Raw genomic sequence first — 288,358 nt, forward strand, 5'->3', positions numbered from 1 at the left:
CTGAATCTGCAGATTAAAATAACCATTTCATTGTCAGCAATTCTCTCTGATTATCAGGTTATTTGTTGCCAAGCATTATACAATGAACAAGCTTTATTTCAGGAACATTCAGAACTCTTAACAAGAAAAAAGGACAGAACATCAAGCTCCTCATCCATTTATTATCAGTAGTGGTGGCACAGAAAGGTTTGGACTGGTGACATAACAGAAAATAACCCGGGTTCTCCTGTTTCAGGTGTTGGATGGCACATGAATACCAAACCCAACTCTATATAACTTTGTGTGAGTTCAAAGGAATACCTTCCATTCATTCTGATTCAGAATCTACCTTTGCATAAAGGAATATGATCTAAGGATTTTGAGAGTTTTGTGTGATTGTGGTGAATCATGTCTTAAGTGTTAAGCTCTTGGAGACGCGATGAGAGGTGGGCGGTGCTGCGAACTAGATTATTTTGGGCTGTCAGGCCTTTGGACTGCTGAGCGAGCAGGGGGTGGCCAAAAACAGCTCAGAGGGGAGAGGGGAGCCTAACGGGATTGAGAGGGACAGAGGGTGTGAGAGGGAACACTGGAGCGGTAACTAAAATGGCCAGTAAAGGTGAGAACATACGATTGATGCAAAAAGAAGATTATTTGAGACACCTATGTAGACCATGTATCTGTTTACTGCATTGAGCTGCAAAGTGATGTGTTTAATTTTAGAGAGAAGAGGGAAGGCAGTGGAAAGCTACAGGGAATGGAAAGGGGTGGAAACCACTTCTAGGTCTTTTAGACTGTTAAGCTTTGTGACTTTAGTGTAGAGTTGAGAAGGCTGGACTATCAGGGGACTGAAGGTGGGAAAGCAGATTCTCTGGAGACAGCAGCGTCAGTCAGCTAGAGTTGTGTTTGCCTTTTAACTGATGAGCTGTACCTATCATGCATGGTAGTGCATGTATAATGAGCCTTCAATTATTCAAAAGAGCGATAGTCTTATTAATTTATGTAAACTGTCCTGTTGTGGTATGCTAGTTCATTTTGCCAGCTGGGTTGCATTTTTGGCACAAGCAGCACTATAGTATGGAATGTATTGGACAGATGTGATTAAGCTGACAGAAACTGGATTGAATGCAATATATTTTAAGGTTCAAATCAAATGATGTCACGCTGAGTTTACATAAAGTATACACGAGACATGTGATTTATGATGTTTTTGTTTAAATGGCTGATTTATTGATTGAATTGATAATTCCTTAATTCAATCACTTCCTCAATGCTCCTTTTTCATAATATGTAACTAAGTCACCTGCTTAGTACACCAGCATACATTGTTCTGGATTGGATTGCATTATGTGTTGAAGAGAGTGTTCTCGCTGATTTCAGTCATTCGCTGTATTTTCATTTGCTGATATGATAATACAGCTGCACAAGAAGTTCACCTGAAGTATATTAATGCTTGCATAGCACAGGTTTAGTTGAGATTAGCTATTAATGGCAATAGAAGTCAGAGGAAGTCTGAAGTGAGGTCCTCTTTAAAAGTTCCCAAAAGGCTTATTTATCATACCCAGACAATAGCTAATTAGCATATATTATCTTAGCAAAGTTAGCATATATTATCTTAGAAAAGCTTAGCTTAGCTTCGCTTAGCTTTGCTTAGCTTAGCATAGCACAGCTGGCCTTGTTCAGTCCTAAGGGAACAATATATGGGCACCAGTACTTCTTAAGCTCATTAATTATGCTTGATTAATATGTTCTAAAACTTTTTGGGAAAATGGCGACTGCAGGAAGTGTCTTCCATATGTCCTTTTTTAAGCGTTGACATTGTTCACTGATTTGATACTCTCTGCATTCCAGTGTTGGTTCATTTCAATTGTTCTTATTTAGTTAGATGCTCTGACACCAATGTGCTGAGCAAACCTGTCTCAGAATGACAGCAGCACAAACAAACCGGTGGACAGGTGTGTTTCAGTGGCATCATGGGTAATATAAATTGTGCTCAGTGATGCTTATGAGTTACCTATCTATTGTCTGTGAACAGGCTTCCCTTTTCTCTAATGCAAAGGCTAAGCAATTCACTGAATGAAAAGCACAAATAAATATTGAAGGTTAACTCGTTGGGAATCATGGTCATTTAAAAGGGTTCAAAAGGTGATGTTATGTAAAGAGACACATTTGATGGTTGAAAGACTGTATCAAACAGTATATTCATTTTAATTAAATATCCTTTTGGTATTAATGAAACAAGGAGAATATTGTCATAGCAATAGATACTATTGTTATTACAGTATAAAGATAAAAAGGTAAAATAGCCACAAATTGAAGTCCACTCCTCTAAAGCATGACTCGGACGCCTCTGTCTCCAAGGGAGCTGTTGCCGGGTGACAGAGAGGGACAGCAGCAGGGTGTGGAAAAGGGGCTGCTAACGGCTGATGTCTGTGGGCAGGTGCTGTGAAAGGCTGCTCTCTTCTCGACCGCTTGCTTCCCTCTTTCATCCGAGGGCTAAATTTAGCCAGAGCAGCAGCCTGACGTGTCCTAGTCGCTGCTCTGAGTGCTGAAAGCTAGAACTGCTTTCTGCTTCATGTCCCCCCTTTCCAACCCTCTTCCTTCTCTTCTCATTTTCTTCCCTACAGTATGTCAGAACCACTGTTTTCCTCTTCCTCTCCCTTGTTCCCAGACAAATTAAAGACCTTTGTGTGGATACAAGATGGAGGCTCCAGTCATATTGCTAGAAACCAGCTTGTTTAAGATGTTAAGACATTGGTCTGAGCATTTCTTTCTTTTTTTATTCATTTAAATGTAATTATTCAAAAACAAATGTCTTCATACTGTATCTGTCCTATAAGTCGTAAGAGCCAACTGTACTTTTTTTAAAAGATTTTTCTACTCAATACTGTTTTATTTCATCATCTTCTACACTGTTCTCCATAAATTAACATCACTGTTTTTATTCTGGTTTAATCTTTTCCTCCCTCTCCTCTCACCTTGTCTTTCAGTGATGGACGTGATCTACTGGAAGGACACGGAGCGGACAGGCATGATCCTGACAGGGATAGTGGTCGGCCTGCTGTCCTTGTTCCAGCTCAGCGTCATCTCTGTGCTCTCCACTGTCTTACTGGCTGTCATGTGCTTCACCATCTCAGTGCGCATCTACTACCAAGTCCTCTTCATCCTCAACTGGGGAGATGGAGCGCATCCCTTCAAGTAAGATCATATGCTGTCATGTATTCTTTAAGGACACTGGATGTTTATCCCTCCTATTTTCTACAGCTTTCCTAAAAAAGGAACATGGTCAAAATAGGGAAATGATGCTTGACCCCATTCAGTCACAGTGCATAGATGCTTTCCAAAACAAACCCCTGAGTCAATTTGGCCACACGCCTTCCACACATTTCTATTTTCTTTCTTTAAGTAAGCAACTCCTTTTGAACTTCACATATAATTGACTGTGCTTATATCAAATAATGTAGTATTTTCTCCAATTACGGTTATTAATAAAAAGCTGGCTCAAGTGCTTTCATTAAATATTGATACACCTTTTTCTATAAAAGGCGACTTTTAAAAATGGCTTTTGACTGCTGGTCACTGACTTGATATATATTTGGGCTTGAGGGATAGGAGCTAAAGAACTTGTACCACTGTGCCATTAAATATAATTATTTTATGACCAGTACAGGAAGTATCACATTTCTGTTTATTGCCAATACTTCTATCCTCCTCAGCTTCCTTTTTCGCATCTCATGTCCTCTTCTTGTTTTATCTCAGGTCATATTTGGGCATGGACATCACCCTCAGTGGAGAGGAGGCCGACCTCTACATGCAGAAAGCCATCGTGTTGGCTATGTCTGCTGTTGAATCTCTGAAGGGACTCCTTTTTGTTAAAAATCTCTTGGAGTCCATCAAGGTGAGCTTTAGCTAGCCAATTAAGTACATTTTCTGTGTGTATATGTGTGTCTGTGTGTGAGGACTGTTAAGTTGTTCTCTCTTAATGACCTGTCTGTATAGCTTTGCTTCTCCCTGTCTAGTTAACCTCTCCCCTTCATTAACCCAGACATCAGTTCCCTCTCTGCATTCTTTAATTTGTCTCCATCATCAGTCATCTTCCTCCCTCCATCATCCCTGCACACATCACTGGAGATGACAGCATTGCCATGCCAACCGTTTCTCTCGTTATGCTAGCTCACAGTTGACGACCCAACTTCTAAATTAGGGCAGCATCACTCACGGCAACTGTCAGACCCAAAAAACATATCTTTTGATAATAATGTGGAAAGCAATTTGTCCCTTTGGAAAAAAATCCTTTCAAATTATTATTACTAAATTGGTTCTAACCACCAAAAAAGGAGCTTTGCTCTTCTCATCTACGCTTTGTTTTCAGCCTCTGGGTATGTTTCTCTTGCCAGTAGAGCCGAAGCATTATTTTTATATTTATCAAACCTGCATCAGTATCACCTGTCATCACCCAAAATACGTTACCACAGTTTTTTTATAAATATACCTTTTTTACATATTTTTAAACAGTGATATAATGATTTTAGGTTGAATCAAGGCTATATATTGTAGTGGTCATTGTTCCATCTACAGCTCTTAATGTCGACATGATGAATTCGTTGAACGTAACTACAAATTGGAAACTAAAGCATCCGCCAAGTTAATGTGATGTCAAACTGCTGCACAAAATACAACTTTTGTATATTGGTAGTAATTCTAATACACACAAGCTCTGTTCTTATATTGCTTTTCATTGGTGTGGAGTATATGTGGAGTATTACAGGACATTGTACATTTAAAGTTTTAATATATGACATGTAAAGAATATTTGCTTAAATCAAGAAGTGCACACACGTCATAAACCCATATATATATTAATATACTCACACACACACACACACACACACACACACACACACACACACACACACACACACACACACACACACACACACACACACACACACACACACACACACACACACACACACACACACACACACACACACACACACACACACACACACACACACACACAGCAGTGTCATCATATCATCATCAGTATCAATAGAGACACCATCTCTTCACACTAATCCACATTGAAGGTCAGTACCAGTGTCAGATTTATGACCAGTGTACTGTATGTTCATTGGTATAGTGTGTCACGTATCACTGTAAAAATGTGATCTATTTAGTTGCCACTTTTGTAATGGAGATATTTATATAGCTCTTTGATCAGTTCTAAAAAAGATACAAATTTGACAATTATTTAAACGTTTTCTTTCAGTTCACAGTGCAAGTGTAAACATTAAGAAAAGTTACATAATAAATGAATGCCACTTTGACAAAGTATTGTACATTTAATATCTGAATTTATTTCAATCATACCTGACATAATAATGGCATTTCGCTAATCAACAGCAGCAGTTTTTGACCAGACAGACTTAAACTATTTGCAGTAAATGGGGAGTCAGTGTAAATGGTTTAGCCCCCTAACCCTCCGAGTGTCAACTCTGACCTGGCCGGTATGTGACCTGGCAGACAGGAGGAGGTGCTCAGAGACGCATCAGCTGGAGCCTCTTACCATCTGAGACAGGGGTGTCCCATATCAGGGCAGCGCTGGATCCCTTACACTGAACCGTGACATGATGAGATATAAAGGGACACACAGAGAACCATATTTGGAGTCCTGTACTTACAGTAGACTCTTTCCTTTCTTCCACAGAGAGAACATTTGAAGGGCATTATGCCATATTGCAGCGTGATTTACTTCTTTCTGCAGACATCTTTGATGGGAGTTAAACTAACTGAGTAACTGATCTTTCTCTTTGTCTTAGTTGCTGGTTCTGGTGTACCTTGTGACATACCTGGGAGAGCTGTCCAATGGCCTTACTCTGCTCATCATCAGTAAGAGATCTCACTACTGGAAATGTTGAATCTATTAAAATATAACTGTCTGATTTGATGTCAACTTATCTACTTTTCTCTGTTTTTCTGCAGGTGTAATCGCTGTCTTTTCTTTGCCACTTTTCTACAGACAACGCCAGGTAATAACCCTCTTAATTGGCCCCTTGTACTGTCACTTTAACTGGTCCTTTATTTTCATATTCATTTAAATAACTTAAACACTTCTGTTATTTAACAGGACCAGGTGGACAACGTCGTTGCACAAATCCAGGGCAAAATTGACAACTTTAAGGACACGTGAGTATAGCTCCATCTTCTGGTGCAATATTGCCACCAACACTGGTATTTTGCTGCTGAGTCAGTTTAGTTGTCTGTTGTAGTATCCACACTTGATGTTATTTACTGCATGTTTTCCGGATACTGCTAGTGTCAACTTAACGGTTTAAAACAAAACGGTTGTCTTTGTGTATATCACAGGGACATGTTTGATTAATGAGAACATCCTGTCACTCAGACAAGCTCATTGGAGCGCAGATGATCTGTTGGGTTCAATTTAATTTCCATATAATGTCCAATCAACCAGTGTCAACAATTGTGCATTACAATTACAGTCAGATCGGAGCAATACTACATTGATTACAATAACAACAATTAAGCCATTCAATTTATATAACATATAATATATATATACAATACATAAGACAAACATGATGAGGTTTGCAGCAGGGTTAGCATACATGTGCATCAAGTGATGGTGAAGTGTACTTTTGGGCCTTTGCAGCAAATTAATGTGTAAGAATTCAAAACTGCAATGTTGGAAGGACAGGCCCCCAGTAACTATTTTCTATTTATCTCTCTCACAGTCTTTGTAGAATTGCCCATGGTGGTGGCCCTCCTCCTGACTCAACTCCTGGTGGCGCCAAACCCAAATCCCAGTAAACACTGATGGACAAGAACTTAAGGAAAAGCTCCCAGAGATACAAGATGTCACTCAGATGTCTTACCCCGCAGTCTGTGCTCAGAGCTCCAGAGATCGGAGCTCCAGAGACTGGGGAGGGGAGGCTACTTAAACGGACAATGATGAGGATCACGCATGGTACTTTATACTCTAGCTGTATCTAATTTATGGGGTTGGAGGTTGGGGTCGGGGTTTAAACGTAATCAAGGTGTATGAATCTTGAATGGGACTCTAGCTGGTGATGTCGGAGATGAAAAGATTCAATGACACAGCTTGATGATCGTTGGAAATATTCACTGTTTTTAATATGTTAAAAATGACTCAAGAAGTGTCTTAGATGGCTGAGAGCTGTAATCCAACTGAGGTACAATGACCAGGAATGGAAAGTTCCCACATCAACAGCTACTCACCTAAAAAAAGAGAAGTTGGTTGATAAGGTGAAAAACAGGGGTCATCATTATTCATGGCAGCGTAAAACTGGCAATTAAAGATGCATGTGTCAGCACATGAACTTTTTCTGAATGCATAATCATTTTCATGACTGTGTGTGTGTGTGTGTGTGTGTGTGTGTGTGTGTGTGTGTGTGTGTGTGTGTGTGTGTGTGTGTGTGTGTGTGTGTGTGTGTGTGTGTGTGTGTGTGTGTGTGTGTGTGTGTGTGTGTGTGTGTGTGTGTGTGTGTGTGTGTGTGTGTGTGTGTGTGTGTGTGTGTGTGTGTGTGTGTGTGTGTGTGTGTGTGTGATTCCTGACCTACAGCTTAGTGAAATGAAAATGCTACCTACACGCAATTAAAGTCACACTTCTTCTTTATTTTTCAATACTTTCTGTTTCCTTTCACCCACATAGGCATTTACTTTATTCACATCATTCATTTGAGTTGTATTTTTTTTTCAGCTCACACCACTGAACATTTGTAACATAATATTTAGAGAAATAGAATCTTCTACTACATGTTTAATAATTAAGATGTATCATATATGGAAGGAAATGGCCTGACAGGACTTCATTTTAGGATCACATGATACAAAATGGAAGTATTTCAGATAGATATCTTCTCTGAACTCATAATGTCATTATTTGAAGCCTTTTGAAGTAATGCGGGAGTGAAATACAGCAGGTGCCTTGTAACAGTAACTGCAGGTTATAGTGCATGATCTGATTCAAAGTACTTCAAACTTCTGACAACCGCTTACAGCGACTCCGCCTCCCACAACAAACCACTTGACCTGACCATTGCCTTCCGGAGAATGGTGTTTTGTACATATACTGTACAATACTTGTGTAATGTGCACCATGACAAGTAGGTATCTTATACAGAATTGTAAGTAGATCCGTTTTAGGAATAATACAATTATTCAGGATACTCTGCAGCTTCACATTTTCCTTTAGCAGTTGCATTTAAACCTCATACCAAAATGTGTTTGTTGTTATGCCTTATTATTGCATAAGTTAACTATGTGTGCTTCAGTGAACATGTGTTAACAGACATGATCAGCTAAACATGAACACTTGTTAGCCTTAGACATTTGCTGCTTAGTAGCTTCCTGCAGCAGTTTTCTGTAATAATACAAAATGAGATCAATCGTCTTGGATTTCTTCTGAAAAGAACACTCAAATTGTAGGCACTGACTTCCTTATCTATTTCACAGCCTGGCATTAATTAAGAAAATGTTAATTTAATGAGTTATTTCTTGTCAAGCTATATTTAAAAAAATATGTAGCTTGACAAGACTCACTTAGTCTAGACAACCACATAATTAACTTTTTAGATTTTGCTGAGTGGATGGGAGATAAATCCAAACAGGAAAGCAACTTCTGAACAGACAGCCATAACATCCATTCTAGTAGTATACAGATTATTTTGTATTCCTGAATACAACTAGGGTTTTAATCTTGGAAAAATGCTTTTTCAGTATGTATTTTATTCGATGTTAGAGAAGGGGACATACAACTCATAAAGATATTATACTATCTAACCAAAATGACTTACTTTATGTATGATCTTTATATGTATAGCTTCAGATAATGTTGGATAACCAGAAATTACACTAGGTGCAGGAATATGGGCCTACGGCAGTAAATGCTAAATTGTGTTGCAGCTTATTGTTTGTTACTGGTCTACGGTTTCTTAATGAATGTTGATCTTATAGACTCATGTGATTTAAAGTTAGGGTTTTACATATGCACTTATTTTAAAAGGGTCACTTTGGGCATCTTAATTTGCTTGCCCTGTAAATATTCAGGCATGGTAGTTTCTGTTTCTGTCTCTTTCACAAAACCACAAGGAGGCGACAAAAGTCAGGATATTACTTGATGTTTTTCAAGTGTCCATTGGGTCTGACAGCTTGCGAAAACTGGAGGACTCCAGCCACTGGACAGTTTTAAAAACTACCCAATCAGAGAAAGAGTTACATTTGAATTTCTCCATTCCTTATACAAGTATGATTTGATTGAGTTGTGTTTGGGTTTTTTATCTTCTCCACTATATTTACAGTCTGTTACTTTTTATGCTCAGCTGGTCGTGAAATAAAGTAGGTCAGGTCAGGTGATAGATATGAGTAGGTTTTATATTTCAGTACTTTATGTGTCATGTTCATAACGGACATAAAGGCTGTCCTCCTTTACAGTGATAGTGACAAGTCTGGACTTGTCTGCCCAGTTTCAAACTTAATGAGCTCATGGCAACACAGTAAGTTGACTAAAAATAATGACACAATTGGTTGTGATGTGGACTATAAATTATCTTGTTAAAAATAATATAAATGAAAGAATCACACGTTAAACAATTTGATATACATTTCTATTCATCAAAGAGTCTAGTAAGCATATGTTTTTTTTAGAATAAACTTCTTTAATACAGACTTCCCAACCTGTCTGTTCAGCCCGTTCAGCCCCCTGTTGGGAGGTAAAGAGGGTGGGATTAGTCAAGACCCGCCCTCTCATTGTAAACGGCTCGGTCCCAGTCTTCAGTCCTGATGCAGATCTGCCACAGTGGAATTGGTCGCGCGCAGAACAGGAGCAGAGGTGTTACGCACGAGTCCATCTCGAGACTATAAACCTATGATAAACTCTTGTTAAAGAAGGGATTCTGTTCTCATGGTGGGTCCTTCATCTGCCCGTCGAAGAGCGCGGTGAAGTGTTGGCTGTTTTAATGTCACCTCCAACAATGGATTACGGACGGACCATGGCCCCTCCGGTACCCCCCCACAACCCCAACCAGAGCCGGCCAGGGGGGGAGCGGCTGCTGAAGTGCGTCCTGCTCGGAGACGGAGCTGTGGGCAAAACCAGTCTGGTGGTCAGCTACACAACGAATGGCTACCCAACCAGATACGTCCCTACTGCATTTGATGACTTCTCAGGTAAAAATGACTTTACAGCATGGTTTATGCATTAAGCCTTCAAAAGTGAGAACCAATCAATATAAAGACATACTCTGCGAGATAGACTGTGCATTGGTATTTGAGCATATTGTCCAGTTATGATGTTGAATTAAAGATATTGTTTTCCACTTAAGAAGTTAGTCGGCTAGTTTCCACCTGCCTGACTATCACTCAATTTCACCAGCTTTGCCTGTTTTGAGAGCACCCTTTCATTCTGCCATTCACCCTATTTTTCTATTTGTACGATAGATGATTTTTTTTTCTTTATCTAACTTTCCTCTTTGTTAATGCACGTTAGTTATCCTCCCTGAGATTGCCAGTTTTGCATTTGCCATGGTTCAACTTTCCAAGCTGTCTAACTTGTCCCAGCAGGCTTTGTTTACTGCAACCTGAGTGCAAATATCACAATTTTCCAAAGGGGAAACTTGTTTTAAACTGGTCAGTGTTGGCATTACACACACCTGTGACCTGTTGATAACCTTCATGATAACATTCTCAGACCGTCACTCCTGAGCTTTTCTTCAGAAACTCTGAAAATCTTACACTGTGAATGAAGTTGTCACTCCTATAATAATCAGAAAGTAGGCCTATTGATAACTGCACAATCACACATTTAGATGTAAGGAATTAATACTTGTGTCCTGTAACCATAACTGTTAGTTTAAATAAATGTTGCTATTAATCACTGACATATTACACTGACGAGCTGTAAAACTGACAACTTGGCCAACACACACCCTATAAAACCCTTGTTGAGAACACACACCGCCCTCAGACGAGCGCTGGCTCAACCCTCCCGTACTGGACAGAGAGCGTCTCCGTCTCAGGGGTTTTGGATTGCACAACTCTGCCTATTGTTGTCAGCCTTGACCCGTGAGCCCTCTGCTCCATACTGGAATAGGCACATCTGTTGCAGTGGCTCAGAGGCAGAGATTGTCTTTCGCCTAGGCCTGACAGAGAGTGATTGTGCAGTTGGGGCCCTTAATGGTGATGTCATTTCTTGGTGCCCTGGAATCAGAGCGTCCTCTTGAAAGCTGACTTCTGAGCAGTTACGCAATGCCACAGGTGGCACAGCGGAGCAAGAGGCTGCAATAGGGGACGATAAGAGGGAGTTTTAGTCCAAAAAAAATCAAAGGAGTATCATATGTCAGGGATTACAAAATGATTACACAATGGCGGCTCCCTCTCACTTTCCTTTCTTTCTGTCCTCCTGCTCTTTCTCCTTGCCTTTGTAATGCTACCATGCCTGTCCTACTACACGAATCGTTCTAGCAAACTCTTTGATCAGGTGGTATGACCGACTATACACTCCAGGCGTATTGTAAATGTTTCCATGTGCCTGCTGCTTTGCATTGTGCTCACTCCTCTGAAAATAATAAATGGGCCTATAATGAAACTTTAAAATGACTCATCCACTTTTCCAATCTGGAAATAAGGCCTAATAGAAGAGAGTCCCTGAACAAACCCCCTATTAGTGGACCTTGGAAAGGCCTCTATCAAAACACAGCGGAGAACAAAGCTCACAGAGTGGGTCCAAGCGACAGTAAAGTGCATGGTCTCAACAGTAACTGGCAGGGTGGGTGGGCGAGACAGAGCAGGCCGTCTGTGAGCGGGAAACGCAGAGCAGGGGGTCTTTGTATTCTCAACTGGCAGGTTTTGTTTATTCCAAAGAATATTCTGGTGTGTGTGTGTGTAGCCTCACTGAAAAAAAGTAATGGTGACAGCTGTGACTTATTATCTCTGTGTCTTTTTCTATGTCAACAGCTGTGGTACAGGTGGATGGAAACCCAGTGAGACTACAGTTATGTGACACTGCAGGACAGGTGAGTTTTGTTCAAACACAAAGACATATTACATTACATATTTGGCACCCTGTCCATATCACAATGTAGCCTATGCCTCTCAATCTGTCAGGTTTTAGCCATATGCTAGTGGCGTGGCTCTTCATGGCCATATATCTGCAAAATGACTGCTACTTCCTTCAGCCTCATCTGAACTTTGTGTTTAGTGCTGATCAGTAAATGTTTAAAGCATATTTCCATCAGCTAATCACCTTTTTCTAGCTTCTCACATGGAAGGATTTTTTAGCTTTTCATGTTTTTATATTATTTTTGTGGGGCTGCTGGTTCTATAAAATAAGCCATTTTACTATCACATCTTAAGCATTTATCTGTTCAAGCGTTTTTATAGTATTTTTTTACTTTGACTGAATAATTAAATAGTTGACTTAAGTATTTAGCACGTAGTCTTTACATCACATGGGCCTCTCGCCTGCTACTTCAGGTAGCTCTTCTGTATAGAAAATGGCTACATTCCTGGGCTCTGCTGTCAATCTTCATCTAGAATGAAAATAACACCTCAATAGATAGGTATCTTATGGTGGTGCATTGACAGGGTGATGAAGGAGAGGGAAAAGCCTGAAGGTAGATGGGAGGTATTAATGGAAAAAAAAATAAAGTAAAACAACTCTCTGCTTTAAGGACATGGTGGTACAGGGAGCTTGCCAGGCAAAAGTTATTTGCTCATTATGATGTTGGTACTCAAGCGCAATCTTTGAAGGAACAGCTTGTGAAAGAGTGTGTTTTTTTCCCCTGGAGCATGGGTGGTTGTTTCATAATCCAACCAAAAGAACCCTGCCCTGGGAGCAGCATATTTGACATTCACAAACGCTGTAAGGGCACTGCCAGTTCAACACACAATCACCTGTGCTGTAAAGTGGAACGAGGCATTTGAACAAGCACCTAATGCGTCTAAAATCTAACCGCATGTTGAAAGCTGCAACCAGTGTAAAAACGGCACACACGCAGAAAGACGCACACATGCAGACAAACTTGGGCAAATATGGGCTGATAAAAGTCAGCAAACTGTAACTATATTTTTGCCATTTCAAAAGGGGAAAGCTTGTGCCAAAAAACAACAACAGAGGAATAACAGAGAGAGAGAGAGAGACACAGAGACACAGACAGAGATAGCCCATACAGAAACAGTCTAGAGGAAAATGATAACAGCTGCCGCCAAAGCTGATAAACAGAGCTGCTCTTTGCTCAGAGATGTTGATGTCTGTATGTTCTGTAGATGGACGTCATCAGATTGGAAAGTACAGCCAACGTTTTTTTGCGGGAAGTTGATGAGTTTCAACTGCATTTCGTTAAGCTTCGCATTCGGACTGTTTACTGATTGTTTGTGAGGATATTGAGGTTGTGTGTGAAAATCCGGAGGTGACACAGAGCCTTGTTTAGGTAAAGAGGGATTAGTTGAAAGAGGAATTGACGTGAGCGGGAAAGGAGAGGGTTAAAGGGAAAGAAGGAGAGGTTTGTGTCGAGTTTCTGCCAAACTTAATCTGTGTACTCAAGGGTGTGGGAGGCCCTTGTTAGTCAAAGCTGCGTGGCTCCAGAGTGTTAATTTAACAGATTCAGTCTAGTGGGGGCAGGGCTTGTGTATGCTATGTATTAGCACAATATAAACACAAAATAGTCAGTTTATTTAATTGATATTGGCACGATTGCCTTTCATGTGATGTTTTTCGTACTGAAAAGTATTGACCAGTAAAGAAATGACTAAATGTGCTATAGTGTGTGTGTGTGTGAGTGAAGACGGGAATGGAAATGAGTCATCACACAATATTTATTCACAGCTAAACGTTGATATTCAGTGGCCTGACATCATCACATTGCTAAATATTTATTTCTCTCTTCAATAGGATGAGTTTGACAAACTCCGCCACTTCTGCTACAGCCGGACAGACGCCCTGCTGCTCTGCTTCAGTGTGGTCAGCCCGGCGTCCTTTCAAAACGTCTGGGAGAAGTGGGTCCCCGAAATACGGCGCCGCTGCCCCCTCACACCCGTTCTTCTCGTAGGCACACAGTGCGACCTGCGGCAGGATGTCAAAGTGCTGATCGAGCTGTCCAGGCGGAGGGAGATGCCCGTGCTGGAGGAAGACGCCAGGGCACTGTCGGAAAAAATTGGGGCTGTAACGTACATTGAGTGCTCAGCGCTGACACAAAAGAATCTGAAGGAGGTGTTTGATGCGGCCATCGCTGTCGGGCTGAGGCAGTCTGACAGGAGAGTGAGGAGGGAGAGGAAGGTCCGCAGCACGGCCGATAAGATGAAGATGCTTTCCAAGTCCTGGTGGAAGAAGTATGTCTGTGTCCAGTAGGGAGATGCTTCCTGTGACTCATGATAAAGCTGCTGACTTATTGGAGGGGACTGAGATTGATGCAAGGACTTTTTTTATGTTCACCTGGACATCTTCACAGCTTGTTGGTGGATTGACTTTTATTCAATGGAGCAATAGCTCAACAGAGAGCTGTAAAGTCGTTGCAGGAAACATCCTGTTGTTGATGCCTAAAAGACAGATGGCTGTCTGCTACCCAGAGCCCGTCTGAACTGTTAAATATGACTGTGACCAGCATTCAACCAAAAATAATGGAGCTAATAAAGTTTTATGGCACATGAACTCTATATCATACTGGATCTGTCCAAAGGAAACGTGAGCTGACTTGGAGGGGAGGTGTCCAGACAGTGATGTTATGTACTAAAAGTATACTCCTCGTATGAGTCTGATTCGATGCCCAAACGATGATATAATGATATATAATTGTCTATGTTCTACACTGTAATGCATCCCCGAACACATGATTTATTTCACTGAACTCAGAACATGAATTTAATGTAAACTAACTTTAATCCCAAATCAAAGATTCCATAATTATACTGTTGAGAGCCAAAGCCACTCCAGCACCTTGCTTCCTAAATTAAGGAGCAACTTCAGTTTGTGAAAAGTCACATGTGTAACTGATCCTGTTTATTTTTACTCATTTTCTTTTGGATTACAACCAAATTGTAAATTACTTTTGAATCTATGAGTTTCTTTGGGATTGTTGCAGTCCAGTTCATTATAAACTACAAGTAAATGTAGGGATTTCTCTTCACCAGCTTGTGTCTGTGCCACATTTTGAATTGTTACTAAAGCAGTCACACTGTTAGTCGACAACACAGTTGGAGACGCTCTATGCCTAATCGTGTCTGATGCAGTAGATTCAAGCACCAAACAGTATGAATAAACCCAATATATGTTGGTTTATACAATAACGCCTGTCGTGCTAAAATAAAAAAGTCTGTTAGTTTTTATAACTTTACCGTTACAAGTTTGCAGCAATAAGTTGGGTGGTGCCACTGTACATTGCACTTATAAAACACAGTCCAAACACATCACTGAAGTCTCGCCATGCAATGGCCTGTGGAGCAGTGGTGTACATTAGACATAGAGCAGCACATGCACATGTGGTGCTTGAGATGTAGGATTACAGTGTCACTGAAGCAGTGGCTGATCTGCATTTTCCCTGCACTACCCACCAGTTTGGATGATCACAGGGTCTTTCTTTGTCATTGCAGTCAGAGCCTTAAACAGATAATTATAATTCTTTCTCAGCCAGCATATTGGAGCTCTCTACTCTTTTGAAATTATACAGTAAATGAGGTGAAATCACCAAAGAGACTGATTATATGTTTGCTTCTTATTTTTCAGAAGCCTGTCATTCAGCTCTGTCTATTTATCTGTTCCTTCTGGGCCAATAACTGATCAGCAGATGTTTGAAATATTGTATATCATTATGTATGTTACATAGTACTCATTTATGATGTTTGTAATGTCATCAGGATAAATCTGTGTGTACATAAGTGAGTCAGTCACGGCTGTGCTGTCCAACTCTAAATGGTACTTAACAGAATGAGTGTTCAGTTGATGTCTGAATTTTGGCATGAGAGCAGTTTGTTGAGCTGTATGAGCAGAACAAAATAAAATGTGAAATATTTAAACTGTTTTCACTGTTGACTCTTCTATGGAGATGTTATCTCCACTGGTACACTCAAGAGAAAATGACCTGATGATGTGTGTAGAGCAGTGTTTGTTGAACATTTGCTCTCTGGGGTCAAGGGTTATACGATCATCAATAGGTGTTGAGACAGATCTCATGTTCTTTGTTTTTCAGTAAGACATTGCGTTACAGAACATTACATAAAAGGGAAGATGGACCTCGAAACCTAAATACAGACTATAATCGAGTTTAGTTAACTTTTGCCAAAAGTTTAACTGAAGTCTTAAAAAAACTTTCCACTGAAGACAAAAGTATCCAATGGAAAAAGTAATTGTCAATAAAAAATGCATGTATAAGTACAAATGTGACATCCCATTTTCACCTTTTTTAAACTTAGTTTTGTTTAGTATAGTCTACTTAATAGCATGGAACTATACCTACATAGTTTATTCATATTATCCCCTAATGCAACATGAAAGGTGATGGGAAATGAAGTGCCAATTCAAGTATGATAACTACCAACATGTTGAATATACAAAAGTCAGCTAGCTGCTGGATTTGTTTGAACCTGAGTAGCTTTTTTGCCATGTGATTTACCAAATACTCTTACTTACATACGTGTCTATACAGTGAGCAGTAAGTAAACAATGTCAGCCACAGCCAGTCTCTAAAATTGACTAAATACTACATTTTACAACGTTGGTAGAGAGTTAATTGTGACTTCAAAGATATAGCTGCAGAGGTTTTGTCAGCACGAAGACTTCTAACTATGCAGGATCCGATGATTATAATTGCTTGAAATAGGCTTTTCCTCCTATTCATAGCTACGTGTCTGCACCACAGTATGCAACAATGGGCAGAGAATGACAGTTATCTAGGTATCTTGTACTTGTTTAGAAATGCTAATGATAGGGTTGGCAGCTAAAAGAGATTTTGTGTCGTCTGGCAGACTGCAGATGAGTCTGTCGTCAAGCCTCAGAGTGGCTGAAACTGAGTTACAAGGTTGCTCTAATTATGATAGTCAGGATGGCTCCACTTTCCAACAATATTTTAGCAGTAAACCCGATTGTTGTGTCCTAGCAAGGCAGCCATCTTGTGAAACGTCTTGTGGCTTTTGTGTTTGACTGTAATATCTACCTGTCTGCCAGACGTAGGCCTACAAATTATTGTCTGCGGTGGAAGTCTGAGCTGTCAATCATGAAATGATTATGAGTCATTTAGTAGTCACAGCTTCACGTTGGCAAAGCTTCTGGGTCAATCTGTTAGCTTCCAGTTCAGTCGAATGGAGCAGCTCATTTGCTCTCAGAGTTGAGCCTGAGCTGTAGTTTCTGTTGTGAGTTCAAAAAGTATATGCTGCTGATGGAAGACTGTACGAATACCGAGATATTTAATCGACATTTCTCAAGTTATCAACCCAACTAAACTCCTTCAAATGTTGAGGCACAAAGAAAAAACTGTCCGTATAACTTTTATATGTCTAAAATATGTCTAATATGTCTAACATAAAACTGGAATCATCCGCCAGCGAGTTTAGCTTAGCATAACACTGAGTGAAATGTCTAGCTGACTTTGTACATTTTATGTATGCAGTCTATGGCTCTATACAGCACATGATTCCCGTAAAATCACAAATTTTAAGTAAACCTGTGTGGCATAATCACACAGACCAAAAACTCATACGTATGGTCCTGTGAACATATGAGAACATGAGAACAGGTCACTGAAGTAACTACAAGACTGAGGTCTTAAACATACTTTGAAAGAAGATTTATGTCCGGAATAATTAACTGTTCTCAATCGTTGGTTAAGTCTACTGTACGTGTGGGTGTTTTTTAATCAGGGCCCCAGACATATTGCATCGCATTACAAGAGCTTGGGCAACAGTTAATCCTAAAGACAATGTACAAAAGTGGACCACAGTCCCACCCCACGGGCCTGATCGACATCGTTAATGTCCCTCAGTAATCCCACCCCATGGGCTGAGCTCCAGTCATTATGCTAGTAATTATCTGAGGGGTGCCGAAGAAATCCTTCATCAACTTTAAGACATCAAAACCTATTACAGAGCTGCTCTTTCATCTAGAGTCAGAGTTCACTTGTTACCTAAATGATTCTCAGAAGTTATGTAAGGAGCTGGGTTTGCAAGGCAGAAAGTTCAACAATCATCTGAGTTTTTACAGCTGAAGCCGGCTACAGCACAGTTGACTGGGTCACCCATTTCACAGCCTTAAAGGGGCCCTATGATGCTAATTTTCAGGTTTCAGAATTGTATTTTGTGTCCCTACTGTGACATGTCTCCATGCTTTAATGTTCAAAAAGGTCTTTATTTTTCTCATACTGTCTGTGCTGCAGCACCTCTTTTCATCCTCTGTCTGAAACCAGAGCCCAGTCTGCTCTGATTGGTTAGCTGGCCTGCTCTGTTGTGATTGGTCAACCGCATAGAGATGTCCCCCCCCTTTAGCACGTACAATGTGTTTGACCGCTAGCCAATAGAATGGTGCATTGACGAGTCCTAAAACCCGGAAGTGAGTTAGCATTTTACCACATCCGGTTCCCTCGTCTCAGAGTCAATGAGATTTTTCCATAGGATTTGGGAAAATAGCTCGAAATAAGGTGGTTGACACAAAATTAAGCGACAGATCACGTTTTGTTCTACAACATTAAATACATCAGCAGTGACCCCACTGGTGATTTTTAAAGAGTTTACGTGTATGAAAAACAATGGTTGTTAACAAGTGGCTGAATAGAACTACAGCAGTTGTCGAGGCCATTGTACGTCATTACGCCGAACACGTAAACACTCCCGCTAAGTTTGTCCGCCCCTGTTCTGCTTGAAAGCAAGTACCTGCGCTCTTGAAAACTGTTAAAACACACGCTTCAACTTGTACAATTTTGAATCTGTATGTTTGAATATCGATCTTAAGTTGGTGTGACGTTGAAGTCGTGGAACCCTGCTGTACTCGGCTGTAGTTCGTTTATAGCATAACGTCAGCAATTTGCTTCTGGCGATTACATTTATGATTTGAAAATTATGAAAGTAGAGTAGACATGTGGATATTATCCGGCTGAACAAAACGTGCATTTATCAAACAGGTTAGTTTTCCACAGACCTTATTTCGAGCTATTTTCCAAAATCCTATGGAGAAATCCCATTGCTTTTTTGTCGAGGGAACCCATGCACAGCTTACTTCCGGGTAAATACGTCATACCTGCACCAGTCTATAGAAGCGCAAGAGTTACATAATGATGTCATTATGTTTTGGAAGTAAACAAAGGAGTCCAATCGAGGGCTTTGAAATAATAATTAAGAAAATACACTTTTTTAAATATATGAATGAATAAACAACTTATGAAATTGTTGAAGAACATGTTAAAATGCAACTGTCATCATGATAATACATTAAATTATTCATTGACATAATAACTCTATAAATTCCATATGATCCTTTTTCAAAAGTCCTAGTTTTACAATCACTGGACTCATCCTCACCCAGTTTACACTTCAGCCCTGCAGTTAAATTCCCCAACTGCTCACCTGCATTGCACTCCCTCATCAGCTCCTCTGTATATTAAACAGCCCAGTTTTATTCATGCCATGCCAAACAATCCAAGTTGCCATGTTGAGACAAAAAAATCCACATGTTTTCATGTAAAGCTGCTTGAATCGTTATTAAATATCAACAATGAGTCAATAGACTGGGTTTTTTAATGTGAAAGGGTATCTTGCAGTGATACACCAACAGAGATATAAAACCAAACTTTGCCTCCACTCTAATAACTGGTCTTTCGTCTTTTAGGTAAACATTTTAGTTTTACAGCCTGCAACTCCTGTTTTGGTTTAATCTTCTTTTTTTAAATGCAGATACTTGGCTTTCTCTTAGTGTTTGTATCTTCGAACAACAGCTCGTGTCCAAAAGTATTATCAAGATCATTACACATATGTAGGCTCTGAGAATCCTAGTCATCAAAAAGTATACAGTGTGGAGTACATTCTGTAAACACCAAGTTTGGGCTGTGGAGAACAAATCTGTAGGGTGAACAGATATTATTGGAGAGTAATCAATCTAGTTTTTCCCCCCGAAAAAGAGAGTTTCACTTGATTTATGATTACCAAAAATATGTTTGACTAAGCTCTCTTTTGATTTCTTCTGGGGACTAAAGCCACCAGCCTGCTGTTAGCTAACACTGTGGTAGCAGGAGTGACCTGTCTGGCATGCTACAGTATGGCGTAGCTAGCAGGATTATGTTTTAATAAGCTTATATAAACACCCCCCACAGTGCAGTCTCATTATGGGAAGCTAATTGAGTCGCTCTGTCTCGGGGTCAGCAGGGCCTCTTTGAACTGCTCAGTGATTTTTTATAAAGAGGCCCATCGCTGCCTCCAGAACATCTGTCCTGTGGTCTGCGAAACATGTGTCTCTTCTTCAGGCAATCTGTTTGGATGTGAACATTTTTGTATCTTTACACTTGCCGGTTATACAGTGTATTTATGTAAAGGTGATTCAACTGTAGCCTCTAGGTTCACTCGTAAAAGAGTTAACTACAAGACCTTGCTCCTCAAGCAAATTCTTTATAAAGCTGTTTAGTAATTTGTAAACCTGACAGAGTTCTTCTTTGTCCTTATTTAACTTCGGCTCCAACTCTGCTTAGTTTCTGTTTGCTTGACGTTTTTTGTGATTTTTTAAATTTCTGTCCTATTTGAATGCACTGTGTTTTACAATTTGATTGGTCTGTGTTATAAGAAGAATATTTGCCACTGCTCCTTGGTTACAAAATTCCGTGTATTTTGTATTACATTGCAGTATTGTCTACACAAATTGGTGAATAAAGCGGATACAAAATGAGAAAGCAGTAGTAATCTTTAGCTCTCTTCTTTTTTATAACTTTGAATTGTATTTGCTAATATTTTACCATAATTTGAATTCAGTTCAATTAATCCATGGATTTGTGTTTTTACATTCACAATATATATATATATATATATATATATATATATATATATATATATATATATATATATATATAAGTCCATAAAGTATGGTGCTTCATTCACAAATGCACACACCTTTGTGCTTGTCACATGGGCTTTAAAACATGGTAAACACACGAGAAGGTGTGTAATTCTACTCTTTTTATGGTTGAACTCACAGCTGAAAAGGTAATTAACCTGTTGCAGAAAGAATGGGATGACAGAAGCAGCTCCATATCTGTCTCTTATCAGCAGCTCTGCTACACAATGGAAACTGTTCTCCATTAAAGAGTGTAGTTAATAAGTGACTTGAGATATGTTAGCATTTCACTTGTTGTCTCCAACATTCAGCTGTAAACATTTGGGATCTATTCTCTGGTGTTCAGACAGTAACCAGATGCTGCATAGTTCTTGATAAGGAGAGCATCTGCTGTTTGCAGAGCGTCTCAAGTTGCCTGCACTGTAGGCTACTTGGTTTCGGTCCTTAGTGCCAAATTGCATCTGGGGCATGAAAAGTAGTCTTTCCCTGACTCTAGAAAGTGATTTTGCTGATGAAACTGGAGCATACGAGTTGAGGCTTTCAGGGTCTAATTCAATAAAGTTTAGATTTCCAAGAGGATCCACACTTTAAGTTTGTCTTTCCTCAGTAGATCATATTCCCTGGTTTCAATCCAACTGTACGTCTGATGTCACTAAGAGAGGTCGTGATTGGGTCACAGCTGCAGCCCACTTGGCTGATGTTATCTGATTGTCCTCCAGAGACATAGGGTGTTTCTCAATGTCGAGGAAGGCTGCTCCAGAGCCACTATTTCAAGGATGCTACATCATCGAGTCCCGCCGAAGGACTGTTCCAATGTCCAGGATACTTGGAATTCTACCGTGGCCGGCGTACTTCGTTGCGGGAAATTTTGAGGCTGCACATCTGTAGACTCCGCGGTCTTAAAATCCAAAGCATTGTGCAGATGTTAAGACCGCGGAGGATTCACATGTGCAGCCTCAAAATGTAAATCTCTATGTTGAAATGGCTTTTGGGTGTAGTGACCTCATTTATTCTGGGACATGTGTTATTTTCTCCTTTCTTACTCTCCCTCTCCCTCTCCTCTTTACTTATGATTGTATCTCTCCATGTCCTTTGCTTCCCTTTTCTTTCTGTTAACTCTATCACTTGCTTTCTCTATCAGTATTTTTTGTTGGCGTTCCCTGGGTCTGTTTGATCGCCGTCAGCATGCGGTGCTTTGATCTCTCATATGGGACAGATAACGATACTGTGTGTGTGTATGTGTGTGTGTGTGTGTGTGTGTGTGTGTGTGTGTGTGTGTGCGCGCGTGCGTGTGTGTGTGTGCGTGCGTGCGTGCGTGTGTGTGTGTGTGTGTGTGTGTGTGTGTGTGTGTGTGTGTGTGTGTGTGTGTGTGAGCCCACTGTTTGGACTGCAAACCCAACAGCCTTCAGTTTGACAAATTTAACAGGACAAAGACACCACAGATAACAGATAGGTGACTCACTAGTTTTAATATTGATCAAACACCCTGAGTGAGTGTTTCCAAATATCAGTGCAGAGTGAACATATCAAGAAAAGTGCAATTTTATTCCTACAGTAAACAAATGTCTATGAAATCAGTCTACAGGTTTAGCGGTCAGTGATAATGTCAGAGGGAGAAGCTGATTATTTACCCAACCCTGTGACTCATTAGTGGCCTGACCAGCTCAACAGGACTGATGGACCAAAGTGTTCCTTGTTGGGAAAGTAAACAATAATTTAGTTCGACACATGCAAGATTAACAGAGCCTGTGGTTGTGTTGAGAATGAAAAAATGACAGTATTAGTTGGTTCAGCAAATGTGTTCAAGTGATAAAGTCTTCTAGCAGCTGTACTATCAGTCCATCTGGATAAAATCAGAAATCATTGTGACATTAGTCTGGAGCCTCAAAGTCCGCAGAGGGAGGGGGATCACTCGATGCACGGGTTAAAAAAACATGTGTATTAACATAGGAGACCATGGGAGAACAATAAGCATTGTTAACCAAGTATTTTTAACCTTGCCGGTGTCAAGGTTCCTAGACAGGGGTAAGGAATGTCGGTGTGTTGGTCGGTCTTCAGTGCAGACTCAAATAGTTCAGAAACTATAAGAGGGATTGCCCTGACAGTTTGTACAGACATTCAAGGTCCCCAAAGGATGACGCTGGATCCATTTGTTGATCCCCAACTTTTTTCTAGCCCTACTAGGTTGATATTTGTGGTTTTAACTCAGCAACTATTGAATGAATCACCATGCAATTTGGTACCAATATGCAGGTCTTCCACAAGTGACTTTGGGAGATCTTCTGAATTTGGATATAGTCATCATCCCTATCAATACCTGCAAACTAATGATGTTCCCAACCACTGCAGTTTATGTGTATTGCTTATTAGCAAATATTGGCATGCTTCTATGGTAAGAGGATGAACAGGAACACCATTATTCCACAACATCAGCATTTTAACATGCCAAGGTAAGCATTTGGCTAAATTCACAACCCCCAGAGCAGCTTCATCCATGGCTGTAGTTTTGTTTTACCACAACAATTAATGTATTATACTTAAAGGTGGGGTTGGTAATTCACTTCAGAAACACTTTTTGTTATATTCCATGGAATGCTCTTAACATCCCGATAACAATGAATATATGAAATGCTTTGACAATAAATAGATTAAAACATTTCATCTGTTGAAGCCGTGGCGCTTTAAAAAGCACGACCAATTATTTTACCCGGTCCGGCTAAAGTAACCGGATGGCCTACCTGCCTGTCAGCCTTCCATCTGTGCACACAAACTTATCTCGTGCCCTCATTGGTCATGTGCACGTTCGTGTGTGTTGGAGGAGGGGCTCTGTAAGGAAGAGGCAGATTTTTTCCGGTTGTGTACTTTCAAATTCTAGCACATTCGAGCTGGTTTCTCCATTCTTACCTACCCTACCTTTAAGTAATAACTTGATTTCATGTTAACTAAACCATTTTCCGATCAAAAGATACTTTTATTTGCGAACCAATGATGTCTAACACTTCGAAAGGCAAACTATCCGACACATCAGATTTTATGTTTGTTTTTTTATTATCAGAGACTTTTAGGGAATGTTTGAGTCGAAACTTTATATCCAACATGAAACAGTGTTAAGAACTCAGGCATTTAGGATGTAGGACCCAATTGCACAAACTGGGAGACAGAGGTAAAGTATCTGTAAAACAATCAGGAAATTAGACACACCAGGGAAACTAACGACAGAGGGGAAAACACAGGGAGAAAGACCAGACAATACACAGGGAGGAAAACATGACAAGGAGAACAGCAAAACACCCACTACCAGACACACAAAACTAAAAACGTGACACAACACAAGAATCGTGACAAACAGTGGTGCATATTGCAAGTTTAATAGAGTTATAGCCCTAACCCTCGTCCAGTTTGCCTCACAATTATAATTTTGTCATGTTGCTATGACGCACTGAAGATATAGACTTAATATATTGTTGATACATTTTAATAAACTGTCATGCCCTGAATCTGGGAAGTGTTGCAGTGCCTCATCATTTGTTTCAAACTGTTTGAAATGAAATAGTGGATCAGCGTATTAAAGTGACTGTATGACCTCTTTCTCAGTTCTTGGCATTTGATCAACACATATGCTCTTCCACTCAGACGGAGGAGATGCATCTTGACGGGAGACAGAACCTCACATGGCCCGGCTCTTTCCATTCTGTCTTTGCTCTAAAATACTAACTGATGGACACATGAGATCTGGATCTGAACCCGTAGAAGCTTTAGCGTTGTGGTCCCAGACCAAGCCAGCTGTTGGCAGGCACAGGGCCAGTTATGTAAGCGTGTCCCTCTCTCCCTACAGGTTTCAGATCCTCGCCTCACGCCACACTGTGCACAAAGCCTTTATTCGGTAACCGAGATAACACCTGCAAAAGTGCTCTACTTCCCTGTCCCTGCAGTGCAGCAATTTAATAGCTCACTAGAAGAAAGAATAAGGTTCAACTTGTACTTCTGATGAACTTTTGGTCTTTTTTTCTTTTGTACAATTGGTTACAAGGGTGTTTCTCTTCACTCTCTCTCTCAAACTCTTTATCCTCTTACTCTTGGCAGTTCTCTTTTGTTTCTTCTACACTCACACTCAATCCTGTTGTCACCCCCCACTCCGCTGTCTTTCTAGGGCTGACCTTTATCCCACTTCTGAATATCTGCATTCACTTTTCCCAATCGGTTACCAAAACAATGCCCTATTCTTCATTCTCTGGCCGAAGATTGACCTTCACCTTCTCCTCTCTTTGCCCAGCCAGGGCATTTCTTTTTATATCTTTTTCATTCACTCTCTACCTCCAAGTTTCAGAGTCTCCTTTACAAATTGTCATCTGCATCTTCTCTTCCATTTTTCACGATACACAATACCTTAGCATACTTCACAGTTCCTTTCTCATGGCCTATACTTCCTAGCCACACTGTTTTGTAAACCACAAAGGTATATACCAGCCCATCCCCCATCACCACCACCAAAACCACTGACACACATGCACACACTCTATCTGATCTACCAGACCTATTGGTCTTTTATCACTGACAGTGAGCTTACACTGAGATTGTGTTTGTCCACTGAAGTCAAAAGCAGAGCTGCCCTCAATGATTGATTGCTCAGTAATCCCACAGTAACGACACAACGCACACTAAAATCACAATGGTAGCTTGTGCTCAGCCGCACATCAGGTAACGAGCGCCCAGAGACAGATCACACGATTGGGTGAAACCGCCTGACGTTCATCACTGTCCCTCTCTTTCACCAGAGGATTTAAATGCTTCCATTTTTTGTGTTTAATTGCGGAAGCCATTACTGTGATTCACAAAAACACAGCGGCCTTAACTAGAGCCGAACTGCCCGCCGTGACCCAGCGACCTCAGCCCCCAGCAAGCTTTGAAACCTGAGAAAGCAGCCCTGAACTCTGACCTGCAGCCTCCCACCTCCCACGGTAAGAGAAGCCCCATCTTTCTCCCCCTTCGGACAGGATGTGACCTATGAGAGGAGCTCTGTAGGAGGGCCTTGACCCCAGACACTGTCCAGACTGAGTGTCTGGACCAAGCTCATCAGAGAAGACAACAACATGCAAGAAATTCAGATCAGTGTTAAACTCACAATTGGTGTTATATCATGTTGCAGTTTATTTACTATCAATAATATACTTTAGATCACTGCTGATCCTTGAACAGGTTATTCTGTAGTGTTTCTTCTAATATCCGATCCATTGGTAACCATTTATTTCCATGTTTCTTGTTTATCTGGTACAGGTTATGTTAGTGTTACATTCTTAAGGCGTTGAAAGTGATTGATAGGAAATCTCTGCACTGTACTACCAGGCAATGATAACCTTTCTTTGACAACAGACAGCCATGTTGTTAACTCTGATGGATCGCTGATCTCAAGCAGGTTTCAAGTGACTGCAAGTTGATTTTTATAGCACACTGAAATGAATGTAAACAAACTACATTGATTATCTAAATGCCAGCTTTGGTTTCCAGAATACTAAGAAAGTTCTTTAGGTAACATCTCCAGGTGCTTCATTTTTTTTTTTACAATAAAACATTTATCATCTTTTTGTGTTCAAACATTATCCCACACTTTGACCCATTTTCCTCCCTTTCCAATGCTCCTTTTAAAATAATGAATGAATGCAGTCACTTCCAGTAAAGTTTACAAGAGAAAAGTCTCTTTGTGATGCCACTGGGCGATGTGAATCCACATCATCCATTTGCTTTTATCTCTGTATTTAGCTAAGGCTTATCTCAGAGTGCACCACTGAAAGGTAGTCAAACCACCATCCAAGCTTCGCTATTCAACTTAGAAAATAACTTTGATGCTTTTGACTGAGGTGTATTTGTCCGATTCCCTTTCAGTTTGGACCATTAATGATTTGCTTTGTTGGTCTGCAGTGCGTCAGCCAACAAAACATCAGGAAGAGCTGAGTTGTTAAGAACAGAGAGAGGGTTTGGACGCATTGCGAAAGGGGTCATGACGTCTGTTATGTGTCAGAAGCAAAGCTGATTTCACCTCCAAAGACTAAGAACAAAGACCCACTGCAGGATTTGACTAAGACTAAATACCGGCCGTTTAATTATATGATGTGTTGTTCAGATAAATAAAAACCTACTGGTTTAGGGGTTTTGTTTGGTGCAACACATTATTATTATTATTATTATTATTATTATTATAAAGCTATGTATATATATATATTATAATTGTTTAGCTGCATCAATTATAGTGTTGTGACAGTAGTTCTTTGGTTTGTGTGAAGTTGGCATTCAAAACATGGTTAGTGAGGAATCACCTCTGCCAACACTGACACCATCTTCTGCTCCTTAAAAGCCACTGCCTGTGTTTTAACATGTTCTTTTGTTTTTGTTTTATTGTTCTGTCTTTTCATTTTTTTATTTAAGTATTCCAATAATGTATGTTGCATGTTTTAATCTGACTGTATTTACATGTTTAAAATGAAAAGTGTTTTAGGTTGACTTGTAAAATCTGTCCAGGGACTACAAACGAAAAATAGCCTCTTGGCTAACTCTGGCCCATTTACGGCAATGTTAATTAATGTGCGCTGTCCCTGTTAAATAAATGAAAAATACTCAACTGAACCTTTAAATGAGTTGAGGACAGTGATGAAAATAAACTAATACTCAAGTTTGATCTTAAGTACTTGTGTAAGTACTTTATACTTCTATGTCACTACATTTCTGGTAAACTTATTTGACTGTTTACCTCATTCAGTTCTTTAACAGCTTTATTCGACAAAGACTTTGATAACTAAATCGATTCTGTCGATTAGATAGATGTATAGAGAGAGAGCCTAATAAAACACCTGCCGCATCTCCCACAAAGCTTAAACAATACAAAGGTCAGGTGTGTTGCATTTCCAACAACAGAACACCATAGCATCTTTCATTACACATTCCCTGCTTTCAGAGACACAGGAGACACTTAACAACTAGATCTCAATACATGCTGAATACTCATTTTGTTGTGAAAAACTGAATCTCTGTCAAATTGATTGAAATGTCAATCCATATTAAATGATAATGAAATATTGTAAAACGCAAGATAACATATATGAGGGTTATTCTTCTACTTAATTAATAGTATTCCTTTAAAGTATATTTAACCTACAGTTTTGATGTATTACTTTACTGTTTACTTTAGTCTCCACCGATGAAGTGAGTATGTAGAGGTTCATTGTCTCAGTCAAGGTTGAACAGTTGGTGGTTAATGGATACATGCTGTCAACTGTCGCAACAAAACTGTGTGTGTGTGTGTGTGTGTGTGTGTGTGCGTGCGTGCGTGTGTGTGTGCGTGTGTGTGTATGTGTGTGTGTGTGTGTGATTTCTCATATGGGACACTGTGCTGATGGGAGTGAACCACAGAGAGACAAGAAGGGAGTGAGAGGGAAGAAGAAAATTAGATACAGAAAGTTTGGGAGAGACCGAGGGAGATTGTGACACAGAGAAGAAGACAGTGGGAGAGTGAGGGAGTATTATGTAAATACAAATGTGAGGTCTAATCCAAACCGGTGCCATTTTGCTCCACTGTGGGAAAAAAGTCACATGACAGCAGCAGCCATCAGCCAAATTCAAGGAGAGGCTGTATTTATTATTTTAAGGTTTTTGTAAAATGTGGATCATTTCGGAGGACAAAGTGAAGCTTTATTCCCGGGAGACTAAGAAAGAAAGAGATTGAATACCTCTTTGCGGCAGCCTCCTAATTGATGTCATTACTGTGTAGCTTCCTGGTGAATGTAGGCCGCTCTGACCTTGGCCTTTGAAATATAGACTCATGGCGTCTCAGGGCTGCTGGCCGAGGGAGGACTTGGAGGAACAACAAATCTCTCTGTCAGCCAATGCATGCCTCTTTGTGTGTGGATATATGTGAATGAGCATAATGTGTGTGTTCATGGATGCTTGCCTATGTGTCCAAGTAAGACTGGGGCATGTGTGGGAGTTAGTAGTGATTCGGCTGACGTAAATCTGGTACACTGACACAGAACCTGTTTCCAGTCTGCTGCAGAATATGGATACTACAGTGAGACTAAGGGGAGCTGAGCCATGGATGCACAGTCAGCAACAACCGTTTGTGTCTGTTACTTATTTTCATAGAGGCTGATGACTGTTGATACACACCATGCCTGGGACTTTAACTTTTAAATGTTCCTTTAATGCACAGGGAATAAAAACTTCCAAATTCACATCCCTCCTCTCTTAATTGTCATTATAGTAGTTCAAAGAGGAGCAGTGTGTACATGGTGCAGTGTTTTTCTCCGCTGTCACACACAGTGGGCGCCTGTCACTTGACTGAAGAGCGGGGAAATGCCCCTTAGGCCATACACAACTCTGTGTTTTTGAACCAGCATGAACAACTGTTATGTAATCATACTTGATTCACTGATTCTTCTAGATCAAAAACGCGATTCATCTTTTCACTCTTCTGTGCTCGCTGTTCTTCTTTTTATCTGTGCTTCTTGTACTGGCTTTCACTGACTTTCAAGTTAAAATGTAATGTATTTTTGCTTTATTTCACTTTTGACTTCCTTAATATTTAAAGCCACCAACTTTCCCTTAATTTTACAACGTTTTTTTGCGATGTATCATTACCATTATAAGATTTATCATGCTTGTTTTGGAACAATGTGATATTGAAAGTACAGATATCAAGGAAAACTACATTAAATATGTTGTCAATGAGTGCTTTGCACATATATTTAGAATAATATTGTGGCTAATTAAACTGAGACCGCTTTGGACACTGGTGCTGTTTCCTTTAACAAAAGATTACATCTTAAGCATTATAACTTTAAAAATGTTGACATAAACAGGCATTTCAAATGGCATCCCTTTTCTCTTGAGATGCAGTTGCACATTTTTGGGTGTATTTTAACCCTAACCCTAACCCTTCAATGCACTGATTCAACTCCATCATTTAAATAACTCCATTATTGGCTGCACTGTAACAAAACTTGAAGCAAACCTCCTGTCATTATGGGCAACTCTTCTGCTTGCTTAATTATAACAAATTATACAATTTTCAGCTGTTTCTCAACCTCATTATGTACTCATACTCATTTCCATGTTTGTCCTAACAATAGGTTATCCTTCCTTCCCTACATATCTTATATCTTCCCTTTCATTCACTGAGACTAACTGACTTATTCTGTTTATTCCTTCTCTATCATTTGGACTTTCTGCCTCTCTGTGTAGCCGTCTGTAGCCTAAAAATGAATGTTCGCCTGGTGTTGGCCAGCTGTTGCAGATGTCTCAGTGGGCCTATAGATAGAATCACTCTAAACTGGAAGGCCAATCTCCATGCTGAAAAAAGCTCATCTAGCTACACACTCACTCTGTGGAAATCAGCAGACAGTAAAAATCCAGGCTAAATGAAGGCTTCAATACACATCAAATTAGTATAAAACATTCTAACCATGCCTGATAATAGATGCAACTTCAAAGTAATGCACTTTTTACATGTTAGTTTATCAAATGCCAATGTAACCGGATTGTTGCCATTAGCATTATGTTGCCACTGATTGAGTTAACATTTAGCTGGCGCTGTGTTAGCCATGGAAAACCTGAGTCCAAGTTGCATCTGACATCTGTTTAAACAGTGTTGTCATCAGGGTGTCTGTCTGCTGTTCCACCTGGATCCGTGTGAATAACAATGTGTTATTGTACCAAACAGGTTCATACGCTTATCTTTAGAGATACAAGCTGACTTATATTAGTATGTGGAGCTGAAACCAAAGAAAAACAGGGCACTCCTACATGGTGTTCAAGAAACATGGGTGGGATGCTATTTATAAAAACATTATACTCAGTATGTTCATGTTTTGAAGAGATGGTGTTGTTTTGTTGAATGGAGGTGGGATGAAACGAGAGTGTTCAGGGCATTTGGGGTCAGCTGGTGGGAGTGAGCTGCAGGTTGACGAATGACACACAGTGTATCTGTGTCTCTGTCAAAGACCTTATTGATGAGTTGTGGAGCGAAGATAAACAAAAGGAGGCATTCTCTCATCCCAACATGTCACAGCATGGAAGACTGTGTACTGTACTGTATGTCCGCCCTGATGCACTACTTTGTTGTTCAACCACCCCCCCCCCTTTTATATAACCCACCCAACCCACTATTATGTCCTATTCATCCACACATATAATTCATTGAATAATAGACTGACATGAACACAACCCACAAACATTTTCTAGTAATAGCAGCATTTTCAGCATTTGTACATCATTTGAAAAATGGTCAAAATGTTTTCAAAAGACTAAGAAATCAGTTAGAAAGGCTTATAAATATATCCATAACAGTGCATGTGCAGCTGCTTCAGACACCACTGACGGGGCAGTGAATCAGACACTACACGCAGTAACATAAATATAGAAAGATAAACAGACCCGACAAGCTGCTGGATGAGGCTGCTGTGTTATATAAAGCTCATGGCCTATTTGAGACATGCTGGCTAATGCAAATGCTGTCTCATCTCTGTACCTAGAATTAGACATGCAACCACAGCAACTTACTACTAGAGAACATATAGAACAAAGATGAAAAACAGCATGGTGACATTTTGTTTGTGTATGCGGGCTGATGGAAAGTGGGCAGGGTCGGGTGAGTGCTGTTTTATTGCCTGTTGATTGACGCGAGCCCGGGGCTGCAGACAGAGGGTATGACATAAGGGGATGTAGAAACTGTAAATAATGGGCACAATGGTGCAACTCCAGTCAAGACGACCTGGGCTCGGGGGAGAAAAGGGGCGTTTAAAGAAAGAGATAGAGGAGATACAAGGGGGAGGGAAGCACACAAGAAAGGGCAGAGAGAACAGATAAAGAGGTGGGAGGTGAGAGAGTTTTTTTAAAGTGTGGAAAGTCGGGTGGATGAAGTTGAAAAAGAGTGGGGGAGAAACACTGTCATAAATCTTCTGTCAGTGAAGCAGATAGAGGCTGTAAAAACTGTCCCCAGAATGAATTGCTGTGCTTTCCACACTTCTCCCTCGTCAGTATCTCTGCAGCACTGACGTCAGAGTCTCTCAGTAAGAGGGAGAACAGTAAACATCAGGCTGGTTGAAAGAGGTTTGTGAGGATTAGTCCTAACAAAGGACACCTGCTTACTATGGCCGCTGCTGCGAAAAGCTGTAAGGCCACTTACTGGAAGCCAAACACACACACTCTCTCTCGCTCCCTTTGAAGGGTTATTATGCTGAAACTATTGGACTTAGTTCTCCTCTATGGAACAGAGGGAGCCCCTTCCAGCAGTATAGATAAGACCAGGGAGGCATGTTTGTCAGTATGATCATGGGAGCATGTAATAAAAACAGCACTGGAATGCCTGTACATTTCCATTAGTTTGTTCAAGCACACACACACACACACACACACACACACACACACACACACACACACACACACACACACACACACACACACACACACACACACACACACACACACACACACACACACACACACACACACACACACACACACACACACACACACACACACACACACACACACACACACACACGCACACACACACACGCGCGCGTGCGTGACACATATCAAAGCAATGATAGAGGACGCTCAGGTGTTGTGACCTATGGTTGTGACAGACTTCAACTGGGCCTGTTCAGTGAACTCAACCTGCTTTGACCAATAAAATCATTATTTACTGGTTGTGTATGGGTGTCATGTGACATTATAACACAATGCTAATGAGACTGGAAAAGAAGACAGGACCTATTCCTGCCGAAAAGACTGTGAGGATTATTTCTGATATTGTTTAGGGTGCTGATCATTGCTCAGACTATAAAATCTGGAATTTAGACTTAAACTCAAGACATTTGATACCTCACCCTTTCACACTTCTCCCCCGACTCCCAGAAGAGCAGGATATGGGTGACAGAGGCCGGAGAGAGGAGAGAGATTACACAACCCTGCCGGGCAATTGAGGGGCAAATAAGGGGCATGTCACACTGCTGAGAGCAGAGCCCCTTTAAGCCCCAATCTGAAGGGTTTATCCCACAGCTCAGGGCTTTAAACCGCATATCAGTCTTTATGCCAAATATCAGATTTAATGATATGTAGGGCAAACATATAACTGAGTATATTTCTTATGTTTTTGGCCCTGTGCTCTTATCTCTCTCAAGCCTAACAGCTCATCAAAGCCACTTCCAGGTTATTAGTATGTTCTCAAATCACATGATAAGAGCTCAAAGTAGGAAATGTGTTACCATGCGTGATCTAATATCACTATGATGTCCCCTGTGCTCCACATAGCCTTCAGGCTGATGTTTGGGATAAACACTAACATGTGCCTGGTATTAGCCAAAACAGTTCATGGTTTGAGTGGACTGAATAATACCAACAGTAGATAGTCTCATGTTTCTCCATCCCACTGCCTCCCTTATCCGCTCAAAACAAATAATCTCAACAGGCAAATTATTTGCTGTGTCAGTGCATGGGCCGTTTGGAAAATAAAGATTTTGTCAGCACCTTCCTGTTTGCAATGTGGCCCCGACAAACAGACTTTGCATTAGTGGAAACACTCAAACACAGGCATGTGTTGACGGCACACACAAACAGGGAGACAGGGAGGGACAAATTAAGGACTTGTTTGTGGTCAAGCAGTGAGCTTGGGGCAGTGTGAAGAATAATTGTTGTGGTTGTGCTTGAAGACCACCAACAGCACAGTCAATGAACAAATGCACAGAAAGCCTTTATTGTGGTCATACAGAATACAAATAAATTAGCAATAGTCCTGATCAGTAATTAAAGGCTGCAGGAAACACTTCAAAAACCAAAACACTTTCTAAAATGAGAATTGAAATATGAACGTTTTCAAAGACTTCAAAGTTATCCAGTCAATCATTCTCTTCTAATTCCTGACATTTGATCGGTGCCCATGAAGAAACCAGTGCATTGATTATCCACTCATGGGATTCAAATGTGTTAAGCTCCTTGCACCTGATTCTTAAACTCATGTTCATCTTCCTCACAGATTTAGCGTGGGAATCCCCTGACAACTGCTATCTCTTCTTCAGGCATCTGCCCCGCGCACTATCGTATGTCACACATGTATGCAACATACATAACATATGCACATATATGAAACAACACACACATACCATGTTACCCCAGCTGCTGTGTGTCACTTGTTGTTGTCACTTTGACCCCACGTCTCTGTCGCTGGGGAGAAAACTAGAGCTTTACTCAGGTTGCACTCCAACATCTGCCACCTTTAACACACATCTCTCCATGCTTCTCCCTCTCACACACATTCACGAATCCTCAATTAGACCCAATGATTGGTGGGAAATGCACTCAGATCCTTTGATCAAGTGAAAGTAGCAATATAAGTATTAAAGTGTATTAATGCCCAAACAGTACAATCTTATGTAATGTTGAACAACTCACTCAAAATCTTGCTCCTTATATGCTGCTTTTCTATTTTTCAGATAAGGATTTCCAAAAGATTGAGAAGCGTAGCTGCAGGGATCCAGTTTCGATTCAGCCTCTAAAGCATTAGTGCAGTTGGACACTGATGTTGAGTGATAGGGCCTGACTCACATGCCCCTTTCACACCAACGTTCTAGCTCCGTGCTAGAGCTTTTCTGGTTCAGAACTGGTTCTTCTTTTCAGCCCCCGTTTTGTTCACACCGCCAAGAGCCCGACTGGTCCTGCCGCTGCTGCGTCATGACGTCACCGTTTACGTTGCTGATTTTCTCCCCAACGGCGCTCACTACAACAACAATGGGGGACTGCGTCGGGTCGATGATCGTGTTGCTTTTAATCATACGAAGCCAGATTAAATTAAAAATGAAAAAAATAATAATCTCAGTATACCGTCGCCGTGATATTGGGTTCAAGAAAAGCACTATAGAAATATAATTTATTATTATTATCAGTAGGCCTATGTTTAATTAATTGTGTTAATATGCCTAGATTGCCAACTCTCAAAGTCATGTATTATATTATCGAGTCAAAAATATAATACATTAATCGTGCTTTACCTGAACCTCATCATGCCACTAGAGAGGACGGCAGGATTGTCATTTCCCGTGTTCAGTGAATGCAACAGAGGCAAGACACCAGACCAACCAGAGAGTTGAATGGAAATAAACATCTGTCTTATTGGCTGACAGGTACCTATCCTGTGAGCTGTGACAATGTTTAAAATAAACTGTCAGTCGGACTCAGAGTTTTTGAAGATAGACATAAAAACATTTTTTCTTAAAAAAGACGACAATTCTCAAGTGGTGGCTCACACAATAACCCCAGAGCCCACACTTGAGCCAGGTAAACAAGGTATGTAAATGTCAGTAAACTTCAATATGCGATGATGTAAGCAAAGCATAAATTACCGCTACGTTGACGTTACTTTGAATCGCGGGGGTAAGCTAAACCGTTAGCAAGTAGCTATAGCAGGGTATATGCTGCTTCTGTAGACTCTGTGCTCTTTCATTCCAGTAAAACTCCTCAGAAACCATTAGAAACCAGTATTTGACCAATAAACAAAACAATTGACAAAACTTTGAACTATGAAATATGTTAAACTTTGGTGAGCTTCAGCGGGGTAAGGCCATATAGCAGCTCCCTCACAAATACCCAGGGGTTAAATTGGGCTGGGGCTGTCCGGGGCTAAGCCCTGGCACATAGGACGATGCTCTGACGTCATCACCCTCACACATTTGTCATATGTTTACAAAAAAGGATATATATGTTAAGACTTTTCTCGTTCTTAATATAGACTATATTTAGGGTCTATATGTGTTGACTTTACTTTAAAATAGCAGATCTCTGTGACCGGATATAGTTTGGCTTAGACCCCGGCCCCACAAGGAGGCATACGGTAAAACGCATACGCAAGCGCAAAAAAGGCTTCCGTTCACACGCATTCGATTCATTAACGTGTCCGTTCACACTAGACCGCTGGAAATGCTGGAAACGATGTAGTACATATGTCAGGCCTGTAAGTAGCGCTGCTGCGGCCCGAAATACACCAAAAGAAGCGAAGAAGACCCCGGAGCATGGTTGCCATGGTTGCCCTTCTGTTTATTCCCCGCGTTGGACGGCGTGTTCTCCTGCTGTATCTCTCAGGTAGTCCACCAGCAGATGAAAAACACCCACCTCTCCGCCTCTTCCAAGGAACGAGGGGACCGTGCGGCAGAGTTTCCGTAAAAAAAATGTTCCACCGGACAACATGTCCGTTAAAATTTAAATCTTCCGTACAAAATTAGAAAAGTGCGGTCAGAGGTCTTCTTTGTTATTTATTGAGCTTTAAAACAAATTGATAACGACTCTGTTCTCTGTATAATAATATAATAATATTTAATAAACGGTGACTGCTTCTCTTTTCCTCCCCCTCTTCTGACAGCCCAGCAGCAGCAGGAGACGTGGGGAGAGGGAGGCGGGCTATTTCATCGTTATCAGAAAATGATCATATAGGGCACACACGGAGCCGTTGGACCCCCAGAGCGTTGCGTATGCCGGTCTACCCACCTTGGGACCCGTTACCGTAGTCGTTTAGTTCCCCCCCCCCACACACACAGAGCGGAGCAAGGCAACGAAACTTAAAATAATAAGCAGCATTTTACGGCGCGCTATGCATGGGGCCGCCTTGTGGGGTTTCCCGACATGTCGTTTCAGTAAATTAAAGGGTGTTTCATGTTGTCGTTGCTGTGAACCTTCTTAATACCTCGGAAAATGCCGTTTAATACTTTTTAATAGCCTTAATTTTCGATAAATTGATTTATCAACTTTTAATACTTTTTAAGACCCCGCGGACACCCTGCTATAGCTAGCCAGATATATTAAATAGACACTTTGTCATACAATCTAAATGTTATGTTTTTTAGCGTTACCTGGTGATTTCAAAGAAAGCTCTCTGGGAAATGTTGACTTACTGTTCGACATGAAGAAGCTACCTTACAGCACACAGTTGATCCTGAATCCTGTCAGTTAAAGTGTTTCATAGTTAGCTTAGCTAAGCATCAACCTAGCAGTGAAATATATGGATGTTATGTGACAGTATTTCTGAGAAAAAGTCAGCTGAAATGTTGGCATAGTTGCCACTGCTTTACGTGTCGACAGCATGTTTGAACGTATTTGCAGCAGTAAATGTGGCTGTTTGGCCACTGACGTTGCCATAACAACACCTGAATTTAAATTTGCAACCTCTTTTTGTGACAGATTTATTATAATTCTTCTGAATGATATTACTATTGATAGCTAGTTTCTATGTGAACATTATGAGATTGACAGCCAGAGAGAATACATGAAAAACAGTTATGAAATACTATATGACAAAACAAGAATACAGTTTAAAAGGTGAGTGATTTGTAAAATATCCATAAAGAAAAATCTGTTTATAGTTCTGTTTCATATGGGTGTTGAGAGATGTATCATAGATCTCTTAATTTTGCTCTCAAATACCTCATTCTCACCAACGCAACTCCGTTTCAAGCTCAGTGCTAGAGCTTTTCAGGTTCAGAACCGGTTCTTCGGTTTAGCTCCGGCTCTTTTCACACTGCCCAGAGTCCGACTGGTGCTGCGTCATTGCGTCATCGTTTGCTTCATGACGTAACCGTTTGCGTGCCTGCTTCATAAAGCCAAACCGCGCGGAAACCCCTCACAGCTGACACCGACAACAACAACAATGGCCGATTGTGCTCCAGCTTCCTCTGTACCTCTTCGGAAGACAAGATTCCCAGTAGGTAGCCGGTCTGTTCAGTGAACCACTGCTGCTTGTTAAGTTTCTCCATCGTTGTGTACAAACTGGATAAAACGCCGGCTTTTTGTTGTTGTTCAGGAGTTGATCCCGCCCCTGCCCCTGCCCCCGCCTCGACGTAAGCGTGACGGATGTGGTGCTTTTGCTCTGGCCGCACAATTTTTTGGTGCTCGAAATGAACTGGATTCCGGAGCTAAGAGGCTGCTCCGCTGCGGTGTGAAGAGGAAAACCACAGGAGTTTATTCTCCCGTTAACTCACAGCAGCGGTCGCTGTAAAGTATTCACTGTCCGACTGTCACATAAGCAGCTGATACATATCCCCAATTCCCCATAAGTGAATGTATGTCAGTCTGAATTGACGCTGTTTGGCATCACAACGCTGTATGAAAGTTTCTCTGGTATAAAATGGGTGATATTAGCATAGCAACCAAAGCTAAACTGACTATCTTGACTACTTGTTTTCTACAGGCACATTTTACCGGCGTATTTTTCATTATGATTCTACTTGTGATAGTCGGACATGGCAACCTGTGCAGCCCATGTATTGATTCCATCCGATAGCTGCTATAATACAAAACAAAACGTCTGCCTGCTCTCCACAATGATCAATGACAGCGAACGGATGGTCAAAGTAATGCACAAATAAACAGAATCACACGAAGCCTGGTTAGCGTTGCCTGACTTTATAAACAAATGTTTTTTAAGTGTGTGGTTACGTTCTAGTCACTTTGCTCAGCACTACTGCTTGTTACAACTTTTATTTGCCGTGCTCGCCTTTAACTAGTAGCTCAGGTTAATCTCGCCCCCCTCCGACGTAAGCGTGACGTATGCGGTTCTTGCTTCTAGACTGACAATGTTTTGGAGCTTGAAACGAACCGGATTCCGGAGCTTAGAGGCGGCTCCGCTGCGGTGTGAACAGGAAACACTGTGCTTTTCAGGCTCTAGCTCCGAACCGGCCCGAAGGGGCAGTCAGCCCAAAGGTGTTGGTTGAATCTGAGGTTATGGCTCTGTGCAGGGCAAGGCTAGCTTTGTTTTGCCTCACCAAACGGTAATATAATTTAAATTTGAACCTGGCTTTGTGCTGCGAACCATTGTCATTTTGAAACAAGAAGGTGTAGTCCACCAACCTGCACACAACCCTTCATAAAACAGGCGTTTGTGGTTCGAACACTACAGTGTTGAGACACGGTTCTGAGGATGAACTTTTAGCTCATCATATGCCTTTTTTTGTTAGATCAGAGTTAGCTAGTACAAGAAACAAAGAGCCAAAACATCTGTTTTAGGGGATTTTTCGGCTGGGTATATTTAAGATATAAACTCTACCTTAAATATGAAAGACAAAAATATTTGAAACACAATATCTCTTCTCTCCTGTCAGACTGTTCCCCTTGTTTCTAAGAAAATCCCCACTGTGTTGATTCCATAAAACAACCCCCATTTTCCCATCCCCTTAATTTGCTGAAACCAAGTGTTTCGCTCAGGGGGATTCATGTGATATGAGCCGTTTAACAATGTAGACAATCATCATTACCTGCATGTTTTAATGAGATGTGTGTGTAATGAACTCCACCACACCTTACATCATCTTTTCTTTGTATTGGTGCCAGAAAATGTGTTAATCCACTCATTGATTTAGTGTAATTAAAGAAGGAGTGATGCACAACGAATTCACATTATTTAGAATTTTTTGAGTTTATATAAACCTCACAGGTAAACCAAACAATTCTGCTTATTTGAGAATGCAATTGACAAAAGTCTGAACCATTTCCTCCCCACCTTATCTCTGAATCAATTAATCAACGGCTCATGTCAGTTGCAGGCTTGCACACACACTCATACCCACAGTCATGTGCCGATATGAATAGCACCCATTGATGCGTTTCCCTTTGAGGCCTGCCCCCAATGAGTGCTGTGCTGAGCAGGTAAGTGGTGGTGGGTAAACCGATATACCCCTGGGCTCTGCTACACCCCATATACTAACCCAACCACACAAAAACACACACACCCCTGCTATTGTTCCCCCCTCCATGTTTTCCCATGTCTCCCTGCTTCCTGGGCCCCTGCACTACCTGCCGGCACATTCCTGCCCCGGTGCTGTCCAATCTCTTTGTGTTCACACTCTTTGTTGCTCTGTTTCCACTGTCACTCTTTTTTTTATTACCTTGTTTGTCTGATGCCCGCTTCCCCTTCTGTGTTTTACCTGTTAGTCTCTGTTCACTGCATACCTGCCTAACTCAAACAGTGATTAACAACATGTCTCACTGTCAGAAAAACGTGACAGTAGCTGCATGCAGGCTCTGGTCCATTAGATTACTGCAATTAATCTTTTCTGCTCCTTCAGAAAAATGTATTGTGTATTTTAGGGCTTCTACAGCTCCATTCTGAATCTGTAGCAATAACACACTTAACTTATCATTACATGTACATGTTTTGTTATTTGAGCAAGTACGAGTTATAGGGGAAATAATCAATTTCTAATCCTTTTTAAATAATTCTGTCAGTAACCAACAGGCAACATTCAGGATAAGAAAGTCAAACGGTATAGTAAAACGGAATAACACATTATTGTTGGTGACTTTCAAAAGTAAAATAAGACCAGCCTTACTCTTAGGTGTTTAAAAGCTTAGTAAAAAGCTTGTCTTCATTTATTTTTCATGTACAAAAATGTAATATACTTATTTATTTCAAAGTGCATATGCCTCACACATGTAGTGCATAAATATGTTATCCTGAAGATGAAAAGAGAAAACACTAATGATAAGGTGAAATTAGTTCTTGCATGTCATGGCTGCTTTTTTTCTAATCTAAGATGCCAAATAAAAACTTCACAACATTACCCCTGCAACGATAATGTAACTCTTTACAATAAATAATAGTGAATTGTGAATGACTAGGGCTACAATAATGATGTGTCGGAACAATCTGGCTGCTGTATTGGGGCGCCTTCCTGCCTGGGTGAATGCCCTGGGACTATCATTTGGGTGGTGATAAAGGAGAGATTTACAACCCTGGGACAGGATCAGTCTATCTTCACTCCATCAGTCCTACTCACTCCTGAACTAATGTTATCACTTCACCCTTAAGCACCAAACATAATTGACTTCAATCATTGAGGGTTTTTCCATCTGAGTGGCAAAATCACACAAATCAAGTAAGACCCCACACTCAGGCGTGGTAAGAGATATACAAGCTTCAGGACGAGCATTTCCCCAGATGTGAGTGTTTACTGTTTTCTGTCTCTCCTCTGGTCATTTAGTCAAGCACTAAGTGACCCCCGTCACTCATTCAAAAGGTTCACCCCTCCCTTCTGTTTTTTCATTTCCAACCCTGCCACTACCATCTCATACATGTCTCTGATCTTCTTCCCCTTGCCTTACCCAATAAAAGGCTGTCCCCTAATGTCTTAACCCCACACCCCTCAGCCGTCCCATCCCCAGGGGGCCCCGTAAGAGTATGACTGGGTGGTCCCTCCCATCCCAAACCAACCCCCTCTCCATAGGGTCAGAGGTGAACTCCGACTGTGTGTGGGAAACGTGCTGCGCAGGGCCAGGCAGGGAAGTGAGGAAGCAGTTCAAGCTGCCCCGTTTCCTCCCTGTACCCCACCACAGCTCTTTAATGGGGCTTCTGGGGTCAGTGGGACAGATAAACACAGGCGTGGTGCTGGTGTTGGTTACAGTTTTGATTTATTGGACCAATTTCTTCTCCAAATGTGAGCTTGTTTTGGTTGAGAGGGAGGCAGAGCAGACTGGCTTAGGCTGAGGGGATCAAGTGAGACGCCGTACAGGATGATGTGGGAAGATTGTGTGTGTACTTGTCTCTGTTCATGTGCTTATGTGAATAAAAGTGTCTGATGTCTGTATATGTATGTGGCAACCGAGATCCCTTGCTGAGTGTGCGTTAACTTGAAGCAATTATTAGGGACTGTCTAGCCAGTGCTGTGTCAAAGGAGCTTAAAGTGATTTATTTGAATGGCGAAGGAAGCTGGTTATTTTACTGGCAAATTGCTGTGTATTTTAGAAATGATGGCCTTGGTTTTGTCCAGTGGAGGATAACAAGCCAGGCAGAAAATACCTGGACTACAGTAGAACAATCTGTGATAATAACAGCTTCGGTCAGCAAACTGAGATAATATGATCCCACCTTTCAAATATTTCAAAAAAACAACAATAGACAGACTCCAGCTGGAGGCAAGAATGTAAGGTTAAAAAGAAACTCCCAAAATCACTGAAGCACACGTACCAACACATCCACAAATATGTGTATGATATAATATTATTAAAATAATGCAGTAAAACCCACAGTTATAATAAGATGGGATAGCTGAAAATGTAGATAAAAGCAAGACAGTGATACTAGATGAGATAGTTGTGACAGAGATTGGGAGTGTGTTATAGTTCTATGTTGAGGGCTGATTCATAACATAAATGAGCCAATTATGTACAATTGTAATTGACTGTGCATATTGACTCATTAACACATTTAGTTTAACATATAGTAAGAATTAGAAAGCTAATAGCAAACTCATTGTATGCACACACACACACACACACACACACACACACACACACACACACACACACACACACACACACACACACACACACACACACACAACACACACACACACACACACACACACACACACACACACACACACACACACACACACACACACACACACACACACACACACAAGCACAGACATATTTAAGTATACCTATTGCAAAACACATGCCCTTATTCAAATATATGTGCTGATAGATTTGCGTTTTGTTTTCACAGATACAGACAAAAGGAACATTATGGCATTGCAGGGCCACTCCTTCAGTTCTGCAGATTTAGAGAACAGCCCTCCAGTGAAACATTTCATTTATAGTGTTTCATCACTTAGTCCTAGCCCCTAATGGGTTGATGGATCATAACATGTGGTAAAACAGGTGTCCCAATGTGAGATGTGTATTTTTCTAATGTCTCAGATATCTATTGGTATGACTAGTTTTAAATTGATCAAAACACAATTGATGTAGCACTTTGCAATTTACAATCTTTGTGAATTGTGTACTGTAAACTATGATAACTGTATTCTACATTAATGTTTGTAACATTTATCGGAGATCGTAAAGCCTTGCATACCACAAATTGTCCATTACTGAATCAAGATATAACCTCAATAACAAACACAATCTGTGGAAGCCCAGAGTCAACCTCCAGAGTTTCTCCTGCCCTTCTCTTCTTTGTTGAAATCCAAAACAACAAACACTTAAAAATAGCCTGTGGCTATTTCGGACTCTTGGCAGGTCTCCTCAGTGGCGTGCCTTGTTGTTATCTGAACTTTAACTACACGCCTTAAAAACAATGTATATTTTAAAACCAAACCTGTTACATGTAACTTTCACACTGAAATGCTTTGCTCGTAGCTTAGTATAGAATTTATGGAAAAGGTTCTTAATCAAGTGGATTAAATAATTTGTGTGTGTGTGTGTGTGTGTGTGTGTGTGTATGTGTGTGTGTGTGTGTGTGTGTGTGTGTGTGTGTGTGTGTGTGTGTGTGTGTGTGTGTGTGTGTGTGTGTGTGCGCGCGCGTGTGTGTGTGTGTGTGTGTGTGTGTGTGTGTGTGTGTGTGTGTGCGTGCGTGTGTGTGCGTGTTAGAGAGAGAGAAATAGAAAAAGAGAGAGGGATAGGGGGAAGTGACATCATGGAAAGTGAGTGCTGTGCGAGCAGAGGTTACAGCCCCCAGGTGGGCTCTATGATTAAGAGATTACAGAGGAAATGAAAGAGCTTCGGGATTACGCACACACATGCACACATGTACACATGCGATAACTAACCAGCCTTTATGTGTGTGGATAGGTAGTGGAAGTTGTGTGTGTGTGAGTCAGTGTGTGTCTAGAGAAGGTAGAGGAAGATAGGTCATATGTTGCCTGTCCTGGCCGGCAGCCACTTGCAGTTCTGAGTCAGGAAAAAGCTGATTCAGCATGGCTACAGGCAAACAAACCCTAAATAAGCCTCCATTCAGCCACACATGGAGAAAGATGATAACTTTCCTCAGACTTTCCTTTAATTTGCCATCATTCACCTAAGAGCTGCACCTAGATCAGATATTTTCCACCTGAGCGACTTTGTTCCACTAACTGAAGAGTAATCAGTTTCATATGCTGTGTGTTCAGTTGCTATTAGCTACATGTGTGGTGATCAAAGAGAAGAGCTATCACAGTTTCCACTGCAATCACAACATCAGAGCGATATTTGGCTTGGCATCTAATCAATACCACATTTACTCTGGAAAGTAATTGTGCTTTCGTTGAAAACTTGCATGCGAAGAAGTGGGTATCTTGTGGGGTATACGCTCCACATGTTGTCCATATGTTCTCATATTGTTTACTGTAAAGCTCAAGTCACACTTTAAACTGAGAAACACCAAAAGGTTCTCATGTCTTCAGCTGCTGGACGCGGGAACATGGTCAGCAGCTCTGCACCGCGAAGACCCCTGCTGAGAGATCCCAGCAGAGGTTATTGTTTCTGCCTTTAAAAGGGGGAGTGGGGATAGGGAGTGGGGATAAGGAGTGGGTGTTCTTTGCCTAAAGGGCTGCTTTTGTCTCAAGGGATGAGCAGGTTAATTAGAAATGAAGTTTGTTCAACTCTGTGGGACAAGTGGATGAAAGTAGTGCAGATATAGTAAAATCATAGCCAGATTAAGTGGATTAAAACAAGTTGACGTTTATACTCGGGTGTGACAGTGTTGTCATAGTAACTAAAGAAGGGGTCTACTAAATTGCTACTTTCCCAAGTGAGCTCAAAAGGACTTCTGACCCCCTATACTGAGCCTCAAAATGTTGTCACTTCGACAAAAGTTAATCCCTGCGCTCCATTGTGTCCTGTTCAGCCACCATTCAGGCCCCTGGAGGCGAGCCACTCAGCACAGAGTCCAGCTAATTTAACCCTCCTCTTCTAAAAGCCCACTGCTGGACCAGGGTGTAACTCTATTAACTAAGGGTCCTCGAGGCAGCCAGGTCAGCTTTAACCCCTTCAAGGAAACAACTCTTTTGGAAATTATTCAGGAAAATTGGAGGGCTAATGACAGGGGCGAGAAGCTGAGGCTGGAGAAGTTTAGCCAAGTTTAGCCTTTTAATCAAGTCAAGGTGACACATGTGTTAGCATTAGGGACGTGAGTCAAAAAGACAATGAGAAGGTGGTTAAAGAGAAGAGGTTCAGCAAATACACAGAGGCACACTTCTGCTGGGAATGAGAGACAGGTTTGCACATACCCTGTCATTTGAGGTGAACAGCAATTGGAAGTGAGAGGACATAAGGACAGAGCTGCAGCTGGACTCCTTCAAACGCACAGGATAAACACATCCTCACCACCTCGCCACAATAAGGTGTCTTTATCCTCAGCTGACCTTGGAGAAGGGATCCATGGTTTTGTATCATTTTGTCTAGACTGTTTGAAATGGTCCTTTCTTTCATTCAGACATCACAGACAAGTCTACACAGTTTGCACAATATGAGTGAAAACGTACTATCCTACATTTTTATCAATTTAACTTACCTTCCAGAAAAATTGCAATAAAACTAATGGGATACAATCATCAATATCAATATCCTCAATAATACTTGTAACTCTCTAAAATAGCTTTAAAAAAGCTATAGTTATAGTTCCTAAATGTGTTGTTCCATAATGAAACCCCCTTTTTAGCTTTGTTGTACAGCAAACATATTTGCACTCCTGTTTTGAAATCATGTTTGCACAAGCAATAGATGTTTGTTATCATAGAAAACAGCCTCATTAATTATACATACATATTTGATATGTACAGTATATATGCTGTAGATTTAGATCTACTCATCTGATATGACTACTGGCAGCAATCTCATACAGTTTGTCATACACCCGCTTTACAATAAAACAGTATTCATCTGAAGAAGAGTAAAAGAGATCGGCAGCACGAGGGGGGGCTGAATTTGTGTTTGGATCTTCGGAGGGGAAGTGGGATAAGAGCACAATTAGTGGAGCTTAAGGGAGGACAGGGAGGGGGTGAGGGTGAGCCACACTCACCTGCATGAGCGCTCCGACCAAAGCCCAGGCGTTGCACACCTGGGCCTTTGGGTGCACCCATTAGCCATAACCCACCTAACTGAGGTCAATGACCCTCTCTCCTGTTACAAATACAGAGGGGATTTTGTGAGGTGGAATTAGGACACATTAGCAGTTTCAGGCCGTTGACAGCACCTCTTTAAAGTTCACAAATACATGTATTACATGTAGGGTGAAATCAAGTCAATGATTATTTTTTTATTCATCTTGTTGTAAAAATTGTGCCCAGGAAAATCCCATAACCCAATTTAAAGTATTCAAAAGGCATGTTAGGTCCCAGTTCAAAACCCAAAGATATTTAACAATAAAAAACTTAAAGCATCAAATCCTCACATTTTAAAGTTGGAACAAATTTAATTTGCAGATTTTCTCTGTAATCCGATAATTATTTCTATTTATATGTGTACTAATTACATGCAAAATGTGTTAAACCTTACTTTGCATGTTTAGTTTCATTTTTATTTTAATTCTTCAGAATCACATGTCTACTGATTTTATCAATTTTAGTCGTGCATTTGTTTAGAATTACAATAATAAGTCATGCGGGTCCTATTTTCCAAGTCTTTGATACACAGAGAAGAAGTGCACAGACATTTCTTTGATTTGTGGATATGGGTGTTCGGTCAGTGATGTCATCCATCATGGCCTCTGACATCATCCTCAGGAGGCGACTGTTTTCTCTCACTGACACTCCGCTGCAGGGCCAGCCGAGGGCATGCAGTAACTTGCAGCAGCTTGATGAAGAGCTCCTGTTTCAATACATACTTTTGAATTTTGGACAGACAAGTTCCACGGACATAGGAGGGGCCTGTTTTCCTGGGTTTTATTATATTCCCATCAACCAGTTTCTTTAAAATGCGTTCACTCTGATTACGATCCATTTAATAATAGTTACTTCAAATTGTACCTCCCTGCAGGTACTTGTGTATCATTTTTGTTTATTTCTTACAAATAATATTAGCTAACCTTAGACCAAAAGGCAATGCAAGTTTTCTTTACATAAATAAGTGAGTGAAATAATTTAGGGATTTTATACCTTCATGGACAGAAGATTTGTTATCAGGCTTTCTGACAGATGTGAGAAGAAAGAGGGGATAGATAGGGAAGAGTTTGGCATGTGTTTGTGCCTGAGGGAGGTATATGAGAACGTGAGAAATAACCTCTGAGATAGTAGAGTTAGTGGCAAAGAAAGCAATTCCGGTAAAGGGAAAGATAACATCAAAGGCACAGATTGAGTAACTTATAATTAGGCTGTTTGTTTTTGTTCCACACAGATACTATATATATATGTATTCAGGAATGGAAGGTAATGAGCCTTTGTGGGCAGCAGGGATTTCCTCCCTCCTCTGCACACACACAGATGCAATATAAAGGAAAGAGCCTTTTCTTCCAAGCAAGCACAGGCCATTGTACACATGCAGTCTGGCGTGACCCTTGATGTTTTCTGGAGGAGTCTTTTCACTTAAGCGTGTGTTGAAAGATGAACTCACAATAACATTTGCAGAATACCCCTAAATTAAGAAATATGAGTTATTCTTATTTGCAGTGCTGGGGTTAAAAGGAGAACAAGGTCTGACAGTCAGCTGCAGAAGAGGAGAGATTTAGAGCCTCTGGCTATACCCTTTCACTTTTTACCCCTGGGACCTGCAAGATAATCTTCACAGCAGATCTGTATGAATTCCACACACTGAGAATGACATCATGCAGAGATTCCTTAGCAAGTTACATCCAGTGAGGGCAGATGATAAGAAGTTCCTTATGTCAATTTGTGTCACAACATGAGGCAAAAGACTGTGATTGATTATTTTAATGGGATCATGAAGAAGACAGAAACATATTACTGCATGTTACTGCATGTTACTAATTTGAATATTATGTGGTAATGTTTTCTTTTCTTCGGTTATGATTTCAGCAATACTATTGGCAAATGATTCCAAGCTTTTACGCGAGTAACTAATGCAACATGTGAAATGAACAGGGGAGAATGCATGTTTCCAACAATAGGAACCTATAGCAGTAACATCCTGAGTGAGACATTGTACCATTGTCTTCTTTCAGGATGTAAGCTGTATTCCCTTTTCATCATTGTTCCCTTTCTCTCACCCCGACTAATCCTCTATTGTGACGTAAAACAATTGCTATGTCGAGAAATAGAATGAAAATATTGTGTTTGTATGAGTGTGACATTTATCAATAAAAGGAGATAATTCACTTTTACACATCTGTGCTTTTATTAAATTGTTGATCAAATTCTTATTCGTGAAAAATACCAATTCTAGTTTAAATGCTATTTCTTATACATTTCAATCACATGTGTAAACACATTATAACTGCAGTGCAAAAACAAACGACATGAAACCTTCTTGCAGGGTCCAAACAGCTGACCATAAACAACATTTGGCCGCCCCCTTTTCTGCTCTAGGCTGTGGTGTGACAGTGTGAAAAGCGGAATCTACTCATGATATCCATGTTAACCCAAGTAACAAGAGCTTGTTGAAATGAATCAGCGATCCTTAACATCTCTGCACTGAGCAGCATCAGTGAGCTGCCAACAGCACAGTGAGAAAAACTCTGCTTTCAGTGAGTGGGCAGAACTTAAAAAAAAAAAACTCTGCCTTGTTGCTAAGGGTGTATTGAATATAGGTTTCGGCATGCAATGTAAGCCATGTGTAAATGCAACAGTAAAATTGGCTTGCCTGATCTAGTCTACAGGCCTTGCTTCATTACATTTTGACCCTCAAGCATCACCTTAGCTTCTAGACCTGGGGTTGTTATAGGATGAGTGGCTGGTTGGTGTTTTGGGTTTGCTTGGACCCTTGAACTCATTGACATTTATCTGTTTCTTTGGAACCTAGTTTCACTTCAGTACCTATCCACGACCACCTACAGAGTAACCATAATCAGTTGAGTCTACTTGCTTTCAGTAATAAATCTAAAAGTTGAATTCATATTTTCTTGTGTGCCACAAAGTCACGCTAGTCACAATACAAAAATACTAATGAGTTAATAGTTAGTGAATGTCGTTGTCTGCCAAGTGAAAACCAATAGCTCTGTGGGCCTCTGGGTAGCTTGTGATGTCTTTCGTTCTATTTTAGCTCATCTCTCCACAGCACCCTCTCCGATGTGTCGCCTTTTGGCATATTACCTTCATGTCAAAATGAATTATTATGCGGGAAATGGTTGACTTCTGTGAGCCTCTATATTAGGATTGAACTCCTCCAAGAAAATGTATATGCCTTACTCTTTCGTTAACAAGTGTCAGAACGCAGACACATTTTAACTATATTTATATAAAGGAGGTAATCATTAGGGGAAAAAAACATGTTAAATAAAAGAAATAATCAGCTGGGATTCTCAACCCTCAATGATATGGGATAATGGGTTGGATAATTGATGGGAATAAACAACATAAAGAAACCATGCTGTCAATATGATGAGGGCATAAAAAGATAGACATCCCAGGCGTCTTATTTTCATAGATAAAATCTGGTACAGTAGGGTGTAGATTATTTATAACTGACATTACATCAGTTGATAATAATTAGACGATGAAAGAGACACCAACTATGAATAACTCAAAGGAACTTGATATGCCAGATCTTGATCTTATCTTATTGTGTAACCCTCAGTATGATTTTAAGAGATGTTCTGTTATTTATTTCAAAGACTACATCCCCCCCTGCGTTGTTAATGTGAGGCATTGATAAAGTTATTGAAATAGCCCGGGGTGTCTGCTTTAAAAAAAGTGAGATAGATACTAAAGTGGATGCTCTGGCATGCAAACAAACAATTGCAATAGTGCTACTGTGCAGAGTAGGTATGTACATAAATACACCTCCCCAGTTTAAATCTGAGCTGTTCGCTCTCTACTCAGACACACATCACCCTCTGTCTGCGAGCCTAATTCACTGTTTGACAGTTGGGTTTCAGATGTGTGATTTTTCAAACTACAGTTGCCGTAGTGAAAGCGTCTCTATACTGAGTCTGCCAGTTTGAGTAGATAGAACATTCTTGTACTTGTTTCAACTCATTAATGCATTTATACCTTTTGGCTATGTTTACACCACAGTGTATCTTAATAGCCCTTACTTCATAGAATGCCTTTGTGTCTGTATATAAAACAGCACGTCACCTGGCATCCCTCTGTTTTACTGTATGGCCCATTATTCATGAAACACCTTCCTATTTACAGTGATGACAGCCAACCACGAAGGCCACCTGTCTCAAGAAGTGATTCACTGAAAATACCCTCTGGAAAATTACTCATTGTTTGTCGTAAACATTGTGAATATTGTAGGGTTTGAATGGGCCTTCCCCAATGTGCTCATCATTAACACATTTGGTTTCATCTTGGATTGAAACCGTCTGGATACGACATTAAAGGCCTCCCTTCCCTTTAGCTAATATCTGCTTAACATCTCTAACTAAATCCAGCAAGCCTCACTGCTTTATTCTTAACTGTTAGGGACAGGATAGTCTAAGGTCAACATTTCTGAACCACAAAATAACAGGCACATGCAGACAAGTGCCTTTTCTGTCCTGCAGTCCAAACAAATATCTGCTCTAATGTTGACTCCTGCAATGGACGATAGTAAAAGAAAGAGGACAAGAAAGATACACAACAAACACTGAGAGACCCACAAAGGTAAGCAGAGCACCAAATGGCTATTTTCTTTCTGCCTGCTGCACACCTTTGAGGCCAGCCTTTCTTGTAGCCCACCTTAAGAAAACATCCGTGCCCCCACACGACGCTGAGCCTTGTGTTTCCTTCTGTCTTTAATCTTAGTGAAAAGAGCTTTTAACAAGACTGGGGAGGATGAGAGGATCTGCCAAAGCCGAACAAAGGCGGGGAGGAACTGGGAGAGATAGAAACATAGTGGAAGGCTCTGTAATTTATCACCTGTTGCCCTTGGGCGGCCGTGCACTCCAAGCCCTGGGCGGTGTGTGTGTGTGTGTGTGTGTGTGTGTGTGTGTGTGTGTGTGTGTGTGTGTGTGTGTGTGTGTGTGTGTGTGTGTGTGTGTGTGTGTGTGTGTGTGTGTGTGTGTGTGTGTGTGTGTGGAATGGTGATGGATTCAAAGCAAAGAATAAGAAACAGACATTCCTCTTAAACCTTTTATATACATTACTTTGATCAATTATTTAAAGTGGACAGTTGTCATCTGTTTACCACATTTATGCATAACTCCCTTGCCATAGTTCTGAAACTATACATGTTTGATTGCTTTTATTTGGGGTGGGGGCTGTTTTGGGGCTTAATGGTCATTATTATAATGCAATTAGAATGGGTAACATATATGGTGTTTCGTAAAAGATGTCTGTACAACAGTGCAACTTAATAAAATATTACAACTAAAAAAGGAATAAAGCAATAATAAATACTATCATAAAAATGTATTCATAATCAAATGAAACCATATTTTCAGAAAAGTTCATATCATGTTACGATAAAGCTTCAGTATCTAACATGGTTTAACACTTTTGAGTGCTATCTCTAGAAAAGTTCAGGTCTAAAGTCCCCTTATGTTTGCCTGCCACCTTGTGCCTTGTGGTGGCACATACAACATAGTATCAATATTGCTGCGTTTTAGACTATCATACAAATTAACCAATCAAATAATTATGAATAAAGTATAGACTATTTATACAAAAGAATATAGAATAAAGACAATTACTGCTTTCATAGATATTTAGAAACACCCGTATTTAGCTAAATGTTGTTAGAATGGCAATGCTGATGCTGCATTCGAGTTCTGCAAGTAAGCATGTTCTTGTCAGCACTGAAATATAATTCTTGCGAATATTAAAGAATTACAGATAAATCAAGACTAAAACTGTGGCTCATGGTATCTTTTACTTGAGTTTGAAAGTGGCGTAAACGAACTGTTGACACATTGAATGACACAAATGTGAATTATACATAAATAAGCCAATGTTATTACACTTCCAATGTGAACTACAAGGGTATTAACAGGATTTTGGACACATACATAACATGTGAGGGATTAACAGACCACAAGTCATTATATTTCTGTTATTCTTAACCTAACTTTTTTCTGAACACTGTCGGTTTTTTTTTTTTCCCTTAGCAGAATTCCTATATGGCCAACTACAAGCGAAGGCAACACAATGACGTAGCACGCAGCTGCCGTGTTTGGTTGTGGACGAAGAAAATAAGCTAGGAAGGAAACCTCTAGCATCGTAGATAAACACCCTGAAGAGGTGTGCACCCAGCGAGCAAACAGCTGTCACAACACCAAGAGAACAGTAAAAAATACCCGATTGAGCCCTTCAAACACCGAGGGTCAACATGTCTGAGACATACGGTATGTGTGTGCGGGGCGACAGGCAGTATTTTCATGATGGCTAGCCGTCACTGCTCTGGTGTGATGAGACAGACTGGCTCTTAGCAACAATGCTAGTTAGCTAGCTATAAGGTTAGCTGCGGGCTGCCAGCTCACCGTGTCTTTTGGTTTTGATATTGATAGTTACGTTTGCTGCTTACATTTAATTCAAAGAAACTGGTTTACTTTAACGTTAGGTGTATTATATTAACTGGCACCTCTGTCTTACGATAGCGGAGTGCATTTCTTCCTTATACAGTAATGATAAAAACAAATGGTGATACATTTACAGGTGAAAGTTGGACAAACTTCAGACTCAGAGCTTCATACATGTTGACACATACAACATATATTTTAAGACTCTGGGGTAAGCGAATTGAAATTGCAGCAGGGGCAGCAAGATTATTGCATTCAGTCTCAGGTGATGTGTACTTTTGGGGCAAGTTAGCTCTGAGCTACAAGGCCTATGAGGAAGTTAACTGCGGCTGATCACCCCTCAGTTACCTGTGGAGCAGCAGCTTTTAGGTGTGTCTGTTTACATCGTGAATCCAAGGAACTGCGCATCTGTATTCAGACGCTTTAGACTATACATCACAAGATAAAGCTGAGAGAAGGTAGTAGAAGGTATCACATGTCTGTAAACATTGACATTATGACAGGCCACCAGTACTACTCATCAATTATTCTGCATACATGCATTCAACATGACACTTGCCTGATAGAATCAATAGTACAATTGGCATGACACTGTAGACCCAGTTATTTTGAAATGGCCCACCATCATCTTCTCTTATAGCACTCTCACTTGCACACACACAATCTCCATCTGCTTCTACTGGTACCCTGTCTCCTTCAATCCTTGATGAAACGTTATCCCAGTGGGCAGTATTTAGGTAAAAGTGCAGCGGTAATTGTAGCTGTAATAGCCTTTTATTGATTTCTTCCTCACTCCTGTGCTGTCTCCTCTCCGTAAGGGCCAGTAGTGGAACTGGGTCATCAATATGAATACACTTTGTACATGGCCAGGGTAAATGGGCCAAGATGGAATTCATGAAATTGTTAAAATCTATTTGGTCTTTGGTCCATATGGCACTCTTTCATTAGTTTAAACTGTGTAGTTGCAGAATTTGGTATATATAGATGGAAAAATATTATAATGTGGCTTAAAATACAGTTAGTCATTTTAATTAGACTGATTCTACTTTCAAAGGAAACTATACTAGAAAATAAGTTATTATTTGTTAATTGTTGATGGACAACTTGGATAACCTATTTCTATAGTCCATACAGCTTCAACTAATGCTGATACGTGTTCAATATAGGTTATTTGATCAATAATCCTTTTCGTTAATGGCCCTTGTATGTAATATTGGAAAGTGTCCATGCTGAATTTAAAGAATAAAAACAGACATTAATGTTCCTTGCCATTGATTTAGACTTTTGTTAGAATTTGACTTTTTCATCACGTTTAATTATTTATAAATATATAGTTTCCAGTTGACATACTTTCCTTCTGTCTTGTGCAATAAGACAAACATCTCATGTAACTTAAAGTTCAAATTCCCTGTGCACTTTGTCCTTCGATCAGAGGACACATCATCAGGCATAAACCTCGGATAGATCTGGGCCCCAAGATTGTTAAGTGTTGTCACTGTGTGAGCGAATGCAGATAACAGTGTTAGTCAGTTCTCCCGGGGGCTATTTAATATTGATGTTTAAAGAATGCAATTGCCTAAAAGGCTGCTGCTGAGAGGCTAGTGCTGCATTCTTCTCTCCCCATTGCTTTGACATATTGACAGCTTGATCGTTGTACGCAGATCTCGCATGGGAATATGGGATGTCTGGGAAGACGCTGAAAAGCTGAGGCAAGCTTTTAAAAAGGAGCTATTAGCTTTTGATCTGTCAGTCCTGCTTTCACGACCAGTCACGATGTGTGTTTGTAACGTTGAGGAAAAGCTGTTTGGCTTCTCTTTGCTTTGCTTTAGCAGTCCTGTTACCGTGAGTACGACCTCTAGCTTGTGTTGCTTAAGGAAACACCCGCCTCACTAAACAAAGGTGTACCATAAACTGAGCTGGTGGTGGTTTGTGTCATTCGATGAAGGTCGCTCTAAGCACACTCACATACCACATTTAAATGCCTGACAGGAACTAAAGGCCAGTTTCATATGCTCATCTGTTTCTGTTGGCCTTGGGTCGGGCTGAATACTTACAGGATGTTTACCTGACTGGTAATCTTAACAGGTGTCACTAATCATTGGCAAGGCCACCAGCAGTTTTGCCTGCAGAGGAAGCGCTTAAGATTGAACCAAATGTGCATCTCTTTAAATCCAGTTTAAGCAGGCTCTCAGGAAGGAATGTGTAATTTAAAATTGTGATTTCACTCTTAGTCTGAGGAATACTCCCTGCCCTCGGATTTCCTGTCCTACTTTTACTACCTTTCTATGCATTACTCACAGACACAGAGTTATGATTCAGTCACATACATTTTCCTCAATCACCACATTGTTTCATAACTCCGTATATGTAAATGTCCCCTGCACTATCTTTGATCACAGCACACAAAGGCAGTCTGTCCTCTGGCTGGCTTTGCATGTCAGGGGCCCCGAGTCATTTGGGCTCTGGATCACGCGTGGGTTGGGTTGTACTCTCCAGAGCAAGAGTCCACTCTCCACAACAACATCTGTACAGCCAGCTGGCCGCGGTCATTCGATCCCTCTCCAAGTCCCTTTACCTTGTTCAGTAACTTAAAAGCTTTGGCTCTGCTCTAATGACATGTATTATTAAGTGTTCGAGGCTTCAAACACAGTCGTTTTCCACCTGAGTTAAACAGGCCCATTCAATCAGAATCATAAGCAGTAGGTAATACTGATTACATGCGAGGCTCTGCGATTAGAAGGCTCATTTGGGGTTGTCGGATACTGTGCAGGTAGAAACCCAATGGGATTAGAAGTGCACAGGGCAGCGGGTTCAGATTCTCCTCTGACGTCGGTGTTGCATTGAGCTTTGCCTTCTCTTTCTCTCTTGCAGATTTCCTCTTTAAGTTCCTGGTAATTGGCAGTGCTGGGACGGGGAAATCCTGCCTCCTCCACCAGTTCATTGAGAACAAGTGTAAGTTTGACCTCATTAAAGCCTATTATTCCTATCCGGTGTGTATTAGAGTGAATACATAAATGTGCTACACAAACTTTACTTCGTCACAATTAGTATTGTGGATTTGATAAATGTTCAGAAATGTTATTCATTGTCTACCATGTGCAAACCAAAATTATATGATTTAATAAATTGCTTTTACAGAATCCTAACACAGTAGTAGTAATGTAACTGTTTTACTCGGCATAAGCAATTTATTTTTGATTTAAACTCACATCTTCAATTCCGATCAGGTTTTCTATTTACTCAATACATATCTGATGGCTTCTGTCGTTATTATTTATGTCTGTTTTTTTTTTTATATATAGTAAATTCTAATAAATCACCCCAATTAACAATGGCTTAAAATAATCTACTCTTCTCGAGCTGTCAGAATGCGGTACATTGTTCAACTGTCTGTTATAAACCTATAATCCACACTATCTGTCAAAACAAAACATTTGACTTTATTTTAAACTTCAGAACGGTTAAGATTTTTGATAAGCAAATAACCAAGCCACTTAGCATGTCCCATAATTAAAACGTGTTTCACTCACACGCTTGTTTTAATTGGATTAAAGATGTGTCAAGTCCCTGTGCTGTCACCGGAGAGAGAAAGGGAGGGCGGGTTGAGACAGTGTTCATCTCATGTAAACATATGAAAACGAGAGCTTAGGGTTTTCAAACAAGCACAGAGCTCAACATATTAAAGACGATGTATCGTTTTGTACACACAGCTCAAATGAGAAATGGCTTCTTTTCAAATCACTTTGCCAGGAAAAATACATAATGGCATAATACGCAACACCTATGCTGTATTATAATGTCACGTTGTCTTGCTTTTCACTCTCTTATTTTTCCTGTTTCAGTTAAGCAGGACTCAAACCACACCATCGGCGTTGAGTTTGGTTCCAGAGTCGTCAATGTTGCCGGAAAGACGGTCAAACTGCAGATCTGGGACACTGCCGGGCAGGAGCGATTCCGGTAACTGTCTGCGATATTTCCCGCTTAGGGTTTGGCAAACCTTTTAGAAATACAACATGAGCCACATGCTGTTGTTGGGCAACGTCCAACTGTAAACACTTACCCGCAGTTTTATGTTGAGATGTCACAGACTCTGAGCAGCTCCACAGAAGAAATGATGTCCTTGAATGATGATTTGGTTCAAAGCGAGGGATAGCTTTCCCTTCACCTTCCCCAGCCCAATTCAACTATCTGATATATAAGTTGTTCATATTTTGCTATTCTGTATTCTCTTCACAGTTCTGTTACGCGCAGCTACTACAGAGGAGCAGCTGGAGCGCTCCTGGTTTATGATATTACCAGGTAAACAATCTTTATACTAACTGTCCTTCTAACTTTCCACTAACTAATTCCACTACACATTTGCGTAACAGAATAAACATTAACAAACATATGTAAATCTCATATAGTTGGATATAGACACAAGCATAGGTTCCTGCAAGTGCATATACATAATTATTCAAAAGTAACTTTAAAAACAGAAAACACAACATTGTAGTAGCTATTTACAGCAATGATATTTTGAGGTGTTGAAATTGGATGTGGCTAGACTTGTAATCTAAATTCACTGACCCATGAAGCTTAACTGTAAATGGTATTTCACTTTTTTACGAGTGCCTATTATTGTTGTTTCGAGTGAAGCGTTTTCCACGTCGTACACAATATGAATACCAGATCCCACTCACTGGTGTGTATTTCGTAAGCTCTGTGTAGCGATAGAGGGGTTATGAAAACAATATGAAGTGAGTGCGGTAATGCAGAGAGACAAGAATGTAATGCAGTTTGGGAGAGTGTACGGGCTCTTGTGGAGGGAGAGTGGCAGCAGCTGTAATATAAAGGCTGACAGCAGCAGGCGGGAAAGCTAAGGTCCATCACTGAGTGTCATCTGAGGAAAAAATAGGGGGGAGAAAACTGCATGCGGAGGAGGAGATGGAAAACAAGAGTGTGAGTGGGAGATGGAGACATTCATCACATCTCACAGGGAGGAGATTAGCAGGAAGATGGACAGGAGAGTAGTCTGAAGCTGCTGCTGCTGCTGCTGCTGCGTGTGATTCTGGAGTGACGTCACTCTGTTAAAGCAGCTGTTAGACATCATTCTACTGACCTCACTGGCCTCATGTTACCATGGACACCCGGGACCGGTCTCCATGGTGACCGGTTGCTTTAACCCCAAGAAGTTTCCATGAAGGCTGCGTGATGGTCGTCACTGCCCAACAGACTGCTCTATGTAATAATTAATCTCATCCAGTGGGCAGCAGGGAACAAAGCAGACTTAATACTTTAAAACAATAGGAATACTATTAAACTACTAATACTATTTTTTTTTCAAGCAAGTTTCTTTGCATATGAAATTGCTCTAAATAGTATCATGTTTCAAAGTTTGTTTTTCTCTTTGTTACCAGCAACCCAAACATGTAATTTTTTGAGGGGAAGCACAAATACAGACAGAAATCCAAGTAAAGACTTAACAGTTGGATTTGTTTGGTTAGTTATGCACTTTGTTTTTGAGGAAAATATATTGCTGCCCTGATAAATATTTCACTATATATTGCTCATATTGATAAATACTTTAAAGACCCAGTCCTTGTGATATTTAATCAAGATTTAGTCATTGAATGGAAATAACTTGCTGTATGTTTTCAGGCTACTATTTGATTAAAAAAGTTGAAGTTATTTATTAGTTTAATTTGATAAATGTAAATGCAATATTATTCACAAAGAGTTAATAGTACTTTAAAAGCCTACATATACAATATCCTGTCATAAGTACTTTATTGATCCCAATTTGGGAAATGTTTGTGTTGCAGCAGCATGCAAAACAAGGCAATGTACAATTAAGACACTAGAAATAAACAGTCCAAAATATTTCTGAATAGAAATTAAATAACATTAAAAAGTACTATATGTATATATTATATATATATATATATATATATATATATATATTATATATATAAAAGAAGCTATGGAGCTCATTTGGACATTTCAGGTGATGCTGATAGGGAAAATAATTTGAACTTATAATAATAAATGATATTTGTATAGTTATTTTCTGGGACTCAAAGTCACTTTACCACTGTTTGCCCTGTCCTGTCCTACAGTCGGGAGACGTACAATGCCCTGACCAACTGGCTGACAGACGCACGGACCCTGGCCAGCCCCAACATCGTCATCATCCTGTGTGGAAACAAGAAGGACCTGGACGCAGACCGGGAGGTGACCTTCCTGGAGGCGTCGCGCTTCGCTCAGGAGAATGGTAACTAATGTTAAATCTTTCTCACTTTCCGGTGTCCTGCTGTTTGTGTTATCGTCTTTATTCATCTGTATGCGTGCTGTTCACAAGTTGTGCCCGGCCAGCCTTGTTCTTCGCTTGTCCTTCAGTCCTTTTGACTCTTTCTGTTCATCTTCACCTTGAGGGTGTGTTTTGTATGCCACTACACTGGTGACAGCCTTGGTCGTAGAGTTTATGTTTTTGGGTCGTCCGTATGTCCCACTCTTGTGAAAGTGATTTGTCGAAAGTTCTTCAATTTGGCATTAATATCCCAATTGATATATATTTTTACATCAATCTGGATATTAGGAAGACTGGATTAGAATGTAGTGGTCGATGGTCAAGGTCACTGCGACCTAACAAAACAAGATTTTGGAAATACCCCAACATTATCCTCTTTTTTTTTTTTTGAGAGACATGAATGTGACCCCTCGATTCCACCGGGTTCGTCTGCGTCGCGGTTTTGTGCCGGCCTCCTCCGGCGTCATACCCTACCGGGCGCGTTTCAGAAGCATTTCAGAAGCGGAGCGTCTTGCCTGCCAGCTCGCAGTTTTGGTTGATTTGGGCATATTTCCTGGACAGGCTACTTTGTACAGACAAAGTTAATAATAATTGTAATATTCCAATTATAAACGACATGAATCAAAGATGTGTTGCTGTGTTTTAGTGGTAAAAAATGCATTCATCATCATAATTATTCTATATATCATTTACACAGTGCCTGTAAACCGGAGGAGAACGCTGGCATTTCTCCTCCTACTTGAAAGACTACGGAGGGATAGGGTCTGCAAAATTAGTTTATTTTGGGGATGGGCCGGATGCTCTGACCGGTCCACTTCCTGCCCGGCGCTATGCAAAATAGACTTGAATCCTATTTTGAGCGGAGCCCAGCGCCGGGACGCTTCTGGGACGCTTCTGAGCCGTAACGCGGCGCGCCTGGTGGAATAGCACCCATTGACTAAAATGGCCGCGACCTTTGCGAACGCCGCGGCACAGCCGTAACGCAGCGCAGACGGACCCGGTGGAATCTACTGGTAAGCTGCTTCTTGATTGGTTGTTGGACGGCCACAAAGGGTTAATTTCAGTTTGACTCTTTTTTTAGAGCTGATATTCCTGGAGACCAGTGCTCTGACAGGGGAGAATGTCGAGGAGGGTTTCCTGAAGTGCGCTCGCATCATCCTCAACAAGATAGAGTCAGGTATGCTGAGTCATAACTTCTTAAGATCTGTGAGCTGGCACGAAGCCACGTTGATCCGTCTTCATTCTGCTCTACACCTTTACGTTCATTTCCCAGGCGAGTTGGACCCGGAGAGGATGGGCTCAGGGATCCAGTACGGAGACGCTTCGTTGAGGCAGCTGCGGCAGCCGAGAGGCACCGCCACACCCGTCAAACAGCAGTGTAATTGCTAGGGCTCGGGGCCCTCCCCTCAGCCCACAGGCCCACACAGACAGCACCCCCCCTACAGGTCAGTGGCATGGTCAACTCAGACGGCAGGACCTTTTAAATTAGAGACTTGATCTAAACTCTTTTTTAACCTGCAGTCTCACCTTCTTGTGCTCTCTTCTCCAGGTGGTTTTTGGTGTGTGTGACCCTTCTCTCTGCAGTCTCACACACCATGCATCACCTGGCAACCCCTGACCTCTGGTAAGACTCTCTACTTCTAACCTGAGGGGGGCCAGCTGTGCCCTTGTGTCTGCGCAGGGAAACCCCTCAGTGTGAAGACGATAAGATCACAAAGAAGAGAAAAACATGGTTTCCCTGTGACTTACCAGAGAAGGACGAGTCGAGGGTTGTGTGTCGGCTGCCCTGCTGTTTATCTGTGTGTTTTTCATTCTGGTTTTAGTAACACCGACATGCTTCATACCATTGCATATCATTGTTTCTAAAATATTATTGGTGATCTATTTTGCATACTCATTGTTCAACATATCTGGAATTGATTCATTATAACATCTTAAGAGTTTTTATATTGGTAAAGTCACCTGTTGATTTTTATTTGTTGTTATTGAACTGTAATGTTCGGCCTGTGATTGATGGTGATGTGAGTAACAGTCCAAACACATACTCTTAAAAAGTTAAACTGCACAGATTTTGATTAAGAATGAATGTAGATATTGAAAAACAGATGCATCCCTTGTGACTGTGTCTGCAGCTTTTTCTGATCCAAATGGAAACAGTTGAGCTCAAACATGGTAATTAAAAATGTAAAGTCATACAGACCCAGATTTAGAGCCCTGCGTGTTTTACGTTGAGTCATTTGACATTTTGATTCACATTAAAATGCACTATTGTGACATAGAGTTGGCCATAGTAATACACTTGATATTGTGGGTCTACAGTATATTTCCCCTACTCACCACGTCAGTAAACTGTGGAGGGGAAGCCTCCCATCACTCCACACACTCCTGTGGCTCAGGTTTAAAGCACAAAAGAGAGGTTTTGCTCTTGATTTAACTCCAAAGTTCCCAAAGTCTGCAGCCTCAGATTTATCCCGTGATAAATTCCCAGCGTCTCTGGTCCTATCCCGGTGTAAGATTAAGAAAGGGTCATCATTTTTTGAAAAACTAACAATGCCTTTGACTCACCCTGCTGGGATTTTTCTCCATTTTCTTTCCTTTCTATTCACGTTGCACATTCTGTGTCACGTCACAGGAAACCACAGTTGGTTTGCCTCAGTGACATGTTTGGGGAAACGTTCACTCTGCCCACTCAGTTCCCTCGTACAGACTGGACTATGTTTAATACAAGGTTGCAAGAGCGCCATGATACAAATCAGGATGCTGCTTGTTAAGTAGTTTTCACTTTTCTTTGTCAAGCAGAGAAGCAAATTGGTTCGTGTAAACAAAATGTCTTTGAGTTTCTCAGCCGTCCCAGATGGTGATTTCTCTTTAGAACAGACCCTGTGCTGCCCCGAAGGGAAGCAGGGAATTCCCCCTGAAGCATGGTTTCCTCTTTGCAGCACTGACAGCATGGTTTGTGGTGCTGCGGGAGGAGGTTGCCAGTCGATAACTTAAAAACATCCCGCCCAACTGTTGAGTCAAATGCACTGCTTCTGTCTGAACCGCTGACCCGGCCAAGAGGAGATCAAAACGAAAATATTTCTCACGTCTTCTCCTCAACTGTTAGCATATGTCCTCCCAGACCAACCATATGCGTTATAAGCCCAAGTGAGCCAGCACACTGAAGGGAGAAAGCGGGTTGTGCAAACATAAGATAGTGTAGGATATCAAGAGACAGGTGGTCAAAGATTTATTTAGTTTTCATAAAATATTGGCATTGGTGGAAAGTCTGTCTCCTTCTGCAAGTGCACTTTTACTTTTGAATGTTCATGTTTTGTTTATATGCTGCAACTCTAGAATTGTACATTTTATTTTACTTGAACAGTATACTGTAATAAAGATTTTAATTGTAGATGTTTTCATTTTTTGCTAAATAACAACTGAGTTTCTTGATTTGATGTCCTTGTTTCTGCTGGCTGCTGCTGACTGAGGCTTGTTTGTTTACCCTGCTGAGGTGTTTGTGGCAATGAAAGGATGTTCACTTCCTGAACTGTACAACCATCAGCAGCAGGTCTGACATTCAACATGTGTCTTTTTTGTATTCCCTTATCAAGTCCTAGAAACACTGTTGAGCCAACTGGCTTTCTCATGTATGTATGTATTGTACAGTTCATTATCAAAATAGCCATATGATAAGAATCACTTCCTGTCTTGATTTAATCGTGATGAACGCACTCCTACTCAGTTGTTGCTTAGTAACTAATGTAATATAATCAACCCAAAAGACTACTGTACATCTCAAGTAACATATGCTGTAAATAAGATTTGTCTATTGTCCATTAAGGGTGAGTGTTGCTCATTGATTGTAATGAATATGCAATTCCCAGTAAACTGCTTGTTTTTTTCAGTCCCTCCCTCTCCCTGTCTCTTGATGGTTCTATCTGTGTCTTGTCTCTAAGCAACTGCAGGTTCCTGTTAAAGTCCCCACTTGGCTGCCCAATGGACTTTAAATGCACCACATCCCTAAATATATGTAGTCCTCACTTCTATATTTTAGCTCTCCTATGAGCAGTAACTGGTTTCACCTCAGGTTTATAGGCAGCTGACGTCACAGAGCCTGAATGTGACAATAGAGTCCATGTACGTGATTGATTTGCTTTATCTTCCATTCTTCAGTGGAGTCATTTCTCTCAAAGGCAGTCAGGGTAGGATATCAGAGGACTCATGAGATGAAGAGTAAATGTCCTCTGTGTCCAATTGTCTGGATTTATGTTCTCTGGTCGATGGAGCAGCAGATAGAGTGGTTTAATGTAGCCGGAGTGGATATATTGACTGATTTATTGATCATGGATAGGCTGTCAGAATGACCTCATAACCAAATTGCATAATTGACTGAGGCAGAGCTGATTGTATACCACTAGATGGTGCTAAAGCATTAAGATATATAAAACTATCCTTGCTTATTGCACTTAGAGCTTTAGTCAATCGTTTTTTTAGTCATTTAGAAAGCTGTTCTTGTTAAGCCGATTTTAAAAGGTAAATATTCTAACCAGAATGTATAGGATATTAACTACGTAGTTAACATATCATGCAGTAAAGTCTTATCTAATTTCCTAGCGATATATCATTAATTAGAAGCAGATATGGTTGATCATCATGTATCACTTCATTTGTTTATTTTTTATATTTACATATAATGGGACGCATTGTGGGTAGTTGAACCAGAGACAGAAATACAAACAAGCACACGTCTTCCATCAACAAACTCACAGGGGACAAGGAAGCATTACATATTTCACAATTGCCTAATGATTAAAAAAAAAAATACAAAAGTCCAACAACAGTAACATTTGTAACCACCTTCGTGACTGGATAAAGTAAAATCAGAATATGACAAGACATTTCATATACATTGAAGTCCAGCAAAGAGAAATGCATAAAAGCAGCTTTTCCTTTTCTCAAAGCTCATTAAGCTGTGAGGAGTATGTTAAAAGACAATTTGTTTTATGCAAAGGAATTATTGATTTCACACAAGTAAATACTCCTCAGATCTAGTGAGCAAGAACAACTCTTTCTGGAATGCATTTGTTAATTTGTATAATATTCAACATACGCCAGATACACTGTACGTAAACACCACACAAAGCAAACTTCACAGTACTGCTTTAATGTAAAATACACGTTCTACTTCCAGGTCTTTATTTCCTTCTGATTGGGTTTTTAAGTGTGACCAACAAGCACCACGAGTAGCGTCAAATGATTACGATGGTTTTCTACGCAGTGAAAACAATTACCACATCTGGAGCGCAGCTATCCGAGCTAACATAGGATACACTGCTGATCATTATGGGCCATGAGAGGAGGGCACAGGTTACCATAACACACACCCTTCACAATGACACTCGTCCTGAGTACACTCCATTCAATTATCAACTTCCTGTTGAGGCCCAATTGCTCTGAAGGGCTTTCTAGTTGTGGTTTGCTTGCACTATGATCCAGATAGATAAATCTAATAGCACATCACTAACACAGTCGTTCTTTATAGTAATGGCTGTTTCAGGCCGAGGTGCTTGTTAGTTACAGTAGTGTCATTAGATGAAGTTAATGTTAATAGAGGGAGAGGAGGAAAAGGCAGTAAACAGAGGCAAAAGATGTTTGTGAGATGCTAACATAATGAAAGGTTAACATGTTGAAATGTAGAGCCTCTTAACACTGGGGGACTTCATTAGAAATGCAGAGTACTGCAACATATAGAACGCTGTCACACACAGGTTACTGGAACTTCCGAATCATAAATCCATATGTAATCAATATTGTGCATTCCTATTTCTAAAAACAGCTGTCCTGAAGTTTTGAAAGAGTGAAGTCTGCTGCGTAGGGGCAGGACAAGGATTGGTGGGAAGGTAGGGAGAATGGTTTTCTGTATTTTACTCAAGCGACTGCAGCATGAGGAGCTGCTTGAGCACCTTGGTCTGACTGGTCTCCCTGATCTCTCCCGCCAGGAACATCTCGTCCACCACCGTGTAAACCTTAGAGGGACACATGAAGTGCATTAGAGGGTGGACATGGTGATGAGGAGAGGATTCAGGCTACTAAAATATACAATAATACAAATGCAACATTTAGCATTGTTGGACCTGAAACCAAAGTGACATTATCTTCTTCCCTTCACATAGAAAGGTTTCCTGGAAACTCCTCATCACCTAACCTGTGGTCACCATTACTCAACTCCACCTTTGTGTCATCAAAACGGCAATAGAACTGCTGGATGACTAAATATAGAGATATTATCAACGTGGCAGATATACTGGGATGAATCAGTCCTCGCCACACACCTGACAGAAGAGAGGGGCTGAGCTTGAGCAGCAGCAGTAAATCAGTGAATTCAAAAGTAGGTTTTTCCTATTGGTCTGCGTGTAACGTGTCCAATGGGGGCGATGCTTGGTTAAAGCTAAGCATGTTGTTTAGACAAATTGTGTTATTAGTAAAAACACTATTGCAGTTGGGAAGGAGTTCGGAGATGCTTGTTGCTTAGCATTTCCCTCGATGCAAAAATATATATCCGTCCCTTATTAAAATGTGTTAGATGAATCTTTATGAATGACCGTTTCCATGGCAGTGTAATGAAAGGGACATTTTCTTATTTGCCGTTTGCACTCTGCGCTTTCATTCTTTCAAAGGGTGTTTCATAAAATAATGTAATAATATCACAAATCATATAACCTTCCTATGTCCTTACCTTGTAGAAGTTGAACACAAGGTCCAATTCACACACGTTGTGGAAATATTCATTCAGCACCTTACAGGAAATAAAAAACATAAGACAAACATTTCATTTAATCAGCCAGGAAATGAAATACTGTGAGAAGACTTAAAGATGTATGCTAATAGTAGGACCTTAATGTAAGAAATTAGTGCAGACATAAAAAGACACAGCTGAGTCAGCAGCAGATACCACATCATGACAATGTAAGAAGTACATTTCCACTAACTATCCCGAACAATTCAATGATTGATTCATCACGTTTCTACAAGATGTCATTTTGTGGTATAGAGTCATTTGCAAAGGCAGAACAAGTCACCCTTTCTTAAGAATTTGCTTAGCTAACCTGCTGTGAGCCTATGTGCAGTTCATCTCTGTTTATCTTAACATTGGTACAGTGACTGAAAATACATATATTAAAGCTTGTGCAAGCACCACTTAAGACTAAGACTACACACACATATCTTTAGTCAAGCATTACATCAAATGACCTTCACCGTGCTGTGGATTGTAAAGATTTTACTGTTTGTCCCGGCCAAATTCAAACAGTACATCATACTGTTACGGTACGTCCACACAGCAGCTTTGAAAAAATCTTGAAAATCTTGGAGCTGGGCGTGTCTGAGAGCTTGGGGATTTTTTGCGAGCAACGCGACCAACAACCAATCACATGAATCTCCCGCCCCCGACATACAAAGCAAAAAACCCTGGGGATTTTATGCGAGCAATATATATATATATATATATATATATATATATATATATATATATATATATTGCTCGCATAAAATCTAAATATATATATATATCTATATATAGATATATATATATATATATATATCTATATATCTATATATATATATATAAACTCCCCAAACAGGCGAAAACCTACCAGTTTCACCCACTGTCTCTGCCATCTCCCTCCATGCCTGGTTCCTCCGGTTTGTATCCCGGTAAATAGTTCTGGTTGTAAAGAACCGGGTGATTTGCTACCGTAATTTCTCGTTTGGAATATGAGGAAATGAACTGCGGTGTGGCTCTCCCAGCTTGCACGCGGTTTGATTGGCTAGCGCTTGTACTGTCAGATTTGCATAAACGGGATTTGATTGGCTGACGCTTCCAGCTCAGCTTCAAAAGTTGAACATTGCTCAACTTTTGAATCCTGAAAATCCTGGAAATCTTCGCTTTGCTTCCCCACAATGCAGTTCGGCGAAAAGCGAGGCAAAGTGACGTCACCCCCATTCAAAGTCAATGGGCAGATAAGCGTTGGAAGATTTTTTTTAAGCTGCTGTGTGGACGTACCGTTAGAGCATTTATCAAACGGAATCTCAATAGCAAAGTAAAAACGCTTTTTAATGTAATAGTTATACTGACAAGGTGATTGATTGAATACATCAAACGATACAATAATTAGGTGACTGTGGAGTTCTATTTCAAAACAGATTTGAACCATTTTTAAAATGTACACGATTATTCCACAGCAACAGTTTTTGACACACCCAACTGCCCGACAAAGAGGATTATTTGAGATTATAGCCGTTTCTGGAATAAAATGTTTGGGACATTTCTGTCTTAACCTAGTTCTCTGGATGGGGGATCCGATGTTATTCAGAGGGAACTCTAAAATCCTCTCAGGTCATCAGAGCCGTTAGAGAAAAGAAAATGTGCCTGACATTTCAATCTTGGATGTATGGGGTTGGAAAGATTCTGCTACAGCAACAAACCCAGCATGATGGCATCAGGTCTGACTCTAACATTCAGTGTATTATGATGGTGAGTAACGACAGGCTGCCGTGACGTGAAGGACAAATTATGACAAGACGCAATGATCAATACAAGAGATGTGTCCCCAGTGCAGGTCACTCAGCTTCTGAACGGAGCACTGGAAGTATATTTTTTTCATCAAAAGCACTTCGTCATGGGTCGTTGGCACTGATGATCGTACTAATCCACACACAATATATTTAGCTTCATGATTCAGTTTACCAAGGAAACCACATAAAAATGTCCCGGATCAGAATATTGCCATGGGCTTTTATCGCATGCCATCCAAAGTTATTTATGCTGTGACTAGCATTTAATTCAAGATAATACATTAATACAAATAGTTTTCTCCCAATATATCTGATGATAACTCGACTGATTTACTTCACTAAAACATCATTTCACTCCCTATTCAAAGGGTGGAAGAATGAAATGTTTAAATAATGAACTGCTATAACAAGGACTCAGATTTTATTCCTGAAGTACCCGAGTATTATTAAGTGTGTTGTTCTTAATTGAAAGGGCATTAGCTTCAACATTTGAAAAGCTATGTCAGTGTTTGTGCAGTTGCTTTCATACTCAGGTAGTAATGATGATCGATTTGTTATTTTATGGCTGAAGGCTTATTTCCGACGTCACTAGACCTAGCATTATCTAACACTGGTGGTCTAAGTCAATAATGACACACCCTGAACGTAGGAATGAAAAATAAATGTATTCTTTGAATTTGTAATAAAATATACTGTCACGCTAAATAGTTAAACTGTGACTCCTCTGTTGGTCATGCAACAATCAAATAATAAGAAAAAGCTTTGTTTGTATCAGTGATTAAGATGTAACATTGCACTACATTTGACTGCAGTGCATGCTTTCCACTATTATGCAGGTTTGACATTTATGAGCTGCCAGACAAGAGTGCAGGGGAAATGCTCTGAAGGAAATCATTAACAGACATTCCTGTAAATAATCAGACCATGATAAGTAAATCATCGTAGTTCACTTACTAAGTCTATATATCATGCGTTGTGCGTGCCTGTTACCTCTACAAAGTTGTGGATTCCTTCGAGGTATGCCAGGTTGTTATCAGTCACGTCCACACAAATACAGAAGTACAGACCAGCGTAACGTCGGTAAATGATCTTGAAGTTCCTGAACTGTGAGAACAACACAGATAAAGCCAATTAACAACTTTGTCTCTCATATTATGGCAACAACAGCAGCTTTGCTGGGACTTAAGCTTTCCATATTTAAGGTAAAACACACCACAACTGAGGAACAAAATGCATAACAAAACCCATCCAGACAAGGATTTGATTTTTCTGTAGAATGCCACCAATTGTTTAAAAGTTGTTGTTATTTCGAATTGCTTTACAAAATGTTGAAAACATACTTATAATTTGTTGAAGTAGCTATTGGAAAAGGTTTATCATTTGGAACACACAGGAGTCACCAAATTATTTTACCGGGAAGTAGGCACAAAAGCGATGTTTACAACATTGTGGTTACAGTCAACATACTGTGACTCTTGATAGGATTTACTAAAAGTTCATGTTAAACTGAACAAAGTAACATATTGGGGCATGTCACATAAACATAAAACAATGCATGTATTCAAATTACACGGATTTATCCCATACCTCCACAAAGTTGGTGTGCTTGGCATCCCTGACCGTCACCACAGCATGCACTTCCTCGATCAACTTCTGCTTCTCATCATCATCAAACTGCATGTACCATTTGGCCAGTCGTGTTTTCCCTGCTCGGTTCTGGATGAGGATGAAGCGGATCTGTGTGATACAATTGAGAGAAGAAAAAAACAAACACAAAATGACAAAATTAGATTAGAACAGAAACAAACGACTGCAATATGTGTCCAATGTCTACGTGATTTGAGACAATTGATAAATCATCATGCACACCAATTAATTATTTGTTTCAAACACATCACATGAATTACATATAAGTATGTGTAAGGGTAAAACAGGGAAACGTATAACATAATATTTTAAACATTATCGTTAGGAAATGTATCTTACAAAATTAGGGAAGAAGAATTGTAAAAAAGGTGCGATGAAGCAAGATCAATTTCCATATTTACAGTTAAGACTATAATTAATAAAGAGTGAACCCTCTTTGGCAAATTATTTGTGTTGTTGACACCAGCACATTCCTAGGTCTACTCGTCTAATTTTACTTTGTTGGCTATTGGCTGTCCCACAGTTTAACGATAGAAGACTGTTTTGCAATAGCTATTTCTGAACGTCTAGCAGTAATTCTATGTCGTTTAAGTATCGTTAGCTAGATACATACCGGTACCGTTAGCCTTAGCTAAAGTGCAGCTAAACCACACCCATATATTTTTGACAGCTTGCTTGTGAAGGAGACAAAGTTAAAAATGTTTGGCAGAAGACATCCTTTAGCTAAGCAGTAGTCGATATCTGAGATCAAACAGTGTGACTTCAGATCTGTGGCCTTCAGCCTGCTGAAGTGAGCTAATTTACTAGCTAACGTTTTTTCCTGGTTGAATGAAGAGGTTATCTAGCAAACTCTCAAATGCTAGCAAGCTAGCAATCATACGATACTATTTTGGAAAGAAAACAGCGCAGCTTTCAATTGTGAGATACTTACCATTGTCAGTTCCTAGATATGGTCCCAGGAGGCGACAGAATAGCGCGTCTCTAAACAATTACGATACGATTTTACATAAATACATCAGTAAATTATTTGACCGCTCTTCCAGCTATCTTCCCGAGCTAAACGGAAGTGCAAAACTAGGCAAAGTTGTGTTGCATGATGGGGTATGTAGTTTTTGTCGCAACATTTAAAGCCAATAGTTCGTTCCATGGAACTACAAGAACCAGCGTCCCTTTCACTTTGTCGCTTGTTGAGACGTACATCGGATCACATGACAAGAAAAGGGCCACTGCTGTTATTTTATGTAGCAGATAAATGATGTCTAATCACACATTGATTATGGGATAATGATTAAAAACATATGGGTGACTCTTGAAACTAAAAGGTGTTGTTCAAATTCAATATCTAAACGCTTTTTCCGCTTATTACTTTTAGAATTGAAGACGTTATGTTTGATTTAAGCAACTTTGCTATCTTCGCTTTTGACTAGCTGCTATCCATTGTTGCCTGATATTACATACTTGTACATTCACTGTGATTAAACTAATATAACCCTTTATGTGTCATAGTTTAATACACAACAGCGTTTCACTCACTACCATAGGCCTACTATAAACGACAATTACAATAGAGCACTTCTAAGTCTAAAGTCTAAACTAAAGCATGTTTACTGTGTAAAGTTGTTGAACTGTACACAGGTCATTTAAAAAAAAAAAAAAAATCTAAACAGGGATTTTTCCTTGAGTTTAAGTATTTTCACAGTGTTGTATTGCTACTTTTCACTTAAAACAATCGACACAACTGCCTACTGTATGGTGTAAAATATTGACTTGTGTATGAATGCATACATCCCTTTAGTACATTGTTTACCCTCAACAATACACTTATGTACTGCCATTATATTGTTATCCATGTCACTGTGAACTGTGTCCTCAATTAATTTATCGTTTATTATAAATTCATGTTAAGAATGCCTTTTACGATTTGTATGTGGAATTCACAAGCTTCTCAGCAGAGGGAATATTCAAATAAAAAACCTCCCTCACCAGCTGCAACATTGAAGTGTTGAACACATTATTGGATCAATAATTTTAAATGAATTGGCCATTATGTCGAATCATTACTTTTACCTTTTGTAATTATATTTTCATTACAATGCTTTCGTGCAGGACTGTTAGAGAATGTCTACACTGTGATAATATTTAGGAAAATATCAGAATATATGGTACACCACTTAATAGAGGAATGTGAGTTTATTTCAAATGCAATTCAGTCAAACCATATTTATCAATTGGACAGCTTTGGGAAATGAGCTGTTTTTCCGTTTTGTGGTGTGTGTTTGCATGTTCCTGTTTCAGCTGCCAGAGGGGAGTAGACTTGGTTTTGAAGAGGTGGTGGGCAGGGTAAGCTGGGTGGTATTGGAGGCCCTGCCCCGACATCAAGCCTATGTGTATGCTACCACATTTGTGATTGTGACACACCTCAGAATAATTTTTAAAAACAATACAGAATGAAAAAAGTTGTTCTACCGGTTATATTTCCACCCTCTTGAGCTTACATCATTTGTGGCGGTTGTTTTCTGCAGAGTCAGGGCTCAGAGTTTTGTTTACTGGTCTGTTTGGGCAGCCTTTCACCGCAGAACATTGCCCAGACAGCTTGGACAGCTTGCCTCTCTGAACGTTTTGGGCGTTAAGGGAGTCAGAGGGGGATGGGGGGACTGTGATTGTCAGGGATTGCACAACTGTGAGTGAAGGAATGTGCTTGCCCTTGGGACCCAGAAATATTCCAGCACCAAATCCAAAGACAGTTTTCCGGACAAATACATCAAATATAAGGGAAAATCAACAAACCCATAAATGAAGAGTGTTTCTACAATATGTGTTGGTGTGTACAAGGTAATAACAGCACAACAAATGATGTTTGAATTAAATATGTCAAATTATCTTACATAGCCTATCATAATTTAATAGCTACATTAGCAAAAGTGTTAAAATAGTGTCCAGCCCATGAAAAACAGTGGTAGGAGAGAGGGATTATTCAAAGGAAACTTTGACCCCTACTAATCTTACTGTGTGTTACTGGGGTCATGTAAATATTGCTGAGAACACATTGACTAATGTGATTGGACAGAAGTATGTGGACTTTTTCAAATGGAGGGCAGTGCACCTTGAACCCTGCCTGACTGTGTATTTAATGGTGAGTCACATTTAAAGTGGTCAAAGCACTCATAGTGCCTTTCAATATAATTTGACATATTATGTTTTATTTATAGAAACTTGCAAATAAGTTACTTATGTCTTGTTTTTAATCAACAGCCCAGGAAGTTGAATTTTGCAAAATCTTGTACTTTGACTGTTAATAAGATGGCAAGACTCTAACATGTTATCTGTGTGTCATATTCAAAATCAACAAATTGCCTTTACAGAAGTATTTGTTTTCATGCCCGGCAGAGTTAAGATAGCCAGATACTATTGCATGTTTGAGGAAGGAATATGTGGGAGATTCCCAAAGCAAAACACTAAGCATTTGTTTGAACTTTTAGGACAGGCAGTTTGTTTTGTAAAACATGGCAGACACTTCTCCAAGTATGTATTTTTAAGGAAAAATAAATCTTCCATAGGAACTGAAATGTTTTATTATGTCTTGGCTGAAATCATCAAAGGAAGGGGTTATCTAAGTGAGTCCTTCGCCAAGAAGATGACTCTGAAAAATTAAGACTAACCTTCAAGATGATAGATTTTCCTTGGGTGAGGAATTCACACATTTTTACTTGTTAGCCACATGGCATTAAAATCTGTAAAAGGGTGACAAAGGGACAATAGGTTCAGTCATGAGACAAGGGGCCAAGAGGCCAAATAGATTAAAATAAAGTAAATGAATTACATTTATGATGACATGAAGACCTGTAGCTCGGAAATAATGTCGCAACACCATATTCTAAGAAGAAGAGTTTGATATCAATGATGTAGCAGCAAGTAATTCTTCTATTAATATAGGCCCAGGATAAAAAAAAAATCAGTAATGTATGTAATCAGTGTGACATTGATTTAAAAAATATTTAGTGTACTGACAAGTAAAGGCATACATTTCTTCTAAAAGAACAAATGAACTAGCAAAATGTCTCAAGCTATCAGCCGAAAAAGTACTCAATACAGAATATGGCTCATATCAGGCTGATATATACATGGTTGGGCACTTTAAAAAACAGTTTATCATATGTTGCATTCCATAGAACGACCGTCTTTAAAACAGATACTTTACAAGATGGACAAAGTGGATAACATAAGTGTGAGGAAAATTAAACGGCAGATTTTTATTCTTCCCATATTTACCTCTTTCTTTCTTCTTCTCTCCCCTTTTTTGTTGTTGTATGCTTTGATATAAATGGACAAGTATATTCTCAAATTCCACACAAAGAACATTGATTGAATGATGAATCATCATTCATCATTGATTGATGAACATTGCTGTGGATGTAATGGCTGGCAACAATGTGATTTATGTTGTTGTTATGATATATAAAAAGATAATATAAACATATGTAGCCAATGTATTGTCTATCTGACAAAGGTAAAGGCTATGATACAAAACAATCAACAAAGAGAAGACATTTTTAAGAAAAGTATAGCTTTCGGAAATGTAATGAAAGTATAGTGTAATATAATGAAAGTACTCATGTTGAACTTGAAGTACCTTAAAAACGTCTATTTACATGTTTGATCATTCTTTAAAGAAGCGTTTTTGTGTGTTGTATGTTACGTTGGAGCCGTTATATTATAGGAGGGCATTCTCGTTAATTCATTTGTCCCCTGATCATTGAATAAATACAGCAAGTGACCTAAAAGTAAAGAGAACAAGTAATATGCAGAGGTGGAAGAAGATTATTTTGTGCTGTGTAGAAATAATCTGTTAGAAGTAAAAATTCCTGCATTCAAAATTGTGGCAGAATTGGCGATTTTGGGCACCATATATTTTTCATTATTATTTTTTCATGATTGGTGCATTCATGTGTTCATCAATGTAATGTTGCACTTTGTAAAGGTGGGATTTATTTGAATTTCTTGATACAGTGGAGTAAAAGTACTAAGTAGCAAATTAATGAAATAACAAAAGAAAAGTAGCAACATTTTTTAATTAAGTAGTTGAGTAATATACTAAGTTACATTACACCACTGCTCATATGGTTTGCATAAAACATATTTCTTCTTCATTTTTCTGATTATTTTGCACATGTTAAATTCCTATTTGTCCTTTATATTTAATCCATTCTAAGAATCCCTTGATAAACATTGTGAGTCTGTGTTGTAATTGTGTCCATGAACCGCTGGGCGAGACTCTCTCTCTCTTTCTCTCTCCCTCTCTCTGTGTGTGCGTGTGTGAATAGGAGGGGAGATGCTGGATTCGGGAAAAGGTCCGCCATTATTGGGAAGCTGAAAAAAATAGACTTATACACACTCACACACATTTCGCCTGTAAGGGGCTAAACCTCCGAAAGGAAAATACAACGGTTTCGGACGAGCTGTTGTTCTCTGAAACGCGGCGCTTTGAAAAAATGAAGGCAAAGCTCACCATCGCGTTTCATACGGACTCTTTTTATTTTTGACACAACAAAGGAAATAATAATTGGTCAAAACAACGTGGTGGTTGAAGCAAGAAGGAAAAAACACACCGAAACAGCGCTTTTACAACGCCTCCCCCTTTCCTCCTCGTTTCCAGCCGGGGTGAAAAGACTGGAGTTTGAACAGCATTTCTTTGCTTTTCCTGACGATAATTTAGTTGCTTTTTCTCCTCTTCAAAGATACACAGATATGCATCTCGTTGTGAAAACTTCAGACTGATGGAAACGAGCACTTAATGTAGGAAGCAATGGACATATAGGCTGTTTATTTAAAACGACGGGCAATAATCGATGTCAGGGCTGTAGGGAAGTGTTTTTGTCTGTTTTTTTTTAAAGTCTTTCACCGGCTGTGAGTCGCAGAGAGAAAAGAAAGGAGTGGACGAGAGCTGGAGAGGAAAGCTATGGTATGTATGCTGCACACTATTCTCTTCTACCACTGCAAATAACAGACGCGAATGGACAATTTCAAACAATGTTGAACATATATTTTTAAGGCGTTTACCTCCTGCCTTAATTGTAGCTCGTGTTACTTAGAAGTGCAGCGAAAAACAAGAAACTGGGAGTGAACCACAGTCCCCCTAAGGGCTGGTGGGATTTGAAGCCCTTAATAGTAATAATAATGATTATTCTAATAAACGTGCATGGGTGTGTTAAATATAAAACCTGTTATAATCCAAGCTAAGGTTGCCCTTGTGCATGTATTAAAGGAAAGTGTGAACAGCAGAAGGGAGGTCATAAAATGGATCTTGTCCAAACATTAAAAATGTTTGTACAACACCTGGAATGCATTGGTCTTGTCAGGCCTGGTGAAACAGCCCATGTATTCCATGAGTATAATGAATTTCAATTGGTAGAGGAGAAATGGGATGTTTGGGTTGGACTAGCTGCCAAGCAACTGTTTGATGCATCATGTTTGGCTTATTCATTAATATTCTGCTCATATCCTGGATGACACTTAAGAGTTAAATTCATTTTGAATCAGGTTTTGTGAAGTTTGAGGTTGTCTAATGCAGGTGCTTGTGCTTTTATTTGGCATTTTTAGTATAATGGTAGGCACAAACTGGTCCTAAATCAGATTTAGGTAATGGTATTACCTCTCAAACACACACCATGTTTGTCATTTGTGATTTATTTTCTCTCTTGTCAGATGTCCCACTAACTTTGCAAACATCAAAGCTGCATGTAGGGAGGTAACTGCTCGGTTCCCGTTTAACTGGTGCCTATCTGGGACACATTACTCAAATCTCCTTAGACAGGATATACAGTGCATGTGTAGCTGTTTTCCACCAACTAAATATCTCAGGGGAGGATATTTAACTTGACTATCAGTTATTGGTGTCTACCCCTCCATGCTGCAAGGATAAGGTCCAAATAGATTGATAAAGGTAACCTGATGCAAACCACCAACACTACCATTTCATCTGTTATTGTGAAATAACGTGTCACCGGTATGTCACACTTAATCTCACTGTTGCCCTGCCAGCCACTCCCTTTATGTCCTTCCACTAGACTTTAGTACTTTGATTTCAAAAGTGATCTACCTGCCTGTGGAATAATGATTTTAGTTTGATTGTGAAAGACTTTAGAAAGTGAGATAAGTAGAGAAATGCCTGCAGGTTTGTGATGTGGCCTTTACACAGAGGTGTGCAGCAGCGCTGGGGCCTGCAGTGCTATGTCACTGCCAGATTCCGGGACATTTTCAAAACAGGAACTGTCATTAGATAATGGATATATGGCGCTATCTTGTGGATTTTCGGTCCTTTCCGAGCAAATATTACTCATAACCCTGTAAAACAATAATAATGCACTTTCCTTTGAAAGGTTTTTGTTCTGTTTTTCTGGATTTTCCCTTTTAATGAGGGATTTTAGAATGAACAGTTATGCCCTGCTTAAGGGCACCTTGCCAGTGCTCTGGAGGTGAAATGTCACCTCTGCCAGTCTGTATTCCACACTTTCCTCTGGTTCCCAAACAAAGTCCCTTCAGACTGACCTATTGCCACCCTCTGGCTGTTCTTTGACTGACTGCTTTTTGATGAGTTTCTTTCTCTTTGATCCTAATCAACCTTATTGGGAAGACCGTGTTATGCAGAAAGTAAACACACACTTTAATTGGCAAACAGTCTCATTGCTCTCAGGTAAATGCATTAGCAGCTGTCAGCACTTCTGTTCTCTACCTGATTGGGCCCTTTGCAGTGCAGTCACACCTCTCCAGAAAGCCACTTTTTCCCCTAATAGCTGTGCCATTTGCCCAGGCAGCAGGCTAGCTACCAACATGCACACTCACCCCCGTCTGCCTTGCTTCTGGCCTGCCGATCGTGTCGTGAGTCCCTGGACTAGAACATGTTCCTGGGATTAGAGGAGGGCAGGCTTTGTTTGTCAGGATGTGGGCCAGAGATGCGGATACATCCTTTGATGAGGGCATTGGAAGTGAGATTCTGTCCCATATTATGTGGGCAGAAAATCACAGGGTTTTGACATACTTTGTAACAGAAACACTTTAGGAAAATCTACTCCTTTTATATCAAGCCTAATTCTAATAGTCCTCACTTGACTTTTTCAACATCTGACCATTAACCAAAAGAGTATGGCAACCAGAAAGTAAAGAGGCCTTCATTGCTGTAAATCTGTTATTTTGATAAGTAAGGATGTGTTTCTGGCTTGTAATATCAGTCAATTTGAAAATGTTACCATAACCAAATTATTTCTCTGTCAACCCAGGCTTTTATTTCAACAAAACTACTGTGCCGCTGAATGAAACAGTGGCCTCTGACTGGCTCATTTGCCAATTTCACATCTATCATACCTGTCAACGCAGGGTGACTCCACATGCGACGGACAGAACATTTCCCTGCTAATCTGTGAAGGTGCCATTCACTAAATGTCTTCTTTCTCTTGTATTACAGAAGAGGTTTGCTTATGAGTCAGTGTAAGCCTGTGTTTGATGGAGAAAGAAGCTAATTATAGCGGGCAGCTTTGGAGTTTGGTGGAGCAGATTACAGTCACTCTCCTCTCAATGGCTGCCTTGTTCTAGTGGCCGATTATTAGGCAGAGAGAAGTGCATTCTGGGATGATTGTATCTGAATTTCCATTAGAAAGTGTGCCTGCCTAAGTTGAACTGAGGTTCTCTTCTCTCCCCATTGCTGCAGCTCCCATGCTCGTTGCAGATGGGTCAGCTTGATATAGAGGCCTCTGTACTGTGTCCCTATTCGGTTTTAGAGCCAGTTTAACTCCAAGCCCTGAATGGCGAATTATGTATGAGGGAACTGACCCCAAATCAACAATGGTGGTTGTGCCTAGCTTTCATTTGAGGTAAAATAATTATTCAAAACTAAAATCACTAGTATTGCTATACATAAGCCCTTTTACAACAAATGGCTCACCCAAGAAAAGTTTGAAAGTAATTTAATTCCAATGAATCAGTAATGAAAATTGCATTTGCTCTTTATGCCAAGCCTACCCTGTTATGGTATTGCTTTTCCAATACAAATGCATTATTTATGGATAATGTTAGTGGAAGGTAATGGCTTTAGATATGATTAATGTTTTAAATGGTCGCCGTAAGGCTCTGTTGAGATACTTTTAACTAGCCTTCATATTTCTTCCCTAAGAGAAAAAAAGACTTTGTTTGAAGCATGGTGACCATGGAGATGAAGTACCAGGATGTAAGCCACAGAGGAATGGTGACCTCTGGACGTGAGCGGCCCTGCTTTGCTTTTTCAGATACAATTACACAACAGAGGGACAAGGCTATGGTAATTTGGAAGAGCTGTGGAGGGGAGAAATAGGAACAGCGAGAGAGTGACACAACAAAGTAGGTAGTCAGTTAGAGGAGAAAAACAGCTACAAGAATGAGGGAGTAAAGTAAAACGCAAGCTGCCAGTTTCTGCTTCAGGCCGTGTTCCTGGTATGTGCCCTTTCAGCTTTGTGCTCAAAGATCAACCAATCAATGACAGTCATAAGTAACCCTGCTGCTTGGCTATTGGCCACAGCTGAATTCCATGACTCGGCATGTCTGTAGATAAGATGTTATGATTGAGTCACTGCCAATGAAATGAGCCCACTGCCCGGAGTTCAATAGGTTGGACTTCTGCTGCTGTAATCAGTTGCAAAAAGTTTTTACCACCGACAGTGCCAACACAATTATAACCCTAAATTTCTCTAAGTTATTTGGATTGTGCAAGAGACTATTCTGAAAAGAAAAGCCTTTCATGCATAAATTCAGCCGTTACTATCTCAGGTTAAGGGTGTAATAGCCTCTGATTGTTTTCGAGTGAGTCAGTGTCTGTACTTTGGATTTTGAAAGGCTGGAAAACCTCTCACCCTCAGGAACAAAGAGAGACGGCCCTGAAATCCACCTACACAAGTATTAAAGGATAACTTTGGGCATGTGTTAGTCTGTGGGCATATGCACACTAATACAATTCCCACACTAACCCAACACTTTTTAATTTGTGTCTTATCCTGCCGTGATGACCTAGCCTCATGTCACTCGCAAGCCTCTAGGCTTCATTGCCTAAATTGGGCTGGAGTCAGAAGAAGTCTGTGTGTCATTGTTTGACTCTCTCTGGAGATTCCCCCTTTGTGGCGCCCCTGGGTTTCCTGTAGGAAGTCCACCTACATACAGTGTGTGTTTGGGGGGGGGGGGGGGCAGGAGAAGTGGATAGCGTGGAGAGGAGAACTGAGAGACAAAGATTCAGAGGAAAGCTACATCTGATGTCTGTACTCTCTGCACAAGCCTGCCGTCCTGAATGATGGCAGTTGCCGCAGGTGGCACTCCTTCTTCCCTTCGATAGCAGTAGTTATGACTAACTCCATAAAACTTGTTGGTTCAGTTGGAAGCTCAGCAGTAAAGCAACGGTGGTGCCAAGCGCTCAATGCATGCCTATCCTTTGTCATCCTTTAAAAATGAAGAGAGATATGTAGTGTGGGATTTAAGATATTGTGTTTTATGGAACATTTCTTTATGATTTCCTACTGTGAAACATTTCAATAGGACCGCTTGGGCAGTCATTTGGTTTTATGCTAGATTTATAGGCTTCGTCATTGGGTATCAAGAGTCGGATTAGTTCAATTCTGAAAGCTCCTATAACAGCAACATCAGTGTGACCGAGATACTTTGTGGTTTGAGTGTTATCTAGGAAGACTGGCTGCACATGTAAGCTGCTCCTGTCAGGTGTAATATTACAATTTAGATTAAAAAAAACTAGCATCCTCACCTCAGCACTCTTCCCCTTACTGTTTTGTAAACACTGTTACTCTAAGCAATAGGTTATGTGATTAACTACCCCTATTTACTTTCTCATTTCACTTTAACACATTAGCCGTAATAAGATTAGGTGTCTAGTGTTAGATGGAGCATGAATGCCTTTTTAGCATTTGGCAGTTTACAAACAGTATTCAGTAGCACAGAGTGAAGTTGTGGTGATATTTTAAACAATAATCCCTTTAGTGCAAGTTGTCTCTATTGGTCTAGACTTGTGCTTTTTGTCAAAATATAACCTCTGAAATATGTGCATGCTCATGGAAAGTATTGACACAGCAGGAATATGATGTTTAGTTTGTGTTATCTCGACCTTGGTATCTTATCTATCAAGATGTCTCCGAGATTATGCTTCTGCTCAGTGTCTTGACAACTTTATTGGCAGTGTTTTCATACACCTGCAGCACAGAAAAGAGAGAGGTGGAGAGTAGGATGAAAAGAGGTGTTCTACTTCTTATGTATCCTAATTCAAGTTGGCAGCTTTAATCACAGACTGATAAGCATTGGAGAACAAAAGAGAAGGACGGAAGCAGAGAGGAGAGAGAGGGGAAATGGTGCCCGCAGACCCAGACAACAATAAGCCCCTGAAAGTACCTACCTCACTCGACCCAGAGCTTTTCTTCCTATTCCCAAACTCCTCGTGAGCTCCATCGATCGCTCTGGTCCCTTTTTCACATTGTCTCTGAATATTTCCATTTCTGTTTATTTATCTCCCCATGGCTTCCCCCATGCCTCAAAATCTGTCCTTGGAGCACATTGCAAAGTTACTGTCAGCTGTGGTTAAGGACACAGGAAGGCCATCACCTTGTCACTAGATGTTTGTCTCAGATGCCACTTCAGGGGACTCTAGCCACCACTGTGTTGGCCTTTGGCATCTTCCCAGTGAACATGTGCTGACACGGGCTCTCTTCTACAAATATAAGGACACACAAAACCCTTGTTTTTGACAAGGGACATTTTTCACAATGTTGTGATTAGGTATTCTTTACTTGAAGCTTGCCCCAGGCATTTTAACATTTGTAAATAATTAGGTGGCTTTTATTGTTAAGCATTCATTGTTGATGCTACTCAAATTTCAAAGTTTGAACCCAATCTTCTGAAAAAGTCTGTACACTACTCTAAACGCACACAGGCACAAACAGTATAACCAACAGTGGCTGACCCCTCCTCACCCTCATAACATAACTGTCAGAGTGGATCTGGCAGTTATGCTGCTGTGTGACAGTGAACATCATATCCTCTTTAAGGTGAGAAGATAAGGTGGCTGTTCATAGCCATTTGTTATCACAGGCAGCGAGCCCCCGACACCTCTACATCCCTTATCTGGCCCAGTCCCAGTTTTCTGGCCTTAGCTAGGGCTCATGCGAGCCCATGGCTGATGAGTAAGCACTGCTCAGCCTGCAGATGTATTGGCATGCCGTTATCGATCACAGCGCCACCGCCTGTCATCCAGCCACCACTTAGCTAATGATGTCCATACTATTGTCTCACGGCTGGGAAAATGGCCATAAAACAGCAAGCGGCGACTAAGCGTGGCGTCGGGGGCGAAAGATTGATTTTACCGATAGAAGCACACCCAAAGCAACCTGAGCCAAATGTTACTGTGTTATATCTGAGGATGGTAGCATTGTCATTCTTTCTGTCTACCACCCTCCCTTTTCTTTCTGTTGTTGGCCGTCTTTAGTGTGGTTCTGGTTGGTCCACCTGCAAAAAAAAATACAGACAACGATTTCTGCCTGTTAGCCATTGTCTGTGTTGGCCTGGTTATCGACCTTGTTACTGTTGTGAAGAAAACAGCAATTTTTTGTGTTAAAAAATACTCTGAGTGATGAATCATCTTGAATGCTTAAATTTAGAGGCAATTAGAAAAAGGCTGCTATGAATGCTACAGAGATGTTTAAAACAGACTTCCATTTCCAATGTGCCATTTTAGAGGGTTGTAAATAGATTTAGCTATTGGGTTGGGATGGGGGTGACATGGGTCATTTCTCTTCTCAGTGCCATAATTTCCCAGGATGCAGTTGGGGCCCCAAGGTCCATAGCTCTTATGTCAGAGTTCATTTCCTGTTGCAGTTCTCCACCAGCTCCTGAGCATCCACTATTTTGTAACATTCCCGATGAGAACTGGAGAGCTGTGTCTCAATTTAAGTGCAGCTTTTTAACATTCAAATGTATTTCATTCTCTTATCTCAGTTAACGATTTGCTAAATCACGTTGCAGTCAGCTTATCACTGAATAAACAGCCAAGGTCACACTCTCCTATTACTGTAAGAGTGTACAATTGTGTATCCTATTGTTTGTTTTCACAAGTCACAAAAGTGAGACATTTTAGAATGAAAACAGTCTCACAATAGTTTCTGCTGAGGTTTTTGTTTCTAATGATACTTTGTTGGAAATCACCACAAACCTGAGTCTGCACCATTCATGCTGCCTCTTTCTTTTTGTTGCAATGCTGACTTCAATGTATGTAGGTATTGAAGATTAAAGAAAGGGAAACAAGTGTGAAGAATGTAAACATTTCTAGAAGTTGTTTTTGGTTTGAGGGTTGTTCGGGGAGAGGACAGCCTCCCCACACCACGGCTCGTATTAGTCACAGTCATCGGACAGAAGAGAATGCAGACCTTTTTGCCCAATGAGGGAAAAGGTCGTTGGGAATGCAGTTTGTCAAGTCAGGACGAGCTGGGCCTGTTGTTGCATACATCCATGTGACTGCCAGAAAGAAAATGAGATGAAGAAAGGTAAACCTCTGCTGGAACGATCTCTGGTGAAACATGATTATCAAAACATTGGCAGACCATTAGCATTGTCATCATTATTGAATGTTAATCTTAGTTACAGTGTCCATTCATTCTTTCATAGATCCCTTATCTCTACTGTGATGCCAGAGTTTGAATTACTATAGTGGGTTAGGAGAAAAAGAGGGGAGCCGGAATCATATGCTTCGCTTAGATTCATAGACGTGTGGGTGTAGTTCACCATCACAAGTTATGAAAACAATCATTAACATGGATTAAAGCACTACAGCTTTTTAGTTAATCGTTTCCATACATTTAGATGACTTTGACAGACAGATTTCAGGACAATGCTCATTATTGGGGAACATAGGCTCTGACCTTTTTTCTCAGCTTACAAACGTTAGTGTTGTGACTTGTCATTACAAGTCACAACACTAATGTTTGTTCTTTGCAACAACAACAGCAACAACAGCAACAACAGGGTGTGCTTACAGAACAAACGTTCACTCTAACTGAATACTTTCCTTATTAATAACCAAATAAAAGCACAAGTCATCAGTTACCATGAATCATGAACAAAATGCAAATAGCTCAGATAATTGCTTAAGTTAATCATTACTAACACAAATATATATAAAATATCAATGACATACTTTAATAAACTTAAGCATAAAACTCTATGATAATTTTCCAGTTAAAGACTGACTAAGCCTGTCTGATTTGACTGTTGAATGTCCCATGTTCTCTCACTAACTCAACTTCTTGGTCCGATCAATTTTGTAGCGGACACAACTGGCTTAAGCTCCCAGCACATAAACTGGCTGAGAGATAAACAGACACGTCGTTCATTGCCTAGATTTGTCCCTATTTACCATAGTTGCAAATGAATTGAACAAAATAGAGTTCATCCAAAATAAAACGCTGCCCATTTTGGAACATGTGAACTCAGGCTTATGGCCTCCATAACTATCTAGCCTATAGTCCAGCCAAAAACATATTTGATACATGTGGTGGTTATTATATCTGTGGTATTGTCAATAATAACCATTAGGGACTTTAAAAGTCACTGCACAAACACATAAACAATTAGTGACAAATGTTGCTTAAGAAGAGTGACTTGTTTGAGTTGATGAGTGGGAACCCATTGTACTTTCTTGTATTGTATATTAGCTGACAGCACTGAGGGTCTTGTATTAAGCATACAGTATCTTTAAGGAGGTCAGTGAGATAAGCAATATAATATGTCATGTTTAAGACAAAGCTAGGTCTTGTTTGGAACATTTCCTTGGAATTGTGCTTTTCCACCATTTTTATAATCTTTTAGATTCACTGTGAAAGCAGTAATTGGCAATTACCTTGCCTTTTATGAGTTTCCCGGCAACCTCTGCCAGAAACAACACCAACGCTGTCATTAATAGGATGTTGATGCTTCCATTATTTCTACAACCTGCTGTTTGCACTATACATCCAACTTGTTAGAGGAAAGAAAAAGTTTAAGAGATTCGGAATAGCAAGACCTCATAGAAAAAGTTAGTGAAGAATAGAAAATAAAGAAGTATATTACAGCCACTAGCTTAGGTGTTGCCATAAGCATGTCAGTGAAGTTTGAGTTATGCTGTTTTGATTGCAGGACACTTCTTATTTGTTTGCTGTCTGGTAAAACGATGCAAGAAACCCTTGGGGGTCTTGTGAGGTTGGTCGGCAGCTGTAAATAGAAGGACGGGAAGCTGTGATGGCAGAGAGATGGAAGGAACAGCTCACTGTTGTTCTACTTAGTTTTTTTACATTTCGGCACAAAGAGGTAGACACAGGATGTCAATGTTTAGGGCTGTATTAATAAAGAAGAGTTCAGTGGTCAGTGTGTATGCAAACTATGCATGGATACAAATGGAGCTATGTTTTACGACACAAAGGTAAAAATTCAAATTGGGATTCATCCGTATTTCTTCTTATTTTTCTCCTCCAGAATGTCCTTGTTATTGCTATTTGAGATTTGCTTTTCATGCTGTGGAAGGTCACCAGGAGAGGTTGCACGCTGGGTCGTTGACTTATTCAGAAGGGCCTATATTGTTCAACATCGTGTGCGAAACATGGTAGTGAGAGCGTGTTGGGTGGTGCTCTCTGGTCTCCCTGATGATGTACCATGGTAAACAGCTCCTACCGCCTGCACAGCTGGGGCACACTCCACGGGCCTCTGCAGTGTATAGAGAGGGATGGGGAGGAGGTAGAGAGAGAGAGAGAGAGAGGGAGGAAGGAAGGAGAAGGGGAGAGTGGCTGGACCGACACAACAGAGGAATGCTGTGAGGGCCTTCAGGGAAGGATACAAACTACAAAAAGGCAAAAGGCACAAGCAAGCACAGAGGAAACAAGGGTAGAAAAACGGATTATAAATGACAAATCCCAAGCAGTGCTAGCTGCTGTATCCCGAGGGTGGGAAAATGCAACAGTAATAGCTCCAATCCAATCTCCTGTATGTATTCAGCCACATGTGTGTGCATCTATGTTAGTTCATGAAGCTTCCCTTAATACAACAGACAGGACATTTCCCCCCTCCCCTCCTGTGTCCTCCCTTCATCCTTTGACCTGTGCTCGCTGCTCGCTGCTGATTGGCTGGGGGGAAAGCGAGGGATGAGGTTTTGTCGTCTAATCTGCCAGCAGATCGCCACTGATGGGCCTGTGTAGAATGGCTTTAGTAAATTACTGTTCTAGGGAAGGGCAAATCCCTTCTATCAGATAGCAGCTCTCTCTTCATCTCTCCCTCCTTTCCAAGTCCCGCACTCTCATCACTACATCAGTCAGGCTTTGACTTTATCTCTTCATCACTACCTTGCTCTCCCCTTCTCATCTCTGTAGCTGTTGGCCTCTACTTCTCCGTCTTTAACTTTGTTCTCTCTTTCATTGGTTCTTCTGTGTTATGCAAATAACTCATGTTATGCCCTTATTTGTATATCTGCCATAAACCTGTTTTTCTCCGCCCATTGCCCGCCGATAAGAGTGAATGAGATGAATTGGTGTCAAAGAGAGACGCTCTGTAGATTTCGCTCTAAGGCTACGTGCACAACATCAGCACATAACCGTTTGCATGTGTGGACAGTTTCCTCAATCCCCTGGTGTGTTTGTGCATCTTAACAAGATGGGCCAGTTTTGAGGGCGGCCATCTTGCCTTGCCTATGTTGAAATCACCAAAGAGATGTTACTGTTCATCCTCCCTCAGTAGCTGGAGAGTAGTGTTTGTGGATTAAAGGGAATTGCTTTTTTGTATGTGTTTTTTTCTTTGCATTCCTGTGTCACAATAGATATAATTTAACCAAGGCAGGAATAAAGAAGATTAAGGAGTGAGATTCCAGCGGATACTGACAAAGAAGGGATTTTTTTTTTTTTATACCTGTAAGCCTGAGGTGGGGAATGTTGCCTGGTATGGAAAGCCAAACTCCCAGTGACATCCTGTGTTTTGTTAAAGCTTCCTCCAACTCCTCCTCAGTCATATAAAACAAGTTTCCCTGCGCTGACATATGGCAGCCTGACATGTCTGATGTTTCACAACGTTTCTATCAATGTGACTACACTCCAGCCCGATAATTAGCAGGTGGTGTATAAGAAGCGGTGTAACACACTTCTCACAAGTGACACACTTTTTAATTGCTGTGTTGAAGTGTCTCACCAAACAAGATATACAATAACCCTAGCCAGCAGAAACATGTATTTGGTAAAGGTGGTTGTTGCCGCTGTAACAGTTTTCATAATGTGTGTGTTCACTTCCTGAGCAGTCTGACTGTTTTGAGTCATATACTGGTTTAGATCATGTTTCGAAATAAGATGTTCACAAAAAATATTAGGAATCTTGTTTTTCATATCCCTTATACAGATAACATGATCCAGGTGTTTTGATAATGCGAGATGAGATTTAAACATTTTGTATTTTTCTATAATGACTGAGTTTCCTTTGCAGCTGAAGATGAAATCACTTAGGTTTCTGGCTGTGTGTCGCTGCTGCATTCATCATTCTGCTGGATCACCACTTAAAATGGAAGATGACAACACAATTTAGCTTTGATGTTACAGATTTCTGGCTTCCTTTTTAAGTTTGTTAAATGAACACAAGGAAGTGAAGTTGATTTTAGCTGTAAAGCGTCTTTGTAATCATACTAACTACACATCATTTTAAATAATCACTTCATGTAACAATTATTTCCTTTATCAAAAGATAGAACCCAAGAGAAAATAGAGACTAATGATCGTCACAACAGGGATCTTTTGGCATGTTTCTTTAAAAGTACATACATTATTATATCATTTATTTTATTTATGAGTTGTCAGAAACCATCTTTAACCATAACTCCTGTCAAAGCCCTAGCACATGAACCTTGAATGAATCTACGAATCACCTGTAGTTTTAGATATTTCCCTGAACCACATTGGGTGAGTGGTGGTGAATACTCTCTGATAATGAGCATGCAGTACCTAACTCCGGCTGGTTTACCAATACTTATTAGAATGACAGGAGCACAGTTGTTTGGTGAGCCCCACCCTTCTTTATCGACTCCCTCCCCCTGCAGTCTGAGAGGAAGCCTCTGCCTCCCCTCTGCTCTCCACACATGCTCTCTTTCCCCCTCTATTTCTCCACAGCCCACACGGCTATCGCTGCGGCTGCTAGCTATCCAGCTCGCGCCAATGTTAGAGCCTCTAATCTCTCCAGCATAAAGGCCATGCAAAGGGAATTTATGTTAGCCTGCCACGGGAAGAAAAGGAGAAGCGGAGAATCGTTTGAGCAGGTTGACAGATAAGGCTCTTGTGCGTTCTGTGTGGTGCTTTTTAAGCCATGTTAAGCTGCTTAATTAGACATAATCTACAGACCCCAGACTGAGGCGGAACTAATGAAGTTAAAAGACTCAAATCCCTTCCTACCATCACACTCTCCTATATACTCCACACCATCTCTTGTGCCTCTCCGTCTCGTTACTATGGCCTCCTCTCTGCTGCCATCAGTCTCTCCTCCTCGCAGCACACTCTGCCCTCTCTTCCTCCTTACCATCCCGCTCTTTCCTTTTATTACCATTATTGTCTTGCGTCACACCCAGATGTTTTTTTCTATTCAACCTTCAAACATGCTATTCTGACATTTTGCTTTCCTTTATGATTGTTTCTGCAGAACAGTACAAATATTCTAGCACAAATGATATGACAAATGTTGAACCACAGAAATTGATGGTATAATCATTAGTATTACGGTAGGTGTATTAAAGCATTTCACAAACCCTGTTAAACATGCTACCACTCTGTCTGCCTTTAATCTTAGTGCTAATAGCCGCATTCACACCGCAGTACTTTTCCCATTTAAAAAAAAAAAACATGCCCCGTAAAACTCCCAAAAAGTTTTTTGAAGCCGCCATTTTATTATCCTAGCATTAGCATTATTAGCCTTAGCATTAGCCCAGCGCACAAACGCAGAGAGATTAATTTATGGCAACACAAAAGAAAACATGGGAGCGGTGGAGATGAGGAGGTGTCGGTGATCTGGCGATTTACTTGGAAGGCTTCAGTAGAAGCTGCTGGGAGTCCCAGCAGCTTCTACTGAAGCCAGTCCCCAACTCCGGGGACTTCCGGCCCGGGACTTCTGGTGGCAGTATACGCTGTGAAGTTGTTTGCGGCCTGCCAGTAAACCCAAAGCAGAAGAAGAAGAACTGACGTCAGCGGCTTAATCTGCCTAATCCACCCCCAGGAATTTATTCCGGTGTGAACGCGATCTGTACTTAGTTGAGAACTGTACTGTGTGTACTGTACTCATGAGAACTAAAGAGTTCTCATGAACCTTTGTGGGAAAAGTACTGCGGTGTGAAAGCGCCTATTGAGTGTTAAGTAGCATATTGTCTCATTAGAGACGAGCCTTCAAAAGATCCTTTATTTCAAATTAAACTTGGTGACAACGTGAGACATTTAAAAGAATGATTATGAGTTGAGAAGATTGATGCCACTCAACGGAGAATCGGCTAGCATGGCTCTTTCACGACACATTAAATCTTATGTGTGTAATCGGTACAACAAAAGAACAATTAGCTTTGATTTTACAGGGGCTTAAGGCAAGAAACAGTGACTTCCTGGGGTCTCGGCTGGTTGTCTGACTATTTCACAACGACCCTAAGTCAACAGGGAGTAACTGTAGGAACAAATCCACACATAACCCACGGCAAAACTACTACTTGGCAATCTAATGATAGGTACGGATCTTCACGTCCAACTCTCCTTGAAAGAAAGAATACGAAAAATGTCGAGCTGTAATTATACATACTTATTATAAATATTCTGTTGGCTGATTTCTCTTTTTTTGTAACACTTAGTTCTGCACCCTACCGCTGCAGACCAGGTTCCTCTTCGAAATATAAAGTCATGAGAGAAAGGTACTCCGACAGCTACATAAAACTGAGTCAGGAGTCTCACATTCTGCACAACACATAAATCCTTTAATGTTTTAGACATTTTAGGAAACACCCAGTAATCGAGCTTTAGCTTCACAGAGAGGTTCATTTAGCTACAGTTTTGTGATGCAATTCCTAAAAAGCAAGGCACATAAAACAATATGATGAGGTAAGGCACTAATTGCTGTAGAATTCAAAGGGTTGAAGCCAGACGGAGAACATGGGGGAATCGGCGGGTGTTACAACAAGTTACTTGGCAGAGTCTGCTCTCTTTTAACACATTTCCATTTTTGCAGCAGTTCTGCTCCCACAATCCTCCCTGCTCTTGTTCTTAAGCCTTCCCTCTTCCTTTTGCACTCAGAAGAGAATCTGTTTCTCATGTCAGTACAACACTTCCCTTCCCTAATCCCTCCATGAGGCAAATCTGTGCCGTGACCATGGGTATGAATACTTTATCTCATAGGTGGATGAGTGGTTCCATCTTTTTTGCCTCGCTTACAATACGCTTTGTTCGTACACCCACTCTTGATGTGGCCCTCCTGTTGTTGCTGTGGCATGTTTACATATCTCTCCTATCGCTGCATCTTGCAGGACCGGCTTCTTTGTTGTGTTTTGAGTCCTCCCTGAAGCTGAACATGGGAACAGTTATTTACCTCCACAGAGAAGCTGGCTGGCACGCTAGCATGTAAACGCTCATCCTCTGTCCAGGAGGAGATTGCAGCTGACCATTGTTGGGTTTCATCATCGTCATGAATGCACTGCTTCACTGGTGATGGCCTGTCAGTGAATTTTCTTCACCCCATTATATCTCTGCCTCTCCCTTATGCCCTCCTTTAGCCCTCCTTCTCGTCTTGAATTTACCTGGAGTGGTTACGGTGTTTTGAACTCATTCTCTTCACTATGTCCAAATGTACACACAGACCCAACCTTTAGAATCAAAATGACTTTCCGCGCTTATCATCATTTTGTCCTGTGCATATTTATTCTCTTCAACCTTTCCTCAAATCCTGCTGCTCTCCACTCCAGTGTGACCCAGTATCATGGTGGTGTTGAGTGGATGTGAGGGCTGCTGCATTCTGGTCTTGCTTGATTAGCCAGTGTGTGATGCTTTGGGCGGCTTTTGTTTTGTTGCTGAATGGGCTTTTCCACTGAGAACGCAGCAGACGACGAGGAGCAGGAGCAGGAGCAGGAGGAGGAAGGAGGGGATGGAGAGGAGAAGGGTGGAGTGAAAAAATAAAAGAAGAAGGATACTGGAGGAGAAAAAAAAGATAAAAGCTATAGGATATAAAAGGAGAGGTGGGAGTAGATCAATGAAACAGGAGAAAAGGCTTGAGCAGAAGGGGAAAGCAAAAATGAGGAGAGAACGGTGGTGCACAGGCAGAAAGAAATGACCTCTCCTCCTGAAGAGAGGGGAGATAACCGAGTGTTTAGAAATGCTGAGGTGGACAGAAGCCATATCTTCCACCAACACAGCACCTGCTAGTCTGCCTGCCCCCTCCCATTCATTGACCGACTTTCTATTGTGTGCTTATGTGTGTTCTGCCTGTGGATGGTGTGTGTGTATATTTGTGTATACACATTATTATGCTTAAAGGTAGTATACCATTTTTGTTTTTGCCCATAAGATCGCAGCCCAAGATATTATGCTCTAAACATGTTCATTCTCAGACAAAGACACATCCCTGAATTCCTGCACTGCACCACCTTAATACATGAATGCATTAATAGCTTTTATGGAGGAATATGGGAGGCAGTATGTGCAGTAGTTTCTCTCTTCTGCAGATTTTTTATAAATCTCTGTGATCAGATGCACAGTTCTTTTGGTCAAATTATATTCTCTGATTGTCCAATAATCCACTTTGTCGTTGTTTATTGAAAAATACCAAACGGTACTGACCATAAGGGCTGAAAGATTTGATATAACTCAAAATAGATTTTTTAAAAGCCATCTTTCTGACCAATATCGCATTTATTTTAAATATTCATATGTTCCTAGGAATTAAACTGGAGACTTATTTCTGGTCAACATAAACATAGAACACACTTAATGCTGCTGTTATCTGCTCTTTAGATGCTTAAGAAAACATTGGCTTTAAATGCAGGGGACAAGCTGCTTCACATCAACACTCTTTTTGTGAATGTTTCTAAAAGTTTTAAGAGGCAGACACTCACAACTCTCGTTACAAAATGTCCGTCAGTAATACATGACAGGCACCACGTAACCACGTACTAGTAATTGATGTAACAATCACTGATTACATTTTTTCAGAAAAAGACATGCTATTCTGTTTTAACAATGACAAAATTGTCTTTTGCCAAGCTAAATACCCCAGTATCTTTTGTTGTTTTGCCAACTCGCACAATTAACAATAATTGGCTACATCTGAGGACTTTTGCGATGACAGTTTTCTTTGTAGCCGGTGAAATAATTGGCTTAAACATTCTTTTGCTTGTTAAGCCGCTGTTAATTATGTTAGTTATAATTAAAATGGTGGCTCTTGCTGAAAGATAATTGCTCTCTTTCAATTTGTTATTTGGTTTAAATCAATATAATCATTGTGTTCTACCTTATTTTTTATCGTTCCCTTGATAAAAGGCACAGGCTTTAGTGTAATACAGACATGAACCCTGAATATTCTCAGCTGCTCTTCTAACTTGGTTCATCCCACTCTGTTACATTTCTGAGGACCAGACTCCATGTTACCTAGGCTGATGGAGGGGGACGATGAGACAACACAAAAATACGGGGGATTTTTTAAATCCATTTTAGTAACAAAATTAATATTTTTTTGTACTGTCCAGACCGTGTGTGTGTGTGTGTGTGTGTGTGTGTGTGTGTGTTCTGGAAGCAGACTGTGTTGTAGATGGAATAAAGCCCACTTTGAGTGTTGACAGTATTGGCTTGTCAGTGCTGACGCGGTGGATGAATGCTGAGTACTGTGGGCTACAATGGGGGAGGCAGATCGGGAATGTTTTCTTGTACAGGATGTGCCTGAATTCTACAAATCTGTCTCTGATAAATTCAAGGTTGTACACTAAAATGAAAATATGACAACGATAAGCCCCCTTGAGCTCCTTCTTTGCCATCTCGGAGCCTGACTTCCTCTTTTATTGCCTGTCTCTTCTCCCTTTCGCTTATTCCTCTGTCCTATAAGTGATTCTTGTTTGCTCCTTCCTCTTATTTTCCTTTTTCCCAGAAACCCTCTTGCTTTCATTTTTTGTAGCTCTATACGTTTCCTTTCCTCCCTTTTAAAAAAAAAAAAAAGTTCTGTTTAAAAGACTGTTGGAGGGACACACACAATGCGCACATTCATTCACACACCAGCGAAATACTGAAATAAAGAAGCCCCTTATCTCTCCTACCAGAGACACTTCGTTCATGTGCTCGCATGCAGATGAATAATATATGTGGATACAAGCGCGTACACACACTCACACAAGCAACCAAATGGTGGTGGTGAGTCTGACATGAGCTGTTGTATGCTCTGTGCTTTTTGTAACACAACTTGCGTGTGTGTGTGTGTGTGTGTGTGTGTGTGTGTGCTCTGTTCACTGCTGTCACTGTGGAGGGATGTAGAGTCTCCAAGGGCATGGTGATGAATGAGAGTGTTGTCACCAGTCAGGTCCAGCTCCCTTTGTGCTGCCTTTTATGCTGCATGTTCGCCTATTATACCACACGTGCCGCATGTGTGGCGGGTACGAGCGTGGGTGTGTTTTGTGTTAATGTGGCTTGAATTAAACAATTGTTATTTGAGAAGGTGTGTGAACAAGGTGTTAACACATAGGACATTTGAGTGATGTGTATAAGCCATGTGTCCTCATCTTTGTCTGCAACATGACATGCACCTGTGGGAACTTCACACCAGACACACATCTTTTTATCTCGAAACCAATCGGCCGTCGGTCTTAGAACGATAAGCCTCTGGGGGCAAGGGGGCACTAGTTCATGGATTTCTGTGTAGCCTGTGGAGATCCAATTCAAGCCTTCTTTTTCTGTGCACCGCTCATTATTTAAAGACTAAAAAGCGACTTGATGTTTGAGAATGGAGTATGGTTTAACAGAAGATGTCATCCTGTTCACGGGCAACTTTTAGGCTACTAAAAATTGAAATTGTTATCAGACAATAGCCGATGGGATCCAATTATATATATTTTGGCCAAAACCTTTCCTCTTGCCTGCTTTCTTTTATCTGAGAGATAATACACCCCCTGCATCAGATAGAATAGCTTCATTTGCCTAGATAAGTATGTGAGTGTGTGCCTTTGGCTTGCAGTTGGTAAGAAGTGGTGTCTCCTGTGCCAGTATGTAGATATGTCGGTGTGTGAGCACTGGGCTCAAAGAAAATGCTGTCAAAGCAGAAGCTGAATAATTTGCCTACAGATGCATTTGTGATACGGTGACGTGTGTGCGTACATTTGCCTTCCAGTTGACTTGCCTACTATGTATGCTTAACAGATAGCTTGCGATATCAGAAAAACCACACATGAGTGTGGAGGTCTCTCTTTCTCACTGTTCTATACAGGGATACTGGGTACTGCAGGGATCTCTTTCAGAAGACAAGTCTGCAGACTACACACACACACTACAGTACACTCACTTGTATGTGGGGAGTTGTAGAAAATCTATTCCCTTCGTCTGCCCTATGCAGATAAATCAGGTTCAGTGGTGTGGAGGCAGGTAGTTCTGTGATGCAAGCAGTGAATATAGAGCCTTATGGGATTACCCTGGCCGTATTTTGAAAAGAGCACTTTGTGATTGCTGTTGTGATTATTTTAATCACTAACCACATACTACTCTTTCCACATATGTAAAAAAAAACCATCTTTTTACTGTACATTTTCCCACGTCTCAGCAGTTTGGTGATGTGATCAGAGCTGTTGCATTCTGCATCCAAGGAAATAAATACAGTTGCCCGTAACACCAGGGACAACAATTTGAATGGAAGCTTACGCTAAGAGATCGAAATGGAAACTGTGTGCTGGTAAAGGTTTCAAAGATAGACAATGGGATTATACCATGATTTTGCATTAATGTTTGGGTTTATGGTCTGGGATGCATCAGTTTAAGTGGGGCAATATGTTTTGAATGATGCTGTGTAGGGTTAAAGTCCAGTTTAGTGAAGCTCTTGATCCATGTTTTTTCATGACCTATGGAGGTATACTTACAGAGTATTTGAAAATACAATCATACAGAGCCTCCCAACAGTGTTTAGGTTGAATGCTATGTATGATTCAGATGTTCTGCTCTTTGGTCATATGGCACATGATGTTTAGAGTCATGATGTCATGAAGTCCTCTGTGTTTTGTCCTACAGTCCATCTGTTGCTAGAAATCAGGTTGAGCCTAATTGTGTTTATCTTGTTAAAATGGCAGAACACATAAAGATTTGCAGTGCTGCAATTCCACATACATAGGACTGGAAATCTAAGGTTTTTGTGCATGCTTCAAGGTCTTTCAATACCCTGTTAATGTCATTGGATTTGAACCTACCTGACACATTACAGTACAGGATATATAAACTTCAAACCACTGTTGGTTTTATTACTTTGTTAATTTCCAAAAATGTCATTTAATTTAGCAACTCAATTGATGATAACAAAATAGCAGCGCTTTACGTTATTGTTTGACACGGACACACACACTGTCTCTCACCTCCTTGTGCTCGTTCAGGCATCTAAATGGAAATCTGACTGGAGGTAAACATTTCATTGTGTAGAGCAGCCCAGCAAACAGTCAGCGTGACAGGCCGGTTAACAGGGAGATGAAGGGATAGGGTTTAATAGGCAGCAAAGAAAGATGAGTAGATTTATTTAAGCAGGGCAATATTTACCAGTATGGACAATTTCAGATTGTGTTCAAATTGACATTTGCTTTTCCTCGAGGTGTCATTTATTTTTGAATTTTGATGATTTAATTCTGCTCCTTTATATTACCATACTCCTCTGATTGTGCCAAGAGTTTGATTTAGTCTCTATCATATGTTGTTTCTACTGAGGCAAGGGCCTCACTTGAAAACCTAAACATCAGAGTGGATTGTGGGATGGGAGCCAGGAGCCGTCTGCTGCTGCTGCCAATGAAGGATTTGAAAGGTTATTGGATGCTAGGAGCTAATATGTATTTACACTGTTTTAAATCAATGTTGTTTATGGATAGAAAAGTTGGAGAAATGTTTCTGACTGCTGTGTCGATATTTCTAAATACATATTTTCTCTATAATAAAGTTGTAAGTGCAGGACTCTGTGTGACTCGGCTCGTCACTTTCTTTCACTTCCAAGGGCCTTTTTTTGTTTAAAGCTTTCTCTTTCTTTCTCGCTTTTCTACCGCCATGGCAGCAAGTCTTCAGAGTGCAATAGGCACAAGGTTTTATCTGGCTTGATTCGTTTTTTCCTTTCTTTCCGGTCTTTTCTCCACTCCCCCGCTCTCCCAGTAGATTTGATCACGTTAGGTTGTTTGGTTGTGCCTCGTAGGTTGGCTTTATGAATGAGCCCACTCAAGGTCATGTGGTCATTTGTGTCTGTCGATGCTTTGCAGCTCAAATATTTTCTTTATTTCTCGAAATAAAAAAAGAAACTTGTTGGCCGGCTTGCATACTGCCCCCCCTTCCCCCAACCCCCTTTCAAATCCCCATGGAGGCAGGAGAGAATGACACAGTAGCAAAGTGAGCCGGAGAGATTGTAAGAGAAAGACAAAAGAGAGAACCTTAAGTCCTCTGATGTGTTCTGAGTGGACGCTGGCAAAAATAATCCCCCTTTACCTTCACACCACAATCACAGTATTGAGCTTAACCCTGTGTTCATCAGTAGACAGACTTGCATCTTCAGGGGGACAGGTGTGGTGTGAGACTGTATGAGTGCTCCTCCTTTTTCTCAGATCAAGGATTAGAAAGGCTTAAAGATGGTACGCCTAAATGGAAGTGCGAATTTGTGTTTTTGTGAGGTGAGCGTTATCTAAAAGGACGTCATCATTGCAATTGAAACTCTCAAGTGCAGATGCTGCAGTCACATTGGTCCTGAAGTGTGAATGAGAAGACAGAAAATGTATTCTTTTATTCATTTTCTTCAATCTATTAATGTCTAATGCGGCCACCACAGCTCCGGAAAAAGATTTCTGTTGAAAAAGACGAGTTGACCGCACCTTACCTTAACCCTCTTATCATTTATTAGCTATGTATACCTATTAAATGGTTTATATTTCTTCCTTTCTGTAGAGTTATGCCGTCTCTCTGTTTTCTGATCCAGTTGCTTTGTTTGAGGAGTTATATTTTCACAAATTGCAATGTGTTACAAAGCTTTTATTAGTTGTTTGCTTTTTATGTTTCAGAAAAAATCAAGTTTGTATGATTTTATGTTTTTTTTTAGGCTAGTAGAGCAAAAAGCTGCGTGAAGGATTGCACAACTTTTCATCCTAAGGCAGAGATCTTTGTTTTCCTCTGGCCTATGATGTCAAATAGAAGTTGGAACAGTATCAAGTTACCTGATTGGCCAGTGGGCTCATAGGAGAACTCTGGGATATGAGGTATTGAGTAGCAACACTGCCAATCAGAGGGAAGAGAAGGGATGGGTGGGGAGAGGAAGGGATGGGTGGGAAAACGCATTGGCATCATTGCTAAGAAAAAGAATGGATTTAATGGTGTGTGTTCATGGGGTGGGAGGTACAGTGTTAACACTTGGATTTGGGCCAGGAGGTCTGCTTTAAAATCCAACCTGCTCTTTTCCTGTTTTAGCAGAGAGAATGGCTGATTCTCCCCCCTGCCTTTTCCTGAGATGTTTTCTTCCTCTAGGCCTAGAGAGGGAACTGGGTCAAGAGTGCAACAACACTAGTAGCAACAATATATATAATAAAGTTGATATGTAACTTTTTTAAATGAGTAGGAGGAGGTCAACTGAGATAAAGATTGATTTTTTTAGTTTTTGGCCGGTCTGCAGCAAAGTAGTGGCCAGCCCGATAAACTCATTGTCACTGAGTCTGTGAGTGAGTGAAGAAGTTGCACCATTTGTATGTTAATTGAGCTTTCCGTATACTACGTCTACCTCTGCATCAATCTCATGATCCAATTCCTCAACACAGATTTTGTTGTCACTGCACAGTGCTGCAAGTGTTTGTTACTGACAGATGTAGACCTCTTGTCCAGAATGTTGTGACCACCAGTGGTCTCCAGCTGCCACTCTACACAGATAAAGTGTCTGTAAGGGGACAGCTAGCCCAGGAATAAATGGGTTTTGACTTTATGCTGGACAGAACGACCTTAAGATGTAACTGTAAACTAGTTTAATCTGAAGCCTATAATAAATTATTATAACATAACTATTAATATAACTGTTGTTCAGAATTAGACACAAAATGTTGCATATATCATACATATGGATAGTTTGACATTTTCTAAATTAAACTTATCTTGTATTTGATATTATCTAAAATCTGATTGCCGCTAATGGAGCCATAGTTGGGGAGTGATTAACTTGAAATTCAGAAGTAAAAAAATATGCTTTTGGCATCTTAAAGATTAGTGATTAAAATATGAACCTTGTTTGTTCAAAACACATAATTACAATGTGTGTGTGCAAGAATATTAAATAAGAAAGACAGAGATTAAAGAAGCAGTTTGCGGTTGAATAAGGACACGGTTACAAGATGTCCTTCAATCTGCAAAGTGTTTATCTCACTGTGGTTAAAGCTTGACTCTTACTCTGCAAGGCTGCATTCCTCAGACTGTGATGTAGGCAGGACCAACAGGGCAGTGGACACCACTAAGTGAGCCTCGGCAGGCACAGCTTGGCCTTGGGCCCTAATACTGCTGCAGCTGCAGGCAGATCAGTGCAGAGCAGCAAAGTTTTGAGCTGTAATGGCGCTCCAGTGTCTGTCTGGAGACTGATTTAAAATGGATGACCAAGCACAACCCCTGTAACCTCTGGACAAGCTGCCCCAGAGCCTGTCAGCTTCCTCCCCTCTGACTGCTGGAAGAGTTCAGAGGTGACACTCCCACATGTGCGCACAAATGCATTGCTTAAAGAGTGTTAAAAGGTGATGTGTTTACATTATGCAGACTCTGTTAAAGCTTACAAGCTGCATTATACTGTGGGAGATATAGTGTATTTAAGTCTACTCACCACCTATCCATCTCATTCTTTCACCTGTGCACCTGAATCTGGTTTGTTTCTTGCTACAGAAGAGACACATAAGAGGCTTTATTGTCGGGTTATTCAAGTATGAAATTGTGTATTTATTCGGCTTTCTTTTGCCTCTGCATGAATTGGTGGAGCATGCAGAAGGGCAGAAAGAGAGAGTGAAGCTCTTGGACAAAAACGAAAGCTACATATAAATAAGAGGAAGGGAGGACAGGAACGTTAGGGGAACAAGCCTCTGCAGCCATCTGCCTTCGTGCCAACATTTGGTTACTGTGGCAACCAGTAAAAAGTCATTATCTTTAATTTACACTGTGGCAGGTTCAGGTGTTTTCAATTGTATCATGAGCTTTTTTCTCTCTGCAGTGACTCACCCATCTTTGGCAGCGGTAGTCCACTTCATTCTGGGGCTCTCCATTCTTTTTTCCCTGTGTCATCCTTTCCTTTCCTGTGTAGCTTTCTTTGAGCTGCCTCACTGGCTGGTTTAGGGTCTGTGTGTATCTCAAGCAGTCGTCTCACTCTGTACAGTTATCCTGTTCTTAGGTCATACAGTATGATGATACTGTGCTGTTTTAGATGGTGAGGATTATTGATGTATGGCACTATAAAACAGAGCAAATAGTGACAAGAGAACAATTTGAAGCGGGAAATGAGAGGAGCATACCAATTGAATGGCAGCAGAGACGACTGTGGAGTGGAAGGCAAAGTGGCTTATTTCTTTCAGGCTGAGGCTTGTCGTGGCGGCAGTTGTAAGAAGTGCAGATGAGCGATCGTAAAGTAGCCTTGTCTGTGTACCATTAGCCAACCGCAAGTGCTAAGCACTTACCAGAAGCTGCTTGTGTTAACCTCCTCCTCTCCTCCCCCAGACTCTCTCTCTTTCTCCCCTTCCAAGCTCTCTTTGCAAAAACTCTCTCTTTGCGTATACTATTTGTTTGCCTCATTTAGGATATCAGCAGTCCTCTCCCGCTCGCGATCCATCCACATCTAACAACCTTTCAGTCTTTGTTTGGCTCCTTTCAACTCTCTTTTATCGTACGGGACCCCCAAGTTCTTGAACGGTTGCGTTTAAAGATAGAAAAAATATTTATTTCTCTTTGTGCCTCTGAAAATGAAAAACACAATTTGCTTCAGTGCCTACAAACAATACAAGCCTTCAAAAAAACAATTGTAATTTTAAAAAAATCCATTTCAATGTAGCAAGCCTTCACTAGCTCGGTCGATCAGTCTCTGGGTCCCAAAAGTGTCCAATTCAAGAAGAAGTAACGACACAAACAAAGCCAGTATTGAGATGTTCGGCTTACAACATTGTTTGAATTTGGGTCATGCTTTAACTATTGGAGAGTCAGAAGCAGTTGGCAGTGCCGAGTTCAGGCGAAGCTTTTATTACTGGTGTCTGCTCTATTAGCCATCCACAGGGCAGGGAAGGATTGTTGGAATTGACTTAAGATGCAAGTGGAAGTGTCACCTATTAACTAGTGTGTCTGCGTGTGCTGCTGGCAGGGTGCGATGATGCTATTAGGATACTGCTGCCCAGTCCAGAACATTAGCACCTTGGGCACACACATGAGAACATTACAAGAACAGAGTAATGTGGCATTCAAAGCCTCGCAGTGATTTAGCTGCTGGACTCGTCATTCTCACAGCTAATGCTCTTCTGAGTTTACTCTCTTCAGCTTTCTGTAAAAACTAGTCATATTTTCATATCCTTCTCTGTACATCATTTCTGACATTTGAAGATTTATTTGGTCTCCAGATTTAGGCTGCAGCCGCACGAGGACGATAACGGTCGTATCTGCTACAGTTCTCTATCAGATAGACGGTTTGGCCACACGAGGCCGACATGGAAACGCAGAAAACGATAACGGTTCCCAAGGTGGGTAGATCTGCGGACGAAACGCTCTGGGGGGCCAAACAGCTCCGTGATTACGCCCTATAACGATCATTTCCTGCTAACAATGACGCAATAACCGGGCTGTCAGGAGAGGGGGAGGAAAAGAGAGGCTCCGTCCTCCGTGTATTATTATTATATAGAGTCGTCATTCATTTGTTTTAAAGCTCAATAAATAACAAAGGAGACCTTTGACCGGCACTTTTCTAATTTTGTCCGGAAGATTTCAACTTTAACGGACATGTTGACCGGCGAAACTCCACCTCTGCTGCTAAATCCAGCGCGGAGAATAAACAGAAGGGCAACCATGCATGCGCGAGAAGTCTTCTTCGCTGCTTTTGGTGTATTTTGTGGCAGAAGTACAGCCACATATGGCACATTTCCACTACAGCGCGGAGCTCGCTTTTAAGCGTGCCGTGCCCGGCCCGTTTTTGGTTTGCGTTTCCACTTGGCGTAGTTCCGGATTGCGGGTACTATTTCACAGTTTTTCTGGCCCCATAAAATCAAGGTTCTTTCCGGGCCAACAACCAGGCTGAGTTGGGCTGAGTTTGCTAAACTAGAGAGAGAATCGCTGGCAATTGCGCTACAACTACAACAAAATAAACACATTTGACCGTGATTTAATTGTAATACACGTTTCAAAATGATTCCGAAGTAACAACATACTGATACCGGTTAGTAAAAACCATGAATTAATGCTTTGACAAGTCTGCAGACAGACGGCAGGCGAAAAACCTTTTTAAAATGCGTGTTTTCTAAATGGAGATCGGCTAAGCTAACGCACTATATGCTCCGACCGTCCACACTCACAACAACGGCCTATACAGACATAAATAAACCAGCGACTGTATTCGCCATGACATAGACAGTCTGTGGTTTGTACTCGTTTAACTTTTGTTTAGATTCTGAACAGATATGAGGAGCTGTGAGCTTGAGTGCTAACAGCTAACGGCTGATGTTGTTTTTCTGTGGTTCTCATTGAAGATGACGTCACGGCTCCGCCTACACTGCGTTACTATAGTTACTGCCCCAGCTACTAAACTGTAATGAAAACGCAGCATAAAGTGAGTCAGTCCTAACAAGGCCTAACGAGGCCTAGCCATATCGAGCGAGACCGAGCGAGGCCCTGTAGTGGAAATGCGCCATTACAGGCCCGGCATATGTACTACAGCGTCTCCAGCGGTTCGAGCTGTCTCGTGTGGATGGACACGTTTCTGGTGCCTATTGCGTGTGGACGGAAGACTTTTTTGATAACGATTTTGGTGCGTTTCCGTTATCGTCCTCGTGTGGCTGCACTCGCTGCAGCCTTAGGAGCCTTGGATATTAAAGTGTAGAAGAGGCAAAATCATTCATTACTTTTTTCTATTTTAACAAAGAACAGGCAAGTCAAAAGGCATGAGTGTGTGAGAGAGGAAAATGTGCCGTATCTATGTTGAAGCATATGGTGTAGGTGTGGGTGTTTTTGTGTGTGATGACCATCTGTCACCTAGTAACAGTTTGGGTGATCTCTGGTAGATCTCCCTGTTGGGATCATAGCACCTGATTATATACAAAGCCTCGGGGTTACAAGCCCAGGTGGATAGACTTAGGCAACATGACCCTTTTTATTCTGAAAGCCAGTTAAGAGGGGAATTATTGTGTTGCTTTGACTTTAGAGTTATACATATTCAAATGTAAAAGTCTTTCGGAGTCCTGTGTATTTTTATAGTTTGATAATGGCCCTCTAATTGATATAAAACAATGTGCACCTGGGTTAGGGTTTTGGCTTTCACACACAGTTTTTGTCTCGTCACAGCAGCAGCCATTTTGCACTAGTCACTCTCCCCTATGCTTCCACTACCTGTCTATAGCTGGAAGCTGCATGAGAATGACACAGGTGGACACTTTCCGTCATAGTAATGCAAAACAATGGAAGCTGTTTGGCTGCAATCAAGTAATTGTTACAGTCAAGACTGTGCCGTGAGTCTGGCCATCAACCCTCACAGCAGTAGATAAAGTGATACAAATGAAACTCTGGTGGCAGCAGCATTGCTCTGCGAGTGTGCACAGCTTTCCCGTCTCAGCCACCATCTGGAAAACACACCCAGCTCATCTATTAGACACCCACTCTAGCAAGGGATGAGCGCTCCACTGAAAATGGCTTAATAATGACAATTCAATTGAAAGTAATGCCAGTTGATCTGTCACTCGCAAATCATTGTATTTTATGGGAATGGCTTTCTCTAGAGTGAAATTGTGGTGTTGAATAATTGTGCGAGTCACTGAGACACGTTATTGAAAATGTAAGATATGTGGAATTGTGTTTTTATCAAGACATTCTCTGACTACATGAAGCCTTTCCACCGAAAGGTCAGCGTGCAGATTTATCTACAGTAGTTAGTCCGGAAATAAAGATGCTTCACTTTCTGTTCAGTAATTAACTGTCTCTTCAGTAGTATAAGAGCTCAACTTATTTTCTTAAAGTTTATGAGTTCTTTTTATTGAGGAAATCTATTATCCTGTCTATATCTAAGTCTGTTTTGATTTGTTAAAGGTCCCATGTCATGGCCATTTCTACTGATCATATTTCCATTGTTGAGGTCTACTAGAATAGATTTAAATTGTGCAATTTTCTAAATCACATTGGTTTCACAGCATCTCTGTAAAGTACGATTATTCACTCTCTGTCCTAAACGGCTTGTTGGAGCTCCTGCCCCCCCCTCCCTGTGAGCCCAATGGGCTCTGATTGGTCGGGACGTTGCGAGGCTCGATGCTGCGAGGAGCGGACAGGTTTCCGGGTCGGCGATACAGCCAGACAAAGCGAAACTCAGCCTGAGCACACACAAACACTAACAGCCGAAGTAAAAACAATAAGTGTGGCTTGATATTGAGTAAGAAAAAGGTTTATAACGCTGTGAGAATGGGTCTGCGGAGAGCATTTCTCCACGATCCCAACTCGTCTATTACCAGCGTTCAGGGAGCTCTATGCAAGTCTCTGGGGACTCCCTGTTAGTTAGCCAAGGGATCCTGTTGTGTGAGGTGCTCCGCGGATTGGTATATTTGGGCCAATCCGGTCATTTGTTGTTGATTTGGGTGTTCACACGTCAGAGAACCCAGGAAGAAAACAATGGAAAAAGAGAAATCTCCAAAGAGGCATTCTGGGGCAGCATAGACAGGTCTTTTCTGTGTTAGAGTTTTACTCGCTACAAAATGTACTTTGAGGGTTTTTGACTCGCAGACCGTTTACATGCATGAAAACCTTCATAACACACAAGGGGACGGGTAATAACCGGAAAAGCATGACATGCGCCCTTTAACAGGGAGGATGTGCTGAAAGCAATGTTCAACTTGCACTACCTAGACATTAACTTTTATATTAACACCGACATTTTGAATGTAACAGTTTGTTTCGACAGCCAGCATAGGAATGCAAATATTCCTCAAATGACATTCAGCTCTCGGTATTGAAAGATGAGGGACAACCCATTTCTGAAATGAAACAAACACACACCATTGCTGTAAAACCAATTACAATAGCAGTTTGATTTGAGGTGAATTATTGGCACAGAAGATTAAACCGCTGGGTTTAAAAAAACGTTGCCAAATCTCCCTCCCTTAAAAAAACTAATGTCATATTTAACCACCAAACGTGTATGTGTGTCTGTGTGTAGAGTATGCAAGCACCCCCCCCCTCTTCTGTTGAGTGTCTGACAAATTTGTGTACGGTCTATATCTGTCTGCGTTGTGGCTGTTTGTTTGTACTGTTGCATCGAGTTTTGCTGGGAGGACAGGACAGCTGTATTGGATGTCGGGATGTGTGTACACAGTTGTGCTGATGCTGACAAGCCTTCTAGCTGGGGAGCAGGGATCAGATGTATGCTAATATCGCCAGCAGACAGTCTGCTCGTCTGACAGGGGCTGGGCCGCGAGGTTAGTAACTACTGCAGGAGAACACAGAGCTTAGAGACACGGAGCACAGCAGACACAGGCTAAGACGTAGGAAGACAGGAAATATAGTGAGAATTAGACGAGGGCCAGGGGGCATTGAAAGAAATGAGGAGTGAGGCAGTTCAAGCCTGGCAGAGGGAATAACGTGGGAGGGAGAGCAGAGGCCCACAGATGAGCTTTTGTGCCAAAGGGAAACACAGGCTTGTCTGTCTTTCTGACCGTGCATGTAAAGCAACACTTGTTGTTGTTGTTTATTTTGTTTAGCCTGTTGAACAGTGCATTTCTGGACAAAATCACTCCAAGTGCATGTTCAAATTGTACAACAGCAGTATTTGGTCCCCCAAAACCAAGTTACTATTGTACATTTTGCAGCCAAATAATAATGATTTCCGTTACACAATGTTACAAATAAAGTGATAGAAAAGGATTTTGTTTAAAAAGGTGCCAAACTTGTGACTGTGTGGTTGTATGAGTGGATTTCTGTGGTGGTAGTTCAAATGTATAGCTGTCATTGTCCATGTTTCCAGCACATTATATTTAGCCGTGCTATCAGTGAGGCCTTCTGGTGCAGTTGAAGAGGTTAAACCACAGTGACACACTCCTTCTCTGCCCTTACCGCTCTCTCCTTCCACTCTAAATAGACTGTCCATTCTTTCAAGATCATGTCTTTATCTGACTTGAGCCTTTCTCTTTCCTCTGTCTCAGTTTCTTAAACTGTTCAGTTACAGTCTTGAATTTCAGATGAGGCAGTGAATATGATCTTCTCGACCCTCTTCCTTTTGTCTTATTCCCGATACCCTTCATTGTTGACTGTTTGTTTACAGTCTTTGTCCCTCTTTTTTTCTTCGCTTATCCTGCATCCTTCCTCCCTCTGTCTGTCTGTCCACTCCCTTCTCAGGGGGTCTGTCAGTAAGTGGCAGTCTATCTCTACAGTGCCAGGCGGAATGAGGAAGTGGAAATGAACTCATAGCAGAGAGCCAGGCTTCATGGTAGTTTCACGTAAGATTATAAAAAACTCAAAAACTAGTCCTTAGCAGACAGATGTACAGACTGTGAAATTGAGCAGTATTATATATGGAACGGTTAATGATTAACTAAATGCACAAATGTGTTTCTTCTATGCCTGTGTGCACATGTCAGGTGTGAAATAGAGCAGCCGTTCAGGGATGTGTAATCTGGAGCTTTTTCATGAGGTTATATCACCATGTCATCGGATCATGCTAATGCAGAGAGAGAACCACTTGAGGCCGTGCAAATGGAAAAGATGCAAATAGCCGTAGCTTATCCATGGTGTCTCTAATCCAAGTCACAACTGACCAGCTCTTCTGGATCAGAACCTGGATATGTGGTGGCTGTTTTGGTGCTGCATTCATATTTTCTATTCAGATATTTATTTTGTATGACATGACACAAAGCAGCAGCGAATGTATTATCATGTCATGCTGTGCTCTTGTTGTTAGTGTAAGTATTTTCTTCTTGTTGGTTGGACACATATAAATACATTAATGTCGTGTGCACACACAGACAGTAGAAGGAAACAGTGAGGATATCTGTATTTCCTGTTTGGTGAATGATAGATGAGTGTTCAACATTTGTAGAAAAGACAAATGAAATCTGATTTAGTGGGAACTCTAAATACTCCGCACCACAGAGCTCTTTATGTAAAGTGTGTTCAATGTGGTTGCAGGCAGATTCCTTTGAACAGTTGTTTGTGCCTGTGTGTGCACCAGTAAATACGCTTTTTACATTTGTGTTATATTGTTTTGGTCTATCTTCATCAGCATACATATCACATTCATCATCCTAGTTTTATTCGGTACATTCATCTGTCTGTTTATACTCATACTGCAGGTAGAAGTAGTAGAACACCATCCCTCTAGCTAGCCACAGCTCAATCCCCTGCCCAGAACCCTTGTACTAATGGACAACAAGTCTCCAGAGAGGGGTAGAATAAAGGGGGAGGAAAAGTGTTGGATAGAGTGTTGGAGACAGGGATGAAAAATGTCTTGACAGATGGAGATGGGAAATCTATATGATGAGGGTAATGTCTGTGGGTGAGCGCACGAGAGACAGCAAAAATAATAATAATAGGAAAGGGAAGAGCGGAAGTACGAGTGGTTGCCACCTTGCATCATGCAGAAGGAAAGAAAAAGGGAGGAGCAACATGTTTTGGACTGAAGGGAAGGGAGGGATAGCCAGCCTGGTGAATTAGAGAGAACGGGAGTGAGAAAGTTTTTCCCTGCTGCCTCTCTGTCATCATCATCACCATCACACTTCTTCATGACTATTTCATGACCTCTGCTTCTGTCAACTCCCAGCCTTCCTGAGTGTAGAATATTGTACAACCAGAGGGCATGCTGGGAAACCATGAAACCTGGCTTCCACAATTATACTCAGTTTTTAATATGAACTTTACTCCACTTAAGAAATATGTGACAGTGTTGCTATTGTGTTAGGGATCTTCATCACTGAATATCTTTAAGCACCCACACATGTATTGGATTTATATCAGTCCCCTTTTTGTATACAATTAGAAAAAATAAACCCCTGCCCTGCAACATTCATAATTTCCTTCTGCTTTTCATGACTTGGATCTTCACATACTACATTCAGTCATTGTGAACTCTTCCCTTAATTAAGCTAAGTGATAAGGATATTTCTATAACAAAAGAGGCCTGACTGAAAATGAGTCCGTGGCTGCTGACTCTTCTTTGCTCTGTAATTAAATGAATGCAGCCACCCTGTGAAGGCTGTGATTTCTCTCCTGATGGGCTCTTCCCTGCTGCCCTTTGTAGCATGTGTTATGATGAACTTCACGCCCTGCCACCCTAGGATTAGCTTCAGGCTGCACTCCAATGCCCTACAGATGCATACTATCTTCCTTGGCTTCTCTTGTTCTTGAGATAGTCAGTGATCTAGAAAGGGAAGGTTCATTCTAGGCAAGATTTGCTGGCTTAAGTGTGTTTTGACTGTTTTCAAGATTAGTTAAAGAAGAAAGGAAGGAGAAAAAGCAACAAGGACATGGAGATATGGTATTTAGGTATGTCTTGCTTGTAATGCTGTTTGTGATTAGGCAGGGGGAGAGTGATGTGACGGGTCAGACCCTGACCCTTAACTCATCTTGGCCTCACCACGCCCTGCCCCTCTTCCCTGAGGGGATTCCAATGTGCAGCTCACATGACCCAGGCCACTGACCTCTCTCCCATTCCTCTCATAACCATTCTTCTCTATAGCCCCATCCTCTCAATGTGCACTAACTTCCCTCTCTCAGTCCCCCCGCCTCTTCCCACTGCCTTACACTCCTTCCTGCATTTCTTCCACCTCCTACTCTTTCTCCTTTTCTGCTTACCCTCATGTTTCAGGGTCAGAGGCAGATGCAATGCAGGCCCTAACCTATCTCTGCCTCGGCCCTACACAGCCCTGGGCCTTGAGACACTGGTATGTGGCCAGACATGCGCATGACACACCAGGCCTCGGGGTGAACCGAGAGACTGCCTGAGTGCTCGACAACTGGACTGTTGCACCAAGGTTAGCTCAGGCAGTGGTGTCTTTATAGGTCTGCGGTAAGAGGAAATGTATTCCCTAAATGAGATCTATTGTGTATGAAAGTCAGCACTTAGACTGTTAATTAGAAAGGCTGCTTAAACAACGTGAATTGTGCCGTTGTAATGTCATATATATTCCATGTTTCTGTCAGTTTGACTTGGACACGGCAGTCAGTCTCATGAGGCATATTATTTTCTTCCATTATCCGATTCTATGTTTTAAATCAATGCATCATCATATCACTTAAAACTGAACCCAGAGTTGTCTGTTTCTCACACCGACATGTCCCTTTGACACAAGTGGGGGAAAATGGTTATCATTATTTCACTTATTCTCTATTTCTCTTTTCTTGGCCATTCCTTTTTTGGTTGTTGTACAGTATGACACAGCTCTGTCACACACACCATATGCATAACCTGCACCATTCCACAGTGAGTATGTTAGTCACAAAATGTGTATGAACTTGTAGATTCACATACACGGCACACACTAGGAACACTCGTAGGAACATTCTTAGAAAAAAGATAGGTGGGGTCAATGCAGCAGATGTTAGCTGTGAGAGCATTGAGGCTGGCTAGCCTCGAGGTCTATAGGGACTTTAGGAGTGCTTGATTTTCTTTTAATCCAGACACTCTCGCAGCTGGTCACAAACATGACCTATTTCACACATGACACACTGATCACTAGGATGTTACATAGGATAATGTCCCTGTGTGAATGCACGTGCATGTGTGCACCTTTTATGTGTGAGCCCATATAGGTCATTTATGCTAATACGAGTTTGCACCATGGCTTCTTGCATATCTGTATTTAACACCCTGTGTCAGCTCAGTAGACTACCTACGCTACCTAGAGCATGTCGCTACCTAGAGCATGTCACTACAGTTCAGTCTGCGAAGGAAAGCAGTTCCAAGCTAACTTTGCAGTAGCAGAGCTCAAACATGAATTGAATTGAATTGATTTATTTAAAATAGTGGACAGTGTACATTAATCAACATATTAAAAACATGTGAAAGTACTCGAATTAGCCAAAAGGCTAGTTTTCATCGATAGTCCCTTTGCCAGATGGTGATTGACATCCTAAAAGCAATAATAAAAATTGCACAACATTGTTATACCATTGTACATATTTACAATAGATGACATCACTCAATACAGATAAGAGCAAGTCATGATAATAAATACAACAATTACAATACACACACCTACATCCACACATCAGTGCTGACACTGTTGATTATCACATTTATTTTTGTTTACCTCACAAAATAAATGTATACAATTTTTTAGAATGCAGTTTATGATGAGACTGATATGTACTTGAGGTGATCCTATTGGTCATTTAATCCTTTCTTTCTTTATTGGACTATTCGGAAAGTACCCCATATAGCATATACAGTAGCTAACTACTGATAACATGATCTGCATTGTAATACTCCTGCCGACATGTCTGTTCAGTTCTGTGCATTTGTGTTTGAGTAGTGTTAAAAAGAAACAATATAAATGACACTTGCTTTGCAAGATTGGAATAACACTGCAGTATTTAGGGAGGAAAAACTGGCCCTTGTAGACGTCAGATAAATCTATTTTATGGATCTCATTACATTTGTATGATCTATGATTATGATTCACATATACAAATTATTATGAAAAGGCTGCATACAGTTTGGCAAAAACCTTAACCAGATGCAGCATGTGATGTTTCTTGTGACTCATTTTTGTTTGTTTTATGGTGTCTGTTCTTCAATGTTAACATTACTAGTTTAGGACATACAGTAGGTGTGCTCTGTCCTAAACGGCTCACTCCAGTTCTATAGATGCCACATCTGCAGTTCTTTTCATCTAGTCAAAGCTGTATATACTGCATCATTTTCCAACTAGATGTGTTCCTGATGTCAGACTTGTGGGTGCACACAATAGAAGCAGTACATATACTAAAAAGAGTCTTGAAAAGAAGACAATGAAATAGCCATGATTCCTAGGTCATATATCTTTCCAAAATGTATCAAGCCTTGCTGAGAACAAGAAACACCACATTTTAATACAGAGCAGGGTCTTTCTCTGGTTGCCTTGATCCATTTTTCATGTATTTTTCATCTATAAATATCAAAACACAATACATAATTTTTGATATGGATTCCCCTTTTTCTGCTGGCACTTGGTAATACACCTGGTGCAGCAGTGGGGAGGTCTTGCCTCTGTAATGTTAATTCACAGCCTGATTGTAATTTTCTTTAGTGAGACTCAGGATTTCAAGGCTTTGCTATAACTGTCAAGCTTTGAACTTTGCTTAGTGGTACTTAGCTTTCAAGAAAAACTCAATGTACAGTGTATGCAGTAGTAGATAGACAGCAGGTGTGAGGTTGCTTTTTATCTACACTGAGTTCCACTATAGTAAGTTCTTACTCCTACCGTTTCCCTTTCTTTGTCTCCCCCTCTAGTCTCGCAGTGTTGAGCTTTGAAGTTCCTCTCTGTTGTCTGACATACTCAATTCAGCTGCAATGAAGGCTTTGTCTGGTTTTGTGTTCTCTGTCAAAAGAGCTATTCATGATTAATAGTGGTTTTAATGTCTGTTTTGCTACATTAACTCCTCACTTATGACAGGGGGTGGGCTCATATTGCAAGTCTGTGTTCTAACTGTCTCTGAGAATTGTTGTTCCTTACAAATTGCGCTGTCAAAGAAGGCCATTCCTTAAAGAACATCCCTCATCATGTCTCTTTAGTTTTAGTTCGGATCTACTGATGGATTAAATAACACTGTGATTGCCAAGTCAACTAAGCCGCTATCTATGTTTATATGTACTATTTCTTGACAGCATGGGAGCAGTCGGTTGCATTAACTGTAGGTAACCATGTTGAGACATTAATGATGGCACACCAGCCAACTCTGATCTGTTTGCAGGGTGTTTGAGAAACGCAGGAAAACATGTTTTTGATGGAGATGAGTCAGCCAACAGGCAGTGCAGCTTTTTAAATTGCAGATGGCTTTCCCTAGTTGGCCAATTAGTAACTTTAGCTCTGGAACACTTATCTGCTTTCATCTTCTTGTGTGTGTCTTTCATTTGGGGTGCAGGGAGCTTAGTGTGCCTGTTTTCACAAATGTGTGGTTGTGCGTGTGTGTGTGTGTGTGCATGGGTTTGTATGCACATTCATGAGTCTGTTGTCTGCGATAGTGAAACCCCACATAACTCTCTTTCTACTGCTGCTGGCTGTGAGAAAACTAACCACACTGTTAGATCCTGGATAATAAGCCAAAAAACATACTGAGTCGCAACGAACATAGGAATGAAATGTGAAAGGCACCACTATTAGCAATGCAATCCTGGCAGTATAAAAATGAAATGAGTTAAATGGTGAGGAATTGCCTTGTACTGAGCTACAGCTGAGTTAAATAATGGGCAGTATTCCAGCAGCTTTGCCACTGACCTCAATCTTTTCAGGAAATATTCAGTGGAGAAATAGGATCACAGATTAAACATTATTAACAGCACATAGGCACACATTAGGAATTTTGATGGGAGACACAATAGCTTTCGAATAATAAAGCCTGTCATTGGAATGTTTTATTTATTTGTTTCACTTGATTAATTATATCTCCCCCTTTCTCTTTCTCTCTCTATCATGCAGGACCAGACCACATCCCAGTGAGCTCCTGTTGCATGGGAAACCTCCTTCCCTGGCTGCCGTCTCCTCTCCCTAGAGCTAGCAACAGCATGGCAGGATGAGCCTCTGCCAGCTATAATGATGGCCAAAAAGCAAGATGTCCGGGCACCCATATACAACCTGGTCGTGCTTGGGCTGTCCGGCACAGAGAAGGAGAAAGGCCAATGCGGCGTGGGCAAGTCTTGCCTATGTAACCGTTTTGTCCGGCCAAGTGCAGATGACTTCCACCTAGACCACACCTCTGTTCTTAGCACCAGTGACTTTGGAGGCCGTGTTGTGAACAATGACCACTTCCTGTTCTGGGGAGAGGCTGGGCGGATGCTGGAGGAGGGGCCTGAATGCCGAATGAATGTGGTGGAGCAGACGGAGTTCATTGATGATCAGACGTTCCAGCCCCACCGAAGCACGGCGCTCCAACCGTACATCAAGAGGGCAGCGTCCACCAAGCTGGCTTCAGCTGAGAAGCTGATGTACTTTTGCACAGATCAGCTGGGGCTAGAGCAAGACTTTGAGCAGAAACAGATGCCTGAAGGCAAAATTATGGTGGATGGCTTCTTACTCTGTGTGGATGTAAGCAGGGGTATGAACCGTAGCTTTGAGGACCAGATGAAGTTTGTCACCAACCTGTACAACCAGCTAGCCAAAACGAAGAAACCTGTGGTACTGGTTCTCACCAAATGCGATGAAGGAGTTGAGCGCTATATTAAAGACTCACACACCTTTGCCTTGGCAAAGAAAAACCTACAGGTGGTAGAAACATCAGCACGCTCTAATGTCAATGTTGAATTGGCCTTTCTAACACTGGTTCAGCTAATCGACAAGAGTAGGGGAAAGCCCAAAATTATCCCTTACTTTGAGGCACTAAAACAGCAGAGTCAACAGATTGCCTCTGCCAAAGACCGCTATGAGTGGCTGGTCACCCGTATTGTGAAGAACCACAATGAGACGTGGCTAGCAGTCAGTCGCCGCATGCAGTCTTCTCCTGAGTACAAGGACTATGTTTTCCTTGAGGGGACAGCTAAAGCCAAGAAGCTCTTCCAGCAGCATGTGCATAGACTTAAACAAGACCATATAGAGAAACGTAGAAAGGCCTATCTAAGTACTCTGCCACAGGCTCTCTCTGTACTGTTACCAGAGTTGGATGAGATAGACCACTTGAGCTGGTCTGGAGTTCAGAAAGTCCTGGAGACAAAGAGAGATTTCACCCAATGGTTTATAGTGCTCGACGACACCCCTTGGGAGACCACACCACACATTGATCAAATGGACGATGACCGGATCCCGCAGGACCTCCTGGAGACCCCCATAGCTGAAGCCATCTATGAAACCCACTTGGAGCATCTCAGAAATGAGCGCAAACGGGCAGAGATGAGATGGGAGTTCAAGGAGAAGCTAAGTGTCTCTCCTTTTATCACACCAGGGAAACCTTGGGAGGAGGCCCGAAGCTTCATCATGAATGAAGACTTTTATCAGTGGCTTGATGAGGCTGAATATCTGGATATCTACAACAAACACCAGAAGGAAATCATTGACAGAGCCAAAGAGGACTTTCAGGAACTGCTCCTTGAATACTCTGAGCTCTTTTATGAGCTGGAAGTGGACGCAAAGCCAAGTAAAGAGAAAATGGGAGCCATTCAGGAGGTGTTGGGTGAGGAGCAAAGGTTTAAAGCCCTACAGAAGCTACAGGCAGAAAGGGATGCTCTGGTATTGAAACATATCCACTTTGTCTACCACCCCACAAAGGACACCTGTCCCAACAGCCCCCACTGTGTGGACAGTAAGATCGAGCAGATACTGGCCTCCAGATTCCCTACTCGCTACCCATCATCAGATAGTACAAGACTGGATTTGGGGAGGGCTGAACGGATCAATCTTGTCATCCTAGGGAAAGATGGGCTAGCCAGAGAGATGGCAAATGAGATAAGAGCCATGTGCACCAGTGAAGACCGCTACGTGCTAGATGGCAAGATTTATGAGTTAGCCCTCCGTCCCATAGAGGGCAACGTACGTCTGCCAGTCAATTCGTTCCACACGCCAACCTTTACACCGCATGGCTGCCTGTGTTTGTACAACTCAAAGGAATCCCTCTCTTATGTTGTTGAGAGTTTAGAGAGGCTTAGGGAGTCAACTATAAGCAGAAGGGAAAGGGATAAAAGCTTAGCCCAACTCCCACTGTCCCTCCTTCTGGTCACCAAGCGAGGGGTTGGGTCAATTGGGGATATTGGGGGGGAGACAGCTCAGACTCTTATCCAACAAGGGCAGCAGGTGGCTGGAAAGCTGCAGTGTTCCTACCTGGACCCTGCCTCTCCAGGCATGAGCTACGGTCGCAATGTCAATGAGAGGCAGATCAACCAGATGCTGAAGGGCCTCTTAGAATCAAGGAGAAGCATAGGGAGCATCTCCCCTCCCTCACCGCCTTCATCCTCTGCCTTCAGAGACTCTCAGTCCCAGCCAATGCTGGAGGCAGACCTGAGAATAGTCATGTGCTTGATGTGTGGAGACACTTACGACATAGACCAGCTCCTTGCTCCATTCCTTTTACCTCAGCATTGTCGTCCTGCCGCCAGCCTAAGCAGTGGCACATCTGTTTTGCTGGAACTCAATATAGGAGGTCAGAGGCTGAACATTGAGCTGTCACTGCTCTCTTTTCATTCCTCTTTCTCACTCCGCAAAACCAAGCTAGTTCACGGCTACATTGCAGTTTACTCAGCTCGCCGCAAGGCCTCTATGGAGACATTATGTGCTTTCCTGTGTGAGGTCCAAGACATCATCCCAGTCCAGTTGCTAGCAGTAGGGGAGAGCCAAATGGAGCTGTCAGACTCTGAGTCAGCTAAGGAGCAGGTCAGTCAGGGAGAGGAACTGGCCCATGAAATAGAGGCCAGGTTTAACACAGTAATATGTGGACACGGTGGGGTAGTAGGGGGGCTTCATAAGATAGACCTTTTCCAAACCTTCCTAAAAGAGGCAATAGAGAAGCGCACTATTGTTGAGGCCACACACATGTATGATAATGTGGCTGAGGCATGTACCAATGAGAGCATCAGCCCTCGTTGTGGCTCTCCTAGTCCAGTTAACATTCTTATGGACTCAGAGGACGATATCGACCCATCGCCCCTGAGGGAGGATGGCAGTCTCAGTTCCCACCTTGGAAACTTCAAGCTACCTGATCTGGACTCGAGTGACACCTTCTCTGTCCTTTCTGAGCTAAGCACATTTGAGAACAGGCTGAACAACAAGGTTCCTCCACAAGTGAAGCCGAAGCCTGTACGTAAGGTTAACCTTGGCCCTTACATGGACCAGCAGGGTGGCACCAACCGCCGCTCCTTGCCACAAGCTGTCACCTGGGCTCCAGGTAGCGATGGTGGCTATGACCCCTCAGACTATGCAGAGCCCATGGATGCTGTGAGCAAACCTCGGCCCTCAGAAGAAGAGACAATTTACTCTGTCCCTCATGACAGCACACAGGGCAAGATTATCACCATCCGCAATTCCAACAAAGGCCACTCCAACGGCAGTGCTGGGGGGAATGGGTCCGACAGCGAGGCCGATAGCAGCTCACTTGAGCGCAGGAGAAAGTTGTCCGCCATCGGTGTAAAGCCTAAGCTTTACAGAGACAGATCCAAACGGCTTGGCAAGTTCAGCAGCTTTAGGACAAGCTTCTCCATTGGCAGTGATGATGAGTTGGGGGGTCCACCCAAGGCTTGCCAAGATGAAGTAGGAGCCCAAAAGGACAACTCGATTGAGGAGATTGAGGACCCCAAAAGGAGAAATATTCTTAAGAGCCTGCGCAGAAATACAAAGGTTAGTGTGCTTCCATCTGTTTTGTAAGATATGAATGATGTAAAGTATGAGTCTCACCTCTGACTTAAACAAGTTTAAATCTCAAATGTGGAACCTTTTAATAGCACAGGAAAAGTGTCACTTTTGTAACTAGCGAACATTTTGTTGTAATTAATGGCACACACACATACAAATATTTGTTTATAGAAAGAATGGATAAAATGCCCATAATCCTCAGCACAATAAGCTGTCTGGGATTCAATACCTGTTTTCTTTAGTGGGTAACGGCTTATCGCTAAAGTCGAGGAATAACTAATGAGTTCAGTATAATCTCTTTACTCTCTGCGGCTAAGCTCAGTGAAAACATGCCATACCTTAGGAGTGCCTCTGAAGGCATGTTATATTGCAAGATATATTTTATCCTGGCTGCTCTGTGAAATTCTCTAAAGTAGCCACATAATCAGAGGAAAAAGCTGACAATTCCAGTCACGATACAATAATGAAAATCTGAATGAATAGTGACAGAGCCACATTATGCACTGTGCTATTGTATCACTTTGTGCTAATGTGTAAATCCCCATGGTTCAATCAAGTCTCCCATTAAAGAGCTGGCATAATGATGTTTGACATTTAAAAAAAACAAAAAAACTTTAAATCAACATCCATCTTACAATTATCCCTGTAGCAGTTCATGAAGACAAATTAAAACTCATGTTATAGCTCAGCAAATGAGTTGTAAACAGCCCTGCTGTTTAGGAAACAATGCGATCATGCAAATGATCTGAGAGAATCTGAGCAAAGGACCTCCTTAAATCTAATGAATAAAAACCAGCCCTGAAAGTAGAACAACTTTGCATTGTTTACAAATCATTTGTCAAAGGGACAGTGTATTTGCCGTTAGTGATCTGTTGTTTGCCATCAGCGCCATCTAGTTAGCGCAGTGTTTTTTTGTTTTTTGTACTGTTCACAGTTGTGGGACTGCATGAAAGTACATGTCAAGTCTGGTCACTCAAAATGATCAGCTTGGCTTTCTTTTTTTTGTGACCAACTTTTTATTGTTTTTGTTTTTGTTTTTTTCCCTCACAAAAGGGACTTATATACACGGATACAAATTATATAGACAATACAAAAAGAAAAAAAACGGAAGAAAAAATATAGGGAATCCCTTTCCCATGCCACCCCATCACTCCCCCTTCCCACCCATCTTGCCATTTCACAGAAAATCCTACCTGATGTTTGTTAGCAATCGTCAGCTTGGCTTTCTTTGATTCCTTCCTTTATTTCGCTCATATTCACAGTGATTGTGTGTTCTTGCGGATTCATACTTTCTGCTTCTCACATTCCTGTCACACTCTTAGTCTCTCGCCACATTATGTTTACCCCATATCTCTCTAGCCTCAGCCTCGGTCTACCTCTCTGCTGGCTGTTTCTGTGCTTGTCTCTCACACGTGTTGTGACCATAGTTTTAACCTTACCCTGTTAGGCTTATCAGCATGGTATGTTGCTCATTCACACACATGGCGTGGCGCAGAAGTGTCAGCTGAATAGGAGTTACAGCTGTATAAGTTGTGTGTCTGTGATAATTACCATGGCTGTCAGTATGGTGGAAAAGGAACGGGATGATTAATGTTTTCACACACTGTGATGTCCAAATACCTGCGAGAAGCCCGTCTACTCACATAGCTACCCTAAACCAAGTTATTTCCTTTTCCATTACTGATATTGTGTACTCAATGTACCTTCTCTAGAACAAACTACCAATGAATTGGACAAACCACTTCAAGCCCCATGTTATACAAGCTCTGACTTTTACCCGACCCTGTGCTCTGACCCTGCCCTTTGAGGGGGGGCAAGTGGGATCAATAAAATCTCATGTGACACATCGTTAGCCTTGTTTGAAAACAAACTCCCATGAAAGAAGCCAATTTAATTTGGATTACCATTACCTTAAGTTGTGCTTCGGATTTGTGCCCTACAGCAGATCTGGGATCTTGATAGCTGCATTGAAGGCCGTTATGGCTTGAATATAGTTGTAACAATGCGATCAAGTTCCATCACCTCTTTTCTAAGCAGCTGTCTCAAAGATAAGAGTCCATTTTCATACCGCTCAGCCTGAAATCCCCCCAGGTTAACTGGCATGGTATTGACTTATTTGGCCATTTCAGGGAGATGTGTTTTAACAGTGACTCTGGGTTGGTATGGAACCAGTTCCTTAGTCCTGTCAGGGTTAACAATAAGTCAAATGTTCAGTTGCTTTTTTCAGGGTGAAAGTTTAGGTTTATGCAGTGTAAACACTTTCTTGGTCAGAGCCTTAGGGTGCTGTGTACCAAATAATTGAAACTAGACTCTGAGCCTGCTTCAAAACTCCCTTTACCTCAGGCAATAACCAACTGTGTTTCTGTCCCGCCTGCCCTCCCTCAGCGAGAGGCCGGAAACATTTCCTCTTTTCTCCTGCAGCTTTTTTCAAACCTCCTCAGCCAGCAAGAGAAATGCTTCAAATTCCTCAGTCACCTAGTTCCAGAGTAGTGTCCTCCTCATACAAGAAACTAGAGGGAGGGACACAATCAAAGGAGAAAACACAACTGAGGAGCAAAAATTTAATTTTTCCCGGAGAGAAATGAGTTATGATAGAACCAAAATTATTTTTGTATTGCGGCTTAGTGTTTCAGCATCCTACTGCGCACTGTGTATGTATACGCTCACCACAATGTCTGTATGTTATTATTAAGGATGTGTTTTGTTTGTCTTTTGTGGTAGAGATCTGTTTTGTCTTCTCAGCGCTGGCAACATATCCTGTCTCAGTCAGCAACTAAAAGGAGTGTCCAGAAGGCAGAACTACAGGGGGATAAGACATTAAGAGAGAAAGAGAGAGAGAGAGAGAGGGGGGGGGGACAATGCTTCTAAAAAAAATCTGATATAGGCCACAGATACCACAAAGTCAGGATGATGGGACACAAATAAATGATGAGCTGCTACGTTGGAGCTAAAAAAAATCAAGCTGGCAGTGAGTTATGACAGTACAACTCTATCACCACAGAGGCTGTTGTCTTGTAGCTTCACTATTATTACTACACCTTTTAATGCAATACAAACCCCACATGGGTGTGTTGGGCGTATGTGAATAAATACTTCAACTGTAAATATGCAGATGTTCAGCTAATTGTCACAAGTATAAGGATGTCTTTAGGTTGAGAAGGGAGCATTAAAGAAGTATCAGTCAGTGCAGCAGGGGAGTTCGTTGGAAGTGATAAGTAAAGGAATTCCTGTTGGGCATCAGTTCATAATACTTACATAACTGGGCAACAATTGCTAATTTACTTGGAATGTCTTTTTTTCAATGTAACTTTTCCAGAATGCCAGTTCGTGTCATTTGGGTTATCTTTCACATTTTGTTTCCCTGACACTTAAGCACCCAAATGACTGCGAGAGTAGCAACAGTTCCCTTTTCCTACAGTTTATCATAGAATACCCCCCTAGATAAAAGAGCCTGGGTGATACTAGATCTTTAAGGTCAACAAGTATATACTCACTAAATATATCTTGAAGTTAGACAATAGAATTTATTATAACGGCTGATTTTACCATAATAGTATTAACAGGGATTTTTGGATGTTAAACAAAACTATATATTAAAATGAACTATAATTCAAGACAAAACGTACATACGAATGCCGCCAATAGAAGGTCTAATTAATTTCCCGTTCAATATCTTGTAGGTATTTCCTGACATACTTACTGATAATGATGAATCAGAATTAGAATCTGTTTTTATTACCAAGTAGATTTACACATACAAGGAATTTGCTTTGGTATATATGGAACATTCAAAGACTCAGAAAGAAGAATAAGTAGAAAAAATATAATAAAATATGACAAATACTATATTCAAAGTGAGCTGTGCTGAACTAAAAAGAGGCAGTTTGGATTGTGTATTTGGAATAGCCACATATTGGCCAATAATATTGGTCTGATTTAAGGTGGAAGTCTTCCAAAAGCAAGCTGAAATATTGTGTAGATTAACAACTGAATGTATTTACTAAATATTCAAACAAAAGGTAGAGTCGAAATAGTCCAGGTGGACCAGTGATAGTCTCAGTCTTTATTAGTTTTCCCGCTTGTTTTCTTGAGCTTCGTTGGGAATGAATATGTAGTTATGTTCTATCGAACATTTTTGGTGGAGAGCAGTGAGGCCAGTATCTGGAGCAGAGGGCACGCCGGGTTTCTTCTCTCTAATGAGCCCTCATCTGCTTCTTTCCTGTGTCTGTCTATCAGGCCTGCACTGCTCCCACAGTCTGTGTGCCTAGCCAACCATGCATCCTGCCTCGCCACCCAGCCTGCCAGGGCACAGCCTCAGGGGGCTGATCCAGGCCTCAGGGGCCTTCAAAACATTCCCCCTGAACATCATTAAATCGCAGTACAATTAGTGCGGATGCTTCAGCCATACCAAGGTAGACAGGGAATGTTGCAGGAGTGAAATACAGGTCTCCTAACAGGAGAATAACAGGAGAAATTAATTTAGCAATGAATAACAGAGTTTGATTATCTTAGAGCTGCAATGCAGTATAGAGAGAGATAGAGAAACACAGAATGCCTAAAGAAGGAGGGTAAATATGAGGAGACCAGAGGGATGAAGCAACTGATACATATCTCATGTATGCACAAAGCAGGATTCAAGTCAGGAATGTTTGATTGCTTATCAGTTTTAAAAGAATGTGCAGGATGGGTGTGTGTGCATGTGTGTTTTCATCTTTTATGCTGAAGTAGATACTAACAAAAAACACATTTCAAGTACAAGGCCTCTAGGCTCAGCTTAATCTTAGACATGAATGCCTGTTAGCAGTGTCAATGTGAAATGGACTCAAATTCTGTTAAATCCAAAACTTGAGACCACCAACCAATTGTATTTGTTCTCTTGTTCTTTTTCCTCTAGAAACCGCGAGCTAAACCCAGGCATTCCATCTCAAAACCCGAGAGCAACTACTTTGGTTTGCCTCTGGTCACCGTCCTGAGTCCTGAGAGGCCAATTCCTGTCTTCATTGAGAAGTGCATCCGTTTTATTGAAACAACAGGTAAGAATCTGTTTTACTTTAACTTATAAAGAGATGCTTAATGTCATCAAATGCCGAACAAGCCTTTGTTTTTATTCTTTTAAGTGTTACCTGTTTAAATGATTATCATTGTGCCTCTATGCTTTAGATGTCCTTTGAGCTTTTTTTTCATTTTCTTATTTCTGTTTCCTTATCTTAATCTTCCTCCCTGGGGATAATACTGTGGTCTACATTGCTAAGAGTGTGATTCTGTGGTACTCCTTAAATCACAGGCAGCCTTTGTATCCATGTGCATGTTTTATAGATGGTAGTGCTTTTCTGAGCTGTAGGCTTTATAGGTAAGCACCTCTGGAGAAGTGAAGCATTTTGTGCTGTAAACATGCTTTTTTTATAGCCTAAATAGTTGTCTCTTAAAAGTAAAGCAAAATGAGGTATGATGAAATCCTTGGATTAAGCCTCTTTCTTGTTTGTAAATGTATATTACACAGAAATTGTTTCTGTGGCAACTCCCAAACTGGTTTGAGTAAAGCTTCATATAGATTATGCTGGCTTCTGTTTCCAGTGGCTACGGTACTTTCTGTAAACTTTCAAATGAGTCGGAGCCTCATTTCGATCAATGTGATGATAATAAAAGCCAAGGGGGAATTTTAGCAAACAAATACGTTTGTTGTGGAGCATAATGTTTGAATTGCTCTTGGTTTTTTTATGGTTTTTCCACAAAACCAGTACCGCCTCTCTTCTATTCTCTTCTCCTCTTTGGGAATAGATGGAGTATAGATGTGGTTAGATAGCTGCTTCTAAGCTTGCTACCCTGTTACCCAGATGCTTAACCCCCTGCTAGGCGCTGCTGGGGCCCCCCTGCCCCGGGATGGCCAGCTTTCCCGTCAGTCTGCCACCAGCTGTTACACTAAACCAGGGGCTTAGGTCAGGGTTGCAGAGTATTTCATGAATATTTGTATGCGTCTGTTTAATCTTCGCCATCCTGTAATAATGAATTAGATACTAAAGTCATTAGTCAGTCACCTACGAGTCTACTGCGAAACACCTCAAATAATATTGTTAAGTTAGCTCTTTAATTGTGTTTTCTGGAGCATTTACTGATACTATTTGGAAGATCTGTGTGAGTACTGTCTATTTGACCCCTACTTAGTACTGCATCCCTAGTATTAGATTACTGTAACAGGAACCCACCAACTCATCAAGACATTAAGGAGCCATAAAACAACTAGACTATTTTGACTATTTCTAGACTATTTTTATTATTTACTAGTATTATGTCTTAAATTAAGGACCACGCATACAAAAACATTTATATATATATATGTCAATATATAAAAAATGTAAAGTCCGCCAAGGTTGCTTCAACCCCCAGATTTCTTGAAAACAAACGGAGAACATGACATTGATGAAAGTAACCGTATAATAGAAACAATAAATACTTAGTTTATACATCTAATAAATGCCAAAGAAAATGTGCAAATGACTTGCTTAAAAGTGTCTTTTCATGACCTTCCTTAAAGTGAGCTGCATGTGTTGCATGCAAATACATTCCACTGTAATCTCTGCCCTGATTAAAGACTCTGTACTTGTGGATCACTGTGGCCTTACAAAACATCCAGCGTGTTCCTCTGTGAGGGAGTATAGGGGCAAAGCTCTAGATAACAAGCCATCGCTTTAGATTTCACCTCGCCCTGTTCAGGTGTTAACTGGAGCAGTCACAGCACTTAGTTCTGGATGAAGGACAAACTGGTTTAATATGCGTTCATATACACAACAGTGTGGGTGCACATGAGGATGATTCCACTTCTTACTCTCACTCCCTCCTTTTGGTATTTTGCCTTTCCTCCTCTCCTCCTGTGCCCTTGTTCCTCTACTGCTTTCTCCAGTCATCCTTCTCCCTCTGTCTCCACGAGTACCTTCACATGTCACATTGGATTTTTCATCTCCTCCCGAACTCATATTTCTATTTCTCCACGTCTTATCGCCAGCTCTCTCAATTTCTTTCACCTGCAGTACCCGTCGTCCCTCCCCTCCTTCATCTCTCACTCTTTCCTCTCGTCAGCAAGCTCTGTGTGTTTGTCTCTGTTTGTGCGATTGTGTCAGCGTGATTTTCACTCGGAGGTCGCCAGGTAATGTTCTGCCCCATTGCTCCCTCTGTCCGATCAATATCAAAGGTAGAACACTGGGAGAATGTGGGCTCAGCACTTTTCTGTGTGTGTTTTGCTTGCTTCTGTGTGATTTATGTGAGTATGCTTGCTAAGTGTGCCCAGACACATCTCACAGTCAGAACTAACGTGCACAGGAATGCTACGTTTACATTTGAACACTTGCCGTATAGACTGGCACACCCACAAAGAGAATAACTGCGACTGCAAAGGGAAATGAGTTACAATGTGCTGTTTAGCTTCGATTGTAGCTGCTGTAAGTTCGACTTTACTTATCCAGAATTTGTGTCTACGATCTGTAGGCATAATAGCACTCAAAGGAAATTACCATACAGCGCTAACACTATGTTTGTCTCTATAGCAATGGCTGATAATAAGTGATATTGTAAAGCAGCTTTACCCTATATCCTTTCCCCTTTTCTACTTCTCAAGCATAAATACAGCGTTCCTGCCTTTATTCTTGTCAAACTAAAATGGAAGGTATCTATATACGTCCTTTGAGTTTCTCAGCAACCTTCATCTCAGCGACTTTACACTTGCCGTGTGTGTTGCTGAGGACATGAAGAAGTGCTGTGTCGAGTGTGAAGTTGAGTGGTTCTCGGTAGAGCTGCAAACAGCAAAACCTGAGGCCAAGCAATCGGCCGAAGGGAGAAAACGTTGACTTCATGGATAAAACACACATCTTTTAAGGCATTTGTTGGAGAAAAAAATAGTTTTCTGTTCCTATTCAAACGTCTTATTTCTTTGTTGCTTCTCTTAATTGTGCTTCCTAGCTCACTCCCTTTGTCCCTGAGAATAAAGGGAGTAGATATGGTATTTTGTGTTATGTTCATGCATTGTGAGCTTGTGGAAAAGCAGCATTATAAAATCAATCCATTGTGACTGCTCTTATCTCTATTCAGCTCTGGTTTTTGTGTTCTGTTCACGGGTACAGAAGTGATGTGTGTGTTAGCTTGTTGGGGCATATCTTCTGGCTGTGGCTGTCTCCGTAGTGACGTAAAGGGCAGCACCCAGCGACCAACAGTTTTCGTGGTGAACTGTGAAATCAGCCGCTCTGGTCTGAGCTGATGCGGGCTCAGCTGAAGTGTTATAAGGCAGTAACATATTGCAGGAGCAGAGCCGCTTACTCCAAGGACGTTTACCGCTCGGTTTTTTCCCACTTGATGGAAGCTGTTAAGTTGTTTTTTTTCAACATCTGATACAAGCTTTAGAAAAGCCTTTTATTACCAATGCACTGTAAAATTGATTGACTATAAAAGCCTGGTTAGAGATGCAGAATAACACAATGTATTTGCTACGGGAAGTGCTCATATTTACCTTGATCCCAGGAGGCACCGAGTGCTTTGTTTGACCCCAGAGAAGGAGGATGCTGTTGTCTGTTATTGAGAGCTTTCCTTTCATTATATCTATACAAGTAAAACTCTTCTATTTCTTCTATTTTTCCCTTTCACCCACCCCCCATTGCTTTGTGGCTTCTCTGCTGTTATTATCACTCTCCTGCAATCTCCATCCTTGAAGTGATTTGTTGTCTCAAACACGTCTCTCTATATATTCCTCCTTATCTTAAGCCCTTCATTTTTTCCCATTCTCCCCTTCATCAGTCCTGACCCTCACTCCCATGCCCCCTCCCTCTCCCCCCACTATCTTTCTCATACTTGGGTGCTTGTCCTGTTTTGCCCCTATCTCTCACTCCCTCTCCCCACCACTACTCCCCTCTCACTATCTTTCCTCCCATCCCTGTTTTCCTAGTGTCTGGCTAGAAAAGCTTTTGTGGATAATTGATTGGTAGAAGGAGGAGATCGATGCTGTATGCGTTGACTGAAAGCTCTCCCATTTCCTCCCTGCCTCTCTCTATCTCGCCCTCCTTTTCTGCCACTCCCTTTCTCCTTCACTCTCTCTGGATCGCTCTTTGTCTCCAACCAAAATGAAAACAGAATTTCAAGTGTGGGAGGTGGAACCTTATCTTATCAATGGCCACTTAATTAGCTTAATCTTGCTAGTACCTTGTTGGACCAACTTACGCCTTTAAAGTGCCTTTATTATTTGTGACTTGATTCAAACAAGTACTGGGAATGTTACTCAGAGATTTTGGTCTATGTTGACATGATAATATCACATAGTTGGTTCAGAATTGACTGCTGCACATCCATGATGCAAATCTCCTATTCCACCACATTTAAAATGCTCTATTGGATTAGAAGTTGACTATGGAGGCCACTGTGGACATTTTCTAGAACCTAGTTGTTGAACTAACAACCCTGATATGTTAAAAGGGAAATTCCTTTTCCTCCCTATTCTGCTATTTGGTTTAACATTCAGCCGTCCACCTTGCCCATGTCTACATGCCTGAATGTGTTGTGTCCATGTGGTTGGCTAACTAAATATTTGCATTAAAGAGCAGTGAAACTGGTTCAACTAAAAAGACGTTGTCCTGCTTTGACTTTGGTTGCTTATGTTTTCAATGACTGAGTACACGGATGCAATGCGTAAATACAGGACTAAAGGTTATATTTACTTGGCCTACTGCAAATGACATAACTATTTAATTCAGGGAATATTTAGTAAGACTTAATAAGAACTGAAGTTGGGCGTTCAGAGACGTGTTCTGAGTTTTCTCGAGGGTTTTCTCCTTTTGAATTTGAAATGCGTAGAAGGGCGGACAGTTTGAAGCTGCTAATGCGTTCTTTCCCCTTGTAAAATGAAAATTATACGGTATGTTAGGAAAAATGTGTTAAGTTTGTCAGTGGTTGTCAGCTCGACAGTGAATTAACTAAAATGGCCTTCAAGACTTGTGAAAAATCCATGTTGAACCTTTTTGTTGGTTGTTAAATATTTGAAACTGTCAAAATATATAAGACTATTAGATTATAGCTGGATAAATTATAGCTGTATGCAGATTATACATTCCTTTGGCCTGTGATTTTAATTAGTATATTTTGCACTTATTAATAGAAATAAAAGAGAAAATACATTCAAGGAGTTCAAACTTGTACATTTTAGTATAATAACTATTCTGCCGCAAAATCTCAGTGTGGCCCTTTAATATATATAGATGCAATTTGAGTGTCGAAAGAAAGGTCTACAATTCTGAGTAATTATTCTCCACAGAATAAAGTTAGATGAGGAGAGTAAAAGCTCTTCGCATCTGCAGTCCCTCAAGTCATTTTAAAGTGTGTGGCTATTAAGGTAGCCTCAGTCTGTCACATTGCACCGGTGGGCTCTTTGCAGGGCTGCAGGAGTGCTTTATGGGTTTAATAAATAGTGCTAATTGTGTGTTTAGAAGGAAGGGGACATAAGGAGAGGCCATTAGAGCAGCCGGCTTTAGCTCTTATTTTTCAGCCCTTTAAGAGTGCATCCAAACGCAGCACAGTGATACACTAAGAGTCTTGGTGGTGACTGACCAGCTACTATAAATACTGGATCAAGGTTGCAAATTAAATGCAGAACATTGTGCTAATAACATTCCTTTTGCTCTCTCTCTCTTCATTAGGGCTGACAACAGAGGGCATCTACAGGGTCAGCGGAAACAAGGCTGAGATGGAGGGCATGCAGCGGCAATTTGAGCAAGGTACGTTAATATTTCAGCACTCACAAGTACACGTGTACACATGCCCATTCTTGCTTCAGCTGTACACTTACAAGCTGGGTTCAAAGAGAAGCTACAAAGACGTGTATGTCAGCTTCTATCTATAACAAGCCTGGATCCCCTTAATTAACCAGGGACATTCATTCTACAGGGGAAATTGGCCTTGGCTTCCTTTTAGACAGTAGACCTGCCTCCTTAATCTTCTACCTGCTCCTGTGCGCATGCATGTTAACACACGTGCACGTACACAAGCTCTCAATATGTGTCTCCATGCGTGTGTCTATCTGCTGTGGGCAGTTAATTACCAGCAGATTGGTTTGGTTAATGAAGCATGTCCCTGCCAGGATACAGAGCAGAGAAAGGTGGCCTGTGTATGTGTGTGTGTAGGCTCCTAGTCGAGGTTAAATCCAACACAGGTAATCAGAGTTGAAGCCCTACTTTGAATCATTCTGAGCCGGCGGCCAATGGGACGAGACAATTTAAGGTGAAACTACAGACAAGGAGTGTCATAGCGATTCTGAAGATGGCACTTCAACAGCCCGCTGCAGATTCTGATAACGCGTTAAAGGACAAAACGGCATCACAAGCACACACTTTGAAAACTCTCAAAATGTGAGTCCTCCTCAGACTTTTCAAGAACTCACTAACCTATTCTACATTGCCTCTTATTCTTTCTACACATACTACCTTTAAAAGTAAACGGTTATCAGAAAATGGGTTTTTCTAATTAAGTCTCGGGCCTCTGCACACACACACACACACACACACACACACACACACACACACACACACACACACACACACACACACACACACACACTCTCTCTTTCCATCCCCCTTACCTCACACCGAAGTGAGTGGAACTGAGCTGTTTCGCAAATTATATTTGTATTGAGCAAAATAATAATAATCCTATGGTTTCACCTAAGGTGCTATTTGTTATTTTATTCTTATTGATTAAATGATGAATTGAGCAGACCTGTTAGTGCACAATTTACTACAACAGTGGGAAGTATGGAAATAACCTCTAACACAACAGTTGTTTTTCATTGCAATAAATCACCTTGATTCATTAAATTTCCTAGAAAGTCAATAACCAGATGATTTTCATACCAGACTTTAATAACAGACTGAATTACATTCATACAAATGAATATTATGACTGCATTACTTCCATAAAATACTGTTCAATTATTTATCGAGCAACCTACTGCCGTTGAATATGTTTTAGTTCAGTTATATGACATACTGGTATTATTGTTAGTAATAATAACAAGAATAATCATGACTTCAATTAAGTGCTTTTTATTTAAATCAAAGAAGCTTTTCAAAACAAAAGATGCTCAGAAAATGTCTAAGGCAGAGAGAAGGGATGAGTTTTGAGACATCTTTCAAACTGTTTTGTTAACCTTTATCTATACTGTTGCACGGTATCATTGTATAGCCTCTTCCATGGTTGGATCAACATTGACTAAGCAAAGAAGCCACCTGTCTTATTTACTGTCTGCATATATGAAAAAAAAAAGTGTGATATGTGTGTTTTGTATTTAAAATGTCGTATTTCCATTGTTTTCTTACAGACCACAACCTGGACCTGGTGGAGAAAGACTTCACCATAAACACAGTGGCCGGAGCCATGAAGGCCTTCTTCTCCGAGCTCCCCGAGCCTCTGGTGCCCTACAGCATGCAGGGGGAGCTGGTGGACGCCTTCAGTAAGTCCTGGGGCTCCGGGGTGTGGAAAACCTGAGGTGTATTGGATTTAGCTTTAAATCTTTTTCTTTGTAACTTTTCTTTAACCTAACAAGCAAAGCTCTTGCAACACAAATCCACCCATGGGGAGAATTGGATTTGCCCTCTGTGAGGAAATGGGGAAAGGAGAAAAATAACGGATGGAGGAGAGAATATTTAAATCCTATAGTGAAGGAGGGGGTTGGGATGATTGCCCATGATGGAGGGATGCCGGAACACTATAGGCGAAGTCATGAAAAAACAGTCATATGTTAGATAAACGAGGGTGCTCCACCAGCGCCCTCCACAGCCTCTCTTCTTCTCTTTGTGTCCTGTAATCTGTCAAAAATGGAGATTTAAGGCATAGCTTAGTCTTGCATCGTGCCAGAGAGATTTACCCCCGGGCCGCAAGGCTGCTGTCACTCACCAAGCTCTGTGTGTGTATGTTTTTAACGGCCCCGGTGAGACTCTTCAGCCGTGACAGAGACTTGATAAAGCTCTTGCAGTCTGCACCACAATAAAGGAAAGGAAGACAGAGCGAAAACAGGAAAGTGAGGTGGGGTTAAGAGACAAGAAAGCCTTCATTCGGTAGAAAACAGCAAATTGAGCTCCGCATTCTCAGAATCTCAGCTTTCTACTGTCAGGCTGAGAGGTGGAGAAAAAGAGGCGTACAGAAAAAGCTGGGCGGGTGGATTTTAATGCATATTGTCATGGTGACGTTACTTTAAATAAGCCGTAGGAAGTTATGTTTTCATTACCGATGATGGATGTATAGCTGGGGGAACTGGGGCTGTGTTAAGTCATTATGCCTGAAATCTGTTTTTGATCCACACTGACCTCATTGTGGGAATACACATTTGAATTTTCTGATTGTAACTCATGTTTGTGATGTGGACGAGAGAACATCTGCTGTTCCCACTGCTGCTCTCTGCCTCGCTCACACACACACACAGGATGGACTGTGTTAGCTGGTGACGTCAGCTTTTCTGACTCACCACTTGCTGCCATCAGGCTTAACACACCCAGTGTATGCATGTGTTTGTGCGTGAGTTACTGTGATCTGTAAGGACATTGTGATGGGTGTATTTTTCTCCTCTGAAATGTGTGTGGTGGTCTTTGTCTCTTTTATTTTTCTGAGATGTATATTATACTATAATATATAGCATAGTAGTGTGAGACTCGGGCTGTTGTAGGATTAAATCACTGTGTCCTGCACAGATCTTTTTGAGAGCTGAATCAAATTGGCTCCACTATGCTGTTCAAACTCTCCTCTATTCCATTGCACTCCCCCCGACCCATCCCTTCTCAACTTAACTCTTACTCCCCTGACATCCTTCCCGCAGATTCCCGACATCATTTTTTTCAGCCACTTTTCTCCCTCATCTAACCTCTCTCTTGTCTCTCTTTTCAACAATTCAGAGATCAACGATAGGGAGCAGCGCTTCCAGACGATGAAGGACATTCTGCGCCGCTTCCCCAAGGAGAATTACGAGGTCTTCAAATATGTCAACAGCCATTTGATCAAGTGAGTGAGTGACGGGGTCAGAGTCAACCTTTGACAGCCCTGCTGACCACACCGCCGGTCACCCAGCCAAGTGACCTAGTGGTGACATCACAGAATCTAGCACACTGAATAAATGTTGCAGTAGTGACTCTTGCTCTGTGAAAACAGTGTTTTTTTATTTTGTATAAATGTAATATAATTGTCTGAATTCAAACTATAGTATGGATCAGAGGTTCTCAGTTTCAGTCAATACCCACACGTCCAAGGATACAACATGGTTCAAGGGTAAAGCAAGATTTCCCCCCCAATTATTTACACTTTAGTTTCTCCAATTTGAAATGTTTATCTTTTCCCTGCTTTATATCATCTTTGGGTTTCGGACTGCTGGCTGAAAAATACAAGACATTTAGTAACCTATAATAACGGTTCATTTGGACCCATACAGTACACAGTATACACCTTAGTTTATTCTTCTGGACATCCTGCTGATTTGCCCATTTCATGCAATTTTCAATCACTGCCATCATTCAAAGCTGGACAAAAATGAGTGGGTGATTTGTGGCCAATTAAATAAACGTATTGCTTTCTTTGTGTTGTGCAGGGTGAGCCAGAACAACAAGTCGAACCTAATGACCAGTGAGAACCTGTCCATCTGTTTCTGGCCCACGCTGATGAGACCAGACTTCACCACCATGGACGCCCTGACGGCCACCCGCACCTACCAGACAATCATCGAGAGCTTCATCCAGCAGTGCGCATACTTCTTCTACAATCAGCCACTGGCCGAGGGCCTCCCGGGCTCCCCCACCTCCACCATGTCCGGAGGAGGAACCTCGGCCTACTCCTGCATGGCGGGGGGCTACTCATCCTCGCCGGCTCCATCCCTGACCCCCTACGTCCTCCCAGCCACCCCTCCTGTCATTCCCCACTACGGCCCTCCTATCCACCACCACCTTCACCACCACCTTCACCACCACCACAAACATCAGTCCCCCCCCCACTCCCCCCCTGCCACCCCCCAGTCCCCGATCCCCGCCCTGCTGCCGCCCTCCCTGCACCCCCATCACCCCCCTACGGAACAACACACGCTGTAAACCAGGGATCAAGGGAAAGAGGAAAAAAAAAACGAAGAAGACGGATAACTAGATTCAGAGAGATTTAAGGGTTTAGAATTAGAGATTTTGAAGTTTGGGAAGGAATTTAAGAAGATAAATTGAAACGAGTACAGGAAGAAGGAAGAGAAGTTGGGAGATATTGATTGAGATGCAGTATGTACAGGGAGAAACCTACATGTTTGGGAGAAATAAGGGGGCTTTTGAGCCTCGGTTGCTTTTAGAAAAATGGACACACACACAAGGCAGAAAAAAGGGGAACGCTGAAGATCCTCTGAACTGGCAGTATGTTCTTTCTCCCTACTTGCCACTTTATCCCTTTTTCTCAGTCTTACTACATCCAGACCTGCCCTCCTTGCCTTATAGAGAACCTACACACAAACACACTAGTGAGTGAGATGTTGCCAAGAACTGTTAAAGGGGCTCAGGGAGGGACTCTGAAAGTAAAGTGAAGGGGAATGTGAACTTTGTTATGTTGGGATTGTTTCACCACACACACAAAACAGACACAAACTTGACACAAACACCCAGTGGCCAGAGTGCCTCTGACAACCATTCTTAGCCTCTAACTGTGATGGTAACTTTGGTGCCCGGTGCACATTTTTGCAATCCAACACACCTACTGACCCACCTGGAAGTCTGTGTCTGGGACTAAGTGAAGCAGAGAGCGAGTCCTGAACACATGTTTGTTTATTTCCCCACTGTACAGAGGACTTAGGCAAGGAACACGTGTTGCTTCTCACCCAACAGGATGTTCTGTCCTTCGCAACACACACACATTCCTATCTATCAACCCCTCACACAGCCACACACGCAGAGAAAAATCAGTTTCAGTTGAGGCAGTATGCCAAATACAAAAAAAAAAAAAATCTCAACCGACCAGATCTACTAGACAGTAAATAAGAGCAAAGGATTATGGGAACTCACACCCTTTGCATTCTGGGAAGGCTCCTCCCATCCTTCTGATTGCATTCTCTCGGGTTGATCTTAAATCTCATGTCCTGTATTTGTAAACACATCAAGAGAACAGCTTGCAAAGTGGATACTTTGATTGGTCTAAATCTTATTTTCTACATTCACATTCCCACTATCCCAACACTTTTTTATTCTGTGACAAAATCTTGGGAAATGCAGAGAAACCCGGCGCCTATTGCTCAATGAGTGGCCTTGTGTGTAAGTGTCTGTGTGACTGTCTATCTGTCTGTGTGCACATGTATCCATGCCTTTTTGTTTTACCTGAATGTCCCTATAGGCAGAGAGTGGGAATAATTCCAGTGCTGGACCTTCACCTGTCATGTTGCTTCTTTCACGCTGTGGTGGTTTCAAGAGTGAGTCAGCGATGCAGTTTCCACAGTAAGGACCTTGTTCAAAAAGCACTTTTCTGAGCACTTTGAGGCACATTTTAAATTGGAGCTGCCATGACATGACAGCCACCATTCACTTTATTGTCAGTGCAACCTACTCTCCTTCTCTCTCTGGCAGCACACCACTGACATCTAGAGGAAGAAATGGGTATTGCAGCCGTAACCTCTACCACCACCACCATTTTCCTACTGTGGTTTTTGTAGCATCAGAATCTCTTATAGGTGCAATGGTTAAGGTCGTACATCACTGCATGTCAGAATTTAGAGCTCAATTATTGTTATTGTTAAAATAGATAACATTAGTTTTTCAATCTGGTGAAAATAATTTGAGATTATATTGATTTACACTCTGTGGCCACATTGCAGCCAATTACACATGCAGTGAATACAATTGCCTCATTGTCTTTGTTAGTTTCCACTTCACTAAAGCACTCGGCCCCTTTGTAAAGGAGTGCATGCCAATTCCCAAACGTGAAGGGAAATGAAGAGATTGTGGCACAATGTAGCATCATGGGCCAGAAAGTAAGAGCTGGAAGTGAGGCTAAAGCTTTGACAGGTGGGAGGGGAAGGCTTTTTATTCTTGGAAATAATTGGTAACGACTGCTCCAGCACACCTTCCTCTAAGGACACAGCTTAGCACCTCTGGAAAGGAGACTCACACCTGCTCTTTGTAGACCCAAATAAAATGTTCAAGAGTGTAACCACTACTAGACTCTCCCGGCTGTCACTGTCACGCCACTGCACCCCCTAGTCATACCCAATTCGAGAGAGACAGTTGGGTCTGGGAGAGACAGGAGACCGAACAGACAGTCCATTCATCCGTCTGCACGACTGGAGCGGAGCATCACAAAATTCCTCAGCCCAGCCTGCTGTTACCGTAGAAACCAGCGAGATGGGGCTCGATGAGAATTGCTGAGCCCTGATCGAAGCTACTTTTCATTGGTGTGTGTGTTTGTGCACGCATGAGTGTTTCCGTGAGCTTGAGAAAGTGTGTGCGCATGGGAACTTGTGCGTGTTAATGTTAAGCAGATCCTCACCAAGGTCACTTATTCAGTTTGACAGTGAATTGAATCTCTTCATGTCCCCACACTGTCATCTCTGCCCAACAGGAGAAAAAAAATACTTTTAACCAAACACTGAACTCTTAAAGGAGCTTTTATAAGTCTACACTACCTATTTACCTAGTGTGTGAGTGTGTGTGATTAGAGGATAGAGGAATTAAAAGTGTGTGTTTGGGTGGGTGGGTTTGAGCTAACATGTTATCAAGCTGTGCCTGGCTGACAGCCAGACACCAGCGTGATCCAAATAAACGTGAAGGAGAGGAATGCAGTTCTCCTTGCGGTCATTACCCCGCTGTGTAACCCTGTTAGCTCGTCCAGATTACACACACTGATCCTCAGAGAAAGGGTGAGAGAAATGGGGGGGAAGATTGGGGAGAGGGAGAGGGAGGGAAGATAGACAGGGAACGTGTGAATGGGATCATTATTTGGGAGACCGAGGGAGGAAGGAGGGGTGACCACTGGTACTTGTGTGTGAACGCCAGCCAGTGGCGTTCCCTGTGTATATCAATGTGTTAATACTGAACTGACTGTGAGGCAGCCAAAGACTGTGGAAAAAGGGTAGAGGGAGAGATGGGAAGCAAAGTGACAATTTAGAAGAACAATTGAATTAAAAATGTGACTTTGGTTCAGCGATGATATGTGGCTGCATTGCTTTCTTTTTTTATTTTTCTTGTTTTTTGCAACAATGGTGACAGATGTCTGTTAAGTTAAAATGAGAAACAAGCAAAACTATATTCAAATGGTTGTTTATTGGTATGTTAGGGGGTCTAACACTTTACCCTTTAGTCAGTGGTGATAGAAAAAAAAAAGTTTCTTTTTATGTTTTATTTTAATAATTAAAAAATACAAAACATTTTTTTTTAACAATTTCTTTGTGAACGATTGAGAGACCAGCCCAGTATAGTGCATGATTTCTTCCCAACAAAGGAAGAGGGCTCCACCACTCTCACTATTTAAGAGATGATAAAAAAATATTAAGAAATAATGGGGGGGGGAAATAAAATAATAAAAAATAAATGAAGTACTGTAAAGTGAAATGATAACATCAAACAAAAACACTGTCATTATTTGCTGAGTATGGTAATTTGTCTCGATGGGAATGGTGTATACAGCAAGGCCTTATGTGATCTGTATCATAGTTAATAAATCAAATCTTGTTAAACCTTTGCTTCTTGTCTCTTTGTTACACACGAGTGATTACTGACACATGGAACAGACAAGAAAATCCTGATGAAGTCTGAGGAGTAATGTGATTGTCCCGGGACACAGTCTGTAAGTTGGTGTAATGAATTCTAAATCGACTTCTAACCTCAAATTCAACTCAACAAAGCTCTGGTAAAGCTACTGAACTGTAACTTACTTTTTTCCTTGTTAAATGACTGTTTTCAATCTCAAGGAAGAACTTGGATCTGATCAGCAACACTCCAAATTTCCCAAACCATTTTTTTTTTTTAAATCAGAAGTGTGCAGTCAGGGCAAGTTATCGTGTACATCTGAGGTTTTATCAAAAATATTACATTTAAAAATATACATTGATTTATGATAGGTGTTGTATTAATGTGCAAATTCTTCATTTATTCCCTATTAACAATTTTGCAAACCTTTTAGATTTACCGTGTAATCTCTAATGGATTGCAGCAGGATAACTTAAAAGGTAAAGAAAAAGAGATCAAAAACATTTTAAATAATATAAATGTTGGTGTGATTAAAAAAAGATGAAACGTTGCCTACATGGTAATGATTTTGCAAACCAATTAATCTGAGAAACTAACACAGCAAACCAGCAGCAACTGAACTCCTTGCTGAGTAACCTTGCAATGTTTTTTGCAGATGTTGTTGGTGTAAAGTTTGAGTATCTGGGGATGTGTGTTTTGCTCAAGGTCGTGTGGAGGGAAGAAAACTGGGATCTTTACAAACATTAAATTGAATACTGCTTTACAAGCAGAGATACAGTTGCCCTAGATACAGTTTTTGGGTTGAAGAGCCAAGCACAGCCTCTCTTATCTATTATTACAGAAACAGGCCGTGTCAAACACTGTCAGAAAAGTAATCAAATATTATGATGAATGTTGTCTTACTCTTGTGTAACACTGTATCCAGAAAAGTATGTTTAATTGAAATAGAAAGCACAGGAAGACATGTGACGATTCAATACTTATGTTCATAAAAGTTTAGTTTCACACAACATATGACGTGATATACTCTTTGTACCACAGTTTGTTCCTCGGTTATCTTTGCTCGCTGTTGAAGGGCCAATGAAGCCACATGGGGGTCTAGACGAGGTCGCAGCGGCCCACGGGACACTCCCGGTTTTGCGAAAGCAGCTCCAAGAGGTGCCATTTCCAGGGTGATGTAAGGATTCGGGTCCCTGTGAGGGCGATGTGAAGGCCTCACTGCCATTTCATGGTGCCCTCATCTGACCTTTTCATTGAGTCAAACCAAAGGAAATCCATGTCCATGACCTTTGTGGTGCATCTTTCCATTTTGGCACAGGAAGAAAAAAAAAGGGAGAAGCGGCTGATTGGGAATGAAAAGGGCAAGCCCGTGTGCACACAGGACACAAGACCCTTGAACTCTAACCTTTAAGAAGTGTCATGAGGGAAAGAGTGCTGTGGGATTTGATTGGAAGTCAAATATAGGAATCGTCAACATTGCCTTACAGGCCAAAGTGGTGGTGAAAATACTCATCAGGATTCCAAGGTGTGTCACTCATTTGTTTAAAGGAGGCAAGTAAAACCAGCCTATTGAGCTCCATGGTGTTCGTTAAACAATTTAACTAAATTATGATGATCTAATATTCCCTTTGTATTTCTTTAATCCAATGCTTCCCTTGTACTTAAGCGATTACGCCACTAGGAGGCTGACTTGTCCCACATTACCCATCGACCCTCGCGCTGCTGTATCCGGGTAAGGGAGGCAAACGCAGAGCATGGACCTAATTGATTGGGTCAAGGTTTGGATGTCAACAGTGAGACGACACTTTAATCCCGCGCTCACAGTGAGATGAGTGCGTGAGACGAGCATCTGAAGACTTTTCTCATTGATGTCGAGCTCCACTTCCCCGCTCACAGTTTTAAGTTGGAGAAGGAAATGGGTTTGACTAAACTCCAGAGATTGTGAGGGGAGAGGAGGAGGAGGGGGGAGAGCTCGGCAAAGTAAGCCTCGGAATAAAGACAAAGAACTTAATTTGAAGTCATTGTTGCTCTGTATTAGAGGCGTGATGTGCTTCTTTAGTGAAAAGCATGACCAAAAAAAAAAGTGTTCTAAGGTAGACGGAGAGAGGGGGGGGAGGAGGAGGAAGGGGACGTTGCCTATATGGAGAAAAAGAGACCGGTCTTATGATGAGTCGAGGCACGTATCTCCGCTCAACCGTGTCTTTCTGGGCTCCGGGCTCGCAGCTGCGGCGGCGGGTATTGAATTTAGATGCGGCCTGCATGTCTCCCCGCCCCGGCCGCTACAGGTGGAAATGCTCTTATCAATACGGACTGTCCGAGCCTGACTGCGAGCCGATCCGTCTCATTGATGATTTTAGGTGCCCCTGCCCTCCCCGAGGAGCCCATTGATTAATGTCTGGGTCACAGTGGTATTTCCATATTGATGGCTCGATTGATGACGGCGCTCCAGGAACAAACCGTATTGACCTGCCAGAAAGTGATACGCTTCAAACTGCTCGGTGGATGTATTTATGCATAATGGGCATAATGAGGGTTACATAGCCTAATGTGGCGGAGGCACATGCAATCTAGGTAAAATATGAAGTGCAAGGAGTAGCCCTGGAAGCCTATATCCTACTGGCAAGTTTAGTAAAAGGCTATTTCCTGAGAAAAACACATCAATATTCCCACAGAAACGACAAACCGTTATAGCCTACTCTCATTACCACCACTAATAATTTAGATATTATTACTGTTAATACTTTGGTAAATTATAGTGTGACTTTGTTCTTCATAGGTTTTTTTACCATTATTTATTCAACAATAAGATCAAAAAGATTAATTTGTATTGATCACAAGGAGGAAAATTAAGAAACAGCAAACAAACAAATCAGTGAGGTACACATGACTAATGATACATCAAAGTAAGAAAGCTATAGCCCGTAGTGTAAATAAATGATATATTCTCTATTTCAATGTTTCTAATTTATGTTAATTCATGTAAACTCTTAGGGTCCTTAGGGTTGTTCCGAACCTGGGAGACAGAAGGCCTGATGTGTCGCCAGATCAATTTGAGGGTTTGTGCAACGATCAACAAGGTAGGAAACAATGCACACATCAAACTAAATCATAATTATCTTTGCAAAAAACTAAAAGTTTTATTATTTATATGAAAATGTATCATAGCTGGAACACACTTTTCATCCTGTATTTGAAAGGCATCTTACAAGGGACACTGCGGTAGTAAAGGGTTTTAAAGTTGCTTTGGGTTGCAAAAATATAGCAGAAATGACCTCAAGAGCAGGCCAAAAAATGCAAATCATCACATAAAAAAAAAGGGATTTTTAGTAACCAATTCATTATTTAAAACTCCTACACTTATAAGGTCTTACCTGCTACGAAAGAAAACTATGACAAAGTCAATCTGGTACATTTGTTTTCAAAGCAACATAAGACCACTAACATAGTTTCACAAGAAGTCCAATTATCTGTGCAGTTTGCAGGTGCATTTCTTTGCTAAATTATTTTCGTGGGGACAAATCATCTCAACTATCTACTGGAATCAGGATTCAGTATGATGGACATACTGTAGTGTACCAGGGTTGAATTAGTTCTGCTAATTGGCATGCAACCTAATGTGACCTTTCTAGCTGTGTATGCAATAGAGATTTACTAATTTTAAAGTTGTTTTGTGTGGTGATTTCATGGTTTTGTCAGCCTCTTACTGCTATGTGATCATATTTCTGTAATATTTCCACGCTGTATTATAAAAGTGGCTCGTTTTTTCTTCATAGGGTCAAGTGCAAACACTGCATAATGCAGAACAACTCCACAGAGAGCCCAGACTTGTGAACCCAATTTTGCAGACACCCTAATTTAAAGGACAGGCAGACAACAACATGATTCTGTGGGACTTGTTCTGCTTGTTGTGGAGATTACTTTGGAGGCAGAGGGCATTGTGTGGAGAAGATAGTCAGTTTGAACAAAATAAAGCCTTGAGCAGAACTGATCCCACTTTACGCTTTTAGGGTCAGTGGTCAAAGTGGGTGTTCGGCCTCCAGGTCCCGGTGACATGGAGGCCGAACACCCGATGTGTATCTGCTGATTACATCTCCTGAAGTGGAAGAAATGCAAATAATAAATGTATGAGCAACGTGCTTGTTTTTTTGCTTGATTAATTATGCCGTTTAATTCCAGATCCACCACGCCGCTCCACCGTATAATTTCCCAGTGGTCTTGGCTGTTTCTTCTCTCACATGCGCCCTCCTTTTTTTCCTCATTGCAAAATGAATCATGGATCCAACCGTCTGTACCCGGGGGAGAGCGGCGAGCTGGCGAACGGGCTGACCAATCATGAGCATCAGAGGCAGACACACAGACGGAGGGAGCCTTTTGTTGTGCACTGCACTCATCAAGTTAGAACACAACTACCCATTTGGCCTGAAGACAATTAAAAGATGGAGAGTAAGGAGGCAAAATAACCAACTTCATCTGTGTTTATCACTGTTTTCTCTCCCTTGTTACATTAAATCTCCTCTTTGCTCTGCAGCTTATCCAATCAGACTGGCCAGTGTGTGTTTATCTGAGTGGGTGGCAGAGTCTCAGCACCATTCAAAATGTCGACTGGGACCATGACCGCTCCTCTATTCCCAGCCTGGCCAACCCTCTCTCAGCCTCCTGACAGTTCCAGGTTAGCCTCTCTCTCCTCTCTCCCCTTGGCCCTCCTCTCCTCACTCCTCTGGCTTTGCCTCTCCAGCTCTCCCAGGGGCCCCACTGAGAATACTGCTCAGATCCAGGCCTCTGAGCCCAAAAGCCGGCCCTAATCCTCCGCATCGATCGCCCTGAGAATTTTCCTTCCTAGCACAGCAGGCCCTGCTCCCTGGCGCTCGCACTCCTCGCCTCGACCCTGAACAGCCAGCACTCAGCAACTCAGTTCGAGAGGCAGGGAAAACAGGGTCAGGAACATTTTGATGTGATGTGCGTTATTGGGTGCTTATAGCAGGTTGCACGTTGCTCCTGAGAGCACCAGCGTTGTTGCCTCTCTAAATTAATTTAGACTTGTCTGTCGATGAACATCTCTCAAACTGATCTATCTATAGGATGTTTTATAGAAGTCATAAAAATGGTCTAAATACCATTGTATTCCTTCCTCTGTGTCGATAAGTTTGAAAGATACAGTATGTTGAAAAGTCAGAAAAATCTGAAGACGCACATATCTTAAAGGATAGGCCGCATTTTCATCCATCATGCTGATGAAGATGGAGTAATAGAAGTTGGCGTATGCTCCACAACTCTGCTGGAAGATGAGAAAGCATCATTACTAGAGTCCTCCTGGGAAAGCTCCTAACCAACAGTCTATCCTGCGTAACATACTCGTTCATAATTTATTTACACGGCAAGCTTCCCTTGGACTTTGCTGTGTGTGTTTTACTAAATGTGGAGGTATTCGAGAGGTATTTTCCCCCCTCTCTGTCTGCTTGTGAACAAGACCAGCAATGTTTACTAACCGATTCAATATTAATGATTAAACCTCATACTTTATCAACACAATTGCTATGTGGTCAGCCCAATCATAAACAGAAACAAGGGGGGAGGGTCTGGAACATTTGGCCCCGACCACATGCCGCTCTGTGGAACATTTAGAGCATTTCTGTCAATACTGGCAGTTAAGAGCCAGTACAGATGGTAGTGTATCAATACTCTGTTTAAACAGGGCTCCGAGCCACGTTTCTAAATCAGCCCCAGAGATAGTTTTGAAAAAATCTGTTTTTCAGTCCTTCTTGGGTAACTTTACAAATGTGGTTGACTGCTTCATTGGTGTCACAAAACACTGCAGACGCATCTTACATTTGGATTTCATTCCTAGAGTTACATTCAATACTTATACCTTTTACTCTCTCTGACAATCTTCCTCGTCCTCTCTGTACCTATCATTCATTAGCTTTTTCTCTACCTGAGCTAACCCTCACACACACACACACACACACACACACACACACACACACACACACACACACACACACACACACACACACACACACACACACACACACACACACACACACACACACACACACACACACACACACACACACACACACACACACACACACACACACACACACACACACACACACACACACACACACACACACACACACACACACACACCATTTTTGCAGCTTTTCCCTCCATATCCTCTCTCCAAGCCTTCTATACTTCAGTGCGTCGCTCTTTCCTCTCATACCTCTCCTTCCCTGCCCTTTCCTCACACCTGCTTCCTTCCTTCCCTCCCTTCCTTCCCTCCCTCTCTCTTCCCGTTTTACCCTTGCTTGCTCTCCTCTTGTCCGCTCCCTCCCTCCTTCTCTGCTCTCTCCCCTCTTTCTCTTTATTAATTTATTGGGTTGTTATTCTCCTTGCCTGGCTCTGCTAATGAAGGCAGGATGCAGATGAGGGCGAAGGTCGTCTCCGTAGCGATCGACCTCACCGCCCCGCAGTATGGCACTCTGACTGGCACAGGTCAGTGGCAGCTGTCAATCAAAACACACACACATGCACATTCACACGCACTCTTGCACCCACACACACTATCCCTAGATGTCTTCATATATGAATATATGAGCTTATACAATTAACAGTTCTTCATTAGCCATACCATTTCAGATGCTTTGAGCACACACTTCGACTCTTATATGAGGGTTTGTTTTATAACCCCCTAAAATTAAGCAGGACGTAACATGCAACCCATTAAATTAACCAGAAAATGGTACGCTCTTCGATGTTTTCATTTTCAACAATTTTAGAGGCCTGAGGATTGAAAAAGGTCCAGATTTCAACAACAGAAAAGGGATTAAAAAGTGAAGTTCGGAAATCATGAAGTGAATTTAGAGTGGTGTATTATGTAAACCTATTCACCCTCTGAAATAAATAGGATGGACGGAGACAGCACGCATGGTAAAAACAATATGTAGCGTACTCAATATAAGTTATACAATACTACAACAACACCCCAAACTTAAGCTTCTGAAATGATAATAAAGTTGACAATCCTAACATTTCTAAAACATTTCAACCCTTATGAAGTACAATGTTTGTGTTTATTAGACTGCATTTGTTTTAACTAATCATTTGGTGACTAAAAGTATAATGTATTGATCTGTCAGTTTCTCATCTTTGATTCAAAAGTGAAATATGTTTTCAACTTTTAGATGGACTTCTTTGGAGCTAATTTGCAGATCTTAGAATGCGTACATGCTAAACATTACAACGGCTAAACTTGACATTGTTAGCATTCTGATGTTAGCATAAACATTACAACGGCTAAACTTGACATTGTTAGCATTCTGATGTTAGCATTTAGCTTTAAGCATCTTTGTTCCCAAGTACTGCTTCACTGAGGCACTAAGTATGGCTTATTTCTTCTTCATGTCTTGTTAATCATATTGCTACCCTTTGGGGGTCCCGACCCCCATAATTGGAACAGCTGCACTATAGAACACCAAACATGTCCAAAAGGCATCACCTTAACACACACATACACACACACAAATACACTCTTAGATAATCTTTCATTTAACATTTGCGAGCCCACAGGTTGAATGGTTATAGCAAAGTGTCTGGCCCCCTGCCCTGTTGTTCATTGGCCTTGACACGGTGGAGACCTCCGAATTACTCCTGCCTACGTCCGTATCCCAGTACTTGGAGCATTAACAACCTCTGCTCTTCATCACAGCATGTCAAGATATTGCATATTTGTAGATGCACTCTGCATTCAGACATTCTGTATGCAAGTCGATTTTGTCCATGGTTATTGTTATGAGTCTAGTTGTGTGCTCAGCCATGTTCTTGAGTGTGTTCACCTGTATCTTGGAGTGACGTCTGAGAATGTGCATGAGCGCACAGCACACACACACACACACACACACACACACACACACACACACACACACACACACACACACACACACACACACACACATATCTCTATTAGCGGCATAGTAGTGTTAACAGTGTTATGCCATGCGTGAACCTCCCCACCTTTCCCTCATATCTATGCAAAGCTGGGGTCCTGTCAATCAGTCACCTTGGTGACATAGAGCCCCACCTCCCCAATTAGAGCTGACAGGGCAGGATTAGGAGGGGGGCGGGCCCCCGCCGACCTGCCTACGTGTCAATCACGCGCCGGGCATCCACACGCCTGTTTACTGTCAGATCCCATCTCCGTCTGTCAGACTGCAAGGCAACCGTCGCCCTGGGAGGAGGGGAGGAGGGAGGGGGAAGGCGAAGAGGGGGGAGGAGGAGATCTGATCAGAATTAACTATGCTTCTCCCCACAGACCGGCCGTGCTTTTAATTCATGAAAGGAATGAGAGCAAAGTGGGAAGAGAGAGGGAGTGATAGAGGGAGGAGAGCATTTAAAACCCAGAGCAGGGCCTTCTTTAGAAGTTTTCAGAGTGATGTTTCTTCTCTCCCTGACAATCACTTTTCTTCTCTCGCTGACTCTCCCTCCTGTCTCTCTCTCACAGACTTCTTCCGAAGGTGTGATTCATGCCGCCTTAAAGCAGCTACAATTTATCAACAGACTAACTCTCACTTTTTCTCTCTGAAGTTGTTATTTGACCCTGGGTTTTTAAAGTCGCCCAAATATGTATTAGTGTTTTTTGAGTTGGAGAGTTAAGGTCAATTTATTTAGTTCTGCACATGCTCATGCAAATGTGTGTCTCTGTTCTGGTACGTGTCTGGGGATGAGGGTCCTGGCTACACACCTACAGTATTGAATACATAATGTTGTTATGCTCCTTTGACTGTGTGTGCTTTAAATCCGTGTGATGTGTAGTGCGGTACACAATGTTAATTTAATGTGTGAGTGTGTTTGTGTGTGTATTTGTGGCCCTGCGATCCCTGGTGTGTGCGGTTTTTCTTTTTAGGGTCTCTGGTGGTGGCCTCACTTTGACCCCGATGCCCTCACTCTAATCCTTTAGCAAATGAGGGCTGTGTGGGGCTAAAGGGGGTGTTTGTGGGCCTGAGCCAAGCCATAGTTTTAGTATTCGAGGACCAGAGTGAAGGTCCTGGGGTTATGAGGGATGAAGAAGAGGATGACTATTGTACTGAAAGAGAAGGGGGTGTATGGTCATTAGATTTTTTTTCCCTAACATGTTTGTTTGTTGTTTAGTTGGCATCATCAAACTCTGCTTAACAGATTTAATGGACATGCAGCCCAAAAAGAGTTTTATATATTATTCTTTTGGTGTAGATAGCTCTTGTATGTAGCCACTATAAACTGCTTTAACTTTTCTTTGAATGGCCGAGCCAATTATCCAATCTTTAATACCGAAATACACAATGTATCTGCCAGACGCTATTAAAGTAATTCATTTTTTAATGTCATGAGTACTAAAAGTATTTTGGACATGGTTTATCTTATATACTGTAGGCCTTGAATGTTTTGTTCAATTGCCACCACATTTAATCTCACGTTTATTCTATCTATAGGCAATCCCGCAGGAAATTATACTTTTAATTGGCCGTTCATGAGTCGGACTTGCCGTGATTCATCTTTGTAAAAAGCCTTAGAATTGGTGAATCAGAAAAAAGTATAAATGTGATTTTGAAATATTATTGATTAAGTTGATATGATGTTAACAGTCAGCTGCTCATGTAAACATACAGCCGTTAGCATTCACTATGAGTCGTATTTCTGGTCTAATATTAGCTCTCATAAATCTCGATTTTAGGACTCTACAAACTCTATGTGGCTTAGTATTCGATAATACTCAAGAGAGTGGTGAGAGTTCACCAAAACAGTAGGGTTGCAGGCATGCTAGAAAAAAAAGTGCTGACATTTAGCATAGAGGCCAGGATCTCTGCAGACTCTGTAGGGTTATCACTACACTCTCAATATAACTGCTACTATTATCATTTGATAATAGCTGATTTTGAATAAAGACATGTTTTCAGATGTGCATTAAAAAACGCCTATCATTTTATTACTATATATTTTGCGCTGCCTTGGCGTAGGTATGAGCTCTCTGCGCGTGTAGTTATCTCTATTTCTTGCTTCGACATCTCTTGAATATATAGATTTGCATTTTGTTAGCATGATGTGAATGTAAATCAACAAATGTATGTTTGTTTTGAATAAACCTTTTGTCAGCCATTGTGCCGCATGCTTCTGACAGAAATACATGTACCACGTGTCATTTCTGCTGATGGCTAAATGTTCCCAGTATGTGTTGGCACTAGGCACATGTGGGTTGAACATGTCATTATGTGTGTGTGTTGTTGTGTGTGCGCGTTTGCATTAGAGATGCATTGCAGGGTTAGGTCTGAGACACATCTCAGGTGTCTGTTGGTGTCTGTTGAACGACCTCGCTGCAGGGAACAGGCTATCAGGCTTAGAGGGAGGCTATCATGTTAATTACTTTACACACACCCCGCCAGCCAAGCGTGCAGCACGACTGCTGAGCACACACACACACACACACACACACACACACACACACACACACACACACACACACACACACACACACACACACACACACACACACACACACACACACACACACACACACACCTTGGCACCAACACTGTTAAGCTCACGCACATACACACGAGATCAGCCGTCTTTCTTTCATTTTGTCGTTTTCCTGTCTTCTGACTCGCTGTTTGAAGGCCTTGGACATCAATTCCCTTTTGCTTTCAAGAAAGATAGTTTTATATTCTAATCAATTCAAGTCCGCTCTGTGAAATTAATTGACATTCATTCAATGATTTTAAATTCCTCCGAGGCTTTTCTTTTGTTTCAGCCTGTCAGCGAGCTGCGAGTGAGATCGGACTAAATGTTTTGTCATCTCACACTCCAGGGTGAGCCTGCTCCAAAGCGAGTGAGCCTGAGGTCAACTTAACCTCCACTCAATCTCGTCTCTCGTCAACTTTAGTGCTTGTGAAAGGAAAGGGGGAAACAATACAGATTCATAATCACATACTTGGGTGAAGCTCGTTCTTCAGCGGCAGCCTTCATATGTCTTCTCTGGAGGATTTTTTCCAGAATCATGTCAGTGGGTTTGAACGGCGGGGTCCGGCGCGCTCAGGCCGGGGAAACGGAGGAGTGGTATTGGCTGGGGCAGCTTGATGCCTTTAGTTAAATGATGCTGGCACGGAGAGGGATTGTTTTGGGAAGTTGTCATCCATCATGATTTTCGAACGACTCAAAGCAGCACTCTGCTTTTGGGGTTATGGTCTTGGATCCATGATTGATGTGGATGTATGTGTGTGAGGCAGGAGTGAATAAGCGACTGTGTATATTTGTGAGCTAAAAATAAGCAAAGCTGCTGGTAGTTAAACTGTTCCTCTGGAGGAGTGTTTGTATTTCCCTCTGCTCTTGTGTATGTTTTGTTAAGGAAGTTAAATGACACCGATTAAAGTTACTCTTAATTTGATAATATTGATAAATGTAGCATTTTGTGAGTGTGGCAAAATGTCTATACCCATCTATCTTTGAAGGAGCTCTGAGTCATTGCACAACTTTCCCCCATTTTTTCTGTGATTGCCCGTGCGTACGCCTGGATGCACCTCGGTGTGTGCCTTATTGTATTTCTTTAAGCTGAAGCATTTTGTCTGTCTTTGCCTTTCCCCCTTTTCCTTTTTTCCAGGTTCAAGTCTCACCTAAGTTAATTCTTCAATTAGCGTGATCCCGATATTCAGGAGGGAGCCCTGCAAATCGATGTGCAATTAGCAAAGCCTCCCTAGCCCAGAGAGTAGGCGGACGACTGGCGTGGTCATCTTCAGAGGACCGGAGGTTGGGGTGGGGTCTGGAGTTGAAGGTAAGAGGTCTTAGAGGAGAAGAGATAAAAAAAAAAAAAAGGAATGATATAAGCGAGATGAAAAGTGAGAAGAAAGCATTCGAGGTCCGTAAGTGGGTGGAGGTGAGGAGGGAGCACCGGGGTCTGAGGAGGTGGGGTGTAGATGTTAGATGCTCAATCAAGCTGTGTGAGGACAGTATAATGAATCCATTGAAGATGTCTGATTGCAGATGACTTTGGGAATACCAGAGTGGTGGCTGGGCCGCGTAAAAGGGGGAGGGCAGGAACAAGATGGATGCAGGGATGCGGGGAGTGGAAAAGCGGAAGGGCAAACAGAGGGAGAGAGTGAGATTAATTGAGACAAGAGAGTACCTTTTTTAAATGAGAGGAACGAGTTTCAGTGACAATGTAAGAAAAGAAAAGAACAGTGGGGGAAAAAGAAAGAATTGATCATGTATGGGTTAGGTCCAAGCATCCCTCAGCACCGTGGGGATAAAGACCTGCAGCAGACGTCACATGTATGTAAAGAAATAATCACAAGGTTTACTAATTCATCCCAGAGTTTCCCACTGCTAAAACACTCTCCTAAGAGACAAATGAGTGTCTATCCTGTTCTAATGCTAATATGCTTTTAAGGCACTATAAGCTGGCAGAGTTTTGCTTTTATTTAATGGACTATTAATTTGTTTGAATGCATTTTGTCTCGGTGGCTACACTACAGAGTTGCCTTGGCTTTAGCTCAGCTCCTGAATGGCACATGATTTACTTACCCACAGCTATTTGGAGGCTAAGCCTTCATAATCTAATTAAATTTGATAAAGCAGAGTAATCATCAGAGTATTATGGCGAGTACTCATCATACTGATATGGTAATTTAGTTCTATCCTGATTGAATGTTTTCATTAAAGTTTTTTTGCATTCATGTTTGAATATGTTTTAAGAATCATTCACTTTGTTGCGCGTTGCGGTTGATAGCGGAGCAAATGTTCATTGTTTTCAACAAGAGAATGACAGTAAACTATGCTGGATATTCACAAGGCGCTACCTCGCACGCATACAGGTAGAAAATGCTGACAAAAGTTGAATCCTCTAAAGTGTTTTGACTTCTTTCATGGCAGAGAAAACAGACTGGATATTCCTCTCCTAAAAATACGAGTCAAATGGATGCACACACCTGCGTCAAGTCATTGCACAGTGACACGTTTTTTGTTTTCTTTGCCCCAAACTGGTTTAGTTTTTTATTTCCTATAATGTTTATTTATTTTCATTTTGTGTCTATGTCTGTTATACAGTAAAGTATGCTTTGCATTTTAAATATTAATGTAAAGCATCTTAGGGCGTCTGCTCAATACAGGTGCTGTTTCAGATCAATTTACTTAATCCAACAAATTAGATTTAAAAAAAAACTATTACTATCCGATCAAAGCGGCGTTCAACTATACAGTATGTATATATATAAAATCATCATATTTGAGCCTGAATTGGACAGGGTCCCTCTTCTCCTTAATGTGAATCTTAATTGAATATATTTGGCAAATACATTAGACAGTTTTTGGACTGTGCTGCTTTGGTCTGAGATTGTGCCACCGTGGAATCCTTTTTGTTTTAAATCATGCCTTAAACAGCTGCCATGGTTTGGGCTTTGGTCATGCTCAGACAGAAACTGTGCAGGTTCATGAAGGACGGTCCTGAGTTTGCATGACTCACCAGTCCACTCCAACTACCTCGCTGTGCAGACTCTTAGGGACTGTGATTAGAAATACAATATAAGAGATTAGAGAAACAATGTCGATTTGTTGTATAGGAACATCATTTTTAGGAGACCAGGCTGAAAACCAGCTTGACTTTGTGTCTGTTGGGGAGTTTCTGTAGGTGAATACCTTGTCAGTGGATAATAGTCCACATGGCTGGCACCTTCAAATAAAGATAAGGTAGTACATTTTTCCAAACAGTTTGAGAGAAAACATATTGGTTCGGCTGCGCGCTTCCATTTTCCGTCTTCTATTCATTTACAGAAGAAGAAGGAATTACATTAAATTATTAATGCAAAAAAAGCCACCTTTAATACATTCAATGAATAATTGAAAAAAGAACATGATACTATTTAATGGATTGCTTTTGATGTATCTGCATGCCTACAACGGTCAAGGCTTTTGTGTATTAAAATCACCATGGTAACAAAGAGGTGGTTTTCACTGAGGTGACATCCTGCAACACTGACCTGCATGCACAGTGTGACGGAGAATTACATTTTAAATTCACATGAATCCTCACAATTTGTCTACATTACATCCACCATTTTAATGGAATAATCTAATGACGTGATTACAGCAGAAATGTGAAACAGCGTCTGTGCAAACGTGTTGTGGTGTTTGATAGCAGCAGAACAACTGTGCACAACATGCTTGTTTGTGCACGTGTGACGATGTATGTATTTACTGTACGTCTGCCATTATTGAAAGGTAAATCTGTTCCGTTACTAAGTGCACACACGTTCCTGCCAAAATCATTATAAACTACCCCGCTTCATGACTCACTTCTGGAAATCGTGGCTCATGATGGTTTCCTCAGGAGTGAACGGTATAACCGGGAGTGACACATGAGGTCTTGAATGAAAATAACGTGAACGGGGAGGCGGCGGGAAAAAAATTAGTGGGGAGAAAGATAAACAGAAAGATGACAGTCTGAGATAGAGTGATGGGGAGATCTGGGAAGACTGCAGAGAAAATTGTCCAGAGTGTAGAAAAACAGTGACAGACAGTGGCAGAGTGGAGGGAGAAATGTAACAGACAGACTCGGGGAGAGCGGGAGAGAGAGAGACAGGCAGAGACAGACAGAGGGAGAGATAGACAGTGACAGAGGGAGAGATAGACGAGCTGTGTGAGGATGCAGAGTGTGTCCCCCTCTCTCGGCTGCTGCCAGAGGCAAACAGACAGCCTCTCTGCTGGTGGAATGCTAATGCAACAAGCTGCTGCTCTCTTGTCTTCCGCCCCTTCTTACCTTTCTTCTTCTTTAACTCTCCTCCGTGCAGAAAGTTTAGAGACACAAGCACATACTTTGATAATGGAGACTTTTTAATTTAATTTAATATAATTTGCTGTTCCACCATGCACATGCTTGTTCTACAAATTAGACACGCGGAGTATCTTTCCGAGGGGAAATAATGATCATTTAATGGGAGATTAGTTGTGAATGTGTGTGTTGAAGGGAGTCATAGGTGAGTTATTATTTGACCTTTCCCCCGCACCTCCTCCACGTCTTATACTGACATCATGTTTGTCTGCAGCTCAGTAGCCATGGCTACCGTGGTGTCAGTGGGGGGGTTCGCCATGTCAGGGGCCAATAGTAGGTCGACCTGTCTGTGTCGCAGTCAGGTGACCTTTGACCCCCGGCCCAAAAGAGGGTGACGATAAAATGTCTCCTGGCGATCGTCCAGACAGGTTTGCAAACTTCCATCATTTAAGAGATTCACACCACATCACACGGAGAAACGCCCGCGAAGAAATACAACAGTTGTTTTTTTCATCTGATTTTCTTGCTGTGGCGACAGTCATCAGTTCTCAACTTCAGGCAGGACATAACCTTGAGTGGAGCAAGCCGGCTGAGCCTGTCTGCCCCCCCCCCCGTCTGTCTTTCTGTCTGTCTGTCTGTCTGTCTGCATGGAGATGGCAGCTTCTGAGAAATGGCGGCACACTCTGAAGTGTGATCCATTTAGATAGTGGCAAGGTTCTCTCCGTGTGCACACGCACACACGGTGCACACTTACGGTAAACACACACCGCGCAACAAACAAACATGGGTGCGCTCGCTAACACACTAACCTGTGTGCACGCGGACTCAAAGAAACAGATCTCTCTTTTCCACACACACACACACACTCACACACACACACACACACACACCAGTCTCTTGACACACACACACACACACACACCCCCACACACCAGTCTCTTGACACACACACACACACACACACACCCCCACACACCAGTCTCTTGACACACACACACACACACACACACCCACACACCAGTCTCTTGACACACACACACACACACACACACACACACACACACACACACACACACACACACCAGTCTCTTGACACACACACACACACACACACACACACACACACACACACACACACACACCCACACACCCACACACCAGTCTCTTGACACACACTTGCTTGGTTGACAAGTCGTCTCAGATAAGCGTGAGTGACAGGTAGGGAGTGTTGACTACTAGTGTGTGTAGAACACTCCTGGAGATATCACCACCTTATGATTATTGAATTATACAGTATTTACTTCATCAGATTTAAGTTATTTACTTCAAATACAACTGAAATAAATTCATAGCAGATGCGAGGCAGATTAATATTTTTCTCTTTCTGTTGTGTTAATCCTGTATCAGACTTTTCTTTTAAGACGCTGCCTTCCTCTGTTTCATTGTTGTTGTTAATTTCCCTGCCACCTTTTTCTATCTCTGTTCAAACATATTGCACTGCCTCCGTCATCTAGAGAGAATCTTGTCCCTTTTTTGGCAGCAGATGTATGTTCAAGCTATATTTTGAGGATTCAGGCCTTGTATACCCGCTCCCTTCCTCCACTGCCTCCATATCCCCAGGCCTCCCCATGCTCCATTCCTCTATTTTCTTATCTACTTTCTTCTCCTACTTGCTCCTCTATGTCATTGCCAAATCTCTCCTGTCTGCTTTTCTCTGTCTTCTCCTATCCTTCCTCTCCTACCTCTCTGTTTCTTTTACACACCCTCTTCTCTCTCTATCAGTCTCTCTATTCTGTGACTGCTCTGGCTGGTCCCCCTGTGGCACACCGTGTCGTGTCCCTAATTTATTTATAATTAGTGCTCTTTGTCGGGATGCGTGGGGAATGTTAAAGTACACGCCACCTCGCTCTGGGTACAAATGGGCTGGTGTTCCTCCATCCTCTCCGCCCGCCCCAACTGCCCAGCCGACACGGCCACTGGGATGGACAGACCTTACATCGCAAACCCTTACAATGATAACGACTCCACGGAGAAGAAGGCTGTGCACTTCAAGAAATCTACATCTCGTGAAGTCTATAACAGAACTACTTTTTTTTAGAATGTGCACAAATCCTTTTGTTATGAATAGTGTTATTTATTTATTTTAGAAACGAGGGGCTGTATAACAGAAGGTTAGGCAGGTGTCGGCATAATAATCAAGATCAATGCAGTTCGATTTTTGAAAACACTTAGAGCAAAGTCAAAAATCTGTCAAAGAAAATCTATCTCCATCGTCTGCACCTGCACCGTTTTCACCTGTTTAAAGAAAAAAAGGTTTCAGGGCCAAAACAACTTAATAAACAAGAGTTTACACACTGACTGACACCTCCTGAGATACAGATACACATTGTCAGTGCGCTCACCTGTGCAACGCCTGAATGCAAAACAGAATAACAAGATGGGACAACATGTAATCTGAAAGTGTAATTTATTAAACATCCTGTTGAATTTTAATGGCCGTCACTTGTAAAGTTGAGTTGTTTTGGGGGTTTGAGCTACAGGAAAAAAATTGTGTTTTTCTTTCACACCACATTAATGTCAGCACTGTCTTTACACATAACGTACATGACCAGGGATGACGGCGCTGACAGGACTTGCTGAGTGTGTGTGTGTGTGTGTGTGTGTGTGTGTGATCAGCCAGGAAGAGCTTTTGTCCTTGGGCTGAGAGGGCACCTGGCTCCTCTTCCCGTCCTTGTGATCTCTCTGTTCCCTCTCTCTCGTGCCGCTCTATCCCTTCTCTATCTGTCTCTTCCTCTCTTCGCTCAGCGCCGATCCCTTCATCCCCCCATCTCGCGCTCTCCCTCTCCTCTGCCCAAGGCGATGCCGTCCTGCAGGCTTTGATCAGGGGGCCAGGGAGGAGAGAGGAAGTGGGTCAGAAAGTTGTGCTGGAGACTGCAGGAGAACAAGGCTGGAATATCGAGTAGGTGAGAGAGAGGGAGAGATGGGGTAATCTAGTGAGAAAGTGATAGAGTGAGAGAAGGGGAGATAGTGGGGGTAAAGAAGAGGGAGGGAGTAGGTAAAGAGGAAGAGAGGGGGCTGAAATGGGGCTACCGTGAGAGGTAGAGGCAGGGAGGAGCAGGGGGGGGGGGGCTGCCTGAACTAAAAGAGTAGAAGGAGATAAAAAGAAAATGAAGAGAGCAACAGGAGGAGATAGAGGAGAAGGATGTGGGAAAGGAGAGGTGTCTTCATTTACTGAGAGGAAAAAGAAGACAACACATTTGTCTTGAACGAGATGCTCGGCATTTAAACAGCAGGTTGGAGGATAAGGCCCTGTTTTAACTAATCTACACAGTGCAGGACAGATAGGTGTGTGTGTGTGTGTGTGTGTGTGTGTGTGTGTGTGTGTGTGTGTGTGTGTGTGTGTGTGTGTGTGTGTGTGTGTGTGTGTGTGTGTGTGTGTGTGTGTGTGTGTGTGTGTGTGTGTGTGTGTGTGTGTGTGTGTGTGTGTGTGTGTGTGTGTGTGTGTGTGTGTGTGTGTGTGTGTGTGTGTGTGTGCCAGCAGTATAGCGCTCAACTGTGGCCCTTTGTTTTTTTTAAGATCATTAAGATGCATGGTTTATTAATATTCAGATCAAACCATTAATATTCGCAGAGTGTTTCTGCTCTCCTTGTGTCGTCAGCTCACCTGGGACTGGGGAGGGCAGAGAGGGGGAGAGAATGGAGGAGTGCGGAGGGGGGGATATTTGTGAGTAAAAGGGAGGGGTGGGGGCAAAAGATAGAGTAATTTAGTGGGACTTCTGGAGAAGAGGGGAGCAGAAGGTACAGTAGAGGTGGTTGAGGTCCTGTGAGGGGTCGGGTGTATTGTGATGGACAATCTGGCGGTGCGGGGAGGGGGGCTGAAGGCTCGGGTTTTTGGGGGGTCCACCGCTGGGACTGTGAGGTGAGGGGTGAGGGATTCTAGGGGGAAGCAGGGAAGCAGAGGGGTTTTGGTTCTAGAGTAATTGGGCCAATGGGAGGCTAATCATAAACACACACACATTAAATAAAACAAAAAAAACACACAATCATATGCACTTTTAAAAACACACATGTGCAGATTGTTATGCACAGTTACACAAATATATATTTTTTGTGATTATATATACACTTTCTTATATGTCTACCCAGATACAAATTTGAACATTCAAAAACACTAATTGCAACACACAAAACCTTAATATCCTCCAATTTGAGCCGGCAACTAATCAACATTTTCATTTTTAGTTAATTTGTTCAATTATAATTTCAATTCAGCAAACTGTTTCGTCTGGAATATGTCAAAAATATAATTTAAATTACATTTAAGGTAAAATGTAAGTGGTAACAGTCCTCCTTTGAGATGCTGTGACCAGTGACTAGACGACAATCTTTTTCATTTTCTGTCGATCTAATAAATTATAAACTCATTGTTCCACCTCCCCTCACATTTATATGAACACACACTCTTCATTGTTCCTGTTTGCATACATGTGCACACACACACTGCACACACACCCCCCCCCCACACCCCCCCACACACACACACACACACACACACACAGTGAGCTCTCCAGCCACAGATACACTCAGGCATGCACAAAAGCGGACAGCAAATTAAAGTGGTAATTACTTTTAAGCCCAGAAAGGTGAAGGATTGTATGGCAGGGAGCAATGGGTCACTGTTGAATAGAGAATAGCGGAGCAGGCAGACAGTGTGAAAGGCAGATATGCATCTCAATGAAATATGGAGAAGCATACTCAACAAAAGGCGAAATGGCTTCTTAACGGCCACATGCCCTCAAAGAATTATTGTCTGATAGATTTGGAATATTATCTACTCTATAGCTGTTATCTTTAAACACCCTTTTATACTCATCATTTGTGTGAGCTGCCGAGGGGACGGTGAAAAAACCGCTGTGTTCTGCCATGCTACATTTTTATAGTCTTACATACTACACTGACAGCTAGAGTATTATGTTAAGCATTTCATTTTCGACTAACAGATGTCAGGTAAAAACAAGTCATTTGAATTGTTTAATTTCAACGACATCAATAGGGTAAACATGATAGATAATAGCTATTATCGTGGTTACAATCCCCTCTGATTTAAGGGTATTTTAGCAGGCTATCCTTGCTTTTACTTCCTGGTATAGGTCCAACTGAATCCTAAATCTTTATATGATACGACTTGTTGATGTCTTGTCGAGCAAGCTCCTCCTAAGAATGTTAAACTGAGTTTGAGTCAAATTGGCTGACTACATCTCCATTTGGCCTCTGGGAAAATTAAGCAATTACTCCGTGGCTTTCAAGGTCAAATAATCTCTTAACTATTCTAGAGTTTGAATAATATTGTGGAAAATTGTCCCATTTAAACTTGATGATAAGAAAACATGACGTGAGTACCCAGGTGATAAATCATTTCCCTCAGCATTCATTTTATTTTCAGTGTTATCCAAAGAAACATTATACAAAAGACAAAGGCTACATATGAATTCATTGTTTGTTGACTTTTCTTTTTCTTTGGGTCTTATGCATTGTTTAGTTTACTGTATGTTCAAATCAAATACCAATATATGTTAATCTGTGATTTAGCTTTGTCTCTTTTGGGAAGTATTTCAGCCGAGCAACTTCATTTTCATTCACTGCACAAACACATTGTGTGTAAGCGTTAAAGAGTGTGCCAGTTGTCACCGTGTTTACTTCCCTCTGACACAGAAAGCAGTCTGTGGTAGTTCAGACGACACAGTAAATCTGATCGATCCTTAACATCAAACTTGTATATCTTATTACAGCTCTCAGTGTTTGTTTCAGAAAATGCTAGTCATTTACTGTATGAACAATGAAAAAAGCTTTGCATGTATGTGACATAGAAAATCTTAATGCCAATTTATAGCGTCTATTTAAAGCTCATGGTATAATGATCTTGCCAGCGTGGGTGTCAGTGAAGACTGTTTTGTTAAACTGCTACTTTCAATACAAACAATGAACATTTATGCTTGATTTTTATTAATTCTTTCAAGCTCATTTACATTTTGAGCCTTCAGTCAGAGATAAACCACAGTATAACTTCCGGATATCTCTTTAATCTAGTTTATACTTCTTTTCCACTACATGTTGTAAGAATATATATTAGTTTTTACTCTTCTACACATCCTATACATAATTAATATAATTGACAATTATAGGGCACTTTACAGTTTATATTACACATACAAAACAAGTTATTATCTTCGAATATACGATGATTGTTATGTATGGAGTTACCTAACAGTATTTACAGCAGTGGAAATTAGCTATAGCTCATTCAACAACAAATACATTATTAATAATTCGAAAAAGGCTCACTTTACTTTTTAAGTGTATTTAGCTAGTACTAATTATATGCTTTTACCTGAATAAGATTTTAAAAGGTGCACTTTAGTGTAAATTTGTATTGATCCTGAAAAAAAGAGAATCTGAGTGTTTCTTGTATCGCTGTTCTCTTTGAACTGTGTTTTTGAAAAGGCAGTTTTTCTGTCACTATCAAACTGACCACAGCCGATAGCATGTCTAGACAGGCGGAGAAACAAGGCCAGACATGGGTGTGTCTCGCTGACTGAAACAGCCGTTACACGCTACTCCACATGTACACACACAAACACACTGACTAAGGATTTTTACTCTAATTCACCCATCAATTCAATTACATTTCTCATCTATCAGGCCGGGTAACTTCTCCAGCCCGAGGTAGTAGTTGTTTTGTTACTTCCAAGAGCACCCTGAATTGTGAAGGGAACACCTGTAATACTACTCCGCGAGGCAAGCCTCCGGTAAACTAAGTCTGTGAGGGCTAAAACACACACTATATGACACACACACACACACACACACACACACACACACACACACACACACACACACACACACACACACACACACACACACACACACACACACACACACACACACACACAGTCAGATATTCCCTGCAAGTCTCCTTCAAGGACGCCTGGGGAAGACTTGGAGGACAAAATCACACACTCCCTCTCCCAGTGTTTCAGACGTGCTGCACTTCTAATGCAGACAGAAAGCCTCCTCCAAAGAGACTAGGCACACACCAACTCTCTCCCACGCAGACACACTCTCACACTTTAAAACACAAATACCCTGAAAAACCCTTCCACCTTCCCATCCATGTGAGGAAAGCACGACAATTTCTGTCTGTGTTTTTTCTCTTGTTGTTGCTCCCTCCTGCTCTCAGCTGTTTCAATCTGTTGAGTGTGTGTGTGTGTGTGCGTGTGCGTGCGTGTGTGTGTGAAGTGTATGGGGCTCACTGGGACTCTTTGACGACCTCATTCAATCCCTTCTTCTCCCCCCTGGCCGCACCATGGCCGACATGCCCAACAATGAGGCGGGAGGGTGGGAGTCGGACAAACACACTGAATGCGTCTTCATTTGCCTGAACTTTTCACACGTCTTTTTCCTTTTGTTGCCGGCCGCCCCTTCACTACAGTGCAGCGAGCCGCTCCGCCAGTTTCCGCTGGCAAGACAGCCAACCAAAGCAGCACTTCCCCCCCCCCCCACCCCACCTCTCTCCCCCCTCCCCTCCTTTCCACAATGTTAAGCCCATTTTTAGCTTGACATAATCTGAAATGGTGCTTAAGTGAATTTATGTCTACCTCACTGCATTAACTTCTGCTGTTTCCTCTTTTATGTTGCTGTTTTTTTGTAGTAGGCACAGCGATTGGAGGGAGGAAGAGGGAGGGAGAGATTTGAAACTCAGACCACGGAGTAGACAGCCTATCAGTATTCAGTAGAGAAAGTGAGTGATGGAGGGAGAGAGACGGAGAGGGAGAGAGAGAGAGAAAAAGGGAGGAGGGGTGATGTATCAATATTCTGAGTAGTGTTTGAGGGCAAGGGGAACGAACAGAGGAGAGGGGCAAGGAGGGAGGGAGATTGGTGGGAGAGAGAGTACTTGAGTGAGTCTCTGAGTGTGATTATTTGCTCACGTATACGCTCTCATGTGTGTGTGTCTGTGGGTGTGAGCACATGTTGACTATAGGTTGTACATACAGTACATACATACTTTATAGACTTCTTTGGAGATGGTACGCAGCAGAATTCAAACAGCTATTAGCAGATCCCATGTTAAATTTAGACCATTCATTTAACACTCCCACCCATATCACTAAGAGAGGCCAAACATTTTTTAATTCTTAAGTAAGGGCAGCACCCAGAAGATTTTGCCTCCGACAGCCTCATCTCATTATCCAATGTTTTTCCTTAAAATCGAAAGACGGCAGCTCATCTATTAATATCATAATATTTCTTAATGTTTTAGATATGTTTGCAACAAGCAGTGGGAGGTTTTATGGTTTCTTTTGATGTGGAGAAACCTTTGAAAATATCAAATTGCTAGGCCCCAATTCCCAGCAGCATGTTTAGACAAAAATCTCAGTCTTTTATAACCGAACTAAGATGACCTTAGCCTTAAAGGTGCCCTGCGGGGTTTTCTTACAAACAATCATACAGTAAGTGAGAACACATTGTATCCCTGAAGCAAGTTCTGACAGTTGTGTTGAAAATGTATTTCCTTCCTTGAAGGATTTTGAATTCAGCATTGTTTACATTTACTAGCTCAGTCGTCTTCCTTGCCTTTTTTGGGGCACTACTGCATATCTGAGAAAGTGTTACAAACAAAACAACCCACTAGTATAAAGAAAAAACTCCAAAGCGTTTTTAGAGGTGAACATCTCTGCAGGGTGCTTTAGGGAAAAGGTGTTTCTTTCTTTATCTTGGTGTATTTGATTTAAACAGTACGTTTATTAAGTTGTTTGAGGTCCTTTACATTAATCCGATGGCAGTGATGAACGAACAAAGTGAGCAGTGGTTATAACTTTTCTTTCTTTCTTTTTGCCTTGGCAGAAGTAGTGCGATTAAGATAATGCATGGGGGTAGGACAACGCATTTTATAACTATGACCTACTAGTCACATCACATTCCCCACATGGCAGCCAAACAATTATTTACCCTCCTCTAATAAGTATCTGTTGTGCCTTAACGTAACCAAACCTTAACATTAGTGGTGACAGGGTAGATGGGTTTAAAAGCACTGTAATTCACCGTGTTTCTATGGAAGATGAATTGAACCTTAAAAAGATTTTTAAAAACGGTTTATAAGAGTTATGACTGTTAAGTTCAGTACTAGTGACTGACAAACCTCAGACTTTGTTTTTTTTTCAGTGGAACTTTGAGTATTTTGGATGAAAATGAAAGGCTACCCAAAAGGGTAAAACATGAACTTTCATAGTTAAAACATGTTTTTTTGTTTAAGGGTAGGATAGGGTAAGTCTCCAGGAATGTCCTTGGTGTCATCCTTACTGACACGTTACTGTGTGTGTGTGTGTGTGTGTGTGTGTGTGTGTGTGTGTGTGTGTGTGTGTGTGTGTGTGTGTGTGTGTGTGTGTGTGTGTGTGTGTGTGTGTGTGTGTGTGTGTGTGTGTGTGTGTGTGTGTGTGTGTGTGTGTGTGTGTGTGTGTGTGTGTGTGTGTGTGTGTGTGTGTGTGTGTGTGTGTGTGTGTGTGTGTGTGTTGGCATGGGACAGGAGTCACAGTTTACAATGTTTGTGGATGTGATGGAATCTCCCACTTGTTTCAGTCATCCCTCCTCTCTGTGTCTCTCTCTTTCTCTCTCTCTCAGTCTTTTACTCCGGCTGCTAATCAGCATTTGAAAGGCAGCTTTGACAGTGAGAAAGAAAGTGAGGGGGGGGCACAGGGAGGTGGGGGTAAACGAAAGCATGAGACACAGTGAGTTAGGGAGCGAGAGCCAGAGAGAGACTGAGGCGAGGGGCTGTACAAGCATGCCTTTTATATTTACTAGTGACTGAGAGAGAGAGGGAGACAGAGAGGGAGAGCGCAGCTGAAGGCAGAGACAACTGGTGTGCACGGCTTTCCCAAGAGGAAATGAAAAGAAAGAAGCTCAGCAAGGAGAGTGAATGAGTGAGCGGGAGAGAGGAGGGGTGGGAGGGAGGGAGCATGCCGGCTGGAGAGAGAGAGCCGTAGTGAGGGGAGAGAGAGCGAGAAAGAGATTCTCACACTGGCTGTGTCCTAATCCGAGTCCATCTCCAAGAAGCAGCGGAGCAGAGTGTTGGTGAAGTGAGTCTGAGAGCCAGGGAGAGCTACACCAGCTAGCTCCACTCACACACACTGACACACACACACACACACACACACACACAGACACACGCACACACACACACACACACACACACACACACACACACACACACACACAGACACACACTCTCTCTTGCAACGGGAGTCCGAGATGTGTCCGGCTGCACGGCCACCTCTTTTGTGAAAGTGAGGGGATTGAAGCTGCCCCCGTCCCAGCCCCCTTGGCTCACACACACAGTGTTTGTTTGCTGTGTTTAAGCTCGAGGTGCTGGTGGAGGTGCTGGTGTGGTGGGGGGGCACCGCCAGGGCAGAGCAGGGGCTCCGGAGGGGAGAAGAAAAAGAAGAAGAAGAGGAGGAGGAGGAGGAGGAGGGAGACAAAGTGGATCAGATCAACATCAGCACACTGAATGCTGGAAATGCCCGTCAGGTGAGTAGATAATGGATCTAACAACTTACGGTCATCATACACATACACACATGCATGAGTGTACACACACTTTCTCACTCTCTTGCTTGGTAATCTCACACACACGCTGGACACGTGCATATGTACGCATAGTTATCAAGTTGTCATCCTTTATCTGATTTTTGCTGTCAGCTCAGCAAATCTAGTGTGATATTTTAAATCTCAGTGTAGATGGAACCGTGTGGGAAAACTGTTTTGTTGTAACTTTGTTTGAATTCAAACCTTGAGTAGTTTTTTCCTTTTTCTCTGTGATAAGATATCAGCATGCAGCGCTGATAACTTTTTGCTGAGTCTTATAAGGGACAGAATAGAAATATTGCACAATTATTGCATTTATTCAACAAAATTGGCACAACAGTAAAAAGTCATTTTTTCTTATAAAATAAAAACAAAAAACGAAGAGCTTTGTTTTAAATGGATCAGTCCTATCTCTTTTTGTGACTTGAATGTAATCAGTATAAAAGCAAAATTGTTATAGAGTTAATGAACATTAATGTTTACCTTGTTTACCTAATTAGACTAAATGTTGTTTTCTTCTTTAAAGAACCAGTCTTGCTTTTACACAAAGTATTAGATCCAAACATTTTAGCTGCAAATATTCCCATCTTTGCTTTTTCAGAAAGGACAAATAAATATGTTCATTTTTGCTCTTTTCTAAATGACGGCATTATTAATGACGCACCACTTTCTGATAAATTGTGTGTATTTGTGTGTGTTTGCATGTGTTTGGATGTGTGGTGTAGCTTGAGGTACGGAGGCAGAGTGAGCGCCTGCGTGTCCGTCTCCACCTGCAGAGGCAGAATTGGTCACAGTTTACTGGCTTGGTAACATTCGGTGCCCTCAGGGTGTTTGCAGCAGGTGGTCCAAATTGACAGAATGACTGTGACAAACACATAGTGTTCGTACTGCTTTAAAGTACATAACATCTCAACACCACATAGGATTTCTGCTTTTCTTTTTTGTAATTTGTAGAGATTGTGGTCGGGCTTGTCACTTGTGGTTAGTCTGAATAGATGAACAGTTACTTAAAAAAGGAGAAAATGTGGGTGCAAATTAAGAGGTAATTTGCAAATATGTAAATATTTTTGTACCATATGTTTCTCGAAAATCTGTGCTATAATTATTGCTGTGTTTTGTGCACTTTCAGCTGCATCATTTGCACACACACCTGCTGAGATAGCAGGTGCTTCAGATACACCCAAACCAAATAGCTACATGCAGTACAGACTCAGTCTGTTTTACACGTCAACCTGATTCTATTAGTAAAAAGTGTTACTGTCTATACTTTTGTGTAATTCAACAGTTTTTTTGTAATTTACTCAAATCAAGCAAACCATTTATTTTTTAGATCTTATTTTATTTGTACTTTATTTATCCTAAACCGTCGGCATTGCTTCAATAAAGATTGCATTCAGAAGCAACTTACATAGCAGCACTGACACGAAAACAGGCTCCTCTCGTGTCATCAAATGTCCGTGGTACAGTTCATACCCGGCCCACTGAGCCTCTCCATCCGTTCCAGGTCCTGCATGTGCAGGACGCTTTGGTCGTGACCCACGTTTAGGCCTTTTTATTGGACCCAGACGTGGGTTTCTTCTCCAGCTTTTGGGGTTTAAGGAGCTGCGGTCTGTGCCAGCAGGCGGCTGTGTGACAAAGCCTGACTTGGATTACTTTTGGAAATTGAGAATGTCGGCAAAAAAGTTTCCCCGTTTGAAGGCGGCAGACAAAACCAAGTTGAATGAATTTACAGTAATAAAAGGTAGTATAAAATACTTTTATATTGCTGCCCTTCACAGATGTGCGCTGATGTGTGTTTCTGACTATGCTGTTATTTTAACATCTGGTTTTCTTTACTAGTAGGTTATTTTTCTGTATCAATTTTTGCATTAATAATGCTCCCATGAGAGTACATTAATATCACTAATGTGTAAATGGTTGGTAGACAGAAGCAGTCACTTTTCCTGACTCATTGACAAGTTCTCAGGTAGACAAACTCCTCACCTCTCCATCCCTTTCTTCTTCTCGTCTTCTCTTGATATTTTTGTCTCTCTCTGTTGCTCTCTTGCACACACACTAAGGTGGTCAGTGTCTGGCGTATTGACAGACAGCCGCTCACACACGTCTTGCTCTGGCCGTGCGTGCGCGTGTGTGTGTGTGAGGAGTGTTGACAGACAGTGTGTGGGTCTGTGACAGAGGGTGTCAGCGCGGTGTCAGGGAGATGTGTTTAGTGTCACACTCTGCTGACCTGATCTCCGGTCGGACTGTCCACTCCGGCCCCGCTGTGGCTCCTTACATAACCCCCGCTGTCATTCACACGCCGGCCTGAAGGGATCCTCCAGGCTGCGTGCACACACACACGCAGTCACTTTGTGGCGTGCACGTGATATATAGGCATCCACACTCACAGTCACTTTCCCTCTAAATCGAAAAATCAGGTGCAAGACTTCCTCACATTGACTCTTTAGTCTTCTCCTCCTCTGTAATGTATGCCATGACATAAAGCAGAAGTTACACAAATGAACAGTATGTGTGGAAATAGTCAAACAAACTGTCAAGCTTTAAGTATTTTGGGAGAATAAAGTATGCGGCCAGCGTGTATCCTTGTTTTTCCCCAGTGAGCTTCAAGACACCTACACAATTTGTACAACTTTTATGAAGAGTTTGACTCTGCTCTGAACTCTGACATTTGCACCATGCTAATTAATGTGTCTGTATTAGCATGTGGACATCTCTGTGCTGGTGTGCAGAGATAGTGTTCTTTCAAGTCCTGCTATTCAGCACACACATTGGTGTGTGTGTGTGTGTGTGTGTGTGTGTGTGTGTGTGTGTGTGTGTGTGTGTGTGTGTGTGTGTGTGTGTGTGTGTGTGTGTGTGTGTGTGTGTGTGTGTGTGTGTGTGTGTGTGTGTGTGTGTGTGTGTGTGTGTGTGTGTGTGTGTGTGTGTGTGTGTGTGTGTGTGTGTGTGTGTGTGTGTGTGTGTGTAGAGAGTGAGTGACCCTGTGTGCTGTGCTTTGGCCTGTGGTTATTTGGAGGTCAGTGCTGATCTGGTCTCTGCCTGCGGGAGTGGATTACCATCCTCTGCCTTATAGAGACCTGCATCCACTTAGCTGACTCTTCTGCAGTCAGAGGGAGAAGTTTCTGCCTTCCTTTTTACTCTTTTTCTTTGTTCACCACTATTTTTGGGAACACTGTATATGAGTAATATCAGTATTCTCCGTACATACCACCACATCCAAGTTATTTTGGTGAAAGCGCTCAAAAAAAAAGAAGCTTTTATCAGTGACTTTCCTCTAAGTCCTGCTTTAGTCACCTTTAGCCTATGCCTTACATGGAGGTCGGATATTTAACCTCAGGATAGATTGCAGTGCACTGCATTTTATTTAGATTCTTAAAGTAATCTACTGTAAGATGTTTTACTTTTTTGTTGTTGTTGTTGCTCTGGTTAAAGTTTTAGCTCTTCATATTGTAGTTTAAAGTATTCCTTATTGTGCTTTAACTCTTACTGTTGATTCTGCATCTCTATTTTCCTTTTTGAGTCAGTGGTAAACTATTTAAAATATTGGGAAATCACTTGTATTGCGTATTATTTAAATTACTTGACTGTTATTTTTAGTTTGTTTTATAGATGTCCTTCCTCAAAAAAGCGACAACTTCGAAAGAGTGGCAAACAAAATATAATTGATGGGATAAAGCATGCATCCTTCTTCAAGTTATTATACTCTGTGTGCTATCAAATCTTTTTTAACTATTTTCAATATTGAAAGTGGAATACATCCAGTGTAGGAAGAAAACCACTGGAGAGCACTCCTAAGAGAAAAGGGACTTTTCCTGATAAATATTTGGGAATCTTTTCACAGATACTATCAACGTCCTGTTTCTTAGAGCCCATGGGAAGTGGAACATTTCTTTGGTGTATAGGCTGAGGTAGATGGTTATTATGACAGGCACGGATTGAATTCTGCATAGCTCCACACCCGTGAGGAGTGGACATCAAAGCAACTCTCACCAAAGCCCTCTGTAATAAAAGAGGAGAAGGATATTGATTACCAAGGGTGAACATTAGCAAATCTCTTTCTCCCTCCTTTTTTTCATCTATGTCTTTATCTGTCCATCATTTCTCTCCCTCTCTCACCATCAGATTTGCCTCCCTCTGCCTCAACTTATGCTCTCTCCCTCCCCCATCCGCCCTCCATCCACCCCTCTCCCCCTCTCTAATCATTTATTTATTGCTGATCTCTTTATTCTCCATTCTTACAGTTTAAAGGACGGTCCACACTGTGACTGTCGGACACTCCTTCGCTCGCACAGGCTGTTATCATCATTCCTTTACACCCTTTGCCGAACCCTCCTCTTCCTCCTCATCACCGCGGAGATACCTGGGGGCGGGCGGGGTCACTCTGGTCCAATCTAACGCTGTATTGATTCCATTAGATAATTAATGACCCAGGCAAGGGCCAGGGAGGAGCAAAGAGGGGGTTAGGAGAGATGGGGGGGTGAGGATGATGGGAGAGGCGAAGGGGGTGGAGGAGGGAGAGGGGGAGAAGGCAGGGACAACAAGGCCCTTGAGAGTTAGAGAGAACCTTGGGTTGGGAATGATCCAGAGTAGTCAAGGTCAACCGCAGCCGGCGCTCCGATACGGAAGCAGAATGCCGAGCGAGTCAGAATATGGAATACTGATAGAAAGAGAGAGGGGGTGGGGGGTTCTTCATGTCCAGCAGCTGTCGATTGATCAGCGGCTGAAAAATTGTGCATTAAAAAGTCTTTTGACTTCCAAATCCTGAGGTCCAACCAGGGCCGTAATGCATGATAAGTAGTATTCAGCCCTCCAAGCAGAATACCAAACTTCATCTCCCTGGATGCATCAGACACTCATTTACAACTACTCAACAACATGAAAGGCAAAGATAGAAAACTAGCTACATCAAATATTCTGTCCGTGTTATTTCAAACCATGTTTTCTACATTTTCCATGGTATCGAATGTTCTCAGTTTGATGAAATATTATTCACAGGAATAACTTACATCGCTGTTGGATTTGTTCTCCACTTTTACCTTTAGATAGAGTAAAGACATGTAGGGGTTGGAAGGAGAGAAAGAGCTGTCTACAAACTGTTATCAGAGGCGCTTTCACTTGATTGAACACTGAAAAATGACCAGAGTGACTGCTTTATACAGTTTTGTTGTAAGGTGGAAGCTGATGCAAGATTTTCCAGCTGCATCAAACGTTCTCAACCATCCAAATCTGCTCTCACCTAGCAATTCTTTGTGAGAAATGCTACTTGATTGTGTATTGGAGGTGTGGCCGATTGATTATTATTAGCATAGATAAAAAGCAAATAAGAGATTTAAATAAGTGTTTTTTTTCAGATATCTCCTTCTCCATGAGGCATTAACAGTGCAGGCATATTGCAAATGATGACAATATTATTCTATCAATCACTTGAGAAGCCTATGACAGTTTCATGCATGGGTCCCAAGTATGAAGTTAGTTTCAATTAGTGACGCGTTATAATCATCAGGAGCAAAATTATTCAAAATGATTTGGCCCAAAGGACATTATGATATTAAATACGAAACAATTCCCACTGTATTTCTTCACACTGTTAACTGAAAGACAAAGTGATATATGTTTGATATTCTTAAAATGACATTGATTTGATCTGATTTTTCTCAGATCAGTTAAGCCTCAAAATGTGTCAAAATTCAGAAAGATCCTCCTTACCTAGACAAATCTCTCACCTTCCCTCTGTTTTAAACTGAACATTGCGAAGGCCCCGCCCTGCTCTTCACCTCTGTATGATGGCAGTGTGCATATGGTCTCCAGTGGGCCATGAGAGTTCCTCTGCCTCCACATTCTCAGTCTTGGCCAGCCTCTCTATGAGCCCCAGGGGTTGGGGAGATGAGGCATAAAACAACCATGTCTCTACCTAGGGGAGCTGGTGGCATGGCACTGAGGCTATTGTCTGTCTGCGTGCTGTTTGACTTAAATGTGTTCATTTGCCTGATGCCCCTGAATCCCTACGGGGAGGGGCGGCACGCGGAGAGGAGGGGCACGCTAACGAACCTCTGACAGCTGGAGGCCCTAATTAAACGTCCCTGCTGAAAATAAACAGAGTGAGAGCCAAGCATGCAGCCAGAGAAAAACGCACGGCAAAGAGCGACTGCGAGCGCTCGCCGCAGTGCCCTCCGCTCTGTTGCTGCTGAGACCGTGCCAAGAGAGCACGGCTCTATAGGGTAGGGGTCTCAAGCACACACTCTTATACACACAACATACACCACACTTATGAATATGTAGCACTGCAGCAACACATTGCAAACACCTGCGGTCACACTTGATACAGGTTGATCCCTCCAGCTGTGGGCGCTGTATATTTTTACCCAAGTGCTTTCAAAAGTCACACTTTCCTTTCTCTATATATATTTCCCACTGTGCCGTTACAGAATAAGTCGACTCAGCTCTATTGAGCGAATTGTTTCACACTCTGTCTAGATGACACTTCTGACATTCAGCCTGTTGTGCTGCTAGCTAGCCGGAGCATTAGCAGTCAAAGTGGCGGGGTCCATTTGGGTGAGTGCATTAATGGGCCGCCCAACCTGCGACAAGGTTATGAGGTTGATTGAATAATTACTGTGGAGGCCCCTGTCCATTACGCCCCTGTGTCTGCCCAGATAGAGGGAGACGCAGAGAGAGATCCAGAGATAGTTTGAGACCGAACGATGTAGGGAGAGATTAGATAAGCACAGATAGGGTCAATTAAGAGATAAACATTAAGGTATGGAACGAGTGCATGTGTGTGGGTTTGTAAGGCAGTGACAATTGAAGAGTAAATTGTTTCCTGCCTTGTTTCTCCCTTTGATCTCTCCGTCGGACTGTATGCAGCCTAATTTGCCATGTAGTGCATTTATCCAGGTGAGGTAGAGAAGGTGACAAAGGTGAAGTTGTTAGACAGAGGTGAGCTGCCCTCTCCTCGACCCTGTCTTCTCTTCAGCAGACTCTCTGAAAGGGGACTGTCAATGATGCGGGCTGCAAGCTTGAGAGGAAAAAATATAGGTTTCCTATAGTTGAGTGAAGCCTTAGTGTTAAACATAAACCTTGGACAAAATATTCTGTCAATGAGAGGACCATGGGAAGAGGTTAAATGTAAGGCTGGAATATTAACTAAATTGATCATGTATCTTACTGACTTAAGTGCGCAATCAATTTTTAAGTAAATCATCCGAATCCCATATAATACAACTTTAAAGAGCTACAACAACCTCTGATGTCTGGACATACATTAATCAACAACAGAGCAACCGTTTCAAAAGTCCAGAGACTTTAATTAAGCCTCATGTAAATAATAAAATACTGGTGTTTTTTTGCAGAGAAGTTATATGTATCTATGACTGATTATTTTTTATTTAGATTTTACTTTATTCATGCTCTGCCCCAGATTTTGTTTTATAATTAAGTACTTTAAAAACTGATTTGGCTTGCACTTTTAGTTTACTGTCAAAAGGCAATTGTTAAAATGCTATCATGTAAAACTAAGATGGTGAACATGCTATATATTATACCTGCTAAGCATCAGCATGTTGTCATTGTGAGCATGTTTGCATTTTGTAATATGCTGTGAGGTCTAAGCATCACTTTGTCTAACAACAGCCACACCGAGTTGCTAAGCAAAGCTGTAGACTCGTAGTGTAGTTGAGCATTGAGTACACTTTAAAGGTCCGTTGATGCATGTTTTCTGATCAAATGTTTAATTCTGGATTAAGAGATATTGGCAGGAAGTTATTCATATTATAAACTCTTTGTCAGTTCCCATTGAGGCCAAACTTTTCCGCCTTAACTTCTGAAGATAATTGAATGACCTAATCTCTCCTTTCAACAACTATTCTGTCTGTGTCAAATCCCTCATTGACTCTGCTGCCTTTGAAATTGATACAAGACGTTTTCATGCATACATTTAATGTTTGCTGTTTTAGCTCAGATTTGTAAAATCATATCTGGCAAACCTGCGTAGCTTCTGCTGACCCCTCTTAGCCAAGGTCAGCATAGCCATGCTCAAACTCTAGACATAATCCATTTTCTACTGCCCCAGCAAAGCTCTGCTGACTTGATTGTGCTGACCCAGGCGGGCCAAAGAAAGAATGAGTTAAAGAGTAAGAGGCAGCTAGAGAGAGAGAGAGGGCATCTCAGGCCCAAGGGCATGACACTGCGGTGCTCGGGGCCACGCTAGCCCTTTAAATGTCAACACAGCACAGAGGAGAGGGAGGGAGAGAAACGGGTGAGGAGCAGCGCTCTGTTTGAGGACAGGGAGGAATATTGGCAACTTCCACTACAGGAGGGCAGTGCTGGAGGCTGGCAGGAGGCGGCCGTATGTGTGGAGGAGTATTCAGTGCTTTGTCTGTGGAGATGTTTGCTTCAACTTCCACTGCAGACAGGTTTAAATCCTCTCTCAGGGATAAGAGGAGATCTGGTGACTTTCATTTTAATTGTGACCTAATAGGAGGATCATGTTTTGTCTAATGTCTATTACCGTGGGAACAGTCTCTGACCTTTATGTGGGGGAGTACAGTACCTAATTGCTCTCTCTCAACCTCACCGCCTTCTTATTTCTTTATTTTTCTCTGTCTCTGATAGATGAATTAAGAAATCATAGGATGGGTTTTCATCCACGCATTTCAATGCAAATTGTATTCTTTCAAATGTAAAGCCCTTAATGGAAAGGAGATAACATTTCATAATTGTGTTGTTATTGAAAAAAGGCATATGCTCACACCAAATTTAAAAAGTATTATGTCGTTAAATACATTTTGCTGGAAACATGTTTGATTATCAAAATGCCCCCTTTAAACGTGTTATCATCAAAATGCCATGTGTGCTGCCTTTTTACTGTTTTATGGCCATTATTGGTGATCATTCACTAACACCTTTTCCTAACTTTTTTGTGTGTGTTTCTCCTCTGCTATCCAGGTCTGAGTCCGCCACTTCCTCAACCAATCAGAGCCTTCGTTAACAGCGGCGTCGGCACTTGATTGGGAGAAGGATGGCAACCATGCCGTTTGTCAGCGAGGGGAAGTGTGTGAGTGTGGAGTGGGATTTCCTACAAGGACTACTGGCCAAGCCTCCCACCCTTCCCTGGTGAGACAGGACACACACACATACCCACACACACACACACACACACACACACACACACACACACACACACACACACACACACACACACACACGCACACGCACACGCACACGCACACGCACACGCACACGCACACTCGCACACGCACACGCACTCACACACCCTGGCAGATACTGTATAAGCCTGCGTGCATGGCGATGAATTAATCTCCGCAAGGTGAAATCCATGCATTAACACTCTTGCTCACACCGGCAGCCTGAAGAAGAATTTCCTATCAATGAAACACAATCCATAAGACATAAGTCTGATCTCCTCAGTGCTACACATAACCTGTATTGTTGCCCACCTGCCAATCCTGTCAGCGCTGTGAATCCCCTCCCCTTAGTGGGAGATTAAGTAAATTTGGCTGGAATTATTAATGGGCAGTCATTTACAGGCGGATATAAAAACTAAGCAGAATCAATGTGTGTGTATTGATTGTTCTCGGTGGCTGGGGTCGAGGCAGTATAATAATGAGATGTTACAGAGGGCTGGCAGCATGAGTCCACAACACACACACACACACACACACACACACACACACACACACACACACACACACACACACACACACACACACACACACACACACACACACACACACACACACACACACACAGACACAGACACAGACACACACAGACACACAGACACACAGACAGACACACACACACACACACGCAGCAACACGCACTGTTTTCACTTATTAGGAAATAGAAGGGAGAAACACAACAGCTGTGTCAGCTGATTAAGATATAAACATATGTACACACACTATGTACATCCCTTTTCTTTGTTCTATTTTGTCTTACACACACGCACACGCACACACACGCACACACGCACACACACGCACGCACACACACGCACACACACACACACGCACACACACGCACACACACACACGCACACACACATACCACTGGTGGTCTTTCTTAGGATGAGAATCAACAACACAGACATGAGGGAGAAAGAGTGGTTCTTCTTTCTCATCTAGCTCTCATTCTCACTCTCTCTCAAATGCACACGCACGCACACACACACACACACACACACACACACACACACACACACACACAGACACAGACACAGACACACACAGACACACAGACACACAGACAGACACACACACACACACACGCAGCAACACGCACTGTTTTCACTTATTAGGAAATAGAAGGGAGAAACACAACAGCTGTGTCAGCTGATTAAGATATAAACATATGTACACACACTATGTACATCCCTTTTCTTTGTTCTATTTTGTCTTACACACACGCACACGCACACGCACACACACACGCACACGCACGCACACACACACACACGCACACACACGCACGCACACACACATACCACTGGTGGTCTTTCTTAGGATGAGAATCAACAACACAGACATGAGGGAGAAAGAGTGGTTCTTCTTTCTCATCTAGCTCTCATTCTCACTCTCTCTCAAATGCACACGCGCACACACACACACACACACACACACACACACACACACACACACACACACACACACACACACACACACACACACACACACACACACACACACACACACACACACACACACAGCAGCACCGGCACAAATTGTGAAGTGGCTGTGACAACATAATTCCACCACTCAGGCCCCATTGAAGAGAGTCAATACCCAATCAGAGAGACAGGCTACCTGAGCCCCGGCCCCCCTCTGTCACTCTGCCCCTCCCTCTCCTATTGATCCCTCAATCACGGCTTCAGCTCACTAGCCCGGGACCAGATGAGAGAGAGAGGGTGAGAGCGGGGGGTTTGAGGGAGAAAGGGGTGAAGAGGGAAAAATATACAGCGAGAGATCGTGTGTGTGTTCACATATGGATTGTGTTGCAGAAGGACTTTTCCCTGCCATATATAGAAGACGGTGATCTGTCGGTCATTACCAGGCCAATCTGCAAGAGAGATTATTTCACTTGAATTGCAAGAGCCATTACTTTATACGTACTGTATTTATGAAATGAGTTTTCTGGATTGATGCTCAGGTGATTTAAACAGAGCATGAATCAATCAACAGGTGGTTAGTAATAGTTTCTCCCTCTACAGTGCTGATCCAGACTATTTTCTCTGTCCTTCTCCTCTTTTCTCTCCACCCTTTGTTCATATATTTCTTCCATTAACACACCTTCTTCTTGTTCACCTCTCAGTCTCCAGAACTTGCGTAAAGAGAAGTCTCGCAATGCAGCTCGTTCGCGGCGGGGGAAGGAGAATTTTGAGTTCTTCGAGCTGGCCAAGATGCTGCCTCTGCCCGGGGCGATCACCAGCCAGCTGGACAAGGCCTCGGTCATCCGGCTGACCATCAGCTACCTGCACATGCGCACCTTTGCCAACCAGGGAGACCCGCCCTGGATCCCTCGGATGGACGGAGACATAAACTGCGGCAAAGGTGAGCGAATGGGGAAAGTAAGACCACTGTAAAGCAATACTGCAAAGAAAACTGCATTTAATTGCATTGGAACCAAAGAAAACACTTTTTTAAAGATGGTGTTTAGAAAAATGGTGTCTGCACTTAACACTTTTTTGTTTCTTGTTTTACATTGACTTTGACTGCAGTCATGCAGGTCGTAGCTACTGCTTAGGTCACTGAGGTTATGTCCTTGTTACATTGCTTGAGAATTTGAGGCTTTAGCAACCTAGGAAGTTAGCATTCTACATTTTATTGACTTGCATACAAATCAAAATAATAAAAATATATTCAGCCTTTTCGCTGGGTGAGGGAGACATGGACTTATCACCAAAGTATTTAAAAAAAAAATTGTTGCTACATTAAATTATTTGTTAAATATTTAAACCTTTAATTGACTTTGCAAATGGCTGTAAGTAAGTAGGTAAATGAAACCCAACTCTAATTGATCATTTTCAGCTCAGGTTTTACACAGTTCAGCCCAGTAGCGTAGGCATAAAGGGCGGGCCTGTATAAAATAGGGTGGGCCAGCTTTTTCCAGGGGGAAACATGACTTTAAAGTAGGCCTGGCCTATAATAATAATATATAATGCCCATTGCCAAGCATCGTTGTAGCATTTCCCTCCGAATAATGGTCGAAGACCTGACTGATGATATGAATTTATTGAAATCTCCAATATCAACCTAAGAGCTAAAAAGACACACAAATAACAAATACATTTAGGCTCCATTCGTATTAATAAGGTGACCAGATTTTCAAAATTAAAACCGGGGACATTTTGAGTTTCGCGGTATATATATAATTAACATATCCAATTTTCTTCACTGTTTAAGAAAAAAGGGGGACAATTCTGGTTTAATGTCATTCGAACATTTGAACTGTTGGACACAAACAGAAGGAAGATAGCTCATATATGAGACTTCCAAGGTCTTTTATTTTGAAACTGGACATCAGATTGTCCAGATTCTCTCTGAGTGACTAGATGGGGTGTCCTGCGATCACCCTGAAGTGAAATAAGTCTTTGATACTGGATAGTTTTTGTTTTATTCTTATCTATAAATAGAGGGACGATAGCCCATATATGAGACTTCAAAGGTCTTTTATTTTGAAACTCTACATCAGATTGTCCTGATTTTCTCTGATTGACTAGATGGGGTCTCCTGCTATCACCCTGAAGTGAAATAAGTTACATTTGATTGACTTCGAATGACTCTTTGATTATGGACGGTTTTCATTAAATAATAATCAAAATATAGATGGACAATAGATCTAATTTGAGATTTTAAACAGCATACATTTTAAATTGTGCTTCAGAAAGTAATGTTATTTTAGGAGTGTTGTGAGATGGTGTCAACATCAATTGAAATTAGTCACCCAGTGGAAATGTCAGATATGTCTTCATAACTGTATACTTACATTTTACATTCACTCAGTTATAATGTGGTAGTTATATGTAGTTTGTCTTAAATTATTATTGATCACATTATATAGTACATATCTCTTAATTTAAGCTTTTATAAATTAAACGCTTTTATTTTGAAGGCAGTTTTTACAGGCCTCTACCGTAATGCATAGGATATTTGCGCACCGCACTACAACGTGCGGGCTGGCTTGACTGTGTTTTCCTAAGTGGGGGCTGGCTTGACCACAGTCTGTTTACCCAGTGTTTCCTGACATGAAACGTTTTACTTCACCTTGCTATGTGTTTTTAACGTATATTTAAAAACGGGGACATTTCCGGGGACAGTTTCAACCGGGGACAGGCCAATACAAACGGGGACTGTCCCCGGAAAACGGGGACGTCTGGTCACCCTATATTAGAATCACTTTAGCATACTACCAAAAGTGAACTGTAAACAGACAGCAAAGCTACAAAACAGCATACAAACGAATTAGGACAAAACCCACATTTATATATTATAGTTAATACCAACCTTGTGCCTCTTCGGGGGTGCTAAACTTAACATAAACTTTATCCTTTACTTTCTCCGTCTTTATATGTAGATTAATCTCCGCTCCTTTTCTCCGTCAACTTCCTGTCAACAGCGTAAACTCGCCTTCAAAATAAAATCATCTAAATAATACAGGAAGTTAACCTAAATTACATTTAAGACATGTTTACAACTGCAACAAAAGTAACAAAAACAATGTAATATCCTTTTCAGTTTCACAGAACACAAATTGGGTTATTTATAATCGTTATGTGACTATTTCACCACTAGGTCAGTGGTTCCCAACCTTTTTTCCCAAGAGCCCCCCCAAATGACTCCTGTTGGAAGTTGCCCCCCCCCCCCACACACACACACACACACACACACACACACACACACACAAGGGGGGGGGGCGCGCGCAACAGTGGCAATTCAAGTTTAAAAGTCTCAAAAATGCTACTACTACTGTCACAAACTAGATGAATGTGAAGTATTTAGTTAAAGGAGGATGAAAGCGTAATTAAGGAGCACTGTTGGAGTGACTTTGATGGTTATTGGACACTTGGATTCCCGCTGAATTAAGAAATTAAAGGACGGTGCGGAAGTGGAAACAATTCACAAAGGAATTAAACTGTTTAAAACAAATGCTCAAAGTAAAACGGATTTTGCCGATGTGTTTATGTGGATTCAAAAGTCGTAAATAATCTACAAAATGGAGGAGACCGATCTGATCGGAGCAACTGTGACAAATAATCCAACTGAAACCGGCATGGACAATGACTGTTTTAAAAATGCGTTTATCCAGAAAAGCCTGGTTTGGACACTTTATGGGCAGAAGAAACATTTCTATTAAAGAAAGAATTATACATTTCTGTCTTTTTATGCCTTTACTTGAATTGTTATTCAAATTAATTAATCAATTATTTTGTATATGTTATTGTAATGTAGAGACAAGGCTTTTAGTGACAATCATGTATTGCTTTACAATTATATGTAAAAAAATAAAAAAGTCTAAATATGATATTTGGCCTCAAATCATCTGAGGCCTGGTGCCTCCCCTGCGATCTTTGGCGCCCCCCAGATTGGGAACCACTGCACTAGGTAACAGGAACAATAGGTTGTAGCATTCAAACCTGCTCATGGACTTGCCGTGGTCCTCGCTTTTTTTATGTCTCTCCAACGAGTTACGCAGGTGCTTCCAGTCTACATATCCATCCCTCGTAAATGTACCTTCAATTCCTGGGCTGGGGAAATGTCTGCACATTTTACAGAAAAGCGCATCCCTGCAGGCAGCTCTCTGCCTCTCTCACGTTACTATGGCGCGCGCCGGAACCAACAACCAGTTTTTACCGTAAATGAGTTCGGTTCAGAGGATAAAATACATACAACATTAATTCAAATCGATATTTGTTCACTTGAAATTCACTTTGAATGCTTGGATATTCTCAATGGGTGAATACATTTTTTATAATAATAATAAAAAAATTAAAATGTACACCCAAGCTTTCTCAGCTTTTTTACCCAATGAGTAAACTAGGTGGGCCTGGGCCACCCTATGGTGGCTATGCCACTGGTTCAGCCTCTAATACAATTATAAAGCAGAGATAAATACGCTGACGTTTTTAGATAATTGACACAAACCACTGAAATCTATGCATCCATCTAACATCTCCAAACCCTCAGCAGTCTGATCCGCCCACTAACTCCCACCCACAGACACCCAATGCCACAAAAATCCTGTTCGGACCAGGACGATTATCCAGTCCTCTCATGGCGACGATAATTACATGTGCTGTGTATGTGATGTAAACATGTGTCCATCACAAGCCTGTAAACATACATGTTCATATAATCACACAAAGACTTCCCATAGGCTACTGTGGGTTTGAATTCATGTGTTGCGTGTGAGTTTGTGTGTGTTGGATAGAAGATAAACAAAGAGGGAGGAAACTATTGGTGTGATTTGTAATTACGGAAATTAACTATATAACGAGGACAGTGTAATTATACAGACCGTCTAATTGCTACTATTACTGAGCGGAAACTATGCAGCTACAGTACAATTAGAGGTGTGTGTGTGTGTGTGTGTGTGTGTGTGTGTGTGTGTGTGTGTGTGTGTGTGTGTGTGTGTGTGTGTGTGTGTGTGTGTGTGTGTGTGTGTGTGTGTGTGTGTGTGTGTGTGTGTGTGTGTGTGTGTGTGTGTGTGTGTGTGTGTGTGTGTGTGTGTGTGTGTGTGTGTGTGTGTGTGTGTGTGTGTGTGTGTGTGTGTGTGTGTGTGTGTGTGTGTGTGTGTGTGCGTGTGTGCGTGCCTGTTCTTGTCCAATTTGAGGAAATATGAGCAAAAAATATGTGGCTTGATGTACCACACAATCCTGTTAAGAGTAATGGCTTGATATATATATATATATATATATATATATATATCAATTGGGATGGTATTATTACCAAAACAAAAGTCCTTTTTTTAACAGACTACCCGGGTTTAAACTTGTGGTGGAGAGTTTGAAATACATGGTATTTACCAGATAGGGATTCTGTAGCGTAACATAAATTAATAGTCAGAATATATGCTGCTTGGATTTCGAACAACATTTTTTTATCTTTCTTCTATAAACCACTCCAGTTTGACCGCAGCTGTCGTGCACATGACCCCGAAACGGAAGCAGCTATAGGGAATTCAGCCACATTAGTTTTATTATTCACACATTTGAAAATGTCTGAATTGAAAAGTACACATGTACTGTATTGATTTCTGTGCCTGGATCAAGTAAGGTAAATAGATTGTTTGCTTAATGCAAATATGACAACATTGAATGTGTAGTGTTAGTATACTTTAAAGGTGGGGTTGGTAATTTTGGAGAAACCAGCTTGAGTGCGCTAGAATTTGAAAATACACAGCCGGAACAAATCTGCCACTTCCTTACAGAGCCCCTCCTCCAACATACACGAACGATGAGTTTGTGCACAGATGGAAGGCTGACAGGCAGGTAGGCCATCCAGTTATTTTAGCCGGGCCGGCTAAAATGAGTGGTCGTGGTTTTTACAGTACGGCTTCCACAGATGACATTTTTTAATGGATTTTTCGTCAAAGCACTTCAGATATTCATTGCTATCGGGATGTTAAGAGCATTCCATTTAATATAACAAAAAGTGTATCTCGAGCCGGTTTCTCAAACTTACCTACCCCACCTTTAAGTACAAAGTACACAATTAGTAGTTAAAATGGACCTGAGACAAAGTAAAACAAATCTCCTTAAGCTTTTGGTTTTTACATGAATTTTTTAATATTTGGCATTTTTGAATATTCAGTGCTCCTTTCTCATTTCAGTCTTTGCTTAGAAATGATTGGGGTTTAATATCCAGCTATACATATCTGACCATTATAAGCAAGACCTCACTGTAAACCAAGAGAGTTTTTATATTGTATAACATTAACACGGTGAGCCCTGATCTTTAGCCACAGTATTTGAAAATATACATCATTAAGGGAGAATTCATTGAGATCCATCAATATTTAATTATCTATGCAGCACTGCACAATCTGGATGTTGGAGTGATATCTATGCACTATCACACGTACGGACAGCCGCGGCCTTGACTGAGCTCTTAAAGTAGTGAATTGTTTTGCCTTGGTTTTCCACGCTTTGCTTTGGCCTTGATCTAAAATATCTGTTTAGTAAAGAAGGTGTGCAGGTAGCCGTGCTGTCCTGTGTGTGCTAGAAAGACAATTGTGAGTTATGCTGCTTACACTACAATGAGAAACACTTCTGGTACAAATGTGAACCATAACTGTAAATATATAGATTCCTGCAGCGGCCACACGAAGGTCAAGGAAAATTGTGAGGTACTTGAAAAACACAACAAATCTCTGCTCAGCTCCAATAGCTATTACCGTCTGAATTATCCTCAACATTTCTTCCACTCGAGCGAGATCTGATATCTTGAGTATTTTATGAAATGTTTGGTGATTTTTACAAGCAGGTCACACAGTCTCAGCAAGGCCAAGGCTGAAAAATGCCATGCTAATTTGGACATCAGTTCGAACAAGTCTACCCAGAATGCATTGGCAGGGTTTTAAGTGTGATGCATGACTTTAATTCCGTTAGTGGAATTTGGTCAGAGATCCAGCTGAAAGGGAGAGGAGGACGGAAAGGAGGGGAAGGTACAAATGCAGAAGGAATAAGGAATAGAAAGGAGGAGAGGAAGGAGAAGGGTGTGGGGAGAGAGGGGGTGGGGTGAGTTGCATTCCTCCGCTATCCCTCTTGTCCGAGGGTTTTTGGACGGGCGAGGGCCAGGAACGTGGAGGAGAGGAGAGGGATGGAGGGCAGGGGAGGGGCCGGTGTGGCTTTTGTCTGCTTCCCACGTTTCAAAGCCAGTCTTGAAAAATGAATAGACAGAGGAAAATCAATTGCATGACCTTCACAGAGAGAAAGAGAGAGAGATTGAGAGAGCAGGAGAGGGGGAAGAAGGAGGAGAGAGGCAGATTATGGAAGGAGGGAGCAGACGGAAAGGAAAGGCTGAAGGGAGGAAAAGTAAAATGACCCGTGATATTCATTCTGTGTGTGTGTGTGTGTGTGTGTGTGTGTGTGTGTGTGTGTGTGTGTGTGTGTGTGTGTGTGTGTGTGTGTGTGTGTGTGTGTGTGTGTGTGTGTGTGTGTGTGTGTGTGTGTGTGTGTGTGTGTGTGTGTGTGTGTGTGTGTGTGTGTGTGTGTGTGTGTGTGTGTGTGTGTGTGTGTGTGTGTGTGTGTGTGTGTGTGTGTGTGTGTGTACCTACCTGTTTGCACAGCTCATGAAAGACTAAACCCTTTTATTTGAAATCATTTATATTTCAAACCTCTCTATATTGAGTATACTTTGCTTCGGGGGATAGTTTTTTTTTACCCCACCTTTTTAAATGTCCCATTAAATGGTTATTCCAGTGCATTTTTAACCGGATCCTTATTTTCAATTGGTTGTGATAAGATTGCACTCACTACACTAATTGCTAAGATCTACTTAAGGCAGACACACTGATAAAAAGTGGTCAGACGGTGGAAAAAACACAAGTGAGCGGGGGATCAGAGGGTTTTATTAGGTAACGCTAATAACCCCTCATTACACAGCAAAACGGTGTTCACACAGCGACGCTAAGTACAGTCGGTAAATGTGAATCAGTAAGTCAGCCTAGGTGTGATGTACGTATGAACACGTCAGAGGTTTGTCTTGAAAGTTTGCAATATTACAGCTGTGATGCACTGACACACCCTGGAGTACACTTCCACATCACTTCAATCTTTTATATTTTTGGTTGCGTATATATCTCCCCAAAATCTATATCAACTCAACCTTTAACAGGTGCAATACGGCAGCTGGAGAAGCCCAAGGTACAGTACAATGACAACTCACTGCCAGCAACAGGGCCAGCTCAAGTGTTTTACTGTCTCTCTTAGTGAGGTCAAACACACCTCTCTCCTCCCCAGCGTTGGTGACATTGACTTTCATCCACTTGCTCCCTCTCTCCCTCGTCTCCTTTTCTTTCATTGCCTCTGTCTCCCTCCCCTACTCCTTCCGTCTCCCCCAACCTCTTCACGTTCTCCTGCATCTGCCTCCCCTCTAATTCACGGCGTTTAAAGCAGCCGGGGCTTTTAAGGGAAGTTAATTGCACTCAAATTATGTTCGACCGCGAAAGGAGTGAGGGAGCAACGCAGGAGGGACAGAGAGATAGAGGAGAGATAGAGGGAAGAAGGGAGGGATGGATGTCAGAGTGAGGAGATAATTGCGCCAGAGAGGGACGCTGCGATTAGGGTCACTCTTTCGCTCTCTGTCTGTCGAACAGCCCAAACGTCACATTTGAATGGTAGTAAACAACTTGGCAGGTGATCAGGCTCTTGTTTTGAAAGGGTGAAACTACGGCCGGGAGCCAAACTTGAGAGAGGAAGACGGAGAAGAAGAGAGAGAGAGGAGAATAGACGGGAAAATGAGGGGTTCATTGCATCTGTTATCTGTTTGGTTTCCATGGTAATATCCTCACCTGGTTGAAAGGTTGACACTGTGGGGGTGGAAAGGAAGACGATGTGTGTGTGTCTATGTATGGAGATGTTTAGGTGTGTGTTCGTGTGTGTGTGTGAGGCCATTACTCTTGGACTTAACTGGGACTAAATTATGTATTAGACAGAGGTATAATTAAAATCATTCAAATGAAATTTCTATCTTTTCTTCTCGTAAAGCGCTGGGGAGACCCCGAGAATTGACCTGCGAGTCAGACTATAATTAACGTGTCCGATCGCGCCCCGTCCCATTCTGTCTCCTATTCCCACAATGAAATTAAACCTCGCTTCAGAGTCCTGGGAAGCTAATGAAAATGGGAGTGTTACAGAAAGGAGCCATCAAAGCCCTCATGTGCACGCACAGGGCTGCATCCAGGTTTATACACCAGCATGTACATATGACATGCCTGTCAGGAAGTACAACGGACAAATGTATATTCACATAAACCATTTGAAAGGATAGTTTCAGATTCATTGTTTTCTTGTACTTGTTTGCCACAATATAGTCGGACGGGCAGTCAATTATAGCCCATTAGTCGTTGTACTAAGTACTTTTCCACTTCTCAGTACAGTAACTTTTAAGCATTCAACCCTTACAGATACACGAAAACACATTGGTGCCCCCATTTTGTTTCACTTCATGCACTGCTTGTTGCTCAAGAGAGCTTTTTGCACAATCTTATGTATCTTGTCTCATCTTAGTTTAAGTGATAATACAGTTTTCATTGAGCACAGCAATGAACTTGGTGACTATACATACAAAATGACATACATACATTTATTTTCAAATAAGGAATTGTTTTGGGGTCACTACCTTTTCAGATTTGGATGATATGGTAACACTATTGGTTTGTCAACATCCCTCTGGGTTTGTTCTGACATTTTTCAATCCATGTTGGTGAGGACAATGATATTATTCCGGAAAGGAAGGGGGTACATACAATTATGAAAATAAAACCCAGGTTAGAAAATCTGAAAATGTTCCTTTTAAATAATTTGGAATGATTAGTTATTGTTTACTCACTACATGAGTTTATGATTAGACGTTCAATATTATAAAGGTGACTCAATTTATTTATTTAAGGATACAAACAGTATCATGCAAGATCCTCAAACACACAAACACACAGACACACACAGACACATAGAAGTTGGGGTTCATAGCACCACTACAGAAGGATCTTTGTTCTCAGAGTGAGGTACGATCACCGCTGTGAAAGTCTCTCTTCACATGTGCACACATTTGTGCATACACACACACACACACACACACACACACACACACACACACACACACACACACACACACACACACACACACACACACACACACACACACACACACACACACACACACACACACAAACACACACACACACCAGGTCCAGTGTTTTGGTTTCCTGGCTGCCCTATTGTACCCTGGCAGTCTTTAATAAATGGTCCTCTGTGTATTTGTGAGTGTGTAGACTCATCCGTCAGCCCTCCTGGCCTCATGTCACATCCAGCGTTTCCTTCGCCCCGTTGACACTACTCAGCACTACTGATCGCCCGCCGTCACCTTCACTCCTCTAGGGATCTGTGGCATCAAGCTCACAGCCACACGCACACTCAATGTCTTTCTTCAAGGCGTGCACAAACTAACATCACAGTGTTTGTGCGTATCCCTTTTGATTCATCCTCATATGGTCAAGATGGGGGTTGCTTCCTCCAGAATCCCCCAGCGCTGCAGCTCCATCGCTGCCCCACAAGGGACCCTGATAGGCAGGCAGAGAGCGAGAGAGAGCCCCATCCCCCTCCAGGCAGCGACTGGCTGGGCTGAAGGGTCCCAGCACCAGACCCCCTTTCATAGCCCTGAATGGACTAGCCTTATTTATATTCACACTCAGTCACACAGGGGGACCCCAATCTCACAATGCCACTGTGGCTTTGTCCGGCAACTCTGTATTTGTGTGTATGTGTGTGTGTGTGCATGTGTGTTTTCGCGTGTGTGTGTGAGGTTGTGTGTGTACTCGGGTATTTGTGTTGTTTAATCGGAGGGCATGTTGCCGCTGTGTAGTCTGCGCATGAGAATTCATTGCTGTGTGTATTCCTTAAGTGTGTGTGTTTGTGTGTGTGTTTTTGTGTGTCTATAGCACTAATGGAATGCCTCCCTCCTCTATTCACCAAACCCACATCACAAGCAGGCAGCTGGGCGGTGTGTGTGTGTGTGTGTGTGTGTGTGTGTGTGTGTGTGTGTGTGTGTGTGTGTGTGTGTGTGTGTGTGTGTGTGTGTGTGTGTGTGTGTGTGTGTGTGTGTGTGTGTGTGTGTGTGTGTGTGTGTGTGTGTGTGTGTGTGTGTGTGTGTGTGTGTGTGTGTGTGTGTGTGTGTGTGTGTGTGTGTGTGTGTGTGTTCCCCGACCCTCCCTCTGTGTTCAGTTGTAACCCAGAGCAGCGCTTTCATTTTCCTGTCATAACGTGTATTGATTTCCCTTAGCCTCGCTGCGACACACACACACACAGATATCCAGTGATCCTCGGAGTTGCGCATACACATGCATACTTTCATGTGCCTTTGTACACACACATTTTGTGTACACACATCCATAGTTTTTCCCTGCTGAATAAAGAACATTGTGTTCAAAAGCAGCCCTGTTAGAGTAAGATTAATTCTCACGTATGGTCCCCACTTTTGCAATCACAAGCTTGCAGGTGCACACACATGCCGTCACATACTCTTTTAGACATAAAACAGTAAATACGGCTGATTGCTAAATTAATCTTCCACGTCACCGCAGCCCCTCGTGCTCAGGTTTGCTTGGGAGAAAGTGATCACTCTAGCCTTCCTTAGTGTTTTCTCATTTTCCCTGCCGTACCCTCTCTGCTTCTCCAGTCCCTATCTTCACCCCCCCCCTCCCCTACCTATCCACCTCAACTCTATTTGTATTGTAATTGCCTTGGTAAACAGCACCACTTTGGCACTGAAGCAGCTCTGATAGCTTGTGTTTGGGATGCATTAAGAGTGGCGATGCAGACACCATGAGTGTGTGCGTGTTTGTGTGTGTGCGTGTGTGTGTGCGTGTGTGTGTATGTCCCTGGCGGTAATTGACTGGTGTGCGTCACACAGCACCCCCTCCTTATGCTGCTTTTTGACACAAACGTTTCAGTCATTTCCGTTTGCCAGACATGATTTGTTCAAGTTTTGCTTTTCATTTCACTTCAGATTTACAGACGCCATAGAGATGCACAATTATTACAAAAACCCCAATAGGACACAAGTCATATGATCAGATATTGCTGTATAATAACTACTAATCCAAGCTTTAGTAAACACATTTCAGTGGACTCAATCAACATTATCTGATACCTTGTCTTTGTAAATATTGAATATGTACCTTTTTCTTCTTAGAGTTTTCACCTCTTGTAGTTATTTTCCTTATCCATAAAAGTTAACAGATTGAAACAAAACAAAGACCCACATTATGAGCATGCAAACACATGAAAGAAGAGTCAATTTAGTTTAAGTATTTCATGATGTGATTGAATTGACTAGAGAAATAATAAACATTTGGGAGTGGCGGAGATGTCGAACAACAAAACTCCACAGTGGGACTCAATGTCAGTATGTTACAGGATCCCTAAACCTATAGAGCACTGCTAAAACACTCTTATACAACATTTAGCTTTACAGCATAGCAAAGTTATTCCTTAGAAATTGGATATTTTGTATTCAACATGCCTCTACAGTGCAACACATGCTAGATGGAGAGATATTGTCTCAAATCTATACTGAAGATAGTACAGTAACATGTGCATCTGAGAGATGATAGCGACCTTTTACAACAGTCTGTTTATAATAGCCCTTTTTTAAACATGTGGTTTCAACGAAACATTGATGTCAGTCAGTGTCTCATGTGTGTTTGTCTACTTTCTCTCTGCAGCACGACGATCATCTCATTCTCTGGCTACTGACATGTTTGAGCTGCACCTCGGGGCGCACCTCCTGCAGGTAAGCACACACACTCACCTTCTTCTGTAAAGAATAATATGATATTATTTCATTTCATAAAACTGTCTCCGAAAAGGTCAAACTGCCCTATTTTCAGTGACGTGATAGACCAATTGGTTTTGAAAGTAGTTCATTTAGCTTGAGAAATAGGATAATTGGACCACAAGGTTAGTTTGATTGGAAATGTACATTGACAGACAAGCACATTGGTCTCTTAAGTGACTGCAGTGGACCACTGTGTGTCGGTGCTGTGTGAGGTCACAGTTTGTACCAGCTCCAGTCTTCCTACCTCAGATTCTCAGACTTACATTTCCAGGCAAACTCCTATCACATGCTCTCACATCCACACACATGGACTCCCACACATCTCATATACCTCAGATGCTCGGACGATAGCATTGGCTGCCGAAGAATGCCTCTCTTTGCTCTGACAGATGAATGGAGCCTGAGGGGGTTTCGGGAGCAGGAGGCCTACAGGGATGACGAAATGCAGGATGTAGAAACAAAGAGGAAGTGTGAAGAAGGTAACACTTCAGGTTGTAGTTAGAACGAAGAGGGGGGTGAGGCAGGAGAGACTATAGCTCCAAGCAGGGAGGGAGAAAGAAAAGCTTGAAGGAATTTAATATATTATGTCCTATGTAAAGCTCTGTGAATTGCCTTGTTGCTGAGAGGTGCTATACAAATACATTTGCAGAGTAGGAATCAGGACGGAGTGGGAACAGGTAGAGAGAGAGAAAGAAAAACAGAGGCTGAGCATTTAGAAGTGATGAGGTTGGGGTAAAACAAAGAAACATTACATATGTCTGCTCTCCTCTGGCATTTTAAAGAGGAAGGGAGGCTTAGGGAACGGTGCTGATAGAAATCAAATTAACGCTCCAGAAAAACTGTATGATTCTCTCCTCCCAGCCGTCCTCCCGCAGTAATAGCCTGATAATTGCACTTTAGTTCTCCGACATTCAGGCGGCTGGTTTCTCCTCGCCGCGACACACGACGCCCCACACCCCGGCCACACATTTGCATACTGGATGTGTCAGTTGCATAAATTACCACTGCCACTTTAAGCACTGGGCCGCCAAAATAGCAATCATTCTTCTAGAGCAAAGTGGCCCTGGTGTGTGTCTATGTGTGTGTGTTTGTGTGTGTGTGTGAGGAAGAGAGAGAAGCTGACTTCTGGATGCTTGTTATGACGATTAATATTATTCTCGGAAACAGTCCTCTCTAATGGTCTGGCTGTATACCTTTCACTTCTCATTAGAATCACTGCAGGCTGTAATGACTTTGGTTCTATCTCTGTCTGTGTCCGTGCCGGTGTCTGGGTGTGGGTGTGGGTGTGGGTGTGTGTGTCTGGGTGTGTGTGTGGGTGGGTGGGTGGGTGTTGCCAGAGATCCAGGAGGGTGCTCTGGTTCTGACTTTGTTACAGTTGATTGAAACAGCTCTAGTCTATAAGCTCAGTTTCTCATGTCTCTTTGCCGTGGCTGTGTGCGACGCGTGTGTGTGTGAGAGTGCACACACATGTGGCAATTTTGCCTTTTTGACAGCTGTTGTTGTGTGTAGCTGCCGATTACAATGGGAGTTGTTTCATGTCTGTTCACATTCATCTGTGTGTGTGTGTGTGTGTGTGTGTGTGTGTGTGTGTGTGTGTGTGTGTGTGTGTGTGTGTGTGTGTGTGTGTGTGTGTGTGTGTGTGTGTGTGTGTGTGTGTGTGTGTGTGTGTGTGTGTGTGTGTGTGTGTGTGTGTGTGTGTGTGTGTGTGTGTGTGTGTGTGTGTGTGTGTGTGTGTGTGTGCGAATTGCGAAAAGAGGCCGAGGGGTGACGGGTTGTTTGTTCTCTAGCTCATTGTAATTTGTTCGATACACACTAATTGCTCTAATTTGTCTGTCTTGTTTCTGTTTGCCTCAATGTGTGTGTTTGTGTGTCCGTGTGTGTGATGTTCATTCTTTTTTTTCTATATGCACAGTCCCTGGATGGCTTTGTGTTCGCGGTCAGTCAGGAGGGACGTTTCCTCTACATCTCAGAGACCGTTTCTATCTACCTGGGACTCTCACAGGTAAGACAACCTCCTTCCACACACACACACACACACGCACGCACGCACACACACACACACACACACACACACACACACACACAGTTGAATAATCCTTCATATACAAGCGCATTTGCACACGTGTGCCTATCTTCTGCTTACGCTTTCATATCCCCTCCCAGGAGTGTGTGTGTTTGTGTGCGTGTGTGTGAGTGTGAATATCTTTGACTGCACTCTTCGCTCTCATCTCTGAGAGAGTTCAACTCTCACGGGGGCAATGCAACTCTCTCTCTTCCTCTCTCTACCGCCCTGTTTCCCTCTCCAGGTGCTCACCTCTGCTGATTGCCTGTGGCCTCTTGTACTGTGAATGTTAAGTCCTGCCATTTTGCCCAGATGCATAAATAATAACAGTAATTACTGGCCCAGCAATCAAAGTGTCGCCCCAGCGCGCTAGGCCTGTCTCGGGGAACAAATCGATAGGCATCTTAAAAGCCACATTGATTGTACGGAGGGGGAAAAACACCAAGGGGGATGGGAAGATAGATAGAGACAGCCGGAGAGAGAAAGAGAGGGGGAGGAAAGGAGGAGAGGTGTGATAAGAGAGAGTTGTTTCGAAGTAAGAAGAATCGGTACAGCATGAGAGACGGAGAGAAAGAGGGAAGTTCGTGCTACAATAACAGAAGTAACTGAGTGCTTTTTTTAAGTGATTGAAGTTCTGCCCTTGGCTGCTTTAAAGGATACGTCTTTGTACTCTGTCTTAGTAGAATAATCACATGCTATATGCACATTGAAGTTATAGGTCATTGTCATCATTTACTGGCTATAAGGTGGCCACCTCCAAACATGAATACACTGTCAGAGATGTGGGACAAAATCCACAGACCTCGCTCTGTATGAACATAATGTGGGACGTGTTTCTTGCTCATGAAAAGCCAAACAGATTCTTCCTTCTGGATGTATGTCGTTTTGTTTCAGGACACCACACAGACATTATGTGACTAATTGATTAAACCAACTCAGACGGCTGAAAACTGAAAACGTTCACCCATTGATGGCCCCCTTGCGACACCAGATAGATTGTACAGACCGTGTGGTTTTCATACCGATATTCCCAGCTGTGATTGTGTTTGAAATGCTATGACACAGAGCAACAATGTAAGGTTTGCATTGTCTTATTGTAGGGCTGAACGATATTGAAAATATTGCAATAGCAATATGATTTGCGATCTTAGGGGTCAGGATCATTATTGCATCATCGTTCTGATTTTCAATAAAAAACATCTCTGATTTGTGTGGGGATTTTTACTCAACAAAGAATTCTTAAGTCTGTAGAAAATGATATGTAGGTTAGGACACCTCCGCAGCGGTACAATAATTAACTTTAAATTGTATTTTAACACACTTTTGCAATACAAAAGATACTTGCTTTTCGTCATTACTTCTTTCCTTTCATTTATTTTTGACAAAAAGCAAATTTGTTTGGATCGAGTTTGAGTGGGGATGTTTTTGGTTGAAATCTCTGAACACACCCAGGATCACTGATAATAATCTCAATATTTGCCCTCATTTCCTTTTCCAAAAATGTGGGGGTTTGTTCAAAGATTAATTTACAATGTTGTTGGGTGTGGTCAGAGATGTGCTCTGTTGCACCTTTAACCACACCCAACAGTGATGTCACAGTGTACTGACAAGTTTTCAGATGTTCCTGTCGCATTTTGTAGGTGATATAGCTCTGACATGCACTTTGTAAGGAGGGGTACAGCAGCTAAATGCATAGGTTCCTTATTCGAACAGGACACATAAGATAATATCTCCAAAGTCATTAAGGAGAAAAGAATACATCTTTATTTGTACATTTGGGATGTGTATATTACATTATGCACAACAGGCTTTCTCTTCTGTTGGAGAGACCAGAACAAGAGTGGTTTGTTTGCACATACCATATACCTTCTTAGGTCTTCATCTTGCCAAAGACAAATAAATAAATAATGCACACATATACTCTCTCACACACACACACACACACACACACACACACACACACACACACACACACACACACACACACACACACACACACACACACACACACACACACACACACACACACACACACACACACACACACACACACACACACACATATAAAGGCTAGAACTAAGATTGATTGTTGTAAGCCTGGAGCCAGAACCAAAAGGACAATGCAGAGAGACACTTTTGCGCGAGAAAGAAAACAAAAGAGTGGAATAGGTGTGCGAATGAGAGACATTGGTAAAGAGGAGAGAGAGAGTCTGACTGTGTAAATAGAGTTTAAATGTGCGCCAGGAATGAAATTCGCCTTGGGATTGCCTAGGTAAACAAGACAGCCGAGGCTTTGGTGGAGATGCTAATAAAACAGAGCTGTTCTTATCAGCTGAGCAGATGGCCTAACCCATCACATCTACTCAAACAGGGCCTGAGCCATCAGCATTCTAATGAAATTATTTATGATCGAAGATTACGTTCAAAACCTTGAACATACAAAGCCAAGTTTACCTTCCTGAAAAGATGAGAGCGGACAGGGATGGGGGGGGGTTTATGATGAGAAAGAGAGACAGCCAGTAAGGGCAGCTAGGAGTTGAGAAGATGATTTAGTGGGAAACATGAGAGCAAGTATACAGTGTGTTTATGGAAATGAAGCAAGAAAAAGATTTAAAAATATAGGAAAAAGAAAAGGCGGGAGGGAGAGGACAAAAACACTCTGATATACTTTGTTGGCGAGTGGAGGCAGACTCAGGGGAGAGAGGAAGGACAGACAAACAAATGATGTTCTGAGTGAGAAAGTGTAACTGGTGGTTTGTTTTAGAGGGCATGTCGCCCCTGAGGACCGCCCCTGCCCTGCCGTCTCCTGTCCCCCCTGTCTGACCCCTCTGCCCTGGCTTACACACGGGGCTTCTCCCCTGACAGGGGGGTTGCTTAGCCGGCTTAGCCCAGGTCAGGCACCTTGACCAAGGGCACAGCCTGCCGCCCATTCCCCTGGTGCCGGCACGTATCATTTCTCTTCTCACCGGGTCTCCAGACAGGAAGCACAGGGATAAACCTGGGAATGCCACAACGCAGATCAGTGGTGGGGAGGAAGTAGAGGAGGAAAGAGATGGATGGATGGAGTTGAGGAAGAGGAAACAAAGGCTGGAGAAGATGAAGAATTGGGGGGGGAGGAGAGATGGAAATAGGAGAGAAGGAAGGAAAGGGGCTGGAAGGAGAAAGAAAAAGGATAAATGGGGTAAAGAGAAGGGAGGACGGATGGTGGATTAAGGGAGGAGAGAATTGATCTGGGAATGGTTAGTATGCAGCTCCCCCTCCCCCTCTCCCCCTCCCTCCCTCCCTCTCTCCTCTCCCATCAGTCAGTGAGGGCTGAGGGCTGAGAGTGTGTTGTGGACCACTGCCCGGATGCCTCATACATATTAAAGCCCCCTGCTATTATTTATATCATGTCTCTCCTTCCCCTGCTTGCTGCCCTCCTCCTCCCCTTCAGCCCCACCACACTGCCATACATACGTGCACGTGCATGTCTGCGCACACACACACGCAGGTTCACGCAGGTGCAATGACAGACAACTACTCACACAAACAATGACACACAACGACACGTGGAGACACAAAAACAGACAGTCTAGTCACATACGCAGGGAAACAGAGGCGCCGTGTGCTTGCATACTCACAAACACGCGCACACACACACACACTCAGAGAGATTTGAATGATCTCGGTCTCTCCTCACGTCTTCCCTTCGCGCCACATTCTATACCTGTTTTTATGTCTGAGCCTGACTCATCCTCTCAATCGCTCCGTCTCTTTCTCATCTTCTCATTGCTGCCTGATCTTTTTTTCAATCCCTCCCTCCTGCCTGTGATGGAGTGATTTTATACGGATAGGTCTTAAGCCCGTAAAGCCCATAAGGGCCTGTTTGTCTCTCTACCTTGTTTTCCAATACCACGGGGCCCTGGGATTGTGTCTCTTTTAGATGGCTGGTCCACTGCTCTGAGAGCTAAATGTAGCCCTTGCTTAAAATACAACAAGAATTCCCTTCGCCGAGGAATCGCTATTCATAAATACAGACAGCTGGCCTACAGATAGACAGACAGTCAGACCGACAGACAGGCATATCTCGATATAAATCGTAATAACAGATGACTAATGTAAGGTTCATCTAGAGTTTCACAAACCAGACCCAGACCATTTACATTTCAAATGTAACTTGTGCATCTACACTTCTTCTATTTATGCAACATTTAAACATTAAAGAACGAGTCAGTTTTAATGTCAGAATCAAAGGGAATGCCGCAGAAAAATCCAGCACCTAATAATTACACTGCTGATGTTATATCTGCATAATTAAGAGAAGATGGATCAGAAAGATAAGAAAACATTCATCCTGTAGATTTAAGGTGTTTGTAAAGCTTTCTACTTAACATATTTAATAAACTAGATTCATTTTAAACATTATGGACCATTACATTTAAATGTTTAATAAAATTATAAATAATTTTCAGATACAGTATATGTCAAAAGAGGGACTTTGATTTTGTCCTTTTTCTTACAACTGTTGATTTCGATTGATAATGCTATCTATGGTTATCATAGTAATGACTGCCAAAGCTACTTAATGCAGTTATAATCAATATTTTACTATAACAATGTATCAACTGCCAATATAAAAGTGGTCACTCATAGTAATGAAATCACCACTTGAATCTGCAGCTCCTCTCGGCTTTGCAGAGTTTAGAAGTTTCAGCTCGATGTTTTGCTGTCCAGTCCGCAACTTCACTGTTTTCAATCACTCTCACGGCTCTCATTTTTTTTTGCAGCAGAATCTATAGCTGTTTTCAATGTCAACCTCCAACACACTGCACACCACCTGCTCAGCGCCAAGCAGCATATTGAAATACTTAGCATCTACCTGGTGAACACATTGGAGCTAAGGAGACAATTATCTCCATCAGAAGTGGACAGGGACCAAAAACTGCTTAAAAGAGAGGCCATATTGGACTGAAATCACCCAGTTGGCACATCAACAATAATCTCTCTTTTAGGAGGTGAGCGTAGATTCTCCAATGACATCAGTTATTTCAAAAATGAAGAGCAAATAACGTCACTAAATGAATTTAAATAAAATCTTGCTGATGTGAATGGATCACTGCCAGCTATTACCACAGCCTCTACCAGTGGCTAATACTTCCTACAAGTGTATTTTTCATATAACAAGAGATAACAGGATGATGACAACAGGGAAGTGTGTATTTTACTTTGCCTTTCATTGCATGTCATTTGTCAGATGTTTTTATCCAAAGCCACTTACATACATTCAGTACTGTGGACACAACGACATGCTGACTGCAGTGGGACTCGAATTTGCTACCTCCTGATTCAAAGTCCAGCACTCTATCCACTGAGCCACAGCCACCCTTTCAAACAAGTAAACAGATCTGTGTGTCCAGTATTTGAATTGATGAGGCTTTAAAATGTCAGGGTGTCTAGTGGCGTACTGACAAATACATACATTATGTTTGGGACTCTTTCCATGCGTTTCCTTTTTTCCTCAAAGAAATATGTATTATTCATATTTCCGCCTAAATAGATTGAGAGCCATTTTACAAATGTAAAATTCTGGTACTTTCTCTGTATGTTGGGATATTACTCAATATCATCAAATCCAGTATTCTGTTGTATATTTCCACATCCCTTAAGAGATAATGCCCTGTAAGTCTGGGGAACCTTTATTTCTTGCCTTATTATCCCTTCCTCGCTGGGGTTTCTTCCATCTTTAACCCTCTCTGTTCGGTCATCGCACACCTCGTTCCTTCGCTCCCACCTTCCCGCTTCCCGCTCCTTCCTCTCCCCCAGCTGTGATGTCCTTGAGGGGCCTGCTGAAGCTCCCATAAAGCCTGCAGTAAATGGCTCTAATCCGGTAATAAATGGCTGTGTCCTACAGACAAGGGTGTGAGGCTGCTGCAGCCACAGCTTTATCAGATGGAATGGTATTGGCACACACACACGCACGCACGCACGCACGTACACACACACACACACACACACACACACACACACACACACACACACACACACACACACACACACACACACACACACACACACACACACACATATATGTAATAGAAGCTGCATGCATGTGTGAAAGCATGCATCCTCGTTCTCCCTCCTTCCTGTTTCTCTCTCTCTCTCACACACACTCATTTATATGGCTTCAGATGGAATCACACCTGCTCCAATTGTGCTGCTTTTATGGATGCCATGCAAGAGCAGCGCCATTATTAACTTTAGATGATTAGAGATGCAACGATGATGCATTATGATGATAGGATCATATAGAGCTGTATGAGCTGTTGCGCTGGGATACACAGTAACTGAATGAAGGAGCAGGGAGGGACGGGGGGAATAAGAAGAATAGTAATGTGACCTTTGGAGATACTTGGAGTTCAACTGTTTTTAATCAGCAAATACAATTGATTTTTATCTCCCCTGGTTTTATTTGTGTAACACTGTAGTCGCTTGGTCCTCTGAGACTCGACTCAAATGTATGTATGTGTGTGTGGTGTGTGTGTGTGTGTGGGTAGGGATGTCTTACAACCGCTACACTCCTTGTAGAGTTGTAACCCAGAGCAGTGCTTTCATTTTCCTGTCATAACGTGTATTGATTTTCCGTCTGTGCGTGAGTGTGTGCGTGCAGGCATTTGTGCCTTAAGCTGTAGTTCCTGATCAGCGTGTTTCTCCTCAGGTGGAGCTGACCGGCAGCAGTGTGTTCGACTACATCCATCCGGCGGACCACGTGGAGATGGCTGAGCGTCTGGGAATCAGACCGCATCTGAGGGCCGAAGCCGGCTGCCACACGGGCCCCGAGAGCGCTTCCAGCTCCGCATCCACCTCCTCCCTGGCCGGTACCCCTGAACCCGGTACTGGTCTAAATGTCAATTCATTTTTTTTCAACAATATTTTGATTGAAGTTTTCAAATATAACGAAGATTACACATACATAAAACGGTCAGTCTAAGTGGCAGATACAGTGTACAATCTAATGAATAGGCGTGTAAATAAACTCAGTTCAGAATACTGATGACACAGGGATAACAGAGTACAGAAATGTTCAAGACATCTGAAAGAATATGACGTGGGCTATACACTTTATAATCGTATTCCCGTTGCCCCCCTCCCCGCCCCGGTCTTTGGTTTGATTGATCATTACTAACATTATTTTTCAAAACCTCCATGAAGCTCCCCCAGATATTTTTCAAAAACTGCCAGCTTTCCTTTAGTAATGTTTTTCTAAAGCAGCACATGCTGACAGATCCTTAATATATTTATTCATACTTGGTTTGTTTACATTTTTCCATTCTATAGCTATTGCCCTCTTAGCTTGTAAAAGACACAAGTCTATAAGTGCACGCTCACTCTTCTTAGAGACAAAGTCTTTTGGATAAATACCAGGGATTTTCAGTTTCGTTATCTGGTTAATCATGTTGAGTGCCTTTTTCCAAAGACTATTGACCACATTAAATCACCACAAACAGTGAAAGAGTGTTCCTTTAGTATTGTTACATTTAAAGCATGTGTCTGGGGTCTAAATGTCAATGTGCAGGGAGGAAACCTGAAAGAAATAAAGGGAAAATTCAGCTTGTATATTTTCTATATATTTAGTTGTTCTTCTGTTATCCTCAGCAGCTCCGTCTAGTCCTCATTCCCCTGCTGACGAACCTCCTGACCGCGGCTTCTTCATCCGCATGAAGTCCACGCTCACTAAAAGAGGCCTGCACGTCAAGAGTTCTGGATACAAGGTGCCTAAGGAAATAATTTCTCATCATCTGAAAACCTTGTACTATGCTCTCTTCCCTATTAACCTGCTTGTTATTGGGGCGGTGAAATAACAAGGGGGCCGTTGTCATTGTGTTTTGCTCGGCTAGTGTTTCATAGCACTGTCAACTTGGTCGTTTCAGTGTGTTTTATGGCTGTGACCTTATTTCACACTGGACCGCTGCACATAACAGCTGCTGTAACACCAGAGCTGCTGCATTCTTGAGCTCAGATCTGACTTTTTATTGTGTTTCATGAATGTTATATTTCCTGTTGTTGCTAATGTTTTTTTCTACGTCCTTTGATGCAAATGAGTTGTGTGAAATGAATGATGTTTTCTTTTTGTCAGGTAATCCATGTGACAGGACGAATCCGTTACCGCCCTGCACTCGTGTCGAGCTCTGGGCGCACAGTGCGTCGACCGTTGGGTTTGGTTGCACTGGCACACACACTCCCCCCCTCCTCGCTTAATGAAGTCCGCATGGAGAGCCAAATGTTTGTCTTCCGAGTGAACATGGACCTTCAGGTCACATATTGTGAGAACAGGTAAAGGATTGTTTCTGTGTTTTTGACATTAAGCTGTACTGACATATGAATACATTTGAATCAGTGTATCTATTCTGTTGCATTTCTTTACAGGATCTCAGAGTATATGGATCTGACCCCAGCAGAGGTGGTGGGACACACCTGTTATCAATTCATCCATGTAGAAGACCTGGAAAACCTCCGGCAGAGCCATGAAGACTGTAAGTGAAATGATGCATGTGCAGTAGATCAAATCCAACCCCATCCCTGCTATTCTATAGTGTTTGAACTTGGGGAGGAGAGCCGGTTGAAATGTCTTCCTGTCCTGTTGTGATAGGCGCCCTCTGCTGCCAACATCATGAACTGTCAAACCAATAACGGACTTATTTTCCCATCTCCTCTACCATCTCCTGTTTTACATTATTTCTTTCCATCTTCTTTCCTCTCAGTGCTGAGGAAAGGCCAGGTGGTGACCCATTATTACCGTTGGCTCCAGAGGAGAGGAGGATACCTGTGGATCCAGTCCAGTGCCACCATCTCCATCAACCACAAAGCCCCGCATGAACGCAACGTTATCTGGGTCAACTACATCATAAGGTCAGTACAACCACAGCCTGTGCTTCAGTCCTGCTGATATGAACTAAGTTTCTGTATGCAGGCACCATGCCGTGTACAGAGATCCTTTGAAGGGATGGCTGATGAAATGCAGAGGGATTATTGGAAGAGTTTCACTCGCTCCAACACATGAGAAAACTGAGGATACTTAATCCAAATAGTGACATCAAAGCAAAGCACATTAACGGCTATTTGACATTTTTTACATAAATATTAAAGATAACCACTTCATATTTTAAATGATAAGATGTCAAAAAATTCAGATCTCTTTATTTAATCGATGACCGTGTCCTGTTGAAAGGATTATTAGAGAAAGCAGATTCTAATCATTTGAGGTTTTTAAGTTTTACAAGTTTTCACACTTCAAACTGTTATTATGGAAAGTATGTCTTTAATAAATTATATTAAAAAAATAAAATAAGAATTATTTATTGATATTGTAGGGTCTTAAATCATTAATAAAACTTAAGTGAAGTCATTACTCTTTCTGGAACGAGTTACGGCTGCCTGTCCCCACACTGCCAACTTTTAAATCCAGTCTTTGAACACATCTTTATTGCTTGGCTTTAAATTCACTTAAAGATTTGGTTCATTGCTTTTACTATTTTATTGTCTTTTTATATTTGAATAGAGTCTTGTTTTAGGGGTTTTATTGTGTTTTATTATACAGCACTTTGCTTAACTCTTGTTGTTTTCAAATGAGCTTTATAAATAAGTTTGGATTGGATTGGACTGCAGAGTCTGTAAACAGCAATCTAGCATTACTTACTCACTATTCAATGTCATTACTCTAAATCGGCAGACATGATCTTATTACTCTTTGATTTAAAGGAAACATTTAAGGCTCTCTGCCTTTCTTTCTATTTTGTTCCAATTGCCTTGTAAATGTAGTATTGCTTTTTTTATTCCCCAGACACTGCAGTCACCTCGAAAAAATATGCTTTCTCTTTATTTCCCTCTTGAATACACACGTATTCACCCAGACGCTGATGCAAATATACTCCGTAGATACATGCGCACTTTGTACACACACGCACGAACACAGTACATAACAACAGCCGAGCAGTCAGACAAAAACAAGAGGAGTAGGCTGCATTTCAATGCTAATTGGACTGAAGCTATATAATTACAACAAATGGATGTCAGAAATTTGGGGCTGAATGGTGTTTTAGTTAATTAGAGCTGTAATTACAAGAGCTCATTAACTTCTCCAACAGCCTCCTCCTTGTCTGAGCTTAACTATGTATAGGTGAGCTGCTGAGTGGGGCATAGTGTGTGTTTCTGTGTGTGTCTTATAGGGTGGGGTCTGCATATCTATCTGTTTGCGTGACAGTGTTTGTGAATGTGTGATTAAGAGCTGTTGTTTGGAGAATTGGATGGATGTGTTAGCTGGAGGTTAGAAGGGTTTGAGGCAGTTTGGCTATTGGAGGTTGTTATTAGGCTGATTATATGTTGTTTCCATCTCTAAGTATTCACTCAAATCAGCACGACACTAACGTTTTAAGCAATAAGTGGCTTCTAAGTGGTCTACATTTTCTCCCCCCCTCTCTTTTTTCTCTCTCTCTGTTCATCCATCCAGTCGAACAGAGTTTACAGACACTCCCCTGGATATTCTGCAGCTACCAGAGAACGTGCGAGCAGAGCGGCTTCGAGTTAGCTCGTCCCCCACCGACAGCTCTCCGCAGGCCCGAGGTAGGACGCCGCATACACATTAGCCCCTTCCCATGATGCTCACTGACACACACCAACACCTGCCTGTGCGTCATATTATCATAAAAATCTCCCTTCTTCCTCAGGCCCGCAGCCAGCGAAGAACTCAGTGGGGAAGAGTGACCCCGACACTAAAGGCAGAGAGAAATTCACCGCAGCTGCCATCCAATCAGAGGACAGGAGGAAGCGCCTGCTGAGGTCCGAGCCTGAGGGTCCTCCTCCCGAAACCCGCCGCCGAATGGAGGAGCTCCATCATGCGGAGGAGAGCGTATCGGCCTCATCTGACATGGCCAGCGAAAGTGAGGGGGATGAGGAGGAAGAGACAGAGTGGGACCACAATGACAGATTGAAACAGGAAGATGGTGGAGGAGGTAAACAGAGTAGGGGGGGAGACGCCCCCTCTAGGGGGGACAGGGGGAGCAGGGTGCACAACGGCCGGGCTGTGATCCAGCAGCTGAAGAGCGTAGTGGCCCCGTCTCCCCTGCCTGGCAACCCCGGCATCAAGACTGAACACGAAGCCCTGACCACCGGGGGGCGCTGGGGGTCCCACACACACACCACCCAACAGCAGCCCTCACATGCACACACACCCTCCAGCAGCCTCAACGGTGACAGCCCCACCACCCCGATCCCCGACTCTTCTTCCAGCAGCGATGCCCCCCCAAAAGGGTTGTTCACACCCCCGTCCCCGGCACTGTCCCCCGTCATGTCTGTGTCCTCCCCGCTGCCCCGCGAGGACAGGATTTTGTCGGGGGTGCTCAGTCGCAGCAGTGGGGGTGCAGGTTGCGCTCCTGACTTTGAGCTGCTCCAGAGACTGGCTGCAGGGGGCGCAGCGGGGAGGGTCCTCTTCCACCCCCTCGCCCTCAGCCCGCAGGGCCCTCAGAGCCTTTACGCCCCCAGCACTATCCGCTACGCTCCACCTGAGCTGCCCCCCTCCCACCACCACCACCACCACGGCGGAGGACACAGCGATGGCCTGCAGCTACGCTCGGACCACCACAAGGGACCCCCGACAGCCTTCTTCCCCCACCTACAGCGGTTGGCTGGCCTGCCACCCTTCAGTGGTTTCTCCCCGTCTGACAACCCCTTCTCCTCCGGCCTGCCCTTCTGTATGAATGGACTGAGGGGGGCCGCGGGCTCCGAGGAGGACTGAGACTTAGAAGGGAGGAGGTGAGAGGGGAAGATGAAAATGAAGCAAAGTGACAGACCAGAAAGAGAGACATTGAAAAGGGCAGGAGAGACAGAAGTGGCAGGACATTAAGCCTCTAAGGACCTTACTAATTGGACAATGAGTTGAATAACTGCGATATAAAATATATGACAAGTCGTTGCCATAGGGAATTATTGTGTCCTCGCATTTTGGACAAGTGACAGTGACTCTCAGAGAAAACACGACATGGAAACTTTTGACTGGTTGTCCCTCAAGACTGTCCGTCTCTACAACAATAATGAACTCTGCTCTGTGTCTTTCTCTAGATGACTCTTTTAATTTCTGTGTCTCTTCCACTCAGAGAAGCCATATTGTACATAGAGACAAAACCATAAAGACCCTCAGCTCACATCCTCATCACTGTCCCTACAATTAACACAATTAACCCTAAAGCCAGTAGAAAGAGATGGACTGTACGAATGAAAGTAACTTTGGAATATACATTTTTATTATTGCAGTATTATACAAATCATCTGTTATGCTGAGATACAGGTGAGAGTTTGATTATTGGGTTTCTTTTAAAAATAGACAAAGAAAGCCCTCTGGTGTTTTTGTATTGAGATTCAAAATTATATGGATAAAAAAAATCTCAAGTACTCATCATTCAGCCATACTTAAAGCACACTGTTGGGATAAAATATGAATAAAGTAGTCCCAGACATTCCATTATATATAAGGGAAGAAAATGCAATGCAGACAGGACGTTATTTCTGTTTTTTGTTTATAGGCCATTTGTTTAACTGAGTACTCATTATAGTATATTATGTATGATGATGCGGTTGTGTTTGAAGCCATATTCTTGTTTTCATTTTTTTTTAAAGTTTATATTGATTTTTGTTTGTTTGGAAGGATTGTGTGAAAATTGTGTCTAGACAGACAAAATAACATAGTTTTATTGGATGTACAATGTCATCAAATACCTTTTTGTATTATTCTCTAAAAAATATATTTCTGAAAATGTTTTTAGGAGGGAAAATGGTGCTGGACACAAGTGTTTATTATCATTTAAACCTCTGTTTTTTATAAGCACTTACTGAAATGTGTTCTGGTGTGAACTCAAAGCACTTCATCACTTAACACTCCCTGTGTGGTCCTGTTAAAACAGACAACAATGCAAGAGTGGTCACTAATATCATAGCACATGCACTCTAGTAGAGATAGAGAAGATAATGGTCATTTGAAAGAGACAGAAAGATAAACAGACCTGTAGTCATTAAAAGACGACCGTTAAAGGTTGATAAAAATAACCTGAATTATTCCGATGTTGGTTTTATTTTAATTCAGTCAACTTGAAGTCAAGTTTTAAATTAAAAAGTGGAAATATAAAACACTTTAAATTTCAGATGACGCTTATTGACTGGAATTCTCAGGACTGAAAATCCCAAACAAATCGAAAACAGTTTTTGTATGAAAAATGTCCTTTTTTTATTTTCTTGAATGTTTTGAAATGAAGTCACACACAGTTTGGGGTTGCCTAACGAATACTTAAAAAAAAGTGAGAATCTTTATTCCAAAATGTAATATTTAAGATCTGAAAATGTTAGTCTTTTCAAAAAATGCTGGTTATAATACAGCCAATTGCATTATTGAAAAAAAAGTGACAATAATACAAGCAAAGCTAAACATACAGGAAATATCAGATTGCTCTCTAGCACTTTGGAATGAAGTCATTTGAACGGATCTACCATGTGATGAAAATGCACCTAAACTTCAATCATTGTTGAAAACCAAGTCTTCAAAAATGATGCCATAAAGACACTATGTATTTTAGTTTTTCTTCCAAAATTGAGATTACGGTCGACTGTCTGATCTGAGGGCTCAGTCTATGTGGAAATTATGATCTGATGTCTGACAAAAAAGAGAAGAGAAAATATTTCTAGTCGTTCAGATCCGACGTGCACTACACACCCATACTGTAGCTGTCACACGTAAATATGTGTGAGCGCACACATTCTCGGGTGTTTAATGATATAATGTGTGTGTATGACTGCGTGCGTTTGCTTGTACAAGTGTTTGGTTTTCTTTTGTCTTTCTTTTGCTGAGATAAATAGCTAACCCCTTGCCCATCACTGTGAATCTAACATTATTCCCCATCTCTGTGAATACTCCACCCACTCATCAAATAAAATGAACAAATGTAAAAAGAAAAACAGTGATACAGATGACGATAACAATAAAATATTCCAGTAGAGGAGCACAACTCAAGGTTTGGTTGTTTCATTCTTGCTTCTTTTCAGCACATAACAATTCAGATATATGAATAGGCATGAAAGATACATGTCACATTGTTAAATGAGGCTTCATATTTGTTTGAAATAAATCACGTTGGACACATTTGAATATAAACAGAGTTCTCCTCATATCAGCTGCTTAATGCATTTTACAAAACTTCAATATTTAGGCCTATCATAAATAAATGGACAGCCTTTAATTGTTTATGTAACATAAATTCAACGCATAGCCAAGAATAAAAAACACAAAGAACAAAACAGTGGTAGAATAAATAATAAAGATGTTTTGTGTCATTGCAGGCTTTTATGGGCAATCCTGCTTATCTCTGGAGTCGGCAAAGGGCAGTACAACACACAATAAAATGAATGTACTGTAATATTCAATAATATCCTTAATATAAAAACTAAGTGTGGAGCAGGTGAGAGCGACCCTTTCATGAAGCGTGACATCCTTTGATTGTGTTTACATCTATAAAGACCTGAATTCTTCTGAAAAGAACAAAAGCACAGCAAGTACATGGAGAGCATCTCACTTAGGAGAAACGATATGCGAGCGTTCATCACCATGTGGGTGTGTGTGTGTGTGTGTGTGTGTGTGTGTGTGTGTGTGTGTGTGTGTGTGTGTGTGTGTGTGTGTGTGTGTGTGTGTGTGTGTGTGTGTGTGTGTGTGTGTGTGTGTGTGTGTGTGTGTGTGTGTGTGTGTGTGTGTGTGTGTGTGCATTGGTAGTTTGCTTGTGTGTCTGTGTGCATCTCCAGAATTTGCAAGTGTGTGTGTTGTCTGAAGCAGCCCCAGGGAGGGGCTCTGACATTGAAGACGGGTTAAATCCTGTTTTACATTCAAGTGGCAGGCCCTAGTTCATTAGAGTGAGGATCATTCCTCCTCAAGACCAAAGGAAGCGCATACTAAACAAGAGCAGTTGTTGGGGAGAAAATGCCATTGTACGTGCAAAACCGTATGTACTGTATAAGTGTGTGTGTGTGTGTGTGTGTGTGTGTGTGTGTGTGTGTGTGTGTGTGTGGGTGTGCTGCTAACGGAGCTACACAACAACCTCATGGTTTCTTCTTTATATCTTTCCTTTCTGCGGACTACAGTCTTTATAGCGTGGAGTGAACAGAGCACCTTTTGTGTCAGTGTGTGTGTGTGTGTGTGTGTGTGTGTGTGTGTGTGTGTGTGTGTGTGTGTGTGTGTGTGTGTGTGTGTGTGTGTGTGTGTGTGTGTGTGTGTGTGTGTGTGTGTGTGTGTGTGTGTGTGTGTGTGTGTGTGTGTGTGTTCAGCATGCACAACTCATGGCAGCTCTCCTGACTGTCTTCTGCTCAGCCTGTCATTGAGTCACCCACATGCCCTTTCTGTCACTGACTTTGATGGCTTATCTTACCCCCTGAATTGGAGTCGTGCTCCCGGGGGAAATACCTTAGCACATGTAAATGCATTTGAAAGAGTAAAAATACGGGTAGGAATAATAGAGTGAGGAATGGAGGGAGACACAGAGACAGCTTCCACCTGACATGGGCTTACTGCACCTCTACCATTCCCTCTTTTCCTCCATCCTTTCCCTGCTGTTTTTGTGAATGTTTCCCAACAATGTCTTCTCCTCTCAGCCAGCAGAAGGCCAATCCATAAGTAATGCAGGTCTTAAGGCTGATGCTTTGATCCATACGCGTGGCATTTAACACCTCAGAGCAGATGAGCAAAATAAGCAGAGGTTATGGCTCCTACTTTCAGCGCTGGGAGTGTATATGTGCAGCACAGGTTGAGAGATGTATGAGCTTAGACCTGGACTTGGAGCTGTGGCTGGTGTTGTGGTTTCTATAGCTGCTCGGGGTACGGGGGTGGATGGTGTTTGTTAGTGAGGGCGCGTCTCCTGCCTCTGGGCGCCCTGCCCTTTAGACGCGCCAGGCCTCAGGAGCCTCCTGCATGCCAAGCAGACCTGTGCAGTCAGATGCAGCCAGGGAGGAGAGACGAGGAGAGGAGGGAGGGGAGGAGAAGCGAACGTGAGTAGGAGTCCAGAAAGAAAAGGACTGGAGGGCGAAAGGGTAGAAGACGATCTTAAGGAGAGAGTAAAAGAGGGAGGAGAGGGGCTCGAGGGAAGGAGGTAGGGGTGCTGGTAACACTGCAGCAGCCACCTAGACACACCTTGCATGTGAATCACAACTGCACTGAGACGCCCAGGGAATCAGCCAAGGAGAGGAAGAGAGGGTGACTCTGAGGTGAGTCTCAACAGCAACACTATGTGTCGATGGCCGCCAGATATCACAGACCTTCGCCCTAACCCAGTCAGTGATTGTTATCACAGACAAAGCCCCCCCATCACCAACACTCTCACACACACACACACACACACACACACACACACACACACACACACACACACACACACACACACACACACACACACACACAGAGACACCAACCACATGCTGCTCAGCTCAGCTCACATATCCGTACATGCTCGCACAACAGCAGCTCATTAAAGGAATTATGCATGTACAGCATGTATGTACAACAGTTTGTACATCTTTTGACGTCCCTTGTAAGGAGAGCTTCTACTACACATTAAGGTAAGCCTTGTTTACATAATGAAAAAAATACTAAAATCAATATTGGTACAGGTAGCGGTCTTAATATGTAGTGGCATTTAAAGATTTATTCATTTTAACTATCTAGGAAAGAGAATAATCCACATTTTCTAATGACTTATTTATTATGAGAGCGTATTTAAATATGGAGTGTGTGATCTCAAATCTCCTTGATGTCCTCAGCTAATAGTTTAGATACCGAGGTCATGTCCGCTGTACTTTATCCACAGATTTAATCTTAACTCAATAAAACCATATAAATCATTTACACTAAAAATGTAAACCTCTTGTAGAAGGGGCCATGCCAGATTACTATTGACCCCCACCTTGCATTCAGTGCGTAAAGAACATTCACACCGCTACAAAGTTTTCACATTTAGTTATGTTGCAGCCTTATGCTAGAATCATTCAAATAAAATTGTTCTCTCTTCATTCTGACAAAAAAGAATTCTTATTAATGTATTCAAAATTAATAACTGGAATAACATATTGACATACGTTTTTTGACCGTTATGATGTTAGACTCCCATTCCCCTTTAAAACGTTTCTAAACATTGATTGAAGTGCAACTTTGGTATAGATTGGACAATGTTTGGGAACACACCTGTCTATAAGGCCTCCCAACTGATAATGTATATCAGAGTAACAAAACCAAGCCATGAGGTTGAAGCCTGCTGAGGTAAGAGACAAGATTGTGAAAACCTAGAAAACATTCAGGACTTCAGACTGGGCCGAAGGTCAACCGAACAATGAACTTAATTCATAGACAGGACAATAAATGCCTTGGAACCAACTGTGTTAATGTCCTAAAGTGTTTCAAGCAGAGACTGGATGTCTAACTTCCCTGGAGAGGCCTGAAAATGGCGGTCCAACACTTGTCCTCAATCAGCCTGACAGCCTGAGAGGATCTGCAGAGAACACCGCAGAAAATCTCTAAATCAAGGTGAGCAAAGCTTGTCACGTCATACTGAAGATGACTCATCAGTTATTGCTGCTAAATTGCTTTGCTTATAGGCTACTGAGTTACCTTATGTCAATCTGATGGTTTATATTTTTTGCTAAACTTAAAGGGCCCATGTCATGCTTTTCCGGTTATTACCCGTCCCCTTGTGTGTTATGAAGGTTTTTATGCATGTGAACGGTCTGCAGTCAAAACACCTCAAAGTACACCCTGTAGCGAGTAAAACTCTAACACAGTCTATGCTGCCCCAAAACGCCTCGTTGGAGATTTCTCATTTTCCATTGTTTACTTCCTGGGTTCTCTGACGTGTGAACACCCAAATCAACAACAAATGACCGGATTGGCCCAAATGGATCAATCCGCGGAGCACCTCACACAACAGGGGGGTATACTATGAAGCAGGATTTTCGCTTAGCCGGCTAACTTCAGGGAAAATTTGGGGTTTCCGGTCCTACAAAGCTGGTTCTCTTTTTAGCAGGCTAGATCTCCATGGTAACTTATGCTGTGCGGCTAACCTGCCCCGGAGCAGGTTAGGTTGCAGGCTAAGAGATCAACTCAGTGAAAGCACCGCCTGCTGACCAATCAGAGCTCAGTGTGCGGAGTTTAAAGCTATCAAGTCATATTACAGGAGAAAGGAAATACAGAAAAGCTGCCGTTGCAGGAAAGACGCCCGGCAAAAATCACCGACTGTGTGAACGTGAACATTAATAGAATATCACCTCCCATCTTTAGAGCAATATGACTATTATAACATTAGCGTTAAGAAAGCTTACTTAAATATCTGCCACAACATAAATAACCGGATCAGAGTAACATTAAGTACAGTCCGCGGCATATCACATCATAATGTATCATATATTTCCTTATCTGAGTCAGCTGAGCCGTATCTGGCCGTAAAACACTCACAGTGTCACATACTGTATGCAGAAGTATTATTTTAAGCAACACATTAAGTTGACGAAACACTCGAGACAAATGCAATTAAAGTCAGATCGTGTCTTAGACGGGGCAGTGATATCATAAACCTGTTAAGGTACGCATTCAAACACTTTTTCTTTTACCAGCTGTATTCACCTTGCAGGTGCTATGTGGCTTTTATCCTGGATAAAGTGTTTAAGTCATGGATGTTTAAAGTTTAACTTCTTCATATACATGTCTAATATTATAGTTGACTTTTCATTCAGGAACCAGCGTCGTAGTACAGTTTAGCGAGAGCGCGTATGTTTTGGATTAGGCCAACCGGCTAACACAAACATATCCAGGTTAGTTTGAACCAGCTTCGTAGTACAGGCCTCAGGATCCGTTGGCTAACTAACAGGGAGTCCCCATTGACTTGCATAGAGCTCCCTGAACGCTGGTAATAGACGAGTGGGGATCGCGGAGAAATGCTCTCCGCAGATCCATTCTCACAGCGTTATAAACCTTTTTCTTACTCAATATCAAGCCACACTTATTGTTTTTACTTCGGCTGTGAGTGTTTGTGTGTACTCAGGCTGAGTTTCGCTTGTTCTCGCTTTATCGCCGACCCGGAAATCTGTCCGCTCGCAACGTCCCGACCAATCAGAGCACACTGGGCTCACAGGGGGGGGGGGGGGGGGGGGGGGCAGGAGCTCCAACAAGCCCTTTAGGACAGAGTGAAAATACACATAGGCTACTATACAGAGATGCTGTATGAGAAACCAATGCGATTTTGCAAAATTGCACAATTTAAATCTATTCTAGCAGACCTCAACAATGGAAATATGATCAGTAGAAATTGCCATGACATGGGACTTTTAAAATCTTATATATTAAATCATTTTTTCCTAAAGGTCTCTGAAAAGTTTATGAATGCAATGTTTGTGCGCTATTTACTCTAAATTCCCCATGACGCTCAATGCACATAGTGCGCTGAGAACGGCACCTCCAGCTAAAGACCAAGAAGCCAATCAGTACCACCTAGGAATACTACATGGCTCAAAGGTTAATGTGTCAGTTTGTGTTAATTTCATTAAGCACACAAATTTATTCAGGAATATGCACAATGTAAGCATAATATAAAGTTAAAATAATTAAGATCAGGTCATTATTCAGGGTGCACCTTAGTTGTGCAAATTCCCTGATTAATTTGGAATTAATCAAATACTAAAAAAAGGAAAATGCTTTTTGAACGGCTACTAACTTTTTGGCTCTATTGCACTTTAAACATGCATACTTGCTTGAAAAGGTTCTCTCATCCAGTATGCTAATATTAGAGACTTAAACTAAATATATATATATATTATTTCAGGGAACAAATAACAAATTATTTATTTGTCTTTAACATTCCGCTAATCATTTCATAACCCCTCTGATTTATCTGGTAACTTAAGGGATCATCATCAACCTATAGGGGAGAACCCACAGGTGTAGCGTGAAAGTAAAAAAAAAACACAGAACACACTCATTTCTTCTTGCTTTATTACTGTATGTACAGTAGGGTGCACTATAATTAGTGCATACAGAAAGAAAAAGTAAACAAAATGAACCCAATTGTTGCACACCATTCAATATCTAGCCATACTTCACATCCATAACAGCAATTATAGTCATCACCAGAGGGTGAAAATCAACTCAAAAGGTATAATGGTTTGTTTCCATTTAGGTACAGTACATGTATATACCAATAGTACAACTACAGGAAAAGGTTGTGGCAAAAATACCTTTTCACTAAAAGTCTTAAGTTTCTATATAGCGACAAACAAACGTGACAAAAGTGCTTTTGCTCTATCAAAACATAATTCACCTTTAAACCTCTGTAAAATAATATTGTAAGCCCTCATTGGTTTAGAAAAAAAAAAGACAGACCTGAACTATGCAGTATGACCCGTTCTTTCTAGATAACATGACATATCAAAACCACCTTCAGTTCTTTTATGAAAACTTCAAGTATTCAGAGTTAATAAGGTTGAACAAGATGAGACAAGAAGCCAAAGAAATGGCTAAAATAATATTGCATACAGTGAGTGAAAACTTAACTTATATATAATGTTCTCATTGAGTCTCTGGATTGATGATGAAAAAGAAGCAGCTTTGAATATATCTGATTATAAGAAATTGTACAAAAGGCTAATTTTTATTCACCAGAAGTCAAAGTGGCCAAACAACCAAGATTTCAGCATTTTATGACCAGTTTTCTTAAAGGTCTTAAAGGATTTCTTCATCCAAACAATATTCTCTCCATCTAAATAACAATACACAAAAGTCTGTATTGATTGACTCACACAGCCAACATATGGACATGTAAGCTGTCGCATGCACACACACATACAAATAAGGGGAAGCCCTGAATCATAGCAACACACACTCCCGCTCGTTCCGGATGTCTACTTGTTCGGCCCCTTGCTGTCATTGTCCTCACTGTTGTGATGTCTGCCGTCGTGGGAGCCACGGTAACCACGGTGTTCTCGCCTTTCGCGGCACTCCCGGCACTCGTCGTCATCCTCTTCGTCCTCTCCGTCCTCGTGGATGATCTCCACCTCCAGACGGCCGATGTAGAGCGATACCGCACAGAGCCAGAAGAGGGCGACACTGACCACAGCAGCGCTCTGGAGCAGCAGCGCTGGCACAGACAGCAGCATCATCCTCCGCAGGGCCAACAGGCTGCCAAGGTACGAGGCCCCGCCAAACGACACACACACCCCCCCCAGGATGAAGAAGGCTGAGGGGGAAACAGATTGAAATGGTATTATTGTAAACATTCATTTTCTCACTCTATATAAATGTGATATGGAGGCAGGCTAGATCTATACATGTTCTTCAAGTTAACAAGATAAAATAATATCCGGTCGACAAAGTGATTTAAATAAAAACACAATTAGCCCTCATCTCAACTAGTGTGCTTCTTCAAGAGCAGTCATACATTTATACTAACATGATTAATGTTAACCTCGACATTTTATTTACTACCATAGATGGCAAATGTAGTTTTCATGTTTTTTACGACAATGTTTTGTATCAAACTCTGATTTTTTTATGATTTAATAAATGTTTTGTTTAATAAAAAATGTAAAACATAAAACTGGCCTTTCTGGTAACCATGTTATTGGTTAGTTATTACGAAGGATCTCAGCTCATTATATTTACTCATGATGACTTTAACCTATCAAAGAGATCCTGGCAAAAAAGTATTTATTTGCTAAATGAAAAATGTAATTCCAATGCAAGGTTCACTTAGAAATGTATTTATCTAGGACAAAAAGAGCTAAGGAACAAGGTTAAAGATGCTATAGTTTATTTAATTATTTCATGGACATTCATTGATTTTCAAGCCTTTTTAGATTTCTTGAATCCATTAGTTGAGAAGAATTTAGCCCTAGAGCCACTGTTTACTAACCTGTCTTCTATCTAATATATTTAAAACTATTTATTTAAGGTATACATTTATGGAACTGATGGGATTAAATAAATGTTTCAAATAAATTGAATCACAAGTTGATGTTTGTTATTGCACTAACATAGAGCCTTGGCTACAAGTGTTCTGATTCGCATTCAAATGTACCATATCCTGCTTCTCGCCCCACATCGCTCTGGACAAATGCGATGACTCCGATCCCAGTCGACAGCAGACCGTTCCTGAACCACGAGAGGAATCCTGCAAAAACCGAGAAAGCCAGAAAATAACAGCGGACACATTTCAGCCTGACCAGAAATCTGTCACACTGTTTACATGCATGCAAGCATAAAATGAGTGCAATAACAAATGCCTAAAACCTTAAGTACAGTGCTGGTGTATGCGATAGTTTCAAAATGCACTGAAATGTACAATATGGCAATGAAATACAACTGGAACATTGCTAGATTGAGCTACATTAAGAGAAAAGGATATAGATATGTTTTATTTATTTTGAAACTATAAGATTTGATTGAATGAAAAGCAGTCAGTCGTTTAAAAGCCCTGCACACATTCACAGGTGTTTTGGCTTTTGATGATTTAGATCTCTGCTCAGGGCGTTGTTGGGTTATGTCAACAATATCAACATACTAATAGAAATCAAGCTGACAAGTTGATTAGGTATCAAGTCAAAACTAAAATGTAAGTTACCCCACCTTTTTAAGAACAAAACTTGCAGTACATTTTAAATAAATACCTAACCAATAAAGACACAATTTCAATATCATACAAAGTTCCCATATATTTAAATCTCAGGGTTATAAATACAGAAAAAACACAGCTATCCAGTATCAGACTTATCTGAGGTGCTGGAGCTACGGGACATATCATACTTATTGAAACAAAACCTCCACACATATACAATTACACAAAACAGACTTTGTTCAATAAGTTAAAATCTCAATTTTAGGAATTTCTGTCTAAACTCTTACCTCCCTGCTGCCTCTTCAGTGGCCTCATTTATAAAAGGGATATACGCAAAAAAAAAAAAAAGGCGTACGCCAGTTTCTACGCAATGTTTGTGATTTATAAAATACTAACTTGACGGGAAAATGTGCGGTCCTCCACGAAAACTCTAACCCATGCATACGCACTAAGCACAAAAACGGGAGAGACGAGAAACTGGGACACCGTTGGCAGAAGGAAGAATGGAGAGAAATATGTGGAAATAATACCATAAATAAAATGTTACCTCTCATTTATCATATATGAAGAATTCATTTTCAAACATTAATTAAAGCCAATCTTAAAATGATTAAACAAACACCTGTTTGAGACTCAGTGCACACAAAAACATAACTGGGAGAAATAAATAAATACGGATATGTTATTTAAAACCACCTGGAATATGTTGTGTTAATGTTATGAAATGTTTTCTCATAAATTATGCGGTAAACAGGAGGACAGAATTACGTCTAAACTGACGCCGTGTTGCATTTCTATAGGTTGTAGATACGAGCATGGTTTTATATATTATCATGTTTAATCATGTTTTATGCCGTTTGCCAAGACTTGATAAGTTGCTCGTAAAACACAGGAGGTATGGAAACTAAGAACACCATATGTGGTAAATTGTACAGCTAATATAACACAACACATTAGTTGTATTTCCTTTAACTGGGGGATTATGGATATAGTTACTGATCGACAGCTGGAACACAAACCACCAAACACAAAAACATAATTCAGATCCAGTCGTCATGACTCCACTCCGGAGGGATTCCCCGATCATCTCTTACAGTTTCTCATCAAGGGGGGGGTCTCCTGTCCCCGGTACAAACACACTGCCTGAAACGGCTATGTGTATTTATTTTGTCATTAACCTTTTTCGGACCACTTATTTATTTATTTTGGTGACGATCCGACCTCCATGCTACTACTCGGGTTCAAACTGCATCCACCAAACAATATGATTTATCTCGACCTCCCCAAAATAACCCAAATCTGACACGGTGTGAGATGTCTTTTTTAGCTGTTCTGTCATCATTTCCTGCGATCTTCTTCATGCAGTCAGTCAAAATGAATGAAAGGGCATTTCTTTGACTATTTATAGGTAAATATGGGCGTTACGTGAAGCCCGCAAAAGCTGCACCGCATTTCAAGTCGATTGTGATTTATAAAAGGGAAACCGGCGTAGGAAGTGCCGTACGCACTTTCCTCGCCGGTACGCAATGTTTGGTGAATCTGAAAATGGCGGAACATTTCTGTACCTATTTTGGGGATTTCTACTACGCAAGCAACCTTCCCACGTGAATCCTATGCACAGCGTTATAAATGAGGCCCCAGAGCTTTATTAAATAAACTTCTAGTTTTCCATTTCTGTGACAGACTGCTCAATCAAATAACAGCTCAATCATTGCCACGACTAATTTTTTACTTTAGCCCCCTAAACCTTTCTGTCAGTACAACCTTTTAATTGATTTGATGTTGTTATATAATTTAATTTAAAACTACTTGTTTCACCAAATGTTCGATATCTGGCTTCACCCACGTAATGATGTCAAATGAGGTGTCTTTACCAGCGGTCAGGGAAACGCCTGCTATATCTTCACTGACTGGGATGTGTTCAAAAAGACAGCATACTTTTTCACCCCCGGGCTAGTTATTAATCTTATTGTACCACACCTACAGACAATTACTATATTGTCAACGATGATGTATAGCCTTCTTCAGGGTTAAATCTATGGTAAATTCTGGTCATAATTTCCAGCATGGATTAGGTCAGTTACCTGTCTCATGGGACTTTCGCAGCATCTGGAAAAAAGGAAACGGAACAATATTAGGACCACCGACCTCTGATTTAACCATGTCATTATGATTTGGAGAGGTGGGAGAAGTACTCAGATGTTGTACTTAAGTAGAAGTACCAGAGAGTAGAAATACTCTGTTACAAGTAAAAGTGCTGCATAATCCTGCATTCAAAATGTTACATATGCTAAGTACAAAAGTATTTTCATCAAAAATATACTTAAAGTAAAAGTAGTCTTTATGCAGATTGGTCCATTTCAGAATAATATATTATATGTTTTTTGATTATAATTATTAATGTGTTTATCAAAGCTGGTAAAGGTGCAGCTAGTTTTAATGACTTTGTATGCTGCAGGGTAGATTGTGAATTTACTCCAGCTGTATCAAATTATTATTATTATTATTATTATTATTATCACAAATTACATTCCACATAATTTATCCAAATCTGCAGAGTAACTAAAGGTGTACATGTAATGTAGTAGAGTCAATTTGTAGTGGGGTAGAAGTACAGAAGTACGATGTAGAAAACAATGTAAATACTCAAGTAAAGTACTTGTATCTCAAAATGTACAGTAATTTGGTAAATGTACTGAGTTTCCTTAGTAGTAGGCCTACTAGTGATTTGTCAAAACTAATCTATGAAGGATTTGTAGTGAGTGGGGTATAGCTTCACAAAACAGGCTAACAGCATTGACATTTCACAGTTTAAGAAAAAGCACTCTTTATGTTCTCATTAGACAACATTTCCATACCAAAGCGTCGGCCTTGTCGAGGTCTGAGAGCTGGTGCTGCTCCGGGCCCCGGCTCTTCAGCCACGGCTCCTTCTCTCCGAACCGCAGCCGGGGGGAGCCGTGCAGCCGGCGGAGGAGCGGGGCTCTGGCGGCGGGAGGCCGGGCCAGACTCCTCACCGTCCGGGCGAAGTGCGACAAGGCCGGCGGCAACTGCCTTCTCATGAACAAAGTGAGAAAAGCCATCACATCACGAATCTAAGCTGATTAAACAAATTGCATGCGAGTTGAAAGCAAAAGCATAACACGACCTTTGCCCTGTGAACTCTCACACGAACAACGACAAACCCGGAAGACACTCCCCCATGCATACATCACGATGCCGAGAAAAGTTAAGAGGAATTAACTCAGCGCCATCATGCGACTCGACTGACGGGAAATAAACTAACCATACTTCAGAACAGTGTCATTGTATTGACTTCAAGGCACAGCTAACTGTTCTTTTTATTGTGTTTATTGTACGTTCGTTTATATCTAATATCGATATTTCCTCTTCAAATATAAACAACATGCACTTGTAAGTGAACGCCACACGAGGGCGTCAGAGCACAAGGCTGGACTTGTGACATGCTCAGATTTATTATATATTTTATTACAAAAAGTAGAATAAAACGGAAAAAAAACACCAATAATTTCTTTGTAAACGTAATGTATTCAGAAAAACGCAGAGGCAAAGAAAGGATTGTAAAACAAATAAAGTAAAAATATTTTTGGAGCACATATCTGATTTGAATTGTAATCGTTATTGTTAATGTCTACCCTTAAAAAAGCAGATCAAGAGTTGTATTACATAACATACCAGCATATATTTTGAAGACTATTTCAAAATAAAGGAAGTGTAAGAATGGCATCCTGTACAATGAAGCTGATAGTGAACATTCTGTACAGACGTGACAGTGTCAAAGTGCGCCAAACATCTTAGAAGAATAACTCAAGCAGGAGTTTGTGATTAATGTGAAAAGGAATTCTAATAATTTAAAACATGCACAGCTATTTCCTCCTCCTTCCTTTGTAAAACACATCAGATGCACACACCTACAAGTAGGCCTACTTAATAACCCTTAGCATACCCAATGAACTCTTGATGTCACGTCTGTGTCCCTGTCAGTGAGGATTATAGGACAGCCTCTCCCTGAGTGTCTTTTGTCTTTTGGTCCACACAGTAAGGCTACGCCTGTAATATATGGTGTGTGTGCGCGTGTTTGGACAGTGGGGTCTTTTACAAACAGCTCAATCTTTGATGTGATGTGCAGCTGACCCTGTGGTCGCTCTCACGCTACTGTCCCCAACACAATGGGAGAATGGGAGACTGATCTTTGCACACACACACACACACACACACACACACACACACACACACACACACACACACACACACACACACACACACACACACACACACACACACACACACACACGCACGCGTGCGTGCGCACACACACACACACACACACACACACACACACACACACACACACACTTCTTAAACCCTGTCATCCGTCCTGCACTGCTGCTGTGTGACAGTGGAGGTTTAACAGCAGGGTTTGGCTACACACTGACTCGCTGAGGTTACTTCCTGAACAGAGAAAACAAATGATCACAATTATTTACAGAATAAGATACACCTCTCTAAAGGCCAATGGATCGTAGGGTGTACAAATAAAAACCACTTCCATTCCCTGCTGTGTGGTATGATCTTTCAGTGAGCTGTGTGTGAGGTCCTGTCACCCATCCTCCATGTGAACTCTGACACTCTCTAAAGATCATGAATATTTGTTAGTTCATCTCTTTAACACTGTCACCAAGACATATCAGGCTTGAAATTACACTTCAGTGCTTTAAAAAAAAGAAATACATTTAAATGTTGAACACTTTTGAAGTATAAATATGCCAAATGAATGAGGTGCCCTTTACTTCTACTGAACTACAACCAGCAAAAAGATCGGTGTAGTGGTTAATGTAAAACATTTAACAAAATGATTACTGAAATATATCATATAGTGAAACAATTAATTAATGTGTGTGGCACCTTCTAGAGGAATAAAACCCCATCAAATGATTTGGATTAGCAATATAAAGTATTGTCTTGCAGCCAAATTCCCCAAACATGCATTCTTGGAATTCTATGTGATTGCCTTTGTGTACCGAAATATATATTTTTTTTCAACCTGTGTGGTAGCAAATTGCTAGCTTGAATCAAATCCACTAACATGTGGTAGCAAATTAATTTCTCACCTAGCTTGAATCAAATTCACTGACATGTGGTGTAAACAGATTGGTTTAAGGAGGCAATTGATATTTTGAAGTAAAAACAAATTAAAAGATTGCAAAAATGTAACAGAGAAATGGGGTCCAGTGTTTAAACATATGACATTACTCAGTGTTGTGTAATTAACTGGTGATAAGATTACTGAATTACACAAGCATGCTTGTTCACACACACACACACACACACACACACACACACACACACACACACACACACACACACACACACACACACACACACACACACACACACACACACACACACACACACACACACACACACACACACACACACACACACACACACACACACACACACACACACACACACACACACCCACCCACGCACACCCATGCACACACAAAAACAAACACAGAGTCACTGGGTTTGGTCCATACTTTCCAGGATGCTGTCAAGGACAAACTAAATGTGGCAGTGTATAGGTTCAACGTGTCTTTCTGCACATTGTGTTTCGATCTGTTCTGCACGCTCATGTACGCAGAGGCAGTATATCTACATGACATGCATCTACAAATGATAGTTGGATCCAAAGATAAAGATATTTGAAATACCTATAGAAACTATATATATATATATATATATATATATTTATAGATAATATGTTTTACATTGTACGCTATGTAAGTGAACGCAGGAGATATTTACACTGACAGAGGTCTCATTATGGAGACATTGCCTGTCGCATCTCAACTTTGATGAACAGATAAAAATTAGCTGCTATCTGCCGGACTTTACATTTTTACCATATCTGCATGTGGTGGCAACTTATTACTCAGAGGTTTTTGTTGATTTTATTTCTTTAGTTTAGTTTGGAAATAGTGATCACATCCTGCGTTGAAACAGTTTCAACAGAGCTTTTATGTTTCAAACTGACATCTCAACGTTTTCAATATTGCTAATTTTTTGTTTTTTGCAAATCTGTCTTTTTGAGATCAACTGAATTTGTGTGGTTTCTCCATTACTTGCTTAAACCCTGTCCTTTCTATTATGTTTAGCTTTTTACAGTTTTCCCCATCCCTATTTTTAGGATCTGTCTTCCAACCTTTTACAAAAATATTTCTTCCTCTCTCTGCCTCTCTCTGGTTGTCCATTATTCTTCTTTAACGAACCAAAACATTGCAAGTGCTACAATCTATTTTTGATGTTTTTAAATGTTGAGAATCGAAGATTTAATCGAAACAGGGATAAAACATACATTTATATCAGAATTGTTGAATGATTTAGGCCATATTGGGATTTCAAAACAAAGAAAGCATGCTAAAACCAAAGTTAAGCAAGTATTTTATAGGCCTCAACTGTCTGTTAACAAGTAATAAATTAGTAAAAATGTCTTCTCCTCTCTGCTTGATTCCTGCAACGTCAACAGTAAAGAGGGAGGAGTGAGACAGAGATAGATAGAGAGGAGGAGGAGGAGATGTGTATACGTGCAGAACTGCACTAGTCTGTGTTACACAGTCTGGGGGATCCCAGCCAGCTGTGTTAGGAGCATTGACCTTGGCAAAGTGTACACTGTTTTTCAGTCTCCGGGACAAACAAGTGTCTAATACACATGTCAGCTGTTCAGCAGACAAATGATTTATTGACATGAATTAATGGAGGAGTGTTGCTAAAGAGTGAAGAATACAAATAGTAAACCATCCATAATGCTTTATAAGCAAAGATATAGTGTATTTATGTAAGGTTTGTCATATTGTATTACGTAAACTGTGCTTTTTAAGTTATTTTGAGGGACGACCCCATAATGTACAACCAGTACAGGATACAGGATGGAAATCTGTCTGGGTTATTTAATGTTGCAGGTGCGTGAGTGTGTGTGTGCCTCCAAGTTTGTTTTTTCCTTTCATTATGGTACCGCTTTTGTTTTCATCTCCTGGTATGGGAGCCCCTCATTTATATTGAGGCGCCTTGTTTTCTCTGAAGATAACTTGTGTCCTTTACATTGTTGGAGCTTACATCACAGGCCAATGGTTTTACGTGTTTATGCCTGAATGTGTGTTATATTTCCACCTATGTCTGTTGTTATCATGCATTTATTATGTTATGGGTGCCCACTTGTGGGGCAATGTGGAAACTTGGTACATATTCACCACCGTAGTTATAGCCAAACAATGAATCATGTCTTATCTCTCATTGTATTAAAACAATGGTATCAGTCTTATAGTAATATTTGACCGTCTGGTTGCTTAGCAGTGGCAATACTTTGAGTGCTTGTGTTATTTCTTGTCAGTCAACTCACTTGTGTAAGCTATATGACTTCAGAATGAACTAATTCGCCCATTGGTGGTGAGAATGTTCTATGTTTTCTTCAAGCACACTGCCTTTCCTCATTTATTTGCTCTTAATTAAAGGTCAGCCTTTGGGCATCTGTGAACTCCCCATGTAGTCACAACTTGTGTGTTTGTGTTTGCCAATTAGCAAAAAGTGTGTGTAAGAGTGTGACTACAGCAAAGGTGCGGAACTTCTAAATCGAATAACACGAGTTGGCCAAACTCATGATCTGTTTGTTGTAGACTCTTGTGGAAGGTGTATCATTACCGTAAGTAGAGTGTGTTTTTAGTGGTAATGCCTGGAATCGTGTGTGTATGTGGTTTGCAGCTTTTGGACATTATTTGCTCTTGATTAGGGTAAAGATTTTCCCAAAAAATGACAATACAATCTTTAATCTATATACTGCTTGAATTGCATGATGATTGCAGCAGCCTTCATTAATGTTGCCTGTTGACGTCTTGAGGCTACTGGCTACCGAACAAGTTCCCTATTCCCTGAAGGCAATGTGTTGTTCTTCACATTCGTCAATTGAAATGCACCTACACTGTACAAAAAAACAACCTACAATTATACTTTTGATCACTGACTGACAACTATCTTTTGCTTGGTGGAGTTCAATTAACCGACAGGCATGCAGGTCTGGAATACATTACATTTTAATCCCATTTTATCTTCACCTCAACTAAAAGGAATGCAACATTTTGTTCATTTGTTTCTTGCCGAGAATTAAAAAAGAACACCCCAATTTTACAGTAAATATGAAGCTAATGTTAATAAGCAGCATAAGCCTTGTTCTGTCCAAACGCATTCTGCCTACCATCCGCTCTAAAGCTCACCAATTTAACAGATTTATCTCATACTATATCATTTTTGTGAGGGCTATGTGTTTCTTTTTGTTGAAATGGGCTGAAGTAGAGCTAATTCACGATAGCTGTTAACATGTGAATGGATTGCATTATTGTTAGTTCCAGCTCTGTGAATTAAGGTGAATTATGACGTTATCATGATAAGTCTAAATGTGTTTCTTTTTTGTTTGTGGTGCGCTGTAATGCCTTATTGTGGCGGACTGCTTATGTTGAATATGATAACCTCACAACCTGTATTTTGAGCCCTTATGTGCATTTAAATAGCCATACTTTTATGATGAGTATGCCCACAGAATTTCACATGCTGCTCTTAATGTCAATATACAGGCTGTAATACAAAGAAGTAGGACACTATAGGCAATAACAAAGCAACAGTTGTGCGTTAAAACAAAAACATAAGTGTCAATAACTTCACAGACAGGGCTGCCCTGGAAGCGGCAGATGGATGTGGCATGCCAGTGTGTCAATACACTCTGTCCCTAATCCCTCAGGGTGAGTAGCTAAATCCACAACCCTCACCCCAGGCCTGGCTTTATAAAAGCACATTACCTCACTTGCTCCTGCTAGCCAAATGCAGAAGTGGACAATAATGACAAGCAGAGTAATGAAAATGTAAGCAAAGTTTAGCAAGCCTACAGTTTATCATGGGTCAGCAACAACTCAGTCAGTTCCAATGCTGAAAAGGCTACTAACTATACAACAGCTGACTATCACTCTAATTTATATCCTATACTAGGATGTGGTATTGAGGCAATACGAGACAATATGTTTTGTGAAATGTCAGGCATTCACAGAATTATCACTAAGAATTCTGGATTTACTACCTACACTACGCTACAGATATTACAAGTTACACGGGCAGAAGAAATGCAACAGATTAGGTAACATATAAATCATCTAGTTGGGACTACTTAAGTAGTTCACTGCATGTCTTTTACTTTAGACATTACTTCTACTTTTATCAAAGCAAAGGATGTAAGTAGTTGTAGGGGGACAGCATATGGATATACATTTGGTAGGAGGGTAGGTACACTATGTTCACACTTGAATATATTCCATTTATTGTATTTTTTGCAGACACATGCTGGTAAGGGAGCCCTTCATGTAGCCTAAATTATATTAATAGAAAAAGTATACATTTGTAAAGACAAGGCTTGATGATAATATCCCAGCATTACTATAACATATATTTATTTTATAATTAAGTGGTTTTCTGTCAGTGTGGCTGAAATTTGTATAGCAGCCAGGTTGCACATGGCTTTTTGTGCATCTTAATGACAGAGAGAGAGATAGTGTGAGCGAGAGAGAGAGAGAGAGGAGGAGGAGGAGGGGCGGAGGGTTGACAGGCTGAAAGTGGGTGCACTCTATGCACTTTTTAGGAGGTTTAGGCAACCTCGTGTGACTCCGAGCATCCCCCTCCGTCCTTCGATTGAGTCTAACGTGTCAGGTCGGCGATGGTGTTCTCATCTCCCTGCATTTTATTTTTAACCGACAAGAAAATTGAATGGGACCGGGCACACAGGCAAGACAATCCCGGAAATAACATGCGTACTCACAGCCTGTCACGTACGCTCACTGGATTTGCATTGCTGTAGGCTGCCGAAGGTAAGCAGTGGACTAGTGCGGGGATGTTTTACAATACATTTATTCAATGTGAAATATGTTGCTTATTTTTAAGAGAGGGACATGATCACTAGGCTGCTCAATGGGTAATCAATAGCGGATAAAAACGAAGTATGGCTTTAGTTATTTGAAGGGTGTTTCTTAGCAGCCTGATAGCCTATTCTTCTCATTTTAGAAGCATGTATTTAAGAATACCTTTTGAATTGTATGACACATTTCGTGATTAAGTCTTATTTCAGTGTAAATGTCAGTAATGTGTGAATTTGTGTTAGCCTTTATTCCTCTTCATGTCCTCTTCTTTCTAGGGAATACAACTCGGCTGCAATATCCTAACGTCATGAAGAAACATGCGATTTATCATGTTATTTTGTTTATTGTCCTACTTTAAATATGAAGGCTGTATAAATAGTGCAGCATATACATATAGCTTGATTAAAGCTACTTAATCTAAGTCTGCAATGTGCTATTAATAGGACTAAAGTATAATTTCCCTCTCCACAGATATCTTGCACAGAATCAAAATGTGAATAAAACGGATACGAACAAGTTCGCAGTTCGACAGTATTAAATGAGAGTTATTGCTGAAAACAAAGAAAGGAGAAGAAGGCTTGGACATGAAACTTCTGGTGGCTGTGGCAAAAATCCTCTCGGTCAGGGAAAGCAGCGGCTCAGCTGGAAAATGAAGCGAGGACGTGGGCTACGTGCGCATCCAGCTGATGACGAGGTGAAATGGAGAGTTTGGGACACACGGACCTTTTAAAAAGCTCTTCCCGCGGATGCGTCGATGTTTCAGCCTCTCAAGAGAGAAGGACGACCTGCCAGCAGCTGGGCTTTGGAGAGGCGGAGATTCAAAACACCTACCGGGCAGAAATGGGGCTAGACGGCTCCTACGCGGCCCCGGTCGGTAGTCCAACGGCGGCCGAGTTACTCGCGGGTCTGGCCTCTCAGACCGACTCCCCTGCAATCACCACCCCGACTAAGCTGTCCAAAACCGGCGTGCCGCTCTACAACGGCGGGGTGGTGTCTCCATCAGCTACGGTGGAGGGGAGCCATGCAGGCCTTCTGGCTCACACACCAAACGGTTACCCAGCACATACAAAGGGGTTGGCGGGGGTAGGCAGCCCTATGCACCAACTTACCAGCAGAGCCTGTCTGGTGGAAAGCGGGGACCAGACAGACCATGAGAAGTGCCCTTTAGTGATGAGGAGGATAAATTGTGACCTGAGAGCCAGACAGGTGCAGCAACAGAAAAGGAGATGTGGGGAGAACCGGGGCATGGGGTCAGGAACTCTTAACACTCACATAATGGGTTCACCAGGCTTAGGAAGTTCTGTTGACCCGGTTTTTACCCCCTGGGACTCAGACTTTAAACGAAGAAGGCTGGTGGATGGAAGTGTTGCTCACAATCCTTCAGAGGCATCCAGATTGGCCCCAGTAGTCACCCCGCTCACAGCCAACTGCAGCAACAGTTCCCATAGCAACCAAATGACTATCAATAATGTGCACTGTGCTCAATTTCCCTTTACTCCTCATAATAACCAGCACAATGGACATCAAGTGGCCTCCTCAGGCCGGCCAGATGCACCCTGCCAAACCTCCCCTGTCGTGGCTAACTGCATCCCGACCCCTGGACCTGCAGGGGGGGGCTGGTCAGCAGAGCACATAGCCCAGCAGTACATCGTCCCCTGCATGAAATACTATGGCATCTGTGTGAAGGACAACTTCCTTGGTCTTCAGCTAGGCAACAGGGTCCTGGAGGAGGTGGAAGCCCTAAACCGCAGTGGGAGATTTCGGGGCGGTCAGCTTGTAAGCCAGAAAAACATTCCCTCTAGAAGCATACGGGGCGACCAGATCGCCTGGGTGGAGGGACGAGAGCCTGGGTGCGAGGGCATCGGGACGCTGATGGCTTACATCGATGAGGCCGTCATGTACAGTGCCGCCAATGGAAAGCTGGGGGACTGTGTCATCAACGGACGCACTAAGGTGAGAAGGAGGGACGGGGTAGGGTCAGGTGAGAGGAAGTTAGGTTCAGGCAGGGTTTGTTATCCTAAAGTCAGACAAAAACACAGGCAACCAACAAGACGGTCAGCCTGATGACATAACATTTTGTGGTTGGTTGTGTCATGTCTGCTCTGCTGTCTCTATGCTTCTCTAATGCTGACATGCAGTCAGGCCAACAGCGTCAGGTAGGATGTCAAGATGAGCCCTGCTGTGTTTCTGGCCCACGTGAGCTTGATAAGGTGGGCTGCGGGGCGAGCTTTCCCCCTATACTGGCCGTGTGCCTAGGTCTAGATATTGGCCTTCATACCATTGGTACCCAGAAGGAAAAATAACACTTTATCTCTTCTGCCATCGCTCTCTGCCTTTGAAGTACATTTTTTTGGATAACCACCACTTTCAAGCATGCCAACACTCTGCTGATGTTGTAGCAGAGTTGTGGTGCCTGTTTCCTTTTGTGTCTAACCTCGTGGAAAAGTGAGTCGCCTGTTTTCTTTTTAATTTTCCGTGACTACACTGCATGCCCCATCTTCTCTTTTCTAATGACATTTTTCAAATGCCATGCACATTCACCATAGAACAACACTTAGAGTTGATAGTTTTCTAAACACCAAGAACTTAACAGCAGCCTTCACTTAAATTCCATTCATAGTAAATTCACAGATGGCCAGTCAGGCAGTTGTTTTCTCTGTCCTGCACAGAGCCATGGACATGGTGTGCTGGACGGGAAGCCCCCCCGCCCCCCACCCTGTAGTGACGCAGTAATGGTTTATCTGACACAGGTAAAGTCAGTGACCCGTTATGAATGATGCCTGTTTAATTCTCCTCCCTGAATCTATTTGTACACTATACTCTCCACATTGCTTACCCTGTAACATGGACAATTAGAATCACCTTCTCCTTCCATATTATCTTGTGTACTATGATGATGTTTTTAGAATCCAGTTACATCGTGTCTTTTCCTATCAGTTGCTAGTAAACATTACATGGCAGTCTAGACTGTAACCAAACACGTTCTTAGTGTTCCAGCCGCCCCCTTGTTCAGACAAGATTTACAATATAACAGTTCCAGACTATTCAGATTGGAGTTGTTTGAAACACTTATCAATATCAGGTCTTAATACATGTTGATAGAGCTTTCACTAAGTTGAAACTTTTTTAATGAAAAACAAGAAAAAGATGGTGAGATATTAGTATGTTAATGCAACACTCTAACATATCAGTTTGACAATCAAACTGTCCCATGCAGAAAGTAAATCCAGCAGCTTTTGCTCTCTTAAAGAGCAACTTGCAGGTTGCTTTTTTTAACGTCAAACGCGTCATATTACGTCACATAGGGGAGCAACTTTCTCGGACTCCTTCTCTGCCCAATGCACGGTAGTAGTTGGTAGTTGGTTTGAGCGGTTGTGATTTAGTGAGCTGGTATTTTTTCGGTAATTACCCTTTTTAATCATGGTGAGCTATTGTGTTTATGCAGGTTGCACAAACACACATACGGCTGATACTTGCGCATTAGTTTCTGTTATGGATCAGTATCAACAGTCCTGCCAGTAACGTTACTATATTATCAATACTACTTTAGTTATAGCCTGTTATATGATAGCTAACTTTACAATGTTGTGATGTGACCGACGTTAGCTAACATTCTGTAGCTAACGCCGGTCACTCACCATGAAAGCTGCCCAGTTCTCCACTGGTTCTCCTCACACCACAGCTCCATTTTTCTCCGATGGCCGTTATTTCTTCTAATCCTTGGCTGCTCCTGGTCTCTTGGACGCCTAGCAGGCTCATAATTATAAGGTTGTGGTCCGTCATATGCATACGAATATACATTTTCAACCTCTTCTGTGTCAAAACTAGCATCGTAAACCATGTTTATTCATCCGTTCTTTTTTTATGCAGAAGTAAAAATGTCTTATAAAAATGACGCCAGATGTCACTATAATGTATATTTCTGTATATCTTTTAGAAAATCTAGTGTATACATCATTTTCCTACACATTTAGAACAAATGATATGAATTGAATGGACTCTGCAAGCTAACATATTGTCATGTTTAAGATTTGCATTTGATATTGCAAAATACATTGGGCTTCTGCCGAGTTGCTTTCTACTGTGCAATAACAGTGTCTAAGTTACCAAAAATATTTAAAAACTCTCTTTATCTCTTGACATTTCAAGCTCTAATTTCAATTCATGACTCAAGTGGACTTTTTGGTGAAATCGACAACACATCAAATCTGTTGAACTGATCCCCTTCCGGCTCAAGAAGAGGCAGCCTCATTTAACGTTATAAAACACTTGGGTGTTGCAGCTCATTCCATTTATTCTATATACAGTACATACTCTTTCTATTATTTGGCATGGCATGAGTTAGTGATTCCCAGGTAGGAAAACGCAAACTGTTCCCTGGCCCTCTTTACCCTTTTGTAGATTAAAAAAAAAAGTTCAATGGTGCACAGTACACAATGTTCCAGCTGGATGTTCTTGGAATGGGGTGGTGGATTAAGCAAGGATGGACTATGCACGAGACAGAGGAAGTGATAGGAAACGCAAAGAGTAGGATCAGGAAGGAGGATCCAGATAGAAGGTCACTGCGTCTCTTCCCTCCTCCTTAACCGCAAAATGTACATTGTTCCTTCATTTCTTCTTCTTTCCTTTTTATCTTTTATCTTGACCTTTCCACTGTCCTTAACTTCACTCCATATCTCCTTAAACTCTCTTGTTTGCCTCGTGGACAACATATTTTCTAGCTGTTACCTTAGTAACCGGCCCATACAGAGTAGAGCTCTGCATTGTGTATGAAAGAGATGAAGAGAGAGAGTGAGAGATAATAACGGCTCACCAGCAGTGGGTAATGTCTCTGACTCCTGTTAGTCAGCAGGAGCTGCCGGTAAGACTTAGACAATGGTAGGGATAACAGTGTCATCAATGGGATGGCTATGCAGTTAAACAGGGAAGGGTGAAGATGGGAATATCTCTGCAACATCGGGATGAGACAAAAAAACTCAGTGCAAGGAACGATGCAAATTAAGGGGGAGGGGATAGACTGGAAGTGGAAGGAGCAGGGGGGATTTGGAGCAAGGAGTGGGAGGATAGCGCTGAGCGAGTTATAAGGGGTAATGCAGCACAAGCTTCGGCATAATGAAAACGTCTGCTGCAGCAGCGTGTCCTCAAACGCCCCTCCTAGACTTCAGCAGTGCCACCATGCAGGCAGCTACAGATCTAGCTTTATGGAGTGACTGATAGACGGATACATTTGCCATTTAAGTATTCATTTGGTCTCTTTTCAGGCAAACCAAGACTGTCATAATCATTACCAGATAATATTGCTTCATGGTAAATGGTATATTTCACATGATTTGTTTTTATCTGGTGTTCCCTTGCTGCAGCACCAACCAACGTACTATAGCAGCAATCATGGTGTTTTGAGATGAAATATGGTACCACCTTGTGATAACTTGTTCATTTAGAATTATGAAAGACATTTAGTATTTTCTGACATTTTACAGATGAAGTAATTCATCAATAATTGTCAGATAATCAATAAATCATTACTTGCACCACTTAAAATGCACTTTAAGTTAGAATTAGTCTGATTGGTATACATGCAGGGTAACACCTACATAAACTTTCTCTCAATCTAACACACATACGCAACCACCAACATACTCAAATGACTCCTTTCCGACATTCAGAGGTGACTCATGCATAATGAGTGTCATTGGGTCCACAGCAGAGTCATAAGAGCTGAGCACATTTTCCATGCTTTTTTGTTTGTTTTATGTGTTCACATTAAACATTTGCACCATAATATAACAATTACATGACAATTGATTTAATCATGCTTCTAACGCTTCCTTGTATTCTTCCTTAAAGTACGGAAAGAAGCTTCTTCTCCAAATAATGTGCAAATAAAGTAATAATAATAATTATTTTTCTCACGTATCAGTTTAAATCTATGTACATCCAACCTGTGGAGAGTACAGAAACGCACACACTGTAACTGTAATGCACACACACACACACACACACACACACACACACACACACACACACACACACACACACACACACACACACACACACACACACACACACACACACACACACACACACACACACACACACACACACACACACACACACACAGAAGAATATATTACTGTAGCTCTGCTGAGATGACGATGAGGCATTACCTAGAGCAGTGGTTCCCAACCTTTTTTCCCAAGAGCCCCCCCCAAATGACTCCTGTTGGAAGTTGCCCCACACACACACACACACACACACACACACACAAGGGGGGGGGAGCGCAACAGCGGTAATTAAAGTGTAAAAGTCTCAAAAATGCTACTACTACTGTCTCAAACTAGATGAATGTGAAGTATTTTGTTAAAGGAGATGAAAGCGTAATTAAGGAGCACTATTGGAGTGACTTTGATGGTTATTGGACTCAGGATTAATTCATTTGGATTCCCTCTGTATGAAGAAATTAAAGAATGGCGCAGAAGTGGAAACAATTCACAATGGGATTAAACTGTTTAAAACACATGCTCAAAGTAAGCCAGATTTTGCCGATGTGTTTATGTGGATTCAAAAGTCGTAAATAATCTACAAAATGGAGGAGACCGATCTGATCGGAACAACTGTGACAAATAATCCAACTGAAACGGGCATGGACAATGACTGTTTTAAAAATGCGCTTATCCAGAAAAGCCCGGTTTGGACAATTTACGGGCAGAAGAAACATTTCTCTTAAAGAAAGAATTATACATTTCTGTCTTTTTATGCCTTTAATAGCCACTAACTTGAATTGTTATTCAAATACATTAATAAATTATTTTTTATATTTTAATGTAGAGACAAGGCTTTTAGTGACAATCATGTATTACTTTACAATTATATGTAAAAAAAAAAAAAAGAAGATATTTGGCCTCAAATCATCTGAGGCCTGGCGCCCCCCCTGCGATCTTTGGGGGGCGCGCCTAGAGGCTGATACTTTGTAACCTTAGTGAAAAATCACCCTAACAGTAAAGAGTACATCTTCCTTCCAAATACCCACAAAGACCAGTTTTAACCCTGGAAGTTGAAACCAGTCCAGCGTTATAGTTTAAATTCCAGTTAATCTATAAATTGTGAAGAGCTGGGGCACTTCTTCATTTAGCAGATGTAACTAATGTAGAGTATGAGTGTGGCACTCAAAGGTTATTATGTCCTCAGAATCCATTATCCAGCCTATGGAAGCGGTGACTCAAAGAGGTGAATTTAGCTTCCAATGAGTCATGATTTAAGCCAGGAAATACAGCACGTATAAAAGATGGGAGTGACATAGCAGTTTATTATATTTCCGTTAATTTCACCCTCATCTGTTTCCTTCATTTTTCCAATCAAATCCAATTGGGTGGAAACTATTTGTAATAGCTGATCCTTATTTGCATCATAGACTGTCATCCAGGGTGTGGGTGCGAGAAATCGGATTTCGAAATTAAGATTACATTTACGAAGGAAGGAAATAAAGAAGAATCAAGATTGCAGTATGGCTCAACAGTTAGTGAATCAAGTGGTTTCAACCCCAGTGATAGACAACATTTGTTGTGCTGAAGTGTCCTTGAGAATGACCTTGAACCACTCACAAACATGGAGTAACATACTGTAATGTGCATTTTGATAAGAACGATATCCCTATGTATGGTTTTATATTAAAAAAAGATCCATAAACACTCTTAAAACTGTATTAATGTGGACACTGGAATAGCAGCGTGAGAGCAGCTGGCCTGTAGCTGACCTTTCACTTTATGATAAGGATAGATTGGAAGAGAATTTAGGTTAACTATAAAATTAGTATAGTATAGCAACATTTAAAAAGCTTGTCCATAGAAATCATTGTCAATCATGCTAGATATTGTGAGTAACCAAACGTTATGATGTGTACATTAAGTCCCCTATCATTTTCTCTCTTTCAATATTTGCATTTCTTACATTAAGAGGATTTCCTTCTCTCTACTGAATGCACATGTAAAGCTAGCACACATGCTATATATTATATATAGCCTCTTTGTCATTGTAATAACCTTAATTACGTCATGGCAATCCCTGGCTTCATAGAAATAAAAATGGTGCCAATGGGTTTAACACAACTCGGCATAGAGATGTTTGTGTACACCCAAAAGAGCACTCAACTCAGACTGGAGATTGGATATCCACAAATGCATTGGAATTATAAGGAGAAAAAACGACCAACAAAACATTTTTCCAAATTCCCTCACTGTTTATGGTGATCACAGCGTACCAGCACCCCTCACTGTTTCTCCTTTACAGCCAGTACTCTCAGTGTTTGTTCAAGCTTATCTATCCCCTCAGCCCTCTTTCCACAATCACTCCTCTTATCAGAATTTGCGTGCACCATTGGAGTTTATTTGTGTCCTTGTCCATGGCAGCATGTTCTGCCCGTCCAGCCGTCACCTTGACATCTACGCAGTCATGCCATTAGGATATTAAAGCAATGTGCCTGGTTGTGGTGCCAATTACAAGTTAACTCACTGCAGGCACATATCTTGGCAGAGATGAAGGAATCTGTGTCATGCTGTGTGAATGAATCAGTTGTGTGTGTTTATGTGTGCAGCTACTGACAGAAGGTCATTAACCCTGAAGATGTATGTTAAACTGGTTGAAATAATAGCAATGTGTACTAATGTCCGTGGTAAGTTTAGAATAAATTACATAATCCTCCTCCTTAATTATACGCCTGTCTTGTGAAAGCTTTTATGTAGACTTTGTGTGTGATGATTATGCTGCAGGCAAGGGCTGAGCTGGCTGGTGTGGCATATGAACCGTTAATAATGGTTGATTACAGTTGGTAAGATTATTACCAGTTTGATCATTACTGTGTGCTTGGAAGACGCACTTCCTTGGCCTGCGTGCACACCCAAAATGATCACTGTGCTCTTTATCTTGAGAGAAAATCCATCCTTGAACCCTTTTAATTTAATTTCATAAAAGACTTATGTTCATACATACATGTGCATTCCTCTTTCACATCCCTGAGATACAAACATACAAGACCCACTTATAACATTGCTCAACAGCTATTGGTCAAAACTCTATACTGGAGGTTACCTTTACCTACTGTAAACTGTTTCTATAATATGCAAAAGAAACACACAGAAATAAAATAATAATAATAAATGCAATCTTTAAACTCTATCATTGAAAAAACATGCCTGATTTAATAAGCAGTTATTATGGGACAAGTCTTAATTACTCTAGATCACATTCAGTTGACATTCCTGTTTGAAATAATCATAAGGATTTTATATTTTATCATTTTCATCTTGACGCAGCAGGTCTGCTAATCATTCTGAGCACCGGAATAAAAGATCTGGAGGGTAATGAGCTCTGACTGTGAGAGTCGGTGGGTAATGAGAGCTGACAATGGCCCGATTAACAGACTGAAACCCAAGGCATTGAAACTTTCTTGGCTGTGAACGAGGAGGGAAACCATCAGAGGAAGAGAGTGTGCTCTCTGACTGAACCCTCATACACACAATGTTAATTATATACTGTGCTATATACTAACCCTAACCCTAATAGTATCACAAACAACAAAAGGTGTGTTTGTGTTAGAAATCTATTCGAGCGCTGTTTGATTTCAGGGTTGAGACTCTCTTTCTGTTGTACAAGAACTTAAATGATAGCTTCAGGCGAGTTAAATCGATACTTCAGCGGTGCAGAGCCCGTTAGTCATGACTGATAGTGTCACAGAACAGAGCTGAAGCAAAGCAGTGACTCCTGATATTGTAATGTTAGCGTCCCATGCAGAACAATATAAGTCAAGCCAGTGACAGTATCTTCATAGTAGTCAGCCTGGAGAGATAAAAGAGAAGTTATTACTCTACACGCCGCCAACTATCATCACCTAGAATCTCTCTCTGCGAGCAAGAGCTGATGTCAGTCTGTGAAATAGCTAAAGACGTTTCCACCTCCTCCTCAGTAGAGCAGACGGAGTGCTTGCTAAAGCCACTGCAGTCAGTTTGGAAATTATTCACACGGCCTGCAACATGAGCAGAGCCTGTGTCATATTGACACAGGCTCTGCTCAATTTCACCCTGAATCAGTGCATTTACAGTCCTGTGGTCTGGAATGCTCATCGATTGAAGGGCTCTCACGAAGGTCTCTGTTCCCTCAAACTCCCCAGAGAAAGAGCGCTCGCCTGCTTCACAGCCTCCAACACATAGACGTCAAGCAGGGGAAATACCAGCGCAAGACCATTGTTTAAGCGTACACTCTATCTGCAGATAATTTGCTGGGAACAGCAGCCGAACTCTGACACATGCCGCCGCTACTTCTCCCTCTCGTGACTGTGTGTTTCATAAATCACATCATTAGGAAAAGGTCCACCTGGAAAACAGTTTAGGAGTGAGCAGTGTGAGAGCCAAATAGCGAGAGAGGCTAATCAAGTCACTGCCTTCTTAACCAGCATGTTTTTTATGATGCTGTATTGTTTTTGTTTATTGTTTAAGGTGGACGCACACAGCTAACGGTCTTCATTTCTTCTGTTTTAGGCGATGGTTGCATGTTACCCAGGGAACGGGGCGGGGTATGTCCGCCATGTTGACAACCCTAACGGTGACGGACGCTGCATCACGTGTATCTACTATCTCAACAAGGACTGGGATGTCAAGGTATAGTCATGATTGAGCTGCAGAGATTATTACATTAATCGAATAGTTTTGTTACTTTGACTATAATTATTACATTTTTAGTAATTTTGCAAGAAAAACAAGTTTAATATTTCCCGATCCTGCCTCTTAAATGTGAATATGTTCTGGTTTCTTTACTCTTACATGATATTCAATAATATATATTTCAATTGGGAGAAAGCACACAATTTCAAAATGTAATTGTTCACCGTTTTCTGATTTTTAGAGAAAGCTAATTGGGAAAATATTAAACTTGTTGTTCAACTATGAAAATATCAATCATTGAAACATTACGGTATGCCGGAGTAAATTAGGACCATCTTAAAATAATGTTAACAACTTGTGTGACTGTTTGTGTGTGCTTGTTTGTAGAAACAAGGAGGGCTGCTGCAGATCTACCCTGAAGGCAAAAATGTGGTAGCGAACATCAAACCTCTGTTTGACCGGCTGCTCATCTTCTGGTCCGACCGCAGGAACCCACATGAAGTCAAGCCAGCCTACGCCACTCGGTCAGTAAAATGATGCCAAACACAAACTCATGTGTAGTTCTGTCACTACTGATATTGTATGGGAAGAGACAGGGCACACTAATGTATACATTATCTTTATATATTAACAATACCATTAACACATTTTTATTTATTTATTCAAATTAATAAAAAACGAGTTGATGAATTACTACTTTTTTTTTCCTTTTGTAATGGGAGGTTTGTCTTCTAATGCATTTCAATCAGTTGGAAGTGCCTCAAATAGATGATGCTGACATAATTAGACAGAAGTTAATTAAAAGCACTTGCACACGTACAGTTATTTACATACTAGCACCAAGTAGTTGTGTCCATCGGGGGAACATGATACTCTTTCACTCCTCTCTCTCCTCTCCTCTCCATCTTGCTGCTGGGGGGCGAGGTGGAGCTGAAAGCAGGAAGTATCTATTTCCTGAGGGGGTCGGTGGGAGGGGAGGGGAGGAAGGTTCGATTGCAGTACTCGTGCTGAAGAGGCACTGACACAAGAGACAGGAATAAACAAAACAGCCCCACCGGAGGGGCTTAAAACTGTAGAAATTAACCCTCTGCTGCCCTGGACATCTGCTGCAGTGTGCTGTTCTCGTTCATACAAGATATCGTTTGTTGTTATCTAGCTGGGGAAAAGATACCTATCAAAGAACATCTTTTGTCCTTTTTAATTTGATTTGTGTGCTTTAACTTAATCCTTGTTAATGTTCTAAAGCAATTATATATTTTACTGACAAAATAGACAAGCTCTTGTGTTGTTATTATTATTAAGATCTCTTTTTCCTTCTTGTGTTTTACAGCTATGCCATCACAGTCTGGTACTTTGATGCAAAAGAGAGAGCCGAAGCTAAAGAGAAGTACAGATTGGGTAAGCTTCTGTAGTCCTAGCTTTTTTCTGCACTGGATCACCTTGTGTTGCATTTTGTACAACTTTATATTGTATTTGACTAATATTCTCTTTCTCTATCTCGCTTGTGTAGCAACAGGACAGAAAGGTGTTCAAGTGCCTGTCACCCAAAACAGCAGGACATAAATCTCAGCGTATCACTGGAGAGAAGTCTAAAAGTATTATGTGCCTTCTGAACTGCTAATGGACGTTGCAATCAAAAAGGGAGAGACCGTTCAATTGTCCGTCATCATAGCAGCTCCATGCCGGTCTACAGTGTCAGCTGTCAGACTGGCTGCGATGTGATCGGGCTACAGAACAGGGAAATGGCAAATATGGAGCACAAAAGGAGAAGAGAAAGATGTTGATGTCTCGCTGAATCTTGTATAAAGACAACAAACTGGAAGAAAAAAAACAGACTCCTTCATTTTATTTAGTTATTTTCCCTGTTTGGTTTTCTGTGATGTTTTGATACATCAATACCTTTTTGTGCTCTAGTGTCATTTTCAAATTAAAACAAAAGATGGTGGAGAAAAGGGGGCCCTAGGAGTTGTCCCTGAATTCTTTCCCCCTTGCCTGGGTTTTGTCCACTTGTCTCATGATGTTGGCAAGTGGACAACAAGAGTGTAAAAACAGAGGCACGGGATAAAGAAAACAATCGGAAGACTCTCTCTGCCACTCATTCAGTCAGACCAGCCTAAAGCACCAACATTACAGGGATGCACTTAAAAATAGCATAAAGACAACTTTACACTGTAGTTTTACTCTATATAGCACAATCGGTAGAGTTCAAGTATTTCTGGACTTTACTCCAATATCAGGCTAGGACTGAAGAATATGGCCTCAAAATCTTAGTGCAACAAAATCACTGTTGTCCCAGCATGAACGTTTCTTTTTTTGTAGTTGCAATGTGTGAAGCTGATTGTCTAGACTGCACCTAGACAACACAACGAGTTTTCTACATGACTGATGTGAAATGATAACTATTTGACATGGCTCACACTTTAAAGACGAGGCAATCTTTCCTTTGGTTCGGGGCAAAACAGGTGTGTGTGTGTGTGTGTGTGTGTGTGTGTGTGTGTGTGTGTGTGTGTGTGTGTGTGTGTGTGTGTGTGTGTGTGTGTGTGTGTGTGTGTGTGTGTGTGTGTGTGTGTGTGTGTGTGTGTGTGTGTGTGTGTGTGTGTGTGTGTGTGTGTGTGTGTGTGTGTGTGTGTGTGTGTGTGTGTGTGTGTGTGTGTGTGTGTGTGTGTGTGTGTGTGTGTGTGTGTGTGTGTGTGTGTGTGTGTGTGTGTGTGTGGACTCTGACCCGTTCTTAAACAGTATGTATCTGCAGTGTGGAGATCAGTATAAGCACATAGTTAAACTATACACTGTATGTGAACTGCAGGGTCAAACTACTGCCTGCTATTGTGTGGGATCGGCTGTTTGTGTGTAAAAAAAAAAATGTACCTGCACATGTATGTGGCAATTTACCGTGTATTTTAGATTGGTTAAAGAGAAGGTTATTTTAAAATGCACTTTATTGTTTGAAATGCTATGGGTGAATGATAGAAAAAGTATACTTAAAAATGTAGGTTAATGCCTTTATGCTGTGGATAATACGGCCATTTTAATGCAATAGAAACTAAAATGATGAGAACAAATGGAAATTGTTTGCCGTTTTTTTTATTTTGAAGTAATTAATAAAAACCTGTCTGTTTTGTACACAAAGACTTTGGTATTGATTTACTTCAAAAATCCCAGTTTTTTTCAATTAGTGAAATAAGACCAAGTAAGCAGCAACACACACATTTTCAAAAACGAGCAAGTTTGTTCTTTAGTCACAGCAACAACAAGCGTTTATGGTTTTTAATAAACTGTCTGCTTTGAGAGCACACAGATACACTTGGTAGGAGGCCTTTTAAACATCGTCATAATCAAATACCGTCATACAAGATAATATTTTTTCTGTCTTTAAATGACATGAATTGAAATATAAATGCAGTTAAAAAAAATAAAAGTACACCATGTACATATTGTGCTCTTTATAGTTAAAGGGGTGTCGCAATATTTTGGCAGTGTACCTGTCACATTTAAAAATCACACATATAATTGTTGTGTACATAATCTGGTGCCTCCTAACTCATTTATGTTCAATTATTTGTGTTCTCTTTTCACAGCCACGCTCACTTTCTCATTCATCACAATAACATCAACGCTCCAGACAATTCTGCACAAAGAAAAGGTCCATCAGAACACATGCACAGTCACAGAAGTTGTTCATTGGTGTATTTACATACATACTGAACACATAAACAAACTATCCCAAAGGAGTACATTCCCTCAGTGTAACATCGTCTGGTGGAACAGTCCCACTTTCTCCATAAACAAAAACTCATGTATGAATGATCAAGTTAACAGTCTAAGAAAATGTTAAATATAAACTGCACAGTGAACAAAATAAACACATTCTGATGCACCTTGTGATTGGCTGCTGTTTTGGCAGCACTTTTCAAACTTCCTTCTCTACTTTGCACACTCCTGGAGTATGACCGGAAATATGACCCATACAAAAACGCTTTGTCATAGTCCAAAGGGAATTCAAATGTCACCTGAGGGACTTATATGCCCCTGTTTTATGCTACGTTGTAGTTCCTATAATGTGGTCATTTGTGTGTGGTTTATTGAAGTACAGTACAGTAAGGTTTTACAATACTAGTTCTGAAAATATACATGAACGTTTAAGACTGAACGATACTTTTTTAATACCTTACTTTTGAAATTAAGAACACGTTTTCTGCTTTTCTGTCTTGATTGAACTAACAGGATCAAACTTCTCAAGCATCATACGAGAGCTTTGCCTACTAAAAGGTCTACAATTGGGTAGAATGTTGATGCAAATCCTGAGTTACTGTATCTTAACAAAGAACACATAAACAACACCTTTCAGGGCTTAACAATTTTAGATACTCAATAGCTATTGACACATTTAAATAACAAAAATCCCTTACAATGTCTGTTCCTCCATTATATTCCTCAGTCAAAATGTTCCAGATCAACTGTGGAAACAAGTTTGATTGTGCTGAATAAACATTATAATGATTATGGGCCTGACTTCTTATAATAGAAGTGCGTTCTACTTTGTCTTTTCACATAAACAGCGATGTCAGCATAGTAGGAAACCCTGACCTCTGTAATACCAATGCACAGACTCACTCACAGTAATAAGAGAGATGTAAGATGAGGAGACCTTGCTCTTACATTTGCTGAGATTTCTAGTGGCTGAATATTGAAATGACCTCAGGCTACTTCAGTTTTACTAGCATTAACCATATAAAAACCCATCATGGTCTTTTTTATGCGTATGCATTTGACTAGAGGGTTTTCAGACAGCTACAAGGTAAAATATCTGTTGCTGTCATCTCACTCCATCTTGTGGCTGATTTCCTTCATAGCCGTTTTGGTCTAATCCTTCCTGTAGTGTCATGTGCAACCAGCAGAGGTCAGAACATGACATACAAAGTTTCCATGGGTGAAATACTCTTTGTGAATGGTGCTCATTGTACAGTTTGTCTGAATGTAAACTATGCACGCCATGTCTCCCTCTCTATGGATGTAGGGAGTGTGTTTTCCCAGGACAAAGATTTCATCAAACTGGTAATCGTCTTAACAACTGAAATTAACAGCAATTAACATTTCATATGCCACACCGGACAGCTCAGCCCATAGCCTACAGCATAAACATCACACATAAACAAAAACACAAAATAAACATACACAATGTCTACATCAAAGCTTGCACAAGACAGGGAGGAGGGTTATGTTATGTTTCTAACTAGGAACAATTTGAGGAAAAATAAATACAACAAATATTTTTAGAAAAGACAGAAGAGAGAAAAGTACGTAGGCAGCATTTTACCACCTCAATGTGTCTGGCCACAGCTCCCCATCAACCTGCAGAAGAGTCATGCACATAGAGGCCTGACGGTCAAACAGCTTCAACCGTTATGCTGCAAATAACTCTTCAACTGACTTCAGTTTATCCTCCCTCTCTGTTATCCTCCCTCTACCCTTTCCTATTGCTGCTATCCATATATCCATTGTTGTTTTTTATAAATGTCTTACATGAAGCCTTTTTCTAGTGCTTACATCCTGATTGATGAGTCAACAATAAAGCAGTTTGGTGTTTATGTATGCATATAAATATATTTAGAGAACCGTGTGCAGTGTTTTGCAAAAAGTGCCAAGTTGAATTGCAAAGGGGGTGCATAGCTGAAAATGTGTTTAAAGTTTTGGAGATTTGAGCTCAGGTGTTGCACTTTGAGTGAGAGTATAATTAGACTTTATGTGAGATTGTTGTGTGTTAGCAACTGAAACAAACACACAAACACACAAACACACAAACACACAAACAGCACGTGAGATGTAGCAGGTGCAGCCAAAGTTTGTGCACTCATATAATGGAAAAATGTGCCCCTATAACTTTTCGCCCTTTTGCCCTTCTCAGTCAACCAGCATGACATCACATGAGAACATATTTTCTCCTCATTGGGGTCTCAAATGTTTTGGCACTCTAGTCAATCTGATGCAACCCTTCCAAACTATTACTCTTAGACCATGACTGTGCTATTCAGCACCTGCAACGCCGCTCTCTGATTTCTAATACAAGATTTGCATCACTCCTTCACCCCGCAATGTTCCTATACATGTCAAGACTTCCTTTTTATGTTTATGAGTCACCATTCTGTGGTAACCTGAATTGTTCAAAACTTTTTTTTTATTAGGTCTAGTTTCCCCCAAAAAGTTTAGTTTCCATTTTTTAAGGTTTCAATATGTCTTTATTCCTATTTTCGTATGAATTTGCAGTGTAATACACTTGGTTTCAGTCTCACAATGATGCAACCCTTCCAGACATATTACTCAGTCTTACTATAAAGTAGACCATGACCTAACTATTCAGTGTCTGTATCATCGCTCTCTGACTATAAAACAAGTTTTCTTTGAGTCTTTCACCCCTTATGCAACAGTTTGCCTATAAATGTTAACTCTTTCCTCTTTTTTGTCATTTCAATAATGCTCAGCAATGGTTTATAATTGTTCTTTTGGACACTTTTCAAACAACTTCTCAAAATGTGTGAGTTTCTAAATGACATCCTCTGACTCAGCACCGTAGCCTCAATGTTTGAAACATTTCTTTTAACCAGTCATGTTCCAGATACTCTCACACTATTTTCCATTACATTTAAAACAAAGTTTAATTGTGTATTTTCTTGTCTTTATCCCTATTTTCTTATTATTTGGCCTTGTAATACACTTTGTTTCATGCCAATAGACAAACAAGGAGGGAACCTAGGAACAACAAAGCTCATTCAAAACAAAACCAACCAACCTTACTGCAACTTCTTTAGTTCCTCACTTACAAAACCACGTTATACAATCTAGATACCGTTAGATAGAATTGTGCACTCTGACGCAACTCTTCCAAACTGTTTCTCTTACAGTAGACCATGACTGTACTATTCAGCACCTGTAACGTCGCTTTCTGATTTCTACAAGATTTGCATGACTTCTTCACCCTACTTTCCTCTTTATTTGCTGAGTCACCATTCTCTGGTGGCCTGAATGTTTCAAACCTTTTTTTTTATTTGGTCTAGGCCCAAAACTTTTTTCGTTCCACTTTTTAAGGTTTGAATATTTATTTTATTGTCTTTATCCCAATTACGTATTCATTGACAGTGTAATACCCTTTGTTGCAGTCTCACAAACAATGATACAACCCTTCCAAATGATGACTCTTACTATAGAAAGTAGACCACAACCTTACTATTCAGTGCCTGCTTCATCGCTCTCTGATTTCTAAAACAAGTTTTCTTTGACTCTTTCACCCTTTTGCAACAGTTTGCCTATAAATGTCAACTCTTTTTTCTCAATTCCATAGAGCTCATTAACAGTTTCTGATAGTTATTTTTGTCAGAAGGTGTTAGTTTCGAAATGGCATCCCCTTAGCCTCAATATTTGAAACATTTGTTTTAATTACCGGTAATCATGTTCCAGATGCTCTCACACTATTTTCCATTACATTTAGGGAACATGGCATCAACAAAGCTCATGAAAAACAAAAACTTGTTACCATCAACAGCAACATTTAAAAAGGAAAATAATTATTTACTGCAAGATCTACCATCTCTATGTTGGATTACATTTTTGCACTCTAGTCACAATGATGCAACCCTCACAAATGATTACAGGTTCATGAGTAAACAGTAAAGAATTCTTCACTGATATCATGGCCATTTGGCTGTGAAAAACTGTTAGGGAAGACAACAGGAAGTTGGCAATTGTTCTGCCATGCTCACTGGGTAGACAGGTCTTCATTGTAGCTGTCCTGTGTACAATGTCTTCTCTGTTAAATCCACCACCCCTACACCTTCTGCTTGGATCTGTACTGTGCATCTAGTGTGATACTTGTAAAGCTGTAAGTATCGCTGAGAAAAACAAGGACAGCGCTCAAAGATGACGAGAACAACCAAGAAATGTGAAAGTGATAAGTGTTTTGAAGTTAAATTAAATTGAATGGTATGTTATTTTGAAGACCAAATTATTACGGATGCCTCACATTATCCACTGCCTAGTCTTAAAGGTCACCTATTATGCAAAATCCACTTATCATGTATTTTATACATAAAAGTACCCTTAGTAAAGAGATTCTGACATTTTCAGGAAAAAAGATTTGCTCACTTTTTTTCCTGATCCATTTATATAAAAACCTGTCTGAAAATGAGCTGATCAGATTTTGGCCACTTTATGATGTCATAACGATTTTTTGGCTTTTGTAACCATTAGCCAATAACCAACCAAGGTATTCCCCCCCCCTCCTTATCACCTGAATCTCCTCCTAGAGCACCATTGTGTTTTTTTTAACCAAATATCTCTCAGAGGGGCGTGGGGAGTGGCTCCTTATTTTCATCTAAAGTAACAGACAGACAATCAGCACTTTTGAAACAGGGCTGAAACAGAGGGGTTTATGGGATGCTACAATGCATTATCTGTTTGGTATATGGAGCCAAATACTTCGGAGAAATGTTTTGTATATATCTGAGACCTATAATATATTGATGGAAAACAGTATAATAGGGGACCTTTAATGTGGCTTTCACATGGCCAATTCTGTAATCGTACAACCGTCTTGATGCTGTGAATGCTCACCAGTTGGTAACATAGGAATCCGTTTCCCTCTCAACCGTCCGTCCCATATGTATGTACATACCATTATTATTGGTAAATACTTAGTTTGCCTTCACACACCCTGCAACAGAAGAGGGCTGGCTAGGCATTCCTGTTTGGCATCTTTACTGTATGTCTGAAGAGAACTTTTGTGTTTTGGCTTTGGGCTCTCAGAAATATCGAGTGCTTAGTTTTTGTTGTGTTAAATAAACTTTTAAAAACACTCAAGCAGACACATGAAAGCAAACAACTTGTACAGGAAATTTGATGTCTGGCTTCAACTTCACTTTGATGATGTCGCTGTATGAGTGCGTGCCTTTGTCTGTAATGCTTCAGTGAATATTGATCTGAAGCCGGGTCTCAGAGAAGCTGTAATTCACCTGATCACACTATCATGAAAACATCACTGCTACAATTCTACAGTATGTTATCTATTTAAAGCAATCATAATCAAGCCCAATCAAAAAAGGTTAACTTAAGTAATTAAATATATGGATGTCAGTAAAGTGTGTAGTGTGAGATGGAAGATATGGGATGCTATAACCCAAATCATCACCGGCTAATTCTCACTGCCTTAATGATGCTGTTTTTTTACTTTGTCTTGCTTTTTCACATCATGTATTATCCTTTAAGCTCTTCCATGAATTCCATTTCCCCATTAGGTTTCACAATGCGACATCAGTGACAGTTGATTTAAAACAAATGTCTTTTATCACAAGGCTCCTGACAACTGACCATGATGCCAAGAAACACTGGGTTCTCTTTTTTACAATTACACTTTAATTCCTCTTTCCTGTAAAACATTATTTTGTATCACTTCTCTGTTTTAGGTTTTGGAGAATAAACAAGATAAAGCAACGCATTTCAGGAGTAACTTTGGACTGTAAGAAATTGTAATCAGATGTATTCTCCATTAGACTAAATGAATGTTCAGTTAATCTAGAAAATAATTTGCAGCGCAATGAACAGAGTGCAGCACAAGGATGGCTAACTGTGTTTGCCACACATCTGCTTGCTGCTGAAACATAATCAAAGTTTACGGGCATTTTTTTTTTGAAGCCACATTTTTTATGTTAAGAAGTCAGCACATTATCTCTAGAATTCACGAGGGCTTTTGCTGCTGCTGTGTGCATTCCTCCTTTTGCAAAAAAGGACACCACAGGAATGTGCTCCTGTTCTTATATTGTTTTTTGTTTTTCTTGAGGAGCATAAAGATAAAACTGGCCTTAGCGTTCAACACTGTAAACCTTGTTAATGAAAAAGGTCCTAAGTAGAAGCTCTGCTAAAACCACTATCAGTTTACCAGCAAATAAACTCTCACCTACATATAGTCTCCTTTTAGAATAGAGTATGTTGTGTGCTTTGTTGAACCTTCAGGGGGTTTATGGCCAACTCATTCCCGAGATGAAGCACCATAGCTAATTCAAATCTAAGTTTTATAAGATGGTGAATGAAGGACATCCATCAACTTCAGGAGATAAACTGTATTGAGATCAGAGAGCTGGACAAAAAGGTGAAACCGTATCAGCATTGCAAAGAAGGTCGATGTCAGTGTACAGTCTGAAGGGGTATGTGTGTGCCGTGCCTGGGCTTTTTTTTTTTGTCCTCTCTGTTGCAGATTGTTACCAGGCTGGCTCACCTGGGCTGTTGATTACGGTCTTTGCTCCTGCATTGCTGTTTTGGTTTATTCAGAATGTTGGCCTGAACCACTAGAAAGTAATTTCCCCTCCCCCCAGCACATGTAGACACTGACACTGATATACTCAGGGATGCAAACACACGTATGGTGAAAAAGAGAGAACTATTCGAAGCAGAAAAAAAACAACGTAATATACCATCTGACAAAGGCCTGCGCTATAATGCTTCAATTAACTGGCTATTCTTTATAATATACTCAGATCAATAGGAGACAGAGATGTTAAGTTATAAATCAAGGGTTTTTATTATTATTTACAGCAGGGGTGGGGAACCTTTTTCCTTTCAATTTTTTACAACATCCTCAGAGGGCCCTACAAATTATTGAACTGCTTAAAAAAACTAAAATGACAGCCAATTAATTTGGCCTTTCTCTCATGCTGTGCAAAGAAAAAGCTACCTCTTAATCCAGATATCTCACCATGACTCATGGTTGTGGCAGAAAGATATGGACACAAGATGTGTGCAAATGTATTTAGTATCCTATCCATGTGAACATGATTTAAGTGGGGGGGACCTAACCTCCTCTAGTGGGGTCCGGGGGCATGCTCCCCCGGGAAGATATATATTTTTTAATATTGAAGTTAAAAGCATCAATCTGGTGCACTTTGAGAGCAACATGAAGAGATCTATGGATACATCTCAACATCCATTATGAAACAGAACTGTAGGCAGATTCTTCTTTTTGGATATTTTACAAATCACTCCCCTTTTAAACTCTATTCTTGTTATTTTTAACAACTTTTTTGTTACTGTCATATTGTATTTTATACCTGTTTTTCATAAAGACTCTAATGTCTCATTAATAACTATAATGATAATATCAAATTGTGCCTTAACCTCACTGAGCTGAGGTTATTTGAGCCTCTCATGAGAGAGCTCTCTTCCACCTGGTTGTAGAAAAGCTCTTTAAATTCGTTAGCATAGCTAGCTAACCAGATGCTAATAACAACAGATCGCCACTGTGCTTACAACTAAAGACAGCCACGCAAACACTGCGGTGTGTACGGCTCCTTATGGGTACTGCAATATTTGAAGAGCTGGAGCGGCGTTCCGGTGCTCTCCGTCAGCACTCTAGTCTACACTCCTTTTCGACGAGACATATACCACGTGAAGACACGTTACGCTCGTGTTGTATTCAAGGAACCTGCCTTTGGCCAGGAAAAACAGGCACTCGCTTGTTTAATTATTTTGCGGTCTAGATTTCTTCTTCTTTTTTGAAGTGAAAAGTTGTCCGTTAGTCGGACTGACGGACGGACGGACGGACGGACCCCCCCCCCCCCCAAAACGAAAACTCTTCGGTTCTCCGCGAATTACACAAGTCACCCAAATCAGCGTTAAAAAAGCGGGAGGCGCCTAAAAGCGACTAATTTGCATCACAATACTGATTATTTGTTTGTTAAATAATATTTGTAATACATTCTCCATTTTATTCAGTAGCCAGTTCATGACAAAGTTGAGGAGTTGATTGAGTCTCGTTCTGAAAGGTTGTTTGAAAGGTGTAGAAAACAACAACAAAAATAAACCATTGATGAGCACTATGAAATTGACAAAAGGTTGAAACAGACTTATTTGTGACTCTAAAATGTGGACGTGGAAACTCCTTCAGATTTTCGTTAAATTGCATTGTGTGATACTGGTTTTAATTTGAACCATGAGTGGCAATGGACAACACAATTGTTTTTTGTTGTTCTTCTTCTTTGCTCTGCCTCTTGTGCCAAAGGAACACTATGTCCTTCTGACCAAATTGCAAACATGTGTAATTATGGTTGTCTCTCATCACTTTAAAACAAACAAAATAAAATCATATCCTCCTGTAGATTGAAACAAACCAATAGGTAGTGAATCTATGCACAAAAACACTCATAAACCTCCAATATGTTTAATGGTCGGGCTGAGGTAGCAAGATTATTTATTTCATGCTCTGATGAACTGCGCTGCCTTTCACATGTCCTCTGCTCCTGTAAGGTCACATGTGTAGTTGCCATGGTGATGGATCTTGCACACTCCACAACTCAGAATCATGAAGGGATTTCTGATGGTTGTTGCGATCTCTCCTGGCCTGCGTATATGTTATAGTTAAATCAATAACCTGTCTCTTCACACACCCGCATATGTGGCTATAAGATTGTATTCACTAGACTAGAGCATGTGTCTGTGCGCATGTGTGTAGTGAGATCTGAATAGGCAGTTTATGTTTTTATATGTCTTACACTTGGTGTGTATATACTGTTTGCGTATGTGTGTGTGTTTCTGTGTGTGAGCGTAGAATGACAGACATAGTTAAGGATGGTTGGCTGGTCAGACTTCATGCATGGATGTGTCTCTGTGTCCCAGGGGAGCAACGCAGGGTGGCTGTTCTCACGGGATGGGGTGTGTCTGAGCACCTATCCCAGGGGCATGTCCAACACAGGGGAAGGCTTAGAGCGTCTCACCCCTCTGTCTGACCCCCGCCCGGTCCTCCACCGGGCCCCACGAGCTCTGCCTCTGCTGGCGTCTGTCTGTTCAAGACCCGTCAGCAGGATTCTTTCAGGTCTTGTGTATAAAGAAGCAGTAGTTATTTTTCTATTTCTGAAAGATTGCAATATCAGCCAAGCAATACAGTACAGACGCTAGGATTGTCCAAACTAAATCCTAGGGTGTAGACTTAGACAGATGTGTAACAGGGCTCTGGGGCTCTGCTGCGCGCCACAACTTGTAAACCAGTTCAGTTGTGGGCAATTGACCTTGTTCTCAGCAGATGGAGAAACATGCAAACAGGAAGCAGAAAGTGTAGGCTTTTTTGTCTTTGCAGGGTAAACATAGTTGTAACTTATTATTATAAATACTGTATTTTTCTATTTAGTGTCTCATTGCCTTTCCAGTGCATGCACAATATCAAGGCCCTGCACAATCTAAATGTAACAGGACCCAATCTTACCGTTACTAATTACATCTGTGTAAACCCTGCACAACTGATCGGGGACTTGTTTGAGTCATTTGAGTTGATAATGGTTGCAGGCTCCCAAATATAAGAATTAGCTGCTGTCTTGCATAACTCAACTATGGAATTTGGTGGTCACATTCCTTTACCCCTCATATATTGTAAAAAGCTTTGTGATCCTTTATCTTTTATATTTCATTTGTGCTTTAGTTAATGACAAAATAGGATCAGTCTCAGTTGTACCTTGTGTTTAGGGCTAAGAGCCAATCTGATCATGCTTGTTAGCTAAATTAAGACAATGCACATGGTAAACATTACATCAGCATAAAAGCATCCGAGTTCATGACATAGCTGCATTAAATTCCTACTGCCTCATGTTATGGTTAGGCGCAGTTTTCAGTGTAAGGCACACACAATAGGAGAATTAGCCACAGAGTAACCGGGACATAAGAATAAGATCATGTGATTACCTGAACAGTGGCTAATTAATATGATGTATAATACAAAGAAGCATTTTCACGCCAGCTCTACAGATCAGATCAGAGGGAGCAGCAGCAGTTTATCGAACCAACATGGCAGCCCTGTGTGCTTTATCCTATCCACTACTGCAGCTAACAGCGAGGGCCAGCAGGCATTATCGGCTACAGTGAGGGGATTATGTTGCCATGTGGGTGTAGAGGGGGGGGGTGAGAGGTAGTCAAATGTATGGGGGAGGAACAGCGGTAAATCTGCAGATTGAGGGAGAAGGGCTTAAGAGATTTTTTTTCCTCTTGCATGCTGTAGTCTCTATTAAAGCAAAATCCCAGTGGAAACAAGCACAGGGTGAATCCAGCTTTAATTTCATTACTGGACAAATGATAGCTACTGTTTGTGTTCCATATCGGCATAAATACCTCCAACTGGGTTTTCATTAAGAGCAGAATCCTTTAATAGCGCTGACTACTGAAATGATATTAAACTGACTCAGCCGTCGCCATCAGGGTATTGGTTTACAGCCTTCCATTCTCAATATTGAAGGACTAAGATGCTGGTGAGATTGATGAGAAAGTAATAAGCAAGAATGAGAAAAGATTCCCATTATTAAGGATTCAGGGGCAAGAAGAGAGGAGATAATCACGTATAAAACCTCACTGACCCCGACCCTGGTTTACCCCCGCAATATACTGTAAGAGACGATGTATTCAAAACACCTAGAGGACCCTGTTGTTATGGCAACATGTAACCTCTTCTCTGCAAACAGTAGCTTTTCTTAGAGGTTCTTATTTCATCATCATTGCCACGATAGCACTGACATTTTAACCTCAGGGTCAACTAATTCCTTCCTTGCTCTCCACCTTGCTGCTGAAGAAATTGTTAGTCACCAGTTTCATAAATAGTCACTGTATTCCAATGAGCCTATTTTGTTACAGTGTTGGTATAGCATTTATAGGTAGATGGTAGGTCTTATGTATGTGTTTACAGTCCTTTATTGAGGCCAATACCTCTGTGAAGGCCAGGTGAAGGACAATAGCCCACCAAACAAGGCAGCAGTTACCCTTTTAACAGAAAGAGTAAATAATGTGCTTGCACCTTTAACTCTCTTTTAGATCTCAAGTTCACTTTTGAGTAACCTTTACTCTGGGCAGGACCAGCATTAGCCAGCTTCTTCTCATGTACACAGAGCTATGCATATACACATTACGTGCTTGTTCACCGACAGTACACATTGACTTAAAAGAGCACATATAAGCAGGCACACACTGTACATATAGTATATGTATATACAGTGTGTGTCACATTTATATCTGTATGTACAAACAATTGACTCATGGATATATATTTTTCATATTACAAAAAAACAACTTTTTCTTAAATAAAAGAGGAAAGTAGTGAACGGTAACCAAGTACTTTTTCTGAAGTACTGTACTTGAATGTTTCATTTTCCTGTTACTACATGTGTAAACACCACTGCAATGCATAGGAAAATATTAAATACATTCATCTTTAGAGTGTCGATTTAAGATTAATAATGCAATCACAATCAACACACAATTTATTTGGTTGGATTAAACGTTATTTATCCCTTGTTGAAATTCACAAGTAAAACAATTATCTCTATCCTTACCAGCTGCGACATTAAGGTGATAAACACATTAATGCATCAATCGATTTATTTGCTAATGTAACTAATATTATTCCAGGGTTGGTCGTTGGGCAGAATAAGTGCTTTTTTTTGTAACTTAAGAACATTTTGATGCCAATACTTGTGTATGTATACTATGGTATCAGTATTTATTTATGTAAAATATCTTGGTACTTGTTCTCTGCATGAGGAATAGTTAACTTTAATCTTCACACATGTAAAGTGTTCAATGCATTTTGGAGGGGGAGGGGTGGGGGGTGCTCCATAAGACCCTTTAGCCTTTTGACTAAACTGCACTCACTGAACCTGACTTGTTTATTCACACTATAGTTACACCTCACTCCTTCTGTGAGTTTTTTTTTCTAGAAGCCATATGCCATGTCATATCAGCAAAAGAGAGTTGGCAGGTTCAGTGGAAACAAATTAACTGAATCTTCATCTAACGGGCAAACCTCTTGAATTGTAAATTGCGCTCAATTAATGCATGTTGAAATCAGCTTCATTTTTTTGTAGTTTAATCTTATATGGTTATTACAAAAAATCCAAACAACTAGTAAAACCCTAACATCTTTAAGCCGCCTCCAGTCCATTTGGAATGATTTTCTTCAAAAATGGAGGTAGTCCTTTTTTAAATGGGTGAACTGCTTGATTAGGGAAGACCCTCGTCTTTCCCCCACGACATGTATCAAATATTTTGGTTTCCTTCTAGTGGCCCCCAATTGTATGAGAAACCTAAAACAGGACCAGTAGAGGACAAACAATCCTGTGTTCTGCAACCTGTATACACACAAGAACTATTCATGACTATCTTGAGCATGTGCACTCTGCACATGAAGAAAGCTGGGATATGCCGGTCTCTTTTTAAAAACTTTTTGCAACTCTAACAGTGACTCAGCAATACAGGTTCGTAACCATTGTAGTCATCGCAAATGGCAAAAACAAGCTAACGGGGGCACAATCCCTTGCATTACACTTTTACAACCTTAAAAGTTCACTCTTTCTCACAACCAATGTGTTTTATGAGAGTTTCTCGACTTTTAAGACTTAAAAGAAGCAAGAACAATCACGCTCTTTTCTTCTTCTTCTTCTTGTTCTTTAGATCAAGTTCTCATCTACACAAAGAAAGCCAGTGAACGAGAACAGAGTGGGTGGTGAAAAACATGAGACGGAGAGAGGGTGGACTGTTGAAAAGAAGAAATTCCGAGCTCCTCCATGGCATACAGTATCATATGACTGCGTGGAAAGAAGTAAGGGGGAGGAGTGGCGAGAAGGGCGTGTAGATCTCAGCAAATCAGAGCCCTCACTGACTGTCTGCCTTTTTCTTGCTCAGGCCTGAATGTTCCCTGCACATGTCCTAGGGAAGATTGTGTTCTTCTGGCCCCCTAAATCTAATCGTGCAGAAGTCAAACCCTAACCTTTTACAGCGCAAATATAAGATAAAGATTCAAATAGGTGAGAAAGAAAGCTAACAAGGTAATTCAAATTCTCGAGTATCATAAGAAATACAAGTACAAGTGGAATATTCAATGTTTAAGTGTCGTTACAATACGACTGCCACTACCAAATGACATGAGAGGTGTTTCAGTGCGGGACAGTTATGCCACATACTGGCCCAACTTTAAAAATTAAATTCAGTGAGTAAATAGTTTCATGACACAAACAAAGTCCTTGCATATTTGTTTCAAAAGAATGTCCCTTCATTTGCCCGAAGGTGGACACATGAAAATACATGAGCTAGAAAATTGATGCAATGTTTCTTGTCGCCTTTCTTGTGTTACCTTAAGATACGGAATATTAAACATCTTTTGCATCTCACCTCTTGGTCTGACCCTTAGCGTGACATTATTGAAGGAGGGTTTGACTTAGAGGGAGGGGACCTGTGAATCATTTAATTTCCGTTTCACTGGAAATGATGAGTGCTGAAATTGCTAATTTCCGTGAGAATAAAAAAGAACAACAAGTGTTTACGCCTTGTTACAGGAACTAGCAGTTCAGATAACTACTCAGTTAAGTAATAATGGAAACAAAAGCCTGCAGATTGCTTTCCTCTCTGTGTGTTATTGATTGACCTCAGCCTAATGCAGGTCATTAATTCAAGTACACACAGTGACACAAACAACAGCACATGTACAGATGCACACAATGTTGTAATGACATGCAGTGAGCTGCATGTATTGTTAATTGTTCTCCTTAAACAGCTGTGCAGAGTGAATGTTAATGGCCAGCTGTTTTTCGTGGCAGTTGCAGGGTGTGTTTTGACCAGCCTCTACAAAACACACAGCTATGACCTCCACCAGGGAACTCACTGCACCTATAACAGATAGACAGGGAGGGAGCCGGCAGGAATATCAAATGACTTACAGTGCAGAGAGGCAGGGGAAAGGCAGAACCATTTCCATATTCCACTGGTCCTTTATATGCATGAGAAGGATACAAGACTGACAAAGGGGAGGAGGATTTTCTGTGGATGTAATTCCTCAATTCAAATGTTAATGTCTAATTATCAAAGCAGTTAAGCAGTGTTAGCGGCTAAACAATACCACATTTAAAAGACAATAATGATTAACTACCATTGGCTAGACACATTTAAAAGACATTACCCAAGGGCAAAAAACATGTTCACAGTAAGCAAGACTTCCAGCAAAAACAAGCCAAAGGAAAATGGTGCTGTGGTGGAAGGGGAGAGGGAGGAGCAGTCCAGGGTTAAAAATGTAAAGCTAGCAGAAAAAAAGCTCTCCAACATGTGGTGCGGTTTGAACAGGTTTCTCCTAAAGATGCCTCGTTGCGGATGTACACAGCGTGTGGATGATTTACCCAAAGTGTTTGTGAATGGGGGAGGGTCGTGTGAGTAGGAAAGTATGTCGGTTGTGGGGATGATAAAAAAAGATATACAGCTATATGAGGCTTTGCACATCATTTGTTCTATAAGAATAAACAACTTCAGTCATGTATCTTCTCAATCATCCGCCATTTCTTAATTGAAACCCAACATATTTAGGCTTCCCTTCCTATCTAACAGAGATTCGTATCAGGCATTGTCAAGCACAACTGAAATTGGTGTAGCTTTTAACGCAGAGTGTGGATCTTTTGTCTGCGTCTGGCTTTACAAGTCAGAAATTCATTTATAAAATAACTGTACATTATTTAAAAAGAAAAGTTCCTTTAGAGAAGTAGTAAGCCTGCTTATGAAAAGTCGGCTGTAACAGACACGGGAGGAATTGGTTGTAGGCAGTGCATGTGAGTCTGATTACAAAGTGTAAATCCGTGAATAATTTCGGAGGCCCCTCCTGATCACACAAGGCTCTACAAGACCAGACAGGGTTTAGGGGCCTTCCTATAACTTCTGGACTACAGCGATGGAGCTGAATCTAGACTTGCGGTGTTTTCATGACTCAGCACATACCTTGCCTAACATGTGGTTTATGGACACACATTCTTATGAATATATGTTCTGTGGACGCTTTTCTTTTGAGGGATTCTTACAAAATACAATGTCCCTTGGAGGTGAGCTTAGTGAAAGCCTTTCTGCATTGCACCTGGGTCATGCTACATGACAACAGTAAAATTCCATTACTTTATGGCACATTAAGATGTATTGTTATGTTTCCTTTTTGTCTCCACCTTCCTAATTTCTTTATTGGCTCTCATGATACCTGAGACATCTGTATTTTCTTGTCCAACATGTCCTTTTGTCCGTGTCCTGGTTTCCGAGGCCACATGATGCTTGTGCCGTGTGACTTTATTCAGCAAGCAGGTACATCACCAAACACTCTAAGGCAGTGTATATATAGACAGGCAGTGTATATATAGACAGGCAGTGTATATATAGACAGGAATATTTAGAAATATACTACAGACACATAATGGCATTAGATTGAACATATCTTGGATTTAAGTTTATTTTCTGTATCGTTTTGTCTTTGTTCTCGTTGTAAGCAATCTGCATTTGGAAGAAAACTCAATTTTGGAGATGTTAAATAACAGTAGAAAATCATCTTGTCAGGTATGCGGTTTGTGCAGATTGTGTGTGCAGTGTGTGTTTTTATAGATGGGGCCTACTCTCGGCTCCAATGTGCCTGCGGGTTTAGCTATTGAAGTTGTCCTTTCTCACAGAGTAACGCTCTATTTCACAGAATCACAGTGATCCTCCAATCATCTCACAGTCAGGGAGAACAAAGAAAAGGCTTGAGATAACAAACTAAGCAATAGGAGAGGACGGCTTCCTATCAGCCTGAGTTCTGGTCCTGTGGGTTTTATTTGGTGTTAAAGGTGTTTTTCCCACAAATGTCTACCAGTGGGACACTGTTTTAGAGGGGATTGGATTGTTGTTTGAGTGTAAGCTAACCCTAGTCTTTATTGGACCCCTACACACGCATTTGAAGCTATCAGACTGTAGTCCTCAGTATTTCTGACAATGAGAGTCTGTCTCTGCTACAGTTTAACACAAAACCTGCCAAAAAACTGCAGGGTGGCAGCCAGAAAACAATGATTTGAGAATTTGAAACCAGTTTTTTGCTGTTTCCATCCCAAACCCTCCCTCTCACTTTCATTCTTACATTTTGCCTGAACTTGTTCCTGAAATATATCAGAATAAAAGGAGAAGGATGCCTTGCTTTCCAGTGGTTGTTTGAGTCACAGTGCAGTTGAAATTGTGCAATGTAACCTGTGATACTCAATTATCATTACTTAAAAGCATTAAATTGCTTATTGTTATGGTGATCTGCTTGTGGTTCCACATGCCTGATGTAAAGACTATAACAATAATGATATTCTTTGTTGAATTGGTTCTTGGGAAGAGAACAAATAAACACTCAAAGGAGGGAGGTCTCATCAAAGTCCAGTGGCAGTCTCCACAGCTGTGCAGGCAAAGCTTCCCGGTTGATGTACTTCACTAACACTTGCAGCTTTTTCATTTAAAAATTCTGTATCACTTTTTCAATACATTTTCCTCATGTTCAATTTTTTTTAAAGTCTCATTCAGCTCAAATATTTGCATATTTATGCTTAAGGAAATGTGCATGCAGTGATGCTTTCCCTGCACGAAGCAAGACCTAGTTTCTTGCTATTTTCAGGTAGCTATTTTCAGTGTATTCACATCAATCAAATAAACTATTGCTGCATAGTCTTTCATGTATAAACTCTATTTAAACATGAAAATGCTGCTATATGCCAAACTTTACTTTTGTCTGCAAAGTCTACTCTACACCATCGTTATTATTTTCTAGTTATTAGGCCCTGAACACCGCGCTGTTCTAGATGAAGGTAAAGAAACATAAATGATAATTGGCTAAAAGTAATGGGGGGGGGGGGGGGGGGGGGGGGGGGGGGCTATATAACATTACCTTGGAATGTGACAACTTCAAAGTTATTTTGTTTGTGTCATGCACATTCACATTTTCCTTTTCTCCTTGACTTTAAGACAGCTGAATTATTTGAAACATGATTTGAAATTGTATTGCAAATAATTATCTTGGACTTATAGCTCTGGCACAAAAAGGTAAAACGCAAGATGGTTAATCATCCAACCAGACGAGGTCATCACAGATAAAGGATATTTTACGAAGAACAATAATTCACATTGGGTGGTGGTCAATGTAATAACGTAACCAGATGAGTGATTACAGCGCCCGGTATCATTTTACACACATTTGTATCATACAGATGCAGGACTTACACACGCCTGTTATTTGACCGACAGGTCCGCACGCACTCTCCAGCCCAAACTCTAATAAGCATTCATTCACAAACTAAATCAGGAGACCTTTAACGTTTTACGTCCCCGGTTCGCTGTCATCAGATTGTATTTGTTGTTGCTGCTTCAGTGGAAGTTTAGTACAATTATTTTTGATTAAATACTCCAAATCTCCACCCTCCATAATTGCACTTGCTTCAGTTGCTTGCTACTTTCTAACGGCGGTAGGAGTGGTGCAGTGACGCTATCTATCTTCTATCGATTAGATTTATGATTCGAAAATTATAAAAGTAGGGTAGACATGTGGATATTATCCGACTGAACAAAACGTGCATTTACCTAACAGGTTCGTTTTCCACTGACCTTTTTTCGAGCTATTTTCCAAAATCCTATGGAGAAATCCCATTGCTATTTTGTCGAGGGAAACCGGGTGCAGCTTACTTCCGCTTTTTGGGACGCGTCACTGCACCACTAAGTTGATGTGATTTGATTGGATCGTGAGGCAAGGGAAGCCAGCCGCCTCTGGCTTCCCTTGGCATGGCCCTGACCAATCACAGGTTGGCAGGGGCATGACGTGAGCCTCATCTGATTGGTCAATCCCTCAATTTTTTTTCACCAAGGGAAGCAAATTTCGGCTGGCCTCCTCTCGCAACAGAGAGTGCAATCTACTGTTTCACCATAACATCTAGAGGGGCGCTGTTTCACTCTTTGTAAAATACTCAATGAGAATGGGGGAGAGACGGGCCGGCAGCAACACACAACAAAGAATTTCCGAAACTAAACGAAGTGTTTTTATTTATTTATTAAAATTATAACTACAATCCGAAAAAAACAAAAACGCCACTGAGTAATAGGCAAATTGACAGCTTCCAGTTTATCTAACCAAACACGCCCAGCAGTCACGTCATAGTGGGTGTTGCCTTTCCGAGTAGATAAGTGAAGTCACATAGGCTCAGTGGAGTGGCAGCACCGTGTGTAAGTGTGACGGAAACCGGCAGCGAGTGCTTATAATATTAAAAGTTACTATTACCTCAGTAACAATAGCGTTTGAGCTCTTCGGAGTATTGTCAGGGTCACTTTCAAGAGCACAATGGCTGAGAAGATGGACATGGAGGAGGGGAAGGCATCCAACGGCGACGCACACCTCGATCAGACACCGATCACCGGAATGAAGAGCCCGAATAAAGGCGGCCAGGAGCCGCTGGTCCAGCGGGTCAAGAGAATAGTGATGGCCAACTTGCTGGTGATTCTCACCGTGGCCGGAGTCATCATCGGTGTTTTTATTGGACTTGGGGTGCGCAACGCGACGTTGTCCAAGACCCAGATCATCTACATCGGGTTCCCCGGAGAACTGCTGATCCGACTGTTGAAGATGATCATCATCCCCCTGGTGGTGTGCAGTCTAGTGTCCGGTTCGGCAAGCATCGATCCTAAAGCCTTGGGCAAACTTGGCGGCTGGGCTATGCTCTTCTTCCTGGTCACCACATTAATTGCGTCCTCCATCGGAGTTATAATGTGTTACATCATAAAACCCGGGTCTGGGTCGATAGCCAAACCCACGTTGCAAGACTTTGGGGACGAAGTACCTGTGGCTAAAGAAGTGATAGACTCCTTCTTAGATTTGATCAGGTAAGTGATTCCCCCCACACTTCAAAACCTGCTGAACCCAGACACTCTTAAAAACGATGCTTACTATGTTATTGTTCCTCAAGTTATATGTTAAACGTGTTGCTAATAAGTTACACACTAAGTTGGCTTTATCTTTCGGTCATGTAAAGGACTCACATTTTTTGTTTTAAAGTCACAAAGACAAAATAAGTCTGGCCACTGGGTCGTGTAGCTTGAACCTCAGCTAGGTGTGCTGTAATGACATCTACAGTTGCATCAGCTCTGCTCACTCCCCCGGACAGAGTGCCTGTTGTCTCGGTCTGTTCCATACAACGACTACGGTCCTCCTTCTTTTTACCATGTTTTCTTTTTGTAGACACAAGTTGACTCAATAATTTAGTTTTCGTTCACATTTTGTCTTTATTTTAACACGTGGATTACACATTGAAACACTTCCTGTTTCGTCCCCCGTTTGTAAAGTTTCAACTTCTCGCTCTTCTAATTTTACTCTAAGGAAGCGCTTCACGGTTATGTCAAGAGTATGTCCTTTCCACTTAATTTACTACCATACGTGTGAAGCAGGATGTATTTTTAACACCATTTAAAGACAAACTGTAGTTTACAAAGTAACGTGGTTAGGAGAAATGTGGTCTAACATTTATCTGATGTCAGAAGGCTGGCTCAGTGCCCTGCAGGCTTTAATTTGGTGACTCTGTTTGCACTTGCATGTCACTGTGTCCATTTTTCACCACATCTGTCTCTTTTTTTTATGAATGTGTCACATTCATGGGTCATCTTTTGAGGAACAAGGGACAACAGCAGTGCTTAGACTTGGCAAAAGGTTTACTCAGAATCTAACATTTTTGACACATAATCATGTATGGAATTTGCAGTAACACATTATACACAACATGTTATATGAGGTTGTTGGTTTTCTCATCTCCAAAATCAGATAGATCTCCTAAAGGCATTTCTTATCTAAGCCAGCATCTATTCATTACATTACATTTCATTTGTTAGACACTTTTATCCAAAGCAACTTACATACATTCAGTATTGTGGACAATCCCCACAGGAGCAATTTGGGGTGAAGTTTCTTGCCCAGGGACATGCTGACTGCAGTGGAACTCGAACTTGCTATCTCCTGATTCGTCCAGCACACTATCCACTAAGCCACAGCCTCCTATTCAGTAGTAGATTAGTTTACTATAAGGTTAAAGGCTCTTGAACCTCAGCCTTTTTATAAACACACACTACACCACAAAGTCCTGCTAGTGACTAGAAAGGGCCTTTGAAGTTTTTTCTTTATAGTTGAGAAACGGTACCCTTTTGGTTAACACTCTTTTGAGTTTCAGCTTTGTCATGGGCTCTCTACAACAGTATTTATTGAGCAATATAAACCTGTATTGTTATTTCATAATAACTGAAATTCACTTTTCATATACACGTGGGACTCTATTGCATAATTTTTTCTGGTTAGTTTTAGAGAATTCAGTGCAGCTTTCCATGAATTATGGAATTGTTTACTATAAAAGCCAGTATGTTCCACCCTCTCTCCCATACCAGCAGTGTGACCTTGCCCGGGTAACACCTCCTAAATACATTTCATACTGCCCACAGCCAGATTACACATGCAGGACTAACAGAGCAAAACACAACCACTCGTAGATTAACAATGTTATCCTGATGGTTTTTATCAGAGGCCTTATGTTAATTGCAACACAATGGTCTGGTTTACAAACTTCAGATGGACTATTTACCATTTTGTTTGACTCTTCATGTTTAACAGCAAGGATCAAAAGGGATATACTTATTTTACTTCTAGAATCAATATACTGGTCCAGTTTAGTGTTAAAGGATGTTCCTGAATGCAACGTCTGGAACACCTTTGTTCAAAAACGATTTACTGTGGTCGTCTGCTGTTCATAAAGTAATGTTTAGCTCGTGCAGGACACATGCCAACACCACACGCACACACTAACACATTATCCTATTAAGAAAGCTGACAAAACCCGTGCCTCTCATTACAGTGATCCTTCTCAGTTGGTGTTCTAGTTAATTGTGACAACAAAGACAAAGAGACTTTACCGGGGGGCTGTTCATCAAAGCGTAAAAATGGCCTGGTCATTGTTCCAAGACTCGCACTCTATTAAATGCTTTTCTGTCATTGTCCAAGCAGTACAGCAGAATACCAACTGTTAGCTTACCGATGTTTGTGATGGGTTAAACTGTGACTGGAGCCACTCCTACATACCCTTGTTGACATTTCCTATCTGCCACATGTTGTTTGGTTTCCCACTTTAAACAATATGACCTACACTCACAGATGACTGCTATCAGTAGCTGCTGGTGACATTATTGACAACGTTGTTTGCCTATAGCTACAGGAAAGAAGTGACACGTCTCAGCGTTTTCTTTTTAAATTACTAAACATAGTGTGAGTATCATTTGTCTTAAGCGCTTTGAGCATCTGGAAAAGCGCTATAATAAATGTAAGGAATTATTATTATTAAGGCGGAGGTGTTCTCTTTTTAAACAAGCACATTTACTTAGACTTCCTTATATATTACAATTAAAACAATTCCAGACAGCCAATTCACTTCTTAAACTTTACCATTTCATTATATTCTTGCTTTGATCATATAACTTGGTGTCCTGTCTAATGTGGCTCAATGTGTAAAGAGTAGGAGCTAGTCTGTCATCTGGCCTATCAAGAACCTAAAATAATGGTTGTTTGGCAAGAACCTAAAAATTAATAATTCCACGTCGACCTTCGCTAGATGTTCTCTGATTGGTGCTAGATCCTGGTGTAACAAGATGCTGGAGAGACGTCACAACAATTTTCCAAAAACAAACAGAAGCCTGACACAAAATAAACACACCCACCTAATAATGGCATTTGAATGTGTGGATTGTTGTCATACCACTGATTATTGTCATCTCTGGTTGTGCAATAGACAGTGTTAGGTACACGCCTGTCTCTTTATGCCCTAAGGGTAGTTCAAAAGCAGTGGGCGGAGATACTGAGATGGGGGGGGGTGATATATTCTAATGAACCTGCATTTTATTGGAAGGGTTTTGTACCTGCAACAGGAGTGAATTTGCCACAACAAAGAACAAGGAAGTGGATCCATTCTGGTTAAATCTCTGCAGAATCAATTCCTTAGCAACCAGTATTGTTTTATCCTCTGAAGTCATTATAACATCCTTTAGGCCTAATGATTAGGGAGGGACGTCGGTGTATTGTTTGCAAATCAAAAATCGTTTGGCTCTTCTTTTTGATCATTGTATTCAAAAGCAGGATCTGAAAAGTATTTTCAAAAGAAATATCAAAAGTCTAACTGATGATTTAGACAACCGTGGCAGCGCTTCTAATAATACTAAACATACAGATATTGCGATGATGTCCCTTTGCTAGTCATACAAATCCGTTGTAAATACACAACCACTTGAATATCCAAATAAAGTTTGCTATTTGCTTGAAAGCCTGGCAGCCATGGTTATTTGCAGCACATCTTGCCTCAGTCTGTGCTCCCGTTGCAGGGTGTTTCATGTTGCCATGCCACAATCACATGATGTTTTAATTCTAATGCATTATGGTTCCAATGTAAGGGAACTAATGGTTGGAAAGGGCTTGTGAAGTTAATGCCTTGATTATATTCTAAATCCAATACATATAGGACTATCTGGGACACGTTGGTTTCATGCATTCTTAGAGATTTAACATGCAGTTCGACCCATGTACCAACGTATGTGTGTACACTTCTCAGCAGAGATTGAATAGCCAAACGGCAATTAGAAGTGGGGGAAAAGGGGCTTAAAGGTAAATTCTCCCAGCTATTTCCACATGATCCATCTTGTGATTCCATTTGCTAGAAGTATCAAGTGGTGCCCAGAGGGTAACTTTTGCTGCTGTCTCTACAACAGAAAGAAAGGACTATCTTTTTGTAGTTGATTTAAATTATTAATGTGCTGTGAAAACATTTAAGAATTCACCAGGAACAGCTATAAACTCAACAAAGACCACTCTATAGCTTTACGATGTGTTTGCTTTGTGTCTCGATTCACATAAGTGCTCAGGTTTCTTTTTTGCTGTTGTGTGTATGCAAATGAAAACAAGACTCACGCTTTGTATTGTTTTCTACTATGTAATTTATCTTCCTCCAATTACAGCTACCTTGTTTTCATTGGATTTCTCCTGAGACATCTGGTATACTTACTGTGGAATTATCGTTAAAGTGTTTTGTTTTTCTCTCTCCACAGAAACATATTTCCATCCAACCTGGTTTCTGCTGCCTTTCAATCAGTAAGTACTGTAATCTGTTCTAGCACTTTACAAAACTGATCATTTGAAATTGTTTAACGGATATTTTTAAGATTATTTATTTAACTGACTCAAGTTACTAAAGTAAATAATTGTCAAAACTTTCTTTCCCATCCAGTATGCAACAAGCTACAAGCTGATTACCAGGAATGGTACTGATGGAAACCCCAATATCACAGTGGAAAAGGTAAAGGGCCATAACATTAACCAGAAATACCCAACACATCATAATCCAACATGTTTTTGTGTCTGGTGTGGATCTGTGCCCTGACGTTTTTCTTCTGTGCGTGTCTCCAGGTGCCTTTTGGTAAAGACCAGGACGGGATGAATATTCTTGGTCTGGTTGTGTTTGCCATTGTTTTTGGTGTGGCTTTGAGAAAACTGGGAGAGGAAGGAGAAATCCTGATCAAGTTCTTCAACTCCTTCAATGAAGCCACCATGGTGCTGGTCTCCTGGATCATGTGGTAAGAAACTTGCGTAAATGCGAGAGGCTTGTTCTTTGTGTAAGTTCCAGAACCATAATTATTTAATGATCTGTCCACTTATTTGTCTTTCCTGCACTCACCTCACTGTCTCTCTACAGGTATGCCCCTCTTGGTATCATGTTTCTCGTGGCTGGCAAGATTGTTGAGATGGAGAATGTTGCCTTACTATTTGCCAGTCTGGGCAAATACATAATCTGCTGTATGATTGGACATGCCATCCATGGCATCCTCGTGCTGCCTCTCATTTACTTCGTCATTACAAGGAAGAACCCATACACCTTCCTCTGGGGGATATTCACAGCTCTGGCAACGGCCTTCGGAACGAGCTCCAGGTAATAAACGGCACGCTGCTCCCTTCTGTCACTCTGGCATGCAAACACACACACTTATTTGTTCCCTCTGGTTTTTAATACTAAGGATATTCTGTTCTTAAACACACACACTTTCCTCTCTCTACAAACACACGTGGAAATACCTTTTCACCTCGATACGCTCACACATTCCTTGTTTCCTAGCTCTGCCACTCTGCCCCTGATGATGAAGTGTGTGGAGGAAAATAACGGCGTATCCAAGCACATCAGCCGTTTCATCCTGCCCATCGGAGCAACGGTCAACATGGACGGAGCGGCTCTCTTCCAGTGTGTGGCTGCTGTTTTCATCGCTCAGCTGAACAACTATTCACTTAACTTTATCCAAGTCATCACCATCCTGTAAGTCCCAAAGCCACTGAAACACAACTGGAGTTACACTGCTGAATACATTTGATATGCAATTCTACAATTACCTTACTTATTAGGTGCAAATGTAGTCTGAATAGAATAAAATGTTTGTGACAATGCTCTATGGAAGTGAATCTGTGTCTAACTGTGATCATGTTCCCTCTTGATTTGTTAGTGTGACAGCCACAGCATCCAGTGTTGGAGCAGCGGGTATACCTGCTGGTGGTGTGTTGACCCTCGCCATCATCCTGGAAGCCATAGGACTGCCCACCAAAGAAATCTCTCTCATCCTGGCTGTTGACTGGCTTGTGTAAGTACACAACTTTGGGGATTTTATGAAAAACACAGAACACAACCACCAAGCAACAGTTATGACATACCTTACAGAATCGAATTAAGATTTACTCTGTTCCTTGCCAAAGTCTGAGGCAGTTATTTACAGAGCTCTTTCCTTAATATGTCTTATATTAAATGTTCTGAAATGTTGGCCTCTTTAAAAGAAAATGATTTGATAAGTCTTGATAATGTTTTACTGATGTGTTGACTGTAAATATTTAAAAGGGGCGCCTGAATTTATTGATTTTTTTTGCATAGCCGAGAACTGGATCACAATAGAAAATGTTCCACCTTGCCGTATTTACTGCGGCACATCCATGAGTCTATCTCCATGGTGACCGTCATGCTTTGAGTTTTTGTTAATATTGTATAGTGGGATTACATCAATGTTCTCCTATGCATTCAAGTCTAGGACGTTTATTTTTTCTAAGTTACTGTTATTTGTACATGATCACAAAACACAGATGGGTATTCATTTGAATTCTATTGGGTCTTTAAAGTCCAAAATGTAACCTTTTGAAACCTGCATAAACAATGTATATAAATGTGGTTTGCCCTCCCTTCTGTGTCTCTTCAGTGACCGTACCTGCACAGTGATTAATGTAGAGGGCGATGCCTTCGGCGCTGGGATCCTGCAGCACTTTGTGGACCGCACGGCCCAACGGCAGGAGGGAGCAGAGCTGAGCGAGGTCAGGATGGACGGAGACCAATCAGCTGCGGCCCCGGAGAACTCGCCGCTCATTGAGAGGCGAGGTGGGAGGGACAGTGAAGAGAAGAAGTCTCCTTCTGGTGAAAGAGAGTCGGCCATGTAATCAAGCTGTTGATACCATCAATGATACGCTCACTTATTTCACACTCCTGCAAAACCTGAGATTCTTAACCCCTTTTTTATGCCCTGTAGAAAAGAGAGGATGGACTAAGATGCAATGAAACTTTATCTTACCTCGACACTATTCTGTGCAAAAGAGTTAAGGCGGACATTAAAAATCCATCACATCATAGGGACTTTTGTTTCCTTGTTTAGAGGCATAATTGTACATTAGGCTGGCTACTAATGTTACATATGGTTGGTCTTCTTCAAAATGTCAGACATTTTACATTTGGCCAAGTTGTAAACAGCAGGTGTTCACCAAATCACTGTGTACCTCTACTATGTCAAGGGGCTGTTCTAGTGACCCTCTAACATTTAATTTTATAAATAAAAAAAAATGTTACATTTTCACTAATTTGCACACTACTGGTGTTGACAATTAGGGCAGGTTGTTGACTTTGTGGTGGAAAACACAAAAATGTCTGACTTTATAAGTTGACAGAGACCACATAACTGCTTGCCGTTGGTTTTTCTCAAGAAAAAGTTTTCGTTTTCTCCATCTGGAATCGAGTACCTTTTTTTTAAACACCCTCTCCTTTTTTACTTTGTATTTTATTTTAAATCCTTAAAGCCCCTTTTTTAATGCAGATATCATGTCATGTATTTAAACTTCATGTCTTGTGTTTAAATGTGTCATATTTAAAGCATATGAAACACTAGTTTGACTAGGTTATATTCCATATGCCCTGTATTGAAATGGCCGAGACTGTCCTCAAGAGAAAAGACACTACATTAGTTGTTATAGACATTTTATGTTATTTGTGTCTGTACGAAGACTCTCTCTCTCATGGTGAAAAGCAATAGCACACAAAGGAAATAATATCCTCTTCAGCTGCACAAAAGGACATGCTTGATGCTATTTCAATACCCCTATGCTTAATGAAGGAACTTTTAACACAAGGGCTTAAAACTACGTGAATATGTATGGAAACAGATTGACCTCCAAGCCTTTCTGCCTCTTCTGATGGACGGTAGTGTGAAGGCTGGCAACACAACCTCAGGTTTAACTATGGCTTGAAGACTGTACTTTTAATATTCTGAAACCAAAAATCACCCAAACAAGGAGAACGTTTAACACCTGTTAACTTTGAATGTCATTTCCAAGAAGTTTTTAATTTTTTAACCAAAGCCTACGTGTTTAATTTTACTTGCTGTTGCTCTGTGTTGGTACCATCATCTAACCAAGACACATATGTATGTTAAAGCACAGACTGACATAAGGACATTTGTTTGACGTTGTGTAAAGCATGACTTAATGTGATGTGTAAGTCACTAACAAGTCCTTCCACTACAAGGATTTTGCTACATTGATCAAATAACAGCAATGGACTACTAGTTTGTTTTGATTGTTGGCGCCTGAAAACTGAAAGGATTTAAGTCAAAGTTAAGCATGTCTCCACATAAACCTGTTTAAGTTTGCCTTTGATGGCCATAATCATTAAATACTAGTTATATATGGGCTTCAGGCCTACATGTATGTCATCGTTAATGCCTCTGATAATTTTATTTATTTCCCTAATCAAAATCCAAAGAGATTTTTTTTTTAGCGTACGTTTTGACATGTTAGTTACTCCATAATTCAGTTACATGTTGTGGGTTGGATTGTAGATGTTACTCTTTGTAAAAGGTGATCCTTTTTGGAATATTCTTTTTCATATTAGTAGTGGTAGACTTGTGAGACTGTGTAAAAAAAGAAGTGATGTTATGAATTGTATTGGTGGCACCCTATAGCTACACGTTTATTTTCAAATGCGACATGCATTCAATGTGTGCACCATATGCCATGTATGTATGATTAACTGCAGTTGCACTATTGAATGTGTATTACTTCCATCCATATCATTAACTGTTAAAATCAACCAAATTACTGGGATATATTTGACTAATGTCCAATACAAATTCCTCAAGTCTGTATTCTTTATCAGCTTTTAAACTGTTCTAGTTTTGCAGTTTTTCCCATGATGGTCAAAAAAAGGAAATCACTGCGGTCCTGCGGCCTCATCATAATGTATAATATGTTTAAGCGTTTGGTGGAAGGTTGTAAAGATTTTATCATTCCCTTCTGAGATCTTTCACCATATGGACATCTGTCTGGTCCGCGCATATTATCTGTGTTGTGATGTGTGTGCACATGGTAGTTGTACATTTATTATTGTTTCAAATCTTCCCAGGTTACAGTCTGATTTTACTGTCTTAAGGATGTAAACAATAAAGGCCTTTTTTTTAAAAATGTGGCCATTGTTTTGGTAACTCCGCCAAGTAGGTTATAGTTTTGATTTGTTTGCCAGCAAGATTACAGGAAGGAATACTGGCCCTATTTTTACGAGACTTTGTTGAAGAGTGTTGTCACTTTCATTAACATCGTGAGATACGGGTGTGTCTTTTAATTGCAAGCACTACAATCTGCAAAGAAAAATACATTTATTGCCTCATGAAAACTAGTTCTAGTCAGTCATTTCCAGATTATATACTGTGGCAGCATGCAAGAGGGAAAACTTATTTAATATGTACGGAGATTCCTATTTATTTTAATCCAAAAATAACCCCACACAGACATTTCTGAACAATTTTGGTTATCCTACAGTAAGTAAGAGTAATGCAAATACACCACCATTGGGACAGTCTGACGTAAGCAAGTTGCATTCCTGTGTGTCCTATTATAACCCCCTCACCCCCTCGGCTCATGCCATATGGCTGAAGAACTCCCATAATGCTGTTAACAGTATGGTTAACACAACTTAGTGCAGAAGCTTAGGAGTTGTAGAGGCCAGATAATACAAAAAAAGTATGTTGTGCCACCTGGTGTTCAAAAAGAATTGCAACCCTCCTTTATACTGTGTGTATTTGCCATCAACCCTCAAAACAAATTAATAAAACATCATTCATTTATTTTACTAGTTCAACAATTGGGGTTACATCTTAATACATCACACACAAGCAACAACATTATAGGAAACATGTTGTACCCAGAGAAGTTGGCAAGTCTGTACATCCAACTTCACAATTAAAATATTTGCTTTGATTAATCTCCTCCAATTTCAGTAAATAAATAATGGGCGCTCAGTAGTCACACATAACTGAGCTAAGGGTTATTAATCGAGGAAATTCCAGTTAATGTTTTTTACTGAATACTAAGGCCATATAAACCTCCCCTATTGCCAACAATAACAGGGTTAAGGATGATTTGTTTCTCATTTCACAACATGGTGATGTATTGGCCAAATGGGATAAATATACATTAACATTTATTCACAAACTGTGCAAAATTGAAAGTACAAGTGCATAAATTATTCTGTACATAATCTTAAATCCTGTTTAAGATAAAGTACTTTGCACCTATTAACAAGACAATACATGTGTAGTATGTATCATCTTTACAGCAGTCATATGTGTACTTTACAGTACAGATTTAGTGCACCGTGTAGTAAAACCAGTCTTCAACCATTTTGAATTTGCCTGATGTAAATGCACTATTGCATTGAACTTAGAAAGGCAGAATACATTTTTGATTATACATCCAAATACTGATGAAGAAATCTTTACCAGGCAGTAGATCATAGTGGTGATATAACTGTTGTAAAATAGAAAGCAAATACAGTTTTTTTGGTACCGTATTAGTTTTCAGGCATCATCTTTTTTCTTTCAATAAAATAAATTGAGGCAACATTTTCAGTGTTTTTAAATAAACAAATATAATACAACATAAACAGGCTTTGGAGTCTCCATCTCTCATAATTTGCTTCTGTCCAGCCTCTTTTTTGTGGGGTTAGGATACTGGGGGTTCTCAATAACGCCCTCTCCAAACTTGAGCTCCAAGAAGGCTCGGTGGTTGTTGGGGCCGTAGGCGGTGATGCCGGCAAAGGACATGGGCACCAGCGGCTGCAGAAAGTGCTCCGGGAACTCCACATCCTGCTTGTGTTCTGTCCATGTGTCTTTTGTCATGACGCCATTACGCGGATAGAACGGCCACAGGTCAACATGCAGGTGGTTGGCCTCGCTGTACTGGACCCTGTAGAAGTCTCCTTCCACTGCACGCTCCCACACATAGCCGTTAGCATCCACAAGAGAGCCTGAGTCGAGGTTCTTCAAGTGATCACAGTTGGGAATATCCTCCAGGTAGATGCCCAGGTCCACATCATAATCCCATGGGATGATGTCTTGATGACGGACAGCGCCCAGAAGAGACCCCCCTTCTAGCCAGTAGCGTACACCTGAGGTCTCCAGGATGCTGATAACATATTTGGTGGTTTCCCTGAGAGCCCGCAGGCAGCAGGGAGGTGTCCATCGATCCAGATAAAGGTAGTCTGGAGTGTCGTCCTGCACAGTGCCAAAGCAGCGAGGCGTCTCTTTACTACAGCCATACCACTGTTCCTTCCCATCGGACAGCAGGAGTCGCTTTAGACCAAAACTCCTCATCAGCTTCCCGGTGGTCTCCTTTAATCTTGTGTCGGCCTTCCATTGGTTGTGAGCGGAGCTGAAGAGGGGCCGGTGGTTTGCGGCGAAACAGGGGCTCTCCAGCAGCTTGACCTTCCAGCCTCTCAAGGCAGTTTGGACAAAGAGCGAGGAGAAAAGGGGCCGCCCCAGAGGGACAGAGAGGTTAAATAGATCCTCAGTGCGAATGAGGACAACTGCATCTCCTTGTAGAGCCGTACACACACTCCCACTGCTTCCAGACGCAGCCGGCGAGTAGGTGGCTGTCCACTCTCTGAGGTTCACCCGCAGGTGGAGACACTGCACAGCCGATCGAGCCAGCACAGGGGAAGCCACCAGCCTCACAGGCCCCCCACCCTCACCTTCCAGCTCCCTGATGAGCCTTTCAATAGCCCGAGGTTGTTCCAATTCTACTCCATCAGGCACCAGCAGCACAAACTCTGTCTGGACGTGAAACTCAGGCCTGTGAGCTTGCGGTGGCTGGTCCGGGCTGGGGGAGAGCACTAGAAGGCGCGCCCCCTCTGGGAGCAGCAGGGGGGGGTACGGAGACGTGTCAGCTACAGCCAAGAAGGGAAGCTCGGGTCTCTGGCGGAGGAAAGAGTTAGCCACATCCCCAACGTAATTCTCAAAGTTTTCAAACTCCCGAAGAAGAACAGTCACGCGTTGGCCACGACTGTGACCCTCACCTCCGCCCACTCCAAGGTCACCTCCAACTCCTACAAGAACCCCTAGGCCTCCCCCCAGACCTGAGGCCGGTAGGGCTGACCTTCTCGTGCCCCTGCCAAGCTCCTTCCTCTTCTCCATCATTTGCTGCTGGGCCCGGGACACGAAGTAGAGGATGAGGAGGTTGAGGAGGATGGCGCCAGATAACAGGCCCTGGCACAGACTGACACGCATGGCAACTGATTTTACTTTCCAGCTCCTCTATCAGGAGAAGTACAGATTAGTCCAGTGGTGGGTCTTAAGTCCCCATTAGTGTAACAGTAAAGGGATACCGTTGAAGACAACCTGTGAAAGACAGCAAATATATACAAATGTATTAATTCTGTTTTATTCATAATCCCTGGGTAAGAGAATGTAAGAAGATGCCTTGACTGTATGGTACACCTTATTTTCATTTAAAATTGAAACAGAGGACTGCTTTAATTTGAAAAAGACAGCAGTGCACTAAATTATGCTAGCAATAATCTGTTATTTTAAATGTAAAAGCAGCCATAGCTTTATGCAAGGATAACTTTCATATATAAACAAGCAGCATTACCAATCTTTAAAAACAGGATGGTAAAATGAAAACTTACCTTCATTTGGATGCATAATGTATCCTGTAAATAAACTGCAGTCCATCCCATCATGCATTAGCCAAGTTATCAGAAGCATTGACAACGTTAAGCCTATTAACTTTGTTGTACTATATTTGGTATTCATGATGGTCCATTTTAGCATGCTCTGGTAGCAGAGGAGCAAGCCATCAGTGGCAGACAACACAACAATACATATTCATTTTGAGCTAGTATTTGTACGGTTGTGGTTGAAATAGAGTCTCTAACATCTTATCAAGAAATCGACAGCTAAGTGCACGCAAATCGCATCAAAAAATGCCTTTACTATGTAGCCGGACCCAAACACAACCATGAAACCCATCTGCACGAATCACGCTTGCCAAATGCCCAATGTCCGCAGCAACAACAGAAACACTTCCGCATTCGATTCTTCAAAATAAAAGGGGCATGTTCGAAAACGTATTCCCACAAAAACGTAATACGAATACTTATCAAAACTCTATTGCTGGGCCAAAGGTTACTTTCACACAATAAATGACAATTATGTTCAACATTGCATTGCTCTCTCGCTCTGTCTCTCTTTCTGCAACTGTATTTGGACATTTGTAAAAATAAATATAAATAAACAATGCATTAGAAATATATCATGAAATCTTTGCACTTCTTCATACTGCAAATAATATTAAGAGGATGCATGTCGACGATTTTCTTTGCTATTTTGAGAACTGTTGGGATTGTATGGCACACAAAATAGCGGTCGACCTGTATCATCATTGGGTTGTGAAGATGTTTTAATGCAACGTTTTCAAAAAGGAAACACAGTTGTGGATAATGTTTGCCAACTTCACTTTCCTCAAAATTCCTGCTCACAAAATGGCAGGAAATGAACTCCCCAAGCGACATGTTCAGTGTGTATTACTGCAAACATGGCCCTTTATTTGTCACCCGCATTGGGTTTTTCCAAAAGCAAACACAAGGAGGAGGAAACAAATCCGGGATTTACAGAGTAAAACTCGCAAACAACATTTAAACATTTGTCTTGAGTTGTATGCATTTAAAACCCATATGTTTGAGTCATTTTAGCATACACTTATAAATAGGAATGTATGATAAATATGGCAAATCGGTAACTAAAAAGGCCACAATTTTACAAATATTTATCTTCATTGTCGTGTTTTATTTTGAAGGTTTTGAAAGCGGAAGTGTAGTATTTTGCTAACTGAATAGTAATTTTGCTCTGTGCTTGTGAAAAAAGGAAGAAAAGAGGGTCGATTATAGTGGAGTGCTGCTGCGCTGGAAGAAGGGTACGAGGTACTTTTCTATTATTATTGTTCGTACACTCTGCCCGTTTCCACCTCCTTATCCTGGCGAAAGGTTGAACGGTTAAAATGGAGGCGGATAGATCCGGCGGAGGACCAAACCCGAACTCCGGAGGTAGCAGCGGAGCGGGGCGCAACCCAAACGGGCCCAAAGCAGCACCGGGCCCGGCGACATCAGCTGCGGCGGCCGGGGTGATGGCAGCAGCGGCGGCGGCGGCAGCCGCCGGGGCCATGCCCGGATCGTCCCAGGCTAGGGAGCTACAGGACGGGGACTCGGGCATGTCGCTTCCTGGGATCCTACACTTCATCCAGTACGAGTGGGGACGCTTCCAGGCCGAGAAATACCGCTGGGAGGCAGAGAGAGACGAACTCAGGGTAAATTTGTTTATCATTTAGCCTGCGTTTGCAAATCCGAATAAAGGCCAGAGCGGGTATGGCAGGAGCTCCTTTAGTGTCGCTTTGTGACAGCACACATGCACTACAATCAATCAGTTTCGGGATGCCACAATGCTAACTGGCTAACATTACACCCTATCATAGTGTACTGTATTGACTAGGATGTATGATTACTAGACAGTGCATAACAATGGAGACACTCTATGACCTCCACTAGATCACCTAAAACCAAACGGGCACTCGTACATTTTAAACATAAATAACATATTTGCAGGAAGCATTATTATACGCCTTTTGTCCATATAATCAGTTAAGTAACATTTCACTCACACAGAGTTACACTACCGAGTTAGATTAGAAAGGTCAGCCTTGTTCAGCTTACTATAGCAAGCCTATTGTCCAGCAAATAATAAGGCAGGTAAACAGAGTCTAGATTTGGCTACCTTGCATTGTATCATTGTTATTAATGCAGATGCACATGCAAAATATGCCTGTACCAGACTCTTTATAAAGATGGACTTTATTTTGGCAGGACATTTTGCAAAAAAACATTTATTTGTAAATTCACATTAAGATGGCTTTTATGTGCTCTGGGGACACATTTGGTAATATGTGGCTTTTCTGTTGAGGTTAAAGATGATAACACATTGCTGTGAGTTCACTTGGAAATCTCTGCATTTGACAATGAGAGTAATGTGAGCATCTGTTGTCAAGTGGTGTCCTCACATAAGGGCAGTTTCTATTAAAATAGTTAATAGTTAAGTTATTGATCCATCAAACAATCAGCAAACAGAGAGAGGAAGTTATCAGGGTGACAGTTTGGGCTGCTGGCAGTTTTTGCATGAAATCAACTTTTATTACAAAACATCCCTCGGATAAAGTTCCTTGAGGCCCTAATCTAACTTAGTGGTTTGTAGTCAATGTGTATCAGGTGGCATTGGAATGATATCCACATTTTGAATAAGGGTCTGTCACACTTAGTCTATACGTAAGTAATGCAGTTGTATTTTCTAAGTCAATCGTACTCTTTCCGACTTTCTTACATTATCATTGGTTACCATCCTACTACAACTTAACTATAAAAGATATAAACATGCTATGACCTGCTACTTACAAACACACATGCTGGCTGCCCTCAATGCTATTAGTGAACTTGTGTTATTAAAGGTTTTCAGTTGAAGTCTTTAAATGGCAAGAACGTGTGAATCAATGCTATAAAAATGTTCTTGAGCAAGGCATGGGTTCCCTAATTGTCCTTGTTAGAGACTGACAGCAGAAGAAAGAGGGTGTTACTACGCAACACCCCTGAATGCATGCAGCTATAACTTTCTGAGGCAGAAGATTGTGCCTTCTCATCAAATTGCTCCAGGATTAAAGCAGGTTTGGTAAACATGCACACATTCAAAGATGTGTTTGAGGGAATGAAGGGATGAACAGTATATCTTTTCATTCCTACCCATTTGTGGTCTCTCTCTCCTGTAACCGCTGTTTGCTTGTAATTACGTTGATATATCTTCTGGAGTTTATGAGCTTGACAAAACCACAGATAAAAAAAAACATATCATAGGCTCTCTTCTGATACTCTGCATCCCACTTTGCCCCTGACTCAACCCCATGTAGTTATAAATAGGAGCTGTGATAAAATATGGATGAACAATAACAAACTGGTTTTGCTCCGTGCTTTTAAAGTCGTGTGTGAAGGAGTGGGAATGGAAGGCAGAAACGGCCATCGTTATGTGCAACAAGCCATTAGTGCTTGTTATGGGACTTTGTTTGCGTGTGCGTATTTGCTACACATGGTCTGGTTTCATGGGTACAATTAGTACCACGTCCTGTGCTGAGAGAAAGAAGGGATTGCTCGAGTGCCAGGCTGAAAAATTGACCTAGCTTACATTTGAACACCCTCAGGCCACAGTCCACAGGCCTTTGGCTTTTGTTGCCAGCATGCTGGCAGTGCTATCAACATGCCAGTTAGGAGCCCCCCTGGGCTATATCCTGTACAGTTAGCACCATACTGTACATGTATGCTACTCACATGGCAACTATACATGGCATTTTCAGTTTTTATGGCATTTGTAAAGCTAACAGGACAGGGAAGCTATATGCAACATTTTGCAAAACCATCACCATTATTTGATGACCATGTGAGTCTCTGTGCGGCTGCGTGGATGTCTGTTTTTGTAGCACAGCGCGTCCTAGTGAGACTGTAACACATGTACTGTCTCCCTGAATGGGTTTTCAGTGTGAAGGGCCACCTGTGCTCTCGCGTCTCATGTGACATGCCAGGAATGAAGACCCTCCCCGCAGTGGGCCAGGTGGGACGTCCCAGCGCAACCATAAGACGGCAGCAAAAGGGACAGGTGGCAGTGGCCTTGTCTCTCTGTTCTTAAGACACACATGAGGCTTCTTCCAGCATGTTATATCAAATTACATTACCACTGCACTGCCTGAGCAGACTTATTTTAACCTGATACTCATTATAATTTATTATATTAACAGATTGAGCAGCAAAGTCCCTCACGTTATTCTATAGAGAACAGGGAACCGTTACCTGTTACTACCTCTTTCTATTATTCTCATTTTCAGCTAATTAACTGTATTAACCAGTCAGTGTCAGTAGTTGTTTAGAATAGATTACTGGTGACCCAGTTGACATCACTTCCTGTTGAGTGTACACATCTCTAATTAATAGCTCTGCGCTCTCAGCTATGACACAAATATGACATCCATATGTGCCATATCGTTACAGTATGTGCCGGCCTCGTTCACTTAGAGAGCTCCTGTTTAACATGCAGTGATGTGTTTTCCCCCCTTTTATTATAGGTATCTTTTTTTATCTGTTTGTAATTCCCTCCTGTTTCTTTCTCTGCTCTTCCCCTGAAATCTGGAAAATCATGATTACATTTGTTTCCCCTTTGATTTAAAAACGTTCATGACATGCAGTTTAATTGCTTCCCATTTCGTTTCAATCATCTTCAAATCCAACTTAGGCAACCAGCCCAACTTTTTATGTTGTCGTTCTCACGCTGAATACCACACACTATGATATGTTCCATCAAAGCAGCCTGTCCCAGAAAAGTTCATTGCTCTACTTGCTGGCTCCTTGATGCTCTGATGGGGATGAAGGGATGAGAAGATGGAGGGTGGCCAGTGGAGGAGGAAAGCTGCCCTTGACCCTGTTCTGGAGCTAGTAAAGGGAGACTGACAGAAAAGGCTAAATGTGTCAGCTCTCCATGCTACAACAAACTCTGGAAAGGTCAGCAGCAGTTGGTCACACCGAGGAAAACCCCCCCACAGGAAAGACAGATCAGATGGCACGAAAGGTTTGCCCGCAACAAGGTTCCTTTGTATGTTGTTAGAATACCAACATAATACAATGAGTAAAACCACAGCATCTGTGTTTGCAGGACTATATCAAATGACTTTGAAGTATGAATTTGTAATTCCTCAACATGGAACAATATTCAGTTTAAGTATATCTTTCTCTAGAATACCTTGATGACCTGACCTTCTCCAGTTTGGCTCTTACTGTATATAACGGGTCAATAAGAACACCGTAACAGCTAATGAATGGAGTTCCTTGTCTCACCTCTGTTGGCCCGGGTCCCACATACGAGTAAAAACAAGCATATCCCAATCTGAACCAGACAAAGGGCATAATAAAAACAAACAAAGAAAGCTAAAAACAATACAATGCCATGCATGTTTTTGTGAGTGGATTGAATTCACACAATTTAAGACGGGTATTGATTTTGTGATCTTGTTTTCCCTAACAAGCTAATCTGTCAAACTGCATTTGTTCTTGTACCCGGAAAAATCATCTACTCTTTACCACAGTACCTTATTATCCTACCACTTTCAAGGATACATGTTACAAAGGAGGAGCAAGTAAAACCAGGTCAGAGCCAAATATAACTAGTAGGTAAGTAATAGATGGAGAATGACATACAATTGACCCTTTGACAGAATCATCCCTTTGTTTTGCCTTTATGATTCAGAAAAGGGCAGTTCTTACATTCTGGGTTCATTGTCATCTTAATAATTGTGTGTGTGCAGCCATGGCTTTATCTTGAGCAATAAAGCAGTGTCAGGGTTTTAAAGTTTTGGACACTCCTATGAACCTGTCCTTCTGGGATCACGGCACACAGGGGTGTGATAGTTATCTCTGTGTGTGAGCAGGTTGTAGCTCGTCTGTGTGTATGAGTAGGAGATTAAGTTGTGTGCCTTGCCCCTGAAGGAAGAAGTAGACACATTCCTTCTAGAGGTGGAAATTACAAAGATCGTTCATGATTTGAATAATTTAGTTTACTAGTCACCAACTTTGTTTGATTGTTTCAGCTAATCGATTGCAACACTTATACACATGAACATAAGTAAATGAGCAAATGGTTATTCATGGTAGGGTGACATTACTATGACTGCTTTTAGTGATCTGCTGTTGGTTTCAACTATTTGTTCAGTTCAGTAAATATGACCTAGCCCTTAATAACATACGCTAACTAGGTGAAGTTCCCAGCATCCACCGATCAGCAGCTAGTTGACCCTCGGATGATTTTAGGGCATGGTCTATGAAGAGGTTTGTTTATCAATGCTGAACTGAAAACAAATCTCTGTAAAAGAAGTGTTTTTTCGTGTACAGAGGAGCTCATATCTTACTTTGCCTACTCTTGAACTGAATTGGTTTTACCCAAGTTGGCTCTACTTGACCCAAAACAAGCAACACTATCAGAACAGAGCTTTGTAATTATTGTGGATCTAGCTTCGACTTTACCCTTATCAATAGAAGCAAACATGTTTGCAAGTTTACTTTGAACATGACATTATAATGATAGCATGTTAGCATTTACTATAGAGGCACTGATTAGAAGTCTATTTAACTAGTAGACCGCAAAAATGCCAGTAAATGCTGTTTTCAGTCTCTTATCTGATTGCTTTTTTTCCGACAACATCGTCGTTATCTGTATTTCACACCCTCTTAGATCTGGCCTGCACTATTGACATGCTAGCTTTGGCAATTATCTCAAATTCGCATTAATCAGGATTACTCAGCAGCAGCAGTAGTAGTAGTAGTAGTAAGGTTTGCTTGACAGATCATCCTGTATTACGCTCGCCCTCCCAGCCAGTTACTGTGTGTGTGTGTGTGTGTGTGTGTGTGTGTGTGTGTGTGTGTGTGTGTGTGTGTGTGTGTGTGTGTGTGTGTGTGTGTGTGTGTGTGTGTGTGTGTGTGTGTGTGTGTGTGTGTGTGTGTGTGTGTGTGTGTGTGTGTGTGTGTGTGTGTGTGTGTGTGTGTGTGTGTGTGTGTGTGTGTGTGTGTGTGTGTGTGTGTGTGTGTGTGTGTGTGTGTGTGTGTGTGTGTGTGTGTGTGTGTGTGTGTGTGTGTGTGTGTTCTTTCCTGGGTGATTGACTACCCTCTCAAGTAGACCGAGTGCCTGTCCCATGAGATAGTGATTTTAGACTGTTCTAGTTATACCGAACTGTGTATGCGCGTGGGAGCAGACTCGTGGACACAGACAGAGACATGCAGAGGAGAGATGGACTGTAAAACAACGGGTATCAATGCTCCAGCACCACACAGAGAGAAAGAAAAACACTGGTAGATGGAGACAACGCAAAACAATGATCCCTACAATCACCTGTATGCAAATCCTGAGAGTAGAAACAGGCCTTTTAACCTACTTCTGACTAGGGTTGTAACGGTATGACATGTTTATAGTATATAGTACAGTATATAGTCGTTTTTCTATTTCTTAGTATTATTATTACTATTATGACCCTTTAAAGGGATGAAACCTGAATTATATTAATAAGCTGAATTTCAAATCTGATAAGATAGCATGTGATTATAATAATACATAAATAGTTATGTAACTAAAACACATTAGTTTAGAATAGATGTTAGCAGCACTATGGTATGTTGAATTGGGTTATTATTAAGAGCTTTACAATAATGTGCTCCTGTCTGTAAAATTGTTTGTGCACACTCACACATACACTCATTTGAGTTTTTTTTATACGGTTTAAAAGCGGATTTACACATTTTGATAAACGTCAATTGTCATACCGTGTTATCTTGCAGTGGCATTTCAACCCTATTTCTAACTAGGATCTACAGTATGTTGTTTTTTCTTCACATCTTTCTATTCCCACAGAGGCCAGAAACTGCCCACTGTAAATCATCACCTGCTGCTAGACACAGCATGTTTTAAAATGTGTTATCAAACTTTCTCATCCGCTCCAGGATCCCTTTCACACCTTTGTCAAGTCTTGCATTATGATGCAATACCAAGAGGAAGATCCTGTCTAAACAAAGCCCTCGTCAAATCTTGACAGTGTTATCACCCATAATTCTTTCATTATCACATTTTTTCACAAACACTTTAATTGTTTGCCGTATGGCAAGAATGAGCAGTGAATATTTTCATTCCTTGAGGTAAGCCTTTTATCGGCTCAGTGAGGAAGGAAGCGGAAGGAAAATGAGAGGGGAAGCACACAAAGGAAGGATGTGTTTTAAAAGAGGGTTTTGAATTTGGCTAGTGTGTGTCTTGTTTTTCTTCTTCTGCAGATGCGCACTGAGGCCTTGGTTAGGAGAAGTTAAAAATAAGAGCCCTGTTCTACAACCCTCTACTTATTCCTCTGGTTCTCAGAAGTCATGTTTGCTATGCTTGTCACATCAAACTTTTTTCTTCCCATTCAAGGACTTGGCTTGTGATCTTTGTTGATCTAAAAGCGTCTATCTTAAATTAAGATACATATGGATGCAGTTACAGTGTCAATTGAAATGTATTTAATGATGTTGCTGTACTGTATGTGTGTGCCTTTTCTTAAGGTACTTTGTGTCCCTTACCATCCTGTATATGTGTTTCAGGCTCAGGTGGCATTCCTTCAGGGTGAGAGGAAGGGGCAGGAGAACATGAAACAGGACCTGGTGAGGCGGATCAAAATGCTGGAGTACGCCCTGAAACAAGAGAGGTCAGACAAATGGCAGCAAACTCCTTCTTTCTGTTATCCACTCGGACAGCTGTCTGTCATTTGATCATTAAAGGATTTCCTATATTTGCTTGTCGTACTGCCCTCATGTGGTATTTTGTGGGGTTGCAGGGCTAAACACCAGAAGCTTAAGACGGGAAACGATCAGAGTCCCGGAGACAAGAAACCAGAGACAGAGGCAGACCAACGTAAGTGATTACATTATCTGTTACTTTGGCTTCACTTTCAGAAGACACTCAAAGTTGCTGCTTTTCAAATGTTCTGCTCATTGCTGTTGCATCACTATTGACCAATCCTTTCTGTAGTTCCCAATGGGCCGGCTGAGTCAGACTCTGAGCCAGCCAATCAGATGTCCTGGAAGGAGGGACGTCAGCTACTACGCAAGTAAGGCCTCGCTGTCATCAGCTCCTTTTGATCTCAGTAATATACTAATATGTTTCATTAGTGCTTTATCATAAGTGTTACATTTGTGATCTACACTCCAATGACTAGATCATATGAATGTGGTTATGTATTCATGTGTGGTTTTCCTGTGAATGTAGATATCTTGAGGAGGTGGGCTATTCAGACACCATCCTGGACATGCGGTCTAAGCGTGTGCGCTCGCTGCTCGGGCGGAGCAGCCCCGAGGCTAACGGGCCTGCCCCCATTGAAAGCTCACCTGAGCCCGAGCCCCGGGCGGGGGGGGAGTCGCTGTTGGTCAGACAGATAGAGGAACAAATCAAGAGGTGAGAACCCTACATCATTTCTTTTGTACTTACTTGTAAAGCGCTTTGAGCTCCAGGAAAAGCGCTGTATAAATAACATTTATTATTATTATTATTATTAAATAAGTGTTCCATTTTTATCAGAAAAATGAAAAAACCCACAGTTTGCTACACAAAGCCTAAATCATGATACATCATGTGAATTAAAGATGAACATTTTTAATAGTTTAATCAGGATATTCATCTTTAATATCTGGTATAAAACTGCAAACATTTGCAAATACTGACATCCTAATTTACTCATCTTGATATGATCGTCTATGCACAGACCTTGAGATATTATGGTATGCTTTGTTGGCAGTGCACACACCGCTCCTCTTAAGATCATCTGACTAAGACCCATTAGAAAAATCTATGTATTAGTTTGTGCAAACAGTGCTATGCCAGAAACTAGAAAATGGTCGAGCAGACAGAAAACCAACAGTAGGCTAGAGTGCAGTTAGGTTATTATCAATAGGAGAACTTACTTACTGCAGGTGAGACAGAACATGAGTCATCATTGTATCTTGAGGCAGCTCTGTGAGTAGCATTTATCTGTAGCAGAAATGTGAAGACAGTGAAACAAAAAGCACACCCTGATCTCAAAAGCCAACAGAACAAGACGCAGAAAGGATGTCTAAAACGGAGGGCATCCTCCACCATGACAACATGGTAAGATTATAAGAAAAAGTTAGCACGAATCTATTCAAAAAAGTATTCTTTACAAGTAGAAAAGTAAATGAAAAAGCACGTGTATCCATAAAACTTTTCTACAATAATAATATTTATTAAAAAGCTAAACTGTAATGAAGACTGCTGTGGCCAAACTTCTTATAATATGGTATTATATATAAATAAGTATAATTGAGGTCAACCTGTATTGTCCTGTATTATCTTTTTGACTGAAAAAGTTTGTTTGCATTCGTAGGAACGCGGGCAAGGAAAACTCTAAGGAACATCTGGGCAGCTCGGTGCTCGATAAAATCCCCTTCCTGCATGGCTGCGAGGACGACGATGAAGACGACAGTGACGAGGAAGATGACTTTCAAGGCATGGCCACTGACTGCATTGATGGACCGCGCAAGAACAAAAAGTCCCGTGTAAAGGTAAGATGTGAGATTTAGAAATTAAGTTGGGAAGACGAGGAACATCTGAATGTCTTAACGCAAGCTTTATTCATGACTCGTCACATTATGAACGCTCTCCTCTCTCTTCTTGTGTCCAGTCTGAGCCCATGACCACGGACCTGGACCCGGAGGATGAGGAGGACGAAGACGACTCGGAAGACGCCCTCAGTGAATTTGACTTCCTGGGCTCGGGGGAGGATGGGGAGGGGGCGGGAGAGGCCCGCATCTCGGGGGACGGACGGGAGCTAGGTACGCTGTTGCCATAGCAACATCATCAGCACTGCCAGAATCACTGCCACCAGTGTATCTGTCTTTTTTGCGCCCCACCCCTCCCCCTCCCTGCTCACTTTTTTTATCTTTTACTTCTCATTGTGTCCTGGCATCTCTTCTTGTCAATAAAACCGACCTCTTTTCCCAACCACCTGTCTCTCTGTCCTGTTTCACGAGCTTGTCAGTCTGTGACTCTTTAGAGTTGTGTAGCCGCCACCTTTGTCCATAGATGTATTTTGTGTGGTGCAGGGTGGGGTCATTTCAAAGGTTATCACGCATGCTGCCCTTTTTTCTACGCGCACATTTCATTATTTGATACATATTTACGCTGTGACCCTGTGCTCTTTTTAAAATCATTCTTATTGAAGAGTCATTCAAATTGTATGGGTGTTTGTTTTGCATTTAAAGAATGAAGTCTATTTTTTTGCCCTCTGTCTACATCCGTCTGTCTCTTATCTGTCCGTCTGCTGGCCTCTCCATCCTTCCTCCGCCCATCTGCATGACTGGATGTTTTGTGTCTCTCTCCTCTTGCCGGGTTCAGAGAACCGCAGGAACAAGTTACAAGGCATGATGTCGGACTTCCCCCCTAAACCCACCCCGCCCCCCTCCGTATCGGGACAAGCTCGCTCCGGGGAAGGTAAGACCCCTCCCACCATTATGCCCCATCAAAGACCTTAGACTTTCCTCTACTGCTCTACAAGCATGATTGCAGATTGAACGCCAGACAACAAATTTAGATGCTGTCTTGTTCCATTTTAAAACCTGCGTGGGGTAGACTTACAAAACTGCTCCAACACCTATAAATAAATCCGCTGGTACACTATGTGGGAGTAAAGAAAACAAGATGACTGGACTCTTGCCTGGGAGATTTATTGCTATATTTTCCATTCTCTTTTCCTAGGCCTGTCTTTATCAGGCCGTGATGTTTTTAGGGTAACTTTTGTGAACTTCCACCCCTAAACCTGCAGGTGGAGCCCTGGGTTTTTCCTCTGACGTCTTCATTATGGATGCCGTCGGGGGAGGGGACATGAACCTGGGTGAACTGGCTGATCTCACCGTTGCCAATGACAACGATCTCTCCATGGATGTAATTACATATATCTACTGGTCAATACATGGGATGTAATCCAACATACATGTGCACACTCAGAATATGTGACTCTTTTTGAACGTATGTCCCGTCAGATGCAGGATAACAGAGACGAGTTTAAGAAGACATGGAACCCTCGTTTCACACTACGTAGCCACTTCGATGCCATCCGTGCTTTGACCTTTCACCCCAGCCAAGCAGTGCTGCTCACAGCCTCCGAGGATGGAACACTAAAACTGTGGAACCTCAACAAGTCCATGCACTCTAAAAAGTAAGAACCCTACCCCTTTATTTTTGGAGTAGGAATAATAACAACGTGCAAACGTAAAATCAAACATAGCAAAGAAATAAAACTAAGAATGAAATGTAAAAGACTGTCCCTTCACAGGAACGCAGCATTGGATGTTGAGCCCATCTACACATTTAGAGCACACAGGTGAGTACAAATTCCAATGTTGTAAATGGACTGTACTTATATAGCGCTTTATCCAGTCTTTACGACCCCTCAAAGCGCTTTACATACTACAAGTCATTCACCCTTTCACACCCATTCATACAGAGCAGTGTACCATGCTCTAGGAACTAACATTCATACACATTCACACACCATCCCTCGTAGCCACAGTCGCCCACTGTGTCACTGACGCACCCAGATGCAGTGCAAACACTCTCTCTCTCTCTCTTTCTGTCCAGTGGAGCTGCTCTGTCGCTCTCCATGAGCGAGGACGGAGAATCCTGCTACAGCGGGGGAATAGACGGAGCTGTCAGATGTTGGAAGATGCCCGACCTCAATGTGGATCCTTATGATAACTATGGTCAGCCATTCTCAACTGCAGATGGATAAGAATATTCAAATTTTACATTTTCCCCTTTTTTAACGTGTGTTTGATTATCTAGATCCGGGCATCGAGAGCAGTGTACTATCCGGTCACGAGGACAGCGTGTGGGGTCTAACATTCTCAGCAGTTCATCATCGTCTTGCCTCATGCTCAGCCGATGGCACCATTCGCATCTGGGACCCTCAGAACTCAGCTCCCTGTCTGTCTGTCTTCAATAAAGAAAGAGGTAGACATTTATGTGGAGTGTGTAGACATGCTTTTGAGCTTTGCATTGCGTCCATGACTCACAACTTTAACCTCCTCCTGTCTTCTCCCAGAGCACGGCACACCCACATCAGTAGCATTTGTGGCCACTGACCCCAACCAGGTGGTGGTGTCATTCGACGCTGGAGAGACACTGCTCTATGACCTCAACGCGGAGCAAAGCATCATTGCGCTAGAGACACAGACCAAGGATGGTATGTTCAGGACCCTATTTGTTCTAGCGTAATATTGGTCACTGTTGAGATACGTTAAAAAATAAATAGTTAAATGAGCAGATAAAAAAACAATCGAGTGGTTTTTCTCCCTTCGCAGGCAGTGAGCTGATCAACCGTGTTGTCAGTCACCCATCTGAGCCCGTCTCCATCACTGCCCATGAGAACCGCACCATCCGTTTCATGGACAACAAGACAGGTATCTGCAGGTCTTTCATCTGTAGACTCGTCAGTTGATTCCTTCTTTCTCCTCTCTTTTTATCTTATAGTATGTGAATGGGTCTAAATGAGCTTGCTTTGTGTGTCTGTACAGGTAAAGTTGTCCACTCAATGGTCGCTCACCTGGATGCCGTCACCTGTCTCACTACGGACCCTAACGGCACTTACCTCATCTCCGGCAGTGAGTACTTATTTAGCTGCCTACACCTTAGAATCAGGCTTCCTCTACAGTAAAGTCAATCTTTATAATTTATTTCATATAAAAAAAAAATACCCTCTTCTCCTCTGCACACTTTATTCACAATCACAAAAGGTTATTTATACCCCACCTATACCTGTATAACACAATACCTGTTTTAGATAAAACAAAAATAATCAGAAGGCATCAGTACAATCTGCGATCTCGCTTAAAATGACGATGTAATGCATTGAAGAAGAAACACTAAATCTACCTTGGAAGACAATATAAGGGGATCCTGCACCTTGCATTCCTCAGGGACCTTTGCACCTAATAAGCTGTTTCCTCTGCTTCCCCCTTCCCTCCCCTTTCCTCTTCCCCCCCCTTTCCTCTGCCCCCCCCTTTCCTCTGCCCCCCCCTTTCCTCTGCCCCCTGCAGGCCATGACTGCTCGGTGCGCCTGTGGATGCTGGACAACAGGACGTGCGTGCAGGAGATCACGGCTCACAGGAAGAAGCACGACGAGGCCATCCATGACGTAGCCTTCCACTCTTCACAGCCCTTTATCGCCAGTGCCGGCGCAGATGCACTTGCCAAGATCTTTGTCTGAAAGCATTCTGCTGTCATTCTGGTGAGATAGGGGGTTCATTTTTCTTCAAGTCTTTGACAGGAAGCCCGTATTACACACTGGTGGTGTGGAGTTTGATAGAAGCACATTTAACAGCCATTTGGGGGTTTATTGAAAAGCTATTGAGTTGCATTTTGGGAATTGTATTTTCTTTAGGTCTAAAATTGCATGTATAGCCTACAGTTCGAAGTAGATCTGCAGTGGACCTCAACGGATTTCCCGATACCCCGTTATGGCTATATAAAAAAAAAAACTGAACTTCACAAAATTCTAATTTTTTTTTTTTTTGTTAATGATCTATGGCTTCCATTTTCCAACCTATAGTTGTGAAGTTATTACTTTTCCCCTAACTTTATTGATGTGGTGTGACTTCTTATTTGTTTGATTTTTACAACTCTAAATGACCAATTGATAAACGTTTTGAGCCTAATGTCTTCTGCCTTTCATGATATGTCATGAGGAGTTGTGAACGGCTGTCGGCCTAACTTTGTTTGTTTCTGCATTTTTAGAGTCCGACATAAACAACTGGGCGAAAAGAGACTGAAGACGACAGAACACATTTCAACTGCTTACACACAAACACACACACACACACACACACACACACACACACACACACACACACACACACACACACACACACACACACACACACACACACACACACACACACACACACACACACACACACACACACACACACACACACACACACACACACACACACACACACACACACACACACACACACACACACACACACACACACACACACACACACACACACACAACACCCAACACACACTTTTCCTGCACCCCACTGGTTGGGTCATCGCCACAGGACGTCACCTCCCTTCCATTCCTCACTATTCTCTGATGCCTCAGTGACTTCTTCTTATACCAATCACACTGCTTTTTTTTATAAAATCCCAATCGCTCTGTTTTCGAATAATAATCTTTGGAGAAACACTTTTTCTACACTACAATATTCTGTTCTTTTGATTTTATTTCATTCAACCTGCCGACACACTACTCACATTTCACAGAGGAACCACAGCTTGCACTGCACATCGCACACGATGCACAAATGCACCTCAACTTTTCATTTGAGTTCTTTTTTTAACAAATTGCTTGTGGCTAGCATACATATGTAGGCATGACTAATAACAGTTAAGTTTCCCAGTGTGGGCGGAAAACACCTGCCCAACATCTACAATGGGATTCAATGTATTACATTCCAAAGACTCCAGGTAGAGCGTGTGTGGTGGCAATTTTCGGGGTTGGAGAATGTTAAAGTTGTCTATGATGTGAGGAAACATTAGACAGTTGCTAACCAGTGTTGAACAAATAGCTTTAATTTCAGCTTTATGGCCAAGTCTCATTGTATGTCCGAGTATGATAGCATCCCCATGATTCAGCCTCTAAATATGTGTGTGAGATAAAATGACACTCTGCTGTACAAGATTAATGAACATAACTCCACAATCATGGTACATTTCTACAGATGGTCAGTGTGAACTCTGCAGACCGATGCTCTCACACCACATTTACTAGCTACAGATGGATATCATACAAGTACAGTTCGTGTCCGCAGAGATACAGGGGTAGTGAGGCCAGTCTGTCTCAACAAATGACGCCGTTTGTGTCATTTGGTGCTTTCCACTGAACACTGTAAGAGTGTGCGTGTTTGAATATGCACTAGTTAAATCACGGTGCTATGAAAGACCTTGTCAGTCTTGAGTCAGAATCAGGGACCTACTTTGTGTGTACATGTGAGAGAGAGACTGTGTTTCTCACTCAACGGGCTAAAGAGTGAATATGCTTTTTTAAATGACATTTCATTGTTAAATCATTTCAATACTTGTGGTCTGATTTCAGAATTGAAGTTCAGTGTTCATTTCTCTCATTGAAGGTTTGCGAGTAAGGTTGGCAGGGATCGTTTCAGGTTTGAGGAGAGCTGATGATAGTTGCATTAAGGAAAATGACTCCTCAGATGAGAGCTCTTCAGATCGTCTTTTTCATTTCATCCTGAAGTGGGTGCCAGTATGTAGGCAGTGCTTGTTTCTGGCGTGCTGTAATTGAATCAGGCTTTTAAAAAAGAGAGTTTGACATTACCTTCACTTGTGTGTTGAGGTGAGGATCCCTCGTGTTGATTTGACGTGCATCAGTAGCACAGTAGCACATTTCCCATGAGAGCTAATGATGTGAAGCTGGTCTCTTTCAGAAGAGGCATGCTGGGAGAAATAGCCTCAGGAGGAGAAAGAAAAGGTCCCTTTTTTAAAAAAAAGAAAAAAGATGAGTTGATTTTTACAATGTGTGGGTGTCAGTTTATAGAAGTAACATGACTAGGTTCAAAATCAGTCTCGCCGATGTGTTACTGTTGCTGCTGATGTTGAACAAAACTCAGAGAACATTTGATTTAGGTGGAAAACAAGTTCCTTTGAGACACCCCTCATCTATCTCTGTCTGTGTCCTGTAGTTATTTCTGATAACTCCAGGAAACTTGGTTTGCTTTAGGTAAGAGTAGCCCTTTAAGAGCTGACATGACTTCAAACTACTTGAGTCATTTTATCTTATTGTCTTTAGAGGAAAAATACAATTAGATGTTCAATCAGTTGGTTAAGGGGCATCCTCCACATTTTTAAGAATACAGGGTCACACTACGGGTCAGAGTTCAGACCCAAGGGTTCAATGTTGCCTAGAGGTAAACACTCTGTTCCTAATGACTTTGGACAAGAGGATTCATAGTTCTGATTTGTTTTCCTAAAAGAGTGTGCTGTTCAAGATCTGGGTTCGACTATATTATAGTACTGCTGCTGGAATGAACGTCCTATTATCACATTAAACTACTTTTTGGCTCCACTTTGCACTACATCTAAGTATGGATGCTTCTGTTGAAGAGTGGTAACAGACAGGGTGCATACAATAATGTTTTACAGGCAATTACTTTACATTAAGGAGTAAATACTACAATGGTTGAACCCGCTGTGGCTCACAGTTATTGGATAGTGAGATTAACTGATGGCCCCTTTCTCAGATTAAAGACAAATCAGTATGACACATCAAAAAAGAAATTGAAACAGAAGTTGTAAATGATGACTAGAGATGCCATTACGTGCTGTAAATGTCCATCATTTCCTTGTTTTTTTTCTTACATTTCTTTTCCTTGATTATGATTATTAAGATGTAAGAATACTGTAGTATCATAAGTGAATCATTCTTCCTGGCTAGGCATAGAACTTGCTTGTGATTGATAATGACAATGTATAACTTGTAAAAAAGCAAAAATGATTAAAAAACATGAAAAATTCAGAAAATAAGTTAAAAAAAATCTGTTACCAGTCAGAGGCCAAGGTAAAGGACTCTCTTTTCTTTGTGTTTTTATTTTTTTATTAGCAATTTATCACTGTGTGATATTTTGTACATCATATGAAGCTGTATTCAAACTACTTCCTCTAACTACAAGGGATAAGAGACCTGCTTTTTATTAATTTTGTTTTATTATATATTTTTGAACTGCATTCTAGCTTGTATCAAATGACTTTCTCTTTTTGTTTACGGGTCCCCTGTTGTATGTCATTAAGGAAGAAAAAAGCAAAAAATGAAGTTTTTGTACAGTGAACTGAGAGTTGTGTTTGTGTTGTCTTTCTTCCCTTCTAGTTAGCTTATGAGACTTTCAAAAGAACTAGACACATGAAAGTATCGCTTACACATACATATCTAAAAATACCTACATAATCAAACATATACACATCTTTTTTTGTATGGTCTTCTCCATTTCATAAAGTTCAGTTACCATGTTAAAACTTTTATAACATACACTAACTCCCAAGTCTATTAATATGCAACTATTTGTCTTTAGACTTTTTGTCATTTCCAAAGTCAAGAATGCCCAGTGAATATCCTACTGCTGTTTTCAAAGGCTGAGTATCTTTAACTTGATTTGTAAAATTGATGTTCCCCTTTAAAAGCTACCATCCAGGGTCACATTTGATAAATGAAATGACTGGAAAGAATGCTCTTTGACAGTGGCCTGATTTATAAAGAGTCTATCTCTGCTTTTCCACTTCTTGCCACATGTGCTCTATCAGCTACTGAGAACCAATAATGAATAATCAACCCCAAGCTTTTTCTCCACTACATGAAATGTTTATAATGCAACAATAGGTTTAAATATATTTGAAGAACTTATCTTTCATTTGAAAAACATACAAAAGTAATACATAAGCTACTAGGAAAATTGTGCTGTAGTCCCCCCTAATGGAATATGCTCTCATATCCCTTCTCCTTATCTATATACATTTTTTAAATGAGACCAAACACAGAGTAAAAAATAAACAAAGCAGCACTAAGGATACGTTTCTATTGAGGATAATTAATTCAATTTCCATCTATAGTAAACAGTGCCCTCTTGTGGTGGATAGTAGCATCCTAGCAAACATTTGCAGCTGTAAAGTTATTGAGTTTTCCCGTCAAACTCCGAAGGGTGCAGTTGCATGTGGTTCATCAGTGTTAATGAAATGGAAATGGTGAGAAGGTTTGCCAACAAGTTATTATTAATCTGCATGCTTTTAATGTAATACATTGATTAGTGTTGCGCACAGTCATTCTGGTGATTGAATTAACCCAGTATATCCTGGTGTGTGCTAAGTACCAGCTAAGTTCCCCATTTTACTGAAACTTGCAGTCAACTTGCATGAAAACAATTTCAGGGTTAAGTAAGTAGGTGTGGTCTCATTCTGCATAGGTGTGTCACTAAAATATGCAAAGAAAAATATGTGTTACAAACAAAGCCTAAATAAGGCTGGAAATCGAGTTTTACAGAGGGATAGAAAGAGGCTTATGCAGTAAAAAGAAGATGAGGAAGAAGTGGGAGGGTTTGCGAATTTCGAGCTTCCCCTCAGGCAGGATCTTTGCTGGCCTACACTCAGGGAGGGAGCAAACAAGACACACATTACCCCAAAGCAAGGAACGGGAAAGATAGACAGAGGAAAAGGGAGGCGGGAGAAACCAGGAGTCAAAGGGCGGGACTTTCTGGCTGGCCATTGGCTTCAGGCTGCGTCAGTCATTTCACTTCCTCCCTGGCTTTGGCAAGATCACAGATGCGAGAACAGGAGGGAGGGGGAGTGGGAGGTACCCTCACGCGGCTCATTCTCTGTGTGCTTTTTCACCAAAAAGACTGAACTGGGGCTGAAACTGAAACAGGGCAAGACTCGTAAAAGGAGTGCAGTCTCTTGCTCTCCTTCATTCTCACAGTTTCCTGTTTAAGGAGGCCATTTTGTAACTCAGCCTGAAGGAAAGGCACAACAAAGTTTGGCATTATTTTTGTTTCTCTTCTCTCCCACACCCGGGAGTTTCACAATCAAGCTTGGACTTTCTCCCCTGCAGAGCAGCTACTTTGGACGAGTAAGAGGGGAAGGAGGGAAGACGGGGGATGAGACCCTCACACACACTGCTCATGCCTGTCATGCAAGGACTATAACAGGAGTTTTATAACAAGAGCGCTCGGAAGAAGTGGCAGAAAGGAAAAAAAACAACTTCCTGGATAAGGGTTTCTTCCTTGATCCACTAGAAGGGAGCGGACACAGGACGCAGAGGAACCGGGACTCTGCTCAGTGTGTGTATGTGTATGTGTATGTATGTGTGTGTGTGTGTGTGTGTGTGTTTCTCCATGTGTCAGCGTGTGCATCCCTCTCTCATCCACTGAGACGGTTTCAAATGAGTGAGGGTTTCCTGGGAACTGTACACTGTACCTGGGCGTGTGTTTGTATGTAGAGCGCTTCAGGCATTGACACAGGATGGCTAACGCTAGCCCTTGTATGTCCTCGGGGGCCATGGCCCAGGTCTTCTTTCCTCCTGGGGGCTCCTCACCTCCAGGGTCTACCGTGATGCAGCCAGGGACCCCCATATCCATGCCCTCTTTGCCCGTTCAGGGGGGGTTTCCTATGACGGACCTGACAACAGTGCAGATTCCTGGGGGGGCTGTGATACCCCCTCTTCCTCCCACTCTTGCAGGGGTCTCCTTCATCATCCAGATCGGCCTGACCAGAGAATCTGTCCTGATGCCCCAGAGCTCTGACCTGGCCTATGTGAAACAGATGGCCTGCTCCATTGTTGACACCAAGGTAGGACAAGTGTACATGTGGGGGTTATTGCTTCTCCAGGTGGAAAGCTGTTTATTTTTAAAGCTGTCATAATACACACAGCGTGTTTGTCAGATGACCAGTTTAGGTTCTTTCTTTCTCTTTCAATCTCTGTTTCTGTGTCCCATTCTCCGAAAAAAAAAATTGGTCTCATAGGTAAATAAAGGGGTTGAAAATGCCAGCAAACAAAGTGTTCGAGCAGAAAGCGGTGCCAGACATTGACAGAATGTCACAGTTCTGCTCCGCCCTAATTACAGCAATTATAATTTTTCCCTCACTCAGTTGGAAAAATAACTTTGCCTTCAATTAGTCTTTGTTATGCCCTCACCAGCCCCACACACTGGCAGAGGGCTGTATGGGCTCAGTGTTTGAGAAAGTTTCATCTGGATGTTCATTCATGTGCTGTTCGTGAAACAGGAAACGTAGGTCCATAACACTTGCATTGAACACTTTTACCCAAATGCATGTCTCAACACGCAGCTGAACTAAAGCAAGCCAGTATCCAAGTGTTGAGGAGCACATTAACCTGCCATTAGTCAAACGGAGAAGTGTGAAGACATTAACTGAACAGTCATGAGCCAACGCGGGTCTAGTGGGATCTTTCATTTATATATATTTATATAATCCAAATGTGCTTTTTTCTGTCAGAAGACCTAAGTTCTTTCTTTGTGATGTGTCCTGAGTCTTCTTAAAATCTCCTCAGATGTCAGGAACATCACTTTAAATTGTAGCTTTGTATTGCCAAAGATGTCAAAGGACTGATAACCTCGCCTGAGGACAAGGCCATAAATCAGGCCTTACTATTTTTTCAGTCTGTCCAAACTATTTAAATGATGGTCCTTTTTTCAGTCCTTCTGGGAAGCACTCTTTTAATGCCTTGGTTTTACGTGTGTCTGTGGATGTTTATATGTATTTTACACTTACAATGTTTGACTTTTCTTACATGTATATCTTAACGATGTTGCTGTATTTAAAATGTTTTATTCAGCAATTTAACTTAAATGATGATCACAATAATTTGTTGAAATGTTTTGCTTTATTAAACTGCAAAACAAAACTTCAGAACCAACATATGCTAGAGTTGGGGAGGGGGGAGAAGTACTGACATCCTTTTTGCAACAGGAAGCATCAAGTGTTATGTAAAATATGGTCTTCACAGTATTTGAGAACCAACAGGACATAATCATTAAACTATATAGAGCAGCAAAGTTTCACCTTATTTATCTATAGAAGAAAACACATGCAGGATATAACGTAACGCTGTTGTAGTTGTTTGAGCAGGCCATGCATTTTGATCCTCCAATTACGCTTAAAGGTGTTCAGATTAGCAGATTTCCAGAGCCTACTAAGAGCAGCTTTGCAAAACCACACACAATTGCAAATCCTCTTGGAAATATTGTTAGCTGTCTCCAAACAGCTGACCCACTCTGCTAATCTGTTCCTGTGCACAACAGTCTTTGTTTTCCCTTCCTAAATAATTGGTTCTCTAGCTGTCATATACTTGGTTTGAATTAGGGAGGTAATTCAGCTGTACTGTGCATACCATTCTGGATAACTGCACTTAGAATGACAACAGTAGCTGTAGTCTGGCATGATTTCTAATTGTGTTTTCATACCATATGATATGGTTAAACGAGGTGTTGCGAACCACCTTCAAAATGTAAACAGCAATGTCTCTGTACAGCTCACTTGTGGCTTCATCTTCTCATCCTCTTTTTTCTGTTTACTCAAACAAACCCAAACTCTGCTGTGTGTTGTAAGAGAGGTTGTTGTTGGGACATTTAAAACGCTAATCCTCTATGCAATACACTAGAGTAACATGGGACCAAAACACAATTGGAAAGCTATTAAAATACTGGATGTTCTTTTTTTTGTCAGGGAAAGACTCAGATGCAAGGCAGGAAGTAGAAGGGTCAATCTGACATGCAGTAAGACCAGACCAATGGTGATTAATAAACTATTTAATGGGCAAATAGAACTGCCATACTCCCACAGCAGTTCTAACACGGTAACGACATTCTAGCCTTGACTTTCTGTGTTTTTAGACACAGAAAGGAATGTTGATGCCTCTGCAGATTTCTATATATATGTTGGATACTATTTTGTGGTTCCTGCTCCACAGCATCACATTTAGAAAAGACTCCCTTCTCAGCAAAAGAAGATAATAGGCCTTTTTTTCATGGTTTGGTCATATTTATACTTCTGTCTTTTCACCATCTTCAGTCCAACTGTGCAGTCAGGACGCTGTCACATTCACCAAACGCACACTACTGTATTTGACATTTGAGAGACTATAATACATTTTAAAAATATTTTTGGCTGAACTGTTGGAAATGATGCACTTGACATCTAAAATATTTGATATTTGAAAAATGTTCCTATCATGAAAGCATTCCGAATTTTAAGAGACAAACAGTTGTCACAACGCACACAGGTTGATTATTATTTATAACAACCAACAGGTGTATTAAAGTACTGATTGTGATAGTGTGAAGTCAATCTTTGCTTTATTTGCCTCTACCTGGTTTGTTTATTAGAGATGAGTAAGGTCTATCTATGGTAAGAGAATGGCACCACTGATTACATTGAATCTCTCTGTGTGGAGTCTGCATGCTCTCCCTGTGTTTCCTCCCATCCCAAAAGATATGAAAAACATTGATTAGGTACTCCTGCCATTGATTATAAACAAGGCTTTGATTCAACCAACAAAATGTGTCCATTGCTCCTTACTGGTAATGAAGTCCAAAGCAGATCGATATTCTTTCAATGAGGATTCAATCAATCAATCAACGTTTATTTATATAGCTCAATATCACACATTTTACATTTGTCTCAGTGGACTTTATAGTTTGTACAGAATATGAATACGACATCCTTAGAACCTCCTGGATTTATTTAGTGCGATAATAGTTAGTATCATAATATAATAAATTTTCAGTTAGTAAATGCAGAGTTTCTTCAAAGTTTGTTGTTTAAAACTTGTCGAAAAAGTGTTCAGACAACAATGGCTCTTTTTATTACAACTAATACATTGCTGGCTGTTTACAATTCAGAGTTGTTTTTGTTCAGTATGGCCTTTAGGGAATAGGTTAATGTTTCCAGAGCTATTTGTTTAATCCTTGTCTCCTTTTCCTGAGTACCTTTTTACTTTACTTTGAAAATCAAACAAAAGGGAAATCTGAAAAGCACCCCGATTCCTACAAAGAAAAAGACACTTTGATATTTCCCATACTTGTTTAAAGCAAAACAACACACACACACACACACACACACACACACACACACACACACACACACACACACACACACACACACACACACACACACACACACACACACACACACACACTGCAATCCCCTAAATCCCCTAATACAGAATTCCTGCCATGCTAGGAGCTCCAGCTTTAGGTGGGACATTTGGACAATGGACAGCTTGTCCTGGTTTGGCTAACTGAGTACGACACATGAGTTGGACTGTTTGTGTACGCATGAATGCCTACATTGGTGTGTTTAGAGGGGTATTGAAAGCAGTTTGGTACCCCGCACCCCCGCCCATCTTTCCCATCCCAGAAAGGGTGAGTCACCGGTTCTGTTTATTCACAGGCTGCCTCCTTGTGTTCCATTGACACGTTTTTCCATACACTTCTCATTGGAGGAGCACACACTCTCCTGGCTTCAACTTCCAACACTAATCCAGAGTTAAGGGGGAACAACACTTTAATTAAGAACAACAATATGTTATTTACAGCTCTTGTCAATTGTCTCCTGATCTCAACATTAACTAAGCCGTAAACACAAAACCCACCCTTAGTCAAAAACTGTTTCTAGATCCAGCAGTTTCCGCACCTTTCTAAAACAGGGCTTGGCTTTATACCTGGCTATAGTTCTTGCCAAAATCCCATTTAGCCGGCCCACCTTCAGTTGCCCCAACCCCCTCCTCCTCCTCCTCCCGATGGAACAAGAACTAATAGTGTGGCATGGAAACCAGCGGCCTGTGTCCATTCAACCATGCTCTGATGTACTTGCGCTTTTGTTGGACAGGCCTCACCGACCCCCTTCTTTCCCCACATTTACAAATGTTAAATGGTCTATAGCTTAAAAATAAGACTTCGATGTGACTCTTCGTTGTTATTTTCCAATACTATGAGTGATGATAATGTTGGAAAAAAATACAAATTTCAGTTTAACCGAATGTTTAACTTTCGTCTCGTTTTTCCTCAGTATTCTTTCCCTTTCCTTTCTCCTTTGTATTCCTCTCCTTTCTCTGTTCTTTGGTTTCTGGCATGTTACATTATATTTTTCCCTCTAACTGTCTTTGGGAACACTACCTCCAACTCTTTTACCTTTCCTCTCTAACTCCCCTTCAGATCCTATACTTCCTCTCCTTATCCGCTCATCTCCGGTCCCTTCTGCCTGCCTTATCATCGACTTCCTCTCAAGCTCTGCGTCCTCTTCCTCCTCGCATCCCACTTCCTGTTCATCCACTTTCGTCTCTTTGCACTCATCCACCTACTGTCCCTGCCTTCCCTATTAGCCATACCTTTTCATTAGGTCGATCACCCTCTTAAACACACTTCAAGTGAATGGCCTTTTTAAAATCCGAAAGTTTCACACTTCTGTCTTGTTGTACGTGGCAGGACAATACAGGAGGACGTATATTTTCCTACTCAGTGATGAATCACTCATTCTGTACTCAACTTGAATGATGAATTTTTCCCCGTGAATAGTAGAGAGGGATGCCAGATAAGCCAGGCTTTACCATTTAAAAAAAACACACACCGAGCTACAGAAGCGTAGAGTTTACATACTCTATGATCAGGTCTGGCTTTGTATTTCTCCTTAACATCGTTTGCAAAAAGGTGTGACACTGTCAGCTACGTTTTTTTCTTTCAACACTAACAACTTGTTGTATTTTATCATTAGCAAGGTGCACGTTGATTTTTTGTCAGTGGGTGTGTTAAAATGTATGTGTCAGCATGTGCAAACCTGCCGAGTTCTGGCAGTGTTTGC

General features: G+C 41.4%; 12 protein-coding genes across 19 annotated transcripts in view; 9 read left to right on the forward strand and 3 right to left on the reverse strand.

The window, feature by feature from the left end:
- The window catches only part of rtn2a (reticulon 2a), an 11,689-nt gene extending 4,056 nt beyond the window's left edge, over positions 1–7,633 (forward strand). For both annotated transcript variants that reach the window (XM_079677806.1, XM_079677807.1), the window contains exons 5-10: positions 2,967–3,174; positions 3,736–3,874; positions 5,799–5,868; positions 5,962–6,008; positions 6,107–6,165; positions 6,732–7,633. In XM_079677806.1, coding sequence (XP_079533932.1) covers positions 2,967–3,174; positions 3,736–3,874; positions 5,799–5,868; positions 5,962–6,008; positions 6,107–6,165; positions 6,732–6,807 — 599 coding nt within the window. In that variant the 3' untranslated portion in view covers positions 6,808–7,633. The remainder of the gene's footprint in view (positions 1–2,966; positions 3,175–3,735; positions 3,875–5,798; positions 5,869–5,961; positions 6,009–6,106; positions 6,166–6,731) is intronic.
- A 1,954-nt stretch (positions 7,634–9,587) lies between these two features.
- Positions 9,588–16,020, forward strand: rhoub (ras homolog family member Ub). Its single transcript, XM_079677809.1, has 3 exons — positions 9,588–10,182; positions 11,968–12,026; positions 13,904–16,020. Exons 1-3 carry the CDS (start codon positions 9,975–9,977, stop codon positions 14,357–14,359), a joined length of 723 nt encoding a protein of 240 aa, XP_079533935.1. The 5' UTR covers positions 9,588–9,974; the 3' UTR covers positions 14,360–16,020.
- A 35,984-nt stretch (positions 16,021–52,004) lies between these two features.
- Positions 52,005–62,548, forward strand: rab4b (RAB4B, member RAS oncogene family). Its single transcript, XM_079677810.1, has 8 exons — positions 52,005–52,196; positions 55,242–55,322; positions 56,213–56,327; positions 56,607–56,669; positions 58,469–58,623; positions 59,741–59,836; positions 59,933–60,104; positions 60,209–62,548. The coding sequence occupies exons 1-7, from the start codon at positions 52,181–52,183 to the stop codon at positions 60,046–60,048; spliced, it is 642 nt and encodes a 213-aa protein (XP_079533936.1). The 5' UTR covers positions 52,005–52,180; the 3' UTR covers positions 60,049–60,104; positions 60,209–62,548.
- Positions 62,549–63,285: 737 nt separating this feature from the next.
- On the reverse strand, positions 63,286–69,954 carry ap2s1 (adaptor related protein complex 2 subunit sigma 1). Its single transcript, XM_079678404.1, has 5 exons — positions 69,794–69,954; positions 68,803–68,952; positions 68,206–68,319; positions 65,378–65,437; positions 63,286–64,667 (listed from the first exon to the last, which is right to left on the reverse strand). Exons 1-5 carry the CDS (start codon positions 69,794–69,796, stop codon positions 64,566–64,568), a joined length of 429 nt encoding a protein of 142 aa, XP_079534530.1. The 5' UTR covers positions 69,797–69,954; the 3' UTR covers positions 63,286–64,565.
- Positions 69,955–74,146: 4,192 nt separating this feature from the next.
- Positions 74,147–133,481, forward strand: arhgap35a (Rho GTPase activating protein 35a). The gene is made up of 7 exons (XM_079679246.1): positions 74,147–74,821; positions 110,936–114,772; positions 119,682–119,820; positions 125,455–125,532; positions 127,131–127,262; positions 128,698–128,803; positions 129,384–133,481. The coding sequence occupies exons 2-7, from the start codon at positions 111,050–111,052 to the stop codon at positions 129,874–129,876; spliced, it is 4,671 nt and encodes a 1,556-aa protein (XP_079535372.1). The 5' UTR covers positions 74,147–74,821; positions 110,936–111,049; the 3' UTR covers positions 129,877–133,481.
- A 3,109-nt stretch (positions 133,482–136,590) lies between these two features.
- On the forward strand, positions 136,591–198,574 carry npas1 (neuronal PAS domain protein 1). Of its 4 annotated transcripts, XM_079677814.1 has the most exons (16): positions 136,591–137,937; positions 138,023–138,163; positions 139,912–139,992; positions 145,127–145,297; positions 158,699–158,866; positions 167,864–168,031; positions 170,249–170,487; positions 182,381–182,448; positions 184,406–184,495; positions 191,250–191,424; positions 192,191–192,303; positions 192,669–192,865; positions 192,959–193,065; positions 193,294–193,441; positions 195,039–195,151; positions 195,256–198,574. In XM_079677814.1, the coding sequence occupies exons 6-16, from the start codon at positions 167,937–167,939 to the stop codon at positions 196,320–196,322; spliced, it is 2,412 nt and encodes an 803-aa protein (XP_079533940.1). In that variant the 5' UTR covers positions 136,591–137,937; positions 138,023–138,163; positions 139,912–139,992; positions 145,127–145,297; positions 158,699–158,866; positions 167,864–167,936; the 3' UTR covers positions 196,323–198,574. The 4 variants fall into 4 exon arrangements, with proteins under 4 accessions (XP_079533940.1, XP_079533939.1, XP_079533937.1 ...); XM_079677813.1 differs by lacking the exon at positions 158,699–158,866 and having other exon boundaries at positions 192,188–192,303; XM_079677811.1 differs by lacking the exons at positions 139,912–139,992; positions 145,127–145,297 and having other exon boundaries at positions 192,188–192,303.
- Positions 198,575–204,569: 5,995 nt separating this feature from the next.
- tmem160 (transmembrane protein 160) lies at positions 204,570–210,397 on the reverse strand. The gene is made up of 4 exons (XM_079674345.1): positions 210,063–210,397; positions 209,289–209,313; positions 206,668–206,760; positions 204,570–205,827 (listed from the first exon to the last, which is right to left on the reverse strand). The coding sequence occupies exons 1-4, from the start codon at positions 210,282–210,284 to the stop codon at positions 205,493–205,495; spliced, it is 675 nt and encodes a 224-aa protein (XP_079530471.1). The 5' UTR covers positions 210,285–210,397; the 3' UTR covers positions 204,570–205,492.
- Positions 210,398–216,819: 6,422 nt separating this feature from the next.
- Positions 216,820–230,743, forward strand: egln2 (egl-9 family hypoxia-inducible factor 2). Its single transcript, XM_079676585.1, has 6 exons — positions 216,820–217,127; positions 217,647–219,128; positions 227,705–227,824; positions 228,215–228,351; positions 229,158–229,225; positions 229,338–230,743. Exons 2-6 carry the CDS (start codon positions 217,875–217,877, stop codon positions 229,388–229,390), a joined length of 1,632 nt encoding a protein of 543 aa, XP_079532711.1. The 5' UTR covers positions 216,820–217,127; positions 217,647–217,874; the 3' UTR covers positions 229,391–230,743.
- A 19,055-nt stretch (positions 230,744–249,798) lies between these two features.
- slc1a5 (solute carrier family 1 member 5) lies at positions 249,799–259,451 on the forward strand. The gene is made up of 8 exons (XM_079678405.1): positions 249,799–250,507; positions 254,750–254,792; positions 254,929–254,997; positions 255,108–255,274; positions 255,394–255,627; positions 255,811–256,005; positions 256,190–256,324; positions 256,928–259,451. Exons 1-8 carry the CDS (start codon positions 249,969–249,971, stop codon positions 257,160–257,162), a joined length of 1,617 nt encoding a protein of 538 aa, XP_079534531.1. The 5' UTR covers positions 249,799–249,968; the 3' UTR covers positions 257,163–259,451.
- Positions 259,452–260,088: 637 nt separating this feature from the next.
- Positions 260,089–263,397, reverse strand: fkrp (fukutin related protein). Of its 2 annotated transcripts, none has more exons than XM_079678407.1 (2): positions 262,951–263,397; positions 260,089–262,538 (listed from the first exon to the last, which is right to left on the reverse strand). In XM_079678407.1, exon 2 carries the CDS (start codon positions 262,457–262,459, stop codon positions 260,951–260,953), a length of 1,509 nt encoding a protein of 502 aa, XP_079534533.1. In that variant the 5' UTR covers positions 262,460–262,538; positions 262,951–263,397; the 3' UTR covers positions 260,089–260,950. The 2 variants fall into 2 exon arrangements, with proteins under 2 accessions (XP_079534533.1, XP_079534532.1); XM_079678406.1 differs by having other exon boundaries at positions 260,089–262,660; positions 262,951–263,395.
- A 741-nt stretch (positions 263,398–264,138) lies between these two features.
- strn4 (striatin, calmodulin binding protein 4) lies at positions 264,139–280,833 on the forward strand. 2 transcript variants are annotated; one of them, XM_079674714.1, is made up of 19 exons: positions 264,139–264,626; positions 271,513–271,616; positions 271,746–271,822; positions 271,940–272,018; positions 272,177–272,362; positions 272,990–273,052; positions 273,309–273,486; positions 273,606–273,756; positions 274,319–274,414; positions 274,746–274,864; positions 274,963–275,138; positions 275,256–275,303; positions 275,561–275,682; positions 275,765–275,932; positions 276,024–276,164; positions 276,283–276,381; positions 276,496–276,582; positions 277,018–277,208; positions 277,715–280,833. In XM_079674714.1, exons 1-18 carry the CDS (start codon positions 264,321–264,323, stop codon positions 277,185–277,187), a joined length of 2,370 nt encoding a protein of 789 aa, XP_079530840.1. In that variant the 5' UTR covers positions 264,139–264,320; the 3' UTR covers positions 277,188–277,208; positions 277,715–280,833. The 2 variants fall into 2 exon arrangements, with proteins under 2 accessions (XP_079530840.1, XP_079530841.1); XM_079674715.1 differs by lacking the exon at positions 272,990–273,052 and having other exon boundaries at positions 264,143–264,626.
- Positions 280,834–282,058: 1,225 nt separating this feature from the next.
- The window catches only part of prkd2 (protein kinase D2), a 43,377-nt gene continuing 37,077 nt past the window's right edge, over positions 282,059–288,358 (forward strand). For both annotated transcript variants that reach the window (XM_079674712.1, XM_079674713.1), the window contains exon 1: positions 282,059–283,330. In XM_079674712.1, coding sequence (XP_079530838.1) covers positions 283,004–283,330 — 327 coding nt within the window. In that variant the 5' untranslated portion in view covers positions 282,059–283,003. The remainder of the gene's footprint in view (positions 283,331–288,358) is intronic.

The sequence above is a fragment of the Notothenia rossii genome, assembly GCF_949606895.1.
Source record: "Notothenia rossii genome assembly, chromosome: 4".
NCBI lineage: Eukaryota > Metazoa > Chordata > Actinopteri > Perciformes > Nototheniidae > Notothenia > Notothenia rossii.

Bases quoted from the DNA above. Each gene is read 5' to 3' on its own strand.
- rhoub (XM_079677809.1), top strand. From the start codon at position 9,975: ATGTCACCTCCAACAATGGATTACGGACGGACCATGGCCCCTCCGGTA. The intron at 10,183-11,967 runs GTAAAAATGACT...CTATGTCAACAG, and splicing joins TGCATTTGATGACTTCTCAG to CTGTGGTACAGGTGGATGGA. The intron at 12,027-13,903 runs GTGAGTTTTGTT...TCTCTTCAATAG, and splicing joins TATGTGACACTGCAGGACAG to GATGAGTTTGACAAACTCCG.
- slc1a5 (XM_079678405.1), top strand. From the start codon at position 249,969: ATGGCTGAGAAGATGGACATGGAGGAGGGGAAGGCATCCAACGGCGAC. The intron at 255,628-255,810 runs GTAATAAACGGC...CTTGTTTCCTAG, and splicing joins GCCTTCGGAACGAGCTCCAG to CTCTGCCACTCTGCCCCTGA. The intron at 256,325-256,927 runs GTAAGTACACAA...GTGTCTCTTCAG, and splicing joins CTGGCTGTTGACTGGCTTGT to TGACCGTACCTGCACAGTGA.
- arhgap35a (XM_079679246.1), top strand. From the start codon at position 111,050: ATGATGGCCAAAAAGCAAGATGTCCGGGCACCCATATACAACCTGGTC. The intron at 125,533-127,130 runs GTACGTTAATAT...GTTTTCTTACAG, and splicing joins GCAGCGGCAATTTGAGCAAG to ACCACAACCTGGACCTGGTG. The intron at 127,263-128,697 runs GTAAGTCCTGGG...TCAACAATTCAG, and splicing joins GGAGCTGGTGGACGCCTTCA to AGATCAACGATAGGGAGCAG.
- tmem160 (XM_079674345.1), bottom strand. From the start codon at position 210,284: ATGGCTTTTCTCACTTTGTTCATGAGAAGGCAGTTGCCGCCGGCCTTG. The intron at 209,314-210,062 runs GTATGGAAATGT...CCTTTTTTCCAG, and splicing joins TCGACAAGGCCGACGCTTTG to ATGCTGCGAAAGTCCCATGA. The intron at 205,828-206,667 runs GTACATTTGAAT...TTTCCCCCTCAG, and splicing joins GGGGCGAGAAGCAGGATATG to CCTTCTTCATCCTGGGGGGG.
- npas1 (XM_079677813.1), top strand. From the start codon at position 167,937: ATGGCAACCATGCCGTTTGTCAGCGAGGGGAAGTGTGTGAGTGTGGAG. The intron at 184,496-191,249 runs GTAAGACAACCT...GTTTCTCCTCAG, and splicing joins TCTACCTGGGACTCTCACAG to GTGGAGCTGACCGGCAGCAG. The intron at 195,152-195,255 runs GTAGGACGCCGC...CTTCTTCCTCAG, and splicing joins CAGCTCTCCGCAGGCCCGAG to GCCCGCAGCCAGCGAAGAAC.
- strn4 (XM_079674714.1), top strand. From the start codon at position 264,321: ATGGAGGCGGATAGATCCGGCGGAGGACCAAACCCGAACTCCGGAGGT. The intron at 271,823-271,939 runs GTAAGTGATTAC...TCCTTTCTGTAG, and splicing joins AGAGACAGAGGCAGACCAAC to TTCCCAATGGGCCGGCTGAG. The intron at 273,053-273,308 runs GTAAGATTATAA...TTGCATTCGTAG, and splicing joins TCCTCCACCATGACAACATG to GAACGCGGGCAAGGAAAACT.
- fkrp (XM_079678406.1), bottom strand. From the start codon at position 262,549: ATGCGTGTCAGTCTGTGCCAGGGCCTGTTATCTGGCGCCATCCTCCTC.
- ap2s1 (XM_079678404.1), bottom strand. The intron at 68,320-68,802 runs GTATGGGATAAA...TTGTTCTCACAG, and splicing joins AGCACACCAACTTTGTGGAG to TTCAGGAACTTCAAGATCAT. The intron at 65,438-68,205 runs GTAACAGGCACG...ATTTCCTGTAAG, and splicing joins GAATCCACAACTTTGTAGAG to GTGCTGAATGAATATTTCCA.
- rab4b (XM_079677810.1), top strand. The intron at 55,323-56,212 runs GTAAGTTTGACC...TTCCTGTTTCAG, and splicing joins CCAGTTCATTGAGAACAAGT to TTAAGCAGGACTCAAACCAC. The intron at 56,670-58,468 runs GTAAACAATCTT...CCTGTCCTACAG, and splicing joins CTGGTTTATGATATTACCAG to TCGGGAGACGTACAATGCCC.
- egln2 (XM_079676585.1), top strand. From the start codon at position 217,875: ATGGAGAGTTTGGGACACACGGACCTTTTAAAAAGCTCTTCCCGCGGA. The intron at 219,129-227,704 runs GTGAGAAGGAGG...CTTCTGTTTTAG, and splicing joins TCATCAACGGACGCACTAAG to GCGATGGTTGCATGTTACCC. The intron at 228,352-229,157 runs GTCAGTAAAATG...TGTGTTTTACAG, and splicing joins AAGCCAGCCTACGCCACTCG to CTATGCCATCACAGTCTGGT.